Here is a 268,061-nt window from a genome sequence, read left to right on the forward strand (position 1 = left end):
TGTGCTCTGCTCTGCCTCTTCGGTCTGCAGGAATGGATCCTGCGCTGTTAACCACTAAATGGGGAGGGATAGCTCAGTGGTTTGAGCATTAGCTTGCTAAACCCAGGGTTGTGAGTTCAATCCTTGAGGTGGCCATTTAGGGAACTGTGGTAAAAATCTGTCTGGGGATTGGTGCTGCTTTGAGCAGGCAGTTGGACTAGATGACCTCCTGAGGTCCCTTCCAACCCTGATATTCTATGATTCTATGCTACTTGCTTTCACTAATGTAGCAGTGGAGTTATTCCTTAAACTAAAAAGGCAAGAAGTTTGACGTTGATTTCATCACACCTAGTAGCTACAACATGAGATTGTTTGTGGCATTCATGGAGGTCCAGACCACAATGGAACACCGCTATTGAGCTCTGGAAACAAGCACTGTGTGTTGGGATCACATTATCATGCACATCTGGGATGACGAGCAGTGGCTGCAAAACTTTCACATAAAGGAAAACCACATTCATGGGACTGTATGATGAGCTTGCCCAAGGACACAAAAATAAGAGCTGCCCTGCCATTAGAGAAGCACATGGTGATTGCACTGTGGAAGCTGGCTACTCCAGACTCCTACCGATCACTCACTAGCCAGTTCAGAGTGGGAAAGTCAACCATTGGATTCATGTTGACAGAAGTGTGCAAGGTCATTAATCGCATCCTACTCTGAAAGACCGTGACTCTGGGCAACGTGAGTGACATTCTGGATGGCTTCTCACAAATGGGCCTCCCTTACTGTGAAGGGGTGATAGATGGCACGCTGTCATGGTATAATTCCCCACTCTGAACCTTAATGTCCAAAAGATGGGGTACCAGCATGAATTCCTCTAAGCTCAATTACCAGCTTAGTACTTGTAGCGCTGCCACCAACCAGGAATTCCAGTGCCTGGTACACTCTGGTCCCCCCAAAACCTTGCCCGGGGACCCCCCAAGAGCCAGTCCCTCTGGATCTTAACACAAGGAAAGTAAACCCTTTCCCTCACCGTTGCCTCTCCCAGGCTTCCCCTCCCTGGGTTACCCTGGAAGATTACTGTGATTCAAACTCCTTGAATCTTAAAACAGAGAGGAAAATTCACCTTCTCTCTCCCCCTCCCAGACTCTCCCTGAGAGAGAAAGTAATCCTAACACAGAGAGAAATTAACCTTTTCTCCCCACCAATTCCCTGGTGGATCCAGACCCAGTCCCCTGAGGTCTCACCAGAATAAAAAAACATCAGGGTCTTAAACAAGAAAAGCTTTTAATTAAAGAAAGAAAAAACAGTAAAAATTATCTTTGTAAATTTAAGATGGAATATGTTACAGGGTCTTTCAGCTATAGACACTGGGAATACCCTCCCAGCCTAAGTATTCAAGTACAAATTAAAATCCTTTCAGCAAAATACAAATTTGAACTCCTTCCAGCCAAATACACATTTGCAAATAAAGAAAACAAACATAAGCCTAACTCGCCTTATCTACCTAGTACTCACTAGTCTGGACATATAAGAGACTGTATCAAAGAGATTGGGGAGAAACCTGGTTGCACGTCTGGTCACTCTCAGAACCCAGAGAGAACAACAACCAAAAACTAACAGCACACACAAAAACTTCCCTCCCTCAAGATTTGAAAGTAACCTGTCCCCTGATTGGTCCTCTGGTCAGGTGACAGCCAGGCTCACTGATCTTGTTAACCCTTTCCAGGCAAAAGAGATATGAAGTACTTCTGTTCTATTAACTCTTACTTATCTGTTTATGACACACACATATTCCAATTCTTGCACCAGACCACCTAGCCACCAAGTACATTAATCAGAAGAGTTATTTCTCAATGGTTCTCCAGGCGCTAGTGGGTCACCGTGGGCATTTCACAGACATTAATGCAGGCTGGTCTGGAATGGTGCATAATTCACACATCTTTCAGAACACTGGCCTGTTCATGAAGCTGCAAGCAGGGACTTTCTTTCCAGACCAGAAGATCACCTTAGGGGAAGTCGAAATGCCCATTGTGATCCTGGGAGACCCTGCCTACCCTTTAATGCTGTGACTTATGAAGCCATACATGGGACACCTTGACCGCCGCAATGAGTGGTTCAACAACAGGCTGAGCAAGTGCAGAATGACTGTGGAGTGTACTTTTGGCCATTTAAAGGCCCGTTGGCGCTGCCTATATGGGAGGCTGGACCTAGCCGACGACAATATTCTAATGCTTATAGCCGTGTGCTGTATGCTCCATAGTATTTGTGAAGGGAAAGGTGAAAGCTTAACTCAGGCCTGGACCGCTGAGGCTCAGTGCCTGGAAGCTGAATTTGAACAGCCAGAGACCAGGGCTATTAGAGGAGTGCACGGCAGGGCCATCAGGGATGCCTTGAGGCAGCAATTTGAAGCTGAAAGCCACTAATATTTCTTGCTATGCTCAGGAGTGCAGTGCTTGTAATGCTAGGAGGTGATTGTGATTGCTGTAGACAATGCACTATGAAGGTTTAAGACATTTGCCTGTTGCTTTGCAGGGCTCTGTTTGCTTTCAATTAATAAAGAGTGCTTTCAAACCAACAAAATTCTTTTATTAAAAAACAACCACTGGAGGAGAGAATCAAACCAAAAAACAAAACAAAAACCATCAGCACTTAGGCATGGGGTAAGAGAGGGTCCCAGGAGGAGATGGGGTCCTGGGATGTTTAAAGATTTGTTTATGTCCAGAGATCATATCCAACCTTATCCTTTGGAGTACAGTGCAGCGGGTGCTGGGAGTCCGCAGTGCTGGACTGTGATGGGGAGGAGTGGAATGCTGTGGGAATCGGAGCCAGGAGGCTGATAAGAGTGTGTTGGTGGTGGCTGGGGAGTCACATGGGAAAGAGTTTTGCAACAGCGGCTGCAGGGAAGGGCAGGCATGGAGCTGCTTGGTTTGCAGTGCTAGTAGCACCTGGAGCGTGTCCACTTGGCCCTCCATAACGTTTAAGAGCCACTCCATGGCTTTGTTCTAGCACACTGCTTTCTCCTTTCTGTTCCTCTTCTCGCTGTAGTGGGGGCACCTTATAACCATTACTGTCACATTTTCAACAGGCTGCGTTCATTATGGAAGATATCTTGCTGCTGTGGGTGAGCAGAGAATCAAGGTAGGGTCTTCTCCAAGATTGTGGCTTCTGGCCTGGCCCTTATGCAGCTTGCCTGTGTGCATCAATGGTTCCCCTCCTCCCCCGTGATGGCAGAGTGGCATGGAAAGTTACCCTTAATGAGGCAAGAAATAAAGCAGCTCTGCCAAAGAACCTGCAGCAGTGGGTTTCCATGAGAGTTTCCTGGAGATCTCTGAGATAGATTCTTGTGAAGTCAATCAACAGCCTATTCCACTGCTTAGACTAGGCATGTGGTGGTACGTGCATGACACAGACACAAGCCTGCTTTCTGCAACCCTCCTGCCCCCAACAACTCGCTTCAGCGATTCCCAAAATCAAAGCCACTTACCAGGGGCCTCCTCTCCTGTTTGTGCTTTGCCAAGTTCTGACAGCTGCCACTGGCTAAACTCTTCCAGGGTAGAGAAGAGCTCCTGGCTGCATGCATCTTTAACCTCCGAGTCATCCTCTGCCTCTGGGTCCCCCACCCCCTCCACATCCTTGCCAAGATTTCCTCCTCCTGGTTTGGTCCACTCTCAACTGGCATGCAAGCCACTGAAGTATCCACAGTGGAGGTATGGTTGCCACTGAGTATCGCGTCCAGCTCTTTGTAGAACCAGCAGCTCATGGGCACAGCACTGGAGCTGCGGTTTGCCTCCCATGCCTTGTGGTAGGTGTTCCACAGCTCCTTCATTTTGATCCTGCACTGCAATGTGTTCTAGTTATGGCTCCTTTATGTCATGGATCATGAAATCTTCCCATAGGTATCATAATTCCTATGGCTGGAGCGCAGCTGGGACTGGACAGCCGCCTCTCCCCAAATGCTGATGAGGTCCAGCAGCTCAGCATTGCTCCAAGTGGGGGATCGCATGGTGCATGGAGCAGGCATGGCCACCTGGAATTATGCTCTGAGACTACTGCACACCTCACCAAGCAAACAGGAAGGGGACTTTCAAAATTCTGAAGGAATTTATGGGGTGGGGATGACGGTTGGTCACCTGAGGGCTGGACAGTAGAGTTCAAACCAATGATCAGAGAGGTGAGAACAGGCATTGTGGGATACCTCACAGAGGCCAATCACAGCACTGTAATCAACCAGCGTGTCTACACAGGCACTGTGGCTGGCACTGTACCCCCAGCACAGAAAGTTGTATGCCTCTTGTCGGGGTGGTTTTTTTACAGTGCTGCAACTGCGCAGTGTCTGTGCATTAAGTGGCTTGGCAGTGTGTACACCACACCTTAGGAGTTACAACACAGAAAGCTGCTTTATTGTGCAGAAACTTGCCAGTGTAGACAAGGCCTTAGTGCGCCAAAACCAGGCCAACCCTTTTCACCTGACAACCAGGGCATGCAGCTGTGGTCTTTTCTATTCGAAGAGAGCCTGATTCAGGATTGGCCCCATGGGGAAAGCCGCTGGCACAGAAGGCCTTCTCTGTCAGGTATGGAGTAAGGTCCACTGGCTCTGCAGTCCCCCCCTTTTCTCACAGATAGCATTTTGGGGATGGGAGGAGTTTGGTCAGGGCAGTCCTGTGCTCTGGCTATTTCTCCACTTGCTACAAGATGCATCATAGAAGCGTTTGGTATCTGGGTGCAAGTTAGAGCAGGAGGTTGTTAACTGTCCCTCAGGCATCTCATTATCAGGTAAACAATATATCTCCCTTCCTTGTCAGTGACAAGCTTTGCACAAGTGCAAAGATTAATTAGGCTCAGATAACAAAGACCTCCTCCTTGGCTAACCTTTGGTGAGGGCCTATCCGGGTTAACAGCACCCTAAGCTTTGCATTTCTAAGTGTAATCCAGGCTTGCATTTAACTACCAATCCCTTGAACAGTCCCATTTCGTTTCCTTAAAGAAACTTACAAACTGCAAATAGAATTTAGATCACAAGACATAATACTGCCAATGTGCTGATAACACCGTAACCAGTGTACTCCTCAGCAGGAACAGGCATGTTAGGTTGCTAAAAACCAGAGAGCCTCTTAGACTGCAGTTGGCATTTAACTAACCTTTTGAAATCTTTGACATGTACAGTGCAAGAACTAATGGGGAGATCATTCTGATAGTGGGTACTGTACTTTGGAATTATAATCTCCAAGGCTTTAGTAATATGATGGATTGTTTTAAAATAGCTTTGATGGAAGTAATAAATGGTGGTGACACAAATTAAATATTTAAGAAATAATTCTAAAGCTACTTAAAGGTGTAGAAACGGTAATGCAAGGTCAAAAGATCTAATCAGTGAAGAGTCACTGAAGCCCTGATCCAAAGCCCACTGAAGTCCATTAATGGGTGCAATATTTGGGTTCTGTATCAACCTGAATAAATCCATAAATTGTGGCATTTGTTCAGTCCCAAATAAAGCCAGTGAATGCTGCTGCCTCCTGGTTCAGTTCTCCACTATCTTGCCTAGTCAGTTATATCCGGGCAGAGTAGGTGTAACACACTAGACACATTTTATACCCACTTTGCACAGGTGAGACTATGGAAGCTGCAAGGCTCTAAACCTCCAGCATCCCTCATTTGCCAGTAGGTAGCTATCCAACATCTGCTGCCTCCCTGCTATTCCCCACTCCAATGAGAACCCCCCTTACCTTCCTTGGAACAAGTAATATTGGGATACCATGCCTCTCTGGCAACAGATTTAACATTTGGAACCCTTATTCTCAGGCAGCAAACCCTGGATGCAGCTGCTCCAAGGCTCCTGCATTGCTTTCCCATAGGTATGATCAGAATGGCCACAGACAGGAAGTTGTTGGTGTGGTCAAGGTTAGCTTCCTCTACACACATTTTTAAAGAAGCAAAACACAAAACTTAAACAGCAAAGAGTCACTAGCATAATACTAGTGACTAGAAACCAAGCTGGCACGAACACCTCAAGGGGAGATATAATTGCTCTCTATAAATAGATAAGAGGGATAAACACCAGAGAGGGAGAGGAATTATTTTGATTAAGGGCCAGTCTTGGCAGAAGAACAAATGCAGATAAAACTGGCCATAAACAAATTTAGGCTTGAAATGAGACGAAAGTTTCTAACCATCAAAGGACTGACATTCTGGAACAGCCTTCCAAGGGGAGCAGTGGGGGCAAAAAATCCAACGGACTTTAAGACTGAGCTTGACAAGTTTATGGAGGGGATGGTCTGATGAAGTCACCTACAGTGGCATGTGGCCCATCAGCAACTGCCAGTAGCAAATATCTCCAATGGCAGGAGATAGGACACGAGATGGGGAGGGCTCTGAGTTATAGTGAATTCCAGGTGTCAGGCTAGTGCAGAGATGGGCAAACTATGGCCTGTGGGTTACATCCAGCCCACGGGACTCTCCTGCCCAGCCCTTGAGGTCCCAGCTAGGGAAACTAGCCTCCAGCCCCTCCCTGGTTGTTCCCACTCCCCCGCAGTCATGCCGCCACATGGGCATGACTCTGGGCGGCGGAGTGGCGTGCTCCTGCCAAGCACAGCAGCAGCATGTCTAGCTCCGGCTGGGCGGCGCAGCTGCCAAACATACTGCTCTGACCGGCATGGTAAGGGGCCAGGGCCAGGGCCAGGGCCAGGGGGTTGGATAAGAGGTGTGGAGTCCCAGGGGGCAGTCAGGGAACAGGCAGTGGTTGGATGGGGCGGAGGTTCTGAAGGGACGGGGGGGTGGACGATCAGGGGATGGGGAACAGGGGGGTTGGGAGTCCTGGGGGGCCTGTTAGGGGGCAGGGGTGTGGATATGGGTCAGGAGACAGGGAACGGAGGGGTTGGATAGGCATGTGGTCCCTGGGGGGCCTGTTGGGGTCAGGGATGTGGATAGGGGTTGGGGCAGTCAGGGGACTGGGAGTAGGGAAGTTGGGGTAGGGGGTGGTTAGGGGCAGGGGGTCCTGGGATGGGGCAGTCAGGGGACAAGGAGAAGGGGGGGTTGGATGGGTCGGACGTTCTGAGGGGGACAGTCCAGGAGCGGCGCCAGAGTTTCTGGCGCTCTAGGCAGAATTCGGGGGACGGCATTTTGTGCGCTCCCTATGGGGCGCACAGGAGCTTCTGGTTCCACTCCCATCACGCCGCCGAAGAAGGAGCCTCCTCCGAAATGCCACAGACGACAGCGGCAGTCATTGAGCTGCTCAATTGCCTGCCGCTGTTTTCCGCGGCACGTCGGCAGAAGGGTCTTCTTCGGCGGCGTGACGGAAGTGGAACTGGAAGCTCCTGTGCGCCCCATGGGGAGCGCACAAAATGCTGCCCCCCAAATCCTGGCGCCTTAGGCATCCACCTAGGGTCGCCTAATGGTAGCGCCAGCCCTGGGGCAGTCAGGGGGTGGAAAGTGGGATGGGGCAGATAGAGGGCTGGGTCCAGGCTGTTTCGGGAGGCATAGCCTTCCCTACCCGGCCCTCCATACAGTTTGCAACCCCAATGTGGCCCTCGGGCCAAAAAGTTTTCCCACCCCTGGGCTAGCAGGTCTCGCCCATGTGCTCAGGGTCTAACTGATCACCATATTTGGAGTCGGAAAGGAATTTCCCCCAGCTCAGATTGGCAGAGACCCTGAATTTTTTTCCACCTTCCTCTGCAGCATGGGGCACGGGTCACTTGATAGTTTGAACTAGAATAAATGATGAGGTTCTGTGGCCTGTGAGGTGTAGGAGGTTAGACTAGATGCTCACAGTGGTCCCTTCAAGCCTTAAATCTCAGAGTTAAAATGATGCAATGAAACCAGTGACAAGGCACACTGTACCAAATACAACATTCCTCAGGGAAAGCTAAAATCAAGATTAAAAGTTGGTCACTGCAGCAGTTTCTCAACAATATATTACTAGACTATCATACTATTCATTTTGCAAGCACTTTTTACAATGCCTACAGGAAGCATGCTTAATAGGCAATTACATGTATACAGGACACTCAAAGCAGCTATTACAAAGTTACTACAGTAACTCCTCACTTAAAGTTGTCCCGGTTAACGTTGTTACATTGCTGATTAATTAGGGAACATGCTCATTTAAGGTTGTGCAATGTTCCCTTATAATGTTGTTTGGCAGCCAGCTGCTTTGTCCACTGTTGTAGGAAAAGCAGCCCATTGAAGCTAGCCGGTGGGGGCCTGGAACCAGGGTGGACCGGCAGTACCCCCTCCCCATCAGCTCCCCGCTCCCCTAAGAGCCTGCTGGGCAGCTGATGCACAGGAAATCAATTGCTGGCAGTTCAGCTGTCCCCCCCCCCCCCCACTGCCACGTGCTGCTCCTGCCCTCTGCCTTGGAGCTTCTCCCAGGAGCCTCCTGCATGCTGTGTGAGGAGGTGGGGGAAGCAGGGGACTAAGGTCAGGGTGTCCCCCTCCTCCCTGCTCCTGCCCCCCGCTTACCCCATCTCCACAGAGCAGGGGGAGACATGACATGACAGGGCTCAGGACAGAGGGAGCATGCTGGCAGCATGCTGCACTTGCTGATCTACTTAAAAAGGCAATGTACTTAGAGTGCAATCAGCGTACTTAAAGGGGCAACATGCAGCTGGCTCGCTCTCTCACACACAGGGTGTATGTCTCTGTCTGCCATGCTGTCTCCTCTCCCTCCATTTGTGCTGTCTTGTAGAGTGTGAGGCTACATTAACAACAATGTGTTAACCCTTGAGGGCTCAGCTGTTCTAGTTTATCATTTAGCAGTAAGGCATTCCCTGGGAAATATCCCACCCTCTGACTTCACCACCTCAACCAAGCTTCAGAATCCTCATTGCTGTGTACAGTATTAAATTGTTTGTTTAAAATATAAACTCTGTGTGTGTGTGTGTGTGTGTGTATATAATATAGTCATTTGTCTGGTGAAAAAAAATTCCCTGGACCCCATCCCCCTATTTACATTAATTATTATGAGGAAATTGAATTCGCTTAACATCATTTTGCTTAAAGTCGCATTTTTCAGGAACATAACTACAATGTTAAGTGAAGAGTTACTATATAGTACTACTCAATAAATCAAGGTATTTCATTAGCTAATTAACATGATAATGTACTAATCTTATTTTGAAAGGAGCTGTATTCAAACAATACGATTGGTTGATTGCAATTAAATAGCCTTGCTAAATCCCCCTTATAAAGAGCAAAAAGAGTTCCCTGGGATTGCATCTACATGCAGATAAGAGTGTCTTCACACTAGCATAAGAGGATAGGGTGTTTTGAGCACAACTGCCATGAGAAAAATCAGTGTTTTTGCCTCAGCTCATAATCTAGCAATTGTGGAGCAGCAGCTTCAGCCATCAAAAAGAAAAATAGGAAATCAGATTTCAGAGCCATTGAGAGTGACTTTAGTTTAGTGGTGAGCTCCTGACCAAAGGGGCCAGTCAATTCTCTAATCATGAATGAAAAATAGGTTGGAAAAAAAATGGAAGTCGGCATAAACTCAATGGGCTTTCACCATAGAGATGGGACAGAAACAAAACCTCCTTATTTGGAACAAATTGGTAAGTCACTGAACTGCATGTAATACAACTGGTTGTGGAACCAGCATCACAACTCCTAGTATATGCAGTGGGAGAAAAGATACATGAGCCTCTATAATGCAAACATGTCCACAGTTATAAAAAAAACAGATTAGGGATGAATATGTTAGTAGAGTGGTTCTCAACCCATTTTTTTCCACGGACCACTTGAAAATTGCTGAGGATCTCGGTGGACCACTTAATGATCTTTCCAAATGTTGTTTGTACCATTAGCTAACTATTGTAAAGCACTTTGGATAAAAGCGCTATATAAAAAAACCTTAATAATGAACTTTTTTTGTTCTACAAATAAAAGCACACAACTCATATTTTAAGATCAGTAGTTTTACCTTTCTAATGCGATGGATGTGCCCTCTCTCCCCTGCTGCGGCAGCCCCCAAACTGGGGCTGGGAAGGAGTGGGGTCTCTCCCCCACCACAGCAGCCACAGAGCCGAGGCTGGGAAGGAAAACCATCTCTCCTTCGCAGCCACAACCCTGGAGTTGGGGAAAGTTGCCTCTTCCTCTGGCCACCGCAGTCCTGCACATCTCAAATTTGCTCCACCCCCCTCTTCTATCCCCGCTGCCCCCTCCCACCTACCCCCATATTTCCCCCTAAGGCCACCACCTCACGTTACATGTGCATCTTCTCCAGGGTCCAGGCACCTAATTAGTGGAGCCAGACCTGTGTGACCAGTTTGAGAACCTCTGTATTAGTGCAATCGATCTAGTAATTTTCCATGCTTCATGAAAGCTCATACATTTATGCAATTACATTAGTTTACTGTGAATTTATAATTGCAAGTGTGAGCAGCTAAATAGCTATACAAGGCTGTAATTAATTGATTGTATACTCTGCTAATACTCAGCTGGTTTTCATATTCCTGACCAATATGCATTTATATGGTGATATGTGTTTTACAGTTGGCTGTTTTATAAGGATCTTCAAGAGCATATGTTTTAAAATCAGCATTTCTCTTATTATATAGGAAAAGTCAACCTAACAGTTCACTGTTTGGATGGCAACAGCATTCACCAGTCAGACCACTCAAAGTTTCCCATTCATTTCTTCAACATCATGCAGTAAAAGAAGATATCAACATGGAAAATTTGCCTTTGACTGTCCATTTTCTAACAGACAGCCATGTACTGCAGGAAGAACTTTAGTCAAAATGATAAGAATGGAAATATTCTGGACTAACTTTTTTTTTTCCCTAAAACAGCCATATTTCTAAATGAACGGCATTTCCTATAGCTCTATAACAATGAAAAACTCACACCATTTGTGATGTATCTACTTTTTTACAGACATGCACATCCTTGCATATAGCTGCATTTCAGCTAGTCCTGTTGTCAAAGTAATATATAACAGTTAGGAAGCATAGGTAAGCCTCAAATCAACGTGTGTGTTGGATTTAACCTTGCTCTGCATTTTTTCTGCCCTACGTAGTATGCAATAACTCTGTAAGAATTTAAATGAAAGGCCTGGTCTACACTACGCGTTTAAACTGATTTTAGCAGCGTTAAACCAATTTAACGCTGTACCCGTCCATACAACGAGGCCCTTTACATCGATATAAAGGGCTCTTTAAATCGGTTTCTGTACTCCTCCCCAACGAGAGGAGTAGTGCTAAAATCGGTATTACCATATCGGATTAGGGTTAGTGTGGCTGTAAATCGATGGTATTGGCCTTCGGGCGGTACCCCACAGTGCTCCACTGTGACCACTCTGGACAGCGATCTGAACTTGGCTGCAGTGGCCAGGTAGACAGGAAAAGCCCTGCGAACTTTTAAATTGCATTTCCTGTTTGCCCAGCGTGGAGCTCTGATCAGCACGGGTGGTGATGCAGTCCCAAATCCAACAAGAGCTCCAGCATAGACTGTACGGGAGATACTGGATCTGACCGCTGTATGGGGAGACAAATCTGTTCTATCAGAGCTCCGTTACAGAAGACAAAATGCCAAAGCATTTGAAAAAAATCTCCAGGCTATGATACAGAGTCCACAGCACAGTGCTGCGTGACAAGCATAATGGAAAGCCAAAGAATCAAATGGACGCTCATGGAGGGAGGAAGGGGGTACTGAGGACTCCAGCTATCCCACAGTCCCCGCAGTCTCTGAAAATCATTTGCATTCTTGGCTGAGCTCCCAATGCCTGTAGGGTCAAACACATTGTCCGAGGTGGTTCGGGGTCTATCTCGTCAATTTACCACCCCTCCCCCTCTGTGATAGAAAAGGGGGAAAAATTGTTTCTTGACTTTTTTATATATCACCCTATGTATACTGCATGCTGCTGGTAGACACGGTGCTGCAGCAGTAAACAGTAACATCCTCTCTCCTCCCCTCCTCGGTGGCAGACGGTACAGTGCAGTAGGACTGATAGCCGTCCTGGTCATGAGCCCATGAGTGCTCCTGGCTGGCCTCAGGTGAGGCCGGCTGGGGGCGCCTGGGTAAAAATAGGAATGATTCCCGGTCATTCCCAATAGATGGTACAGAACGACTGGTAACCGTCCTCATCATAGCAACTGGGGGCTGAGCTCCATCAGCCCCCTCCCTTTCATGTGTAAAGAAAAGATTCTGTATTGCCTGTACTATCATAGCAGCAGGATGCTGGGCTCCTCTCCCCCACACCACTTAATGTCCTGCCTGGACTATCATAGCAGCTGTAGGCTGCCTCCCCCCCATTTTATCTCACTAACAAGTCAGTGTTTCTTATTCCTGCATTCTTTATTCCTTCATCACACAAATGGTGGGAACACTGCCACGGTAGCCCAGGAAGGTTTGGGGAGGAGGGAAGCAACGGGTGGGGTTGTTGCAGGGACACCGCCTAGAATGGCATGTAGCTCATCATTTCTGCGGGATCTGACACAGAGCGGCTGTGCTCTCTGATACACTGGTTCTCTAGTACACTTGCCCCATATTCTAGGCAGGACTGACTATTTTTAGATACCATAAAGGAGGGATTGACTCGGGGAGTCATTCCCATTTTTGTCTTTGCGCCCCCAGCCGACCTCAGCCAGGGGCACCCATGACAGCAGCAGACGGTACAGAATGACAGATAACCGTCATCTCATTGCCAATTTACAATGGCGCAGCAGATGGTACAGAACGACTGATAACCGTCTCTGCTGTCATGCAAAGGCAAATGAATGCTGCTGTGTAGCACTGCAGTATCGCCTCTGTCAGCGGCATCCAGTACACATACGGTGACAGTAAAAAAAAGCTGAACGGGCTCCATGGTTGCCATGCTATGGCATCTGCCAGGGCAATCCATGGAAAAAGGGCAAGAAATGATTGTCTGCCATTGCTTTCCCGGAGGAAGGAATGACGGATGACACTTACCCAGAACCACCCGCGACAATGATTTTTGCCCCATCAGGCACTGGGATCTCAACCCAGAATTCCAAGGGGCGGGGAGACTGCAGGAACTATGAGATAGCTACGGAATAGCTACCCACAGTGCAATGCTCCAGAAATTGACGCTAGCCTCGGACCATGGATGCACACCGCCGAATTAATGTGCTTAGTGTGGCCACATGCACTCAACTTTGTACAATCTGTTTTACAAAAATGGTTTATGTAAAATCAGAATAATCCCGTAATGTAGACGTACCCAAAGAATACTTACTAGTGTACTGGATGACTAATGTTAATTTTCCCAAGCCTGAATTACTGGAATCAAAATGTTTGTTGAAAGGGCCTTTTGTTTAACTACCATACAACTCTGTTGAAAACCTCTCAAAATCATCTTTATCTCACATTTTGCTTGAGCTAATGTATGAGGCAGGCTAATATAAATATCACTGGGATAATTATTGACTGTCACCTTAGGTCAAAGTGACAGTCAAAGTGCTTTTGTTAAATGCTCCACTGCCTGGGGACAAGTACCAACATCAGGTGAGTGCAAGTCACCTCAACCCCCCAAACAAAGGTCAAGTCTGACACAGGGATGCTGGAACAATTTTTATAGTGGGGGTACTAAGAGCCATTGAATCAAACTGTAAATCATGTATATGATGGAACCCTCCCCCTCCGCAGCACCCCCAACACTCCTAGTTCAAGCACCTATGTTCTGTCAGGCAAGATGTAGTGGATATCTGCAAGGCAGCCTTGAAATAAGTGTCAGTCTGTGTGTCACTATTAAATAAAAACCAAGTGAGAGGCAGTAAGCACTAAGTGGCAGTTGCTACAGAAGTACTCATCCGAGTATTCAAAGTTTGCTAACCAGCGGCACAACCAGTTATATGATAGCACTCTGCAGTGGCTGGCATGGGGCTATTTGGAACTGGGAATGGGCGACAGGGGGATGGATCACTTGATGATAACCTGTTCTGTTCATTCCCTCTGGGGCACCTGGCATTGGCCACTGTCAGAAGACAGGATACTGGGCTAGATGGACCTTTGGTCTGACCCAAAATGATCATTCTTATGTTCATCCAGCCCAAAGGAAATGAATGATGTGATTAATGTTGCACCTGTCCTAACTGCATCAATGCAACAGAGTAAGCCACTTCCAGGACTTGTTACCCAGTGAGGATAAGGAGGACATGGTACAAGGAGGATGAGGAAACATGGTACAATGATAATCAAATGCAATCATAGAGGCTGAAGTGCTTCCCAGTGGGTACACCCAAACATGGAACCTTTTAAGTGTTGAGAAGAAATACAACTGAAACATCTCCCATGAAGAGAATAAGAATTACCTTCTGGAGACACTGGCTTGCACACAGATACATTGTAGAATTAATGTCCAATCCAAATAAAACATTAACTGACCACACTGTACATATAGGACAATAAACAACAGAATGTGAAAAATGGAAGATGAACCAGAGCCACCATCCACTAAGAGCAGCATTTGCAAATCTCAAGCTTGTGATGAGGCACAAGCAGTGAACTTGGCAGCAAGTAAAGTGACAGACATTGGTGAAGAAACAGAAAGCACCAAACGGGCACCAAACACAAAGCACTTTGGCCAGAATGCACAAAAAGAGTTAGATACTCAAGTCCCAGTTTTGGGACCACTGCGACAGACAGGACTCCCTGATGAACCTTGAATGGGCCTAAATTCTTTCACCACCTAAGTTTTGCAGTACAAGCTCTCCAGAGACCTATGTTTCTGCTTCTGAGCACACACATTTCTGCCTCCCTGTAGACATCTGGGCACCAACCTCCTGCCTAAGCCGCTGAATAATTCACAAACCAGAGGAAGACAGGCATTCAGCCACCTAAGTCACATGGGGGGCCTGATCTGGTAGGTGTGCTCAGAAGGCACTCTTGCTCTCTCTGGCTCAAATGACAGAGAGAGCGAGGCATGAGTGACTCTATAGCATCGTGATCAGAGCACTCATCTGAGAGGTGGGAGACCCAGGATCCAGTCCCTCTGCTCTAATGATGCTTTCATTAGTTACCCAGAGTGTAAGAGCTTCAACAGGAGAGACTGAGGGAGCCCCACATCAGAATAGCCCAGTGGTGGGAGCACCCTCCTGAGAGGCAGCAGATCCCTATTCAAATCCGTTCTCCCCCTCAGGAGGAGATGGATTTGAACTGGCAGGGTCTCCCTCATCCCAGGTGAATACTCTAATCACTCAGCTAAAAGTTATGATGGAGGGCCTCCCTTCCCCCCACCTTCTTGCTAAAACAGCAGAGGTACCTAATGCTAAGAGAGGGTTTGCAGCTAAGAATTGCTAGCAGAGATACGTGGCTAAGTCTGGGCTGCAGGGAGGCACCTATCTCCAAGACAGGGCTAGGCTTAGCATGCACCTGTTGCTGGCATTTCCATTGGCTGGTTGAAGTGGATCCCTGCTAGCATGCAGCCGTTTGTGAATCACATTCTAAGCACCTATATCTCCCCATTCATTGTATAGGGAGCCTAGGTGCCTAAATTAGGCTTTGTGAATGGCAGTGATTTTATAGGCACCTAAAAGTTAGATGTTGTGATGCCGATTGTCACAGAGCTTAACAACTTTTGTGCATTCAGGCCTTCATCACTAAGAAGGACCCGACCTGAGCCATGTTGCCCCAGGCAGGCAAGGCCAAAGCCTGAGCCTCTCACCTAGGTCTGAAGCCCTTGGGCTTTGGCTTCAGCCCCAGGCCCCAGCAAGTCAAACATCGCCCCTGACAACCCCATTAAAATGGTGTCCCGATTCACAGTTTGAGAACTACTGGATCAGAGCACACAGGACACACGATCCTGCTTCTCTGAAGCCTCAGTCTCATTACATGAATACTAGCACCAGATTAGGTGAGGGATGTGGCATACGATCAGCTCTGAAAAGGCAGGGTCTGCTGAAAGCCCTTTTAAAAATGACTACGAGCTTTCTATGGCTGAGGCACGTCTAGGCTCAGGAAGAATTGCAGCATGCACTCTGGGAGAGTGCAAAAAGAGTTTTATCCTGGCTGAGTGGGCATTACCATCAGCAGTCTCATTCAGACCAGATACCCAGCCCACATAAAAACATGCACAACACTCCTGGGTAGAAAAATAAACACAACAGTGCCACAACAGGCCTACCTTCTCTCAGGGTGCCTTCTCCTTTTAACTGCCCTTCCAAGTCTGACCACAAGTACAGGTGTACCAGGGTGGAATTAATGAGCCCTCAGCAGCTCCTTAACCTTTGCTAAGACACCGTGGAGTATGCACATCCTATCCCTACTTCCCAGGAAAATAACTGTAAATAGTCAATCATCCCAAGTTTTCAACATCATTTAATGTAGATTTGTCTGGATAGATTTATATGTTTGACTTTTTCCAAAAAAAAGACCCCTTTGTTTCTCAGAACTTTTATCTGGTTTTAGTGGTTCTTTTTTAAAGACCACAGCTTGGTGCTATGAACAATCTGTAGCAGCTGACTGAGAGGCAGGATTTGCAGGAAGCTGCAGCATCAGTCACTGTGAAGAACACATGTATGTGAAAACTTTAGTCTTATGTGCCTTGCAAGGACATTTGGCTGAGGGGGCACAGGTGTGCATAGGTATTATTTTAATCACTGGCCGTTGCAGCTGCCAAAAATCAGGCTTCTGGTCATGCTGATATTTCAAAATTGTTGTTCCTGCTTGGAAAGGGCCAGGAAATGTTTGTTCACTTAACAATGATTCCAGATTTAAGTATTGCATGTAATGTTCAAACTCACTGCATAGAGCAGGGGTGGGCAAACTTTTTGGCCTGAGAGCCACATCTGGGTTTGAAAATTGTATAGCAGGCCATGAATGCTCACGAAATTGGAGGTTGGGATGCAGGGGGGCTCTGCTAGGGATGCAGGCTCTGGGGTGGGGCCAGAAATGAGCAGTTCAGGGTGCATGAGGGGGAGGGCTCTGGCTAGGGGTGCAGGCTCTGGGGTGGGGCTAGGGATGAGGAGCTGGAGGAGCAGGAGGTTGCTCTGGGCTGGGACCAAGGGGTTTGGAGGGTGGGAGGGGGATCAGGGCTGGGCCAGGGGGTTGGGACATGGAAGGGGGTCAGAGGTGCAGGCTGTGGGTGGCACTTACCTCAAGCAGCTCCCAGAAGCAGCGGCATGTCCGCCTTCCAGCTCCTATGCAGGGGCATAGCCAGGCAGCTCCCCATGCTTCTCTGTCCACAGGCACTGCCCCCACAGCTCCCATTGGCCTTGGTTCTTGGCCAATGGGACCTGCAGGGCCAGTGCTTGGGGTGGGGAAAAGAGGCACAGCTCCATGGCTGCCCTTATGTGTAGGAGCTAGAGGGAGGACATGCTGCTGTTGCTGTTTCTGGGAGCCGCAAGGAGCGGGGCAAGATCCCAACTCCACTACCTGGCTGGAGCGGGTCAAGCCCTGGACCCCGGTTCCCAGCAGGAGCTTGGGGGCTGGATTAAAACATCTGGAGGGCTGGATGCAGCCCCCAGGCTGTAGTTTGCCCACCCCTGGCGTAGAGGAATTGGTGCTATTAGTCATGATTATTTTCCTAAAGGAAACATGCAGAGAGGTTTTTTAACACACACTGAGCAGAATGACCAAAATAATCACAGTTTTGTATTTACCAGCCAAAACTCTTGCATGTATTCATTATACCTGCATGTTGGCCTATACTACATTGCAGTGTGCCCATTATTACTTCTGCACAACCAGCTGTGCTACATTAGCATTCAGTAATTAACTGTTATCTTTTAGCACGCACCAGGACTTTATCTACATTGGGAAAGGAAACTGTTTAAGAACATGTGCTAACTAGCACTAAAGATATAACTACATTTGACCTGGGAAGCACGATTCCCTGCTCATGTTGACATATATGTGCTAGTTCTGCTCAGTTTAGCATGCTAAAATGTAGCCAGGGTAGTATGGGTGGTGGCCAGCTGCCCGAATCAGTAGCCATCTGAATTACCATAGCTACACTTCTATTTTTAGCATGCTACCTCATTTAAAGCTAGTGCACATATGTCTACCAGACTGGAAATTATTCCTTCAGCTCAAGTGTAGACATAACCTAGTTAAACAGTTGCTGTAGACAAAGACAGTCAGGTATAACATTATGCATCATGTCTTCTGGTCATGGTTAATTCTAGGGTCCACTTCAGAATTAACCACACACAGCTGACATGTTAGACACTGATTGCAAAGCTGTATTTAACATCATGTTAGTTAACACTTGTTCTAACAAAATAATTCACACAAATCCCAATAGATGCTGCTTTACAAACTACCAAAAACTTCACCTTGTTTCAGCAGCTGCTGAGCTGAGTCACTTGCTCAGTGACATAATTAGTCAGTAGCTAATTTTTCTTACATTAAAATGATTTCTCGGAACACCTTAAGAACATCAGAATAGCCATACTGGGTCAGACCAATGGTTCATCTAGCCCAGTATCCGGTCTTCTGACAGTGGTCAGCACCAGATGCTTCAGAGGGAATGAACAAAACAGGGTGATTATTGGGTGTTGCATCCCCTGTCATCCAGTCCCATTTTCTGGCAGTCAGAGGTTTAGGGACACCCATAGCATGGAGTTGTGTCCTTGACTATCTTGGCTAATAGTCATTGACGGACCTATCCTCCATAAACTTATCTAATTCTGTTTTGAACCTATTTATACTTTTCCCATCATGCCCCCTAGCCGCAGGCGCCAACTTTTTTCTGCACCGGTGGTGCTCATGCCCCCGGCCCCACCCCGACTCCACCCCTGCCCCAAAGTCCCCATGCTAACTCCACCCCTCCATGCCCCATTGGACCCCTCCCCAAAACCCTGCCCCAGCCCCCCTTCATACCCCAAGCACGCCGCATTCCTCCTCCTCCCCCTCCCTCTCAGGCTTGCCATGTGAAACAGCTGTTTTGCGGCGCAAGTGTTGAGAGGGAGGGGGGAGAAGCAGGACGTGGTGGTGTGCTCAGGGGAGGAGACGGAAGCAGAGGCAGAGCTGATGTGGGGGGGGAGCGGGGCGCTGCCGGTGGGTGCAGAGCACTCACCAATTTTCCCCCACCCTCGGAGCACCCATGGAGTCGGCACATATGCCCCTGGCCTTTATATAGGGCATGATGTGGCCTGGTATCTCTAGCACTAAAGCAGTGCAGGGAGCATAGCTTTGGGCAGAATTTAGTATAACTGGAAGCCTGTACCCAAAAACCCAGGATGGGAATATCAGATGTGTTGAATGCTGGGGCTGAGCTGCAGCAACAGAACTGTGTGAACCCAGACCTAGCATGGCAGAGTGTTGGGACTCAAGTTAACTGGCAGCACTGAGGAAGAGGGGAAACTAGCCTGCCAAGGGTGAGATTCTGAGCTGTGCCTTTAAGAGGCATAGCACAGAAATCTTGGGCTGCTCTGGAGACTCTGGAATAATTTAGATAGTCCTAGGAGCCTGTCTGAATTCCAGAAGCCCCCCTGAAATGTCCTCCTATGGGTGACAGCACTGCCCAGTATGATGTGCTGTGGCCCCACCCCACCCCAGGTACCTCCCCCTACACTAGCACTAGCAAAGGAGTCCTTAGGAGCAGACTTACAGCTATCTGCCACCGTGCCTGTGCTGGGGGAACTCCCCCGCAGCCAGATCTGGGCAATAAAGGGGCTGGCGCAGAGGTGAGAATATTATTAAGTCATCTTCTTCAGGAATATCAAATTCATAACACATTAAAAAACAAGAAGAAAAGCAAAGCTGTTATTTCTTCCACACAGATACGCATTCTGATTAGAAATAAAGGCCTCAATGTTAATTGTTCTTTAATCAGAAGGAGCCTTCCTTCCTAGCCAGTTGCATAAATGAATGATCCATGAATTTCTGGGCCAGCTAAACCCATTTTGTATTATGATAATTTGTTCCAGGACCATATTTGTACATAAGAAGATTTTTATAATATCAGTTACCTACATTTTTCTTTCCCAGCCTTTTTTTTTAAAAAACAAAAAAACCCAACCCACTGCAATATGAAATTTGTTGTAGCCTGCAGAGATTTGTTGTTAGGAGTATCCTTAAATGAACTAGAGCTTCTGTCCAACTAATGTGTAGGAGGGAGCTAAGATGCCCAGGTATGTTGTTGATTTAGAGAGCACCCTCCTGGGGATTTTTATGTAGTAAAACTATTTAGGACATTTGCATTAAAATACTCCAATTATCTCATGGCCTCCTAGTTCTCTATTCTTCACTCTTGCTAACGATATCAACTTTCTATTTTTCCCAGTGTTGACTGTGTTCTTGATTCTAAAAAAACTGAATAAATAGAATGCCCTTATCCTCTCCCTAATTGTTCCCATCATTCAGTTGTCACTCCTGACTTCTTTGGATATTTTAACTAGCCTGTATGAGATAATGTTCTGCTTTGATGGTCATTAATTAGGGTAGGGATACGGTCCAGAGTGACCAAGACAACTTTGAGGATTGGGCCAAAAGAAACCTGATGAGGTTCAACAAGGACAAGTACAGAGTCCTGCACTGAGGACGGAAGAATCCCAGCATTGCTACAGGCCGAGGACTGACTGGCTAAGGGCTGGTCCACACTAGGGGGGGGAAATCGATCTTAGATACGCAACTTCAGCTATGTGAATAACGTAGCTGAAGTCAAATATCTAAGATCGGATTACTCACCCGTCCACACCGTGCGGGATCGATGTTTGCGGCTCTCCGTGTCGATTCCGGAACTCCGTTGGGTATAAGCACGCTCGGGGATCGATATATCGCGTCTAGATTAGACGCGATATATCGATCCCCGAGCAATCGATTTTAACCCGCCGATACGGCGGGTAGTCTGGATGTGGCCTAAGTGGCAGTTCTGCAGGAAAGGACCTGGACGAGTAGCTGGATATGAGTCAACAGTGTGCCCTTGTTACCAAGAAGGCTAACAGCATATTGGTAAGGGCATTGCCAACAGATCGAGGGAAGTGATTATTCCCCTTCCTTTGGCACTGGTGAGGCCACATCTGGAGTACTGTGTCCAGTTTTGGGGCCCTCCACTATAGAAAAGATGTGGACAAATGGGAGAGAATCCAATGGAGGGCAATGAAAATGATTTAGGGGGCTGGGGCACATGACTTATGAGGAGAGGCTGAGGGAACTGGGGTTATTTAGTCTGTAGCAATGAAAAGTGAGGGAGGATTTGATAGCAGCCTTCAGCTACCTGAAAGGGGGTTCCAAAGAGGAAGGAGCTAGGCTGTTCTCAGTAGTGGCAGATGACAGAACAAGGAGGTGGTGGTCAGAGGACAGGGAACAGGGAGGGTTGGATAAGCGTGAGAGTCCTGGGGGGCCTGTCAGGGGGCGGGAGTGTAGATAGGGGTCAGGAGATAGGGAATGGGGGGGTTGGATAGGCACGTGGTCCCAGAAGCCTGTCAAGGGGCAGGGGTGTGGATAGGGGTCGAGGCAGTCAGGGGACTGGGAGCAGGGGGTTGGATAGGGGATGGAGTCCTGGGGGGTGGTTAGGGGTGGGGGTCCCAGGATGGGGCAGCCAGGGGACAAAGAACAGGGCGGATTGGATGGGTCGGAGGTTCTGAAGGGGGCAGTCAGGGGGTGGGAAGTGGTAGGGAGCAGATGGGGGTAGGAGCCAGGCTGTTTGGGGAGGAAAAGCCTTCCCTACCCGGCCCTCCATACAGGTTTGCAACTCCAATGTGGCCCAAAGGCCAAAAAGTTTGCCCACCCCTGTTGTAAGTGCTGAATTGAAGTGGACTGTAATTCTCCATATGATGTGTAGTCAGGCTATAGACTACACTGGATGCCACTGAGTCAAATACTTTAAAACTGAATTTTAGAAAAGGATTGATGAATTAATTGTATGACCTTTAACAACAGTCACACTTGGCAGCAAGCTAAAATAAGAGTCATCAAATCTCATGCTGCAGGGCAAACTGCTCACTTGCAGGGCTCAGAAAGGAATTCCCCCCATTCCCCACCACAATGTACAGAATTGCCAACTTAGCTAGATGCATTTTGGGATTTTTTTTTTTTGCCACTGAATCAACATGTGTGGTCTGATTTGTTATGAAAAAGCCAGTGTTCCTTTGCCACAAGTCAAAAGATGCATCAGAACCAATAACATACACAATATTAAAATTCATGACATAAACTGCATTCCTGCCTACAATATATAGTCATTTAAAATACGTCTCTCTTTTCTCTAGTTTATATCTGAGATGGTCACATTTCTCATGACTAATGTAGTTTCTTCATACACCTTCTGTTTTGTTCCTGATACTAGACGGTTTATTTGGACCCATGTTTGCACTAGCGATGGGGACTTTTTCAGATTAGTCTATGGGCCTGGTTCTCCAGTGCCTGGAACCTGTGTAATCATTAACACCTGTGCAAAGTGCATGTAAAATGCTACTATTCTGGCTTGGTAGCATTTTATAGCCACTTGGCACTTGCCATGCACATGGCAACTATACAAGGTGCAAGGCAGAGGAGCCTGAGGTCAGAGATCTAATTAATCAGTGAAATACCCACTTAATTCAGAATTTTTCAAGTAGCCACACACTGTGTAGAAAAACCCTAGAAAACCATAAACCCAACATTAGAGAAAAAGAATGATCTAGGAAGAATAATCCTTGACATTATTGAGCAAGAAGGTGGGTCTAGTACAGAGAAACTCTGAAACCCCAATTTTACAGGCAGAAATAAATTCCATTCCCTTACCCAATCCTATATTACTACTATTCCTATGCCTATCTCCTATTTATCATTCAGTGTGTTCTATGTTGTCAGCTATTTTTAGGTCTCCTTAATCCTTCTCCTGTCTTCTCTTTTTTTTAGTCCAGACTGATAACTGTTTCCTGGAACATGAGCTGACAGGATTCCAAATATTATTTTAGTGCCCCTGAAATTAAGGTAAGATATTTTTAGCTGTTTTTACTTATTTATCTTTTGGGACTATTTTTATGGGCTTTGTTTTATCTTGTTTAATGTTTTCCAATTCCTCTGTCATTACATTTCTTCCAGCCAATAAGCTCTAATTTAATGTCTTCCTTATTGTTTTTTATAATCTTCCTTGAGCATTGCTCTCAAAGCCACATGTTATAATTTCTCTTGGACACACTGTGCCCTCTGCAGTTTAGTGTGTCTCAAAACCCAAATCTTTTTTTCCTCAGCCCCCTTATAAACAGTATGGGGAACATTTTCTAAGGCATAAATGGCAGTTAGATACCTAGCTCCCATGGAAAGTGAGTGGGAGGTAGAAGCCTAACTACCATGTGTGCCTTTGAAAGTCTCCCACTATGGTCTTAAACCTGCTCTTGATTGTGCAGGTGTGAAGGAGGGGAAAGGGTGGAGGGAGGCACAACTAAGGAAGGAGGTGGCATCTTGGTGGTAGTTAATAATAATATCTAGATCTTCTCCTCCATAGACCTCAAAGCGCTTTACAAAGAATGTCAGTATTGTCCCCATTTTGCAGATGGGGAAACTGAGGCATAGAGTGGTGAAATGATTTGCCCACTATCACCAAGCAGGCCAGTAGCAGGAATAGAACCCAGAGTCCTAATTCTGTGATCTAGCCACTAGACTACACTGCCTCCTTATATCTAAGATATGAACCACAACAATCCAGGGATGCAATCTGCTGTTAAAAATAGTGTGGTTAGGTGATATCTGCTGAAGATGTATGCTCCTACTCTAGGGAACAGTATCAAGTACACCAACACCATAGTTGTATAGTGGTAATCATTAGGAAGATATTTTATGCTGAGATTGCAAAATGTCTCGTTGAAATATTGCTGGCTACAAGCTGCTATAGATGCTATATTGAAGTTTTACTGCTCAAGATCTCATGATCAGGAAAAATTCCACTAACTCAATGGAGATAGACTGGCGTAAAACAGAGGAGAATTAGGCCTAATGAGTTTTTCTATGCAGGACTGGACTGCATATAGGCTACAAACCTCTCTCTTCATCCTGATCAGAAAACATATATATGACCTAGGCAATCCCCTTTGAGCATGTTGTACTGTTTCTGGGGTGGGTGGGTCTTCCCAACAGCTTTTCTGATTACAAGCCCTCAGATTACAAGAAATTGACAGCATTCTCTAAATAACCATTTGTTTGTTCCGCTGACTTCAGACCAGACCCAGAGAGCACAGCAATGCCATAGAATTAGCTGCTCACTTCTCAGGGAAGCTGATGCTGGATAGCTAGTACCCAGAGAGAGAGAGAGAGAGAGGACAAAGAGCTTCATTGCCAATTTCTAGATGTCCAAATTCACATTTGAGATGAACTGAAGGTCTTCTATGCAAGAAAGTCAGTTTCCCAACAACTGGGCTCCACTGAGACAGGGACAGCTCTAGACATTTTGCCACCCCAAGCACAGCGTCATGCCGCGGGGGGCGCTCTGCCGGTCGCCGATCCCACGGCTCCGGTGGACCTCCTGCAGGCGTGCCTGCGGAGGGTACGCTGGTCCCGCGGCACGCCTGTGGGAGGTCCACTGGAGCCGCTGGACCGGGGGACCCGCCGCAGGCATGCCGGCAACCGGCAGAGCGCCCCCCGTGGCTTGCCGCCCCAAGCACACGCTTGGCGTGCTGGGGCCTGGAGCCGCCCCTGCACTGAGAAGCAATGTGGTTTACAGCATCAAGCACAGGCCATGGAACAAGGACTGCAACTTTGTAATCTGGGCTTTACCACTAATTCACTGTGTCATTTAGCAAATTACATAAGACCTGATTCACTATGATTCAGCACCTTGTATAGTCATTCACAGCAATGTGTAAAGTGGACATGTAACACTACTAGGCCAGAATGGTAACATTTTACACCTATTTTGCCCTGGTATAAGTCACTACAGTAGGTGTGGGGGAATAGTGAATCAGACTTTACTGTCTTAACCAAGGATGTAATGAATTCAAGGTATGAAAACAATAATACCTAAGTTTTACATAACACATTCCGCAGTAAATCTCAAAGAGCTTTATGAAGAAGTACACATTATTATCCCTCTTTTACAGATGGGAAACTATGACAGGAGAATTGACTCGCCCAAGGTCACCCAGCAGGCAGTGGCAGAGACAGGAATAGAATCCAGGTTCCCTCGTCCACTGATCTATCCACTAGGCCATTTAGGAATTTCTAGTTCTAAGTCCGATGTTGGTCTTCTAGGTCACTTAGGCAATTTTGACTCTGGCCTTTTTCTCTCTTTTTGTCTTAGTTTCCCTAGCTGCATAAAGGAATAGTACTACAGTTGGCCTAGGCTGCAAAGTGTTATGAGAAATAGTGTTTGTATAGTGCTTTGAAAAGCGTTTGTGTGTCTTGATTTGAGCTGCATGTTGCTGTGAAGTGATATGACTGTTAAAAAACAAAGTCCGGATGCACTGAAATTACAATGCCAGTTTTAATTCAGTGAGCAGCCTTTTTGACTTGTATACATTTGTTGTAAAATCCTAATAAAAGTAATGTAAACAGCCCCTGCTCTGAATGGTATTATTATCATAAAACTAAATTTAAGGAGAATCTTTAGAAAACTGGCAGAACATTCAAATACTTTGCCCAGTGCTTGCTTCACATAATAACAAAGTTTTGATTCACTCCCTTTCTTTCAAAACCTGCATTAACTATGATTACTGTGTTACTTTGCCAAAAATCATAAAAAAAGACTTTGGATAAAAGACTCTTTAACCATTTAATCCATGGAATAGCAGCTTGGAATTTGCATGCATACGTGCACAGATCAGGCTGGCTATATATTCCATTTGGTGCAGTCAATCCTGGACAAACCATATTTTGGGCAAAACCTACCTGACATGTTCCTGTGAATCTCTGTTCACCAACAAGTCTCAACATCCCATCTAAACCCTTCCCATGCCTTTGTTTATTGTGTTTGTGTGAGCATGCGTGTGCGCTTGTACTATGGGTGTTGTTCTGGCTGTAGAAAGGATTTAGGACAATGGCATTTCCCTTTCACCTAGTTAATGTTCAGTCAGTCTGTACTCTGATGCCAGGGGGCTTGGGATAAGGTACCTTTTCTAGTTGTGACACACAAAGTATGTTGATTTTACACATAACAGCATCATAACTGGGTCCAGCCATGTGTGAAGTAGAGCTGGGCAGCAAAGAGTTTTCCCATCATGGGAAAGTTTGAGATTTCAAACCCGTTTCTATTCCATATCAGGATGCAACTGAGACATTTTCATATTTTTCACAAAAAACCGAGAGACCCACCCTAGAATGGCCAATAGTCACTCACACGGGATATGGGAGACCTGAGTTCAAGTTGTTGCTCCAAAACAGGAAGAGCAGAAACCTGAAAGCAGCTCTCCCAGAGCATAGGTGAAGGCCTTAACCACTAAGCTATAGGCTATTCTAGAGCAGTAACTCTCAACCTTTTCAAACTACTGCACCCCTTTTAGGAGTCTGATTTGTCTTGCGTACCCCCAAGTTTCACCTCACTTAAAAACTACCTGCTTACAAAATCAGATATTAAAATACAAGAGTGCCACAGCATATTATTACAGAAAAATTGCTTATGTTCTCATTTTTACCATATAATTATAAAATAAATCAACTGGAATATAAATATTGTACTTACATTTCAGTGTGTAGTATATAGAGCAGTATAAGTAAGTCGTATGAGTTTTTTGTTTGTACTGATTTCACTAGTGCTTTTTATGTAGCCTGTTGTAAAGTTAGGTAAATATCTAGATGAGTTGATGTACAGCTTGGGAGACTTCTGCATAACCTCAGGGTTGTACCGCTGGTTGAGAACCACTGTTCTAGGGGACAGGTGGGGTGGTGGTGTTATGGAGAAATTTCTTTCACTTTCATTTTTGACCGGAAATTTCAGTTTAGACCCAAAAAACCTTCCTAACAAAAGTTTCATCCAAACCAACCCTCTCCTGCCAAAACTTTCAGTTTCAACAAATTGGTGTTTTCTGACCAAAAAATCCAAAAAAACATTTTGTCAAAAAATTCCCTACCAGCTGTAATCAGACGCTCGGATATGTGTATGGTTATATGACATGCGCTAGATCAGAGGTGTCAAGCTCATTTTGGAGGAGAGGGACAATGTCCATGTTTAATCATGGTTTGTGGACTAGGTTATAAGCTCATTGGAAGTATGAGTCAGGAGGTTATTACAACTGGGAGTGGACTGAAGGCTGGATGCAGCTTGCCGGTTCCCGGTGGCAGCCTACTGCGGCCAGTCTATAGTAACCATAAGTGCCTTCTCTGAAACGCCAATACACCCTCCAATAGTCATGGAGGGGCCATTTCATTTTTTGTTAGTGGGCTCCTGGAATGGCATAGTAGTGATCCCATTGGCAGGACACAAAAGAGACCGTAGTTTTCTAGAGGATTGGTAAGGTCCTTAGGTGTGCAACGATGGGCAGTCTTCAGCCTCAAGGGATGGGAAGCTGAACATAATAAACTATCTGTGGACCATGATATCAATTCCTTTGGAAAAGAGTACAACCCATGGAAACCAGGCTCTATTATCGAGGTGAAGGCTCTGGAAGTATTCAACACACTATGGGAACATTACAAATTAAGTAAACCTGTTCCCAAGAAAAGTGAGTGACCTAGTGCCCTCCTACATGGCTTTGTCACTGTTAGCAAGGAACTTAAACAGATTCTCCTACTTAATCAGGAGATCACCTTCCTGAAAATTGAAAAGGAGAAGAGTGAACTGCTAGAGAAGCAGCATTTAGTAGACCTCAACGCTGAAAAAGGTAAAATTACCTCCCTTACGCATCAGGTCTCCCAGTTGGACCAACAAATAGCGGAAGCAAGTAGGTAAGTCTCTGCTGCTGAAAAAGCAGCAGAAATAGGAGCAACTGAGCTCCAAGAGGCACAAGCAGCCCTAAGGCAGCTTATGAGGGAAGTGTAGGTTAATCAAAACTCTCATACAAGCCATGTAACCTGCCAACATAAAATCTCTAAATTGCAGCGGGAGTTACAATCATAGAAGGGCATGGTGGCAGGTGCAAAGTGTCAGGATCCCCTTGCGGCATACCATCTAGGAGGGGAGAGTGACAGTGAAGATGACACACAGAGTGAGGAATCTTCCTCCCCACCTTACACAAAAGCAGCTTTACCCACAGCTCCTGAAGAGTTGGTGCAAGAGACAAACCAGCTGTACCGTAAGCTGCCAGATGAACATAATACACCACCTATGGATCCTGTAATAACTTCGGTTACACAACATGAGAAAGTAAATCCACCTCCTCCCCTACTACAACATCAAAGTAAACTATTAACACCAGAGCAAGCCCATGCGTTGAGTAAGCAATTTGGGCCATGTGATAAAAATACTGTAATGGAATGGTTAACGCGAGGTTTGGTGACACCAAACTTAACGCATGACGAGTTTGTAACGCTCTTACGTGAGTGTATGGCACCAAAAGACTTTGTAAACATACCATATGATGCTATTGCTAACACAACTAATAATCAAGCTGATGCATATAGACACATTAAGATATTTTATCTGAACACTAATATAACAGGCATGGCTTATGGTGACAAACAGAGAATGAATGAAAGACCCCAGAAGTACTTTCTAAGGAAAAAATTGCTCTATTTGTTGGCTGGGATTGGACGAAATATTGGTGGAGGTGTTATCAGCTATGATTTACCAGAGCTGAGAGAGCTGTACTTACAGGCTTCACAACCCAGAATCAGACTAGGAATGGGTCCCATCAATGTTCAGCGTACTAGGTTACAGGAGTTGGAGAGCAGAGCAAAGGAGGTATATGAGTTGCAGTTAATACCTGGTTCTCAGCCAATAGTAAAAACCCACATAGCAGCTTTCAACAAAACTAATAATGGTGATAAAAATGGTATGAAGCCTCTCAAGAACAAAACTGCTGGGAAAAGGTCAGAAAACCTACAAAAATACAGGGAATTTATACTGAAGGGCAACAAGTATGAGGTTCAAACCACTAAAAAGGTTCTGGCCACACGGTTAGTAAAATACGAGCCAGAAGAACAGGTGGCAACCTTAGGCCTTGATGAGGTATTTAGAAGACTAGCCCTGTACGAAGCAAAGCAGCAACCTGCAGTGTCTGCCGCTTCTATGGGTACTCCAATAGATGCAGCCCATTGACGGGGCCAAGGTCCCCAAGGCTCTAATGTGGTGGCACCATGAAAAACCACCAATGGTGGGTGCCCCACAGTTACCATCAAAGTAGAAGGCTATTTTGGGAGCCTTATACAGAGAGTATTGGTAGATACACGGGCCTCCTACCAGTCTCCTATCCACAGATGAACTGAATCATAATACCATTCCCATTAAGCAAGTTAGGCAGTTGGTCTCTTTTAATGGAAAAGAGAGTCTGATCCCATTTACTAAAGACCTGTTTTATACTCTGGGCCTTTAACTGTAAAAGAGTCATTCGGCTTACAGAGTCTTGAAAATCAGGGAATTATGGGAGTAGGTCTATTAAAAAGTTTTAAAGTAATAGTGGATCTACCACATAGTGCTTTATGTAAGGCAGAAGAAGGGGAAGAGGGTTGAATAATTTCAGCAGCTCATAGGATATTTGCCACAAAAACACCTAAGAAATTTACCTTACCAGCCTGGAAGGACAAGGTGGCAGAAGTGGCAAATAGACACCTGGTGGTGTTTGCAACTCCCAAACTTAGTTGTGGAAAAATAAAGGCTCTAGTTAATATTCATGGCCCCTGACCCAAAGTCAATAAAGAAATACCGATATTCTGCTGAGGCTCACAAGGGACTCAGACCCATCATTAAAGCCCTCAGCCAGCAGAATGTACTGATCCCATGTGAGAGTCACTGCAACTCACCTATTTGGCCCATGGGAAAGGCCAACGGGATGTGGCAACTGACCGTTGACGATAGGGGACTGTGACAGTGCGCAGCCGGGGCTCGACCCTCCCTGGAGAGGAGGGGAGCCACACCGCCTCGCTACGCGTCATCTGAGGGCCTCTGCCCTCGAGGTTGAGCGGTCCACAGTTCGGGCAGCTCAGACCCTGTAGACAGGACCGAACACGGGCACAGTCAAAAGGGGGCCTAGCCCTTGGTTCGGGCGGGGCACCAAACCCACAGGTACAGTAGCTCAGACCCTTGTGACTCAGGGCCAAGCAGTTATCAGTTCAGGCATTGATGGCCTCCTTAGGCCGGGGAGAGGGGGAGTCTGCCACCCTTGGAAGGGTGGCAGGGGAACGCAGGCCCACCCACTCCACTGCGTTCCAGCCTGGGGCCCAAGCAGCGGTTAACGCCGTTAATGGTCAGTGGGGAATCCTGACCGAAACACACTGACATGGGTTCCGGCATACTTGCAGTCTGACTGGGGTCAGCTGCCCCCGGGCTACTTCCTATTTCCCCCTCTGGTCCTACCTGATCGGGGCCATCTGTCCCTGGGAAGCTTAGTAGCATGGGCTCCTCCCGGCCAGGGCTGGGCGGTAGATCTGGTAGTGCCTCAGGAAAGTCCGGCCAGGCCTGGTCCAGGGGTTCCTCGGAGTAGTAGCAGGGACGAGGCAGCTCTGGCAGCTCCTCTTTGTAGTGGGCATGGGGCAACTCCAGCAGCTCCTTGGCGTAACGGGGAAGTTCTGGCCAGTCAGGGCAACGGCCCTGGGCCTCCGCAGCTTCCCAGTCAGGAACACCCTCTAGCAGGTCCACTCCCGACGGCGGCAGGGCTCCAACTGAGGGCTGAGGGCCCACTTTTATACTTCCGGGGTGCCTCCTGACCCTCTGAGGGGCGGGACTACTGCTCAGTGGCCCCACCCCTTTTGGCATCTGACAGGGCTCGACCCTCCCTGGGGAGGAGGGGAGCCACACCGCCTCGCTACAGGGACTTAATAAGGTTACACCACGGATGGCCCCTGTGTTGGCCAAGTTCCCCAAGATAATGCCAATGTGCCTAATGATACTCAGTGATTGATCTGGCAAATGCATTTTTCTGTATTCCATTAGATCCAAAATGTCAGGACAAGCTGGCATCCATTTATGATGATAGACAACTTATTTATGATGATAGACAACATACAAGGGTACCACAAGGGTTGCATAACACACCTAGTATTTGTCACCAACAGGAAGCAACCATGTAGAAGAAAATGAGAAACTTAAGTGGGGTAATAAACTACGTAGATTATGTGCTTATTGCATCTATAACTAGAGCAGAAACTCTAGATAAGGACCTAGAAATCATTAAAGCCACAGGTTTCTTAATAAATCCTGAGAAAGCACAACTACTTGAAGGGGAAGTAGTATATCTTGGAGTGTGACTGGGTCCTACAGGGAGATGCCTCATCCAAGACAAGCTAAAGAAAATATCTAATTTACCTGCCCCAACTGATGTGAGCACTCTATGCTATTTTTTAGGTTTGGTAGGCTTTTTGTGTGATTTTTATAGAGAACTTTAGCGAGAAAGCAAAACCTCTGTACTGTCTTTTAAACAAGGACCAAGAGTGGCAATGGGGACAGTCAGAACAAGAGGAAGTGATATCATTAAAGAAGGCTCTCATAGAAGCTCCCGTGTTAGCCTTCCCAGATCCCCATAAACCATATTATTTACAGATAGCCAATACGGCAGCTGCTATCAGTGCTGTCCTTCTACAAAAGCAGGGAATTTCCCTAAAACCAATTGCATATGGTTCCCAGATTTTAAAACCCATTGAAATGCAGTTCTCACCATGTGAGAGAGAAGTATTAGCCCTTATATTGGCCATTTCCCACTGGGAAATATTATATTATAGGGATGGCCCCTGTCTTGTTGAAGACAACTCACACTCTGGTGAGATATGTATTGTCAGGTAAAGCCAATGCAGGATGGCAAATTGGACCTCGCCTGGCAAATTGGACCTTATCTCTCATTAACACAGAAATTGCTGTAGAAGAAACTAACTCCCCCAGTAAATTGTCTAATACTCTATGTCTAGTGGTTCTGGAAGAAAATGTAGGGGAAGACCATGAATGCTCCATCCTAACTGAAGCTCCTCCTATAATACTGACTCCTCGGCATAGGTGCCAACTTTTCCTGGCCCCTCCCTGACTCCAGCCCGCCCCCCCTCCATTCCAATCCCTTCCCTGAAGTCCCCGCCCCAACTCTGCCCCCTCCCTGCCCCTATTGAACTCCTTCCCCAAATTCCCACCCTGGCCTCGCCTTTTCCCTGAGAGTGCCATGTTCCCTCTCCCTCCCAGCGCTTGCCGCCATGAAACAACTGTTTCGTGGCAGCAAGCGCCAGGAGCTGGGGGAAAAGCGGAACCATGGCACGCTCAGGGGAGGAGGTGGATGTGGAGCAGAGGCAAGCTGGGTCGGGGCAGAGAGCTGCCAGTGGGTGCAGAGCACCCACCAATTTTTCCCAGTTCGTGCTCCAGCTCCGGAGCACCTACAGAGTCAGTGCCTATGCTCCTCGTTATTTGAGGTGGGAGGGACTCTTTATGGGAAATCAAACCTACCAGTTGACAGATGCTGGACAGGGAGGGTCGAAGCTAAGGAAACAGGAAGCATAGGCCCACATATATTTCTTTGTCTTTCTATCCTTTCCTCTAACACAGAGGGACAGAAACTTTTTTTAAAATGCAAACTGAGACTCTGCACAATCTGGATCTATCAGGAAGGCCACATAAATACACCTTATTTATGGGCCATATATTTGATATCCCTCCTCTAAAAGTTTCAGTCTTCAAACATTAGTTTGTCTTTGGCTCCAGATAGTCATTCTTTCAAATGGTTGATTTCCCTATCGTGTATATCTTCCTTTAAAAAAAACTCATTTTTTTTAAAAAAAGGCTGCATATGTTGTGACAGTCCCTCCAACACAAACCTAAGAAGCAAGAAAATACCTTACTCTGGGACATCTCTTAACTGCAGCCTGTTGCCCACACAGCACATTTCCAGACTCCACATTTTCACAAGGAGCTTCCTTCAACCTCCAACAATTAGGAAACACGCTACACATTAATCTCCCTCACAGTATGACACAAAGCCTTAATTATAACTTCAGTGACATTAACAACTATCCAGGGTTGAGATATGCGTACACATTACATGTGTAATGTGTTTCTGGAAGAAGCATAAGGTCGTAATTAAGATGTAAATCTATTTGGCCAACATTTATTCAGAAGGTATGTACTGAATTTTCTCTTCTGACTCTGAAGGCTGTATTATGTCCAGCACTACATGTGTGCACAAGGGGAAGAAGACACAAGGAACCTTCCTCCTTATATATGCCCCTGTGCCAGTGTAACATGCTGGTGTGCGTATGTTGTAGAACCTCTTCTGCGCTGAATCTATAAAGATAAGTCTGCTCTAGCCATACATAGTGAGGTTTGGATCTCAAGCTCAAGGTATAACGCTTCATACTTTTAATCCTGGAGGTCCCCAGTTCAATCCCATTTGTGCAGATCAAGAGGGCAGCCCTCGTGCAAGGATAGGGCACAATCTGTTCCTTGTGCTTGCCTGACACAAGGCTGGCACTAGAATTAGCCTCCCAAAACTAGAATGGGAAGGGACCAGATTACATCCCCCCAGACAGCATAGTGAGCTTTGCCTTAACAGTAGTGTGTGCTGGATGCTTCCAAAGCAGCTGGAGCTCTGGGAGGCACTGTGGCTATGTTAGGCTCAATGCCTCTGGGAGTTGATACATTTTCATCAGACCTACAAAATGGGACTGTGCATTAAAGAGACACTAACTACTTTAAATCAAATTCAGGGCAATATCTACATTTTCTCATGCAGATTTGTTGATTGCAGTTTAAGGTTATAAGATTGTGATCATCTTTAAATCTTTTGACTGTGAGAGAAAGTTTTTCTATTATATCTTATTTATATTTCAAAATTCTGCAGTGATGGAGACATTTTGCTTTTGTAAGTGCCTTTAAATAAATGCAGTTTTTAAAAGGTTACATTGTGAGGACTTCCCAGTTCACCATCCACAGGTAAAATAGGTTGGAAGGGGGAAAAAAAAACACCATACATAAACTTTGAATTCTATTCACTGGGTCCACTTGTTTCCCTGTCAACATCACGATAGCTCTTGGTAAAATTGTCCTTTCTGCAAAGTAATTTTTAATCAGCTCTTTGGCAATTTCACATAATTATTTTCTCAAATCAAATTTTATCCCATACTTACTTGAGTGAATATTCACTCTCCACTATCACTCCTTTGCTTTTTTCCTGTCTATAGCAGATTGCAGTGCTTTCAGTACTTTGGCACAAAATGCGTCTGAACTGGAGTGGATTGGTTATTGTTGATCCCAGTGAAGCTGATTTTGTTTCAGCTGATCTGAGTTAGCACTCCCAGTGTTTAACTTCAAATCTCGGATTAGAATGAATATTAAAATGTTTGAAAAAGCCTTTGGCAAACTTGGACCATGTGCTGAAAAAAGCCTTAAATCAAAGAGTTTAGGGTTATAGTGTGGACCCCAAAGGATCTGTATTACTAATCCCCACGTGCCCTGTTTCTTGACTTCTTATTAAGACCCATGTCAGTAGCAGCGTGTTAGTAGTATCCCAACATGAACCTAACCAGGAATGAGAAGTAAATGGATTTTTAAGTGAAACTTGCAAGGGCCTAGTTGACAGAATTTAATCTCTGGCAAATAACTTGCTGTAACTCTCCCTGTAAAGAAAAACTTCATACAGAAACTTGATTCCAAAACTACTCCGCCATCTGCAAAGCCAAGGTGACTCAATGACTTTCTCTGATATCAGCTAGAAGTTTTGGAGTGTAGACAAAACCAGAATGTCTGTACACAACATTTCATTATAAAATCAATTACAATGATTAAAAGAAAAGGTGCTAATACATCAAATGTGTCACACACTTTACCAGCTAAGAAACCCTGCTTATGGTGCCATATGGAAAGGTGTGTACGGTTATCTTTCTTGATGGCAAAATGGATTACAATCAGTCTTTAGAAATCTAAATTAACACCCACATGATGGCATTAGACCAATTAATGACTGGACCTTGTCCCACTTGAGAAAGCCTTCTATTGTTCCTGGAATCATGCCTAGATCTTGCCTCACTGGCCCTCCTTTCTATAAAAGGACAAAATGTTTAGACTAGGCAGCTTTGATATTCATATGTAACCAACCTTGGTGGTTTTCTGTTTCATATATAGTCAATTTCAGGTCTTCTCCACACCCTCCTTTCCCACAATAACACTTTGGTTTCTTTCTCTCCTCCCCTGACTTGTGTGAGTGTTTACATACTTTATTTTTGTTATCCTTGTGCCAGCTAAATATAACCTGATTCTTCTTTGTGACTGATGTAATTTGTCTTGGTCAGTCCAAGTGCATGGATAGTTTCTATATTTCTTAGGTTTTTTTAAGGTTTCTTATCTCTTATTAAGGCCTGATTAATCTGCATAAATTAATTTTGATACTAAATTATCCATTCAAATGGCTAAAATTCTGTGGTAGATGAAATATTCCTACCAATATTTGCTAAAAAAAAATCAGGCAGAATGAAGGGGAAAGAACTGGATTTTTATCAGGGTTTAAAATACCAGGCATGGATGTTTTGCTAAAGTAGGCAATTTAATGTCCTGATAAGTTTTTGAAATAAAAGAGATAATTTGGGGGAAATAAATATTTATATGATTTGAAAACAGCAAAGCCATCAGACCCTAGTCATTATAAGTCTAAACATTGTATCATTGAAGTCAAAGACAGCTTTGCCATTGACTTCAGTGGGCACAGGATCAAGCCCTATTCGATACTATGTTCATTATTCTCTATTTTGTCTTATGCAATAGGTGTTTTGAATAGTTCCTAATCAGTTTCTTCCACATTTGGTTTAATTATTTCTTAAACTTAGTTTTCACCCTGTGAATTATCGTTAATTAATTGAAAAGTGTGGTATAAAGCCCTTTGTAGTTGGCAAATATTTTACGTATTTAGTCAGGATCATGAATTAAATGGCCTATGTTCTTAGTGGATGCAACTGATTCTTTTGTTGCCTATACAGCATTTCTACTTATAATTTGTGGACTCAATCTCCATGTTCAAAAAAATATTGTCTAGGACTCAGAAGTGTTTCTAAACAGTAGTCATCAGAGGAATTTTGACTTTCCCTCATTTTTTTTCATGCCTTTAAAAAGAATGTAACCACTTTACTGATTTTTCCCCAAGGACCAGATTCTGCCGTCCTTACTCACACTGAGTAGCACCTTACTCAGGCCTTGTTTACACTACAAAGTTTTGTCAACAAACTCTGCAATGTGACTTTTGGCAGCAAAAATGCTGTTTTGGCGACAAAATAAAACCACCCCGAGAAGAGATATAAGGCTTTTAGTGCAAAACTTTTCTCAATGAAGTGCCAGCGTAAACACCACGCTTGATTTTATCACTTTAATTGGCCTCCAGGAGGTGTCCCACAATGCCCATCCTGAGCGCTCTGGTCAGCAGTTTGAACTCCACTGCCCTGCAGCCAGGTAAACAACCATCCACCCCTCCTACTTAGAAGCCCCAGGAATTTTTGGAATTCCATGTCCTGTTTGCTCAGTGTGGAGAGGTCTCATCACATCTTCCCAGGTGAGCATGGCAGGCTAGCGCAGCAAATTCTCTCCCACTTGGACCACTGCGGAGCTGCTCGATCTGCTCAGTACTGTGTATGGGGAGAGGAGACTGTGCAGTCCCAGCTGTGCTTGAGCTGTAGGAATTGGGCTACCTATGGGCAGATTTCTCAAGGCTTTGCGAAAAGGGCTATGATCGGGGGACACTGCAGTGCAGAGTGAAGATAAAGGAGCTGTGGCAGGTGTACCATAAGGCGAGGGAGGCAAACCATTGCTCCGGTGCTTCACCTCAGAGCTGCCGGTTCTATAAGGAGCTGGATGCTATCCTTGGTAGCGACCCCACCTCCACTGCCAAGAGCAGTGGGCCTAAAGGTGGCAGAAAGAAGACTTAATCTAGAGGATGAAATCATTGATGAAGAGGTGGAGATAGACGATGATGTGGAGCTCCGTGCAGGGTCACCCAGTGGGGCAGGCAGCCAGGAACTGTTCACCACCCCAGAAGTGTCCAGCCAGTCTCAGCAGTTGCTCTCTGGTGAGCAAGAAACAGGAGAGGAGACGCCTGGCAAGTGGCTGTGGTTTACCTAGTGCGGAGATGGGTTCAGGATATAGAAATGTAGAAGGCTGGCTGTGTTTCTGTGTGCAGGACATTTCCCTTTGTAGCTAATCAGTACAGCAGAACAGGGTGTTGATGAATGCCGAGATCTCATGGGAATCCTCCAGAGAGATCTCCAGGAAAGTTTCCTGGAAGTTCTCAGCAATCCTCTGCCTAAGGTTCCTTGGCAGAGCTGCTTTGTTCCTTCTCCCATTTTAGGAAATTTTCCCAAGCCATTTGGCAATCACTTGTGCAGGGACCGAAGTGGCACATAGGCGAGCAGCATAGGGACCAGGGCAGAAGCCACAAGCGTGTAGTAGATGCACCCTTACTTCCCTGCTTACCGTCAGCAGTGAGATATCTGCTACAATGACCCGCCTGTGGAAAAGTGTGGGAGAATTTTAGAATTTTTTCCCCTAGTTGGCTGCACCACAACCTTTGGAGAGTGCTCTTTTCCCCGTGTAGCACGCTCCCACTCCCAGCCACTACTCATCATGCTTTGGGTATTTGCAGAGTTGTGTGCTTACCAAGGGTCAGTGAGAAAGTAATTGTTATGTTACCAGAGGTATATTATATTGAAATGTTTCAATATTGTGTGTGAACTTAACAATCATGCTTCTGTGCACTGTTCCTTCTGCTTTGGCAGATGTGGCCTTCAAGAACACCCCCCCACACACCTGCAAAGTGTCTCTGCCAGATAAAAAAGTGCCCAAAATGGCACAAAGAAGACATGTTCTGGGAGGTACTGCACTTATCCAATGCAGAGAAAAGGGAACGCAAGGAGTGGAAGGAAGCAGGAAAGCAGGACAGAAAAGAAAATCAGGAGTTTGTTAAGGACACTAGTGAGCAGATGATTATAGTAATGGAGGAGCAAATGCAGATGCTGAAGTCCTTAATAATGCTGCCCTCTCCTGCAGCATATCCAGAACTCTTTTCCATGCTCCCTCAAATTCCACCCACACAGTCCTTTCTGCTTTCTGGGACTTCTCAGTTTCCCATTCACTCCACCCCCTCAGAAAACTTTCAAAATGATAGCTGGACCTACGCACAGCTCTGAAAAACTGCCCTTTCCTGGTACCTCCTCTTTTACCAAGCATCTTTTTGTGGGTGTGTGTTATTTCTTGTGCAATAAAAGCAAAGTTTTTGAATGGTAACTCATCTTTTTTCGTTTCCTACAAATTGAGATAGCAGACTCTACCAACACATGCATGGGCAGTTTAATCATTTGCTCACTAAGCAGTCTGCCTCAACACTCCACCCCTGAGCAAATCTTTCACATTTAGCTTCACAAATTATGCAACATACAACACGCAGCTATGACCAGGGGAATATTATCCTCATTGAGGTCTAACCTGCCATAAAGGCATTGGCAGCGCCATAAAGTTCCACTGTTATCTGGCACCTACTCAGCCTGTTGTTGAACCATTCCTTACTGCTGTCCAGATTTCCCATGTAAAGTTTCATGAGCCACTGTAATCTTCTGGTCTGGAAAGAAAGTCCCTGCTTGTAGCTTTCTACATAGGCCAGTGTTCCTGAAGAAGGGTGCGTCATGCACCTTCACAGACCACTCCACGCTGATGTCAGTGAAACTCCCCCTGTGATCCATAGGCACCTGTAACACCATGGTGAAGTACCCCTTCCTATTGATGTACTCCGTCACAAGGTGGTCTGGTTCCAAAATTGGAATATGTGAGCCACCTATCGCCCCTTCAGTTAGAGAAACCCATTTCTGCAAAACTGTCCACTATTTCACGCATATTTTCCAGAGTCACAGCCCTTTGTAGCAGGATGCGATTAATTGCCCTGAACACTTGCATTAACGCAGCCCTAACGGTGAACTTCCCAACTCCAAATTGATTCATGACAGATCCGTAGCAGTCTGTAGTCGCCAGCTTCCACACAGCGATTGCCACAGGCTTCTCTACCAATAGGGCAGCTCTCATTCTGGTGTCCTTGCACTGCTGAACTGGGACGAGCTCCATAAACAGTTCCAGGAAGGTGACTTTCTGCATCTGAAGTATCTGTAGCCACTGCTCATCATCCCACACCTGCATGATGATATGATCCCAACATTCAGTGCTTCTTTTCCAAGCCTAGAAGCGATGGTCCACCGTCTGCAGCTGTTCCATGAATGCCAAAAGCAGGGGCGGCTCTAGGCATTTTGCCGCCCCAAGCACGGTAGGCAAGCTGCCTTCGGCGGCTTGCCTGCAGGAGGTCCCCGGTCCCACGGATTCGGCGGCACGCCTGCAGGAAGTCTGCCGAAGCCGTGGGACCAGCGGACCCTCCGCAGGCATGCCGCCAAAGACAGCCTGCCTGCCGCCCTCGTGGCGACTGGCAGAGCGCCCCCCGTGGCTTGCTGCCCCAAGCACACGCTTGGTGTGCTGGTGCCTGGAGCCTCCCCTGGCCAAAAGCAATCTAAAGTTGCTTCTATCCATATCATGCAGCATGTCAGGCAACTGGGAGTCTTCTTCAGTTAGGAACTTTGTGATTAACTGCACTGCCATCTGCGACATCTCCATGACAGTTATCAGAGCATAGGACAGCAGTGCAAGATCCATCCCATCTCACAAAGATGCCGGGGCACACCGCAAACAAGGGCCATTGAAAAATGCCATGAAAGAAAGCTGGAAGCCCATGAAATGCTGTGACAGAAAGCAATGCATCATGAGACATTGAGCCCAATCCCAAGATGGGCCGTGATCCACTCCGCCTTCCCACAAGACTTAGCGACAGAAGGTGTCAAGCTGGACTGTGGGATAGGTATCCACAGTGCACTGCTCACACTGTCGGCTAGTGCCCCAAGTGTGCATGTGCTCTGGTGACAGAGGGAGTGAGTGTGAACATGCAAAGCGATTTTTATTATAGCGCTTTTTGAGTGTCAACATAACTTTTGTCGACAAAACTCTGTAGTGGAGACAGGGCTTCGGTGAGTAGTCCCACTAAAATCAGTGATTTCATCAGCACACAATACAACATTACTGAACCTACTGTTAACCACTATGAGATATATTGCATTGAAGTCTATGGGATTCCTCATGGAATAAGAGGCAGAATCTGGCCCTAATTTTGAAAAATCTTTTAGAAGTTCCCCCTTATTCATGTGTTTTTTGCTACTTTCCAATTTGACTTTCAGAACCAATTTCACTGTGTCTTATAAAATGACAATAGAAGCATCTGGGATAGAGTTAATTTCAGAATACTCTGCTGTATTTTTAACTGATTGATGACAAGAACATAGTGGAGTAAAATATTTCCATTTCCAGAATCTGATACGTTTTCTGATTGTGCTTATTTGGATCCAGGTTGGTGCATGGCCATACCAAATATTCATAGAGCCTAAGTTGATTAAAAGATTTTTTAATTATCATCAATGAAAGAGAGAGAAATTTTGGAGTATGATTTGCATGGTATTTCACAATGTTTTGTAATTCATTGCATTTGCTAACAATTTTAAACATTCTTCCTCCATAAACATTTGATTTCTAACACCTTATTGCAACATACCTGACAGGGTTAACAGTAGGTTCAGTAATGTTTTGTTCTGCGTGCTGAGGAAAGTTTTGACATCAGCTATCCATCCAAAAAGAGCCATCCTAAGAGTAGCTGCAGTTTGTTCCTGCAAGAACTCTTTGAAATGCAAAATTCCATAGAGGAACAACATGAGGACAGACATGACATCATATGGCATAACTTACAAACTGCTTGTGGGCATTACTAGTAAAAATTGGACATCCCTTCTGTAATTTTCCCTGTTATCTTGGGAATATTATATGCTCTGGGCTGAAGCCTGAAATTAAATGGTTTAATTCTCATTATTTTTAAGGCTTTCATACAATGCTTAATTTGTGTCAGGGCACCTTTAGGCTTAGCAGTTCATAGCCCCAGCACCTCTGGGCTTGCTGCATTGTTGTGAATGTAAAAAAATTGCTTGCACCCTGGCATCTCTTTCATTACAAATTAAGCACTGCTTTCATATTATTCTCCCATAAGAATTCCATTGTTTTTCATTTAAGTCTAGGTCCTTCATTCTTCATTCATCTCCAACTTTTCACTCCATTGGCTGTACAGAAGATTTGAGCCAGAATCAAGCATTTATATGGAACAATTAAGAGTTAAAGGGCCAGTTCCTCAGTTGGCATTCACTGGCATAGCTCTGTTGAAGCTACCCAAAGCCTCTAAGATTCTACTTCTGCATCCTTTGATTGGAAAGCTGTATAAAGTTTGTTCATAACTCTAAATAATTTTTTTAAAAATCAGTGTTTGCTAATTGATACCTATTTTTCATTTGCTCAGAAGATATAAGTATCTCTTTGAAACAAATCCCCCGGAGCCTAGAGTTCAGTTTTTATCTATTCAAATGTCTATATGTTGTTTGATCATCCAACTTTAGACCATAATTCCTCCATCGAGAGGTCTGTCTGTACCAAAGATCTACCAGTCCTGCCTACATTCTAACTATTACAATTGTTAAAGAAAGATTTATTTCTAAATATTTTTTGCAAACTAAGGAAAGAGACACTTTTGATTATTTTAGGTTTCAAATTGGTGTTCTAAGCCTGTTTTAAGGTCTGCCAGGGGTTCATACACACTTTCTAAGGTATGCAGCATTTAAGTGCAGCAGGCATTCCTGCTGATTGTCTAAAAAGAACTTCTACCCACTCAAAGGGCATTAAGAAATCCAGCGATGTCAACTAAAAATGTATTAGTATAGTTCTATCAAGCAGGAGAACATTATATTCTAATTAACACAGCTGACATCTCCAGAAAGGAATGGAATGTACATGTTTCTGAAAGAGTAAACAGCTCTCTATGGCAGGGATTCCTGTATTTTTCCTTGATAGACTGATTGGAAAGAAGTTTTCTCAAATTATGGGATCAGCCCCATGTGGGAGTTGAACAGCATCTAGTTAGGGCCTATACGGAGGGAGTGGCTGGTTAAACTGGCTTTAGGGCCTCTCTGAATGGCCATTGTGGCACAAGGGAGCCAGAAAAGAATAAAGAACCTGACTCAAAGTATAAGTAGACATGGTCCCTGCCTTTTAGGAGGATGACACAACAGACAGAATAACAGACCGTGGTGGATGGATGGGTGAGGGAGGAGATGAAACAACAGAAAAATATAAAGAGCTCGTTAAGGATTGCAGGGAAAATATAAGAGCAGCAAAATGGCAGGATGAGCAAACAATGCCATATGTGTGTTGTTAATAGCATTACAGCACTGTGGCTAATTAACAGCTTGCATTGTGTCTTCCAGTTCCAGTAGACAACTAATCAAGCTGTTACTGCTGGGTTTTTTTTCTGTGTAATGTTCTGTTTTTTTTGTCATTTCTCCTATTATACCTAGGACAGTTAAGTAATGCTGATGACTGGTCAGTTGCTTTCTAGGTATGCAAGACAGAACTGTGTGTGGTGGGAAACATTACCTGAAATAAGAGAAAAACTCACTCTCCAGCATAAGCCTTAGAAAGTCAGCAACCAAACTTCCCCCTGGTATGCAAGGAAGGCATAGCATCATAAATTTAGACAAAATTTCATGAGACAAACGAACCTACTCCAGGACACACACCTGTCAATCAACTTCTGGTTCCTTTGTCACATTTAAAGCACCATCGTGGTAGCCAAAAGACCTGATTCTCCTCAAGTTACGCTGCTTAAAGCAGACGTAACTCCACTGAAGTTAATGGGATTTCCCTGTCCCCCATTGCCCCCGCAACCCCCGGTGGTCACTTAGTTACATCCAGTTTTGTCAATTTAGTCATTTTCGAACCCCGCCCTCTCCCCAGTACATTCAAACACCCCTCTAATTTCAATTCCTGGGGAAAACACAACTGCCTATAGTGGTGTAAAACCAACATAAATGAGAGGGGAATCAGGCCCAGAATGTTTAAGAGTTTATAGATATGCAAAGCAAGCAGTAGATAATAAATAAAAAGGCCTTTTTTTTAAAAAAAGGTCTTTTATAAGAACAATGAAGAGGAAAGGACACCCACTATGTAATTAAGATCTTTAAGACAGCTGTTGGTAAAAAGCAGGTAAAGAAAGTCCTGGAGAAACTAAATATATATACACATCAACATTTGGGTTCAAATAATAGGTGTCCCAGGGTGATAAGCATATTATCTGAATAAGGACTCAATTCTGCAAGTGTGTAGGGAGAGTTGTGAGAACTGCCTGGAGCCAGAGCAGTTGGCTATGAAGAAATACTTGTGCATGGGACTGGCTGAAAGCAATTTTTGTCAGTACCTGTCACTGTGATAGCCTCGTCTCTCACTTTCTCCCAAGGTTAGCTAGTCTACACTAAAAGCATTCTAAAGTGTATGCCTCAAGAGTACCTTGAAATAAGGAAAAGGGCTGTTATACAGACATTTGGGCCTTAACATAATTATACTTTTAAGATACTGTGTCCTGACCATGGCCTCTGTCCACATACTGTACCAAGGCTTATTTCACTCTTACTCAGCAGTGCTTATTTCTGTGGAAACATACATTTTTACTATGTTACTTAGCTCAGTGCGCGTTTCCACACCACGGGCCCAATCTTGCTCCTGTTGAATTTAATGGGAGCAGGATCCAGCCCTATTTGGAAGCTTATTTTTCTGATTGTGCTCAGCACTAGCTTCTCTACCTTTATTTTATCAACCATAATTTAGAAATGGCTCCAAGACCCAGTCAGAAGAAAATCTTCCATTGACAGCAGTGGGAGTTGGATCAAGTCCTTACAGAGTATTGGGCAACTAATTTTTAAACAACATATAGAAAGGGGGGGGACTGAGACAAATGTGGTACCAGTCTTAAAAAGAATAAAAGAGGTGTTCTGGCAGGCCATGTTCAGTAAGTCTAACTTCACTTAGCACCATTGCTTAGAGAGAGATGGAAGAGGGTGCTGATGAAAAGGCTAGCTACTTTAAGATGGTCACACACAGCTTTTCTTTTGCAATGAAACTAAAAATTTGATCAAGTAACAATTAAAAAAATTTCAAAATTTCGTTTACCTAAACTTGAGACTAAATCTGTTGTACCAAATCAGAATTTAGTAAGTCTGAACTTCACCTGAGGTATTAAACAAAGTAAGATTTATAAGCATTCATCTGTACTGAATTCCTAGATCATAAAAAATATGTTGAGTCACATTCATATTGTTCCAGTCCAAAATCAATGCAGACCAAAGTTAAAATATGTCTCTCATAGGAATATTCCATGGCTAATTACTTCTTAGATAGCTTATCTTTCTCTAGTGTCAACAGAGAAAATGTTTTAGGAAAATCATTTACAAAGGTTAGTGAACAAGATTGTTAAAAAATGTAAGAGCATATCAAAAGGCAGAAAGACAGAGGTCAAAATTCTTCACCAATTCACACCTGGTACTCTCCCATTAAAATGAATGGAGATGCAGGGAATGTAAGCTAATGGAGAATGAAATTCATTGTATCTCAGGATATCGGGGGTCAGAGGAATGAAAACAGACAGCATTATTGGTTTCTGCTTTCAGCTTCTATTTTCTTTTCCTTTATTATTTGATTTTTAATAAAGGAAAGGCCCATTACAAAATCTTAAATTTTGTGTGATTTATATTATGCAGAATTACATTAATACCTTCATATGACACTGAATTTTAGTATATTTTTTTCTCATTTTGTTGGTGATGTAAAGTTTTTTTCTCCATCCAAGTTGTATTTTGACAATTGTTTTAGCCATTCCAAATATGCTAGAGATGTGTTAGATTCCTATTTTATGAGAATATCTCATTTTGCTACTGACAGGCATACTAGTACCCATTTCTTGGGATATGTTGAAAGATTTAATTAATCTACTAAGTCTAAGTATATAGACCAGGAGGCAGAGGAAGTTATATCTATTCAGCATTGTTACCTTTGCATATACTGCCCCGGTACTTCTGTAATTTGTGACAAAAATATTATGTGGGACAGTTTTCAGCTGATGGTTTGTAGCATTTGCACAGTTTACTTTGATTAGCAAAACCTGAGGTATTTTGACAGTCTGGTATCCAGTAATATCTATTTAAGATTTTCTTGTGGAAAATTTTAAAGATAATCAACTGGATGTTCTGTTATCTTTCTTCTTGATCTTCTTCAGTCAATGAAATATGTTTCCATTTTACCTTATATCTCATTTAGTGCGTACAAAAATGTGGTTTGTGTATATTGCCCCAAAGGTATCTTTTAATACCAAATTTAAGAAAATCTTTAAATGGAGACATTTGTTTTTCCACATATAGCCTAATTGCTATTATATAATTCATAAGAAAAAAGCCATATAACAGGGACAAGGCACAAATGATATATTTTGTATAAGAAATGGAACAAAAGTGCCAGTAAAAATTAAAGCTGTTACTCTGTATATTTGTCTTTGCATTCACAAGTTTGTAGTATTTGTACTGTTAATTTAAACTTTTCAGTGTTCTATACGAGGCTGAATATTGAATTCGATAAACCTCAGTAATACATTTTATAATAAAAGAGCTAATTTAATCTTTGGAATGACTAGGGTTTTTTTATAGATATATTTGGGATGTTTGTGCTATCTCATATTTAATAAAATTGTATATTTTAGTCACAGATTATTTTGTGAAATGTGTACTGTCCTAACTGTGACATTGCATAATCTAAGAAGACCATGTGAAACCAATGTGAGGGGGAAAAAAAGAAACAGGAATGTCTTTGCACTTAGAATCGATGGTTTCCATCACATCTCAAGAGGAAGACTAAAGCTCAATTTTGAAAATATTGGATATTATTTCAAATTACCTCAGAGACTTAGGAAACACACGTTTGGCTATGTGTATTTTTTCCATCCCTAGAAACTACTATTTTGTAAAAATTATGTGTTGGTAACTCATCAGTATCTATTATTATAAAGAATAGAAATTGATTTTTAATATAAAAATTGTCAGAGGACAAAATTGTTTAATGGACAGGAATGACTTAGTCTGAGAAAAAATTAATCAGATTATCTTCACACAGCAGGGTACTTAGATGCCCAGAAGCAGGGCAGTTATGTTTTCAACCTAATCACTGGACTTCCCCATTGAATTTGGGATTGTTGTTTTTGGATTTTTTTCATTCTCCAAAGTACTCTTTTTGGGAAGTCAGTGTTGCTCCCCCTATAAAATAAATAAGCCAATCAATGCCCAGAGAACCAGCAAGAGAAGCACAGCTGGGTAGGGGAGCTCAGGCTCTGGTCTAGGGGCCTGCTGCACATGGATTTCAATGGGCCTTGGAACGGACTCTCAACCAGGGAAGCCCACACCACGAACCGTGCGCTACGGGCTGCCCCCAGCACAGCGTTGGGCACAGACAAGTCGGGGTAAGAGCTGCAGCCCTAAACCCCGCCCCAGAACTTCAGGGGGCTGCCGCCTGCAGCAAGCCCCGCCCCCGCCGCTCGCGCATCCACGCAGAGCCCCGCCCCTAAATCGTGTCTGATTGGCCCGTCAGGAGGCGATTAGCATCAGGACGTCACGGCGCATGCGCAGTGTTTGAAAGCGATGGCGGCGCTCACGGAGGAGGCGATTCGGGAGCGAGTCACTCTGCGGCATCAGAACCTCGGTAACCAGCTCCCATCCTGGCGGCGCCGCTCCTCGAGGAGGGGGTGGCAGGGATGGTCGCTGGGGGCAGGAGCCTGGAGATGAAGGCAGCAGCTTTCCCCCCCCCCCCGCGACTCTCGTGCCGTCGCTGGCGGTTTAAAACCGTTAATCCGGCGGTATTAGGCGGGTTGGACAACAAGAGGCGGGGCTTGTCTAGTGGTCCCGCCCCCACAGCACCGCTGACCAATGGGAGGAGACGACTGACAGTAGCTGGGACTCCCCTTTCTCATTCTCTCCCACCCGGCGTGGCTCCGGGGGTCTGCGGGGGCGGGGCTAAGACTCGCTGCACGCGCCAGTCAGGATCTGCCCGTCCCGTCCTATGGCGGTGTGTGAATGAGGGCGTGGCCACGCCTGGGGTGGGCGGGGATGGCCTGACTGGGGTCCCCCGTCGCGCTGCTCTTGCAACTGCTGGGCCCTGTGGTTGGTCAGATGCCCCTCTGCACCAGGTTAGCAGGGATGCGGCATGGGGCAAGGCCCTTGGAGACCAGGAGCCCCCAAAGAGGGACTTGGCAGAGGCGGGAGTCTGCAGTTTCGCCACGACGCCCAGCCCTTCCGCAGCAGTCGGCTTTGCCTGTCACAGAGCAGTACCCATGTCTGCTGCTAGTGGCTGCCCAGCCTGTTGCTATGGCACAGTAGGGGAGGGCATCACAGCCATCCCAAGTGGTTGAGGCTTGGGACCATGGCAATGATGGTCAGCTGTGATCCTGGTGGTGGCCATGTGCATGTGTGGATGTGCTTGGTTATACATATATTTGCCGTGAGCCCACCCACGTGTTCAAACTGTTCTGGATTTTAAAATGGCAGCTGTTGTGGTTGAAGCAGCCTGAATCCCACATCATAAAGAAGGAGGTAGAGATGACTTCATACCACTTTTAGAGCTCCCTGGTTCTACACAGGGGGCTGGTCCTTTGAGCATCAGATACAATTGTCATTGTCCAGCTGTCCTCTGACTGTGCCCCTCTTCCCTGGACCATGCTCACATGCTCCTTACAACAGGGACTGTGGAGGCAGTATATCACTAGTTAGGTGTTTAACTAGGGGAATCCCCAGTTAACTGATATATGGTGATTTTACAGTAGACTGTGTAGGAGGATCTGACCCTCTCTCACGTTTCTTGTCCCATAAATCTGTAGTGGCCTCCAAATTATTAGAGCCCCAGAAACCATTGTTTTATGCCATCTGTAAAAGCTGCTGGGAAGCCCCACTTTCAAGCAGAAAAAAAGTGGAGTGTTAGGGTACATCTGCGTTGGAATAAAAGACCCCAGCATAGCCACAGCTGGTCCAGCTCAGCTAAATTGGGCTATAGGGCTAAAAATTGCTGTGTAGACATTCGGGCTTGGGCTGCAGCCCAGGTTTTGGGACCCTCCCACCACATGGGGTCCCAGAGGTTGGGCTCTGCCTGAACCGAAACATCTACACAGCAATTTTACAGTCTGAGCTCTGGAAGCCCAATTCAGCTGACTCGGGCCAGCTTAGTTGCTGAGTAGATGTACCCTCAAAGTCCAATACTGCTGTCACTTAGACTAGTTTTAATCCAAAGTAACTTTGATCAAATTAAATGTATTATTCTAGTCTTACACCAGTGTATCTCATAGCAGTATATAGCCCAACAGCTGTAGTGGCTCATATCACGATGAGCATAATCGTCCACTTTGCAACTCATAGTCATTTGTTCCAGTGCAAAGCGAGTGTAAAACTCTGCAAAATTGGAATTGGTAGATGAGTACATAAGATAGAGGCCCGTTAGCCAGTAGAATTACCTTTCCTTCCTCACTTCACTTCCAGTCAGGATAGTGTAATCAGACTGATCTTTTTTCTTTAATTGGTATACCATCTGTGCTCGTGGTACTATATGAAATTAGAGAAAGATCAATTGCTCGTTTGAGTACCTCACAATCCTAATTAGACTAGCAGGGATAAAACATAGCACATTGACTTACTAAGTGAAGATCCAAACTCAAAGGGATAAAGACATCTTCTTTTGTGTTTTCCAACACACTTCTCCTTAAAGTGGGTTAACATTGAAAGACCCCTAGAAAAAGCATGTCATAAGGAGTGCCTGAGTGTTGAGAATGAAAAGTAAGTTGGCATGCTAGATGTGAAAAGGAGTAGCTTGGAAGAATAGACTGTTTTAATTAGTTGTACATTGGGAAAAGCTCTGGGCAACAGTAACCTGACTTCAGATGTACAAAGACAGTACTGTGTGGGTCTCTTGCAACGATAACAGCTAGAAACTTTGGGACAGATTCTGCTTGCCGCTTAACAAATGTGCAATACGGGAAATGACATAGAGAGCCTTCCCTTGCTAGCTCTTGCATGGTCCACATAAGGATCAGGGAGAATTGCATTTGCTGTACTTGAAGGGCATGTAACATCCCAAGGATGCATTGTGGATGTTAGATGGATTTGTCAGTGCTGTACACTGGCAAGCCATATGCGAGATGGAGGCAGAAGTAAGCTGCACCCTACAAAGAAATGTAATAGTGGGCATGCTCCAGGCAGTGCAGTAAGGGGGCAGGGAGCAGAGGAGGTTGGATAGAGGGCAGGGGAGTTTGGGGTGGTGGTCAGGGGGCAGAAGTGTGGATGGGGTGGGGCAGTCAGAGGGTGGGGAATGGGTGCAGGAGTCCGGAGGGGGGCAGTCAGGAAGGAAAGGGGGTGGATGGAGTGGCGGGGGGTGATCAGAAGTAGAGGTTCTGGGGGCAGACAGGGAGCGGGGGTGTGTGGATGGGGCAGGGATCCTGGGGAGGAGCACAGCCTCCCCTAACCAGCCCTTCGTACAATTTCCGAAACCCAATGCGGCCCTCTGGCCAAAAAGTTTGCCCACCTCTGATCTATATGCTTAGGAACTCCCAGTTATGTAAGAGTGGTTGATTCAGCATTGCTATGCTCAGAAGCTCCCAATGTTTCCTTTAGTGTGGTATGATACCCAGGGCCGGTGCAACCATTTAGGCAGACTAGGCGGTTGCCTAGGGCGCCGAGATTTGGGGGCGCCAAAAAGCGCCCCCCAATTTTTTTTTAAACGGTTGAGCAGCCGCTGCTGCTAGGACAGAGAGGGAGTCTGAGCTGCCGGTGGGAGCCGGCAGCCCAGGGTGTCCCCTGGGTCAGGGCGCTGCCGCGGCAGCCGGCAGCCCAGGGGGTCCCCTGGGTCAGGGCGCCGCCAGAGGGGGCGGCGAGCAGCTTCCGTGGAGCTGCTGCAGTCGTGCCTGCGGGCAGTCCGCTGGTCCACTGCTCGGATGGAGCTGCCGCAGTGGTGCTTGCGGACGGTCGGCTGCTTGCGCGGTTTGGGTGGACCGCTCGCAGGCATGACTGCGGCAGCTCCATCTGAGCCGCGGAGCAGCTGACCGCCCACATGCATGACTGCGGCAGCTCTAACGGAGCCGCTGGACCAGTGTGCGGGGCAGCAAAAATTGCCGTCCGCCTAGAGCACTCAAAACCCTAGCGCCGGTCCTGATGATACCACATTTCCACTAAGGGCTTATCTACACTACTACTTAAGTGGATGTAACATAAGTCGCTCAGGAGTGTGAAAAAATCACCCTTTTGTGATGCAGGATATATCGACTTAAATCCGTGTCTGCACTGGACTGTGTTGCTGGGAGATGCTCTCTCACTGACCTCTCATTGAGGTGTAGTAATTATGCCAATAGGAGAGCATCTTCACCAGATGTGCTACAGCTGTGCCAATGCAGCATGATAGGGCAGGTCTACACTATGGGGGGAAATCGATCTAAGATATGCAACGTCAGCTATGTGAATAACGTAGCTGAAGTCGAAGTATCTTAGATTGAATTACCTACCGTCCTCACGGCGCGGGATTGATGTCCGCGGCTCCCCATGTCGACTCCACTACCGCTGTTCGGGTTGGTGGAGTTCCGGGATCGATAGGAGCTTGTTCAGGGATTGATATATCACATCTAGATAAGACACGAGATATCGATCCCCGAGAAATCGATTGCTACCCGCCGATACGGGTACTTTCTTCAAATCAAGCCTGGATTCTGCAGTATTTAATGGCTGGGTGTGGGTATTAACTCTTTGCTCATCTAGTGCTCCCTGCTGACATCCACTCTGGCACTGCCGTGTCTCTCCTGTGACTCAGATCTCTAGCCAGGCCACATTAAAGTATCTCCTCTTCCACAGTATCAATGTCTCAAAGGGACCTTGTCCCACCCAGCACTGGTCATCAATATGACATCTCCTGCCCTTCCAGGACTCCTCTTCCATTCCCTTTTTCTGTCAGAATACTGGCCCTAGGACTTTTCACTGGAGTATTTCAACCAAACTCAAGAGCGAAATACAAACCAAAACTAAAGCAACTTCTGCTCCTTCCCTCAGGTTTAAATTTTTAATCCATCCTGGAGTCTCCCCCAGCCTTCTGTTCTTCTGGAGAATGCTCACTCTCACAAGTTACTTCCCTGGAGCCTTGCCTCTTCTTTGGATCCTCCTCTTCTGTGTATCCCTAACATTGTCTGCCTATCTGTTGGCTTTTATCAAGTCCCACTCTAGGAGTTCCTTTCACTCTTCCATCAGAGCCTGTCTCAGGCATATAAACTCCCTCCTAAAGCTCTTCAGTTGAGTGCCTTGCTGGATTTCTTATCTGGAGGTCCAGGTTCAGGTCCAGGTCCTGCCCCCCCCACCTTTTTTTTCCAGTGCTCACCAGCAGAGCATGATCCATCCCAGTGACATCTCTGTATCTCCTGCATACGGTCTCTGGTACTCAGAGAGGGACTGCAGAGGTCATTCCATGAAGCCCCCTTCTGCTTTGGTCTTCCTCCTTTTATAGAAACCACCTAGCTCCTCTCTAGCCGAGCTTCATTTTTAAATAGGCCTGGCCCACCCTGTAGGTGAAATCAGGTGTGTTAATTGGCCTCGCCAGCCCACCTTAACTGTTTCACCATCTGTGTGAGATGAATGCCCTCATCACAATGGCATTGTGCTCCCTATCATAGAAATCTTCCTACTCACTGTTGCTTTTGTATGACTAAGCAGACTTTTTACAATAGTGACTGTGCCACCTTTTCTTTTTAACTGCAACTGCACACAGGAGAATAGATGGCCATTTAATCTCTTCTTATTCAATTCTGACATCCCTGAGGCAGTGGTGTAGTCCTGAAAGGGCGTCTACCAGAATGCCCCCACCAGCATCAGCTCACACACATGGTGCTTGTAGGATCATGCTGTGCAGAGGATCCATTTTGCCCTAAAATGGCATCCTCCATGTGGTGTGACCTTGCATGTACAATTTACATGAGTTCCTGCTGTGCGGAGGATGCCATTTTGCTCTACCAAATGCCATTTTTCATATGGCATGATCTTGCGATGCATCATGCTATGGGGAGCATGCCATTTTGAGAACAAAATAGCATCCTCCATGCAGCAAAAGTGCTGATCCACCCTTCTGCCGTGATCCGACCTCACTACAGAACAGCCTTGAGCACATCACTAATAATACTTTTATGTTATTTGATCTAGGAATGTCAGGTAAAGCACAATGTTGCTCTTAACTGTGAGGGTGTGATCCAAAGGTGCTAAATGTCTGCAGCAAGGTGCAGAGCACCCTCATGTCTCATTGATTTCTCTAGGAACAGTGTATGCTCAGCAGGTGCTTACAATCCATCACAGTCAAGCCCCATATGACCTGCAGTTGGGTTTTTTGGCCATTGGTTTTTTATCTGATGAAATATAAGCTGTTTCTGCTAAAAGAACTAGGGAAGAGGTTTTGTTTCATCACATAGACCCAGAAGACAAGTACAAAAAGGCTGCTTGAGTACATGCCAATAAATCCATTAGAACATGGCATAACTGTTTGGTTAGAAACTGGATTTTAGTGTAGTAATTTAGTGGCTTCATAAGAAACTGCCACAGATCTATTTAGTTGAAATAGGTATACTCTGGTCAAAAGTTGATATAGATGTAATCTGACTGCAAGAAACATACCATAATTTACAGGTGCACTCCTCTTTGGCCTCGTGAATGTCATTAGAATTTTGAAAATGGAAGCGGAAGTGTTGCTTTCTGTGGGGTTGTCCTCTGCCTTTGTGGCTCAATTTCCATGCAGACAGGTTGGAGGGAAGCAATACAGATGGAAAGTGTGTTATCTCTGACTAGGTCCTCTTTGCAGTTCTACCAAGCAGCATATCCGCAGGCAGTTTTTAAAATCTGCCCTCATAGGCACAAGGACGCCAATCCCTGTCATTGTTAGCTCCACTTGCCAATGATAAATATTCTCCAAGTTGTTGACACACACACAATCCTAAAATCACAAAAAAAAATTAAACATATATCTTGCATTGTCTGTCACTTCAATATCAGGTGTATTTAGAATAATTTCAATAACTTATTTTTTCTTATGATAAATATATTCAGGTTTCACGTTTTCTCCTTGTAGCTGATGTCCGATCATTGTCTCTTCCTGGAACTTATCATGAAAAGATTACTCATTTAGGAAATTCTCTGAAAAATTTCACTCGCCTAAAATCCTTAGACCTCTCTCGCAATGCATTGGCTAGCTTGGAGGTACGTGTTTTGTTTAATTTTTTTAAATGATTATTTAAGATATATATAACAGGAACTGGGTTAGTTCTTGAAGTCATGGAGAAGGGACAAGAGGATTGGGGCAGTCATATTGAGGGTTTTATGGAGGTTGGAACAATATCGGGGGGTTTTTGTGCTTTGCAAACCTGGTACCTTATGGAACAATAATGGAGGGTACCGGTGGAGGGGGAGCCAGTGTACCTTCTGATAACCTTGAAATTCAGTATCTGTAAAGCAAATAAGTATTTTGTGAGTGGGCTCGCTGCATATTCCATCACCAGCACAGCATGCAGATCCTGATTTAGTCCCTGATCCTGCAAACACTTGTTTTAAAAAAAAAACAAACAACTACTGACAAGTAAATGGAGTTGGATGGCTTTGGAGGATTGGTAACAATACAGAGTGTGTTGTCTCCAAATGACATTTTCGAATCTAGTTTGGATTAATGGTCAAAAAATATTTTCTGGTGGCTGTTCAGAGCACTGTGTGAAATGATTGTGTAGTTTTAGTCTAATTCCAAGTGAGCTGGAGTCCAGATTATAATTGGCACCCTTGGTCGTAGTCTCAGCAAAAGCTGGCATGGAGTCTGAACGTACACATATTAAACTTACAGGTTGTCTTTCTTGAAGACTGTGGGATTTCAGTGGTTTGATATGGGGAAACATGCATTGCCAAGCCTGTGCTACAGCATCTTTGTAGTTGAATGAGGATTTTAGTTTCAAGTGCTATCAATCCGTCACCTTTTTTCAGGTTAAAAAGACTTACACTCATGCTTAATTTAAACACAAGAGTTCAGTCATTGTCATCGGGACTCTTCTTGTGGGTAGAAATAAGCATATGCTTAAACCTTTGTTCCTGCAAAGTGTAAGTATGTAATCGCTTATCTCAACCCTTTTTGTGAAGAACAGCATCAATATGTTATATTACTTCATTTTACATAATATCTGTAACATTCCTTGATAGCTTGAAGAGCTCAAATTGCTGAATGTCAATACACCGCTACCTTGATATAACACCACCTGATAGAACACGAATTTGGATATAACACAGTAAAGCGGTGCTCCGGGTGGGTGGGGCTGCGCACTCCGGCGGATCAAAGCACGTTCAATATAACACGGTTTCACCTGTAACGCGGTAAGATTTTTTGGCTTCCAAGGACAGCGTTATATCAAGGTAGAGGTGTACTTAAGAGGTGCTCAGTTCACATTTAAATTTCACCACTCTTGACTAATTATTCATCTTGCTCAGCAAAATAATGTTAACTTCAAAAATGTTGTAAGAAATTAAAGAAATCACTAGACATTTTTAAATATTTAAAGATGCCACTAGAAGACAGAAGGGCTTTATATGCACATAACAGATATGGCATTGGCAACAGTTATTAAAGTTGTCCCCAAGTGCTCTAGCACTCAGCTACAACTCTTGTCTGGAAGGAATATCTTCTTGGAGGATAGTTTTGATACAGCCAAAAAAAACCAACAAATGATGTCACTTGTGATTTTTTTTTGTTTGTGAGGTTTTTAAAAACGTTCATGTGTGCACTAGAACCTAGACTGAGACCAGCAACTCGTTTCACATAGGCCACCAAACAGCTACAGGCAAATGGTAAAGACTATTAAATCACTGGTTGCCTGGCTTTGATTTATATCAATGACTTAGTGTATTTCACTCTATGAAAATGTAAAGTTTATTCAAGTCTTATGTTAGTACAAACTAATATGGTTTCTATTTTCTATACATTAACAGGGTATTCAGCATCTCATATTTTTAGAAAAGCTCAATCTCTATTACAATCACATTTCATCACTATCAGAAATATTTCGACTTCATAGTTTAACTGCACTCAAGGATGTGGACCTCCGTCTGAACCCTGTAGTTAAAAATGAGTCTGATTATCGTCTTTTTGTTGTGCACATGCTTCCTAACCTTAGACGATTAGGTAAGTACAATTCAGAACTTCAAAACTTAGCTTGAGTTCTTGAAATTTTAGATATGGTATTAGGTATTTTATATGAAAGATAAATATATATGTGTATGTATTGAGAATGTGTCTGTGGTGTGTGATTTATGAAGTTTATTCCATATGAGTGCCAATGAAACCTTTATACCAGGGGTCGGCAACCCCTGGCATGTGGCTCACCAGGGTAAGCACCCTGTTGGGCTGGACCAGTTTGTTTACCTGCCGCGTCGGCAAGTTCAGCCGATCGCGGCTCCCGCTCTCCGTTCGCCATCCCAGGCCAATGGGGCTGGTGGGAAGCGCTGCGGGCCAAGGGATGTGCTGGTCGTGGCTTTCTGCCGCCCCCATTGGCCTGGGACGGCAAACTGTGGCCAGTGGGAGCCGCGATTGGCTGAACCTGCCGACGCGGCAGGTAAATGAACTGGCCTGGCCCGCGTGCCAGAGGTTGCCGACCCCTGCTTTATACCATGTCCACATTTATTCTTTATAGGCTATATATGTACTTTTAAAAATGTGGTTTTGGTCGTATTTCTTAAATGTATGGAACAAAATGGCTTTCCAGGTGGAGGGATACCTTTGTTAACATAATAATGGCTAGCTAAATGGTCAATAGGACTTCTGATACCCTTTTTTTATTTATAACTTTTTAAAAAATATGAAAGAATATGATAGAGAGGAAGGCTAGGCCAGTGACTAAAGAGCTAGCCTGGGACTCAGGAGACCCAGGGTCAGTTTCCTGCTCTGCCACAGGGTTCCTGGGTGACCTTGGGCAAGTTACTTAGGTCCAGATCCACAAAGGCTCCTAACCTGTGAAATCAGTGGATGTAAGGAATCTAAATACATTTGTGAATCTAAGCCTTAGTCTCTATGCCTCAGTTCTGTAGCTGGGCAATAGAGAGAGAATAGTACTTCTCTGCCTCACTGGATGTTGTGAGGAATAACACATTAAAGACACTAAGACGCTCAAATACTGTGATAATGGGGGCCATATGTGTACCTAAGATATCTAGATTGATTGATTGACTGGAGACCATTGACTGGAGACCATCTATCTGTGCACATAGCTAACCTACATTAAAGCATGTTTTCAATTACCAGCATGCTTGTGCTTCTTTGTGAATGCAACTTGTCTTAAATTAAACTGTAAGCTCTTTAGAGCAGGATTTTTATTTATTTATTTATTTTAAATTGTGTGTTGGTTCAGGAGTCAGTAGGAGCCATGTGCTGTACCAATAGCATGAAGTGACAGATTTAGCACATAGCTCCAACAGCATTCTGTGGTTCAGGTGACATTACCAGCTTACAGATTAGCAGCCATGTTAGTCTGTATCTGCAGAAAGAACAGGAGTACTTGTGGCACCTTAGAGACTAACACATTTATCTGAGCATAAGCTTTCATGGGCTACAGCCCACTTCATCAGATGCATGTAGTGGAAAATACAGTAGGAAGAGAGAGATAGAGATAGAGATATAGATATACACACAGAGAACATGAAATAATGGGTGTTACTATACACATTATAAGGAGAGTGATCATTAAGGTGAGCTATTATCAGCAGGAGAGAAAAAAACTGTTCTAGTGGTAATGAAAATGGCCCATTTTCAGCAATTGGCAAAGAGATGTGAGGAACTGTAGGGTGGGAAAAATAAGCATGGGGAAATAGTTTTACTCTGTGTAATGGCTAGTGCATGCTAGTGTCTGAGACAGAGCCAGTGTCATTTATCAGCAGCAGGGCTGGCTGTTGCAAGAACTTAAATAAATAATGAAGTTCAAAGCTGATGTGCAAAAACCTTCATAACGTGGTTATTTGGGGTATTCAGTACTTTGTTAGATCATTCCAATATCTCATTGCAGATGTTCTTTTAGTTCAGAGTTGTTTATAGAGACTTTACGGGTGTGATTATTCTAATGTGCTCACCACTGGTCTAACTTTGCTTCCATTGTCTTCTGTGGTAGAAGAATAAGGCCAACACTGAGAGCTTTTGAAAATCCCACCCTATTTTTAATATGAAAAAAATATTACCAAGGTTGACTGTGTTTTGAAAATGCAAAATACTTTTTTCTGCATAAAGATATTTTGATTAAAGGTTCAGAGTAAACATTTTGTAATATGGATGGGTGCTCTATTCTGTTATGCTTTTGTATCAATATTTTCTATGAACATATGATTTGATTAATTAGACACACAAATATGCACACAGCTACTGCACAAATTGACTGTATACGTAAATGTTTTGATAAGAGAGCTTACTGTTTCCTCCTTGCATTTATTTGTATTTCAAACTTTTTGATAATGCTTATCAAGACTTATGCCCACAACTAACCTATTACTAGTGGATACGTAGGGAAGAAAACCATATCCTGCTTCCTGTAGGATTCTGTTAGCTTCTGTGAACCAATCCAACAGTTATACCAAAACAGAAGACCTAACTATTTAAAATATCACTCTGAGAACTTGTCTTTTCCTCTTCCCATAGAATTGTTCAGAACAGTGACCCATTTTCAGTAGTGTCTGTAGCTTTGTGTATCTTTTGCTGTCAATAGTGTAGTTTGTGGCTTTGTAAGTTAAAAGATTTAAGTATCAGGATCCTTTAAAAGGGAATGTTGGGTACATGCAGCTATATTACCAGAGCAAGATATTAACTTAAAAAAAAATACACATCAAATACAAACCTCCCTTTAACTTTTGTCACTTTGAGTAGTTAACTGTCCTAATTTTCTTCGTATAATGGTCATTGAGGCCATCTCCTCCTCCTGCTAGCCTTGGAACACAATTCACTTATGTCTATGTGAGCGGAGTTGCCAGTCAGCCCCAAATATAAAGCCCTGTTTTCATTGTGGAGTCAAAGGGAGAAATCTTGGACCGCTCGAAATCAATAGAAGTTTTGCTATTGACTTCAGTGGAGTCAGGATTTCAACTAAAAGGTCATGGCTCATGGCCTCTGGTTTCATTAACAAAAAGGTACAGTAGAACTTCAGAATTATGAACTGAGCAGTCAACCACACACTTCATTTGGAACCGGAATTACGCAATCAGGCAGCAGCAGAGACAGAAACAAAACAACAACCTCACAAATACAGTACAGTATAGTACTGTGTTAAATGCAAAGTATTTAAAAAAATAAAAGCAAGCAGCGTTTATCTTCTACATAGTAAAGTTTCAAAGCTGTATTATGTCAATGTTCAGTTGTAAGCTTTTGAAAAAACTATAACGTTTTGTTCAGAGTTATGAACAACCTCTATTTCCAAAGTGTTCTACTGATTCACATTACATGAACCCATGGGTGGTGGGTGGAGCCCCCCGTTGGGGAGGCTAGCCCCTAGCTCCGTCCCTTCTGCCCAAGGCCCCTGCAGCCAGAGCAGCCCTGGGCCAACTGGAGCCCTGATCCCCCGCATGGTCAGAGAAGCCCCAGGCCAGCCGGAGCCCTCCCACATAGCATTGTGCCTTCCCAGACCCCAAGCTGCCCTGTGAAAAGCTCTTGTTTCTTCTCTTCCGTGAGAAGAACCTTAGCTTTTGATATGCTCCATGAAGGTACGGGAGTGGCTGAGGAGGCTGTATATGTTACTCAGCGTCATCAGTAATCTCTCTGGAGTCCAGGGAGATTACTGATGAACCAGGAAGCTGAATAGCAGATACCACCTCCTTGGCTGCCCCAGAACCTGTATGGAGCATAATAATAAGAAAAACTTCCCCCTCCAAACCCACAACTGGTGTCCGGAGGTCGCCGCTGTGCCTGGGCAGGCTCAGCCTTCCCTGCCCTATTATACCTGCTGCCTCATGCTGTTTCCAGGCTTCCTTTCCTATCTGCCATTCTCCCTTATGTCCTGGGTGGAATCTAATAAGCTATACCTTGCCCACTAAGTCAGCAGTGTCTGACCTTCAGTTCCCAAGAGGGCTTCCAACACCTGCCATCAGGGTGAGGAGAATCATTCCTCTCTAGTACAGTCTATTTAAATGTGAAGGGGTTGTTTTCCTATAAATGAATTATGAGATAACTTGAAGATTGATGTAAAAGGTAAAAAACTTACAAAACCCAAACATAAAACTTTAAGCCCCTGGCGAGTGGGTTGGGTTTACAAAACTTGGCCCTGGAATAGCAATTATGTTCTATAACACTAGTCTAGGCATATGCACGAGTTGTTTTCACGATGAATGGAACTTTCAGAAATTGATTTTTTTTAACTTTCGGCATTTTCTTTGCCATTAGGAGCACGCTGTGTGTTTTCCTTAAAACTGACATGATAAAATCTGTGCCCTCACTGATTATCGGAGGTTTATCTTCTGTAAATGTAGTCAGGTTGAAGGTGCTATGATATCGCTCTGATTTCCTGAGTTAAAAGCTATAGTGAAAAATATTAATGACAGTGATTCCTTTTTCGTGTGGATTTTTTTTTCTAGATGATCGACCAGTGAGAGATAGTGAACGAAAAGCATCCCTTTTGCATTTCACCACAGATCATGCATTTGAATTAAAAGATTCTTCACCGACAGCAAAAGTGAATGAAATTGAAAGGTATGAACAAAGTAACAGAAGCGGTAGTTTTGAAGTGTTGGAAAGGAAATTAGGGCTTAATTAAAAAACAAGATTGCACTTAAGCAAGCTTATAAACATTCTTAGTGCAAGAATCAAAAAGTGCAGCTATGGAGACATATGGAAAATCTTCAAGGCTCTCTTGTCCCGTCAGTGTAAATCCTATGAGTTCAGCTGTAACTACTTTACTTTTCAGGAGCTGGTGTGATTGAGCACATATCTCCAAAAATATTATTCAGTTGAAGAAATTGGTTCATGGTACGACTGTTACAAACTTTATCTGTACTAGCAGGTGTTAATCTTGTCATGCTGTAAATTTCATGTGCTGTTGTTGCTTTTTTAAATCTGAAGAATTGAATTCTTTCTAAATATTTCTAAACTTACAGCAAATTTTAAAATTTTGTTTTAAAAGTTTATCATCAACCTTAAATTAGCTGGGCAGTTGCATACAAATCATAGCATTTTAATTTTACTTCTAAAAATGTGTTGGAAGATTCCTTTAAACATATTATCATTCATTCTCCCCCTCCCCGCAATAATTACACTATAGATTGTAGTCAGTTGCAGACAAACACAGACAAAAGGTAGAAGAAGAGAGACTGTATTATTCCCATTTCATAGATGGGAAACTGGGACTCAGAGATTAAGTGAATGGCCTAAAAAAAATCTCACAGGAAGTTTGTGGCAGAGCTAGGAATTAAAACCAGATCTCCTGAGTCAATCTAGTGCTTTATCCAATATCTTGTAAGACAACAATTAATGTTTTACCTCGAATAAAAAAACTGGGCTGGTTCACTACTTATTTTACTGAGTATCAATGTTTAAAGTTGTTTTTTATCAACACAAAAAGGATCTTTAAATACAGGGAACCACAACATTAAAATAAGGTGACAGTTTGACTGCATATTTTCCTTAACAGATCTGGCCAGCCACGGATAGCATATATTAACTCCATGTCAAGGAAGTGTTCAGTGATGGATGAAGAAGATGAAGCAGTGCTAAACTTAATTACAAAGTGTGAATGGGACTTGAGCAAACCTCTTGGAATAACAGGATCTGCTAAAAAGGATCCTGAAGTAGAATTTCACAGCTTACAAAGTATGTTGATATACCTATTAAAAATTAGGTGATTAGTGAATAGTTTAAAAAGGAGACCTTCAGAGTTTAGAGGCCGTATCTTCTCTGTCTTTGCATATTTTTCAAATGCATCACTTTTGCATTTTTAAAGCAGTCTACTTACTTTGCTTGCATAAAATAAACAAAAGACTAAAATTAAAGATTTTTATGTATTGAACTGTATTGTTCATTGATATTCTTTGCTTACTTTTCCATTTAAAATCTTCATTATGTATCATATTTTATATGAAACATGCTATATGGAAGAGAAATTGAGTAAAACCTCCATTATCTTGTGACACATCCCTTAGCAGAAACTTTGAAAAATACCATGAAATAAAATACTCCTATAAAATAAAAATCATAACGTAAGTCCAAAAGAGCTCGGTATAGGTGGAATAGTCATACTTTCCCTCCATGCAAGTACTATATCCAGAAACTTATATTGGAGCCCTAAGAATTCTGGGCCATGTCACCTCCCCGTTGAGCTATTTCCACATATTGGAAAGAAAAGTGTGTTGCGGGACTTCCTTTCCCATTTGGGAATGAGGTGGGGCTGGATTGGACCCCTGTAAAAGTAACAGGAAGATTGACTCCTCAAACTAGTGGATCAATCCTCCAGGATCCAGGGAGGCCCTGTGACTATATAATTACACTCCCTTCACACACATCTATTCTGTTGCAACCCTATTAAACTTAGCCTGTTTTATAAAACTACTAAACTTTAATTAAGTCCCTTATTTCCCAAGGTATTCGCAATATTGAAGATAATGTTGGCATTCCTATGAATAGGAAATCCGAAACCAGACCCATCAGCCTACAAATGCGGAAGCAACAAGCAAATATGCCTATGGTAAAAAAAAAAAAAACCAAAAAAACCCGGACAAACAAACTTGTATTGTGTTGTCTTTAACTATTTAAGCCTGTAAGCTACTATAGAGATTTTAGGAGAAACATTAGATACACAAGTGCAGACTTATAAGAATGCCCTTTCTCTGGCTGTAAATGAAGTGATCTTAACTGTTTGAATCTAGTCTTTGTGTGGTATATTCAGCTTAGTTCAGTTGTTGGTATTGGTTTAAAAATGGGATGGCTACCACTATTGGATCAAAACTCTTGTGGCTACCACTATTTTAATCACAATGAGTCCTGCTCTGAGTAGGGTTAGGTAATACAATGATTAAAATGCTAGCAGTTAGACTATACTAACCCTCATACCTGTGCTACCATCAGTAGACTGCAACAGTGATAGCAACAGTAGGAAATTTTAGGACTCCCTTTGCATACATCTGCACTGTGATAAGACCCCCAGTACACCTGCAACTGGCCCAGTCAGCTGACTCCATTCTGAACTGCAGGGCTATAAAATTGCAATGCAGACATTAGGGCTCCAGCGGGAGTTCAGATTCTGGGACCCTCCCCCTTTGTGGAGTCTTCGAGCCCTGCTAGCCAAAAAAAAAAAAAAAAAATCAGCTGACCCAGGTCAGCCCTTCAGCTTTTATTGCAGTGTAAACATACCCTTAGTGTTCTGTGAGTTGGTTGGCAGAAAACAAGTTCAAAATGGAGCTCTGTTTTTATTGTGTGGTTGATTTGTTTTTATTAATATAGTTCCAAAAGAATGTGAAGTGCCTGACAGGCAAAATCTCTTTGGCAGAAATGGGTGGAGGCTGATTAAAATCAGTCATAGAATCAACACAGTATCCATCAATACATGCAATTACTAATGTGCAGGTTGGTTTCAGTCCCCATTTGGCACTGACCTAGTATGTGCCAGAATCCAAGGAATTTAAATTTTAATGCTCAGAGCCATATATAATGACCACTTTTGCCTGAATAGATTTCAGTTTATGTTCACAGAAGTGTCTCTTGTGTGTAGGTGCCTTTGACAGGTAATGGAAAAATATTAATCAAGATAAATAACCTAACATTACCCATTTAGCCAAAATTAAAAAGGAAAACTAAAGAGCTCCTTCTCCAGAATCTTGAACAAATAGAGGTGTTGTCAGTGTCTTGAAGGTAAACAGCTTTGGACTGATTTGGGTCAGGAGGAGAGTGAGCTCCAAAACCTAGGTTTCCTTCATGGAGCAGGCCCTGTCAGCAGCCCCTTCCCTTTTAAACCAAGGCTATTCTGGTTTTGGCACTTCCACTGCTTAGTAGTATTGCATGCAAAGAGAGGCTAATACAGAATGTGGGCAGACTCAGTGGTATTTTAGAAAAGGACCATTTAAATTTATGCTCCCGAGACTTCATTGGTTGCCAATTTAATCTGGATACAGTTCAAGATACTGATTTTTTATTTTTATTTTTTTTGCTCAGAAATTAATTATTGGTTTGGGCCCCAACTACTTATGCTTTTTGTCTGACTGAGACCATCAAGTTTCCTTAAATTGACTGGCCCCAAGTTTACATGAGGGGTCTCATAGCAGGGTGTTTTTCAGAGGAGACTCAGTTATAGATCTTGCTCCCTTTGGGAAAGAGAGAGCTTAAGATTCTTAATCTTTGGGTCACATTGCAAAGCCCATCTGTTTACTCAGGTTTGTTTGTGAGGGATTTGCTGCTTTAAATGGGGGGGAGGGGTGCTTTCTGAGTCCTGGAGAAAAATAGTATTTGCACATAAAGACTGAGTCTGGCCCAGAATAATTTTTTCCCCCCAAAGGGTAAGATATGAGTTAAAGTGAGAATAGAGTTTCAGAAATTACTTTTAAATTATTCCCTAAAATTTTGCACTAATTCAGAGTAAGAGCTTGTCTAGATGAACATTTAGTTTGCCGTAAATGGGGGTGTGAATCTTCCCTGCCCTAGCCTGCCATGGACCAAATGTCCATGTGGACCTTGATGATATGTATTAACAGTTTGTTAGTGTGCTTTGATGTAGTTCTCTGGACTAGATCAAAGTGCACTAACAAATTGTTAACACCCATCAATAGGGTCTGCATGGATGGTTTAGTGTGTGGCAAATTTGCACTCCAAGATGCCATGAACATCTTGCTAAATATTTCTCTGTTCTGGTCCAGTAATAATAAGCTGAGTATTGTTCTGTATCTATAAAATCTACTATTAGCTTCAACATTTGTTTTCTATCTCCCTTTTGAAAGGGGGAAAAACTAGTGAGAAAAGGAAAACTCTAGACAAGCTCTTTGGAAATGTTTTCTTGTTAATCTATCATTCACTTACATGTCCTTATAGGAAATACAGTTAATTCAGGGAAGACATTACCTGCCAAAATTTCTGCTGAATTGTAAACTCTAGGGCCTCAATATTGCAAAGACTGATGCAGGTGCTTAATTTTGAGCATGTGTGTAATCCATTTGAAATAAATTGAATTGCACAGATGCTTAAAGTTAAGCACCTGCATACAAGACTTTACGGGATTGGGGTCTAAGTGGCAGTACACTTTACGTAAAGATGAAATAAAATTTAGAAATGTTTTTTAAACTGCTCAATGTTCCAAACCAGTTATAATGTGTGCTCGAAAGTGCAACTATCTTTGCACTTTAAAAACAATATTACACCTCTACCCCAATATAACGCTGTCCTCGGGAGCCAAAAAATGTTACCGCGTTATATTGAACTTGCTTTGATCCGCCGAAGCGTGCAGCCACCCCCCCCCCCCCGGAGCTCTGCTTTACCGCATTATATCCGAATTCATGTTATATCGGGTCACGTTATATCAGGGTAGAGGTGTATTTTAAAATACACGCCTCCTTTATTTTCCTGCACAGAATCCTGGATTCTGTGGCTTTTCCTGTAACAGCTGTTTATTATATTTATAAGAGGCGGAATAAAGCTTTCTAGGCATAAATCTTGATCATAAGCACTTTATCAGATTTGCAGTATAGTTTCCTGAGTGCTATGTTGTCATACTGATTATGTATTGATATTTTTAAATCTAGGATGTTAGTTCAGAAAACAGAAATGCGTTGAAAGTTCAGGAAACTGACGAAGGTAACAGTTGTTTGTGTGTTAATCTTGTGCTGTATATTGTGTCTATGTACAAAGAACAATCTTTAGTACAACAAATGAGTTAAGATTATGTAGTTTTTAATCTCATTTGTCAATTATAGGATATTCCAGTTTAATGGGGCTATTTACCATTAATTTTACTGCTATGGGAGTTTTACTGACTAATAAAGGAAAAGCCGATGGCTTCAACATGATTAAATTATTCTCTCAATGCTATTTTAGTTTTTAATCATTGACTTCATGTTTGTGTCAGATACTTTTATCAAAGATAAAATTACTCATTGTTAGCCCTGCAATAGCATTTGAAAATATTTCTGGTTCATACCTTATGCAAATAATTCTGCATCCTGTGTATTGCTATTGTATGGGGATCTACAGGAGACTCATTGCAATATTAAATTAGAAATTTATAAAGCTATACACACCCAGTTTCCTGAATAAAGATTCAAAACTTGGATTAATTTCAGTGCAAAAATAAAAACCCATTACTTTACCATCTTTAAAAAAAGTTTATTCTGATAGAGGATCACCAGTGAGTATTCTGTTACAAATTCCAAGATGTGTGTTTATTATGTTACTTCCTACCATCTAATTTAAGGAGATTAAATAAGTTTTTAAAACATAATATAATTTGTTTCTAGAGTTCAGAAGTTTGCCTGATTGTTCACCAACTCTGCCTGTTGTACATAATACCATTAATCAAGGGAATGAGAAAAGGAAAAATAGCACCAAAGTTACATTTTCAGACAATAAGAGTCAAGATCTTCCTAAGAGAGATCCTAATCTGAAATTTCAAGATGAGGCTGAATCTTATAAAAAAATTACAACCCATGCCAATTTCACACCCCATCCAGGTAACCAATGCAGAAGTTTTGTGCTTTTTCTTGAGTTGTTCAGATAACGTCTATAATGCAAACTTTCATTGTCCCCTGTATGTTTATATGGAAGTGTCTGGTTACAGCAGTTCTGTTATCTCAAGTGTGGTTTTCTGAGTGTATTTCTAATCTTTCTAGTCAGACTTCTGTTAACTCCAAATGAAAAGACAAACAAACCCCAAACTGTCTACAAATCCAATTAATTTCCATGTATTCCGTATTCGTTAGTCAGTAAAGTCAGATTATAAACAACTTTTTGAAATTCTAGTCAAGATGTGACTTGCCTACATTTTTATTTACTCACAGGTTGGTGAAAGACGAGTATATCTCCTGCACCTCACATCCGGTGGCATATAGGAGTCATAATGGAACTGCAAGGGCCCCAGAGAGAATTTTCCCTGGTGTAGGACCAACATGGGACCAACGTACATGGCTCCATGTTTCCCCTCCCAACCTTACAGTGCCCGGCATAGAGGCATGGCAGAAGGGAGATTGGCCGTAGCATTTGGAGCAACATGACTAGGGGTTGCTCTTCAACCCAAAATAGCTGGAGATGTTGCCATAAATTAGCAAACCCCTTGGAAACACTCTGGCTTACACTGGGGGCTGTAATGGCCCTTAGATGAGATACAATTTGGTAGACCCAAAGATGCCTGGAGAGGTGCCATCTGTGCTGAGCTTCCTGAGACATACACCACAGAATCTAGCCCAGTAGCTTATTTCAGTTATTTGAGGGAGCCTCTGACTAACTCTTCCTCTTCCCCTCTTTTCTAGAGAAAACAGTGCTCAGTGAAAAATCATAGTAGAGACAAAGGATCGGTAACTTTTACCTCAGCATAGCTAGTAGAGGTCAAGCCTGTGGGGGCTGCGAAGTAAAAAGTAGAGCAGAGTGAATAACTGATTTTTCAGTTTAGTGACTGAAATGAAAACAATGTTTGTTTGAGGTCAAACAAAGTGAAATATTTTGTTACTTTTAAAATTTATTTAAACTAGTCTAGCTAAATATCAAAATGAAACTTTGTTTTGAAAAGTTAGCAATGTTTCTTAAATGAAACATTTCATGAACAATTTTCTTTTGAATTTTTCTCATTTATTTGGCTGAAGCTATTTGCTGAAATCAATCCAAATTTGTAAATAGATTGAATTGCCCTAAAAATGCATTTTTTGGCAAATAAGGTATTGGACTGAAAAATTTCACCCGGCTCTAGTAGAAAAGTACCAGTGTGTTGTCTCCACTATATGGACAGCCATCTCAAGAGAAAAAGTAAATATCTTCCCCCCCCCACACACACACACTTTTTTTTTTTTTTCCCTTGTGCAATGAAGACATAGTCTTAAATTGGCTCTAAGAGGACTGCAGCAACCACAGTCTCCAGAAGGAATTTTGGTTGAAATCTTGGAAGGTCTCAGGTTTAATATCTGGTCCATGTCAATGGCCCCACCTAGTGGACATTTCTAATATTGCTATATAATGTTTGCCATTTGACAAGGATTGTTTAATTAATGAACTCTCCACTCGTTTCCTGAAGTATGTACCTATGTTTTAGACTATAGTAATGAAATACTTTTGTTCAACTTATGTCTTTCATTTTAAGCACAAAGGGCTGTTGTTGGCCACATCATAATCAGCTCTCACTTAAAGAGCACTGGTGCCAAATATTAGTTGGTTTAACTTACTCAGTCTTCATTGATTCCATAGCATATTAGGTTAGCATGAACATCAGTATTTTAAAAGTTCTAAATGATACTGTCATGAAATGACATTTCTACTAAGCCCAAGTAGTGACTCTGTAGTTAAAAAATTTTTTGGTCAGTTTCCCTTATAAATTTAATTTTGATATTCAGTCTTCCATGTAGCTTATCATGCTCATGCTTAGGACAGAGGTGGGTTTTTTTTGTTTTTTTTAATTCAGTAAATTTAAATTTGGGCTTCAGTCTTAACCTGCCTCTAGTTTTTTAAACAAACATTTTATTGTAATAGTTACAATAAAATCTCTACATAATGCTTGCCTTTTGTTTTCAATAACATATAATTCTAAGACAGAGTGGCACTACACATAATATCGAATGACTAGTAGACTGGAGGTAAATCTGTTATTCATTTTGAAATAATTTATATCGTATATACTGAGATGTCACTCAATGAAAACATGCTTATTTCAAAGCTGAAAAAAGTTAAAATTTCCTGGCCTGTCCTAGTAATAAACCTGTTCTCTGGACCAAGTAGCTTTATAATCTCTATACTGGTGTTCAGGAAAAAAATAGTTTTAACCCTTGTTTAAAAATGGAATATTAATATTTTGTTAATTTTGACTTTTGATGCTAATTTTAAAAGAACAAGGTCATCCTGGTTAAGTGACTCTCTATTTGTTTTCTTTTGGAGACTCTCAAGAAATTTCTTCTCCAGTCCTCTCCTCTCCAAAGATGCATACACAGGCTCAGAAGATTTTTAATACATTATCAGCATCTAGATTACTTTGCAATAGAACACATAATGGAGGAGGCCAACCAATTCAGAACCAGACTTACTCTGCAGCTTTACAGAAAAATAATGGCCAACCTAATGTTAGTTTGAATGTGTCTAAACAAGAAACAATACAAGAGAGTGGCAGAAACCATCCTCCTTCCATTCAGGGACCTGGACCTGAAGAGCAAAGGCCAAATAGCAAAACTTCAGATGTCAGAGAGGTAAATGCTAGAACAGAAGAGTTGGTGATTTCTTTAAAGTGTTTAGTTTCATGATTTATTATTAGATTGAACTATTAAAATGGACAATTACTAAAGACAAAACAATAGCGTTTTGTTTTTCCTCATCCAATACCAATTTGTTTTCGTTACTGCACTGTCTTTATCTTGCCATGAATGAGTGCCCATATATAACATCCACAACCATTATTATAAAATAGTAGTTTAGCTTGCTCATTATCTGATCTGACACTGTAGAATGGTAATACCGAGGAACATGGTTTAGCAGTCAAGTATCAGAGGGGTAGCGGTGTTAGTCTGGATCTGTAAAAGCAGCAAAGAATCCTGTGGCACCTTATAGACTAACAGACGTTTTGGAGCATGAGCTTTCGTGGGTGAATACCCACTTCCTCAGATGCATGTAGTGGAAATTTCCAGGGGCAGGTTATATATATGCTAGCAAGCAAGCTAGAGATAACGAGGTCAGTTCAATCAGGGAGGATGAGGCCCTGTTCTAGCAGTTGAGGTGTGAAAACCAAGAGAGGAGAAACTGGTTTTGTAGTTGGCGAGCCATTCACAGTCTTTGTTCAATCCTGAGCTGATGGTGTCAAATTAAATGACACCACCAGCTCAGGATTGAACAAAGACTGTGAATGGCTCGCCAACTACAGAACCAGTTTCTCCTCTCTTTTTTTTCACACCTCAACTGCTAGAACATGGCCTCATCCTCCCTGATTGAACTGACCTCGTTATCTCTAGCTTGCTTGCTAGCATATATATACCTGCCCCTGGAAATTTCCACTACATGCATCTGAGGAAGTGGGTATTCACCCACGAAAGCTCATGCTGCAAAACGTCTGTTAGTCTATAAGGTGTCACAGGATTCTTTGATGGTTTAGGAGTGACTATTAGTCTACTGATGCAGTAAAAAGACTGAGGATTTTCAAGATGATATACTGACGGTATATGGTAAGGCCCTGTGTGCTTTGTTGTATACTGGACCTAACCTTTGCAGCAAGGCCTCCTGACTTGTGTGGCATAGCAGTGTAGAATTCTGTGTTGCCCTGGAATTTCTGCAGCAGCTTTAAGTTAGTTAATAGATAGAAAAATTGTTAGATCATCCTCTCCAGCTCCCTAAAAATGCAGGATTGTTTTGTTCCTTACAGTAAATAGAAATTGCAGTAAATAGAAATTGTGATAAAGTTGTGGGAGTTGGAAAGAGTCTTTTTTTAAAAAAAAAAAGAAAGCAAATACCCCATGCTTATTCACAATTTGGCTTTGTAGTTCACATCTCAGGGAGATGAATTCCTATCTTGCTCTTGCTATTCTTTGGCTGGAGAAAGGTTTTATTCTGTAGTGGCTGCAACTTCACAAACAGAGACATACTTTTTAAACATGAAAAATTACAATGTACTGAATATTGCAATAGTCGGTAAACATTGCAAAAAGACCCTGTTCTTGCAGAATTAATTTTTATATGTATCAGCACTTCCTGATGATATGGTTGTCGGAGTGAAGATTTTTCTGTGTATGTTTAGTAAAAGCTACTATCTTCCTCCTGAAAATTGTCCTAGAGCAGACTGAGGTAACTGGGCACTGGACCCTTGTCTAAGTTGAGAGGGACTTAGTGTCAGATGGAGATGGAGCTTCACTAAGCTCTGCTGAAATGTAATAGATGCTGATCTGAAAGCTCAAAAAAAACTTTCCATCACTTACAAGTTTTTGCTTTCGCACTTCCCAAACAAAGCAGTACTGTATGTGTATGATGTTTAAAATTCCATTTGTTTTTGCTGTAACCCTATTAAAAAATGTTTAATTACAGTACTTCTCCTGGAGAAAACACATTTTCTCCCTCTGTGTGTATATATTGCACAAGAGAAAACTACATTAAAAATATCAAGCTTGCAAATTCAAATACACAAAAACTTAGAAAATGTTGCCTGGCCCCTTCCATGTATAGGTTATAAATAATACAGTCTTTAATTATGTGATTAAATGCTGTTTTTTCCCCCGCAGATCCCTTGCCTCATTCACTGCAAGGGAACTTGCTCTGGGGATGAATCAGGATCATGTAGTGAAGGAGGCTGTTGTCTGTAGCACTCCTGCCTCATTTGTTGCAGAAGTTGGAGGGTGTGTAGTGAATGAGGCAGGGGATTGCAGGAAGGCAAAGGATGGTCTCGTGGTTAAGGCAGTTGAATTTTGCCCTTAATATTGGATTCTGTCCCTGCCTATGCCTCAGAGTTCCTGTGCAGTGTTAAGCAAGTGACTAATCAAGTGACAGGAATGGTGCATGGCAGTCTGGTCAGCACTAGGAACTGTGAGAGGCTCAAGCATGTTCAGTGAAGATGAAACTTTTGGAGATTATGGTAACAAAAGTCTAGGAAGCCTCTACTGAGCATGTGCAGACTTGTCTCCCACCCTCACCCCCAGAAAGGCTTATAAATTGGTTAGATTTGGGCAAATTTACACAAGGGGGCAAACAATGCATTCCTGACTCAAAGGCCACGTCCCTGTCAAATTTCAAGTCACCGTTGCAAAGCATGAGGATGCTAGAGCTGTTCAGAGAACAGAACATCAGAAGTTATTGACATGGACAAAATGTTGTGTTTTTTTTTCAAGCTGGGTTTTTGGAAATTGCCTAACTATTTTGGCTGCAATTCATCCTCCTTCTCCCCACCCCACCGCCCCAAAAAAAACCAGGCAAAAACACCGAACATATAAAATTTCAATGGAAATGGTTAAAGTTTGGCAAAGTTATAAGCAACTAAAAACAGTGTCTTATAGTGGGAAGTGTCAGGCAACCTTAATAGGCAGTACTACCATCCCTGCATGTAGTGATATTTTACCCTCCCATAAATCAAAAATGTTGACAAAATTGTGATCAGAATTTTTCCTAGACAGTTCACCTTCAGGCAGAAACCAAGCATAGGTATTTTCAGACCAGAAGTTTTCAGAAGTGAGAGAAAACTGGGAGCTATGAAGGAAACTGCATCTTTAAAATTAGCGGATACTATAAGGCCACCACTATAATTTTAGTGTTATTTTCTAAGTGTTTGTTTGTTTGTTTATTTAGTCATAACCAACACAAAATTTGGACCAAAACTACCTAACTCTGTCCCTTTAAATTCCTCTCTTTGTTGCATGTCACATTTCTGCACTTAAAAGGTTATATGGACCAAATTGAAAACATTTGCAGTTCTAGAGCATGAAAGAGATTTTTTTTTTTTTTCAAATTCAGGTGTTTGAAACACATCAAGTAGCAACTCAGTCAGCTAATAAACATCTGTATGAAGCAACACCTATGGAACATCTCCTGGACTTAGTGGACAAATATTGGAATGGTTATAAATCACTCCACTGCAATGAGAAATTTCTTTGTAAGTAAGAAAAAGATATTTTAACAGAGATTAGTGAACAACCTAAGATCTATATAAGTGATGTATAGAAAAATAATTATTTATTGGGGCTTGCTTGGAAACAAGAGCTTTGTATATTAATAGATTAGTGTGTTTTCAGGTTTTGTGAGTTTGCGATATAATTCCATCCTGACTAATGTAATTTAAATGATAGATTTTAGCCTCTGTCTTTGGCATGATAATCAATCAGATTTCCAGCACCTAATCCGATAATAATAATCCATTCAACACATTATGGACAGAAAACCAACATAAACAATTCCACATCAGTGCATAATGTGGCTTTTATTTTACTTATTCATTGGACGTGAAAACCAGAAGTGAATAAAAATACAGCATTAGAACAGTGGTCTCAGGCCAGACAGAAGTAAGATGTTGCACCACTGTTAGACCAACTAGCTTTGATCTTAATTTAGGACTATATTACAAACCAGCAGCACACTAATGTAAGAGGGCACAGGGTGCCTCTTTGTTTTTCTGGATCAGATACTCACATAATGGGGAACAGCACAGCAAGGGAAGCATACTCTTCAGAACCACTGGGGCCCCTGCTTTGTGCAAATGGATGGGAGGGGGAAGAGCAGAGTGAATGCTTGGCTTCCCTTACCTCCTTGTCTTTTTAATTTTACCCCACCTTAGGTACAGTACTGCTGTAATGGATCTACTAGTATTTGTATTGCTAAGATGCCTAAGTTATATAACTTCACCTTTGCAGATAGAGGTCTATAAGATCATGACTAGTGTGGAGAATGTGCCTAAGGAAGTGTTATTTACCCCTTCACATAAACACAATAACTGAGGGAGGGGGCATGTCACCCAATAAAATTAATAGGAGGCATGTTTATAAACAAATGGAAGTACTGCGTCACACAACACAGTCTACCCGTGGAACTTGTTGAGGGGATGTTGTGAAAGTCTGAGTCATTTGGCATTCGCCATTGTCAGAAGGCTGTATACTGGGCTAGATGGACCATTAGTCTGACCCAATATGGCCATTCGTCTATAAGTAGAATGAACAATATTAAATAGGAAAAGAGTGATGCAACTCGGATATTTACAGTTCAAAACTTCTGTGTTCTGTGAAATATCAGAATTTCCATGTAGGTTAGAAGTCACTTAGATCCTGATGAGTGCAGATGAATGTTATGAGAATGCATAATTAAGCCACAGGTAGGGCTACTGAGCATGGTGCTTTTTCTAAAAAAAATCGTTTTGTGTATGTGACAGAATGTATCCATGTCCACATCCTACACATTATTGTAATAATCTTTTATGTACAATGTATGCCTTGTGGGATATCATTTGAAAACTCATAATTTCCTGGATGTTATTGTCCCGATAAAATGTGTGTGGCAATATTGCATGTGAAGTTACAAGATTTCACTGTATGTTATTAACACATGTTCCAAACTGAGATTGACAAACAGCTCTCTCTCAAACAAAGGAATGTATGCTGTACTTTGTTTACTGCTTAAATGCAAATTGAGTCATCAAGCAGGAAGGGTAACAAAGGGTGCTTAAACAGGCTAGGAAAAGCAGCAGGGAACATCCTTCTCTGTAGTCTGTCTCCTGAATCTCAGCTGGAAATGTTTTTCAAGAGGGAGACTATAAAAAGGAGGGACAAACACCCTAAGAGGATCTCTTTCAACCCCCCATCCTCCCACTATTGTATTCATGGCACCAGAAGTGACAAAGGAAGCATTTGTTGGACTGGAGAAGCGATCCTGACCTAAGAATTTAAGTCAGTAAGACTGCTGAAAGCATATGGTGAGAAACTTTGCTTGAACCTGTTATAGATTAAGTTAGGCACCGGCAGTGTGTTAACTTTATTTTCTTGTAACCTTTTCTGACTTTTGTGCCCCATTACTTGTACTCACTTAAAGTCTCTTTGTCATTAAACTTGTTTTATTGTTTGATCTAATCCAGTGTGTTTAAATGGAAGGGTCTGGGAAACTTCATTTGGGGTGGCACGTTATGTGCATATTATTTCTATTAAAGCAATAACAGACTTGTAGTGTCAGGAGAGGGCTGGGTAGTACAGGACATATATTTCTGGGGGAAAATCTAAGACTGGGTGAGCGTTGGGGTCGCCTGCAGTATAACCAAGGCTGGTAGGTTGGCTGCAGCACACAGACAGACATAGCTGGGAGTGACGTGCATGCTGTAGGCTACAGCAGCAAAGCATTGCAAAGGGCACCCTAGGTTAGAAGTCAGGGATGACACAGCTGTCCATTGTCTGGATTGTAGCCTGATATATCACAGTGTAGTAAACCAAAGGGAGTAGGTGCTGCAGGCTATTTTGTTTGTGAACTGTCTTTATCATATATCATGAGGAATGGAGCTGCTGCCTGTGTGGGTACAATTTTCGTGGAACCCTCAATACGTTCCTGCGGCAGTGCCCTGCCCTCAAGCCGTATGTCTGTCTGCAAGACTGTCCTGGTGTGGCTATCTTTCTCCTAAGTGCAACTCTTGCACACACTTGAATGAGCCACTGCTGCTGGTTGGCTATGGGAGTAACTGAAAATCCTACAAATGCGCCATTAAACGTGTAATTTGCATTGGCTGGATTTTGAGTACTTGCATGATTTATTACATAATACAGTTTTGATATTATCTTTTCATTGCAGAAATGTAGCAGTAGGATGTTATCAAGTTTACAGGAAAGCAATTTTCTTCAGTCCAGTTACACTTACTGAGCCAAATTCGGCAATAAATTACTGTAGCATAATTTCAGATCAATTCCATTGAAGTCAATAGAAATCATTGATTAGATTTTACACCATTATCACCAACTACAGACATTGTTTGAGACCCTTGCCTAATCTGCTCTATTCTGTTTTTAATTCACAGCTCAGGCAGGACCTGTTTTGTCTGCAATGCAGAAATCTGCACCTGCAGATCAACAAAAAGATTCTGCAACAATGTGTCAGGAGGTGAATAATCTGGTAGAGAAAAAGATTTTACAAAGTCGTTTGTCTGAACAAGATCAACAATACAACACAAAGATTAATGGTCTGATGTCAGAACTGAGCAACTCTCAAAAAGACATGGTGATTATGGCACTTCTATTTTCTTCTAATGATTCTGTGGTGTGGATGAAATTGAATGCACATGTGGTAACAGTAAAGTGTTTAATCATATCTGAGTTTCAAACCAACACAATTCTTTTATTAAAAATAACACCCGGAGGGGAGAGTCAAACAAAAAAACCCATCAGCACTTAGGGGGTAGGGGAAGGGATGGTCCCAGGAGGACGTGAGGTCCCAGGATGGCTAAAGATTTGTGTATGTTCAGGGATCATATCCAACCTTCTCCTTTGCTGAAGTACAGTACTCACTGCACTGTAATTCAGAGCTAAATTGCAGAGGGACGGGTGTTGAGTGCAGTGGGTACTGGGAGTCAACAGTGCTGGACTGTGATTGGGGAGGAGTGGAATGCTGCACGTACAGACTGGAGCCAGGAGCTTGATAAGAGTGTATTGGCCGTGTGTGTGTGGGGTGCATGGGAAAGAGTTTTGCAACAGCAACTGCAGGGGAAGCGGGCACGGAGCTGCTCAGTTTGCAGTGCTAGTATTGCCTACAGTGTGTCCATTTGGAGCTCCATAATGTTTAAGAGCCGCTCCGCGGCTTCATTCTGGCGCCCTGCATTCTCCTTTCGATCCCTCTTCTCGCTGTCCCGCCACTCCTTCAATTCCTGTTTTTTGGCCGTGGAGTGCATGATAACATGACGCAGAAAATCCTTAGTTCTTTGTGGCCATTTTCTAATTCTGCGCAGCCGTTCAGCTGGTGATAACAAGGGAGAGGCTGGGCTCCCAAGGCCATCTCTGTGAAGTTTAAATGCAACATTTTACAGAAGCAGTATTGTTTGCAACACACAGACCACTAATTCAATGATTTGAAACACAACCAATACTCACATACCTGTCACTAACTGGCTGACCCCAGGCAAGCACACATGAACCACAAGATCCCCAAAATGGTGAGTAGCCGCAGGGGCAGGGGAAATCACTCTTCCCAGACCCTGTTTTACACTGGCACATGGCTCTTGGGGAGAGCCAGCACTGTAGGGGGAGCCTGATAATCATTCCTGGCCTCACATTTTCCACAGAATGTGATCATTATGGAAGATATCTCACTGCTGAGGGTGAGCAGGGAATCAAGGGAGGGTCTTCTCCAAGACTGCAGCTTCCACCCTGGCCCTTATGCGGCTCGCCTGTGTGCAGCAATGGGTCCCCTTCACCCCCCTGTGATGGCACAGTAGCACGGGAAAGCTACTGTTAACGGAGCAAGAAACAAAGCAGCTCTGCCAAAGAACCTGCAGCAGTGGATTGCCCAGCATCTCTGAGTGTTTCCTGGAGATCTGAGGCAGATTCCCATGAAGTGAGAGAGTCAGTCAGCACCCTGTTCCGCCAGCATGTGGTGGCACATGCATCATACAGACACAAGTCTACTTTCTGCAACCCTTCTGCCCCCAACAACTTGCCTCAGCGATTCCCAAAATCAAATCCACTTACTGGGGCCTCTTCTCCTGTTGGCGCTTCGACAAGCTCCGACAGCTGTGACTGGCTAGCCTCCTTCAGGGTAGAAAAGAGTTCCTGGCTGCATGCATCTCTGACCTCCAAATCATCCTCTGCCTCTGGGTCGTCCTTCACATCCTCGTCCAAGATTTCCTCCTCCTGGCCCGTTCCACTCTTGACTGGCACGTGAACCAACAAGTATCCACTGTGACCTTCGCAGTGGAGGTGGGGTCGCCACAGAGTATCCCGTCCGGCTCTTTGTAGAACCGGCAGCTAGTGGACGCAGCACCGGACCAGCAATTTTCCTCCCGCAGCTTGTGGTAGGTGTTCCGCAGCTCCTTCACTTTGACCCTGAACTGGAGTATGTCCCTGTCATAGCCCCTTTCTGTCATGCATTGTGAAATCTGTCCATAGGTATCCTAATTCCTACAGCTGGAGTGCAGCTGGGACTAGACAGCCTCCTCTCCCCAAATGCTGATGAGGTCCAGCAGCTCAGCATTGCTCCAAGAGGGGGATTGCCTGGTGCGTGGAGCAGGCATGGTCACCTGGAAAGATGTGCTGAGACCACTGCATGCATCACCAAGCAAACAGGAAGGGGACTTTCAAAATTCCAAAAGAATTTACGGCGTGGGGACGACGGTTGGTCACCTGAGGTCAGAGCAGTAGAATTCAAACCAATGACCAGAGAGGTGAGAACTGGCATTGTGGGACACATCCCAGAGACCAATTGCAGTGCTGTAATCAACCACAGTGTCTGCACTGTCACCGTGGCACTAAACCCCTGGCGCAGAAAGCTGATGCCTCTTGTTGGGGTGGTGTGTGTGTTTTTTTGTTTGGGTTATTTTACTGCACTGGCTGCAACTGCGCAGTTTCTGCACACTGAGTGGCTTGGCAGTGTGTACACCTCGGGAGTTACAATGCAGAAAGCTGCTTTACTGCGCAGAAACTTGCCAGTGTAGACAGGGCCTAAGGCTGCTAGGAGCTCACAGCTTACTCTGGACTAGCAACTCCTTAATCAATACCCTCCTACAAACATATTTCCTTATCCCTTTCTCTAGTGAGCACTCGAAAAAATTTGCTACATTTTCTTTATGAAAAAAAAGGGCAGTTTCTGGTTCAAGCCCAGGTACCTCCATTCTCTCTCTAAATTAGAGATTTCAGCTTGGCATCCAGTTCACTGATCGCCTCTCCTTCCGGCCCCCTATGCCTTTCTAACCTTGCATGTCACACTTCCAACAAGATACCTCTTCCTGTCTCACTCAAAAATCCTGACTAGCTCCTCCCCACTTGCTAATGACCATCTTGTTTCGAACCTCCTTTCTCAGCAAGGCTCTGAGAAAAGGCTGTCTCTTCTTTCTGCATTCCAGCACCTAGTTAACTCATTTGCAAATCTCACAACAGTGAGACTGCCCTTTTGGTAATTTACTCTCCTTGCCTCATCTCATCCCCCTATCGTCTCATCAAACTTGACCTACTGAGCACATCATTCTTGATATATTGCTATTCTGTTAGAATTATTTGCCTCTGGGGAAAAGTGGGTTTGTCCAGTTTCATCCTCCAGTTTGAACTGAGTTTCTTCTGTTGCTCTTGGTAGAAGTGAAGCTTTCTTCAGAATGTCTTCTATTTCCATTACAGAGAGCCACAAGGCTCTGTCCGTGGCCCTCTCCCTCTGGGGCATCTCACTGATAGCTGTGATATCCTGGGTTGAAGCTACAAAGTGGGTAACCAGCACCATATTAATCTTGATTTATTGTCCAATTCCTCCACCTCCCATCTGTTCAGTTGACACAGATGTTTTTGTTGCCTCCATGTAAAATTTTACAAGGTTTTGTGCACATTTGAGCAGGCAATCAGGTGTTTGCACATGCTATTGGGTGGGTATTTAGATACATCTATTGTGCATATAAAAACCTGATTTGCACGCAGAAGTTGGCATTCAGATGTACGATTGCCTTAGGCTGTGCTTTATGAAAACATAGGCACTACAGAGAGCTTTTGCTATTAGAATAAACAAAGAATAAAACAGCAAGATAAAGAGGGAAGCAGGTTAAACAGAAAAATAAGGCTTGTATAATTGTACTCCATAGGATATGGGTGCAATGGAGAGGCAAGTGAGTCTACAAATATTTTAAGTATTGGTGGACTCCATACCAAAGCCCCTGCTTGAGTGTGTAATCTGAACTCTTTTGGAAATCTAGGTTTAATTACACTTGCTTTCTGATCAAACTTCCAGTAGCGTCCTATCATATCAAATGGTCAGACAATTCAGAGGAAAGATTCAGATGATCTTCTTTTTGCTTATTAACATGCACTGCGTAAGCAGTTTGTATCAACTTTTTTCCTCTTCAAGTGAAATACATTGATGCCAAGACTAAATAGTTACTAAATTTAAAAATGTCTAATTACCTTTATTTTTATGAAATACATTGTGTGTGTTTTAGAGGGATTGAACCACTTTTCTCCCTCCAATTTTTAATACTATGATAGGCTTTCATCCTCTGAAATTGAGGATTTAACAGTGATCATGCCTAATCTTTCCAGTTTTGCCTAGATAATGTTACTCCGATGTTTGTGGCATTTCTTGTATGTCCATATGCTTAGTATAGGGAGTACTGCAAATATTAAAGAAGGTCATTTATGGCATTTGACACATTTTTAAGCTTGACCACTGTGTATATACGCACTGGGCAGCTTTTTCATAGAATCTAGAAGAGACTTATTTTCTTTCAGACAGTTTAACAGTGCCCATACTTAAAATAAACTGAATAAATAATAGTATCAAATACTTTACTAAAATGCAAATATCTGTCTTTTTCATCCCTTTAATTTTGTAATTTCATCAAAAAAGCATTCAAGTTTATCTGAATTTGTTCTTTTTGTGAATCCATGTGGATTATTCCTGGTGTTCCATTTTCCTCGTAAAACAATGGTTCTGAATTTTGGGCTCATGGTCCAAAAGTAGGTTGCCAACCCTTCCCCCATCCCACATGGCAAGAGTTGTTTTCTATATAATCTAAACTTGATGTGAAAATGTTTATTGCTTGGTTGTAAAATTAGCTAGCTGAATGTAAATGGTTGCAGTAATAAGATTTGAGTGTACAGTTTTTGGGACTAGGCAATTTTCAAAGTTCCCAAGGTGTGTAATTTATACCTTGATATATTTTAAAGTGTGCTATTTGTCACATTTGTTTTCTGAAGGTAAAGATCTGCTTTGGCTCAGTATGGCACAATGAATTTAAAATTAAGTTCTTATTTATTATTGCACATCGATTTGCTTTAGTTTGATTTTGGGGTCTCAGAAGGAAAAAGGGGTGTTAAAGGGTTATAGGTGGAGGAAGATTGAGATCTAAGATCCAAATCCTGCTTTCCAGCATGCAGCCTGAATGTTGGTCCTCGCTTTGACAGAAGGAACACTCACCTGTTCAGCAAAGTGGCTTTGCAACTCCTCTGTGGCCAATATTGCATTAGATATCACAGTCATAACTTACTCTTTCCACATTCAAGAGGAATGAGAAATTCATGTAGTAACAAATCTTCTGGTCCCTTCCATGGCTAGTCCATCACGTGCTCCATGCATAGTGACTGAACATTTTCCTTTGACCCTAGAGATTTTTTCTGACTGGGTAAGGCTTTTGGTATCAAGTGAGGTCTCAATTTAATGGAATACGCTTTGCATGTTCTGAACAAGATCCAGTGTAGATATCTAGTCTTATCAGGTGATGTGTACACCTAAGCCATTCTGTCCTAGGCCTCTGTGGGTATATCTAAACTACAGTTGGACACCCTCAGCTGACTTGGACTTGCAGGGCTTGGGTTGTGATGCTGTTTAACTGCAGTGTAGGTTTCCAGGCTAGCTCTAGGACCCTCCCACGTCATGGGGTCCTAGAGCCCAGGCTCCAGTCTGAACCCAGAAGTCTGCTGCAATTAAAACAGCCTCTTAGCCCAAGTCCCATGAGTCCATGTCAGCTGCCAGGGGCCAGCTGCAGGTTTTTAATTGCAGTGTAGACGTACCCTCAGACAGTTCCCACCTTAGGTACCCCCTTGTGACACTACTCATCCTGTCATGGGGGTCTCTGACAGTCAGTTGCCACCTCTCACAGGATCTGATGCAGTGGTGCTTTAGCCCTCTGGCTAAGGCACTCAAGTCCTAAGAGTTAAGAACTCAAAACAGGGTCATCTGAGAGTCTTCAGCAGGACTCTGCCCTTCTATTCCAGGATTGTCTTCAACGAACCACTCCTTTTGATCAGTTTCCCTGGGCCCAGTCATCCCGTCTGGTGGGAGACTTGTCCAGCCATCATGAGGTCCTGTCCTCCAAGGTGCTTGCATCCCCTCCCAGCTTGGAAAATGGAGTGGAGAGTGTGCTTATAAAATCTGCAGATGGCCCCAAGCTGGAAGGGGTTGCATGTGCTTTGGAGAACAGGATTAGAATTCAAAGTGACCTTGATAAATTGGAGAATTTGTCTGAAAACAAAGATGACATTCAATAAAGACAAGTACAAAGTACTACCCTTAAGAAGGCTGGAGGAGGAGGTGACAGAGATCAAATACACAACTACAAAATCAGATTACTGGTTAGGCAGTGGTACTGCAGAAGAGGACCTAGGGGGTCATAGTGGATCTCAAATATGAGCAGTTGCAGTGATGCAGTTGCAGAAAATGCTAATATCATTCAGAGGTGTATCAACAGTAGTGTGATAAGTAAGACACTGGAGATAATAGTCCCATTCTACTTGGCCCTGGTGAGACCCAGCTGTGTCCAGTTTTGAGCACCACACTTGAAGAAAGATGTGGACAAATTGGAGCAAGTCCAGAGGAGAGCAACTAAAACGAAATGTTTAGAAGAGCTGACCTCTGAGGAAAGGTTGAACGTTATCTTTAGTCTTGAGAAAAGAAGACTGAGGGGAAACCTCGTAAGTCTTGAGACAAGTTGAGGTGTTACAAGAGAGGACAGTAATCAATTGCTCTCAGTGCCCACTGAAGGTAGGGCAAGTATTAATGGGCTTAATCTGCAGCAAGAGAGATTTAGTTTAAATATCATAGGGGGGAAAAAAACCTTCCTAAACTATAAGGACAGTTAAGTACTGGAATAGGCTTCCAAGGAAAGTTTTGGAATTCCTGTCATTGGAGATTTTTAAGACCAGATTATTCAAACATATCAGGGATGGTATAGGTATACTTGGTCCTGCCTCAGCATGAGGTTGCGGGGGGCTGGACTAGATGACCTGTCAAGGTCCCTTCCAGCCCTACATTTTTATGGTTCTGTCTCTCAGACTCTTGGTTGTAACGCAGCTTACTTCATAGAGAGAGAAGCAGAGCTCTAGTCCCCTTCCTGTTCAAGCAGGAACAGAGCTAGAATTCGTTTTAACTCCACTCCACACCTGACATCTACTGCAGGTGTAGCTGGATGGGGCTAAATGGCTCCACAGGCCCTCGTTAATCTACTTGCCAGTGTGTCCAGGCACGGCCTCCTATGTGATCTGTATCCAACTAGGATAATTCTGTCATGACTTTACGTGGCACTGTAGGTCAGTCCAAGATACTGCCTTCCTTCCCTACTTGTGAGTCGTTCCTTTCCTGGGATATGGGAACCCTGTGCCAATCTGTACCTTTGGCCTCAGTGCCTGAGAGCAAAATGAAAGAACACAAGCAATTCTCTGCTGTGGAGTTTGTTATGGCCAAGAAGCCAGATTAATTATACCATGTGAGTGAATAGCACTATGGGGTTTTTTTGGACTTAATCCAGTCCTTGATCTTCAGCAGCTTCAGCTGTTGCTGAGCAATCCAAAACAACTCCATCTGACAAGGAATCTAGGAAGATGGATAAGTTTGGCAAAAAGTTGTCTCGTCTGCTTGGCTGCGAGACTGCCATTTCGAGGCAGTAATGGCCAGTTACAATTACTCTGTGAAATAAGTTCACATCACAGCATTGTGAGCCGTGGTCCCATGAAGAAAGTAGTTACCATTGTGACTATATGCACTCACACTCTCTGGAAAATCCCTCTTGCTATGGACAGTCAGCAGCTCACAGTTACCATAAAGGCTATGAATCTGGGTTCCTGTCGATATCATTCCCCTGGGAATCCATCCAGGGGAATATCAGGCTTTCCCAAGTTCTGGACTAGTGTGATTCAATGACTGCTGTAATGTTTGTTTTCCGTGGAACCAAGTCACAGAAAACAAAATAAATCAGGAATACCAGGTCTTGCCTTTTTCATTTTCAGTGATGATTGCTTTATGATTTACTGTGTTACAAAACCATGTTTAGACTTTCAAAGAATAATTTACTGGGAAAATGTTCAGTTGTTATCAATTTCCTTTTTAAGGTTTGTTCTGTTTTTCTTAATTTTTAAAATGTCACTAGGATATCTTGAAGCAACGTTTAGACCAGTTGTTGGAAGAGAACACTAACTTAAAAGCTCATCTGTTAAATGTGGAACAGAATGTCAAAAATGCAGACAGTTCTAGTTCATTACATTTGCAACTTACTGGTGAGTTTTTAAAAACACATGTTTTAATAACTGTTGTGTCAGAGGCAAACCCATATCTGTGTTCTGTCTTTAAGTTTAATTTGTATATTATGGCCACATCATGATGCCTTTACTTACACCAAATAGTACCTCATTCCACAAATACTTCCATGGCAATTATTATTTGTATTACCTTAATGCCTAGGGGCTCTACATATAGGCCAAGACCCCATTCTGATAGGGGTGGTACAAACAGCAAACAAAAAGACAGTCCCTGCCCCAAAGGTCTTACAAACTAAGTCAAAGACAATAGATGAATATAGGCAGGAGTACAAGGAAACAATGAGACAACACAGGTCAGCATAATAGGCATTGGTCTGTGCACACCAGCAGCCTACCTGTTATCAAGTTTTTTGTAGGCATCACAGCAAAGGCGGGATTTGAAGATAGCTAATGAGGTAGCTTTGTGCATGTTTACAGTGAGTGTCTCCCAAGCATGTGGGGCAGCGTGGTGAAAGGCACAAAGGTGCTTGTTTGAAAATTTAACAAGTGGGCAGTGGAGACTGGCATCATGGGCTGACAGGAGGCAAGCATGAACAGATTGACAACGAACAATAGGTAATGTGGTAGTTGATTTGTGAAGGGCCTTGAAAGTGAACACAAGCAGCTTATGTTTGATGGGACAGAGAAGGGGAAGCCAGTGGAGAGATTCAAAGGGAGGGGCCACAGCAAAGCGGAGGATGTAGCTCACTGTTTTGAAGATATAATCAACAATTTCTCAGCCAAACCACATTTAAAGTGGACACATTTTCTCTTAATGCTTACTTGTTTAGTGTGTGTTTGCACATCCAGCATAGATTATAAATTTGCTTAGTACGAGCCAGAATAGAATAAGGACACATGACACATAAGTATGGATTAAAGTCTACTGACTGCAACCTTATTAATAAGTCTATTAGCGTTAAGATGTGAATCATACTATTAACCTGGTGACATGATTCCGTCTGGTGGCCCTATCAATAAAGTTCCAATATGCCAAAACAAAAGATGCACTTGATCCACTCAAACTCCACTCCCCCACTTCCTCATGAGTAAGTATCAGGGCAACAATGAGGCGTGCCATGTAACTAGTCCTGACATGCTAGTGACATCAGTCTAATGTCAACACATTGAAGTGCCCAGAATTTGAGATAAGGGATAAAGAACACCGTTATACAAGAGATTACAATTTATGCTTACTATGACCGTTTCTCCCCACTAGTCCCTGGAAAGCCAAGGAACCCATCCAATCAGGTATGAATGCACTAATAACTGAAGGTCTACACTTGAAATACTGCAGCAGTCCTTCAATGAAGATGCTAATACGCTGATGGGGGAGTTTCTCCTGTTGGTGGAATTAATTCACCTCCACAAGAGGTGGTAGCTATATCCATGAGAGAGGCCCTTCCATCAACATAGTGCTCTCTACGCTGGTGTTAGGTCAGAGGTTAATGATCTGGAGGATGGTGTGGACTGCACCCTCAGCAAGTTTGCAGATGACACTTAACTGGGAGGAGTGGTAGATATGCTGGAGGGTAGGGATAGGATACAGAGGGACCTAGACAAATTAGAGGATTGAGCCAAAAGAAATCTGATTAGGCTCAACAAGGACAAGTGCAGAATCCTGCACTGAGGACAAAAGAATCCCATGCACTGCTACAGACTAGAGTCTGAGTGGCTAGGCAGCAGTTCTGCAGAAAAGGACCTAGGGGTTACAGGGGATGATAATCTGGATGTGAGTCAACAGTGTGCCCTTGTTGCCAAGAAGGCTAATGGCATTTCAGGCTGTATAAGTGGGGGCATTGCCAGCAGATCGAGGGACATGATCATTCCCCTCTATTCGACATTGGTGAGACCTCATCTGGAGTATTGTGTCCAGTTTTGGGCCCCACACTACAAGAAGGATGTGGAAAAATTGGAAAGAGTCCAGCGGAGGGCAACAAAAATGATTAGGGGGTTGGAGCACGTGATTTATGAGGAGAGGCTGAGGGAACTGAGATTATTTAGTCTGCAGAAGAGAAGAATGGGGGGGATTGATTTGATAGCTGTTTTCAACTACCTGAAAGGGGGTTCCAAAGAGGATGGATCTAGACTGTTCTCGGAGATACCAGATGACAGAACAAGGAGTAATGGTCTCAAGTTGCAGTGGGAGAGATCTAGGTTGGATATTAGGAAACATGTTTTCACTCAGAGAGTGGTGAAGCACTGGAATGGGTTACCTAGGGTGGTGGTGGAATCTCCTTCCTTAGAGGTTTTTAAGATCAGGCTTGACAAAGCCCTGGCTGGGTTGATTTTAGTTGGGGATTGGTCCTGCTTTGAGCAGGGGGTTGGACTAGAGGACCTCCTGAGGTCCCTTCCAACCCTGATATTCTATGATTCTATAACTGCGTCACTCAGTGGCATGGATTTTTCACACTCCTGAGTGACTGTTATACTGATGTAAGTTTATTGTGTAGACCTGGCCTGAGTCTGCTCCACTGTCACATTGATGAATTCTGTCCTTCTTGAAAGCACTAGAGCCAGTATAATACCTGTCACTCAATTTCATACTTCCTTCTTGCGCTTTCAGCGCAAATTCACATTTGCAGAAGAATTTGTGACCTTTTTCCTTTCTATGAACATTAAAATCATAATTTCTTTGGACAAATGTTCATAAAAAATAATGGAAGAGGATGCAGATGCTAGGTAAGTGAGCTTACAGTTTTTATTTGAATGAATACTCTCGTTTACTTTTTCAGGAACCAGCCAATTAGCAAATATCAGCATCTGTTCAGGCAAACAAACATTCTCATATATAGGACAATGATCGCTACATACCATCAGGAAGAGGCATATATAAACTCATAGAAATAACTGGTGAAAAAGGCCTGTTAGATCATCCAGTCCATCCTTCCTGGTCAGTGCGGCATTGTTCACTACAATACATTCACCAGTGCTTTTCACCGTACTTTGTACATGATGCAGTTTCCATCATTTAGAACTCAGTGTTAGGAAATTTTCCTTTGCTCGATTTAATACTGAGGGCATTTATTACAGGTGATTGTATTGCACACTCCAATGGTAATTTATTAAATAACAAATGTTATAAATTGTCCCTTTAAATTTTTATGGTATCTGCATTTTGGGTCTAAAAAGGATTGACAGAGTCCCTTTTTAAAATGATTAGGTGCCTTATTGAGCCTTAGTCTTCAATACATTTATCATGCTTTTTTCATCTAGATACTTTTACTTGTTAATTACTTCAATACTGAAGAGTAGGAAACATAATTTACTTGAACACCCACCTACGCACCTCCAAAAAACAGCCCAACTCAGTTTGAGGGGAAAAAAACCCTGAAATCTGAAAGCATGTTTCAGAGAATCGTAGATGTGTGGGGCTGGAAGGGACCTTGAGAGCTAAACAGTGGAGTCCAGCTAAAAAGCAGTCACCAAAATTATACCTTCTTTAGCAAAATTGTACTTTCACTCACACACACATCCACAGAAGTCTGAAAGTCAACATTTGGGAGATCCAAACGGTTCCCCTGTGCCATATAACTCTTCAGAATCACAGAAAGATTAGTTTATTTTGGGAGGCAGGAGTAAGTTAGGCTAGCTTCCAAGTTAACTATGGAGTGGCCACTGCCAGCATTCACCTTATCTGTAAAGAAGGGGGATCTGTAGTAAATTAGGCTTATCATCGCTAGCTCTAAAACTATAACAATAAGGTTTCCTCATTCTCTTCCCGTCCTCCCTCCAATATAATGCATTGTATTGGCATTTTGGAGCCTGAAGATTTTGAGGTGCTAACCAGAAGGCATTACTTTAGGCTTAGGGAAATAAAAATGTGTCTGAAGTTCAAAATACTCTTTTATATTCATTTAGCACCTTTCAGCCTGGAAGATCCCAAAGCACTTTACAAACTTAACAAGCAACTATACTACTATAAACAGTTTTAAACAGCAGGTGAAAATACAACTTACAATGGTGTCATAGGGCAGTCCCACCTGAGCGCTGTCCTGCTGCAGGACACAACATGACAGGTGCAACTGCCTACATTTCCTTTCTTCAGACTCCCCAGAAAGAGTTCAGTGCATCATCCCAAGTGTAATAATTAGCCCTTGTGGGGTCACTGATTCCCAAAGTCCCACAAACATAAATTGTAACAAATGTCCCACAGCCTAGTCCATATTTCCCCACCATAGTCAAAACAGTACATGCAACATACTGGTCCAGCATCCCTCACTATGTACCAGCTCTCCAGTGCCGTCCTCTCCTGACCTTACACCAGGACAGCCCCCTAACACTTTCAACTGCAGTGCCTGCTAGGGAGAGCTGGGGGAATGACCACAGCCTCTCTGCTGGGAGCTTCCTTGCCAGGGAGCATCCCTCACACAATCCCAATGATCTAGTCTGACCTTCTGTACATTGCAGGCCACAGAACCTCACCCACCCACTCCTGTAATAGACCCCTAACCTCTGGTTGAATTACTCATTTTCTTCGGGGTCCATCTCTGCAGGTCTGGAGATGTCAGCAGGTAATCTTCCCTGCCTTCAACCTTCTCTAGCCCTTGGCTCCAGCTCTCTGGCTTGGAGCCAGCAGGCTGATTCTGCTTATTCTTCTCCTTCTCATCCTCTCACCATCACCCAGCAAATCCCTCTTGCTGTTCTGGCCTTCAGCCTTCTCCCACCCCCCAATGTACAGTCTGCAGCAGCTTACCTGCCTTCTTCACTGTCAGGGAACCCTCACCTGCCCTCATCTTGACAGATTCTGATTCACCAGCTCTCTCTCTCTCTGATCCTTTATAGCCCACAGGTGCTGTCTCACCCTCCTAATTGGCAAAATAGGGACACTTGCTTTGGCACAAGGGAGCTGTACCTGCTTCATTCACAGGGGCCAGCCAGATGGAAACTGCAAAGGGAGGTTTATAGCTAAAATGTAAGTTGAAATTTGCCAGGGCACTGGATTTAATGCCCTTAATTTTGGAGATCAACTCAAGTGCACTGAAATTGATGGAAAGCCTGTCATTGACTTCACTTCAGGCTCATGAAGAATATTTTGGGATCTTTAGCTGGCACAAAAGGTCAGGCTCTCAACTGTAGGTCTCATCCAAGGGATGGATATTCAGTCTTATTTTATGCTACTGTACAATATTTACCCCTCTGAGGTTAGGCTGAATTTTCAGCAAGAGATATAGCCTCCTTAAGATATTTTGTCCCTTTGAATTTTAGATCTGCAAAATGAGACTCAACAGTTAAGAAGTGAAAACATCAACTTGAAACAGCGTCTTCAGCACTATGATCAGATTCAGGAGCTCACAGAGATGTTGCAGGAAAGTCACAGGTATATTGAAGATCCTGGTCAGAAGTAAAAGAAACTACATAAGAAACCCTTGGCATATTGAATACTTTGAAATTTTAAAGTCATTCTGTATTAAAGTACCAGAGCTTCTCAGTTAAATGTTTACTATGAGTGGAAGATGCTCAATACATTTAAAATGTAAACATAGTAGCCCTTTTTGTCTCCGTATTTAATGAACAATGGAAAGTTTACTTGATGATTTTTTAGTCCAGATTACTGAGTTGTCTCTAGGTTCTATGGAGGCAGCAGCAGATGCTGCTTAGCAACCAGTCTGCGCAGCCAGCTCTCTACCTCTTAAATTGACAAACTATAAAACTAAACCAGCAGCAGCATTTTAAGTATTTCATTTGTTTTTTCAAATTTTAAACTGTGTAGATTTATACTCGGTTGAAAGTTGAATATCCTGGAGGAAGGTGGGTTGGATGAATTAAAATGTTAATTACAGAAGGAAAATGATCAGATACAAATTTTCCATTCCACTTCATGATGTCTCCAGTAGTGCATAATTTTGAGAAGTAACAAGCAGCAACAAATTGAGCTGGGGGGGGGGGAAGGGAGTCTGAATTAACACTGTTACACTAGTGTAAAACTGGAGAAAGTCAGTTAATGGAGTTAGCCCCAAAAATGTAGAATTCCTGCCCCTTATGGAAAGCAGGACCTGGGCCTATATAAGGACCACTGCCTGAAGTATACTTCTACCAGGGGAGGGCTCTCTGGGGGGGATTGAAGTCTATCTTGTAATGTTTTATAAAAGTACACAGGGATGACTACATTGCTGCTTTTCAGATTTCTTCTGGGAATGCAAGTGCATTCTCTACTTGTTCCTTTAGCTATCTGGTGACATTGAAACTGATATGGCGTGCTGTGATACTCCCTGGAATTAGTTGGTTGGGGGCCTTGTGTGCCTCTCTGACGCAGCACTACATCCATTTTGCCGGTGAGGTGTGAATGTGCTAGATCTCATGCATTTTGCGCAGAAGGAAAAAAAAAGAACGATGGATTTCCTTCTAGGTTCTGTATAAATTGAGATGGAACGTTAGTACTCTGCATACATACCTCTCGGGGAAAATCCTAAATTTTTGTTTAAAGACACTAGCTGAGAGGGAGAAATTGAGGCTGGCCCTCCCACTGGAGGAAAATAGCTGGGCAGCCAGAGGAAGACAGGACAGAGCAGATGGGTTGCTAAGCAACAGCTTGAGCGGCCTCCAGTTCTTCTTCGAGTGATTGCTCATATCCATTCCAGTTAGGTGTGTGCGCCGCGCATGCACATTCGTCGGAAAACTTTTACCCTAGCAACTCAGTGGGCTGGCAGGTCGCCCCCTAGAGTGGCGCCGTCATGGTGCTCGATATATACCCCTGCCGGCCCACCCACTCCTCAGTTCCTTCTTACCGCCCGTGTTGGTCATTGGAACAGTGGAGCGCGGCTTAGCTGACCTCCACTTCCCTAGCTACTCGTAGTTCTCGTATATAGTTATGCAGTTATAATTCTTTTATATATATATTTGTATAGTTATACTTTTTTTTTCTTTGCTAACATAGTTAGTTTAGTAATAGTTAGCGGGGTTCAGGAAGTAGCCCCTTTCCTGCACCCGGTGCCGGAGCCCATACACGGCTCACCGGGTTTTAAAATGGGCTCGGCCTGCCAGAAGCCGATGCCGAAGGGAGATCCACACGACTCCTGTTTGAAGTGCCTCAGGGAATCACACTTGACAGCTAAGTGCCCCATTTGCAAGGCTTTTAAGCCGAGAACAAAAAGGAGCGGGACTTTCACTTACCCCTCCACCTTTGGCACCGAGCGATGATCAAACGGCTGGCAGAAGCGCTTCCTCGGCACCGGGCCCGCCGGTACTGCCAAGGCCTTTCGGCACCGGCCGTCGCCGGCACCGAAGTCGACTCGGCACCGCTCCCTTCCTCCGAGGTCGAGAGAGCCTACAATTCCTGCTGGTGCCTGACGGCTCCCCGGCACGCACCGTGGTTGAGCCCCCTGCTCCTGCTGCTTCCGTGCCACCTGCATTGCAGCCAGAGAGCTCATCTAAGTCGGATTGCCCGGCACCGACACCTGCAGAGGCACCGATGACATCGGCACTGTCGATTCCAGTCCCCCAGGGCCATTGAATCCAGTGCCTGACAGCTCCCCGGCACGCGCCGTGGTAGAGCTTACTGCTCCCGCTGCTTTTGTGCCAGCTGCACCACAGCCAGAGAGCTCGTCTAAGTCGGATCGCCCGGCACCGACACCTGCAGAGGCACCGATGACGTCGGCACCGTCGATCCCGGTCCCACAAGGGCCGTCGAATCCGGTGCCTGACGGCTCCCCGGCACGCGCTGTGGTTGAGCTTACTGCTCCTGCTGCTTCCGTGCCAACTGCACCGCAGCCAGAGAGCTCGTCTAAGTCGGATCGCCCGGCACCGACACCTACCGAAGCTCTGACGACCTCGGTACCGTCGATCCCAGTCCCACGAGAGCCGTCGAATCCAGTGCCTGACAACTCCCCAGTATGCACTGTGGTTGAGCCTGCTGTTCCCTCCACGCCGGAGACATTACCAACGGCAAGGGATCTCATTGCCATGACAGAGTCGATGCTGCCTGACCCCGGCACCGCTGGTGCAGGTAATACAGTCTCTTCATATGACCGTCCTCTGTCAGCACAGCAGAGCGGCACCGTTCATGATCACAGTCCCGCAGACGCTCCAGGTCCCGTCGGCACACCCGACACCACTTGCAGTCCAGGTGCTGTTTTCCTCATCGGTACTGGTCGCACTCGCCGCACCGGTCGGTATCCTGTTCGCCGACCCGCTACTATCGGCACCATTCCGACTCCCGGCACCGCGACAGGTACCGTGACTCCCGTAGCCTCTCCCCGAGCCTCGAGATCTCGGTCGACCTCCCGGCACCGTTCTGGTTGCAGGTCTGGATCTCGTTCCAGGTACCGGTACGCCTCCCGGTGCCGGTCCCCAGTGCCGAGTTGGGCAAGGTCCGATAGAGTCAGAGACTCTGCCCTTGCCTTTATTTTTTTTAGTACCTCCATGGCCATCCAGACACGCATCTGTGTCATCCCACATGCGCAGATCTTATGCTCAGGACCACGATTCTGATACGCCCCCCGACAACCTGAGGTGGAGGAGGTCCCAGAGGTAGAGGACCCGGTATGGTGCCCTCTAAGGGGTACGACTACTCGTCTGTCCGCTCTCCTCTCTGCTCACTAGTCTTTCAGTCTGTTAAGGAGAGGTACTGGTATGGCCAGCGGGCGCCAGCCCCGAAACCGAAGGAGGCTTGGCGAATGAACCTACTTGGCCGCCAAGTGTACTCTGCAGCGGCCCTGCAGCTCTGGGTAGCAAAGCAACAAGCCTTGCTTAGCTGCTATAATTATAGCACCTGGGTGAAGGTAGTTTAGTTTATGGAGTTTCTCCCTCAAAACTCCCACCAAGAGTTCGCTGCCGTCTTGGAGGATGGGGGAAAAAGGTACCCAGAGCATCCCTCCAGGCCTCGTTGGACACAGCAGACTCAGCAGCCAGGACTCTGGCCTTTGGTGTCACCATGAGGTGCATCTCATGGCTTCAGGTTTCAAACCTCCGGCCAGAGCTGCAGTATGCCATTCAGGACTTACCCTTTGTTGGTAAAGGCCTCTTCGCGGCAAAGACAGCCCCAGGCTGTGAAGCCTGATGGACAATAGGGTCCTAATGCGCTCTCTCAGCATGCATATGCCAGCGACCAAACGCAGGCCTTTCTGTCCCCAGCCGCTATACTCTGTGCCTAGCCAGAGACAGGACTTTGGCAAACGGCGAGGCCAAGGTGGTCGCAGACAAATGTCAGGACCCCTAAAGAGCCAAGGTCAAGGTCCCTCGCAATTACCACTGGGACCAAAGACGAACCTTCCAAGGTGCGCCTGAGGGTGGTGTACCAGTCACAGGCCGGGATCCCAATCCCGCTTTCTCCTGGCGTGGCCCCAGTTAATTTCAGATCGCTGGGTCCTGCGCACGGTGGAGCATGGGTACCACCTCTAATTTGTTCCAACCCTGTCCCCCTTCAGGGACCCCTCTCACGAGCAATTCCTCGTACAAGAGGTGCAGACGCCGACGGACGAAAGGGGCAAGGGGGTTTACTCCCGTTATGCCCTAGTCCCCCACTCGAACGGAGGTCTCAGACCTTCCTAGTCCTGCGCTGACTCAACCAGTTTAGGATAAGGTTGAAGTTCCGCATGGTATCCCTGGTAACCATTATTCCATCCTTGCCTCCTGGGGACTGCTATGCCGCCCTCGATATGAAGGACGCGTACTTTCACAACGCCATCTTCCCTCCACACAGGAGATACCTCCGCTTTCTAGCCAACCATCAGTACTTCTGGTTTACGGTCCTAATGTTTGGCCTTTCTGCAGCCCCACAGGTATTGACCAAGTATATGGCCATAGTCGCCGCCTACCTTCGCTGATGTCGGATATGCGTTTTTCCATATCTGGACGATTCGCTTATCCGAGGAGACTCCGAGACACAAACCACTCAGCACGTGGGCATCGTCATGGTCTTATTCACAGGTCTAGGCCTGATGATTACTATAGAGCAATCCACTCTGGTTCCCACGCAGAGGTTGGACATCCTAGGGGCTATCCTGGTCTCCGACCTAGCCGGAGCCTGCTTATCACAGCCGCGGTTTTAGGCGATGGCAACAATCATCCGAGGTCTGCAGACTTTCCCAATGACCTCGGCTCGCACTTGTCTCAGTCTCCAGGGTCCATGGCTGCCCGCAAGTTTGTAACCAAACACGCCAAGCTCCGCCTCCGTCCTCTCCAAGTCCGGCTCACCTCGGCGTACCGCCCGGACAGGGAGCCAATGGTCATGGTAGTCACCGTTCCCTCGAGCACCTTAGGCTCCCTAGAGTGATGGCTAACTCCCTCCCTGGTGTGGGCAGGGATGCGGTTCCATCCGCCCCAGCCCTCACTGCCCCTGACGACGGACGCGTCATCTCTCTGCTCGAGTGCTCATGGTCACCTCCGAGCTTAAGGCCTTTGGTCTTCTCGGGAGCTGGCATTCCACATCAATGCCCCAAAAATGAGAGTAGTCCGCCTGGCGTGCCAGGGGTTCCAGCGGCAGCTGCGAGGCCGTGGTATCTCATTGTTTACAGCCAACACAACGGCCATGTGCTTCATAAATAACCAGGGAGGGACATGGTCCTCCCCCCTTTTGTCAGGAGGCCATCCATTTCTGGGACTTTTGCATGGCCCACTCGATGGAGCTGGTGACGTCCTTTCTCCCAGGCGTTCGGAACGCCTTGGCGCTTTGACTCAGCAGGTCTTTCCTGTCTTACGAGTGGTCACTCTGCCCCATGTGAGGCATTCTGCTTTCCAGAAGTGGAGATTTTTCCTCACATAGACCTGTTCGCTCACCGCGAGAGCAGAAAATGCCAGATGTTCTGCTCCTTCCAAGGTTTCTCCTCGGGATCGATCTTGGACGCATTCCTGATGCCGTGGAAAGGCCAACTCCTTTATGCCTTCCCACTGTTCCCACTGGTTCATTAGGTCCTACTCAAACTCCGCAGGGGCAGAGCGCGCATCATCATGATCACTCCAGCGTGGTCCAGGCAGCACTGATATACCACGTTGCTCGGCCTGTCAATAACCAACCCAATTACCCTGCCACCCCACCCAGACCTCATCACTCAGGGCCACGACAGGCTTCGTCACCTGGACCTGCAGTCTCTTCGCCTCACGGTGTGGCTGCTGCGTAACTGAGCCGGGGTGGCAGGAAGCCTTCCACCTGGTCAACGTACCTGGCCGAGTGGAAGCATTTCTTCTACAGGTGCAATACTCTCGTTCTTGCTCCTACTGAGGTCTCGATCCCCTCTATTTGGCCTGCCTCTGGCCTTCAGCGGCAGGACCTGGCGGTATCATCGCTGAGGGTACACTTGGCAGCCATCTCTACCTTCCAGCCAGGCTAAGGTGGACGTTCCGTGTTCTCACACTCTATGGGTTCGAGGTCCCTCAAGGGCTTGGAGCGCTTGCACCCTCGGGTGCGCCGCCCAGCCCCAACCTGGGACCTCAACCTAGTTTTAACCAGACTTATGTCTCCCCCATTCGAGCCGTTCGCGACCAGCCCTCTGCTATACCTGTCTTGGATGACAACTTTCCTCGTAGCTGTTACATCGGCCAGACGAGTCTCTGAGCTCAGAGCTCTTACGGTGGTTCCACCGTACACTAGGTTACACAAAGACAAGGTGCAGTTATGACCACACCCGGCTTTCCTCCCTAAGGTGGTTTTGGCCTTTCATGTTACCCACAGCTCAACGCAATGGGCGCAACAGTTGCACTCCCTGGACATCTGTAGAGTGCTCACATTTATATTGCGCTGACAGAACCATTTCGTAAGGTGCCCCAGCTCTGTCACGGTAGCAGACCAAAGGGAAGGCTTGCTTGTTTTCCTCTCAGAGGATCTCATCTTGGGTGATGGCGTACATCCGCACTTGTTATGATTTGGCTCATATTTCCCCAAGCCACATCACCGTGCATTCTACCAGGGCTCAGGCTTCATCTGCCGCCTTGCTGGCTCGTGTTCCTACCCACGAGATCTGTCACGCAGCTCCATTGGTCCTCGGTCCATACCTTTGCTTCGCAGTATGCCCTGGTTCAACAGTCAAGAGATGCTGTAGCCTCTGGCTCAGCAGTTTTCATTCTGCCACATTTCACTCCGACCCCACCGCCTACGTAAGGCTTGGGATTCACCTAACTGGAATGGATATGAGCAATCACTCAAAGAAGAAAAGACGGTTACTCACCTTTGTAACTGTTGTTCTTCGAGATGTGTTGCTCATATCCATTCCACACCCGCCCTCCTTCCCCACTGTCAGAGTAGCCGGCAAGAAGGAACTGAGGAGCGGGTGGGCCGGCAGGGGTATATATCGAGCATCATGACGGCGCCACTCTAGGGGGCGACCTGCCGGCCCACTGAGTTGCTAGGGTAAAAGTTTTCCGACGAATGTGCACGCGCGGCGCACTCACCTAACTGGAATGGATGTGAGCAACACATCTCGAAGAACAACAGTTACAAAGATGAGTAACCGTCTTTTTCACTGCCGAAAGGAGACCCTTGACTTTGGCTGACTCACTGGAGAGGTTGTGTACACGAGAGACTACAGACATGTTTTATGAAGGTATAAATATTGCTGTCTATTTTATTAGTGTTTGAATGTAAGGACTGTAAAGTGTAATGAATTATTTTAAATAAGTGACTAGTGATGCTCTGTCAAATTGGGAGAACTAGAATCTGAAGGACACTGTTTATCCTCAGAAGAGGTAGTGGCAGTACGGAGTGCAACACACGCTGGCCTACTAATGTTTTATGTTTGTACAGTGCCCTGGGGATTAGATGGCTGATTTTATGAATTGAATAAATAAGTTTCAGCCATATTCTGCTGGGATCATCTCTTCTTAGGAGCAGAAAATCTCTTAGTCTCCATGCCCATTTAAACATTGCCCTCTCTGCCAAGACAGTCTGCAAGGAGGGGTTGAGTACGATGTAGTTACATGCTATTTGAGGAGATGAACTTGAAACAACCAATTTATTTCGGTGTAATGAAGGCCTTCTGTTCAGTGATGATCACTTTCAGCCATTGATCAACGTGGGCTGATTTAAACCAGTGGCAGATACCGTGGCAAAAATCCCACAGGATCTCATAGAAACAGCTCATTTTAAGCAGGCCTTGCTATTCTGCAGAAGCTACAGATTCTCTCTACGAGGTTGATGCAGCTGTAGCATCCCTCACAAAGGATTTGAATCTTCTTTAGCAGCCCATAGAGCCTCCCTGTTAATGACAACTTGCTGGAGTCAGAATGTCCTGGTGTACTAGGCTAAAAAATGTCCACTCCCAGAATTGTAATTAACTCACGTCAATACTAAAGAAAATATACCTGTCCACTCTGTTTGTGGTGGATGGACTATGGATTCCAGGGGCTGATGGTGAAACTCTGGCTAGGAGCCAATACTGGCATTTTCTGGGACTGATCTTTGTTCCCAGTATAAATCAACTGAAACAAGTTCTCTTGGCCGCTAAATGGTCACCTTTTTAGGATCTGTAACATAGCAAATGGTTTTTTTATTATAAACTTGTAATATATGAGATATGATCTACTAATAAGAAATTAATGTTTCTGGCCAGTTATAGAATTACTCATCTAGTGAGAGGATAGAAGGGGTACGACCCCAGCCCCTTTTTATTGTGTTTTTGTGCTTTAGTAAGTTGCGCTCTCTCTGTTCTGGGGAGATGAGATTTGGGCCTTATTTTGAGATGGCCATGGGGCATACATGCTGGAAAAAGTTCCCCTTATAAACTTTGTTTTCATATGACTTAGAATTTTTGACACTTGTTCTTAGAATCAGTGTCAGTATACATCTGAAAGATTGCTTTGTATAACGTCCTTTCAACATGATCTGGAGATGGGACAAAACTAGGGGGGAAATCTTCAGCTTCAGATAAAATGGAATGTGGATCTGATAAATCCTAATTTTGGATTTGGAAAAACAAAAGCATCCTTGGTCTTGCCCATCTGTGTCCTAAACATGTGGGGTGAGAGTCTGGGCTGTCCTCTGAGTAGGGAAGGTTACCATAATAAGGTAATGTAGTACATTATGTCTATATCTTGGTAGTTATGAGGATTTCAAAATTAACACAACAGCTTATTTTATAGTTGTTTCAGTGACTAAAAAAGAGTTGGCCAGAACTTCAGTAATGTAAAATACTATTTTACGTCAGCTGAGGATTTGGTCCAATGAAGGCAAATTCATTCATATGGAGAGCACTTCTATTTGAAATGTATTATTGAGACAAATCTTTCCACTAAGGAATGTTTACTTGGTCATAAATTATTCCTAAAAATCTCTCTCTCCTTTTATACATTCAAAGTGAAAAAAATAGCTCACAATAGTTTATTCCATAGTAGAATTACAAAGAAATAGTAGTACCCAATAGAAATGTGAAAGGAATTAAAAAGACTTTATAAAATGGTTGAAATAATAAGCACAATTAGATGTTTGGATTGTTTATTGCAGAATTTTGGTTTCTACCAATGAGCATCTCCTGCAAGAATTAGCAGAGACACGTACACGGCACAGGACTGAAGTTGAGCAGCTACACTGGAGTTACAATCAGTTAAAAAAAACAATGGATAAACATCCTCCTAGCAACATGGACAACAGCAGGTGTTAGTGACAATCCAAGGAAGTTTTGTTGTAAATGATTTATAAGAGGGGACACCCTTGAGTTTATCTGACTGTGTGAGCAAACATTTACAACTGCACCATGAGTTGATGTATTTGATACCTTTTATTTATTCAGAATTGTTTTTCTGTCTTTGTTAATATAAATTGTTCAGCAGAGATTTCCCCAGAACAAATCTTCACTTTCTTTTTTACAGAAACATGGATGTGCATGATGGCAATTTAAACCCAGTCAGAAATTTTGGTTGAGCACTTTCAGTCCAGAACTCAGGGCTACCTAAAGCTAAATGTGAGTTCAAATTTTAGAACTGTTATTTTGAAATCAGGACCATAAGTGCCAATGGCTGAGTTAGTTCACAAGGACATAGTTCATATTTTTATATATAAATGTAGTATAACGTAAGTTGACTTATAGCCCTGATCTGTACTTATGCACTGGGTACTGCTGTCCATATTATCAAATGTAACATTAAACATGATTTAGAAGGGAATCTTTTTTTAGGGAAATAAAAAATACTCACTGCTTGCTCTTTCAGTTCCACTGTGGGTGAGACCCTGTAACAAGAGGTGAAACTTTACAGAGAATGTATCTGTGATAGTCTTTTGGCCTATGTGTGATTGATAGGAACTTTAGTTATTCCATTACAAATAACACAATCAAACATCTTCCCTACACAGCCGTCATTGTCTAAGGCTTTTATTTTACTCTCCATAACTTTACTGAGGGTATGGCTACACTTGCAAGTGCACAGCGCTCCCACAGCAGCGCTTTGAAGTGTGTGTGTGGTCGCGGCGCCAGCGCTGGGAGAGAGCTCTCCCAGCGCTGCACGTACTCCACATCCTCTATGGGTGTAGCTTGCAGCGCTGGGAGCCGTGCTCCCCGCGCTGCGGCACTGTTTACACTGAGGCTTTACAGTGCTGTATCTTGCAGCGCTCAGGGGGGTGTTTTTTCACATCCCGAGCGAGAAAGTTGCAGCGCTGTAAAGAGCCAGTGTAGCCAAGGCCTTAGTGTGAGCTGTACTCTGGTACTTTTTCATCTACTGGTACACTAAGAGTCACATTCTCTACTGAGATCCGCCCTCTTTGGTCTCTCAGGCAGCACAAAGAGGGTGGATTCTAGCAGCAGAAAATTCCCGTCAAATGTGCATTGAATTCTGCAGAAAAGGACCTGGGGATTACAGTGGATGAGAAGCTGCATATGAGTCAGCAGTGTTCCCTTGTTGCCAAGAAGGCCAACGGCATATTGGGCTGTATTAGTAGGAGCATTGCCAGCAGATCGAGGGAAGTGATTATCCCCTCTATTCGGCACTGGTAAGGCGACATCTGGAGTATTGTGTCCAGTTTTGGGCCCCACACTACAAGAAGGATGTGGGCAAATTGGAGTGAGTCCGGTGGAGGGCAATGAAAATGATTAGGGGGTGGGGCACATGACTTATGAAGAGAGGCTGAGGGAACTGGGATTGTGTAGTCTGCAGAAGAACAGGGTGAGAGGGGCATTTATAGCAGCCTTCAACTACCTGATTTTGGTGGAGGGGGAATCCAAAGAGGATGGAGTTTGGCTGTTCTCAGTGGTGGCAGATGACAGAACAAGGTGCAATGGTCTCAAGTTGCAGTGGGAGAGGTCTATGCTGGATATTAGGAAACACTGTTTCACTAGAAGGGTGGTGAAGCTCTGGAATGGGTTACCTAGGGAGGTGGTGGAATATCTTTCTTAGAGGTTTTTAAGGTCAGGCTTGACGAAGTCCTGGCTGGGATGATTTAGTTGGTGTTGGTCCTGCTTTGAGCAGAGGGTTGGACTAGATGACCTCCTGAGGTCTCTTCCAACCCTAAGATTCTATGAATAATCTTGTCTGATTTTAAAAAAATAATTAGCAGCTAATATGTGCTGCAGCTTACTCTCTTCTTCAATATAAATGGATCAGGTATAATCTATTTTTACTATATTGTCTGATTCATAACTTTTTATGAATATTTTTCTTGTTCTTTTTTCTGATAAAAGATTCAGATTATTTGATTTCATACCAATTACTCAGTTCTGATATACAGTAAATACAAGTCACTTTTACTAACAGCTGTTCCTGAGTTAAGCAATACTAAAAGTGTATATGTAACTTTAAAAAACAAAGGGTTTTTTGTAGTTGGACTAATCAAAAGGGTTCTCTTACACTTGAAACTTCCCATAAGTATTATGTAAGAGATTGTAAATTATGTAATAACCAGGCCCAGTACTTTTTTATTAATATTTAACATTTGAATGTGCCAGCTCCCAGAATACAGAACTGTGATTTTCTTTTTTTGAATCTTTCCAATGAACTTAATACATAAACAAACCTCAAAAATATCCTACCTGTCTACTCCTAGCAGGCGCCTGCATGTTCATGGTAACTTAAGCCCTCATTAATCGTACTCATCATGTGGGCTGTCACTGTGTCATGATTGGCAGGAATCCTGGCTAGTCTGAATGTGATAAGCAGGGGTTAGGTCTGGTTCCTATTTAGATAGAAGCTGTGGAACAAATTCCCATGATGCTGCCTGGATGTAGACAATGTGGGATTGGGTTAATAAAGGAATGAAATGTTGAGCTTTGAACACAAGCTCATTCATCTCATTTTACTAAAATTGGACAAACTTAGTACAGCCCTATTCATTAGTGATATTAAACAGCAGCTGGTTTTTTTTTTTAAACTAGGTTCTCCCCTACCCCTCAATTAAAAAAAAAAAAAAACAAAAAGTCACGTATCTGCCCATGCTTCAAGAAAGGCTATTGGTCAGTCAGAAAGTTGCTCTTTTCCCCGGCTAGTACTGAAGCTTTGTGTTAGTTTCATTCCCGTTCAAGGAGCTCTTACTGCTATGCTTTCTTTCCAATATCCTGCCAGCTTACTCTCACTATAGATATCATGGGCCTGTATGCAAGGGTTGAAATGTTAGCCCCAGCATCCTAGCTAAATCCCAATTTGAATCATTGTCCATTCTGTCTAGCAGGACAATTTCCCCTGCATCTCCGTTGCATTCTTCACTTCCTTTTTTAAATTGATGTGTAGGGTTGCTACGTGCTGTCTTTCACCCCTAAAGATCCATTTCAATGGTGGCTGAAGTGACTCCTGTAAATGATTTGTGTCTCTCACCAACAGAAGTTAGACCAATAAAAGATGCTGCCTCACTCACCTTGTCTCTCTAATATTACTGAGAGTGACATAGCTACACCAACACAGCATAAATATAAATGATAGTCTTCAGTGATACTCCATAATGCATAGTGCTGTAGAAATACATTGTAAATACTAAGATATTGTGCACATAGTGTAAAACCAGCAGATCACTTTTTCCTGGTGCAAATTTCCACCTTAATATTAGCATCGTATTTACATCTTAAATGTCAGAGGTAAGGCCAAGGAGCACACTTTTACAATGGACAGAGCTCGGTAAGAGCTGATGGAAACACATTTGCAAGAAATTAGCCAAAACCCCTATTTCTAAGCTCCCAGTGATAGTTGCTGTTAGAAGGGAAAAGGGACTTGGGTTTCTAGCCGGGTGAAAAGATGGTGAATATAAGAAATTGAAGTAAATAGAAGTCATTTCAATTACCATAAGTAAGGGGAGGGAGGAGGAAAGGAAAAGCACAAAAACAAAGTGAAGAGGAGCAAAAGAGAAACTAGGGAAGAAAAGAATTCTCAATGCCTAGAAATTCCCCGTCGGCTGAGGGTATGTCCTTACACTACAGGTAGCTCAGGTTTTTAGTCAGCTCCCACGCACACCCACCCTTCTACCTCACCTAAGTTTAGTGGTGCTTGCATTCAGGCCCAGCTGCTTTCATTCCAGGTGGTAACCAGGTACCTTTGCTGTGAGCATGCAAACTGACTCACTTCAGCACTGATAGTCCTCCACCTCCTTCCTACAATTCCCCCACATCTGCCCAGAAGGACAAACAAGTTTGCCCATAATTCACTAGGAAAGAATCATAGAACTTAGAGCAGCACAAAGAACTGTGAGATATGCCCCTAGAAGCTATAGTGACAAACGGAGAAGTGCAGCACCATTGATGACAGAGTAACTGGGGTATGGCTTTGCATTGTGGCTGCTCGCACCCGAGCTACATGAACTCAGGGCCTCAGACCCATGGGCCGATCACTTAAGGTACCTGTGTAGTAAAGACATGTTAATAGTATGAAAACAAATAGAAAAATAAGAATCAGCATCTAAGCCAGTCCAAGCACTATTTTCTGCCATCTTCTTATGGCTTAGGAAATGGAATTGGTCCTGTCCATCTCATCTATGAACTTCCTTAAATCCATGGACTGAGTTGGGGAACTAGACCAGGGCTATGCAAATGGACAAACGAGAAGCTGCAGCGGAGCTGGTGAGCAAGGTACACTTGCCCAAAGTGTTCCAGCTACAGTAACAAACCTTTACCTTTGTGTTTGTGCTTGCAGCATCCTTTGATGTTGAATGACTTTTGTATTTGCAATTAGAAAATATTGTGGAAAAACAGCCAAAAATGTGCTATATGCCTAATGTTTTCTTGGCGGCAGAAACTCAGAAGCGCAAAACACATTTATGGCACATGCCTTCACTGAATGGTCAGCATTGTCTTTCAACAGAGGCAGGTGTTCTAAGCACCAGCCAACTTTTAAATGATTCTATACAACTCCACCAACAGTGTCAACCTCACATGTTCTACGCAGTCTAAGCTGATTATAAATAAACCAGCAGATGAGCTCAGAAGATGAGTGGGCTCTAGCAAAGGAGCTAGTTTGCTAAATCAGCTTTTAGATAGCACACAGCAGTGGCTTATTATAGGACAAGAACATGTTTGACCCCAGATGCCCTTCGACTAGGAATGGTAGCATGGACTTCATTTGGGCTTATTTGCTTTGTGCTATGTAAAAATGCCCCATTTATAAAGATCATTTAGCATTGAAACATTCTCATTTTTCTAAATGTGATCCTCTAGTGCCACATTGCCTTGGATACATAAACAGTACACACCACTTTTGCCTTATCAGTATTTAATTAGCAGAGTCAAATATTTATGTAGTTAGTTGTGAGGGAAATAGTCTGTGCTGGCCAAATTCTCTGTTACGCCTGTGCAATCCCACTGAAGTCATAGCGTTTGTAAAGCTGTACAAGAGAGCAGGAGCTGGCTTAATGCTTTTGCCACAGACCCAAGCAGACTTCCTTTGCTGGCTAACCACCGGTGTGCTGTGAAGGAACCCACCCTCTGGAGTCCCAGGTATTTTAAACGCCTAGAGGCTCATCATTATCTCAGTCTTGAGATCCCAAAGCACAGAGCCTCTGTCTAGCACTCCCTCCGGAGAGTGGGAACCTGCTGTTCAGTTGCCTTTAAGCACATGCTTAAGTGCTTTGCTGAATAGGGATGGCTTTAATAACATGCTCTAAGTTAAGCACACATGTGCTTTGCTGAATTGGGGCTGTGGTTACTATCAGAACCACTTAAAAGATGTTTGTCTAGTTTGAGAGCCTTCAGTCTTGGATACTTACATTCTCATGAACACATCTCAATCTGTACCTCAGCCAGCTGTGTATGCCATAATACAGGGGTCTCAAACTGCCCATCAGGTCCCAAAGTAGTTGTGATCCCATTGCCAAGGCTGGTGTTAGACTTGCTGAGGGCCAGGGCCCAAGCCCAGCTGCCTGGGGCTGAAGCCAATGCCTGAGCCCCATCAGCCAGAGCTAAGGTTACATACTCCCTGCCAGGGTAGAAGTCCTTGGGCTTCAGCTTTGGCCCCACCCCCAACTCAGGGTGGCAGGGCTTGGGCTTTGGTCACCCCCTCTTGGAGTGGGGTAGTAATTTTTGTTGTCAGAAGGAGGTCATGGTGCAGTAAAGTTTGAGAATTGCTGCCATAATGAACTTGAGGTGATTTTGCAGTATCAGGCTAATTAAGGAGTCAGAGTCTCAGTCTTACTCCAATGCAAATCTCTTGGCAGGGGTACACCAAGGGTGAGGGCATCCTCTTCAGTCTTAGCTGCAGCACAGCTAGCACCTCTGTCTTCCTACCCACAGCCCTGGTGCAGGCAGGGGAGAGACTCTGATTTTGGCATATGGCCCCTAGAGCACTGGAGCTAGCAGGTGTGGTTTGGCTTAGCCTCCAGCTTGCTCTAGGATGTACATGTGGCTGGAGTCAGAAGGATAACCTGGAGCCATAACCAGCTCTCTGACAGATCCCCCTCTCCGATGCAGCCCACAGCCGCTTGAGCACAGAGAATCTGGCCTAGATAATTTTACATATTTTAATTAACAGTAGACACCTATATACATACATGGAATTACACAAATACATAAACACGGCCTCTTGAAATGGGCCACTGAAAATCCCAGGCTCACTGTGTCAGTCAAAGGAGCCCAAAGGAAATAGGTGTAAGCCATCCTCTTGAAATTGTGAGATTGGGCACTCAGCTCAATTGGGCTCCTTTGAAAATCCTAGCCTTAATTTCTAGGTTCCCAGTAAACTAGAGTAGTGGACTGTAAAACACCCTTTCTTCAGCGGTTTTTTAGTCAAAAAACTGACCTTTCCATCCCCCAGAAAAAAAAAAACTCTCCAAAAAGTCACATTTTATTTTATTTCTGCTGTTCAGGTGACCTACCATACATGCTTAGGGATCACAACTTCACAAATGAGAGAGTTCTTTGGTGGGTACAGGCTGAGGCCTCTATGGAGAAAGAAGGTCATAGGAGGTTTTCAGTTCTACTTACCAGGTTTTAGCCAAAGAAATTTCTATAGATGTGTTTATTGAGTACGTGATTGCAAAAACAACATTCATTCCATTAGTATGTATGGGACAATTCAGTGGTATGTTGCACTAGAACATGTTCAATCTTGAAATTAGTAGGAAAGTACCATGTACAACTTCCAACATAGTACTTCTACAACATTACTGTGATATCCGCTAATTATTAATACTATTTTAAGCACTGAGGAATATTTATGGATAAAGGGTCTGTGATTAAGTTAAAAACCTTATTGAGCACAGACTACTTTTTTTGTTTAAAATAATGAAACTAAATAATGTTGCAATGTTAAAAGTTCATCAAGGACGAGCAAATGTACCAGTGATAGTTACATCTGCCCAATCAGCCAACAGGCAGGACAGTTCCTCTCTCCAAAGTCCATTTGTTCCCCCAAGAAAAGAATGCGTTTGCTTTTTGAGAAAAGACGGTTACTCACCTTTGTAACTGTTGTTCTTCGAGATGTGTTGCTCATATCCATTCCAGTTAGGTGTGCGTGCCGCGCGTCGGAAACTTTTTACCCTAGCAACTCCAGTGGGCCGGCAGGTTGCCCCCTAGAGTGGCGCCACCATGGCACTCGATATATACCCCTGCCGGCCCACCCGCTCCTCAGTTCCTTCTTGCCGGCTACTCCGACAGTGGGGAAGGAGGGCGGGTGTGGAATGGATATGAGCAACACATCTCGAAGAACAACAGTTACAAAGGTGAGTAACTGTCTTTTCTTCTTCGAGTGATTGCTCATATCCATTCCAGTTAGGTGAATCCCAAGCCTTACATAGGCGGTGGGGTCGGAGAGAGAAGTCGCGGCATGGAGCACTGCAGAGCCGAAGGCCGCGTCATCTCTGGACTGCTGGGCCAGGGCGTAGTGGGAAGCAAAGGTGTGGACTGATCTCTTGGATGGGCATGCGGGCGAGGAAAGCCAGCGATGATGCCTGCGCCCTGGTAGAGTGCGCAGTCACATGGCCCATAGGGACGTGAGCCAAGTCATAGCAGGTCCTGATACAGGACGTTACCCACGAGAATATCCTCTGTGAGGAAATGGGAAGCCCCTTGATTCGGTCCGCTACTGCCACGAAAAGCTGGGGGGATTTGCGGAACGGTTTGGTCCTCTCCACATAAAATGCGAGAGCCCGACGGACATCAAGCGAGTGGAGCTGTTGCTCCCTGCGTGACAAATGAGGCTTCGGGAAAAAGACGGGGAGGAAGATCTCCTGGTTGACGTGAAAGGCTGAGACCACCTTGGGGAGAAAGGCAGGGTGCGGTCTCAGCTGCACCTTGTCTTTATGGAAGACTGTATATGGGGGATCTACCGTGAGGGCCCGGAGTTCCGACACCCGTCTAGCTGAGGTGATGGCCACTAGAAAGGCACTCTTCCAGGAGAGATAGAGCAGGGAGCAAGTCGCTAACGGCTCAAAAGGAGGGCCCATGAGCCGAGCCAGAACCAGGTTGAGATCCCAGGTAGGGGCAGGGGGTCGGACCTGGGGGTAGAAATGTTCTAGTCCCTTCAGGAATCTGTGAGAGAAAACCAAGCAGCCATCCCCACCTGGATGAAAGGTGGAGATAGCCGCCAGGTGAACCCGAAGGGACGATATCGCCAGGCCCTGCTGCTTGAGGGACCAGATGTAGTCTAAAATATTGGCGACAGAAACCACCATAGGGAGGAAACCCCTCTCCGTGCACCAACAGGAGAAACGCTTCCACTTGGCCGAGTGCGTCGCTCTGGTGGAAGGCTTCCTGCTGCCCAGGAGTACTTCACGTACTGGGGTAGAGCAGCGTAATTCGGACCTGGTCAGCCATGCAGGAGCCACGCCGTGAGGTGCAGCGACTGGAGATCCGGGTGACAGAGCCTGCCGTGGTCCTGGGTGATAAGGTCCAGGTGAAGGGGCAGGGGGACTGGGTCGGCTACAGCCAGGTCCAGCAACATGGGGTACCAATGTTGCCTGGGCCACGCTGGAGCTATCATAATCACGCGGGCCCTGTCCCTGCGCACCTTCAGAAGGACCTTGTGGACCAGCGGGAACGGAGGGAACGTGTAGAACAGGTGGGCCGTCCACGGGATAAGGAAGGCATCTGCTACCGACCCGGGTTCCCGGCCCTGAAAGGAGCAGAACGCCTGGCATTTCCTGTTCCCCCTGGACGCGAAGAGGTCCACCTGAGGACAACCCCACCTCTGGAAGAGTGAGAGGGCGACATCCGGGCGAAGGGACCACTCGTGTGAGAGGAAGGATCTGCTCAGGCGGTCTGCCAGCATGTTCCGTACTCCGGGGAGGAAGGAAGCCATGAGGTGAATGGAGTGGGCTATACAAAAGTCCCAGAGCCGCATCGCCTCCTGACATAGGGGAGAGGATCTCGTGCCGCCCTGCTTGTTGACATAGTACATGGTCGTCGTGTTGTCGGTGAATACCGCGACACAGCGACCTCGAAGCTGATGGGAGAACGCTTGACAAGCAAGACGGACCGCTCTCAACTCCCGTATGTTGATGTGGAGGTCCACTTCCTGAGGGGACCACAGGCCCTGTGTCCTCAGGGTTCCGAGGTGGGCCCCCCAACCCAGGTCTGAGGCATCCGTTGTTAGGGATACCGAGGGTTGGGGCGGATGAAACGGGAGCCCCGCACACACGGCGGACTGGTCTAGCCACCACCGGAGGGAATCCAATACTCCCTGGGGGATGGTGATAACTGTGTCCAGCGAATGTCTGGTCGGTCGGTACTGCGTGATGAGCCAAGATTGGAGGGGCCTCATGCGGAGCCGCGCATTACCTGTCACAAATGTGCAGGCCGCCATGTGGCCTAAGAGGGTTAGGCATGTCCTTATAGAGGTCAGGGGGCCACCTGCAAGTGTTGAATGATGGCCGACAGTGACTGGAACCTGGGCAACGGCAGAAGGGCCCGGGCCAAGGTGTAGTCCAGAACGGCCCCAATGAACTCTATCCTCTGCGTGGGGAGCAGAGTGGACTTGTCCACGTTGATAATGAGGCCCAAGGTAGCAAAGAGTCCGCTGATCCTGCGGACGTGGTTGCGGACCTGCAGCTCTGATGTGCCTCGAATCAGCCAGTCGTCAAGGTAAGGGAACACGTGAAAGCAACTGCGCCGAAGATATGCGACGACGACTGCCATGCATTTCGTGAATACCCTCGGGGCCGTAGAGAGGCCAAACGGGAGGACCGCAAATTGGTAATGATGGCGGTCGACCACGAACCGAACGAAACGTCTGTGTTGCGGCAATATGGCGATATGGAAGTAAGCGTCCTGCATGTCGAGGGCGGTGTACCAGTCTCCAGGATCCAGAGATGGGATAATGGTCCCCAGGGATACCATGCGGAACTTCAACTTCACCATATGTTTGTTGAGTTCCCGCAGGTCGAGGATAGGTCTGAGGCCTCCCTTGGCCTTGGGGATCAGAAAGTAGCGGGAATAAAACCCCTTGCCCTTCTCGTTCTCCGGAACCGCCTCTATGGCTCCTTTGTCGAGGAGCGTCTGTACCTCCTGGCGGAGGAATTGCTCGTGAGAGGGGTCCCTGAAGAGGGACGAGGGTGGGGGGGCGGGAGGGAGGGAGGGTAAGACGTAAACTGCAGACGGTATCCCGTCTGCACAGTGCGTAAGACCCAGCAGTCGGATGTTATCTGGATCCACACCTGGATGAATAAAGAAAGGCGGTTGGAAAACGGGGGGGAAGGGTCCATGGGGGAAACTGGTACCACGCCCTCGGGCGCACCTTCAAAACGAAGGTTTGGGCCCAGGTGGGGCTTTGGAGGAGCCCTGGTTCTGCCCCCCTTGGTTGCCCGACTGTCTGCGCCTGCCATTTCTGCCATGGCACCTATTGAGGTCCTGCCGCTGGCGGAACGGGATACGGCCGGCGCTGCTGCTGTTGTTGCGTCCGGAAGGGTCTGCGCTGTGTCCCGGGCGTGTGCATCCCTAGGGAGCGCATGATGACCCGATTCTTCTTCAGGCTTTTTAGCCTGGGGTCTGTTTTCTCCGAGAACAGGCCCTGACCTTCGAACGGGAGGTCCTGGATGGTATATTGGAGCTCTGGTGGAAGGCCAGAAACCTGAAGCCAGGAGATGCGGCGCATTGTAACCCCTGAGGCGAGGGTTCGAGCGGCCGAGTCTGCTGCGTCCAAGGAGACCGGCAACGAGGTTCTTGCGACCTTCTTGCCCTCGTCAAGAATTGCCGCAAATTCTTGACGCGCATCCTGTGGCAACAGCTCCTTAAACTTATCCGCTGCCACCCAGGAGTTATAGGCATAGCGGCTAAGGAGGGCTTGTTGGTTGGAGACCCTGAGCTGGAGGGCACCCGCCTAATAGACCTTGTGGCCTAGGAGGTCCATATGCCTCGCCTCCTTGGACTTGGGTGCTGGGGCCTCTTGTCCGTGACGCTCCCTCTCGTTCACCGACTGCACTACGAGGGAGCACGGTGTCGGGTGAACATGGAGGTACTCATAACCCCTGGAGGGAGCCATGTATTTACGCTCCATGCCTCGTGCAGCAGGAGGGAGGGAGGCCGGCGACTGCCAGATGGTATTGGCGTTGGCCTGGATAGTCCTAATAAAGGGCAGGGCGACCCTGGTGGGAGCATCTGCCGAGAGGATGCTCACCACGGGATCTTCGATCTCAGAGACCTCCTCAGCTTGCAGGTTTAAATTCTGTGCTACGCGCCTGAGGAGGTCCTGGTGCGCCCTGAGGTCAAGTGGGGGAGGGCTGGTGGAAGATGTGCCTGCCACTGCCTCATCGGGAGAGGACGATGAGGAGACCCCTGGCAAAAGAGCGTCCACGGGGGGCTCTGTCTGAATCCGCGCCTCTGACTCCGGAGGTAGCTCAGGGTCCTGCTGGCTGGACCTGTCCTCCCCTTCCAGAGAGGGAGGGGGGCGAGACAGCGATGCCTCCGGCGCCCTGCGCTCAGCCGTCGCAGGCTGAAGAGGAAGTTGTTGAGGGCCCTGGACTTGGTGGTACGCCCAGGGTGTCCAGAACCCCCACTGCTGCGGTGCCTGGTCCTGCGGAGGAGGGTCCTGAAAGAGGGCCCCGCGTGTCTGTCTGTGTCCAGCGCATATACACTGTATGTCTGTGACAAGACAGACGGCTGTCTGGAAGGCCATGGAGGGGCCGAACGCGGCTGGTAGGGATCCCTTAGTCCTGACGCCGAAGATGTTCTCGGTGCCAGGGACCGGTACCAGGAATCATACCGGTGCCGGGAGGCCGATCGGGACCGGGGCCTGCCTCCGACGCGGCGCCGGGAGGCCGATCGGGACCAGGGCCTGCCTCCGACGCGGCGCCGGGAGGCCGATCGGGACCGGGACCTGCCACCAGCTTGGTGCCGGGAGGTCGACCGGGGAGTTGATCGCCGACGGGAACGGCTCCTAGAGTCCCGGTGCCGGTAGCGGTGACTTGATCCAGACCGGGACTGTTTGGAGGATGACCGGCGCTGCGAGTGCGACCGGTACCGCCGAGGGGAGCGGTGCCGGGACTGCGAGCGGCGCCGGGAGCGAGAGCGTCCACAGCGTCGGGATCTCGACAGCGATCGGTGCCAGCTGGGTGATTCCTGAGACGGCGCTCTCATTGTCGTCGGCTTGCCTCTGGATACAACCCGTACCGGGGGTTGAGGCTGGGTTGGCTCTGTAAGAGCGATCAGATCCTGTGCCGAAGCGAAAGTCTCCGGCGTCGATGGGACCAATAGCTCAACCCCAGATCTTATGGGGGAGCTAGGAAGGACCGGACTCGACGGACCCTCAGGGCCCGGAGTCGACGGGATCCCTGCTGGTGGTGCCGCAGCCGAGGTAGGTGCCGGGCGCTCCACTCGAGTCTGCCTGGATGGAGTCGCAAACTTCGAGGGCCTTGCTTCGGGTCCCGGTGCCGAGGAAGGACGGTGTGGGAGGTGTCTTTCCAGTGCCAGCGCGGTCCGGTGCCGGTGTAGAGGATATGAGCAAACTGCGTCGAAGTTACTGGGTTCAGTGCCGCTTCCATAAGGAGAGTCCTTAATCTCTGGTCCCTCTCCTTTTTTGTCCTAGGCTTAAAAGCCTTGCAAATGCGGCTCTTGTCCGAAATGTGCGATTCCCCCAGGCACTTTAGGCAAGCATCGTGGGGATCACTGGTCGGCATCGGCTTTTTACAGGCCGCGCATTGTTTGAAGCCCGGCGAACCAGGCATGGGCCCGGTGCCAGGAAGGGCTACGGCCCAAACCCGCTAATAAGTATTTACAACTATTTACAAACAACAATTAACTAACTATACTTTTATAACTATTTACTACTAACTACAACTATGAAGCGTAAAACGAAGGAGAGCTAGGGACGTGGAGGACAGCAATGCCGCGCTCCACAGTTCCAACGACCGACATGGCGGTAAGAAGGAACTGAGGAGCGGGTGGGCCGGCAAGGGTATATATCGAGCGCCATGGTGGCTGCACTCTAGGGGGCAACCTGCCGGCCCACTGGAGTTGCTAGGGTAAAAAGTTTCCGACAAATGTGCACGCACGGCGCGCACACCTAACTGGAATGGATATGAGCAATCACTCGAAGAAGAAGAGATTGTTTCTATTGACGGCTCTTCCTAGGAGTAAAGCATTTATTGTCACAACACTTTCTGTCAACAGTAGAGTAGCAGCCTAGGAGCTTGAGATCAGAGACCAGTTTAAGTACTGTGAATATCCAAACTTTTATTCATAATGAACTTGCGTTGATTTTTATATTTTCAGAACTCTCATCATATAGTCCTAGTGTCAGAATATTGCTTAGCTCTTACACTAAGCATCGCTTTTCATCTTCACAGCACTTTGCAGTCATGAACTAATGGGCACATCGCCCCAAGTAAGCTAAATAGATATGAATAATGATCCTCATTTTGACAGATGGGGTAACTAAGGCTGAACAGAAATGTGTCCTTCAAAGCTAGAAGTGGGGGGTGTCAGTCAGTGAAGTGTTTTTAACGGGAGTTTATACATTTATTGCCAATTACCTTAACAGCTAAATTACAAAATGACTTGTAACAGACAGTTTAATAGTTAGTATCATTTACTTGATGAAAACAAGAGGCTAACATGTATTAACAGATTTATTGATCACTTTACCGACTTAAGATACAATTTTATACAATCAATAGCAGTAACATACATTATGAAAAGCTATACTCCTAAGAAACAATGGTGTATACAATATGAATTTTACTAAAAGTTTTCAAACGAAGCTTTTACAGTGCTAAACAGACTACTGCCATACTCGAACTTTTCCTCTAATCATCGGGAATAATGTTGTTTATTTGACAAAGTAGCTTGTCCATGGTTAATGTGGTTTTAGAAATCAGCAAGACAACTTTAAAAGGTTTAAACATCCATAACATTGTCATGACTTTAACATTCACACTGATAAAGTGATATATTTAATACTTTATAGCATTATTAAACAGTGTAAAAATATATTGCATATATATATATATTTGTTTCCTTTTTCCTGAAAAACCCCTAGTACAGACTAGTAGTATATGACTCCCATTCAAGTGTCTTTCTTTCTTTTTTTGTTAGATTGAATAGTAGTTGAAATGAAACTAAGATATGGGAACAGAGAATCACTGATATGCTCCCCCATAACCTCTGTCATAGCTGCTAACCCCTTGGCACACTGGTGGGTCCATCTTTCCTGCTATTAAAGCCAGTGGATGAAATCCTGTCCCCACTGAAGTCAATGGGACTTTTGCCATGGACTTCAGTGGGGCCAGCATTCCACCCGGTGTGTTCTGCAATGAAAAATGCCTGGCTCCCTTCATCAAGAGGTTAAATGTATGTTTAGCCACTACAGAAAAAATCAAGAAATGCTACACTCAAATTGTTCGTTTGCAATCATGGAAAAAAAAATCAGTGATAAATTAGTCAGAAAAAAGTAAACTTGTAAGGTTAAATGAGCTTAGGTTTTTACAATGTTGAAAATTTCACAGTGGCCACAGTATGCTAGTACAGATGAATGTTAATGTTTGCAATACTAAACATTGAGTATAAGGTAATCATAAGTACACAGCAGCTTCTTGGTTTTCTGGGCCAAGATGAAAGACATAACAAAACAGGAACAAGAAATGATCAGATTAGTTTTAGCTATTTATCAGGCTGTACACAGCTCCAAGGAAAACAAGAACAAGACCCATCTCCATGTTGCAAACAAATATCTGACACAGATTGAGGCTACTACTCTAGCCAAAGCAATTCACCTTCCACACCAGTGGGTAGGTCCTGACAGTAAGCACATCCAGACATATGTAGATCCAAGACAATATAAGCCAAATCAGATGTGTATATTGGAACAAGATGAGATAGATAAAAGATGTAATTAAAGAGCAAAGGATAATATGCATAAATAAATGGCCATGGCTGAAAATGAATGATAAAAAACACCCAGAAACTGAATTCAAAAAATACTCTTTTCTGTATAAATATATATTTTTCTGGTGCTGTTTAAATTTATGACATGATTCAATCTTGGTAAGGATAAACCTCAACCTATATACCCATTATTGGCCATTTCTTTAATCTGCAGCATTTCGAGACAAACAAACCATCTTATACTATTGGCATTATGGGGGAAAACCTCCCAGTGGAGTTGTCTGCTGAGGCTAATATATTCTGAATCCAGCACAGAGAAAAAACACTCATGTTACACACTATAATTTGTTGTTGTCTTTGACATTGTGACTTCATGTAATTCATTGCTTAGTGAATGTACTTTGTCAACAGGTTTAGGTTCTTGTGTGTGTATCCAGGCTTTTTTTTACACAAGGCTTTCATAAAATATGTATATATAGTTAGTAAGAATAATTTACCACAGAAAAATAAAAAGCTATATTTGATGACTCCGTTAACACCAACTGTCTTTAACAGAACCCATGCGGAACTATACCACATTTTTAAAATCACTTTGTTTAAAATAGCACTTGAGCAAGTACCAGTGCAAAGTCATCTATTGTAAACTGGAACCTGAAATAATGCACCATCATCTGGAAGTAGATCACCTTTCATTTTTTTAACCCATCCATAGAATAACTCCAGATTAAAATGGAGAGTTATGTGAGGCACATGAGTATATTTTTTCAAGGCTGTATTTTTAGTTAAATTGAATATAAAACTTTATTCGCGTGGCACTAAAAATCAAAAGTAATTGAATCCTGAGCATGCATTATTAAGCACGCTGGCTGAAATAACCACTAAGTGACAGGTCTCTTTAAAACATATAATTTAGAAAAAAATTAACAGGGCAATGGAAACGGCTTCTATCAAGTGCCATGTACTTTTCAGTTATTCAGGAAGTTAACAGATGCTTATATATATATATATTTTTTTTTTCAAAAATTAACTCATCACCCAATGAGTGATTGACTTCAGTGGAGAGTGCTGGATGATCAGCACTTTTTGAGATCAGGCCAGTTATTTGGATACTTAAATAGGAATTTAGGAGCTTAACTTTAGACACCAACTTTGGATAATCTTGGCATTTGTTTATATACTGTTTACATTTGCCCAAATAGATCTGTGTACATGAGAAAAGACGGAGAGTATAATAGCCATTTCAGAATGGCATTAGAACTTTTCAGTAATACCATGCATGTGTCAATATCCAGCAAATGTACTCACGGCTATTTTCCTTATTTTTAATCAAATTGCTTTGTGTTATAGCAAAAATCCACTTACCCACATAAGCAGGAAAGAGGAAGGTCATTTGAATGAAATAAGAGCTTATCCAAAACCCAAACTAATTCCAATCCTTTTTTCAAGGTTAACAACAACTAAAATTAGACTTTTTACCTTGTTTTGAAATCCACCTGTCTGGCTTCGGAGATCAATATAGATGAGGAAATACTGGAAAACTATGAAAAATAGCTGTCTTTGCAGTATTCCCACAGCTCCTGATGTCATGATCAGTTCTTGGGCAATAGAGGTTCTGTCTGCAGCACATCCAAACCTTCGGAGGCTGCCCTGTCACTAGTTTGAAAGTCAAAGTTTCAAGAGCTTCTTTCTTAAATTGCCATTGCTTTGGGGATCTAGCAAGTGGTAGATTGTGGGGATTGTGATAGTAGTAGAGTGTCTCTTGCTGGCTTTATGGATAAAAATATGAAAACAGTCTAGGCACTATTTTCACATATTTGGGTGCTCCAATGGGCATGTGGGCACCAAGTGCCAATGTGGGATTTATTTACGTGTCCAGCTGACGCACCAGTTTGATTATGTGGCTTGTAGCATTTATTATGAGTTTAGTGTGAGTTTGATCTCTCTGCACTGATGTTGCATGTTTTGAATATTACTTTTTGGGCTTGTGTAATAATTATGGGCCAACAGCTCAGGCCCAGACATCTGTGCAGGAGCTATAGAGCTGCCCTGACAGGGATTTCTGTCCTCCACTGTATGGAGAGGGCTCTGCAGCGTCAGAGCCAGGCCAAGCCACATAGCTCTGGTCTGGTTTTGTGTGAGGGCCAGGATTTGGCCTCAAGAGCTTTACGTTTTGGATCAGCACCCGTATGGCACAAATACTAGTTACATGTACAGTGTTGGTACACACACATACACACCTGCTTACAAAACATGTACAAATCTTGTGTATAGTATTACTCACTACTGAGTAATTGGCATGGTAAGTAAAGTACTTATAGCTTGCACTACAAATAGAATGTACAAAAAGATGCGGTTACTTTGGCACACACTGAAGACTAATAGCTTCGAGGGCATGTGCTAATACATGCAACATTATTACATCTTCTCCTTATTATGAGGTCAAAATGGTTCTTGGCCAATGGAGGGCAGAGAACACTTATTCAAGATTACAAACAGGACACAGATAGATGCTCCCAGAAAGTACATACATCACCATAAGGCAGGGTTATGCTAGCAATACGGCATTGCACACCAAGGCACAAAGAATCAAATTTTATTTTGTAACAGTTAATAGCCTAAAAGAAATAAAAATTGATTTTCAAATTAGTTTTAAGATGTTTTGGGAAGGATAATATGTCTCTACAAAAAACATATGGAGGTACAACCGGCACTGCAAACCAAGTCAGTAAAAATTACTTCTAGATCTGAAGCATGAAATGAAATGTCAGATGCTGTAAATTACAAAAAATTAATAGAGCTACTGGAGGAAAAAAAAAACAAGCATTGTTCAAAATATTTATTCAGGGCTCAGGCCTTCTATAACCCCAGTATGTTTTCTTGTCCACATAGAGTCAATGAAATGCACTGGTGCCATGCTTTAGCCAAAAGGATCTTCGGACGGGAATCCCTAAACTGCTGAAAATTATGAACTTTGAAGAGACTTTTGAGTTTAAAGATACCAAACAGAAAACCAACAATAAATCTCTTACTGAAACCACACAGTTACTAGGAAATTTTGGTGAACTGCAAATATAAATCTGGTGGCTTTATCCTGGCCAGTCTCCCCTGTGTAAAATATTTACTTAATCTGGACTCACAAAAATATTTGATTACAATTCATGTAATTGCTCATGCAGAAGAGTTGTTAAAGCAAAATCGCCCTTTTAAATGCAGGTGATATCGTAAGGCTGTTACAGCTTCCATGGCCATAAATAAAAGGACAAAAACTTTAATTACTGACTGCTGTATAGAAATGTGATTATAAGGAAGAAATCCTGAAGCGTGGGGGAACTACACTGACTAAATATTAAAGCACATCATGTACTCAATCATTTTTTAAACTAGCACTATAGCAAGAATCAAATCTGATTTTTGTGTAACTTCATTTTTTAAAAGTCCATTTGTTTCCCCCAGTCAGCACTTTAATTTCTTGAGTCCTGATCTTGCAAAGACTAATAATGCACGTGCTTAACTTTGCACACAGGGCGGAAGGTTAAGCACATGTGTAAGGCTTTGCAGGACTGGGCCCTGCCTTAGTGTTAATGGAATCATAGGCATAGTTATGACTTCTGTATTTTGGGGGGAAGAGGGCAGCTCCAGTCAGGCCCACAGTGCCTGCCCCAGGCTTGCAGTTTGCACGAGGGGGAAGAGAGAGAATGCCCTTGGTTCCCTCAAACTATGCCCATGAATGCAATTGATTTTTAAATTAATTGTGTTTTATTTGTTTAAAATATAGATTTTGATCTCTGCCATATCACATTTGAAGTATCTTATGTTTCAATACTATGAGCTTCAAAAGGATGTAAAATCAAATTACAAATGAAAACAAAAGATGAGGACTGCAAGGTTTGTACAGTGACTTTTGTGTGTGTGTGAATTGAGAAGCACTGGGTGCTTCAAATCAGACTGACATGAATGCCCAGTGAGATGGAATGGACTTAGATGCATGGAAAAAGATCACAAGCAGAAAACCTGCAGCGTACACAAATCCTGACTAGGGACTGTGCCATTTACCCAGCCTAGAGTAATGATGTACAATAGAAGCACACCTTCGACTACACTGCTTAATGGAGTGCAGCTTGCTGCCTCCTACACATATTACTGTTATCCTCTGCACACCCTGCTCTCCAAGTGCAGGGGCTGCAACTGTGCCTGGCCCTTGTGCAGGCTACAAAAGGGGCAGGCTCTTTGCATCCTTCCCACACTGAGCACCTTTGTAAGGGCTAGGCAGACACTGAATCTCAGAAAGTAAGTGTCACTGTTTTGTGTTCTCACCTCCAGTTAGCAGCAGAGAAAAGACCCATCACAAAAGATTTTCTTTCCTACTATCTCCCCTCTTCACCCTCATTTTAAAGTAACTTCTTCACCTGTTCTTTTTGGTTTTTAAAAATTGACAATTGAAAAAATATTAAAATAAATATGCATTTAACATTTTAAAAGGAAATATATAAATGCTTCTGTCAACCTAATAATGTTGCTGTCGGTGTTATTTTCTTAAGGCCTGATCCAAAGCCCATTGAAGTCAGTAGGAGACTTTCCATTGACTTCAGTGGTCTTTGGATAAGGCCCTTATAGAACATGTTTCTTTTGGTAGGAACTTTGGTGGGCTAGGAAGGATTCAATTTTTATTTTTATATGTTGGTAAACGTCCATGTCATCGCACACACGGACCAACAGAAAATATTTCCGTAGATAATCATTAAAGTTACAATAGGCAGCGTAAGAAAAATGCTGCTTGAGAATTTACTAGAATTTGATTTAAGGATATTTACTTTGTGTATTACAACATCACATTACTACATATGATGTTTACAATTTGTGTTTTAACAGTTGCAAAGCTACCTTTTTTGACTTGCAACATCAACTGTCATTAAATAATTGTCTGACCACCCCCAACTGGGAAAATTTAAAAATTAATAAAAATTGGGGAAAAAAATGCTTTAAAATACTGATATCTGATGAAATTAAGAAAAAAAATAAAAATCGAATTCTGCCAAGCCTATTTCTACACCAGAAGTAGTGTGCAGTAACTATAGTGATAGTGTTGTTGGTGCTATCAAGCTTGTCGATGCAACAAAGAGTAATTCAATATTTCTGTTCCTTGTCAGCAGGTAACTACGAGTTGCACCCACTAGCCTTAGGGTCTGGACCGGCACTCACTCCAAACATGGAACTCCTGTACACAATACAGAGTGTACAGTGCTCACAGTTTTTATTATAAATATTTGCACTGTAAAAAAGAAATAGTATTTTTCAATTCACCTTATATAAGTACTGTAGTGCAATCTCTTTATCATGAAAGTTGAACTTACAGATGTAGAATTATGTACAAAAAATAACTGCATTCAAAAACAAAACAATGTAAAACTTTAGATCCTACAAGTCCACTCAGTTCTACTTCAGCCAATCGCTCAGACAAACAAATTTGTTTACATTTGCTGGAGGATAATGCTGCCTGCTTCTTGTTTTCACTGTCGCCTGAAAATGAGAACAGGCGTTTGCCTGGCACTGTTGTACCCAGCATTACAAGATATTTATATGCCAGATGCACTAAAGATTCATATGTCCCTTCATTCTTCAACCACCATTTCAGAGGACGTGCATCGATGCCGATGATGGGTTCTGCTTGATAATAATCCAGACCAGAGCGGACCGACGCATGTTCATTTTCATCACCTGAGTCAGATGCCATCAGCAGAAGGTTGATTTTCTTTTTTGGTGGTTCAGGTTCTGTAGTTTCCGCATCTGAGTGTTGCTCTTTTAAGACTTCTAAAAGCATGCTGCACACCTCATCCCTCTCAGATTTTGGATGGCATTTCAGATTCTTAAACCTTGAGTCTAGTGCTGTAGCTATTTATAGACATCTCACATTAGTACCTTCTTTGAATTTTGTCAAATCTGCTGTGAAAGTTCTTAAAATGAACATGTGCTGGGTCATCGTCCAAGACAACTATAACATGAAATATATGGCAGAATGCGGGTAAAACAAAACAGGAGGCATACAATTCTCCCCTAACGAGTTCAGTCACAAATTTAATTTAAAAAAAAGCATTAACCACCATCATCAGCATGAAAACATATCTTCTGGAATGGTGGGCAAAGCATGAAGGGGCATCTGAATGTTTAGCATATCTGGCACGTGAATACCTTGCAATGCCAGCTACAAAAGTGCCATGCAAATGCCTGCTCTCACTTTCAGGTGACAGTGTAAAGAAGAAGAGGGCAGCATTATGTCCTGTAAATGTAAACAAACTTGTCTGTCTTAGTGATTGGCTGGACAAGAAGTAGGACTGAGTGGACTTGTAGGCTCTAAAGTTTTACATTGTTTTGGTTTTGAGTGCAATTATGTAACAAAACAAAAAATATATACATTTGTAAGTTAGACTTTCACGATTAAAGAGATTGCGCTACAGTGCTTTTATGAAGTAAATTAAAAATACTATTTCTTTTATCATTTTTACAGTGCAAATATTTGTAATAAAAAATATAAAGTGAGCAGTGTACACTTCGTATTCTGTGTTGTAATAGACAAATGTATTTGAAAATGTAGAAAAACATCCAAAAATATTAATGGATAGAATACCATCTGAAATTTATTAAACAGTGTGATTAATCACGATGAATTTTTTTGAGTTAATCATTCGAGTTAACTGCAATTAATCGACAGCTCTAATGTGAACTTTGCAATATTCAGCTTTGATAGTGTTTTACAAATAATTCAAGGTTTGTTACACATCTGTTTGTTGTAGTAAAATGACTGTCCTTGAGCACTATCCAGATTTGTAGCTTTATGGGACATTTCAGGAAGGAATGTATTCTCTGCACTTTACCAGCTACTCTGTGTTCCACTGCTTTTCTGGAATAATATGGCCATAAATATCTGAAGGTGGGTTTGTGCTGTTACCTCTCCTTGAAGGGGAAGGCAGGTAGCCAGTATGATGTGTAAATGGATAACTAACCTTTCCTTTTCCAGGAACTGGAGTGTTCAGGAAAAGTGGATAACTTTGAAAAACTTGGAAAGGCTTCACAAACAAATATTTCCACACTCTGACAGTCCTGGTGTATCTCTAAAATTGTGTCAGGTAACCAGAGCCACCAAGGAGGGCTTAAAGGGGGAAAAACACAAACAAGACCTTTTAAAAGCATGCACTGGGTTGGGCAGACTTCCCTCTCTCCTGAAAACCAAAAATCAAAACAAACAAAAAATTCCAAGCCCATGAAAGAGTTCTTCCTTTTGTTTATTATTGTTATTTTGGTTTCACGTTCATGTTTTGGTTTGAAAGGTCAGTGGTGGCAAAGTTACAGAAAAGACTTCTATAGAAAGTCAGCAGAAAACAAAAAACAATCTGTTCGAAGGCTGAGAACCTGTGTTCAGTGTCTGGACATGTGCCAAATACAGGGTGTTGGTCTGCATGAAAAACTAGCATATGTTACTGCTTACTGTATGTAAGTAGCTCACTAAAGCCAGCTGTTCTGTATACATGAGAACCCTGACACAGATGGTGGCAGAGAGGCAACAGAGGTGATTAACCTGTACTATCTGGAGTTATAAAGTTAATGCTTGAACTCCATTTAATAGAAAGCAAAGCAGAATTTTAAATGGTTATCAAATACCCAACTAAAAGTCCTCTTTTGTCATCTTATATTATACATTGTGGTGCTTATTCTGCTTTGTGGAATATAAATAACCACATATAGAATATAGAGATCAGCTAATGAGCCCCTGCACTTTCTCTGTATGGATATTTCTCCTTACTTTTTAAGCAATATCAAATGAGTGAGGTTTTTCAATGATTTATCAATTAATACCACTTGTTATGTGGGCCATATGGGATATTTAGTGGCCAGTTTGTTAAACCATTAAGACTGGTCCTGATTCTCCTCTTACAGCAGCTCTAAACCTGTGGAAATTTATTGCCTTCAAATAATTATTCCTGACTTTCACTGGACAGTCCAAACAAGAGGAGAATAGAGCCCCTACCTTCACACATAGAACGCTTAACAAATCAGTTAGGTAACTTTAGTAATGTATCTTTAGAGGGCGTGAGACGCATCTAGTTGTGAATAAAGGAGTAACAAATTTCTACTTTGTGGTGACAATTTAGTTCTTACATGAACTTATGTATTTCAGAGTTGTCACAGACCTTCCTTAACTCAGTCAGAACTTAAAAGGAGCAGGTGCCTGTGTGTCTGTGTGTGTACATGTGCATGAGAATATGTGCCTAGCTCGATGAAAATCTGATCAGTGATGTTTAGTTCACACTTAAAAGTTTAAAAAGTATAATCCATCATAATGCCCCCTTCACTTCCACTGTGCAAACCAAAAACCAGATTGCAACCAAGATTGATATTTCCATCAAGACTTCCTTAGCAATAGATCTAGTTCCTCTATATATCATGTTAGTACATTAGCGCCTTTTATGTCCTGTAGTTTCAGTTAGAATTGTGCTACCAATACACGTGGTAACTTGCAGGAAGTACAGTATTGGTTTTGAGAAGTCCTGGGCTTTGGGGGGGTAAGGAAACGAGGGCTAGTGTCTTCCACATCTTTCTGCTGACAAATAAATTGGAACCTAAATAGGCTCAGCAAGGAGCAATAAGTTTACAAATGGTGTAGGAAAATCTATTTCTTTTCAGGATAGCAACTTGTTATATTACAGCCATTTACTGCCCACTAGTACAATACTGAATTTTTGTCTTTGAGGGCAGAGCTGGATCCTCTTTAAGACATTTTCAAATAAATAAGTATTCAAATCACACTACATAAATATTGGGGTGTTCTTCGGAAAGGCTGCTATCATAGGAAGATTTACAATGACCCTCTTTTCAACTATCTGGAGAGCGTTTTTCTTCTATACCCAAGAAAGAACTGGATGTTTAGGAATGTTTGAGATCTTTTACCAGTATGACAAAGTGTGGTAGAACAGCCCTTGCATTTGGTTTCTTGTCTAAAGCTCAACAACTTTGTATTTTATATTTGTTGCCAATGTAAGCATGAGGAATGTAATGAAGTGTTGCTGTGCTGCAAGTATCTCAGCAGATGTTGAAATCAGTTCCAGTTCCTGAAAACACTTCTCGACAACATAGTCCTCGCATTCACGATAACTGAAACATGTGGGATTCATCTACATCATTCTTACAGGTATATTCTCTCTCTTTTTAAACTCCCCAGGCTTACTTGCTTCCTTGTACTTTATGATCATATGTGCCTGCGTGCTTGTACCCAGGCACATAGCCCGACGCATCAACCAGGTCTTCTCGTCCTGCTTTGCCTCTTCCTTTCCCACTTGGATCAAACCTCTCTTTGTGGGAACCAGTGAATTTTGACGTGTCTGTAAGTCGTGATACAGTTGGAGATGAAATGGTTTTCTATTGGGAGAAAGACGACACAAGAAAATACTTTTCATTGAAAAGAAAACTACTTTTAACATTATAAATCATTAACTGCTGTTGATATCGGAATTGCAGAGTAGTGATACATTTTAAGAGACCGAAAATAAATGAGAAATGTTAGTTTTGTGGCACTGGATGTAATTACTTCGTTAGTTACAAATTGGAGTACAGAATGGCTTTGGGCATGAAGGCCAACATTTTCAAAAGTGGCTCCAGATTTCGAGTGAGGAGGGTGAAACATCTGAATTCATGTCCTTACTCCAGTGAATATCCAGGTAAGTGCCCTAACCATCAGGCTATGGAGTCACACACTTTCTGGCCTAGTACATAATTATTTTTTAAAAAGTAGAAAAGCTTCAGTGGAACAGATTGAGAGAGCCCTGCCCCAAAATATCCCATAGCCCAATGGTTAGGGTAGTTTCCTGGGAGATAGGTGACCTGGGTTCAAATCCCGGCTCCATATGAGACTAGGAGAACCTCAGTCTCCCACATCCTAGGTGAGTGCTCTGGCTACTGGGCAAAAGGGGTCGGGAGTACCACTAAAACCACATTTTTTGGCAAAAAATAGGTGACCTGGCTTTTACTCAACAGCTGGGATGAAAGGAGAGAAAAAGGTATTTCACAAAGCCATATGGGATCATGAGAACTTCATTTTTGACCAGAAACAGAGGTGAGATAGTGGCCATCTTTGACAATTTAGTTTTGTAGATTTAAAGTCAAGTCAGAGGAGAAGAGGAAAAAATACAAACACGCAGTTTACACCTCTGTTTTTTGCATTGTGACAGAAGACAGAGAAGGTGTGACATCTTCGGTGCTGTCAGTTGATGCCCCTGGCACTAAGATGAGATAGATTAGCAAGCATTGTTGTACATTGATCACGTGGGTGCTGCAGTATTAGTAATTGTTTATACTGTATTTTAAAGACAAAGTGCCAATATTATTTTTATGTGGTCCAGTGCATTTTAGGGGAAAGAAAGTACTTTCTTTGAGATAAAGCAACCTTCAGGACAAAAGATAATGGTTAACATGCAATTGTTTGCTGTCTTTTATGTTTCTTTCTTGATTTACAAAATACTCAAAGATTCTTGACATGAAACACATCCTGGTAAAAAAAATTATAAAAAAAAATTCATGAAAGATTTCATAATTTCAAAGTTGTTTCTGTAAGACTTAAACAATTTTTTTTTAATTTTTTTAACCTAAACCCAGTTTTCAGCAAACCAATGTTGATAATAATTTTGGTAACATTGGGAATAAAACTGGTAAAAAAAAATCACCAAAAAAACCCCACCTCTTGTCTAGACTTCAGCAATGCAATATATTTTCAGCCCTTAGGAAACTTCAACTAGCACAAAACGCTGCAGTGCACGTCCTCAGTTACACAGATGACTGAGAGCACACCAGACTTGTCGTCTGCTCTATACACTGGCTTCCCAGAGAATTTCTGATCAAGTTCAAAGTCTCAGTCCTTATCTTCAAAGTGCCCTGGTATGGGCTCGGGATATCTAAAAGGCTGCCGGCCGTAACTGACAGTTACTCTCCTCTGGTACAATGAAACTCACAACAAGAGTAAAGTTTTTCTGTGCAGGAAACAGAACCTTCTCTAGGGGTGATCTCAGATCATGGGATGAACTCTCCCAGGAGCTAAACATCATCACAACCTCACCATTCACCTTCTCTAATATAAACACACAGCAACAGGTACATTTAACACCACCACTACCACCACGCCAAAACAAGACACTCCATCACACATGCTTCTCCCTCTGGGGAGCAGATGAGAGAACAAACAACACAACAGATGTGTAATCACACTGATTAATGCACTACTGGAAGGCACTCAGATACAACAGCAATAAGTGCAGTATAAAAACCTATAAGAACAGAAGAAAATCACGACCCCAAAATACCCCCAAAGTTGTTTTCCATTTTTTAAATTTTTTGATTTTTTTTGTTTGTTTAATAAAGAAAAAAGACAATTTATCCACAAAATAGTTTTGTTAGAAAAAATTTGGCCCGTCTACCTGGTCACATTAGCAGGTTTTTATAACAACACATTGTGAAAACAGACAAGCAACTTCCATTAAATACAACACAACTCAAATACGTACCCCCTTTGTCAAGAGGGCCGAGAGAAGAAAAGCACTACTTTCACTTTGTCCTAAATCTCAACACACTCAGGTTTTAGTACACCAGTCAAACATACAGCTAAGGGTAGCATAAAATCCCTCTTTACCCTATAAAGGGTTAATTCCTCTTTTACCTGTAAAGGGATAAGAAGCTCAGATAACCTGGGTGACACGTAGCCAAAAGGACCAATAAGGGGAGAAGATACTTTCAGATCTTTGGGGGAAGGTTTTGGTCTGTCTCTCTCAGAGCCAGCCAAGAAACCAGGTGGGGAAATTATATCTTCTTAAGTATATCTGAACTAAGCATCTAGTCTTGCTGAAATAGTAATATCAGAAAAGAAATGCGTTAGATTACCTTTTGTTTTAGCTTGTGAATTTTCCCTGTGCTAAAAGGAAGGTTTATCCCCGTTTTTGTAACTTTAAGTTTTGCCTAGAGGGGAAATCCTCTGCGTTCTTGAGTCTTTTGTTATTCTGTAAAGTACCTACCATCCTGATTTTACAGAGGTGATTCTTTTACCTCTTCTTTAATTAAAATTCTTTTAAGAACCTGATTGATTTTTCATTGTTCTTAAGATCCAAGAGTTTGGGTCCAATTGGTGAGGATATATTCTCAAGCCTCCCCAGGAAAAGGGGGTGTAGGGACTTGGGGGGATATTTGGGGAAGGTAGGGCTCCAAATGGCCCTCTCTGAATGTTTGTTTAAATCACTTAGGCCATGTCTACATCTAAAATTTTGCAGCGCTGGTTGTTACAGCTGTATTAGTACAGCTGTATAGGGCCAGCGCTGCAGAGTGGCCACACTTACAGCAACCAGGGCTGCAAGTGGTGTTAGATGTGGCCACACTGCAGCGCTGTTGGGCGGCTTCAAGGGGGGTCGGGGAACGCGAGAGCAAACTGGGAAAGGAGACCAGCTTCGCTGCGGTTTGCTCTCGCGTTCCCCGAACCACCCTGCAAACCGCAGGGAAGGAGACCTGCTTGCTCGGCGGTTCGGGGAACGAGAGAGCAAACCGGGAAAGGAGACCAGCTTGATTACCAGAGGCTCTCTCAGGTATGCTGGGATACCTGCTTATTCCACGGAGGTCAAGAAAAGCGCTGGTAAGTGTCTATACTTGATTACCAGTGCTGGATCACCAGCGCTGGATCCTCTACACCCAAGACAAAACGGGAGTACGGCCAGCGCTGCAATGGAGTTGCAGCGCTGGTGGTGCCCTGCAGATGTGTACACCTCCTAAGTTTCAGCGCTGTAACTCCCTCACCAGCGCTGCAACTTTCTGATGTAGACAAGCCCTTAGTGGTGGCAGCGATACTAAGCCTAGAAAGGAATTTGTGCCTTGGGAAGTTTTTAACCTAAGCTGGTAAAAATAAGCTTAGGGGGGTCTTTTATGCAGGTCCTCACATCTGTACCCCAGAGTTCAGAGTGGGGAAGGAACCCTGACAACACTGAAGACAGATATGGACTCCAATGTCAAGGACCCTCCACCACTGAGAGCAACGTGCCCCCATCACCAGTTAAATAACGAAGCTGAATGTTTCCAAATTATATTTTGCTTTACACTAATGACATTTGATGGGGACATGCAACATAACAACATAATGGAGGTGGCCTTAAAAATACGTTAACTTTTTGTTAGATATTGAATAAACCAATTTATATTTCTCCCCTCCCCTCCCTGCAAACAAACCCAACACACCTGAAATGTCTGTTGAGCCACTTTGAAACGATGGAAACCGCAGCAAGTGTGGTTCAGAGCTCTCTGTTCAGAATACCACTGGGATCCCTTGTCTGCTATTGTCCACTTTTTAAGTTTTCAGCCATTTTGACTTTATGAATTATACCTGTGCAGTGTACAGCTACAGGAAGGCATGGAGCTATGCCATGTCAAGAATCAGACCATTGTGAGATCAGAGGTAGCTCAACCATCACCACCCTTACTCTACACTTAGTTTGCATGGAACAATTTCATTGATCATATGAGGAAGACTGCACAGGTGGTGGTTTACTTGGTCCAACTGCCATCCACACAAATCAACACAATTCTCCCAAAACAATACAACTCCCACACAAACTAACACACTCACCTACACAATGGGATTATTGTGTGTGCTGATTGTGGCAATCATCATTCATGTTTGCAGCTTTTTTTATACTTATGACTTTACTAATTATACTGGGGAGATAGGACGGGCTTTCAGCACCAGTACACAGAATAAGATGTTCTACAGTGCAACTTTGGGGCTTGGTTTTGGGGCAGAAGGGTTAGGTCATATGGAATAGGCCAACATTACAGAAAACGTTGGTAAGAGCTGCAGGAATGAGGCTTCTGGAGTATTTATTTCTCAAATAATGTTGAAAGATATCTGGGCCCTTTTTGGAGCTTTTTTTGAGCTTTACCCCTATGTGAATCCAGGGGTAAAGCTCCATTTCACCCTTGGATTCATACAGAAATGAAAATGAATGGCTGGGAAGAAGTGCCACTCTTGCAAATAGGTATATTTTATTGGTTTGTTTTGACATGGCAGTACTTTATATGGGGCTTTATTTTGTTTGTCCTGATTTATCACTGATCACCAGTACACTGCAGTCACAGTGATAGTAGGAAATACACCCCCATCAGCACTCGCCTTAGCTGCACAAACAGACAAAACCAAAGTATAATAAAATGAATAAGCTCAGACAACATGGCAGAGTTGGACTCTTGGCCTGATGCCCAACAAGGATCTTACTGTGGTTAATATGTACTCAAAGCATTACTGTATCTGGCATATACTCTGTATATAGACTGTCACATGCTGGAGTGTGGGCAGCTTAGATAGTCCACAGCTACTTGTATTAATGCTGACCAAAACCGTCCACTGCTGCAGCTGTCCTAATTCACAGCTGACTGGTGTGGGAGACATGCTAGACCTCAGCCACATAGTTAGCTTGTTAATTTTCTTGTAACGAATAACCCAGTTTTGCTTTCTTGCAGGCAGAATACCCATAGTGTTTTTGAAATGGGATTGTAAGAACAAGATTGTTATGTGGGCTGGCGTCCATATCCACCTTGCACTGCATGTAGAATGCTTGCATACATGTGTACTATTTGTAGAGCTGTTTCAGCACATCCACAATACATTAGCACCTACTGCAAATGCAGCACTCTCAGGACATGACATGCCCGTCAGCAGCAGCCGGAAGCCGGGGGTTCTTGCTGCAGACTTCAGGACCAGTTTACTGGGGAGTACCCAGGCTCCTGTGTATAGTCAAGTCTCCCCTCCAGCCCCCACATCACTTGCTGTGAAGGTTTCAGTGGGCCAAAAACACTGATAATTGCCAAAAAATAATTTAAAATACCAATGTAATTACACAGAGCATGGAGTTTGCAACAGGTGTGAGCAAAGGGTTAGTCAGGGCTTTGGTGCAAAACACATGGCCCTTTCCTCTCCATCCTCCACCACCCACAGACGCATGATTTTCAGTATAAGGAACAGCTAAATTAGGCAATTGGTGAGCAACAGCATGAGTCCCCATCTGTTATATAGGCTGGAAGTGGAGGGGAAAATCCCTCATCTCAGCCCCTTGGCTGCTCAGAACAATAGTTGCAGCAGCATATCAGCAAAGGGCAGGTTGTAAGACAAAATGCATTTGGGGCATTTATTGGTTAGGTTTATTTATAGGTGCCTAATTCCCTCTCTAAGTGAGAACCAGGAGCTTCCTGCTACAAGCATTTCCCCCATTTGGACAGTGCTGACCCAAGCCCATTAAAAAAAAATAAAGAAGCCAGACCAGATTGTATGGTCTGTGGGATGAGCGAATGATCCCCAAGTAAGTAGAAAAAAAGTTAATCAAGCTGTGATGCTTGCCGAAGTATCCTTCAGTCTCCCCAGACACTGGAAGCAGCTGTAGGGGCTGGAAACTTACTAATAAGCTTTGCTTTTTGCAAGTAGTCAAAGGGGTAAACTTAGGTTTTTCTTATATGTGTTTATAGAACATTGTTGCTAAAATAGTTCTTTACCCACACACCACAGGATGCTACCAACAATTAAGGCTGTTTGTTTTGTAAACAAATAATTCACATGCAAGAGACAATCTTTTCAGTGTGAAGTTAAGACCACGGTCCCTATTTTAAAACACACACATTGTATAGCACTGGCCTCATCTTCATCTCTGCTTACTTTGCTGAACTTCAGTTTTACACGTTACACATTCTCACGTCACGAGACACCCTCTACATTTTAGGTGACTTCCTTAAACTTCAGCAGATTAGTCTTCAGGACAGAATTCAGTTCTGATGGGTTGTAAGGGCACATCTGAAAGAGCTGGATAAAAAATGACATGCTCCGACTTTCTCTCCCCCCTCCCCCCCCCAACATGAACAGCAGTGACAAGTAAAGGTTTAATAGACTTATCCATATAATCGAATTCAAGCCCTGGGATTGCTGAAGTTAGGACAGAACACACACACACAGTCGATTTCTGAGCAGATGTACAATTAATTTAACCCCATTGGTTTCACTGGGACTTCAGAAGGCGTACATCAGTGCAGAATGTCTCCAATGCTACATTTGTTTTCAGAAGTTGCCAGTCATTTATTTGGGAACTTTCTTCATTTTGTGACTTATTTTCCCAGGCATCTACACATTTTTCTATTGTTACCTCATAGAACCACCCCAGTGCCAGGTCTAATGCACATCAACAAAAAGGTCCATACTTCACCGACAAGGATCAAACCCGTTTTCACTGCCAGAGCAATACTCTCTCTAAAGTGTGGTAGACAGCAATAGATGTAATAAAACAGCTACATCCTACAATTTAGCAACTCTCCCTCATTTCTCTAATTGTCTAGTTCAACATTTTTCGAAGTTCGGGTCACGACCCAGTACTGAATTGCGACATGTCAGGCGCTGGGTTGCTCTGGTCAGCACCACCGACCGGGATGTTAAAAGTCCCCTCAGTGGTGCTGCCTGGCTAAGGCAGGCTAGAGTGCCTACCTGTTCCGACACTGTGCTGCGCCCAGGAAGCAGCCAGCAGAGGGTCTGGCTTCTAGGCAGGGGGGCCATGGGGCTCCATATGCTGCGCCTGTCCTGAGTACTGGCTCCACACTTCCATTGGCTGGGAACCAGGGGCTCGGGGGGGAGGAATTGCAGTGCCTGCGAGTGAGAGTCGCATACTTCTGCCTAGGAGCTGGATCTGCTGCTGGCTGCTTCCGGGGTGTAGCACGGTCCCAGGCCAGGTGGGAAGCCTGCCTCTGCACCCTGGCTGCACTGCTGACTGGGAGCCGCCAGAGGTAAGTCAGCACCCCAACCCTACGCCCCAATCCCCTGACCCTGCCCTGAGCCCCCCTGAAACCTGGAACCCCTGCACCCCAAACTCCTCAGCCTCAAGCCCCACCCCAGAGCCTGCACCCCCAGGCCAGAGCCCTGACCCCCTTCCACATCCCAATCCCCTGCCCCAGCCCAGAACCCCCTCCCATACCATGAACCCCTCATTCCCAGCCCCACACCTCAACCTTCTGCCCCAGCCCTGAGCCCCTCTCACACCGCAAACTCCTCATCCCTAGCTCTATTGGCTTGTGGGCATCAACAATTTTCTTCAACTGGGTGCCCAGAAAAAATTTTGAAAACCACTGATCTAGTTTTCCAATAAATTCAGGTCTGTGGACTTTGCTAGAGGATTTCACATCAACTTGCTAATGATTTTAAACTCTTCTGTTGCAAAGTCACCAAGCAACCACAATTCCCAATGAAGCCATTGGAAAATGAGGATGCTCATTACCTCTGAAAAATCGGGCCACAAGCCTTCAAAACAGTGTCTCAATTTCACAATCTTAGAACAAAGAAAACAGTGATCCCACCCATTATGTGCATTTCCATCACAAGCTAGAGCCATCTATTGAGAACAGTTCCAGCACCAGGGGAGTCAAGAAGAAAGAAACATAAAAGTAGCATCCATGGAAACTGACAGTCTCTCTCTCCAAATTAATTGAGTAACGTGTAGATCTTTTCTCCGACTGTATCTGAAGGTATTGAGAAGAATCCTACCCTTGTTTGTATTACAAGCAGGTGATGACAAGCCTGTCTGACCTTCTATTAGCACAAGAGACAAACTGATTGTCCACCATGCTTCCAGAAGTGTGAACATCCAACAGACAGAGAATTCTATCTTGGCAATTTCATATTTCTTTTGGATTTGTATAAAAGACATTAGAGATGATAATACAATAGCATCAGTTTCCATTTCTTTGTCTTCCAGATTTTCTTGGTCCAGGTATGTTCACAGATTGTGAAATTTGTACGTGCTCAGCTAGACGAATACTCAGACGATACTATTTCTACTACACTTACTAGTTTTCTAAATGCTTTGTTTATGTTAATAGAACACTAAAGAAATAGTGAAGTTGAGTGTAGACCATGTCTTTGAAAACATAGGCAGATAGCATAGGCAAATTTAGTTCCACAATCTAATTTGCTCTCACTCTGTAGTGATTAATGAATGAGTTTCTCATTCTTATCAAAAGATCAATCCAGAGAATTTTAGACTTGCTGCTATACAGAATTAAGAAATGCAAGATGCTTCTTTGGCCAAACTCATTTACTTCTAATAAATTCTTGGTTAATATAAGAATAAAATATTTTTCTACATCCATGAAACAAATGGCACTGGAATGTGGGATTGGGAAGATGTGGACAAAACGATCATGGTAAGATGTCCATTTTCAAGCAGGTCTGTTTTCCTACAAAGACAAGGACTCTCATCTTTCCAGGTCTCTTCTGTCAGAGGTTAGTGGAGATACCACAGGGCATGATTTAGTTAAGGTCAACTGTTCTTTATATCCAGGTATTTAAAAGAATTAAGCAGGCCAATAGAAATACTGGTCTTCAATAACTTTTTAGCCTTCTGACTTAACTCTTCTACTAAGCCCGGGCTAAAAAAATTATCCAAAGTACTTATAAGGCAGGGGGCCTGAACGAGAAGATTTTTTTCAAAGCAAGCATGTGGTTGTTTACACAGACTTATTTTAGCCTCCAGAAAACCAAACTGAGTTCCCATATTGCTTCTTCATCCCTGCCATTCTGATGCAAGCAAAGAAAAGAGGAACTCTTGCCTTCAACTGAAAGGGATCCAATGGACACTAGTTTGTTATAAGTAAACCTGTAGGATATTTATGCAGGCTCTTCAGCTGGCTTATGAGACATTCCAAATTTCAACAGAACTCCCCGTATGTGCTGTTGTGTATGCAACTTGCTCTGTCAAAATGTTGTCTCTTCAGCCATGGACCAAACTAAGTATGGGGGCTGGACTGGCAATTGGTCCACGGATAAGCTATAGGTTGGGGCAAGTTAACTCTTCTCAGTAGTACATCTGCACTATACAGTATGGAGCAAAGAAACAGCTGCCTCTGCATGGACTCTTCTGTACGAGTTCTTTTAAATTCACATTAGTAAATGGCCTGCATGTTCGAGATGATGGCCAATTAATTTATTTCTGATTTTGTTTTGCCATGTGAGCTGTAACTTTATCCACTCTACTCCTTTATTTGTTCAGAGTACGCTCTTTCGGAATACAGAAGGTATGATCTCTGGCCCAAAGAGTTCACAATCTAGGAAATATCTTATAGTCTAAAACATTACTATGTAATCTGAACCATGTATCTCTTTGTCTGGAGTAAATTGGTTTTATATCCCACATGGGCCAGGGGTATGAGTGCAAACAGGACTTCAGCCCAACAACTTGAATTTTAGACAGCTCTTTACAATTACTGGTGAGGGGATTACAGGTCTGTAGATTACACCTTCCCAATACATTCATCATTATATGGAGATATACCTATCTCATAGAACTGGAAAGGAAAGGCCATTGAGTCCAGTCCCCTGCTTTCACAGCAGGACCAAGTACTGTCCCTGACAGATTTTTGCCCCAGATCCCTAAATGCTGCCCCCCCCCCAGAAGTGGACAGGAAACCCCTCTTCTGAAAAAGGGTTAAGTTGTCAAGCAGCCTGAAAAGGATGATATTTGGGTGTTACAGCAGTGACAGAACTTGGAAAAGAAGCCAACTCTTAGACCAAAGCATCTAAATTTCCTTTTTCCTTCAAAGCTTCAAGGATTGCTATTTAACTGGAGCACCCAAATGATCTCCCCATCCTACCAAGTTAAAGGAGTTTTACTTCTTGCTCTATGGCCTCTGGGTCAGTGTTTGTTTCTGATGTAAATAATATCTTACAACATTTGAAGACAGGGACGAAGTTATGTGCTTGCCCCCGCCTGTGCGTGCCTAAAAACCCCAAAATGTAGCACTGTATTTAAATTAACTCTGTGGTTCTTTAAATACAGTGCTACTTAACCCACTTAGCCAGCCACCTATCTTCTCCTTCATAATGATGGGTTTTAGCTGAAGAGCAGGCAAACAGTTCTGCTCTTTAATTTAGCAACCCTTCCAGGTGCTTGAATTGTGAGATAATTAGCCACATTTCATTTTTTTATTTATACGGCGCTTCTAAGTAAATTATTCTCAAGACAATAGTTCACATACATCTAAGCTTTTGTTGTCAAGACACCATTTTATGATCCATCCCCTAATGAATATTTTCGATCACAAAAAAAGCGTGTGCATGCATGTACCTATGTATCCGGGCTATATCTGGTAAATATCCATTTGCACATGTGATTACCCCAACTTGGGACGGCACAAAGCTGAACAGAGCTCCACCCTTAAAAAAAAGATTAATTAAGTTATTGAATCCAGCATTTTCCAGCAGAGCCGAGTTAAACTTCTAGCCCTTCTACAAAGAATCCATTCTGGATTGCCAAATTAAGCTGCCCAGGGCATTTTCTGAACTATCAGGAGCTGTTTGGTGTAGAATGGGCAGATAAAGTGCTGAGAGACACAAAAGACCCATGACAAAGCCTGGGTCATCTTGATTTGTCACAGGCACTTTCCCAAAATATCTCTTACCTCTGTCACCACCAAAATTGGAATGGAATTGATTTATGGGATTCTCTGGACTCCTAAGAATCACCTCTCTTCCCTTCATTCAGTTATTTTCACTCTCCCAAACAACTGAGCCATCAGTTGCAATTTCGGTTTCCACGCTTCTGCCAACATGAGGGAAAACCCCTGTACAAAAATCAGTATTCCAACACATCTGTTTGCAGTGCATAACCATTTGATAATGTTTTGCAGGAATGCTGATGCAGCTCACATTCCAGAATACAGATCAACATTTCCACTCATGGGCTGCTAACTGTTGTCTTTCTAGTCATATCAACCAACAGATAATTTTGTTATTCTAAAAACATTCTGAAGAAAAAAATATATGAATCCCTTATAGCAAGAGCGCCTGTGCCCAGCACCTTCCAATCTCGAAAATAAGGACTAGTAGATCTCACTGCTGAAGCAGAGATCTCCCTAAGCAAGAATGGGCAGTCCTTTAAAAGAGATGTGCCCCACTATAAAAAAAAAAAAAAACTCAGCCAAAACTCAACCCAAGGTAAGCCATCAAAAGCCCTTGATCTTCTACTGAAGTCTACCAACATCTGAGTACCACTTCATATTATTTACATCATCCAGCAACTGAAATACTGGGATATGCCTAAAATATTATTTGGGCCCCCAAAATGGTCCCCTAAAAAGCCAAAAAAATCTTCATATACACACACCAAGAAATACAGATTAATTCTGTCTTCAGCAGAACTGAATGCACAGCCCTGATATGCACACACAAAATCAGTTAAAACATGAACAGTCAAAAGCATCAGAAAACAAACAAAAGAGTAACCCTTGGAAAACATTTCACTGGCCTCTCCACTAATGTCTTAAAACGTATTGCTCCTCTCTGCACAGTGGTAAATCTCAAAATTAAACTAGACTGGGATGGAGATAGTGGGATCAAATCCTTTCAGGGTGCCATTGCAAACAACTTTGTATCTCAATTAAATGTCATTCTGGCTACAAACTCTCAGAATAAGCTTTTATTCTAGAATGATGAGGAAAGTATCTGGAGTTACCAGATTAGTAGACAGACTACTGTGGAAAGCTTCCAACTCAGGTTTGTGTGATAGGTTGTTGCATCTGTTAACACCTCATGGTCACCAAGAAGAACAGGAATGCTATAACCCCTCCTTCAACATTCAGGGGAACAGAATAAAACTGTGTTCCACCTCAATCAGAACCCTCCCCAAAGCAATGATGGAGAGCTCCTCATAGCATATTTTAAGAACTCCCATCTGAGTTTCACTTATGAGATCATCGCTGTTAAATGTATCAACTTAGAAGTCCTGCATAAGGAATAAAACTAATTCAAATCCGCCCTTATTTCCCCAGGTTTGATTTTCTTCCACCTCACTCCCCAAATTCCATTCTCTCCCCCGACCTTATGTTATCTATGCTATAGCTTGCTGATACAAGAGGGAAAGGTGCAGGGGAGAGTCATTCTGCCTGCCTACCACAGAAAAAATCAAAGATGTCAAAAAAACCAGTGGTGGCATCTGTTCATCTCATCCAAACAGCTTGGTTTCTTGAAGCTTCATTGGTTTAGAGTGAATAAATAAATAAAATGGTTTAAAAACAAAAAAAACCACTACTGTGCTGGCATATCTCAGTGAGAATACTAAGCACTTACATAGTGCTACATTGTGCATCTGCAAACCACTCACTGCCCCTCAACACATGCAGAAAGCAGGTATGTGTGCATTGTTAGCCATTGCTCATTTAAGTACCTAATTACTGACAACACCAAAGATTAGAAGGGGCCTGGAGTAAGCTTTATAGAATGTGCATAGATCAAAGTAAGTAGTGAGTTAGTTAATGTAGTTCACAAGGTTAAGCACTCCAGCGAGGCTAAAACGTAACATAATTTTGGCAGATGTCAAATACGATAAAGGGCGAAACACTTATCCCATGTAAATCAATTGCAAAGTTACTACTGATTTCAAACAGAAACAAGATTTGGCCCTTAATTAATTGAACCTTAGAACTGCATCATCATTATAGTTATCACAAATTTCAAAGATCCTGTAAAAACCTGGTAAGTACTACAAGGATTATGAAAATTGCTCTCTCTGAATCTGTCTCTCTTCTCCAGAAAGACTGTTTAAAATTAAAGTTTAAATTAAAAGACCCATGCTAAGTTTCAGTAAGATAGTTGAACACATGCCTAACGTTAAGTAAATTGTCCCATTGACTTAACTTCAGCAGGCATACTCAGATACTTAAATGTAGGCATGTTTTTAAAACTGCTCCAGAAACTGGTCCTATGTTACTTTTTATCATGTATGCTATTTCATTTTGCATTTCACTCAGTTTTGATAGTGAAAATAAATGAGCCCATGTAACTGGGCCAGATGTTACATTGTTTGGGTGACAACAGTAGGGAAATGGGGTGGAGAGGAGGAATGCAATGAAACTTGACATTAAAAACGAACAAATCTATCAACACTAGGCTTTTTAAAACTTGGTTTTGTTACACAGAACCTATCTAACTGTATCTCTACCAATATTAAAAACACTGAACAACATTATGGGTCTCTCAGTCTTAAGGGGGAGAAAATAGATTTAAGAACAGACCATACAAAACTGAGAATTCTGCCCTTAACATTCCCATGTCCCATATTGTGCGCTAGATTTATTTTAAGACTCAAGTCCTTGCTTTCTTTTGGTTTTGTGAATTTAATCAAAACCTTTTAAAGTTGTTAAACAAGTCTTGTCTTTAACTCCCGTTTTTCTTGCAGCACAATTTATAATGAGTATTACTCTGCTCAGATCACATGCTAGAGCTCCTGACTACTGTGACTTTATTTTCTTATTGGGTGGCACTGAGCAGCATAGCAGGACTATGTAGTATCCTTTGCAATAGTGTGATACTGAGATATGTCATGAGTTTTGTTGCCATTTATTTCAGCAGAAACATTTCAACCAGGCTCATTGCCAGTGCCCAGTTCACCTCAGCAACAAATATCTGCAATGACCAGTGATGAGACACTAGATGAGGAGGGCTCTGAGTTACTTCAGAGAATTCTTTCCCAGGTGTCTGGCTGGTGAATCTTGCCCACATGCTCAGGATCTAACTGATTCCCATATTTGGGGTTGGGAAGGAATTTCTCCCAGGTCAGAGTGCCAGAGACCCTGGGTTTTTTTCACCTTCATCTGAAGCATGGGGCATGGGTCACTAGTTGGTTTAAACTAAAGTAAATGAAGGATTCTCTGTAACTTCAAGTCTTTAAACTACGATTTGAGAACTCTGGTAAATCAGTCAGAGGTTGGGGGTCTATTTGAGAAATGGGGGTGGAGAGGTAAGATTCTGTGGCCTGCAATATGCAGGAGGTCAGGCTAGATCAGTAGTGGGCAGGTAATCTGCTGGCAGGCCACCAGATAGATTGTTTACATTTGAACGGCTGCCCACAGCTCCCATTGGCCAGGAATGGTGAACTGCAGCCACTGGGAGCTGCAGGCGGCAATGCCAATGTAAACAAACTAACTATCTGGCAGCCCATCAGTGCATTACCCTGATGGGCCGCATGTGGCCGGTGGGCCACAGGTTGCCCACCACTGGGATAGATGATCACAATGGTCCTTTTTTTACCTTAAATAAAGTCTCTGAATCAGTGTTTAGGCTCCTAAAAGGAAACAGCTTTGGAAAAGAGAGTGAGATTTATTGTATGTCACTACTCAAGTACTACTGTACCGTTACTCCAGATATGATCGGGGCTTTTCCTTCGATTAGTTTATGTATTTCTTGAATTGCTTCCTCATTGCTCTTGTCTTTAAATCGTTTCTTGGAGAGTTCTTGAAGAGCTTCTTTAAATTGATCAAAAGTAATCGTCCTAGAAGATTTCCCCCTGGCAAAACACACACACAAAAATCAGAAGAAATTACAAAAAGGATACACAGTACTCCAAGAGGAGGATAACAGATGCAGTCTGCAATAGTGAAGAGCAGCCAACATACAAATACTACATAAAAGGAATTGCCCTTCGTCCCATTATGACTTTCAGTGCAGCGCCTCCCCAGGACAGCTTCATCTTGCTTTCTTGAATGTCACTGTAACAGTAATGAACCTCGCTTGGCTAGGCTTCAGAATTAAAGAGAAACTAAAGGAATTGGACTACTGCTCATACTTCTCTCGGAATGCTAGGACCAGTCTAAACCAAGGCCTAAAACTACACCTAAAACTTGAGCTAACCGTTTCTCGGGGTGTGAAAAAAATATCACATACCCCTGAGAGACATATTTAAGCTGACCTAAGACTGGGTATAGACAACCCTAGGTTGACGGAAGGATTCTTCTGTCAACCGAGCTACTGCCTCTCAAGGGGTGGATTTACTACAGTGAAAAGAAAAACCACTTCCATTCCTGTACTGTGGTACTGGTTGTAGTGTAGATGTAGCGGAAGATGTAATCTAATTTTGGTAATTATTTGTAAACTTGGTTTGCATAAATGAAATGAGTGACAGCAGTTTAGGTCAGGTCTACACTAAAAAGTTAGGTGGACCCAAGCTACATCGCTCAAGGGTGCGAAAAATCCATGCCCCTGAGCAATGTAGTTAAGCGGACCTAACCCCTGCTGTAGACAGCACCAGGTCAACAGAGAATTCTTCCATCAACCTAGCTACTGCCTCTCAGGGAGGTAGATTAAATACCGTGATGGGACAACCCCTCCCATCACTGTAGTGAGTGTGTCCACTCAAGTGCTACACCAGCGCAGCTGCAGTGGTTTGAATATAGACATAGTCTTAGTGTTGAACGCAAAAGGTGACTTTAGATGATATTGCATGGGTCTCCTCTTTGAAATGATGACAACCTATCCTATCACACATTTATTTTGTGATATGAGCATTGTGCAAATCAAGCTTAAACAAATCATACGGAAAAACATGTCACTTTAAACTCCTCCTCAAAAAGAAGCATACAACCCATTAGCATTGCATGTCTGATATCATATCCTATTAAACAAGTTAAATAATAAACTTATTTTAAAATAGGACTCCGTTTCTCTCTGTGGCTGTCACATTTATGAAACAACATTCACAAATAAGAACTTATGGAAAAGGTTATTTGAGGGCTTGATATTCATGAAAAGTGCAGAAATTCATAGCTGAAGCTGAAACTCTATCATTAATTCTTCGTGTTGTCTTGATAAATGATTAAAAGTGAAAATAAAGGTGCACCACATTTCCAGGCTGCTGACTTGCTTGGTTGTTTTTATTTTCTGCTCTAGCAAAGTGTGCTGTAGAGGTGTCTATGTGTACACTTTGATAAATTACTGCTTCTGAAAATACCTTTTCAAGAAGAAGTCAGTATATATTTAGACACTTTCATCCATTATACAGTTGACAGACCACAGTGACCCATTTAGAAGAGCTCTGAAAGCTCCTAAGAAGAATGTCTGAATAATCACTGTGAAGATGTGTTTAGTCAAAAGGTCATTTAGGTAAATCTGCCTTTTGGCAGTTTAAATAAAAGTGCATTTCAGACAGACAGCATAACTTCAGTTCACAGATCACTTTCTAATAGCAAGGCACGTTCTGCTTTTTAAAATCAGACTAATTTAATTTTAAAATGAAATTATTAGACCATAGCAAGAGGAAATTACTTGCCATAGCTTAATTTGTATGGAGGTTGTTTTGAATTTTGCTAACAACAAAAACTACACCTCTTAAAGTGGATATAAATATTTACCTTTCCACTTGCCTAATTTAATATCCCCAAATATTTAGACCAATATTTACACTTCTTGCCTTTGAGATTTAGCCATATAGACATAGCCCAGGCTAAAATTTAACATACTAAGGGTATGTCTACGCTACAGCAGCCCAGCTACAGCACTGCCTCTGTGCTGCAGTAGCACTGTAGTACAGATCCTTCCTACAACAAGAGAAAAGACAGTTACTTTTTCCATAACTGGTGTTCTTCGAGATGTGTTGCTGTCATGGTATAATTCCCCACTCTGAACCTTAGCATCCAAAAGGTGGGGTACCAGCATGAATTCCTCTAAGCTCAATTACCAGCTTAGTACATGTAGCGCTGCCACCAACCAGGAATTCCAGTGCCTGGTACACTCTGGTCCCCCCAAAACCTTGCCCGGGGACCCCCAAGACCCAGTCCCTCTGGATCTTAGCACAAGGAAAGTAAACCCTTTCCCTCACCTTTGCCTCTCCCAGGCTTCCCCTCCCTGGGTTACCCTAGAAGATCACTGTGATTCAAACTCCTTGAATCTTAAAACAGAGAGGAAAATTCACCTTCCCCCCTCCTCCTCTCTCCCTCTCCCAGACTCTCCCTGAGAGAGAAAGTAATCCTAACACAGAGAGAAAATAACCTCTCTCCCCCTTCCCTCTTTTCTCCCCACCAATTCCCTGGTGAATCCAGACCCCGTCCCCTGGGATCTCACACCCAGGGGACGGAGTCTGGATTTAAAAAAAAAAAAACAAAAACCAATCAGGTTCTTAAACAAGAAAAGCTTTTGATTAAAGAAAGAAAAACAGTAAAAATTATCTTTGTAAATTTAAGGGTCTTTCAGCTATAGACACTGGGAATACCCTCCCAGCCTAAGTATACAAGTACAAATTAACCTTTCAGCAAAATACAAATTTGAACTCCTTCCACCCAAATACACATTTGCAAATAAAGAAAACAAACATAAGCCTAACTCGCTTTATCTACCTAGTACTTACTATTCTGGACATATAAAAGACTGTATCAGAGAGATTGGAGAGAAACCTGGTTGCACGTCTGGTCACTCTCAGAACCCAGAGAGAACAACCACCAAAATCTAACAGCACACGCAAAAACTTCCCTCCCTCAAGATTTGAAAGTATCCTGTCCTCTGATTGGTCCTCTGGTCAGATGACAGCCAGGCTCACTGAACTTGTTAACCCTTTACAGTCAAAAGAGACATGAAGTACTTCTGTTCTATTAACTCTTTCTTATCTGTTTATGACAGTTGCTCATGTCCATTCCACAGTAGGTGTGTGTGCTTGCCATGTGCACCGGTGCCGGAAGTTTTTCCCCTAGCAGTATCCATGGGGGGAAGCGCCCCCATGACCTCTGGAGTGGCGCCTGCCCGGTGCGGTATAAGGGGAGCTGTGCTCTCCCCCCACCCTCAGTTCCTTCTTGCTAGACAACTCCGACAGAGGGGAAGGAGGGTGGGATGTGGAATAGACATGAACAACCTATCTCGAAGAACACCAGTTACGGAAAAGGTAACTCTTTTCTTCTTCGAGTGATTGCTCATGTGTATTCCACAATAGGTGATTCCAAGCTATATCTGTTGCAGGTGGGTAGGAGTTCACAAGTTCCCCCAGGATGGAGGACAGCCCTGCCAAACCCGGTGTCATCCCTGATCTGGAGGACGATCGCATAGTGCGAAGTGAATGTGTGAATCGAAGACCACATGGCTGTCACAGGCCCAAGGATTCCCTCCTTCAGAGGGTCCCATGGGAAGGCCCTACAAATGTCCTGGATGGGGACGTGGGCCACGAAGGCAGCCGATGAGGCCTGCGCCAGAATCGAATGTGCCCTCATGATGGGTGGCGGGGGGGGCACCCGCCCGATCGCGGGTGGATGCATGAAGTGATCCAATTGGACAGCCTCTGAGTGGAAATTGGCTGGCCCCTCGCGCACTCAGCTGAGGCGACAAACAGTTGTGAGGACTTTCTGAACGGCTTAGTCCACTCGAGGTAGAAAGCCAGAGCCCGCCACACGCTGAGCGTGTGGAGACGGTGCTCCTCACTGGACGTGTGAGGCTTGGGGAGAGGACCGGTAGAAAAATGTCCTGACCCATGTGGTACGCGGAGACCACCTTCGGGAGGAACGCAGGGTGTGGGCAGAGCTGGACCTTGTCCTTATGAAAGACCGTGTACACTGGCTCAGAGGTCAGGGCCCTGAGCTCCAAGACTCGCCTGGCCGATGTAACTGCAACCAGGAAGGACACCTTCCACAAGAGGTTAGACCAGGAGCACGTGGTCAGTGGTTCAAACCGGGGCCCTGTGAGACAAGCCAACACCAGGTTTAGGTCCCACTGTGGGACTAAGAGTCTAGAGTACGGAAAAAGACGGTCCAAACCCTTAAGGAACTGGCCAGTCATAGCATAGGAAAATACCGTCTGTCCTTGCACCAGTGGGTAGAAGGCCAATATGGCTGCCAGGTGCACCCTGACCTACAAGGGCACCAGGCCCTGGGTCCTCAGGCGGAGAGGGTAATCAAGGATAAGCTGGATTGGGGTGGTCACCGGAGAGACGGCCTAGTCCACTATCCACCTAGAAAAACCGGGACCACTTCATCAAATAAGCACTTCGAGTGGAGGGCCGTCTACTTTTGAGCAGGATGCACTGAACTTGATCCGAGCACATCTGTTCTTCTCCACCTAACCATTGAGCAACCACACCGTGAGGTGAAGAGCCACTAGGTTGGGGGTGGAGGAGGCAGCCCTGGTCCTGAGAGAGCAGGTCTGGCAGGAGCAGCAACGGCCACGATGGAGCTACCCCCAGGCCCATGAGGGTCCTGCACCAATAATGTCTAGGCCACGTTGGGGCAATCAGGAGGACCTGGGCCTTGTCCGACTTATCTTGTCAAAATTTTCTTTCCAAAAGGGTCCAGTCTCTAAAAGTCTTTGTTTTTCGGGGTCGAGGCTGGCTGATCCTGCCGTTCCCTATGGTTGACCAACTCAAACACCAGGGAGTTGGGCACCAGGTGGGTATACAAGTACTCATGCCCTTTAGTGGGTACAAAGTACTTGCGTTCTGCCTTTTCAGAGATAGAGGCCAATGAGGCCAGTGTTTGCCACAGGGCATTTGAAATCTTAGCTACTCCTTCATGGAGAGGCAAGGCCACCCTACCTGGTGCCGACAGGGACAACACGTTAAACAGGAAGCCCGAGGGCTCCTCGATCTCCCCTGCCTGAAGGTGTAGGCTCGCTGCCACCCTCTTAAAGATTTCTTGGTGGGCCCCCGAGTCCTCCTGCGAGACAGAGGGGGCAGGGCTGCAATCGCCTCCTCCAGGGAGGGCAAAGAGGCTGGTGCGGTGCTCTGGGTGTCAGCTGGCACCAGAGAGTCCACCACCTGGTCAGACTCTTGGCACAGTGCCGAGGACGTACATCCCACCGACTCCTTCCTTGGGGGTCTGGTGGGAGGGGGGCCGATGGTACTTCCGAAGCTCCAGCCACCGAGTGAGCCCCCACTGGGGGCTACGCTGGAGGCCACAGTGCCCATTGGTACCATTCGGCCAGCCACGATGTTCGGTGCCACTACACCTGCTGTGGCACCGGTGGAAGTGAATGTCCAAGTTGGCCGGCCTGGCCCATCAAGGGATGGCTACAGATAGAGACCAGGCTGGTGTAAGATCCGCTGCTGTCCCTGGACTGGGAGGAGCAGCGGTGTCAGGATCTATTACTGCCACGGGACCGCGATCTTGACCTGGAGGACTGGTACCGACGGCAAATGGCTTTTACGGGCAGACCCACGATGGCGAGATGCCAGCAATTGATGGCCAGAGATGCGACATCTTGATGGAGGCTTGGAGCAGGAGGCCGAGCAGGAACTGCGTCAACGATCATGTTGTGACTGACTGCAGTACCCTCTCCGGGACTATGACCAACGACAATGCCTGCCACAGTCCCGTCGATGTTCGCTCCTTGAGGATGAGCAGTGCCGCGAGTCCCAGATGGACAGAACCCAGCAAGACAATCTGGCCAGCGTCAAGGGCAATCCATCTCAACCCTGCCCCAAGCGGTCGCTGGGCAGTGATCAGCGTCAGGAACACTCCCTTGACTGAGACCAGTAGTGGGCTGGAGGTGGTTGCAGGGATCCCTGTGGTCGCTTGCCTCTGGAGCAGGCTACTCCACTCAGCTTTAGTCGGAGGCCCAGGGCCCAGTGGGGATCAAGGACTGCCTGAGATAGGCCTAGCCTCTGTCCCAGACTTCCCTCTGTGCCGCTGCAAAAAGGGAGTCTTCCTGGCCTTCTTGGCATGCCCAGTGGATGGGGAGCGGTTCCAGCTGGTTGATGGCACTGGAGGGTCACCGTGTACCGACACTGCAGTGCTGGGTACTGGTTTGGAGCAGCATGCTGGGGTCGGGGTCAGCACCAACTCCATCAGGATGGCCCGGAGCCTAATGTCCCTTTCTCTTTTGGTCCGGGGCTTAAACAACTTGCAAATCTTGCACCTTTCACTGATATGGGTTTCTCCCAAGCATCGCTAACAGTCTGTGTGCGGGTCGCTCCTTGGCATAGAACGCCTGCAAGAGTCCCAAAACTTAAACCCTGGGGCGTGGGGCTTGCCCTGGCCCACGCTCGCTGCCTAACTAAACAGCTAACTAACTACAGGTACTAATGCTGAACAAACGAACACTTTTGTGGACAAGCTACAGCAAAGCTGGAGCAGAGCAACTGCGATGCACCTACACTGGCGGCAAGAAGGAACTGAGGGTGGGGAGAGCGCGCAGCTCCCCTTATACCGTGCCAAGGGTCGTGGGAGGCGCTCCCCCCTACAGGTACTGCTAGGGGAAGCACTTCCGGCATCAGTGCATGAGGCGAGCATGCACACCTATTGTGGAATAGACATGAGCAATCAAAGAAGAAGAGGTTGTTCTGTCGATGTAGGTAATCCACCTCTCCAAGAGGCAGTAACTAAGTCATCAGAAGAACTCTTTCATCAATTTAACCACATCTACACTGAGGATCACGTTGACCTAACAACAGAGCTCAGGGTGCAAAATTTTTTTACAGCCCTGAGCAATGCAGCTAAGTTGATCTAAGTTTAGGTGTATACCAGGCCTAAGTATAAAACCTTTCCAGAAAAGATGATAGTATTGTTAATGCTGCTTTCTGGGACTGCATCTCTAATAGAGGGATCCATTCCAGTACTTAAAATTAGGAACTCTCAAAGTCAAAAACTGTTTAATGCAGAGATGTGTGTTGCTGGGCAACATCAGTCCAGTTTGCAGCCTAAGTGTTTCTTTTTGTGCCAATTTAAAGAAGTGTTTTGACAAAATTAGCAAAAAAACCAGACAACTCCTTTCAGTGATGCCAACTGTTTATACAGGTGTAGGTGATGGATCATGAGGACAGGGAAAGTGTGTGCTGGCAACAGAAAAATCAGGCTAGACAAACTGCACTCAGAAATCTAATTTGACTTTAATGACTAGATGTTATTATCATAAACAATGTTAGATCCCTGCAGGACCTCAAAAAGATGTTGGCAAACACATCAGATTCAACTGCTAATGTCATTTTCTGTACAACTATCCTGTTACAGAACATGCCTGACACAGGCAGGCAGAGTAGAATGAGGACAATTCTTAAGCAGATTTGTAAACATGCAATCCAATTATCTCTCATCAGAAGGGATGATAAAGAAATTGAAGCTAGATTTTGGTCTGAATTAAGGAAGGCAGTTTGTTAATGTATTCCCCCGCCACACACACACACACACACACACACACCCCCCTACTCCGGAACAAAACAAATGGCGAGAATCTAAGATTCAGGGCACTGGAAGTGACCTAAAACAGCAAAGTCCAACAATTCTCATTTCACTTTTGTGCGCTTTAGTGCTATTTGATACAAAATAAAACTGAAATCTTCAGGCATGAAGAAAAGCTTTCTATGAACTGAGGCCCAAAGCCCACAAAGTTTACAACACCAAACTTTTAGGTGCATAGCCACCTAGTAGAATCCACAAACCCCAAGTTAGGCTCCCAGGCTCCCTATACAGTGCATGGGGAGAATGAGAATGAGATCCATAAAAGCCAGCACGCTAGGTGGAGAGCCACCTGAGCTAGCCAATAGTAGATGCTAAGGAGTGGAGGTGTTCTAAGCCCCCTCCCCTCCGACACACCCCGGTAGTTAGGCACCTATATCCACTCACAATCCACAGCTGGCATCCCTCTCCTGGGGTCAGGCACCAAAGCAGTTTCTTGTAAGAAGGCAGCAGTAGACACCTAAAATCTACACAGATCAGCCAAGGGAGGACAATGACTTCCCTCTTAACCTTTAGCCCAGTGATTAGGGAACTCACCTGGGATATGACCCGATTCCCCCTCTGCCTGATGAGAGGGGATATGAACAAGGAACAGCCACTTCTCAGATGAGTGACTTACCCACCATGCTAGGGAATGTTCCCATGTGGGGCTCTCTCAAGTGCAGCTGTTGAAGCTGTTCATCTGTGCATATATCATTAAATAGTCATCGGGCCAGACAAAGAGAGAATGACTTTATAATCCAGTGGTTAGGGGCCGCATCTGAGAGGTGGAAAAATTGGGGCAATGCCTATGTTAACGTGGCATGAGGATCATGCTGGAGATGAGGCATGAAATAGGCCTCCAGGCACCTAGACTTCATGTTGTGCACATGCCGACCTGCAGAAACTTAGGTGCCTAGGGGACTTTAATGGTATTTAGGCACTGATGGATTTTAGGCATCTCCATGGAAAAGCGGCAGCTGAGCAGGAGATTGATCTTGATGGCACCTAAATATTGGACTTCAGCACCTAATGCCCTTCTGTGGACCTGGGCCAGACTCTCTCTGCACACACAGTTGGCTTTTCACTTGACATGTCTGTAGGCTCATTAATATGTTTTTGCGTTTGAAGGAACAAGGGTTGGTAGTTGGCAGAAGCATGTAAGAACCTGTCAATCACGATTTACTTATCCTGTCATAGTCAAGGGTCACTTCCTCTGGTAGTCATTGAAGATGAGCATCTAGGACAGGATTTGTGGTTCCAAAAGAGAGGTGGGGAGGGAAAGAAGAGAAAAGAGAAGCCGAAAGAATAAATACTGTAAAGATGGTGTTATCTAGTGACTACATATAAAACTCTTAAGGTTTTTACAGCAAAAAGAGGAATAAATTGTAAAATATTATTGCATAAACATATTCCCTTTTTGTGAACATGTTTATGCAATAATATTTTACAAATGCTTTATATAGGGAGCTTTTCATCTCAAGAGAACCCCAAAGCACTTAATATTGGCCAAGTTCTGCTGTATGTATGTACACGTACACACACACACACACACAATGACTTCAGTCAGTACTGAAGTGCCTCCATCTTCGCGACAGAACACAGTAGCTGTTTGTGACCACTCACGTGCTAACAGAACACAGTAACACTAGATAGCATGTTTTTTTTTTAAAGACAGGAAGTGAAGAAGAATATGATCTCTAAGTAAGACTGCAGGGGAATAAGGCAGGCAGAATGTACTGTAATTATCCACCTGGAATTTGGCCAGGAAGCTCGTTAATGAGATTAACAGCCCTCTTCTTATCAGAAATGCCAAGGAATCTTTAATGAGCACAACAGGTCAGCACCTTGTCTTGTGTCTCATCCAAAAATGCAGCACCTACAGCAATGCAGTGACCCATCCTAATGCCACATCAAGGCACTGGTTCAGCACTGACTCACAGCAAAATGGGCTGCTGAGAGAATTTCCAACACTACTTTTTAGATGCGAGTTATACATGGAGGTCTCCCATTCAATACTGCTTAGCTCATGAGGTCTGACAGAATCACAATCCTAGTTTAAAGGACTGCATATAGTCAGTATAATCCATGGAAATTAATAATGTTGACTCTCAGCCAAACAAATTTTATTCTGGCATGAAAAGAACTTTTATCAATTACAGTTTTTTCACAGCTGCACTCAGTTGATGAGAGTGAAACTGATTTACCTTTTTTGTTTGGTTAAATGGGGAATAGTGGGGAAAGGGAGAGGCAGATCTGACTCCTTCCAATCAACAAAATGGACAACCTTATCTCAAAAAGTCTGCAGTGTTCACTCTCACATTATAAGACAAGAAACACCTAAGACATAACCACAACATATATTCTAATTCCCCACCACAAAAGTGCATGCTGGAGCCACCACAAACAGGTGTCTGAAAAAATGAAAGTGTTTAATTTAGAGAGATCTATTCCATATAAACAGTGATGAAATTAACGCATGATTGGCAATATGAGCTATGCTATATGGTATATAGTGTTGTAGCTGTTCAGCTGTAGCGTCTAGCGTAGTGATAGGCAACCTATGGCATGGGTGCCGAAGGCGGCACACGAGCTGATTTTCAGTGGCACTCATACTGCCCGAGTCCTGGCCACCGGTCCGGGGGGCTCTGCATCTTAATTTAATTTTAAGTGAAGCTTCTTAAATATTTTAAAAACCTTAGTTACTTTACAGACAATAGTTTAGTTATATATTATAGACTTATAGAAAGAGACCTTCTAAAAAGGTTAAAATGTATTACTGGCACATGAAACCTTAAATTAGAGTGAATAAATTAAGACTCGGCACACCACTTCTGAAAGGTTGCCGACACCTGGCTAGCGGGAAACCCTTCACCACGCCACAACCACTCCCAATATTATTCAGTTATATCTAATAGCTTCACTAGCATAAAAAACTCTGGAAGGTATTTTCAAAGGGAAATAATGGAATTAGATGCCCAGTGAGATATGGGCACCTTAGACTATGAAAATCCGAGATTCTGTGAACTTGACCAAGTGACTATGAAGAGGAAAGAGTGAAGCTCACAATTATTACTATTTGCAAGGTGGTAGCACCTAAGAGCCCCAGTCAGAGACTCGGACCTCCCTGTGCTATGTGCTGTACAGACACAGAACGAAAGGACAGTCCCTGCCCCAAAGAGCAACAATCTAAGACAGTATACGACAATACAGGTGGTTGTCAAATGCACAAAGCAGAGGAAAAAAAACTCCAAAGAAGCCAAATATTTTCTCTCATTTTTCAAGTGTAGTAATCTTAGGTGTTATGTGCAATGCCTGTAAGTAAAATACACGTGGGATCTAAAATGAAATTCACTCATTTTTAGCTCAGAAAATATAAGATTAAGAACAAATTTAACGAGTTATTTTCTTCACTGATTTAGGGCTTAATTCTACCCCCATTGACTTCAGTAGGAGTTGTATCTGAGCCCTTAAACTGCAGCATTGTTTATCATCCAAAAGCATCAAGCAATGCAGCCACCTCCACCGCTGCAAGGACAACTCCTGGATTATGGGTTAGGGGCTCCACCCTATGGGCAAGATTAAATGTCAGTGCTAGGTTTACTGCTCATGGACCAGTGCTGGAGGTGTTATGCACAAGCCACTTCATGTTTATTGTGAGGTCTCTGATGGTATAAATCTAAATTCAACCTAGGTGTAACATCATTATAGTAAATGGGACTATACCAGGGATGAATGTGGTCTAGTAACTTGAGCTTCTTGGAGAATCAGAATATCACTTCCTTTATTTTAACTTCGGCTGGACACATCCCAGGTGTCCTCTTTCCACCATCTATTTAATAGGAAACTTCCATCTACTGTTCCTCTCACTTCCACCCACAACACACAATAAATCATTTTTTATTTTGGTGCATCCAATGGAACTAAGCCTCTTTCAGCTGCCATGGCATACTAGTTTGTGAAAGATGGGTGCAGAAGAAAGTTGCACACTTGATTCTGAACCTTACAGATAAAGGTCCCAATCAATTGAAATTGTAGGAGCCCAGGTTTGCCTGATCCAACCCTCACACACACACACACACACACACACACACACACACACACACACACACACACACACACGCGCGGAAATACAAAGAGAACCAATCAAGCAGAACCAGTCAGACTCAAGTGATCAACAAATCTGCCAACAACCTTGGATAGGACTTGATGCATATCACTGGTGAGTCACCCTAATCCTGCAGATTCTCTCTATTTACATTTCAGAGGATGACCCAGCAGAACCAGCTGTCTTTCTACTGAGACTTAGCTCTAAAGTTTCAAGGTTTGTTTTCTGAGGCTGTAAGTACTGCACAATGTACAAGACAATCAGGGCCTCTGGGTGGTTCCTGCTTTTTCAAAAGGCCCCATTCACACAGTACAGTTGAAACCATTTCCATCTATACGGTGCACAAGGGCCAAGCAGTTAATGTACAAAAATAGAAAGTTTCCATTAAGCAATTGTTATAAAGAATCAGACTCACTGTGTATGTTTGTAACTTGTTTTTAGGAGCTCCCTACAAAATAACTAGTTTGTTTCCATGGGAATAACAAAACAAATGTATTGACTTCCATGTGTTAAAAGTTCATAGGATTACCTCTTCCCACTCCAAATGAGCTGACTCCAATTAAATATCCCAAAGAAGATATCTGAACTATTCAGTCTCTTCCCTTTGGTTTTTTACTTCAAAGGGGTTAATGGAAGTCTGGGGAAGGAGATAAAATACTCACTGAAAAGAAAGGATAAACTGGAATGCACTGGAAGGAAAGAAAGTCTAAACAACCCATTACAATAAATACAATGACAAAATCAGATAGAGGAAATGCAAATTAAAACTAATTGACTAGAAAATGAAATCAACAGGAAAATCTTTACAATGGGGTGTGAAAAAACACCAAGGCTTTTATGAAAATATTGAAACAGTAGAGGTGGTGTGTTCAATTAAGAAAACGAGAGTCATGAAAGGGAACATGAATATCATCAACTTAAAACCGCTCTGCTCTGCTTGTTTGTGACATGAGGAAACCTTTATCTTTAGGAAGGATACATTCTTACATACCATTCTATTTTAAGCTCGACTTCTTACACAAGCTGAATCACTCAAATATATGACCCTGGTACACAGTAAGTATAGCTGAGCACATAATTTGATAAATATGGGTTTTATCTTCATTTGTGAAGAGATTATACATTCTTAAAATTTATTATTCAAAATTATTAATTTTTTCTTCCTCTAGTGGGTGAACTACATAGCATACTCAGGAGGACAGATTCTGAATTTAGGCCTTGACCCTTCACCTGGTTTTCTAGGAGCTAAATTTATACCAGTGAAAATCTTAATTCAGATCCCTGACATCAGTGCAGTGTCTCTAACCATACTCAAATGTAAAAAGATCAAGAACTGGCAGAGGGCAGATTGCAACTGCAAATTTTATTTCAGTGATTATTCAAGCTTAACTTTCAATTTTTGAAAGAATCTGCACTAGTGTAATGCCTGAGCAGTCTCACATCACAGAATGTGAACTCTGTTGAAATTTACACACAAACTTTTGTAAATATTCACATACTATTTCCACTCTTTGCTCAATTCCTAAAGAATTGAGAATAAAGAATCTAATTTCAGCTGTTTAAGGGTTCCACTTAATAGATGAGAGAAATTACGCAGATAGATACATTTCACCTTGGCATGAACATTTTCTGGTGCAACCTTAGCTTTAAAATTTCCTGACTTTTAGTGCCTCATCTAGCACACTTAATGTTTCATAAATGGTAGGTTTTGCATTTAATTTCCTAGTTTTAAGAGGGAAAAGAAAACCTGGGAGCAATCAGAGAAACTTCCCATTACCCTATAGGTTTCTACATTGCACAGTTCACAAGTTCCTCTCTCAAAACCAGCAAAGCTTGTACATTTTGTGGCCTGAGTGCACACTTAAACAGAGATCCACTGTACATGCAAAGACAGGATCCATGATGAATCTGGCCTTTATGTGAAGGTACTCAGAACCATGCTTTGTGGGCTGATGAGGGAAGCATCCAAAGTCTGATATGGGGATTGGGGACCAGGAGGTAGCATGAGTAGAGCTGGGAGGCCATAAACACTTTTGCAAGTGGGAAGGGAATTTTGTTTGGATTGGATGCAGGCCTATTTAATCCACCAGTGTGGTCCTGTGTGCAAGTTTGTTCTGCAGTCACTGTTAAAACTGGTCAGTGTTGCCTTGAATAAATAAATAGATAAATAAATACAGGTATATTCAGTGGGCATCTGCAGGAATTTAAATTTGACCGCTTTTGGAGGGCCATTTAAACACATGATGTTATGTGGAAATCCAGTACACCCTCGCTATAACGAACCCCTGGGGATCGAAGCCATTTGGCCATTATAGCCAGGGGTTCACTGTAGCAGAAAAGAGGGATGGACAGCTCCTTTAGTCCCAGGATTGTGGTGTGGGCACAGAACTCCTCTGACCCTGGGGCTGTGGCAGGGGGAGAGAGCGCTTCTCTGGTCCCACGGCCAGAGGAGCTCTGTGACCCTCCTCTGGCCCTGGGTCTGGAGAAGTTCTGTGATAACTCCCTCCCGCCCCTCCCCCCCCCATTGTGCACATCCCTAGGTACATCAGTATTTGGAGTATTCCCTAGATTAACTGTAATGAGAGCCCAAGGAATGTAACAAATACTGACATAATTTTATTTAGTTATTCAAGGCATCTGGCAAGTTTAACAGCAACTGATGAAATTCTGGACATAAGGAATTTTATGTATTTGTTTTTCAGTGTGTGCGCTCAAGATGTAATTTGTAGGCAATAATATCTATTTTTTTTTCTCCTACAACTAAACGCAGGCACAAGTCCTCAGTGAGGACAGTATTCAAGCTTGATCCCAAACTTCAGCTCTCTTTGCTTTAGCCTTGTCTACAAAATGTGGCGAGATACGTATGTGGGCTTTGAGTTTTGGGGGGTTGGGTTGTTGTTTTTTGGTTGGTTGAGGGTTTGTTTGATTTTTAAAGTGAATAGTAACTTTCCTTTCCCAACCTCAACAAACTAAAGAGTTGAAGGAATTTTGCTCAAACTTTCCAGAAAATTTTCATTTTTGAGCAGGGCTCAAACATTTGTCAGCCTGAGTTTGACTTTTTATCCCTGTATGAAATCCAGGAGTTAAAAGTGCAACTTTTTTCAACCCTATCTACAGCCGCATTACCAATCCTCTCTGGTAGTATTTCAGAGTATGCTAAAGGCACTAACTTCTGTTCACTCATCAGTATCGTACCGCTTTCAGGTATTTTCTAGCCTGCTACTGCCAAGAGCAGTGAGTCTCTTTGATGTCATCTATAAAACACAAAATACATTAGCACCAGTACTTTGTGGCAGGTGCTCTGGACTGACTGGCATCAAAAATGGGATTTGAAAGAAAAGAGTTGTATAGATCTGTGGATAATGCAAGCATTTGTTTGTCAAGTTTATTTTTTTTGTCAGAGGTATTTGTTTTAGTGGCACTGGCATGGAGTCCAAGGCTAATTTGTCTGTGTAGAAGGATGTAGATTATACATCTTCCTGCCTCGTTTTGTTTTTCTTTTCATTGTGCAGCTTACACATCCCACTTTCAGCTCTTCTGAGGTTAGTAGCTCAGTACTTTTACAGCCTGTGGACTCAACAACTATGACTGCTACAATCAATGATACTCTTCCTGAGAGCTAGTTAAATCCTTAGTGCAGATAAGTTAATGGTACTTTGCCAATGCAGTTTCTCTTGACTGGCTGTATTTAGACGTTCCGTGAAGCTGCATTTTGTATTTCCACCAAAAAGTAAATCACAAAAGAGTACAAAAGGCCACAGTCATAAAAGATGAACATTTCCAAATGAGAAGAGGGTAACATTGTACATGTCCTGTGTTCAAACCTATCAGAGCAGAATCTACCCTAAGCAAGAACTTACAAACAAAAACAGACAGAAGTGAAGAAGAAACTATTCCAGTGATATAACTGTTTCAGACCTTATTAGGCAATACCCTTTATTGCACCTCGGAAGATCGGACTAGGCTGTCAGATAGATCAGCAGGCAGGAACAAGTCAATGAAGGCAATATAAAGTAAATCAAAAGGATAACAAAAACCAAAACCAATGGCTCGCCTCCAATCAAAAGCCTCTGCCCACAGTCTATCCATGGTGGAGACCTGGATTTCTGAAGCTGGGCACCTGGACACTGGGGCTTATGGAGTCTGGATGTGTCAGTAGTCAGTACTAGGGGGACAAATGGGTGTCATCCTGAAGGCACCTGCGGCAATTGATGCCAGGAGCAGACTTGGGTTCATAAAGCCAGAACCAGTAATTTTCTGCTAAAATAAGTCACTCAAGATGAACAGGCAGCCTCGAGTGTACAGCTCTTCACAGCAGCCAAACAGAAGAACTGGCCTAAAGTACAGAAAGCCATTATTGCTTCTTTATACATGTGATCTCTCTGGTTCCAGCATCTCAGCCAAGACAGAGGTAAGGTGTGGTGACATGGAAGGGAAATAAAAAGGCTGCATTCCTTATCACTGTGCAGTTCCACCAGTTTTCTCACTGCACTAGAGAAGAGAGGCATCAGGATGAACTGTAGAATGATAAAGGGATTAGAGATCCTCATTTGTATTTTTAACAAGGATGTTGGCGCATACAATAAGGAGCTTCTCCTTTACCTATTGAATTCCTGACCTAGATGCAAAGGGCTCTTTAGAGACATCACAATGATAGAATCAGCAATGCAGAAATCCCTTTGGGGTCAATGACTGAGCAGCACAGGCAGGAGAACATATGCCATATAGCAAGGCACCAAACATCATGGCATTGTTCTGTCCCTGTCATCTGAAGCCAGGAAAAGTATTGCACCCTCTGACATGTTAAGTTTCCCACAGTGGAGTCATTCTAATGGTAAAGCTGAAAGACTCATTCCAATCCAATCCATACGTTTTAACCCCTTTTAGTAATGTTAAAAACTTCTTTTGGCTTGTGAATTGTCACACGCAGGCTCAGAGCAGATGTGAAAAAGTGTGGAAAAATTTGAAGCAGGTCACCCAAATGGATTTTGGGGACCCACCAATACCAGTAGGGATCTTTATGCTCTTCTCATGCTAACTGGGAAAACAGGAGGCAGATGTTTCTTTGGAGGATTCTCCTATAGCCCCTTCTCTGCTTCACATTTCTGATGTTTCCTTCTCCTGTGCTTTGTTCACATTAAACGCTCATTTTCATTAAAATGAAAGGCTAAAAATACATGTTCACCAGAGATGGGTGAGGGGGAAGAAGGCAACTAAACAACAGCCTGTGAAGGCATGCAGGGAAAAACAAAGGGAGTGAAAAATGCCAACTGAATTCAGTGAAAAGGATTAATGAGAATCAGGAGGGCTTATCGGGTGAAAAGGAAACCTAGGCAGAACATAGGTCAGTTAATAAATGATTGGGGTAGGGGTTGCAAAATGAAATCAATGACTCCAAACGGGCTGAAACAATTAATTTTTTTTAAAGAAAAGAAATCTAGGAATTTAAGAAGCAGGGACCATGTAATAGCTATGGATAAAGAGCATGAAAAGGAATATTTGGAAAACTTGAATATCTAAACATAAGGCACAATAGGGAATATATATGCAGCTTTGCCGCTGAAGGGATTTGCTAATTAACCTACTGCACCAGTGTTGTACTTGACCCTAACCTATATTTGGAGAGAGATATTGACTGGGGAAGTACCAAAAGGCTGGGGAGGGAGGTGGGGGAAGAAAAAACAAAATGTGGCACCAATCTTCAGAAAAGTGAAGGAGACATTTTGGCTGCCACCACTCTGGCCTCTCTCCCCTAAATTTCCACCAAAATGAGAGGCATGCGAGAACTGCACAAAGAAAACAAACACACACTTGTGAATAACAAGAGGGACACATACAATAAGGAAGTTTTAAGACTCAACATTACAAACGCTGTCTGGGGTATGTCACTTTAATCCTCAAAATGGTGCCTAGTGTCTGGTGCATGAGTCCTGGAAATGGCATGTTCTTTTGGGCACATCAGGAGGGGGAAATTTGGAAGATGGGAGCAAGGAGGGCTGGCATCACTGGCTGGTGCAACTTGGAGGGCTGGTACTCAGACCAGTGTGCGTGCCAGGGGTTCAATAGTCATAAGAGAGTTTGGTAGGGTAGTTTCACTTGTCATGGAGACTGTGAGAGTTAGATAAGTGAAAGAGGACTGGAAGCAGGACCTTGCCATGAGATGGGAGCTACTAGGTGGATTCTTAAGTAGGAGACTGGGTGCTTCAGGGTTTGAGAAGGGTGATGGGAAATCAGGCATTTGTTGGGTCCCACTGCAGAGACAAGCACAGCCATCCTCCATTATTAGCAAGAAACAAAAAGTACTGTGCTCTTATTGGCCACCACCATGTCTGGAGCACACATGTTAACTGCATGAAAAGAGGGCAGTGTTCGTAAACTGTAAAGACCCAACAACTTACCATGGTGACAGCTGCCAGAGACATCTTTAAACACACCAAAAATATGAAAATCCAAAAGGGTGAAGTCATAGTGCCCCATGCAGATAAAGACAGTGGTGGAGACTGCTTTCAACAGCTAATCATTTTTCTATTCAATGTGCCTCACAATGGCCAAGTTCTGACTAGCTCCTACATGCATGAGTGATAAACTCTTCTCTTGTAATACTATTACTTAGCACTTATACAGTATGACAGATATTGCAGCCTTGGCATCTTTGGGAGCCAATGTATTAAATGTATTAATTGTTTATGTCTGATTGTGCTCTGCTCCATGGGGAGAGGGTTGTCACAGCTCCTCCGGGAACTAAGAACACAGGGGTGTGATTAAGGCAAGTCACTGAGACTAAACAACTCTAGAAAGGTACCAGCCCTGGAGAGATTCATACTAGGTTTTCCAGAGACTAGCCCTTTCTTTGTGTCCTTTTGGTATAAAATGATGAGCTTGAGCTCACAGAGGGTCTTCTTTCTGAACCAGCAAATGGACAGGATCTTCTGTCCAAGGGAGTCCCCACCCGGGGGGAAGGGTTGGAAAGATTTGGGCCTACTAGGGCCCAAAAGACTAGTGGGTGGGTATGGGTATGGATAGTGTTGGTTTAAATCTGCATTGTTTTTGTGATTTTCTGTCTGTAATGTTTTTACCTTAAGAATACATGTGCTTGCTTAGTAAGATCTGTATGATAACTCATAACTGCTGGCAGTACACTGTTCATAGCCCTTGAGAGAGAAAGAAAAGTGCAGGCGCTGGCCTTTAGACAGACTGGCTTGCTGGAGATATCACAATATAAGGCATGGAGCTGTGCAGCCTTAAACCTCATCAGAAGAGAGAGAGAGATGCAGGTGTCTACCCAAGAGAGATGATGGTTAGAAACTGGACATCTTAAGTGGGTGCCCTTGAGGGACTATGGAGGGGAACCAGAGGTGCAGCTACCCTAAAACTCTTGACATACAGCACTTTACATTTCAAAGTGTCATGCTAACTAGTTAGGAGACTAATACAGTTACCATGCGCTTGGACTGCTCTTTCTGTGATTGGAAAGCTACAAAGCAGATCATGGCAAAAGACATTACTCCTAATAGAACAGCTGAAATCCCAGGGCAGATGATAGATTAAAGACCCAACATCTGTGCTTTGTCTGCCAATCAAACAGTCCATGCATTCCAACACTGAATGCGTAGGGAAAGAAGGTAGGCAGCCACAAATAAGGAATCTTTCTAGCATTAATGAGCAGTTCAATGGGAGTGGATAAATCACAGCCCTACGATGGAAAAATAAAGACAGGTTAATAAGTGCATTTTGATTCACTCTCCACAACAGTGTGAAAATATTTGTTTAAAAAGGAGCCCAGTCGACATACTACTGAAAGTATGCTCAACACAAACACTGCTGAAAGGAAGCTGGAATACCATCACAGGCTGAGTAAGGATAACTTTGAATAACCAAACCAAGTGCTCCAGTAACAAGGAATGTGTTTTGCCCCAAGCAACAGTCAACTATCAAATAAACAGATTATAGAAAATAGCTTAAAAGTAAACAAAACGGGAAATAAAATTTTCAGAACAAAAAAGTCTGATCATCAGCTGTTTTTCATAACTTCTGTTTTTTATCAACCTCTATATTTTATGGATACATGTAAATTAGAAATGGAAAAGACCTAGCTCAGTTGTCCCCAATCACTAATATCAGTGTTTGCACTTCAAGCTTTTAATGATCAGTACCATTGCTTACCTTAATGCAGCGCTTCTGCGCTGAGCACCTACATGCTACAACTGCCCATGTTCCAATCAGTGATGTTTGTTTTACCCAGGTTACCTAATATTTGGGGTGTTGTGTGTTGTTTTCATTGGAGGAGAAATGGAGTCAGGTATCTCTTTGATTCAATCCTGTGTATTTAAAAGAATGTACATAAGTCCTGTTTTTCTCAACACAGTAGAAATCAAAACAACAGGAGATGGTGCCTTTGTTCACAGTTCAAAACCTCTTTCTAGCCAGCACTCTACCCAAAGGCACTCTCTCTCAGCTTTTTCTCAGACTCATGCTACAAACGCTGTCTGTTTCTAGGGCTGGCTTGCATGTTACCTTCTGTGCGTGCTTCTGTGGTATTTCTACTTTTTTCTCTCTCATTCACACACAGCTCTCTCAAACAATATCCAGCCCCCTGTGTTTGCATTCAGTGCTCCCTAGTGAAACCCCTCCCTCCACATAGCTCAGATTCTTAATTGGCCTTCCATGGCTCCTATTGTGTGGCGGCTCCTATTGCCTCAGATATCTACCAAAAACACGGTTAACGACTTTTTACATTTATGCTGAATGAAGGACAGCTATTACAACCACCAGCTTCAGCAAGGTTTCAGCTCCAGGGCTGGAGCACCAATGGAAAAAATAGTGGGTGCTCAGCACCCACTGGCAGCCCCATGGATCAGTTCCTCTCCCTCCCCCACAACGCCTCCCATCCACCAAGATCAGCAGTTCAGCAGCATGCAGAAGGTGCTGGGGGGAAGGGCCAGAGCAAGGGTGGGGCACACTGGAGGGAAGGGGCGGAACAGGGCTGGAAGAGGCAAGGCAGGAATGGAGATGGGGCAGGAAGAAGCGGGGTAGGGCCTTGGGGAAGGGGTGGAGTGGGTGTGGGGATCAAGCACCCCAGGGGAAATGAGGAAGCCAGCACCTATGGCTTCGACTGCTACAATCCTAGGGTTCTCGCAGTGTTTCTCAAAGGGCAGGATGCATTCATCCCAGGACTCGCTGGAGCCCACTGAAGAGGTATACAGCTCGGTGAAGTAATGGGAAGGAAGAGCTTCATTTTCCCAAAGAGTGCCTCAAGCTTTCATATGGTTGGAAAAAAGCATTGGGTTAGAGCACGCACAAATGAATGGGAAACAACAGACACTAGCTAATCAGCCTACTCTGGACTCACAAGACTATTGGTGTAATGCCAATAAGTCTTTAACCGCCCTCTCTCCCCCCATTCAAGAGACCTGTAATGACATTCTGCAGCCAAAACTACAGTGCCTTGGTCTAATCCAATAGTGAATTTCCTTTTAAAATTTAGTGACCTGTATCCTGAATAAAATACTTTTAGTGGTACAAAACTAAGGATTATTTTGAAGTTTTATATAAGTGTCTCTGTTCCAGCTGATTTTACACCCACAACATTTCACAGGATGTCAGAGGGATGAACATTTTTCATATAAAATCACATGCAAGCATGCAAAACTTTTGAGCAAAATGCTCCCAAAATATTAAGTGGGATCATGTCCATCTTTGATTATTTTTGCTTGTGTGTGGTTTGGGAAAAAAAAGACAGCAAAGGAAAGTTTTATAAATATGAGCATAAGTACATTCTGTTTGTGATACAGGAGGGGAAAGCAGACAGGAGGACGGGGTAAAGAGAAGATAATCTGGGTAGCCAGGGCCACCCAGAGGATTCAGGGGGCCTGGAGTCTTGGGCTGCGGGGGGCCCCTGCGCTGAATTGCTGCCAAAGACCCAGCACTTCGGTGGTGGGTCCCAGGACGGAAGGACCCCCCGCCGTGGGTCTTCGGGGCACTTCGGCGGCGGTCCCAAAACGGAAGGACCCCCTGCTGCCGAATTGCCGCCGAAGACCTGGAGTGGAAGAAGCTCTGGGGGCCCGGGCCCCGCGAGAGTTTTTCGGGGGCCCCGGAGTGAGTGAAGGACCCCGCTCCAGGGGCCCCGAAAAACTCTTGTGGAAGCCCCTGCGGGGCCCAGGGCAAATTGCCCCACTTGACCCCCTTCGCGCCCGGACGGCCCTGTGAGTAGCTGACAGCAGAGAATGAAGAGGTCAGAGTGTTAAAGCCAGGAGTATCCTTCATGCAGGATAAGGAAAGAGGGCTGTGAAATTATGCTTGCTGTACAAGCTGAGGGAAGGAGGTTAACCTTGGTCCTGGTCCATGCCCAGAGGCCCTGTCGCTCTGGGGACATTTCGAGAGCTTCCTACAAAGAGCTGTACTTGGAGCATCAGGATGGGCGTATGGTCAAAAGAGAGCTCACAAGCACAGCTGCTGACAGGTGGACTCAGTGATTTACTTCCCAGATGGCTCCTGAAGCAAGATCCATAGGTACTCTTAAAGAGTCAAAGACCATGATACAGCTAAGGAACATTACAAACAGTGATGTCAGGCTGCTTGCCAGCCTCCCCCAGCCCAGGAAGGACTAATGCCATGCCCAACTCTCTATCAGGTCCTTCTAGGGTTGCCAACTTTGGTTGGACAAATTCCTGGAGGCTTCATCACATGACAATATCTTTAAAGATTAATCTTGAATTTCTGGAGGGTGGGCAACTATAGGCCCTTCCCTCAGCGCAATTTATTAAATCAAACAAAAATCCCAAAGTCACACAAAACAAAGCCATCCTCAACGAACAGATGCTACAGGGGCCCAGAGGCCTTTCACACTGTCCCCTTCTCTCTGCTCCAGGGCCAGTCACAGGAGCCAACCTCTGTCCTGCAGCTCTCCTCCACTGGAGCCCTCTCAGCCCTTTATAGGGATCACCTGACCTCTTCCCAGCAGGGTCAGATCAGAACAGGGCTGTCTGGTCCTAGGGTGACCAGACAGCAAATGTTAAAAATCAGGACAGGGTGTGGGTAATCGGAGCCTATACAAGAAAAAGACCCCAAAATAGGGACTGTCCCTATAAAATCAGGACATCTGGTCACCCTAGCTGGCCCCAAAAGTGGAAGGCCACCTCACCGACATGACCAGTGCACTGCAAACAGGCACAGCAAAGTGTAGCGCAAAAATACTGAAGAAAGCCCTCTTCACTTTGGATTGCAAAGGTGACGCTTAGGCCTGGTCTACACTACAAGTTTAGGTCAAATTTAGCTGCATTAAAATTGAATTAACGCTGCAATCGTCCACACAAGGAAGCCATTTACTTCAACATAAAGGGCTCTTAAAATCGATTTCTGTACTCCTCCCTGACGAGGGGAGTAGCGCTGAAATCGACACTGCCGGTTCGAATTAGGGTTAGTGTGGACGTAATTTGATGGTATTGGCCTCCTGGCGCTATCCTACAGTGCACCATTATGACCTCTGGACAGCCATCTGAACTCAGATGCACTGGCCAGATAGACAGGAAAAGCCCCGCAAACTTTTGAATTTAATTTCCTGTTTGCTCAGCGTGGAGAGCTGATCACCATAGGTTACCATGCAGAGCTCATCAGCACAGGTAACCATGCAGTCTGAGAATTGAAAAAGAGCTCCAGCATGGACCATACGGGAGGTACTGGATCTGATCGCTGTATGGGGAGATGATTACATGCTAGCAGAACTACGTTCCAAAGGACGAAATGCCAAAACATTTGGAAAAAATCTCCAAGGGTATGATGGAGAGAGGCCACAATAGGGACTCAATACAGTGCCACATGAAAGTTAAGGAGCTCAGACAAGCTTACCAGAAAACCAAAGAAGCAAATGGATGCTCTGTGGCAGAGCCGCAGACATGTCGCTTCTATGCTGAGCTGCATGCAATTCGAGGGGGGGCTGCCACCATTACCTCACACCGACCGTGGATTCCGAGGAGGGGGTACTCTCAGCCATGCCTGAGGATTTTGCAGACTGGGAAGATGATGATGATGAGGAGGAGGAGCTTGAGGAGAGCACACAGCACACCGTTCTCCCCAACAGCCAGGATCTTTTTTGCAGCCTGACTGAAATAGGCTCCCAACCCTCCCAAGGCAGTATCCCGGACCATGAAGCTGGAGAAGGGACCTCTGGTGAGTGCACCTTTGTAAATATAAAACATGGTTTAAAAGCAAGCTTTTTTTAAAATGATTAATTTGCCCTGAGGACTTGAGATGCATTTGCGGCCAGTACAGCTACTGGAAAAGTCTGTTAACGTGTCTGGGGATGGAGCAGAAATCCTCCAGGGACATCTCCATGAAGCTCTCCTGGAGGTACTCCAAAAGCTTTTGCAGAAGGTTTCTGGGCAGTGCAGCCTTATTCCATCCTCCATGGTAGGACACTTTACCACGCCACACTAGTAGCAAGTAATCTGGTATCATTGCATGACAAAGCTTGGCAGTGTATGGTCCCGGTGTTTGCTAGCATTCAAGCAACATCTTTATCTCTCCGTGTTATCCTCAAGAGAGTGATATCGTTCATGGTAACCTGGTTGAAATATGGGAATTTAATTAAGGGGACATTCAGAGATGGCCATTCCTACTGGGCTGTTTGCCTGTGGCTGAAAAGAAATCCTCCACGCAGTTAGCCAAGCAGTGGTGGGAAGGGGCATTGGCACTGAGCTGTTCGCGTTTGGCTAACAGGGATCTTCCCTGATACCAGCCACATGGTGTGGGGAGGGCTAAAGTGATCATACCAGAGACTTGCAGGGGCGGGGGGTAATTTGGTTTCTGCTGCTGCACGTTAACACGAAAACCACAGCGCTCAATGGGTTTTGCTTGGTATGGGAAAGGAGCGTGTTGCTTTTATCAAGGTTGCAGAAGCCGAAAGACTATGGCTTACCAAGGCCGCAGGCAAGCCGAATTCTGTTGCCCGGCCCTGCATCTGTGATCTCTAATACCAAAGCCACAGGCACTCAATATTAAGATGCAAAATGTGACCTTGTACCGAAATCACATGTGCTATGTAGTGTGAATAGTGCTGTTCACCGTGAAAGAGTATACCCATTGTTCTGTAAAATGTATCTTTTTCAATACTTTTCTCTTTTCCCCTCCTGCAGCTGCAAATTTTTCAAGCCTCCCTCTTCCATCCCGAAGGCTCTCTCAGATAAGGCAGCAAAAAAAAAAAAACCAAAAAATGCACGCATGATGAAATGTTCTCTCAGATCATGCAGCTGACCTGCAATGAAAGAGCTCATCTGAATGAGTGGAAGGACACAGTATCACAGTACAGGAAAGCAGCCAACGAACGTGACGACAGGAGGGATGAACGTGAGGACAACAGGCGGCAGGAAGATCAGAGGAGGCAGGATGCAATGCTAGGGCTACTGCGGGATCAAACGGACATGCTCCAGCGTCTAGTGGAGCTTCAGGAATGGCAGCAGGATCACAGAGCGCCACTGCAGCCCCTGTTTATCCGCCCTCCCCATTCCCCAAGTTCCATAGCCTCCTCACTCAGATGCCCAAGAACACGGGAGGAGGCTCTGTGCACCCTGCCACTCCACTCCGGTGGACAGCCCAAGCAACAGAAGGCTGTCATTCAACAAGTTTTGAAGTGGCCTTTTCCTTTCCTCCTCCCACACCCCACCTGAGCTACCTTGTCATTTCTTGCCCTATTTTTACAATCAATTAATAAAGAATACATGGCTTATAAATGATAGTGACTTTATTTCCTTTGCAAGCAAGCTGTGATCAAAGGGGGGAGGATGGGTGGCTTACAGGGAATGAGTCAACCAAGGAAGCAGGTTTTCATCAAGGAGAAACAGAATTTTCACACCGTAGCCTGGCCAGTCATGAAACTGGTTTTCAAAGCTTATCTGATGCGCAGCATTTCCTGGTGTGCTCTTCTAATCACCCTGTTGTCTGGCTGCGTGTAATCAGCAGCCAGGCGATTTGCCTCAGCCTCCCACCCTGTCATAAACATCTCCCCCTTACTCTCACAGATATTGTGGAGCACACAGCAAGCAGCAATAACAATGGGGACACTGGTTTCGCTGATATCTAACCAAGTCAGTAAAGTGCGCCAGGGACCCTTTAAACGTCCAAAGGCACATTCTACCACCATTCTGCACTTGCTCAGCTTATAGTTGAACAGCTCCTGATTACTGTCCAGGCTGCCTGTGTATGGCTTCATGAGCCATGGCATTAAGGGGTAGGATGGGTCCCCAAGGATAACTATAGGCATGTCAACATCCCCAATGGTTATTTTCTGGTCTGGGAAGTAAATCCCTTGCTGCAGCTGTTTAAACAGAGTAGCGTTCCTGAAGACACGAGCGTCATGAACCCTTCCCAGTCATCCCACGTTGATGTTGGTGAAACATCCCTTGTGATCCACCAGTGCTTGCAGCACCATTGAAAAAGTACCCCTTGCGGTTTATGTACTGGGTGCCCTGGTGCTCCGGTGCCAAGATAGAGATATAAGTTCCATCTATCGCCCCACCACAGTTAGGGAATCCCATTGCAGCAAAGCCATCCACTATGACCTGCACATGTCCCAGAGTCACTACCTTTGGTAGCAGCAGCTCAGCAATTGCTTTGGCTACTTGCATCACAGCAGCCCCCACAACAGATTTGCCCACTCCAAATTGATTCCCGACTGACCGGTAGCTGTCTGGCATTGCAAGCTTCCAGAGGGCTATTGCCACTCGCTTCTCAACTGTGAGGGCTGCTCTCATCTTGGTATTCTGGTGCTTCAGGGCAGGGGAAAGCAAGTCACAAAGTTCCATGAAAGTGCCCTTACGCATGCGAAAGTTTCGCAGCCACTGAAAATCGTCTCACACCTGCAACACTATGTGGTCCCACCAGTCTGTGCTTGTTTCCCGGGCCCAGAAATCGGTGTTCCATGGCATGAACCTGCCCCATTAACACCATGAACTCCAAAGCGCAGGGGCCCGCGGTTCGAAAGAATTCTGTGTCCATGTCCTCATTACTCTCATTGCCGGGCTGCCATCGCCTTCTCCTTGCCTGGTTTTCCAGGTTCTGGTTCACATAAACTGCACAACAATGTGCGAGGTGTTTATAATGTTCATAACTGCTGCATTGAGCTGAGTGGGATCCATGCTTGCCATGGTATGGCATCTGCACTGAAAAAAGGCGGGAAACAATTGTCTGCCGTTGCTCTGACGGAGGAAGGGGTGATTGACAACATGGCTTACAGGGAATTAAAATCCACAAAGGCGGAGGCTTTGCATCAAGGACAAACACAAACAACTGTCACACAGAATGGCCCCCGCAAGGATTGAACTCAAAAGCCTGGGTTTAGCAGAATGTTGATTCCACAGAGGGAGGGGAGAGCAAATGAATACAAAATAAATCTGGTCTATTTCTTGTTTTGATTTACTCCATCTATCTTTTACATCTTGGGCTGGCAGCAGACAGTGCAGTATGGCTGCTAGCCATCGTCATCTCCTGGCTGCTCGGCAGATGATGGGAAATGATGTAGCTGAGTCACTCCCATTTCTGCATGATGACGATGGCTTTCAGTCCGAATGCAACATCGGCTGCCAAAAGGCAATGCGCTGCTGCTGTGTAGCAATGCAGTCCCATGTCTGCCAACACTCAGGAGACTTACGGTGATGGTCAGCTGTGCGGGCTCCATGCTTGCTGCACTATGGCATCTGCACAGGTAACCCAAGAAAAAAGGTGCGAAACGATTGTTTGCGGTTGCTTTCATGGAGGGAGGGAGGTCTGACAACATGTACCTAGAACCACCCGCAACATTTTTTTTGCCCCATCAGTCATTGGGAGCTCAACCCAGAATTCCAATGGGCAGGGGGAGACTGCGGGAACTATGGGAAAGCTACTCACAGTGCAACACTCCGGAAGACGATGCTAGCCTTGGTACATGGATACACACCGCCGAATTAGTGCACTTAGTGTGGCTGCATGTATTCGACTTCATACAATCTGTTGCCAAAAATCGAAATCTGTAAAATTGGAATAATCCCGTAGTGTAGACATACCCTTAGGCATAAGAGGAACAGTTTGTCTCAGGCTTATTATTAGTCACATTTTACTCACTTTTTTTTTTTTAAGTTCTCCTCAGTCAACAATGTGATCACATTGAAAAACAGAGCTATGATTATGTAAGAATAGAATACAAGCCAGAGGTGCATTTGACCTCCAGTCCCCCAACTCTTAAAGCTAAGATCCTTTAACAGATTAATTACCCTGCAAGCAACCTCCAGAGTCCTTACAACAGGTAGTTCTGAAAGTACCAACAGAACTGAAAGAGAAGTTGTCATGCTTGGCGCACTGCCAGCAAGTGAGCTCTGTTGGGAAGAGCCAGGTACAGCACAGATGGCAAACAAAATTACAGTAGAAATGCTGTTAATTTCACTCTGTTTAAATTGCCTGTGTGGAACAAAAAATATATGTATTTTATACACAAATGCTGGAAGTAGAATATTTGTACCTACAGGAATATATAAACTCATGTAGGTACTAATATCAAAGTGACCCATTTCATATACTCTAGTCCATAAAGACTTCACATATATATGGCAGGCCAGCTATTACACTTGGTTGGAATATGGTAGAGATTCTTCATGACAAAATTTTGAAAATGCCAAAACTATTATTCATCAGTCCAAAGGACATGCGTCCATGCTGATGACGGGTTCTGCTCAATAATGATCAAAAACAGTGCAGACCGACGTATGTTCATTTTCATCATCTGAGTTAAGTGCCACCAGCAGAAGGTTGATTTTCTTTTTTGCTGGTTTGGGTTTTGTAGTTTCCACATTAGTGTGTTGCCCTTTTAAGGCTTTTGAAACCATGTTCCACACCTCGTCCCGCTCATATTTTAGAAGGCACTTCAAATTCTTAAACCTTGAGTCGAGTGCTGTAGCTATCTTTAGAAATCTCCCATCGGTACCTTCTTTGCATTTTGTCATATCTGCAGTGAAAGCATTCTTAAAACTAACATGTGGTGGGTCATCATCTGAGACAGCTATAACATGAAATATACACCAGAATGTGGGTAAAACAGAGCAGGAGACATACAATTCTCTCCCAAGGAGTTCAGTCACAAATTTAATTAACATGTTATTTTTTGAATGAGTGTCATCAGCATGGAAGCATGTCCTCTGGAATGGTGGCCAAAGCATGAAGTGGCATATGAATGTTTAGCATAAGGTTCTCAAACTCAAACCACCACGAGGGCCACATGAGTACTAGTACATTGGCCCAAGGGTCACATCACTGACCTTTTCATACAATGATACAAAAGCCCCCGCACCCACCCCCACTCCACCCCTTTCATTAGGCCCTGCCCCTCCCCCACTTCTTCCCACACCTTCCCTGCCCCTATTCCAACCCGTTCCCCAAATGCCTCTTTTCCGCCTCCTCCCCTGAGCACACTGCATCCCTGCTCCTCCCCCCTCCCTCCTGGAAAGTCCTAAGCACCACCAAACAGCTGTTTGGCAGCAGGAAGCGCTGGGAGATAGGTGGAGGAGCAGGGACACGGCACACTCAAGGAGGCGGAGGGTATAGGGAGCTATGGTGGGCCGCAGGAAATAACTTCACGGGCTGCATGTTTGAGACCCCTGCTTTAGCGCATCTGGTATGTAAATACCTTGCAATGCCAGCTACAAAAGTGCCATGCCAACATCTGTACTCACTTTCAGGTGACACTGTAAATAAGAAGCAGGCAACATTATCTCCCATAAACGTAAACAAACTTGTTCTCTTAGTGATTGGCTGAACAAGAAGTAGGACTAAGTGGACTTGTAAGTGCTAAAGTTTTACATTGTTTTGGTTTTGAGTGCAGTTATGTAACAAAAAAATTCTACATTTCTAAGTTGCACTTTCACGACAAAGACTGCACTACAGTACTTTCATGAGGTGAATTGAAAAATACTATTTCTTTTATCATTTTTACAGTGCAAATATTTATAATAAAAATATAAAGTGAGCACTGTACTCTTTATTGTAATTGAAATCTATATACTTGAAAATGTAGAAAAACATCCAAAAATATTTAATAAATTTCAATTGGTATTCTATTAACAGTGCAATTAAAACTGCAATTAATCATGGTTATTTTTTTTAATTGTGTGAGTAAACTGCAATTAATCAACAGCCCTAGTTTTACCTTTTATTTTCTTGTAACCAATTCTGACCTATATTCCTCAATACTTAGTCACTTAGAATCTATCTTTCTGCAAATCTATAAATTTACTTTGTTGTTTTATCTAAACCAGTGTGTTTGGATTGAAGTGTTTTGGGCTAACAAGATTTGGGCAGATCATTTTCTATTAACAAATGACAGATTTTGAGCTTGTATTGTCCAGGCGGGCGCTGGGCAGTACAAGAGGCACATTTTTGGGGAAAAGTCTGGGACTCAAGAGTTTGCTGGTGTTGCTTTGCAGTGTAATTCACGGTATGGCCAGCTAGAGCACTCATACAGTGTAGCTGGGAGTGATTTACATGCTGGAGGATGTGTCTGAGCAGACCAGGAGTGGCTGTTCTCACAGCAAAGCAACATAAAAGGTACCCTGGATTGGGGAATTGAGGGAACACAGCCATCCATCAGTCCAGATGGGTATCCTGACCAAGTTTGTTCTGCTGTTTGGTTTATTATTAAATGACTTATTTCATAGGTGGTCTTTGCAGCCTTAATAATAAGCCTCATGAAGCAGTCAAAATTTTCAGGTTTTGGTGGCAGTCTATTGATGGGGGGAGTTTTGACAGTGGTGGAGAGACCCATCTCAGGTTCCAGTGTAGAACTGGTAATGTTGGTAATGACAGGGAGTTTGAGACTGATGCGTACCACCACTGGCCTATGCGGGAAGGGGTCCAGGATAGTTCAAGATGCAATGAGTGGTGATCCGCTGGAGTCTGTGGACACAAAACATAGGTTGTGTGTGTGTTCGTTCTTCCATCAGGCTGAGAGGAAGGTACCTTTTTGCTTTGCCTTAAACAGCAGGTACTGATCCTGTGCCAATGCCCACTCAGCGAACTGTTCGTGGGAAACATCATTCATTAACTAGCCCCATGTTGTATGGTGACTGTTGAAATCACCAAGGTATACAGATGGATGATGTGATTTTTTTAGGTCTGGTAAGGACCACTGCCAGATGGGCAACTTATACATGTTATATATTGTCAGCTCACCAGCTGGGATACCAATTGTGAAACCACTGTCTGTTACTGGAAGTGTTTTGGCTATGTCTTTTAGGTGGCCATGACATTTTGGATAGTTTTGTTTGGAGGGAAGAATGCCTTTTGGTACCTTGAAGTGTGCTGAGTATTCTTCCGCAATGTGTGTTTCTTGTAGTGCTATGCTGTTGATGTTATTGTCCATCAGCAGCCTCGCAATGACATCAGCCTTTGAAGAAGACAGGCCCTCTACATTGTTGGCACAGACAAATTGACAGGCCTATTAGTTGATCAATGTGGCTCTGAAAAGAGCCTTTCTTGGAATAGTTGCTATTTTGACCAGGAGGACGAAGAATGATCTTCCATCTCCAAAGGCGTGGCATTACATTGGACACATAGGTTAAAGCGGTTAACAGGAAGGACCATGTGAAGGTTGCACCATCACTCCCTAAGCTCCTCCATGGTTACGGGAGCTTCTTTATTCCCCACTGGAAGCCAAAGAGCAAAAACAGTCCTTAGGAAGCATGAAGCTACTGATGACCTGGATTTAGCCACTGCTCTCCTTCAATCACTGCACTCTACAAGACACCAATGATGGATGAAAATGGTGGAGGCCACAGACTTCAGACATTAAAGCCACTGTGCATGGTCCCTTCTGTGGCACCTAGGTGGAGCAGCGCCATCACATGCAAAAGCACCACAAGTCACTGCTGACAGCATCACCAGCCTCTGGATAAGAAATTCTAAGATGACAATCAATCAATCAATAAATCAATAAAATGGTGAAAACAGCTCTTAAGGAATCATGCCCAAAAAGGTTTCTCTTCATCGTCTCCGTCAATCTTTCACAAGCCCAGAGATTGATGCTGCCCTCTTTGCTACCAAACAGGAGAAGCAGCTGGCAGTGGTTGCATCCTTCTGGACTTCCTTAAATATCTCAGGCTGAAAGGAAACAAATGGATGGCAGCACTCATCACAGAAGTCACCACCACCAGCAAACTCCTAACAACTTGGAATCAAAGGTAATGGCCATTTTAAAACCTGGAAAGCTGCCTGATGACCCCAAAAGCTACCACACTATATATCTCCTCTGTACAACATGCAAATTATTGGAGTAGATAATCCTGGCAAGGCTTACCTCCATTCTGGAGACTGCAATCCCCCCAGAACAGGCAGGTTTCAGGGCAGGGTTAAGTTGTTGAGACCAAGTGCTTGCACTGACTACACATTCTGAAGCTAGTTTCCAGCAGAAGCTTAAAACGACCATAGCTTCCATTGACTTGTCATCAGCTTATGACACTGTCTGCCACAAGGGCCTACTGCTGAAGCTATCCACCCTACTTCAGTGCGACCAGACATTTTGACTCACAGGTCAATGCTTTTGGACAGAACATTTTGTGTTCATCTCAGACACAACAAACTGAGTCTGCACAATGGCCTCCCATAGACATCACCACGAGCACCATCCCTTTATAGATGATGTTCCCACAAACAACATGCTGCAAATTCATTTATGCTGACAGCCTGGCGCTAATGATGTAGACTGCAACACTCGAAGTAGCTGAAGACATCCTTAACATTTGAAGAGGACAGAAAACTGGCAGCTCAAACCCAATCCATCAAAGACCATGTCATTGGCTTTCCATTTCAGCAATTCTGAAGCAAAGAGGATGGGTAACGTAAACGTTTGCAGCAAGGCTATCACCCATGATTCTAACCACTGCTATCAAGGAGTCACTCTCGATCACAGCCTTACCTATCAACAACATCTGAAGCAGGTGAGCCCTGTAATGAATAGTTGTATCAATATCACCCAAAAGCTAGCAGGTTCTACACTGGGGTTGTGACGCTCAAATGCTACAAATGGCAATGCTGGCTTTAGTTTATTCCACAGCCGAGTACTACACACTTGTTTGGGAAAAGAGCTTGCATATGGACCGCTTCGATATCCAGTTAAATGTGGCAATGAGACTTGTAACTGGTGCCCTGAAGTCCAGTTCACACAAACATCCTTCCTCCAACCATCTTGCGAGAGATGGCTATGTTGTGTGAGTAAAAGAAGCCTTTCATTAACCAAAAGCTCCTGCTCCATGATCATCTTGTTCTTGCTCCACCGAAAACAGTGGACAACCATCCATGGTATTCAGATGTTACATAGAAGATGTGTATACCTGATACACAAAAGTATAATCAAGGATTCACCAGAATACAAATGTGAAGACCTCAAAACCAAACCACTGTGAACAAGTGCCCCTTTTCTTTTCTTTTCCAGGAGGTATAGCAAAGGTGCACTCTGCATCTTCTGAAGCCCTCAACTGGATTTCAAACTTTTCTATTAACTTGTAAATGTTGCTGTTTCCATATAAAATTGAAATATTTCATAGTTAAGGATGCAGCTGACTGTTCCGTTTGTACCTGAATTTTGCATGCTCCTTAAAGCCAATCAAAACAAAAAGTCAGATTAACCTGAAAATTGGTAGGTCAAGTCAAAGACCAGAGTCCATGGACAAAGTCTAAAATCATTTGAACATGGGTTTTTTCAAGACAACACTTTAAAAAAACTGAATGGCATGCAAAGAAGCATTAGAAGATTGTTTGCTTTTTAGTTCACACCTAGAGAACAAACACAAAGGAGACACATGAAACTTATATATCACTGGTATCCTCATACTGAGATCCAGTGCACAGAACCAAAACCAAAAGTGCATAATCTAAAACAAGAAAAAAAGTTTATTTGAGCTTTACTTTGGAACACTCCAATATCAGTGGAGACCATGGAAGGGAGGGAAAAATGCATGGTCAGAAGAAGAGATCTGCAGGCATACCAACCCCCTCGGAGTGCGCCAACCCTCCCACCATAATCTGAATCCCTCTTAAACACATTTCTAGGCTCACTACACTCCTCCAAACCCAGGAAAGTCCAGGGCTCCCCAGGCCAAGTTTTCATGGTTTTTCGACTTCCTCTGCAGCGTGGGGCATGGGTCACTTGCTGGTGGATTCTCTGCAGCTTGAGGTCTTCAAACCACAATTTGAAGACTTCAATAACTTGGACATAGGTTAGGGGTTTGTTATAGAAGTGGATGGGTAGGGTTCTGTGGCCTGCTTTGTGCAGGAGGTCAGACTAGATGATCATATTGGTCCCTTCTGACCCTAAAGTCTATGTGCTGCAAAGTTTGCTCCTGCTGCTTTAGTTGTGCAATTTTTGGCCACAGACTTTTTTGCAAGTTCAGATTTCAGCATTAAAACATCTAGCTAGCAGACTATGCATATAAATCCAGATTTTGGAACAATTGAAGCTTTGCAATTACTCACTGAACACTCCAAAAACCTGTGCAAGTAATACTGTGATCCAAATGGACACGTCATTTTGAAAACTGTTCCCTGGGAGTTTATTTAAAAAAAAATTATTCCAGAAAACATTTTAAATATCAAAGTATGTACAGTTTGCTTATTTTCTGATATTTTATCAGTTCTATGAAGAGTCCTAACCACAGTGAATACTGCATTGGTACCAGTACCGATGAGCAAGTATGTCTTCAGAACAGCCATGCTAAATTCTTCTTATGCAAGGTTATATAATACCTGCACATTAATCTCAAACCAAAGGACAATCAAAAAGAGTTAAATCACATCTCTATGAAAGATACTGTCAAAAGACAAGTCTACACAGCAGTTGGAAGTAGTCTACAAAAAATTGCAAAGCTGCTTCCATTCAAATCAAATGATAATGTAAAAAAAGATCTAGATGTCAAATGAAGACTTATTTAGACATTAAACAGCAGTGGTATTTAGCGGTTCCTTTTTGGATCAGAGAAACAAGTTTGGCTTTGTTTGTTTTGAGGTCAGGCATGTGCTGTACTCCTTGGAAAACCTTAACTGAACCATTTTACAAAATATCTGTACACACATTTAGTGTGGGCTTTTCCAATGCATTCAGCATTGGCCTAATTGCTCCTATAGAAATCAATGTGAGTTCTATCATCACCGTCAATGAGAGCAGAATTAGGCCAGTGCTCAGCGTTTTTTAAAAAACATCCTTCGTCTGCAGGGGCTGTAGTAAAATAACCATGTGAGTGTGACCTTAGGATAGTTGGAAGGTATGTGGTTTTGGATGTGGAAGATTGGGTCCTCAAATGTAGCAACAAGCCCTTGCTAGCATTACATACTGAGGCATTTCCATTTCTCTCTGAATCATGTATGTAACACAAATTACCAAACTCATCTGTCCTTATCTCTCACTACATCAGGCCTTCTGTTCTGCTAATGATGCTGGCCTTGTTTTTCCATTTGCCCACTTCTCCCACTACTGTCTGCATACCTTCATCCATCCTCTCACCACGAACAGAAGATCCTCTCCTGAGCTACTCCACAAAGCAATAAGTGTCACTCATTTAAATCTCTCCTGAAGACACCCACTTCTGAAACACTGAGCTAATTTCTTTTAGCAAAGTTGCCCACTTAGTTACTACATTTATTTCAGCAGTCAACTGCTCATTTATATGGACTTCTCACCCCCAAATAATGTAATAACAAGTTGACAAAGAACATTTCAATTGAAATAAAGACATCCTATTATAATAAGGATGCATTTCTTTACAGTGCATAACCTAGCCCACAAGCTCCAAGAATAGGTCCTTAATCTAGGAGACTGACATTATTCAATGGAGACAAAACAGATTGTTTCCTGAAACACTCCCCTGTCCCTGGCACACCAGCACCATTACCTGGGCAATGCTGCTTTGAAAGACTCTTCCCAAGTCCCTTTTATTCATTAGAAGCAAACTGTTGTGCTGGGCATGGTTAGAATCTTGAGAGACAATCTGAAAGAGTTTCTTTATCGAATAAACTTAGACCAAGCAAACTACAGCAAAGTCAGTCCTAGAGCCTGTTTTAAGAACAAGTTTTAGACCATTCAAGGTCCAAAGCCTTTTCAAAAGTCATCTGGACTCTTGTACAGTCCTTGGATTTTTTTTAAGGAGAGGTTGGTCCTGTCTTCTTTGTGAACAAAGAGGGAAACCGAAATTCACAGATTGGTAACGGAAAACATCCTTGTATAAAGAGAATTTGCAGGTGATGGCTGTGACACTTTGTGAGGACTGCAAACAGGCAGTGAACAAGTTTCATTATGGGTGTGTCCACATGAACATTTAGTTTGTGGCAAGCTGGGGTGGGAACCAACCCACACTAGTTTACCGGCTAATAATTGTGTGGACCTTGCTGATGTGCATTAATAGTTCATTAATGCACTCTGGTCTAGTCCCATTTCTAAATTAGCACAATGTCCCTTCCCCTGGATTAAGCGCTTGTTTACGATTCCAGCTGGAGCTGAACTATGAACATTTGTAAGTCAAGTTGGACAAAGAATTGTGGAAATTTACGACAATTAAGCACGGACATAAAGGCCTATTTATTCCAGACGGCCTCTCGGAATCACATAAATGCATTTGAAAGGATAACAAGGGTTAATCCATACAGCCATCTACTTTGATGACATCATTATCATGAGCTAAAATGACAAGGAACACCTGGAAGCCTCCAAGATGTTGGAATGTATTCTGAAAGTAGGGGTGAGACTGCAGAAGAACAAGTGCACATTCTTGTGGGATTCTGTGACTTATTTAGGGCACTAGCAACCGAAGGAAGGTATCAAGTCAATGCCAGAAAAGATTCCAGCAATTTTGGAAGTGTCTGACATGATGTCAGTGACTGCACCAAGGAAGCAGCTAGGATTACTGAACTATTATGGGAAATTTCTCGCAACTTTAGCCTCCTTGTTACGTCTGCTGTCAAATCTATTGGAAGACGGGGTAGGGTTGAGGCAGAGCTTGATTCTTCAAGGGTCTAATTGAGCACTTCTCCCCACAGACATTTTGTTGCATTGTCATTGCCATTAAGTATCCTTAGGGCCTTATACCACTGAATTCCTTGGCGGCTAACCAGGAATTACCCTCTACAAAAGAACAGAAATGGAGGAGGAGCACAAACTGCCCTTCAGGTTTCCACCCCCACAAGAGAACATTTTTTTTAGTCCAAACTGCCAGGATATGTGGGTGCCCTCTCCACTTGTGGTTTTCACAAGGGGCACTTCCTGTTTGGTTGCCATGGAGCTGTAAGCAATATTTAACAGCTGTTGGTTGCTTCCTCACCATGCAAAATCAGAAAGAAAAGCTTTACAAAATTTTCAACATCATATGCGAAGTGAGATGATTTCCCACAAATCAACTGCAGGAAGAAGCTTTGGGGCATGGATGGCACTAGTGAAATACTGTTTCTGCAAACTGAGATTTGTAATTTGCAAGCATTGTGGCAGCTTATGGTGAGGGGGGTGAAGGAGGTTACCATTTGACATTGCCCCTTCCCACAAAGCACTTACCTCAAGTATGGTTCCCTTTCAGCTGTTTTTAACTAATTTTCTAGTGAAAAAGCTAATCCAGGAGATGTTCAATATTCAGAAGTTAAATTTTATAAAAGTCAGTTAAAATTGACTGCTCAAAGATAAACTGCAGCTTAAATGCCAGCTGGACATCTGGGAATAAGGGCAGGGAGAGAGATCCAAATAGTCCATAGAACATCAAAATGAAAGAGTTAGAAAAAACTGATGAATATGTTCAAAACAGTAAGTAAGTGGCATTCATAACCTGTTCCCTCCTATTTGGCAAGGAACTAACTTTTCAGACTGGAAGCATATATTGCATAAAGCCCACTAAAATGGTGGTTTATTTAAAAAACGAAATGTAAAAAAAAAAAAAAAAAATCAATAAACCTTACTGTAATAGCAACAAGTCATGACAGACTACATTAGTAGATTAGTGAATTTAAGTGTTTGAAGCACACTTACATATGCACTAATCACCTACTAATAGAATGTGAGTTTTTTTCTGTTAGAAAGAAGGAAGGATTTTTATGGTACATTATACTTTTCATAGTATACTTTTCACTTTAACGTAGGTTGTGGAAAGGCTGGTTTCCTACAGTCCGAGATGTGAAATTTTGACCTCAGTTGTGTGTATGCACATATGTAACTGCCATTGAATTCATGGGAACATACAAGTGCAAAATTTGCCTCCTACTTGCCTAGCCTATATTTCATATGAGGGATTCTTGACCAAAGAGAAAGGTTCTCTTTTCCTTTCATCCTCTAACTCCATGCATGCATGTTATTTTTATGCAAATTAACTGTAATTCAGAATCCCAGGTTGAATAGAAGTTTTTAGTTTTGCAAATCTGGCCAATTTGTCCAGGCCATAAATGCTGCAGCTGTTTTATGTTCCACTGAATTTTAGAATGAGATCATCATCAACCATAATTGTGTTTTGAAAATAAAAACATAAGTTTGTACTCAGTTCATACTGGAAATGGTAATGTCAGTCGTGAATCTCTGTGTGTTCTTTGAGACATGACATTAGGTAAAGGTTTATGAGCACTGGTACATACTGTACAACAAGACTCAAAAGTGACTCCTGCAGGGAGTTATGGGAGCTGAATTTAGTACAAAACAAAGCCTACACACTTTCTTTCACTACAATAAAACAAAACTCCAAATCCACCCAACTTCACTTTAGACTACAAACACTGCACCTTTGTTACCAAGGTAATGGCTCCATAGTCCTCTTGTTCACTTCAGTTGGTGGGTCAGTAGTCTCCCACTAGGACTCTTACTTCCAGTCATTATAATATATGTCTATTCAGAGCTGAACACTTTCCAGTTGGCTCATCCTCACTCTGAGTGTCAGATATAAAATGAGAGCCAGTGGAATGACTGGATACGTTGGGTCAAACTGTCAATTACACTGGAGTAAATCTGAAGTGACTCCTCTGTTATCAATGGAGTTGTTCTATATTTATTCCCAGTGTACTTGACAGCAGAATATGGCCCATTATTCTTTATGCTTACACATTTACATGTCTGATTCATTTAAATTATGTGATTGTGGAATCTCCCGATTGTTTCCTTCTGAATTCTAATTCTTTATCATCTGGGGTGGTCATCACTCAATCTAGTAGCATTTACTGTCAGGTGGGTCACTTCATTTTAAAAGGTTGCAAATCTGATCTAGTATCCCAACTCTGCTATAGTCACCTGAGCGATATCAACTCCGGAACAGCCTGAGTAACCTGGCTACCTGTGGGTGGAACTAGGGATGTAAAAGTTTAACCTGTCAACTGATAAGCTTGATGCTTATCGGTTTCAGTTCCGCTGCTGGCCCCAGGCACCCAAGGTCCCCGCTACCGCCCAGTGCCCAGGACTTTGTTGCCTCCATGCCTGGGACTCTGCTGTCATTCGGTATCCTGGCTGTTGGCCCCAGGGCTCCGCTGCCTGCCCTACTGGATTCTTTATATGTTATAATATCTATATTGTCAATTCAGATATATTACTTACTGGTGAAGTGTATGGGATCTTATCTTGCATGGTTTTTAAAGAAACTAAAAAGCACATGTGACCAGAGTCTTCATCTTGTAACGGCAGGAAATCGATCTTGTGATCTCCTTTTGGAAGGTGAAAATGGTCTTGCCAATATGTCTTGTTTTATCGCCCCAAATACAGCAAGCAGTTAATACTGTGGATGTGAGTCAAAATCATTGCAATAAAACATCTAACCCTGTGCTCCCGGCCCCTGCCCGCCCCTAGCTTTGAACCCAGGCTCCACTCCCTTCCATGTCCTCCCTTCTGGAGACATGACTCTGCTCCGAGCCCCAGCTGGGTGGGAAGGACAATAGTAGGGGGGTGGCTTTCAGCAACCCCACTACTAAAAATGTTCCAGCACCACTGGTTCATACTGAATCTACCGCACATATATATTATCTTTGTCAAGTGCCTTTATGAACAACAAAAACAAACCATCTCATGTGTAAAACTAAAACCCACTTTTTTGTTTAACTTTTTACATAAATATCCCTGAGCTGTCTAAAAACACAAGAAGTCTGATTAGAATTTCAACTCCGATTTATTTATTTTTTAAGAAAAATTAACATGTTTACATGTTCTAGTGTCAGTCTTGTGCGCAGCTCATTAATAGTAAGGCCAACATTGGAAAGCACACGTTCTGCAGGCACAGAAGATCCTGGAATGCACAGGTAACTCTTTGCCAGTTTTCCAAGCCTTGGAAAACACTGTGCATTGACCTTTCACCACTCCAATGGACTGCATTCCAATGTAGGACAGGGCACTCTGAAGTAATTTTCCAGTTTGTTTTCTACTGCATTCTTCTCATTCTCCTTTTGGTGTAATCTTCACTGAAAAGCATCACTATAGCACTTCTCTAAGTTTCACACATTTTTTTCGGCCTTGGCTTTATTGGCTCATCCAGTTCAGCACTTCTTGGTTCAGCCTTGGTATGCGGAGGTTCTTCTATTTCTAACATCAATTCAAGTTGCAGAAGCATTGATTTAGCAGCGATCTGGACAACAGGTGAAAGAAACCACATGTTTATGGCATGGATCTAACAAGGAGGCAATAAGTACAGGTTTAGCAGTTATGGCAGGATCGTTGGGTTTCATGCAATGCTCCAGAGAGTGACAAACAGCAGCCTTGGAATCAGCGACTTTTCCATTTTCGACAGGAGCTTCGCTTCTGAGGGGAGTTTAGAGAAGACGGTTGCACATTTTAAAGTGGAAAGTAGTGGTAAGATATCCTCTCCTAATTGTCATTGTTTATCTTGCAGCTGAAGCGTATGGGCATCAGATGGTTTTGTTATAGAGCTATCTTAAAGCGCAATGGTTATAGCCCATGCCAGGATGCTGGGTGGCAGCAGAACCTAAGGTGTGGGGCCGGTAGTGGGGATACCCAAGTGCGGAGCCGGTGGCAGGGCCCCATGTAAAATGTGGGAATGCTGCAGTACCCCCCCCCACACACACACACACCCCAAGTTCCCTGATTAAAAATGTTTAACCAATATAAATTTTAATCAGTTAGTGTTAGGTTTTTTACACGCTATTAACATCCCTATGTGGAACACAGGCAGCCCAGGCAGGTTAACTCCCCCCACCTGCAACACGAGGACCAGACCATATAGATTTCCAGGAAGCTTCCCCTGCAGGTACTAATCCAACCTAGAGGACCAAAGTGGCAACCACAGACCTTCCCAATCATGCAGGATGTTGGGTTCAGTGGGTCTGCATAAACTGAATCTATATCAGGCTGTGCAGGGCTAGTGCAGAAACCCCTTCCACAGGGGGTGGAGAAGGTAGACAGGTGCTCTCGTCTGGCTCCTGCAGTGGTATCGCCATCACACGGCCCCAATGCAGGCATGAAATGTTGCAGAGGACCTCATTCTGGCTTTCTGTACCACAGATGAATTTCACTCCTTGTGACCCTGGCTAGATCACTAAAACTCTGTGCCTCTTTACCTACTTGTAAAGTGGGCAAATGACCTACCCTCTGAGGGTATGTCTACATGGCAATGTGTGTAGCACAGGGAGACTCACCAATGTTAGCTTTAATGTAGCTAGAACGGGTAGCAACAGTAGCGAACATATGGTGGTATGGGCTTGTACTTAGGCTAACGACCCAAACACAAGCCAGTCAGGGATTCTGGATACATACTTTGGTTGCTAGCCCACATTGAAGTCCATGAAGCCCCTTCTTCACTACAATTGTTACCTGTGCTGGCTACATTAAAGCTAGCATGGGTGTGGCTGCCCATGCTATAATCACACCTCCACTTTGCAGTGAAGCCAAACCATCTAAAGCGTTGGGAGAAGTAAATCATTTACATAAACATCCCAGGAGGGAAGGCACATATACAATAATATTATTCAAGTCAAGTCCTGTTACTTTTATTCACCCAAGTAGCCCCATTGATTTCCAAAGGGACCAACCTGCGGAAGCTGAACAGAATTAGAGCCAGAATTTTTTTTTCCCAAAAGTTATTTTGTTGGAAAGACAAATCAAGCACACATTTAAAGGAAATTAAGAAAGTAAAATTTTAAGTTAAGTTATAAAGAGAAACCCAACACCACCAAGTTGGCAAAGGGATAGTTAGCCACCAAAAATATCAATTTGAATTTCCTGCGCTGTCCCGGGGAAGCTGTGCTCTTCAGTAAATGTAACCATGTTTTTCTAGGACTAAAAGCAGTTCTGCAGCAACCATATGCAGGAAGTGACACAATATTTGATATTATTACACAAGAAAGCATTTGGGTAAATGTATCCTAACGCTTCAGACCATCATCTTATTACCTCAGCACTGACAAATGCAGATGAACACACTTTTAAAAAACAAATGCCACGACACATACAAAGCACAAAGTGAAACTGATAAAATGAAAAGTGACTTGTACATAAGATGGCTCAGACATGTTTTTAAAATAAAATCATTCCACTTCTAAGTTTATAGCTGCTTCACTGCTGTTGAACTCCTCGCCTCTAAAGAAACTCCATTCTTCACAGGCAATCCTCATACCCTGAGCAGTTGTTGAAGCTGTGAATTTACTTTTTTTTTCTCCCCAGCAGAAACACAAGGCAACCCCAAAACAGAAGAAATTCAGATTGCCCTCTCACTCCAGATGGTCCTCCTTCCACTACACCTTTCAATGTTAATATTTATTATCCCTAGAACTAGACAAAAGCCAACCAATGACTGACCTGTGTGTTGTGGCTGGACATCTGTGCTGTTGGCTTTAGAATAAAGTATCGAATTCTAAGCAGAATGATTCAACCCAGGCAAAATGGCTTTGTTTAAAGTGATCAAGTTGTGATTTGGGGATGGAGCCAAAGGGGTTAGGAGGTCAAACTCTAAAAACAGACTTAGAAATCAAAGCATAGAGCACTGACTTCTTGTAAGTAGTGTGACAGGGTGAGAGCAAATTAACTTCTTTAATTGGCTGCTCTGGAGCCTTTCTACAGACCTTCTTGACTGGGCTGGAGGACAGCCAATAAGTCAGACACAGTTGTTTTGGCAGAAACTGGGACCAAGCTAATTTTGCATTGTGTGCATTTTGCTTTAACCACCACCAATTCCTTCATCATACTCATCATGATATGAAGTGTAATTCTCCTAACAAATTACATTTCTCCCATGTCATTCTTCTGTGGAGATGGGTGGATTAGTATGTAGGTATCTGCAGTAGCAATTACTACGAAAATGCAGTTTCTCCCCAAAACTGGCAATCACGTCTTGTAAATATGACTAGATGATTTCTTTTGTTGATTACTAAGAATTGTTTTAAGATCTGATGAAAGGGAGATGCGAGTTTGGAAGAAGATCTGACACTTCCCCCTCGTCTGCTTATGTAAATTTGTATCATCAACAATTCGGTTTCTCTTTATGATAAAACTACTCACTAAAATGCAACTGACATCTTATAGACCCAAGCCATTTATGGTCATTCTAGTAAAAACTGACCTACTGGAACAGAATGTTTTGGTTGTTTTTGTCAAAATCCCATCAGTTATCAGACTGAACACACACCACAATGCATTCTCAACTAGTACTAGTGCTTCCATTTCCTAAATGTGAGCAACAAGCAGATTGCCATCTTCTTAATCACTTAATAGGAATCCCGCTCAGATTTGCACATGCGTTTATCAAGGTCTTTACCACCTTTAAATAATGGTACAAAAAGCCACAAATCCAACCTTAGACAAAACCACCACCTAACTTCACATAATCCCAAATAAAAAAAGGGGGGATGTTCATCACAGAGCCTGAAAACGTTACCTGTTCACCTTTGGATACATTCAGGAATATCATCCAACATGGTTATCAACGATGAAGGATTTATTTCCCTCCATCTGATCTGCTATATAGTACCCATTATTCCCAATCCAACTTTCAAATCTGATAAAATTCACAGAAGGTTTTTTCTTTGGAGGTCTGGGCAGTGTCACCAATTTACATACCATCCTTGATAAAATAACACATCGTGAAATGTCTAATCATCCCCTCTTCGGTAATCTCTTGAGCTAAATACATACAGCTCTGCTTTTTCTTCTTCTTTCCTCATAACTCAGTCCCACTCAATTCATCAAGAATCTTCGTTGTTCTTCTCTAAAGACCTTCTAATTTGACAATTTCTTTCTAATGTTGGAGTTTAATAAATAAGAGATTCTCACAAAACCAGAAGAGAAAGCTTTGTATGCAATCCTTAATTAACTTTTTTTTTAAGTGCTATTTCATTTGCAAATTAGTTTATAAATTTACTTTTCGCTAACACCCCTCCTGGAAATATTTCAGCAAGCTTCTCAGGCTCCTCCAACTCACTGAATCAATATGTTTCTCTGTACTATGGCTCGTCAAACAGTTCTGTTGAAAAAAATTTTTCTCCACCTCAGGAAAAAGAAAAGAAGTGATTTTACTAATTTACAGTTTCATATAAAATGTTGCAATGAAAATTTTTTAAAACTGTGCAAAATTTCCCACACTATTTTTTAAAATTAATTTCCAAATGGGAAGGGGAAGGTAGAAGAGCGTTACTTTCTCTTGTCCTTTGTATTTTGAGAGACTTCACACATAAGCATACACACACACAACTTTTCCAATAAAGAAAAAAAAAAGAGGATGAATAAAAATAATCTTTAGAAGTGTGATTTTTCCCACCACTTTTGAAATTAAAAAAAGTAAGAAAGGGAATTAAAACTTGAAATGAAATTTCTTATTTCTAAAAAATTCATTTTGAATTTTTTTTGGCAAAAAATGAAAAAAGTTAATTTTTAATGTTAATTTATGGGGAATTTTATTAGCTCTACTTTTCACTTTTAAAAATAATTTTATTAGTTTGAAGAGAAATCTCATTCTGTAACCTTCTTCAGCAGCATTTTGCATCCATTTTACATAACAGTTAATCACTTGAAAGTGCAAAGAAATGGAGAATCAGGTGCATCGGGTACAACCAAAATCCTACATGCAGACCTCCATCCTTAACCCCAGTCAACAGTGAACCTCCGCTTGGTTCTTTAACATTCCTAGTTCCTCAAAGCTACCATATCTGCTGGACTGATAGTAAAATCTCCCCAAGCAGAACAGATTTTGTTCCCTAAAATTTATTCTTTTCTATGTTACCCATTAGATTCAGATTTCAAATGCACAAAAACAAAAAAACCACACACACACACACACACACACACACACACACACCATCCTACAAACTAGAAAATTATTAGCTCAAAGCTCTCGGTTCACCAGCATTAGATTCACAACAGCAAGCCCCAGAAAATCCTTTTTCTGCTGAACTGATCCATTTCCCTTCCCAGTCTGCTTTATTGTAATCAATAGCACCTTTTAATCAACATTGGTGCAATATCAAAGCTTGTATCCTTCTCTTTTCTGCTTACCTTTACCGGATACCATTTACTAACTAGATGGAAAAGTTTTACAAAAAATTAATTATGGGCTTGGATACACAAGAATATCATCCAAATGTGATTCACTTATACAGGGTATCTATTTTTCTTTTTCATGTCATCTGGAAATACATGTGATCTCTGCACTGCCTTCTGAACTCCTTTATTTGTGTCTTAATTTCCCCTGTTAAGAAACGCCAGCACATTTCTGTAAAGCAGTGTTTCCCAAACTTGGGATGCCATTTGTGCAGGGAAAGCCCCTGGCGGGCTGGGCGGTTTGTTTACCTGCCGTGTCCATGGGTTCAGCCAATCACGGCTCCCAGCAGCCGTGGTTCGTTGCTCCAGGCCAATGGGAGCTGCTGGAAGCGGTGCAGACCGAGGGACGTACTGGCAACTGCTTCCCTCAGCCCCCATTGGCCTGGAGCAGCGAACTGCAACCAGTGGGAGCAGGGGCAGCTCCAGACCCCAGCACGCCAAGAGCGTGCTTAGGGCGGCAAGCCGCGGGGGCCGCTCCGCCGGTGCCACGAGGGCGGCAGGCAGGCTGCCCTCGGTGGTTTGCCTGTGGGGCGGCAAAATTCCTAGAGCCGCCCCTGAATGGGAGCTGTGATTGGCCGGACCTGCAGACACGGCAGGTAAACAAACCGCCCGACCCACCAGGGGCTTTCCCTACACAAGCGGTGTTTTCCTTTTGGCAACAGAAGATTAGACAAAGATGGTTTGGGGAGTTTATTTTATTACTATTGTAGACATAAGCATACCCAGACACTAGCACTGTGGCATTGCTGAGGATGTCAGCAGGAATGTGCACAGCTCTAGTAACTAACAAATGTCTATGGATTCAATGTTTTGGAGCCTCCTTTCTCTAGGCATTGTTTGTTAGGTAACTGCTGCTATGGGACACTAAGGCTGGGTGGTCTATACTACCACCCATGAATAAGCCACCCCTCTGAGCGACATAAGTCACACCAACCTAAGCGCCAATGTGGATAGCGTTATGTCAGCAGGAGAGCTTTCCCTGCTTTCCCTGCCAACATAGCTACTGCTACTCATTAGGGGTGGATTAAGTAAATCAACAGGAGAGCTCTCTCTCGTCAGCTTAGAGTGGCTACACAGGAGAGCTCTGCCAGAATGACAGCGTGCATAGTATATTCTGGGGCTATCACAGGCAAAAGTGGATAGTAACTGGATGGTCCAGTGGTTGGAGAACTACCTAGGATTTGGGAAACCTGGGTTCAATTCCCTGTTCTGTCAGACTTCCTGTGTGATCATGGGCAAGTCGCTCATTCTCTTTGTGCCTCAGTTACCCATTTGTAAAACAGGGTTGATATATCAAGTACCTAAGACAGATACTAAAAACATACCTTGCGGCTCTAGAGCTGGAAAAGGACAACTCATACTTCCTCTCTGATTCCACACAGAGTGTCATGGGGAAAAGCTTAAGGGCAGCCACTACAGAGGCATTACCAGCTGTAATGGATAAAGGTGATTTGTAATTCAGAAGGGTGAATTTATGATTATACTAAGTGAAATCTGTGTCTTCAATTAAATTCCTAACTGGTCCAAGATTATTTACTTGATAAAATTTAAGGAAATAGCCTCTTCAAAGGAGGTATACTTTAAATGGATCTAAAAATCGTGATTCATGACTGGTGAAAGCAGTAATCGTTTTTAAAGAGAGACTCTTCAGAGTAATCAACATGAATCAATATATCACATCCTCCCAGCTGCCAAGCCTTCCCTCAACCGTATCCCAACCCGATATCCTGCATGCCTGTCCCGCTTACCTATCCACACCACTCCCCTCCTAGCTGCCATGTGCCTCAGGCATCAGGCATGCTCCCAGCATCCCGGCACCATCCAATTTGAAATTATAGTGAATTTGAGAATGCACAACTGGAAGAAAGGCTATGTGTTTGCTGTCACAATTGGGTACATGAGGCAATAAGAGCACAAAGGCCTCTTTCCCAGGGCACCCACATGGAAGGAGCCAGAATGGGGCTGATATGTTCTCCAAGCATGAGAAGCAAGTATGGCAAGGTAACACTCAGCTCTCTAAAAGACAGTGATCAGCCAGGCTGGTGACAAGTTCAGGCACTGTCTGTCCTGATCCAAAAGCTAAGAGGCTGCACTGGGGGAGGAGAACATACTCAGCCCTTTTTTTAAAGGTTTAGTACATATTGGACACAATCCTATGGCTGTCCCCAGCACTCATGGAGCGATCTGCCCATCTCTGTCCTTTACAGGCCAAATACCTCTGGCCACTATTGCTCACGTGCTAGGACGCCTCACACTGCACATCACTCTGGGTCTCAGTGTCATAATTTCATGCTCAGTTATTAGTGAAAAGTGCAGTTAACAAGGGTAAAGGGTTGAATGGACAGTGTGGGGTAATGCCATATAATCAACTACTCTTACGCACAGCAGGCAGCCAAACTGTGGATTAACTGGCATTACGCTGTGGCCTGTTGTGCTTTAATGGTAAGTATATCTAAAGACATTGTACTTGTATACATAATCTGCTTCTGATTATTAAGCACACAGCCAGTCTGTTTTCTAAACCAATCAGAACTCAGATTTTCAATAATGACACAATGAGCAGCTGTCACATCATGGTACCATTCCATGGATTCATTGCTTTGGCTAGCTGCAAGAAACCATTATTCTGTGACACACTTTGCTGATGATGTTAGCATTTACTATCTTTATTGATGATAGGATCCATAGAGCCTAAGAAAAATACATCCACTGACTCCACAACTACTTCTCTTATTAGTCTACATTATTTTGAACTACAATATTTGCAGATGGAGGGCATGAGAACAAAGAGGTTTTGTTAGAACATTGGATGGTGCAGTGAATAGCTCTACTGAGATGCATGGCCTTGCATCCATCAGTCACTGATGTCTACCTATCCCAATTTGCTAACCATCACAAATGGCACTAACTGTCATCCTTGTTGGCAGGCTCAGCAAAGACAAAGAAATAAGTGACTATGGAGGATTAATTTTTCTCTCACTCAGTTATGAATCTGTGTCCTCCTAGGGGTCTTCCTACACACTTGTTCAGGGAAGCTCTTTTGTATGTTAGTTGAATAGTGGCCAGCATCTGTCATGGAGTCTTAACTGGATGCAGATGAGCCTCATTAATAGGTAGTGCAATTCTGGAGGGTGTTGGTGACTCCAAAATATCAAACAGTCTGTGGGAGTTTCCTGGATGATTTCCTCATCTACACTAGCCTCTAACTCCTCAAACATCTCCTCCTGCTGTGAAAGGGTAGAGGGAGGATGTGAAACCCTGGTCCCTCGCAGGGATGGTACCGGTGCTCTACTGAATTGTTGCCAATAGGCAACCCACAGGTCACAATATGGCCATTGCAGAGATAGCATAGAGAGTTGGCTCCATCATCCTGTGGAAGGGGCATTCCCAAAGGGGTATGTAGGAGAACCGCTAACAGAAATCAAGGACGACGACTGGGGGGAGTCTTCTTCCTCCACATCCTCACATTGTGGGCGCAGCCAATGAGAACAGAGTCCTGTGCTACAGAGTACCAACTCAGAGACCAAGGTCTTGGTACCATGACAACAACAGAGACTCTGGTTCATCTGACAAAGAGATCCCTGGAGTATCAGAACTCCTGCATTACCAGAGAAAACCCCAGTACCAACACCATAGCTGAGGTTGCCATGGCAGGAGCTGACAGTAGCAGTAACAATTAAAGGAATCATGAGCTTTGTCAGACACTTACTAGGTACCGAGGGTACCACTTGTACAGGCATCCCCAGCTGAGCTACTTGCATTGGTATTAATGGCTGGGTTAAAGCACACAACAGAACCAATGCGGGATGCTTCAGTACTGATGACGGGGCCAAGCTTGACGATACCCTGTGCTTACTCTCCTTACTAGTGGAGTGTACGGGCACCTTATTAGGGTCATGCTTCCTCTACTTGGATCTCTGGGGCCTTGTGGGCCCACAGATACCAGAGAGAAAGTGTCCTTGGTCTCAACAGTACCCTTGAAGACTAGGGACCTTGTCTTTTTTGGGGCTGACTCCGCAGATACAGAGTCCATGTTCCTCTTTTTGTGAGTCTTGGTAGGGTATTCCAAAGGCTTCCCTTTCTTAGGAGAAGCATTCCTCAAGATTGACTGGCCACCGGATCTATTCAGGGACAGATGTATGGGGCAGAGGGCAAATGGGGGTCTCCTGACGTGGTTCAGAGGCCAGGGAATGTTCCATCATCAACATCCTGAGCTTTACCTCCCTGTTCTTCCTAGCTCTGGACTTAAGGGCTATACGAAAGGAGCACTTCTGGGAGATGTGGAAGTCCCCCAGGTAACAGACACACTTGGACTGTCCATCGTTCACTGGTATAGCTGATAGGCAGCATTTGAAGCCCGGCAAACTAGGCATATCCTGCCAGGAAAGGACAAGTCTCTTGGGGGAAAAAGAGAAGGAAAAAAGAGTCCTCTCACCATAACTAACACACACTAACAACAACTCTAAACTAAAAGGATGGTGTTTGCCAGAAGCTGGAAGTGGATGACAGGGACAAGTAGAAAAGTAGTTTTTAACCAGATGCTTGTGACACGGTTGTAAATGTATTTCCTCCACTCTCCTTTTCCTATATATGAGATTCAGCTTCAAGAATCCTTCCTTATTATCCTCTCCACCTCTAGACAAGATATAAACAAACAGAGAAGGAGCAGGCTGGAAAGGAAGAGCAGAGTGAGACAGATTCAATTTTCATCAGCCTTGAGAAACATAATCAAAGATTTACTGCAAAGACACTAAAAGTAAAAAGAAAATGGGTGCGGTGGGGAGGGGGAAGCTGTGAGGAAAATATGTTCTGATTTCAGTACAGCTTAATCTGATAATTTCCCAAAGTAAATTGTACCTGTCTATATTAGAAGTTAGTACTGGTTTAACTAATTCAGAAGTCTAGAGTTGGGAGGTGTTGGACTACAATAATATTACACATGAACGCTAGAAATAGGGCATATTTGTTAAACAGTGAGAGTATTTAACAATGAAAACAACTGCCATAGGGATGTGGTACATTCCCCATCACTTGCAATCTAAGTCAAGACTGAACACTCTTTTTCAGAGCTATCCAAAGCTCAAACAGAAGCTATGGGCTTGATGCAGAGATTACTGGGAGAAGTTCTTTGGCCTAAATTAAACAGGACGTCAGATTATATGATCATCATGGTTCCTTCTGGCTTTAAATTTTTTTTTTTTTAATTTATGAATGTCATTTCAATCTCAAAGAAGGAGACTAACAATGAAGTAGTGGAGGCCAGAGCCACCTAGATGGGGGGGGGCAAGTGGGGCAATTTGCCCCAGGCCCCGGGCCCCACAGGGGCCCCCACGAGAATATAGTATTCTATAATATTGCAACTTTTTCTTTATGGAAGGGGCCCCCAAAATTGCTTTACCACAGGCCCCCTGAATCCTCTGGGCAGCCCTGGTGAAGGCAAGAATTACAGTCAGACAGAAATAGTGGCCTGCATACATACACCACCTTTTAAAAACTTTAGCTTGTGGAAGATAACAAAAAAATAAAAAAATTTTTTTTTTAAATTCACAGCATAAAAATTGTTGGCTAAATTAGAATTTGGATAGGAGAGCTACAGGAAGCAGTACTGGTTACTCAATAGGTGGTTTTATTCCTCTGAGGGTATGTCTACACAGCCTGTAGTAGAGAGCCTCCCAGCCCAGACTGACAGACATGTTCGTGGTGGGGCTCACACTACTGCACTAAAAATAACTGTGTAGATCAGGGGTCAGCAACCTTTTAAGTGCTGTGCCGAGTCTTCATTTATTCACTCTAATTTAAGGTTTCTCGTGCCAGTAATACATTTTAACGTTTTTAGAAGGTCTCTTTCTATAAGTCTATAATATATAACTAAAGTATTGTTGTGTGTAAAGTAAATAAGGTTTTTTAAGTGTTTACGAAACTTCATTTAAAATTAAATTAAAATGTAGAGCCCCCCGGATCTGTGGCCAGGAGCTGGACAGCGTGAGTACCACTGAAAATCAGCTCGCGTGCTGCCTTTGGCACATGTGCCATAGGTTGCCTACCTCTGGCATAGATGTTTCAGATTAGGCTGGAACTCGGGCTCAGAAGCCTAAAAAACAGGGGTGAGCTTGGAGCTGCAACTTCAAAGCTCTATCTACACAGCCATTGTTAGCACGATTATCCAAGCCCTGCAAATCCAAGTCCGTCAAGTCAGGCTGGGAGGCTCATTGCCAGGGGCTGTGTAGACATACCCAAAATAACAACTCCTAACCCAGGAGCAATGCTGTATCGAACAGTAACAGCATGGTGCTTGTTGGGAGTGTGTAGCTGAAAATGCTGATTTTGGATAGCTTGGTCATTAAAAAGCCCAGAGCATTTTTTCCCCATGAGAGGAGGGATGCTAACCCAGATGTCCTGGCTACATCCCAACTCTAGTAATTATGTTCAATCTACCTAAATTCCTTGTTAGGTTTAAATTCAATAGCTTCCTCCATTTGCTGCCCTAACCTATTGTTTAGCAGTGGTAACACAGCTGTTGTATTTTACCCTAAGAGGGGGTTGCCACGGAGACTTATATACATAACATAAGTATTCTGGGATCTATCGGGATTACCACCACTAGATAAGAGCGAGCAATATCCGCATTATTACTACTAAATTATTTATATTACAATAGCATCTAGGAACCCTAGTGAATAACCAGGGCCTAGAGTTGATCCAAAATTGGGAAAGTTTTGTCCCCATGGAATATTTTTGAAGTTTTCCATTTTTTTGACCAGCTCTATCAAGGCTCCATACAAAAGATGTACATGCTTTTTTAAAAATAAACCACAGCTGCATAAGGTTTAAGTCTTGAAAATTACTTGAAAAGGGTAAGAATTATCTATTTTACTAAAGTCAGTGCAAACACCCTCAGAGGAATGGCTTCAAGTAACATTAGCTTCAGTGTCAGCACTGCAAGTAATTCTATATACAGCCTCCAAAAACTTCTCACCAATAAGTAGCCACGCTAGCACATGACCAAATTATGGAAAGAAGGTGTCTTCTTGATGGCATCACTTCCAGTAACATGCTGAAATTAATAAAATTACACTGTACTCATTTGGCTTACATCCAACACTGCTGATGTAAGATCATGTCATGTACAACTCTACAGACCAGATCACGTGCTGCACAGTTAGCATTTACAAATGAACTTTTCCATTCCTCCTCTGTAACACTAGCTCTAGATTCCTGCTCTCAAGTATCCCAAGATCCCAACCAGTTACAAACCAAGGGTTCCAATAGCATGATTAATGTGAGCTTATGTACAGCTGAAAATGTTCTTCTGCCAACCTATTTCCACAAGAGAACCTCACAGTAATTCGTGACACAAACGGAAGTGGGAGACCATGTAACATAGAAGCTTCAGCAATCACTCAAGCTGGGTTTTTGGCTAATCCTTCCTCAGTTTACTAGTGCTATCAATATCTAAAGATGGGTTCAGAAATACATTTGAAAACAGAGGTACAACACAGCCTCCCTCACTAAGTATGGCCATACAGATTGTTCTGGTTCTATTACAAACACCCTAAGCAGCTCTGGATAACAGGAACAGCACAACAGCTGTGCCACTGACTCAGGTTAGCACATGCATTTTTCCTTTAGTACAGTAATGTGCTTTTTCCCCCAGAGAGGGACCATATCTTTTCTTTCTTTTAGCAGTTATATGGCCAAAGGCAAATTAAATAAATTCCAGGTTACTGCTCTAATGGTATGTTAAAATATCTATTTCAGGTGGTTATAGTAACCTTTCCCAGTTGATCTAGTTACTTTATGATGCATAGAAATGAGATGTATCTTTCATCCACTAATGTTTTTCCTCTAAAAATAACATGTATTTAGCTCTTACAACTTCAAGATAGTACTTACCCTTTTTTACAAACCTTCAGGAATAGCGTGAAGCACATAATCAGGAATATTTGCAGCTTTGGCTGCACATGCAATACATATTGTCCAGTAACTTTGTTTCATATCTAGTATAGTTTGTTGTATGAAGCAGTTCTGGGTTACTAGGTTTTGGTATAAATGCAAGACATTAATCTGGCTAATAATAAATCCCATCGCCTACAGTCATATCTTATGAGGATCTCAGCAAGTCATCTGAGGGGACTTTAGAGTGAACATTTTAAGACTCCAATCAGAATTCAGGAGCAATGTCAGTTTTGAGGATTCTTCCTTTTCTAGGTATACGAATTCTACCTACATTTATCCATAAAACAACCAACATATTTGTGAATAGGGTGCTTAAGGAAGAAGCAAAACGTTAGAGGCAGGCTATCCAAGCAGAGTTTGTTTTGCTAAATTCCTTACAGGTAGACTAATCCTGCTAGGTTCCTTACAGATTGGCTAATACTTTATTTTGTTTTGGTTTTGTTTCCATGGAGAAGGGGAGGGACACTAACCTTGTTATTGATCTAGAAAATACTTATTTGTTATCAGTAAACAGGGTTCCAGCTTTTAGCTTGTATAGTTAAAAACACATTTGATTTGGTTAATTAAATAGGTAAGAAAAAAGTTACAGTCTAAATGGAGTAATATGAAAATGCATTCCTACTTGAAGTGATGAGAGCTATATGAGAGACTGTCTGATATCAGAGCCCTATTCTTATTCAAAACCAAAAAAAAAGCCCTCAAGAACTGCTTCATGCAAACTGTACTGGACAGCAAAAGTTGGACAATACATACTATATGTGATGTCGTGTAAGCACACAAAGGAGCTGAGAAGTTCCAAGAAAACTCAAATACTGTCAGAGATAAGTATTCATGTGAAATACGTTCACACAAAATACTATTTTTAAAATCATAACTATCATACATTACTGACCTATACATTTTACATTTGTACAAATTAGATGCTAGATAAATATTCACACACACTTTCCCAGGACTGTCCACTTCTATGCTTGTAAATACTTTGGTTGTTTGGGTTTTTATTTTAAACAATAATCATCACCACCACTAACATTTGTTGATATACATACATAATAGCAACCTTAATTTAGGTCTTTGGCTTCTTGGATACTACAGTGGATTAGGCAGCCCCATCTGAATTGTAGTTTCAGTTAACATATCTGAGATGTGCTGAAGGAAGAAATAACTATTTTAAATCACTTTCTGCTGTAATCTACCTTCTTTTTGAGCCTTCAGTTGTGCCCTCAGTCAGCCTGAAAGTCAGAGATTGATTAAACACAGATAATTCCCTAGGTATCATTCCAAATCCAATTAGTACTCATTCCCCCATATAATCAGATACAGTGTGCAAAAATCACATAAAACAGGTAGAACAGTTATCAGGTGGGATTCTAAAATCAAAATACTAATGCCATTTTGAGAATAATTCCAATAGGAAAGAGGACAATTTTCAACTGTGTATTACTATAAATAGTCTTCATTTACCTAGGAGAGTTGATTTGGAAGTCTCACTGCACAATATATCTATAAAAAGCCACAAGAGGCATCAGAACGTGTTTATTAAACAGGACATACTTCAGCCCAACTTCTTGGGAGGACTTTTGAATGAGCACAGTTTTCAAAGTGCTGCTCTTTTACAAGTGTTTGAAGTAATATTTTTCAATGCAAATAAATGACAGCTGTGGTTGTATTTTGACTGTCAACTGGGAAAAGAATATTTTCATCCTTGCCAGGAGTTTGAACTAAGTAGCTGTGTAGGCTGATCACATCTGGTTTAATCCTTCCATGATTTTACCACAGCAGTCAGCTACTGTTGAATTAAAACCCAATTGGCCTCAGGTAGAAGCATTACTTGTGAGACTTAGTTGACCCAGATTGTGGGAACCAGGCTAAACAGCTGACTTGCAAGTATGTAAGAACATGAGTGGATCTGTTTAGATCAGGACATAACACAGTATATTGTGAGAGCTCTCCACAGGAACAAAAAACTTCCTCTCTCAAAAACATGGAGGCGAGTTTTCTGGTCTTTAGAATACATAGCTTTCCCAGCAACAATGAAAAATGTCAAAGCAATGTCAGAAGCTATTACTGGAATTTAAGGATATAATTAGGCTTTTGATTGATTTTTTTGCTGCTCAATATTTTTGGAGGGTAGGAGATGTATAGTATATTTACAGGATTTCTCTAGTTTAAACAGGAGTCTTCAGTAACAAACTAGTATAGAACCACAAAAAAATTGTTTAAAATTTAACACATAGTAACATCAAAACAAATAGAATGTTTCCATGGAGACAACTACCTAAATAAATGCTCACAGGAGAGCCAAGGCATGACGTCACCCAGGCCTGCCTGCATCCATAGTAACATGCCAGTATAAACAGAAATATTTTGATTTTTCTATGAAGTAATGTCATAGAATTAGCAATTTTATGGCAGTGAATAAACCATTTTCTTACAGTGTTAAGTGCTTGCTCTTCTAAAATAAGGGCAATGATATTTATATCAGGGCTATTAGTACTATCACCACATTAACTGCATCCAACAAGTGGAGCATGTGTATGGCATATCTAGTGTATCAAATTCCCCTGAGCAGTTGCTGACCCCAATAAACAAAGAAATTTATGTTCCCAAAGCAACAAGTCGGAATGCTGGTCAGAGGGCAATCATATCTATTCTTCTTAGATATTTTGCTTTCCATAGCTTGAAAAAACAACAATACTCCCAGACCTGCTGTCACAGCCTCAATGTTTTTGTGGACCAACATGAAAATCCAGACAGGTTTTATATTTTTCCACTTCTAGCTAGTCATCAATTAGCCAGCTGTCTCTAGGGCCACAAGACTCATCAAACTCATCACACTGTCCCTGCAGGTACATGGCTTAGCCATTACAAGAAATGCAGATGAACAGATTTTACAAATCAGCTGTCAGCCCTGAGGAAAAAGTGATAAGACTAGAAAAAAAAATGAAAAAATTAACCTTTCTCCAATGTTGCTCTGAGATGAGTTGCAACGTGTCCATTCCAATGTAGGTGTGTGCACGCTCTGAGCACAGATGCCAATTTTTTCCCCGTTACTGGTATCTGTTGGGTCAGCTCTACTGCCCCTGGGTGTAGCATACTCATATCGTTGATATAAAAGGGCCCTGCCAACCCTGTTCCCCTTCAGTTTCTTCCTGCCGACTGCCTCCAAGAGAGGGGACAGAGGGTGGGTTTTGGAATGGAGACATGCAACACATCTTGAAGAATAACCATTACAGAAAGATTAGTGACCATTTTTCTTCTTTGCATGCTTGCATGTCCATTCCAATGTAAGTGACACACGAGCAGTTGTACTGGAGGTATGTTCGGAGATTAAGGACAGGCCGGCCGTAACACAGCCTAACTGAAGTCGGCATTGTCTCTGGCCAGTTGTGTAATGGTGTAACGTGTCATGAACGTGTGAACCGACAATCAAGTTGCCACCCTGCAGATGTCATGAACTGGAACTTATGCCAAAAAGGCAATGAAGGAGGCTTGAGACCTTGTAGAATGGGCCATTAGAATGAAACATCTCCCCACTTCTACACAGAGAATCTCGTTGTGGGTTACTTTGTGTATCAGAGCATGTTTAGGAGCTCATGGATATTCTGCCCCCGGCTAATCTTTCTCCTATCACTATGGACAGGTGAGTGGATCCACAGAACAGTTTGATTGTTTGTATGTAAAAGGACAGGGCATGCTGAATGTCCAACAAATGGAGGAGCTGTTCCTCTCTATTCACATGTGGCTTAGGGTAGAACACTGGCAGAAAAACTGCTTGATTGCAGTGGCGAACATGTTGCCAGCACTTTAAATGGGTCATGCACTTTGACAGGGCAAGATTTAGGTCCCACATGGGGGTGAGTATACCCTCTCCAGACACTTGAGAAACCAGATGACCACACATTGTGTGAAAAGACAGAATTGCTGTCAATCTTGAAATGGAAGGCTGAGATAGCCACTACATGGACCTTGACCGAGCAAAAGGACTAGACCTTGTTGTCTGAACAGAAGCAGATAATCTATAAAAAGTTCCAGAGATGACTGCAAGGACAGGACTTAACGTTGGGAACACCAGATGGAGAATTGCTTCCATTTTGCTGGGTAGGTGGCTCTGGTGGATTGCTTTCTATTGCCCATTAGGACCTCATGGACTTGCTCCGAGCAAACTAGTTCCTCCAGATTCAGCCAGGGAGCTTCCAGACCATCAGATGAAGGGATGTGAGGTTAGGGTGCTGCAGCCAGCTGCAATTCCTGGATATCCAGTCTGGGTGCAGCGGAAGCTGCCCCAGTGTCTCCACAGATACTCCTAGGAGGATGAAGAACCAATGTTGCCTGCGGCACGCCAGGGCTATGAGGATGATCTGTGCTCGGTACCGCTTGATCTTCATCAAAGCCTTGTGAATCAGCGAGATAAGAGAAAATGCATAGTATAGACACTTTGTCCACTGTAACTGGAATGCATCTGCAAGAGATCCTGAGCTGTGACCTCTCAGGCAGCAGAACTGGTAGCATTTCCTGTTGGTTTGGGTGGCAAACAGATCTCTAATGAGAGTCCCACACCGTTGGAAGATGTCCTTCATGATGTCTGGACGGAGAGACCACTCGTGGTGAGAGAAGAAAGATCAGCTGAGGCGATCTGCCGGCTGGTTCTGAGTCCCGGGAAGGTAAGATACCTCTAGGTCGATGGAGTAATTGATACAGAGCTCCCACAGGCGGATTGCTTCCTGGCGTGGGGGGGAAAGAATGTGCCCCGCCCTGCCTGCTTATGTAGAACACAGTCATATTGTTTGTGAGGATCAAAATGCACTTGCCCACCAGGTGGGGCCAGAAATGCCTGGCAGGCTAGACATATTGCCCTGAGTTCCCTGACACTGATGTGCAGGGAGAGCTCTTCTTGGGTCCAAAGACCTTGAGTTCTGAGGGACCTCAGGTGGCTTCCCAGCCAAGGGCCAATGCAGTGCATATCAGAGACAAGGATGACTGTGGATTTGAGAAGGGTACCTCCACACATTCTGTCTGGCTGTCCAGTCGCCATGTCAGTGAGTTGAGGACCTGTACCAGAACCGTGAGCACTGAGTCCAGGTGATGGCTAGAGGGGGAGCAGACTGTGACTAGCCAGGCTTGTAGAGGTCTGAGTCTTAGTCTCGCGTGTTGCACTACATGTGTGCATGATGCCATGTGACTCAGGAGGCTCAGGCACTTTCACATGGTCATGTTCCGACAATCTTGAAGAGATTTTATCAGTAAGGCCCCATCTAATTCATGGCTATGAAAAACACATCATGGACCATGAAATCTGGTCTTATGTGTGCTTTTACCTTATATTATACAGATTTCACGGGGGCAACCAGCGTTTCTCAAAATTGGGTTCCTGACCCAAAAGAGATTTTCAGCGGGGCTGAAGGTTATTTTAGGTGGGAGGGGGTCACAGTATTGCCAACTTTATTTCTGTGCTGCCTTCAGAGCTGGGCAGATGGCCAACAGGCACCACTCTCCGCCAGGTGCCCAGTTCTGAACGCAGTGCCCCACCAGCAGCAGCACAGAAGGAAGTGTGGCAATATCATACCATGCCACCTTTACTTCTGCGCTGCTGCCTTCAGAGATGGGCAGCCAAAGAGTGGCAGCTGCTGACCGAGGGCCCAGCTCTGAAGGCAGCAGCACAGAAGTAAGGGTGGCAATACCATACCATCCTTACTTCTGCCCTGCTGCTGGCGGCGGCTCTGCCTTCAGAGCTGGACTCCCAGCCAGCAGCCGCCACTCTCCGGTCACCCAGCTCTGAAGGCAGAGCCTCCGCCAGCAATAGGGCAGAAGGGTAGCAGTACTGCAACCCTCCCTACAATAACTTGTTGGGGGGGTGGGGGTCACAACTCCTTTTTGGGTCAGGATTCCTGCAATTACAACACCGTGACATTTCAGATTTAAATTTCTGAAATCATGACATTTATGATTTTTAAAATCCTATAACTGAAATCGACCAAAATAGACCATGAATTTGGTAGGGCCCAACTTATCAGGAACACAATTGAGAGTAACCAGTTGTCCGGACACAAAGCCCATGCTTGCACCAAGTCGAGTAGTGCTCCGATGAACTCTGTCTTCTGGACCAGGATCAAGGTGGACTTCTGGACATTTAACAGAAGGCCCAATGCTTTGAATGTCAATTGAATGAGCCTCCACTTGAGCTCTAGACCAGCCAGTCGTTGAGGTATGGGAACACGTGGACTATCCTTCTTTCTGAGGAAGGCCGCTACTCCCAGCAGGCACTTTGTGAAAACCCGCAAGGTGGCCAACAGGCCAAACAGGAGCACTGCAAACTGGTAGTGGTTTTAGTTCATTACGAACTGTAGGATGTCTATTTCTATATTTCAGGTTTTCCTGGTCACAGATCGAGGGCAGTATATCAACCCCCGGGATCCAGCGACAGAATGATGGAAGCCAAGGAAACTATGCAGAACTTCAGTTTCTTGAGATATTGGTTAAGATGTTGCAAGTCTAGAATGAGTCAGAGACCACCTTTAGCTTTTGGAATTAGGAAAGAGCAGGAATAGAACCCCTTTCCTCTCAAGTGAATGGGAACCTCCTCCACAGCTCCGACCCGAAGGAGGGACTGGATTTATTGCTCCAATAAAGGCTAGTGAGAAGGGTCCCTGAAGAGGGACCGGGGGAAGTGGGGAGAGGAAAGGTGGGGTAGAAAGGAATTGGATGTTGTAAACCCAGTTCTATCATGCTAAGAAACCAGTGATCTGAGGTGATATGGGTCCAGGCATCCAGGAAGTAAAAAAGGTGGTTGGAGAATGGGGGCCAGCTGGATCCAATACATATGGGATTGCAATATCAACCCTGAGCGTCTTGTCAAAACAAGTGTTTGGACGACCAAGTGTGCCTGGGAGTCAACTGTGCAGGGCCTGTGGAGGAAGACTGGGGAGGGGCCCTGCACCTAAATCCCCATTCCTCCTCCTCTGTTGGTCCTGCCTGGCAGTCTGCAGGATCTAACGGCTCATCTGCTGTGGCCTATACTGCTTCCTTGAACCTGCCAGTACATAAAGTCCCAGGGATTTCAAAGTTGCCTTGGAGCCCTTAAGGCCGTGCAGTCTATCTTCTGTCTTCTCCGAGAAAACCAAGGAGCCCTCGAACTGGAGGTCCTGGACGGTCTGCTGCACTTCCTGGGGAAGCCCTGAAGACTGTAACTGCCTGCACGGATGCTCAAGCAATGGTCTTTCCTTATCCAATTAGAGAGGAAAACTCCAGGCTGGGGAAGTAGCTCCCTAAATTCTGTCAGCAACTCCCACATATTAAAGTCATAGCGCCCAGCAGGGTATGCCTTCTGCCCAAAGAGGTCCAACTTCTTAGTATCCTTTGCTTTGGGCGCAGAACCCGGCTGTCCATGGTGATCTTGCTCACAATCACCAACGCCCCCCCGGGGGGGGGAAGAGGAGTGCAAAAAAGGAAATTTGTACCCCTTGGCAGGAACAAGGTATTTACGCTCCATGCACTTTGCCATTGGTGGGAGGGAGGCCAGGGTTTGCCACAGGGCCTTAATCGGTTCCATGATGGCATCATGCAGTGGTAGAGCCACTCCAGACAGGCCCACTGGTGAAAGAATGTCCAGGAGGCCATGGATCACCTCCTTGACCACCTCCACTTGGACCCCTAGGCTTGAGGCTACCTGTTTCAATAGGCCCAGGTAAGTCTTATGGTCGTCCGGAGGTGGGAAAGCCCTGGTGCCACCACGGCCTCATCTGGGGAGGAGGAAGAGGAGACTAATGTTGGACCAGGCACCTCAGCTGGTTCTACAGCATCCACAGGAGCCTACAGGGCTTCCTCCTGGGCTCAGTGCTGTGTTTGGTACCAGAGTCCATTTCTGGGGTATCCCTGTGCGGTACGAGGAGCACCCTGGCTTCCAAAACAATTGAGTAAGAGCATCTCAGGAGATGCCCTGAGGTGGGGGAAAACTCCCACGGGTTCCAGAAGGGCCACCGCCTTGTAGGCGAACCCCATGGAGATGATGGCCAGGCTCCCGGTGAAGAACTCGGTGCCAAGGTGGGGTAAGAATGGCTTAGGGAGCAGCAATGTCAGCTGCGTTGATGGGGGAAATACAATTCCACTTCCGAGTCCAATGATGATGAGCTATGCTGTGGAGACCAGGGCCATGCCGTGCCACTCGGTGCCTGAGAGGGTCACCAAGGAGATCTTGCATCTGTCAGTGACAGTTTTCCCTTGCATAGCTATTGCAGCATTGAGCAAGAAGCTGGTGGAGATTCCCTTCCACTTGGAGACACCAGAGGTGCCAGATCCTGACCCTCCAGTGAGCCTAGTACCAGCAGGATTAGCAGGCCCCACAGAGAAGGCTTCAGGAGTCGACGGCACTGCAAACTGGCTGGTGCATTGACCCTGAGAAGGCGTCATAGGGCGCTGTGGTGCCATGGGTGCGGGCACCTGATGGTGAGGTGCTGGGGACAGAGCGGCTCAGCATGGGTCTTGCTCTCGATCTCCCTTGTCCTTTGGCACCAGAGATCTGCTCTTCTCTTGGTGCTTACGGTGTTTCTTCCTGGTCTGGGGAAGATGATCAGTGCCCAGAGACCCGTGTCGATGGAGGAGCAATCAGCATTGAGGCCGAGTTGCTTCGGGCCATGTCCACGCAGAGCTCCAAGGCCAGTCTTAGGGCTGCCTCCATGAGGAAGACCTTCAATCGAGCAGCTTGGTCCTTCTGAATTCAGGCTTAAACTCCCTGCAGATTTGGCAGTGGTCTTTTCTATAAGCTTCCCCAAAGCACTTGAGGCAGCTTGAGTGCGGCTCGCTAATAGACATAGACTTACTGCACGAAGTGCAAGTCTTGAACCCCAGTGACCGAGGCCTGCCTAGCACCGGATGGTGGACAGCTCCGCTGTCTCAGAGCGGTGGAGACCAAACTATCTAGAAACTACTAAAACTACACTAACTATGTACACTAAAAATGAGAGAAAATCCAGTAAGAGAAGGATTGCCTAAGCAATGAGGGTTCCAGCAACTGTCATGGGCAGTAAGAAGAAACTGAAGGGGATCAAGGTCGTCAGAGCCCTTTATACAAACGCTATGACTGCATGATGCCAGAGGTGCTAGAGTTGACCCAATGGATACCACTAAGGGAAAAAATTCCAGACACTGTGCTTGGGGTGTGCGAACACTACAATGGATGGACACGTGCAGGCACACAAAGAAGAAGAAATCTTCTAAAAAGGAAGGCAGCTGCCCCTACTGTTGAAAAATGCCCAAAGGACCCTCCATTCAAAACCTTACCTAGTGTTTGCTTGATGTATTTCTCTACCAACTTTACAGTACTGTCCAGCCTGCATTACCACTCTTTTTAGTATGCCAATCATAAAAGAAACATACCTCCTAAATAAAGTACAGAAGGTGCAAGAAAAAATAGCAGTGATCGAGTGAGCTAATATTATTAAATATTTTCTATTAAAGCAGAGTATTTTAACATTAGCCAAGCATACAGGCAGAAGTACGGTTATCACAGTTACAGAAACATCCATGCTAAATAAATGACTTTTTGAGGTTCTGCTATGAAAATTCACTATCCAATACTTTGAAAAAGTGTCTCCCTTCTGGTGGGGCACTATTGTGACTGCGCCTTGCTTTGAATTACAGCATTAAATACGCAAAGCGTGATTGAGGACCTTTTGAAAAATTACACTTCCCACAAGGAAAACCTTGGCTTCTTTACTTATCAGTGGTATGTATATGTTTCTGTTTTTGTTGGTTTAATACACGACAGTAAAACAATTATAATAAAAATCACACTGAGGAAATTGAAATACAAAGCTATCTTTAAAACCAGGATTCTCCTTCAATATAAATAAGTGCACAGAAAACATACCATAGCATAAAACCCTGGGGTATGTGGGGAAAAAGACTCTATAGGCTTTGATGACATTCTGAGCCTACTGTCTTCCATGACAAGTTGAACTTGTTCATCTGATAAATAATTATGTACATAGTTTTGCTGGTAGTTTCAGGGAGGCAATGAGCATTTCCACCTAACAGTTCTCTCTATGAAAGTGTATGTGGCAAGGAATGCTTTCACAGTCTAAGTTTACTGGATTTAACACATTATTTTATCCCATAATGCACTGTAAAACTTTATCATTCATTTACAATAATTCCACTTGCCTTTACAAGGCAAGAAAAAGTGAAATAGTACTGTTCGATATCCATATGATGTTATTGATATTGAGAAATGTGTCTGAACTTTTTGGTGCATGTAAAACATGTAAATCAGAAATCCATTTCCCTATTCGTTCTCTCAGACTGGTTAATTTAACCCTTTTGAATCGAGCTGATTTGATTATTTGTTGTTAATTTAGTTCTTTTTCCTGTTCTGAATCCCAGTTTCTACCAATGAATGCTTTATACACATATATTCATCTGTGTAAATAGCCTTTGAGTTGTTCTCAAGCTGTTCACTTCAACTATTTACACTCTGTAACTAGTCACCTCGGCTTACATTCTCTGACTGGGTGACAAAGTTTTTAAAATGGAGAGTAATGAATGGTCAAATAGCAAATAATTAAGGCCCTACTTGAATCACTGGATGATTGTTAAATAATTGTGGCTGAGTTGCAGACAAGACATGGAAAAATCACAGAAAAGTAATAATGGACCTTTATTAACTGTGGTAATGTGGAAAAGCCAGAGAAGATCTATTTGTTTAAGAAAAAATTGCTGGAATAATATAAACACTCAAGTACTAAGTTATGCCTAATTTTTTTTTGTGATAACTAGACATTTTGCTGCAACTATATTCAGTCATTAATGCATGGGGGTGACAGCCCAAGCCCCAGCCACCCGGGGCTGGAAGTCTGAGCCCCAGCCTTTATCAGTTTGGATAAATGGGGATCTATTACACTAACGGGGAAAAAAAACATTTTGCAAACCTGAAAATGTCTGCAAAATTGTGGACTGCACAGCAAGCTAATAAAAATCAAAATTGCACTGGAAGCCTAATATTGAGGAATCTGCAATTTCACAAATTAAGTAGGGCCTTATAAATAATACATTTCTGGAATGAAATTTTAGATGATAGAAATTTGTGCTAAAATCCATCAAACATCTGGGATTTATGAGTGTTTTCTCAAGTGTCTGTAAATATCCAGATTATCAAACAAAAAATACATTCCCATCAATAACAATGAACTCAACTCACATATTCTTGTAACTCCACACACATTGTTGTATTTTTCCAATCATCTCGACTTTTGTATGTTCTTCATACCTACGCTTCCCCTTCCTCTTAAGTTAATGTACATTCAGAAGCCATTCACTCCCAGATCTGTTCAATTTATCTTCAACCCTATATATCATCCTCTCACACAAGGCCATCAGCATAACTACAATCCAATCTGAATTTATGTCCCCATCTAGAGACTGAAAGTGACTCCAAATTTTTCATTTTAATTGAAATTGTGTAACCAAGCTACCACATGGCTTCATCATCAATGCTAAGTAATATAATGAACCTTAGCTGAGCTTCCTTTAAAAGCTATAAGGAAAGAAAGGCAGACATTTCCAGCCTTTCAAACAGTGTAGATTCACTATAACTTTCATAGATTAAGTTTCTTAGTCCAATAAATGCTGTTCATGTTGAGAAAAGATTACCAGGTCCTACAAGGTGTTCAGCACCTCCCAGGGAAAGTTCCAATGTGTTCTATCAGTACCAGCACTCTGCAGGGGGGAGAATGCTTTCCTGTAGCAGAAAAAGGTATCTCTGAACAACTGAACAAACTCCATCACTCAGATGACTTTGAGCAAAGGAGTCGGCAGTGATCACATTCCTGATTTTCAGAAGCTATCCTTCATTCCAGACTAGCAGCCATACATATGTAGATATAGTGATTCTGACTGAAGACTGATTTCACTAAGTTTAAATTGTCTCCAGATTCCACAAAAAGTTTTCCAGTTATACCCTAAGAATATGACTGATCAGAAAATTGTCTCCACTGAAAATTCCAGCTGAAAATCCAATCTGGAAATGCCTCCATGGTGCCTCATGCCTCCATTGTACTGTATGGGCCTGGCTCCCTCACTAGACTACATCTCCCATAGTGCATCACGGCTTCCCCTATTGCTGAGCCACCATAATACACCTGGGAGTCCTTGTCCATGGTGTATCATGGGAGATGTAGTCGAGCTGGGGAACCCAACCCATAGAGGAGAATGGGAGCTACAACTCCCATGAGGCACCACAGCGGTATACCCATATCAATATTTTTCCATTTTCGGGTGTTTGATGTTGGACTTTTGGTTGAATTTTTTTTAATTCAAACTGTTTTTCAACAAAACTCTGCCTAGAACCCAAATACCTTACACTAATTATTATTACCTTTCTCTAGAAAATCCCACTGGGGGAAAATGGGACTACTCAAAACAAAGTAGGCTCTACTCAATCTGTGAGTAAGGGTCAAAGAATCTGCCCATTGATTTTTTTGGTCGGATATGGAGGGGAGGTGAAGGAAAGGAGACATTGCATTTGTTTGAGCACAACCAGTATACACCAAGTTTACTCATGTCTCCCAGGTGTCCAGAAAGTGACTACATTGCCAGTCTTCCAGCAGTTGAGCCTGTTAGCCTTCTACACACACAAGATTTCATTCTAGTTTTTATTTAACTTTTTAAATGTGTGCACTGTTCAGCACTTCGAGGGATTTCACTGATCCTGTTAACACAACTGTTATAATTAAAATGCTATATTAAATATATATGTGATCTCTAGTGAAAATTAAAGCTTCCGTCACAATGAACCAAAACAAAAAAATATAAATCACAAAAACAAGTTGGAAAAATGATTACTGAAAAAGGGTATACAGAAATGATCTGGTAGAATCTTTTAAGGAAGGCTTGAAATATTGAAATTTTCACAGTTAAATGACAGTTATTGCCTATTTCTCCCCCCACCGATAAAATACAAAAAGAAATGTCAGAGCTAAAAATAATAAATTTACACATAGGGAATGTTCAAAACTTATGCTGCACTTGCCGACAATGGGTGGGCACTTAGTTAAAGTAATTTATTTTAGAATATTAATTCCTTATCTTCCAATTATTAAAAATGCAGTGACTTCAGGTATCAATAGACAACAGTACCTGAAGGGTAATCCTGGGTCCTGGCACCTTTGTGCAGAAGCCTCTGAAAGCCACCCAACCAGCAGTGGCTGCTCAACACTTACATCCTACTCATGACTCCACCCCGCCTGGGCACTGAGGAATGACATTAAAGAGGCAATGAGCATGCATACGGTCTCCCAAGATAGTGGAAGACTGGTTTCTCCAGTTGATTTACAGGGGGGTAAGAGACCAAGTTCCCTTCTTCCAGCACTGAACTTGGCTGACAGCTCCAAAAGGAAACAAGGTGAGTGAGGTAATATCTTTTATTGAGCCAAATTCTGTTGGCGAGAGAGACAAGCTTTCGAACCACACAGAGCTCTCCTTAAGGGCTGGGAAAGGTACTCAAGAATGTGACAGCTAAATGAAAGGTGGAACAGATTGTTTAGCATAAGTAGCTAGCAAATATACTAAGGGACCATTCAAGGTAAAGTGGCTCATTTACACCTCTGCAGTCACAGGACAAAACAAGGCAATTAGTGGATTATAGGTTGTTGTAATAAACCATAAATCCAGCATCTCTGTTCAATCCGTGATTTTTAGTGTCTAGCAGAGTTATGAGTTTAAGCTCCCAGGCTTGTCTTTGGAACGCGTTGTGGATGAGAACTGAGAGGTCAGATACGAAGTGATTCCTGAAATGTGTTCACCCACAGGTGGGAGGGTGGTTTTGTCTTTTATCATTTTTCTGTGTGAGTTCATTCAAGAGCACAGTGATTGTTTGGTTTCACCCACACTGAATAGATCTGGGACCGGCACAGCTACAACTACACTGCATAACTCCAGAAGGAAGCAGACAGCCAGGAGAAAAGACAGAAGACCAGGCTCTCTCAGGCAGAAGAGCCAGCACCCCAGGGCAGTCATGGGAATAAGAACCCAGTTATCTCCATTCCTAAAGAAGGAAGCAATTAACCCTGTAATAGTTGCATGGGAGTTACTGCAGCTCTGTCGTTCCAGCAAAGGTTGAGACATCAGCAATTCCTGGGCTATTTTTATACAACAAAACATGTATTGGTTACCTCCTTGGGAATAGGGAGCATTGGGGAGTGGAAGTGGCCTGTGTTTATATCAGTGCGGTCTCCTTCTAGCCCCATGTCCCCAGTGCTCCACACAGTGGTGCAAACAGAATTCTTTTCTTACCGGTATGCAGCACCAGCTGAAGGGGAGGGGAGAGGCACTTGACCTCCCTATGTGACCCCACCCTGCCTCCAGCCCGGGGCCTTGCACTCTCCCTCTCCCCATGATCCATCCCACGTTACCTGGGGAGGGGAGCACTCCCATGGGTGGATACAGCACAGCTCCTGTGTGGGCTACTAAGAGAAGAGGAGGGCTTGCTCTCTGGAAAAATAGCCACTTCACAGTCACACCTGCTTTGGGAATTGCCAGCAGAAGAGCTTCAAACCAGCTCCCTCTGACAGCAGAAAATATTTTTTTCAGACATGCTGACAAACCGAGCCCTACGCTAGCAGCTCCTCCAGCATGGCTGTACTGCCCCCAGCCCCTCCCCCAGCCCTTCCACACAGCTGCATCTGCTGAGTCCTGCCCAGGGTCTGTACAGCAGCTCTGATGATAGCACTGGGTGGACAAGGCAGGGGGCAGTACAGCCATGCTGAAGAAGCTGCCAGTGTGGGGTTCTGCTCCTTTCGTACTGCGTTTCCCAGGAGAGCCCTGAACCGCAGGGCTCTCCTGGAAACTGCAGCAGTGAAAGAGCAGACAGTGGGACCGCTAGGCGGCCCCACACCAGCAGCTCCTCCAGCGCAGCAGCTCCGCCCCAGCTCTGTCCTCCGGCAGGACTGCTGTACAGATCCCGGACAGGAGACGTACACATGCAGCTGTGTGGAAGAGCTGGTGGCGGTACAGCCACACTGGAGGAGCTGCCAGCCTGGGGCCACCCGATGGCCACACATTCTGCTCCTCCTCTGTCTTTCCAGTACGTCGTACCAGATATAAATAGCTTACTGGCACGGCATACCATACTGTCCTACTTGCACCACTGGATCCACACCTCACTCCCACAGAGCATAAGTGAATCCACTCCACCCAGTAGGCATCAGGTCTGAGTCCTCGGGATCCATCAATCTAGTGCACAGCCAGTTTCTGCAATACTAAGGGCCTGTTGTCACGGAGTCCCCGGACAATGCTCTGGAACTGCTCCCCACAAAGCCAGTCAGGACTCTGGGGAGCCTCCTCTCCCTTGGAGCAGACTGTTTTCAGGGCAAGAAGCTCACACAGTTTCACCTTCCTAGGTCTGACCTTGCAACATTCAGCATATGCCCCTCCGTGCGCTTCCCACAGCGAGTCTGCCAAGGTGGGGTCCTGGGGAAGCCAGAGGGTCCTGCAAGCACTCCCACATCACAGTCAGATGTGACTCTTAGCCAGTCAATAAAACAGAGGTTTATTAGATGACAGGAACACGGTCTAAAACAGAGCTTGTAGGTACAGAGAACGGGACCCCTCAGCCGGGTCCATTGTGGGGCCCAGCAAGCCAGACAACTCCATCTGCCCTCACTTCCTGTCCCCAGCCAGCTCCAAACTGAAACATCCTCCAGCCCCTCCTTTCTGGTCGTTGTCCCTTTCCTGGGCCAGGAGGTCACCTGACCTCTTCGTTCTCCCACACCTTAGCATCCCCTTGCGGGGGGAAGGGCCCGGGCCATTAGTTGCCAGAAGACAGAGTGTCGGCCAGAAACTGAGGCATCCACACAGTATTCAGAGGAAACATTAAGAACAGTCCCACTTCATCACACCTATCACATCATTTACTGCATGGAAACTGGCCTGAGAAAGTAGTCCTAGGATGTGTCATTTCCTGTTAGGCTAGCAACAAACAAATATTTAAGTTTATCAAAACCAAAGAATACTTGAAAATAAACATTGACATCATCCATCAAAATTCATTAAAACACGAAACTGAAAGCCCAAACATCTCCAAGCTTAGCCATCTACTACAATGGGCTAGTTCACTGACAAGATTCCACTTGAAATACAGAAACTGGTTACGGCAACAGAATCTCCGGACTAATACTGTCACGAGAGCAGAGATGGCGAGAGGCTAACTCAAGAACAAAAAGGTTAGAGTGCCTACGCCAAAACAGCTGTCAGAGGAGAAACACTCACCACAAACAGCATTTTCCCCCCACTCAGAAAAAGCCAGTGGATGAGGTTGTTGAAGCATAAACAATGTATTCATTCAAGAATTAATGACATGATATCCTATGATTCGTGTACATCACATTGGACAACCCACGAAGAGTAAAGGGTCCTTTCTTTTCTGTATTTCTTATCTTTGGTGAGCTCTAAGGGTCAAATTTTCAATAAGTCTCCCTAATTGAACCTGCAGCTGCCGCAATTTGCATGGCCTCAAACCAGCATTTACACATGAAACTGTGGGTTTGGGCATGTGCAAACATATCCTCCTGCAAACTATTAGCACAATTAAGGAATCTAGCTGAAAAGTTGTCCTTAAATAAACTAAGTGTTGTGCAACTTAAACAACTTCTAAGGTAATGAACGACAGAGGGACTAATGAGCTCAGCACCCACCAGCAGCTCCCTGTGGCCCTGCCCCAACCCCCTGCTCCAGGTCGCCTTCACCTCCTCCGCGAGCACGCCACTGCGCCCTGCTTCTCCCCCCCTCCCTCCCAGCACTTGCGCCGCGAAACAGCTGACTCATGGGACAGGGAGGGAGGGGAAATGTGGCACACTAGGGGAAGAGGCAGGGCCGGGGCAGGGATTTGGAGAAGGGATCCAACATGGGCAGGGAGGGGGCGGAGTTAGGGCAGGGACTTTGGGGATGGGGTTGGAGTAGGGGTGGGACCAGGGGCCGGGATGGGGTGGAGTTGGAGCGGGGCTACGGGAGGGCGGTGCGGGCACTCACCAGCGCCGGTGAAAGTTGGCACCTATGCTTGGCAGTGCCAATCTCTGGGCAACATGTGTATGCGTCTTCATTACCAGTACACCATCCAGTTTTTGGTGGCTGATAAGAAGGCGGCTTCAGCCACCAAAAACTGGATGGCGTATTTGTTATGTAGCTGCGTGCCCATGCCACACAAGATTGGGACCATCAAGAAAAATCTTATTTATTACCTCAGTCAAACTGGATGCTTAGCCTCTAAGGGGAAAAAACTAGTGAGCGTCTGTGGCTGCTCTTTGGACTGCCCCAGCTGGTGAATCTGCCCTCTGGCTTACAAGAGTGTTTAAAAACTGTAAAACTACGCATGAGTGACCCCTCACTTACCGACATTGTGGCCTGACTTGAGCCAGAGCTCCTTTAGTACAAGTACATAACACTTACCCAGCACTTTTTTTTAATTAAAGTTAGCAGCTTGTGGTGATAAACATGGATCCTTCCTGAACATACTGTAGCTTAAGTCATGAAACACTCAACTCAGCTAAGGACAGCTGCTCAGAAGTTTAAAGGACATTTTCAAACAAAGTATATAAAGCAAATATGAAAGGGTGTAATTGTGGCAGAAGTACAGTGATGTAGCTGCTACTGCTCATAAAATGTTAATTCTGTGAGTCACACCAGCTTTGGGGCAGGAAATAAAAATATAAACCGGAGGGGAGGGTGCAAAGTATAACAAGACAAGGGAGCAAGAAAAAGGAAGGAACTTACTTGATTTTACTGAAGACGATGTCAACATCCGTGATTGTCACATTCTTCCCATCTATCACATGACAGTCCTTACATAATTTTGACCAGTTTTTCCCATGCATTTCTTTTCCTGTGGCTCTGGTATCTCCGTGGATGGCAAACTTTCTAAAAGCCTCTTCTAGAGCAGTAAGCTCTGCTGCCATGGCCCCTTCGTGGGAACTGTTTGATTCATAAGATAGCCTTTTGGTTGCTCTCTCTCTTGTCGGATCTGCAGGAGACTTTGGAGGAGTCTTGTCTGCAGGCTTAGTGGACTTTGTTTTATTGTCAGACATCATGCTGCAAAGAGGAGGGAAAAAAAGATCAGTGCATTCCCTGCAGATTAATTTGCATAGTTTACCCTCTTTATTAGTTTGTCCCTTGAGAACTAGACTTTCCACATGCTACAGTCCATGTTACAATCTGTGAAGGGAGCTTACCCTACACACTTAGTAGTAACTTGATACTTTCTAGTAGTGTTTATGTACATGGAGAGCTAGTGTGTGGCAATCCAAGGTGCAAATCTACAGCATGCCAGCTGAACACAAAATGGCATCACAGACCCTGCTACTGCACACTAAATGCTTGAAACAGCGGTACGTCAAAATACACAATGGAACTTTTAGTGCCTGGAAGCAAGTCCACACGGCCAGGGATGCTTGTTAAATTCTTGGATAGTGCCCTTGTGTTAACAAAACTAACTACGAGGTAAAAGATCTGAGAACTGACCTGCTACAGTATGTTGGATTCAACACCTGCAGGAAGTAGTAGGACTAGAAAACCATGTTCCTATTCCAGATGATGCCATTCAAATTTGATTTCATCTGGTCCCTCTGCTTTACTTTCTTTCACTCGCAGTCTGATATCAGGGGTGCTAGAACAATTTTTATAGTGGGGGCGCTGAAGGTCGAAACCATGTATCTGGGTTGTTATTGCTACATCAAGCCAGGAGGTGCGACAGCACCCACAGTACCCCTGGTTCCAGCACCTATGTCTGATATGCCCGATATGCCCTTCTGGAGAAACTTGGGCAAACTGCTAGTTAGCATAACACCTGTTTGCAGGCAGCATCAAGAAGCAGCAACAATACAAAAGAGCAGTACAATTTCTTACAATTAGAATCCTCCAACAGTGATTTATACAGAGCACTCATCAGTGGTAAGGGGAAAATACACAACACCAATCCAGTTCAACCCTCTCTGGATATGGGCTGGAAAACTCTCTGTACTTACTCTGTGTTTGCTTCTGAAATGGGTAAGAGACCACAACCTTTTAACATAGTTTAGTTAGTTTGTGTAGAGAATACCACATGTGACCAAGTGTGGGTTTTATTCCTGAATTACGTGCAAAGTACTTTTTGTTTGATCCCACTGCTCACAAGGGTGACAGTGTGAAAAATCAGGATGGGGTGGGGGGGGGGTAATAGGAGCCCATAATAAAAAAGCCCCAAATATCAGGACATCTGGTCACCCTAGTGCTCACATATGACAGCAATTAATAGTATATAATGCCTAGATTAGATTTTGGCTCAGCTTCTGCCTCCCTTCAGGCCAGTCACCAAATTATCTGATGTAACCTCAGAGGACTCAGACATAGCCTGAGTCCCACACTCTGCAACAGCAGCTAATTATCAGCTATTTGTTGTGCAACACCTGCTGATCTATTTGGAGCCTTTTCCAGGATAGAGCCTGGGTCCCAAGGACATGCCTTAAACCTGCCCCAATACCCACCAGATACATAGCATACACCAGGCTGTATTCAATCTCGACGTATGGGTTACAGGTTGTAACAACATGCAACTAAAGACCATACCACGAGAATTCACACTCTCAGCAAATGTCACGTGGCCAATGATTAGCATCTCCCACCCTTAGGCAGAAGGGGGGAGAAAACAGATGGACAAAGTTTAATATTGGAACAGTAAATTTCCTTTTTTCTAGTATTTCAGATTTGTTGTTTAAACTATAATAATGTAATTAATTGTCATTTGAATTTTCTACCTTAACTCGTTCTTAAATTTACTTCCCAGACAAAAATATTTAAGAAATCACTATTATTTCACATTTACCAGCATTTTCAGAATTCATACTCTTAAAGCATCTAGGTTAGTTCTACACAACTCTCAAGACCCTCACAGGTTTTCCCAGACATCACTGATTCTGTTAACAAAATCATACAAAATTATTGCATACATCTTTACCTATTTTCAACAAAGCGCACCCTCTCTGTAGGAGTCTTTGTTAAGAGCTGAGAGAGAAATCTATTGTGAAGTAGGCGATTAGAATGAACTTCTTGAAGCTAGATTTTTTTTGCCCTACACTATAGGCAACCTTGTAACAAAGACTACTACAACAAAGGGAGCTTTGTACTGGCATTACATGATAAACTTGCACCACGTAATGTGTCCATTAGTTATGTAGCTCAGACTGTGAAGCAGCACTGTATATTTTTAAAGGTTTAAATAAAAACCCAGATTTCCAAATAAATTACATTAAAAAAGGAGAGGTCTTCATACTAATAAGAACATAAGAATGGCCACAATGAGTCAGACCAAAGGTCCACTTAGCCCAGAATTCTGGCTTCTGACAGTGGCCAATGCCAGGTGCCCCAGAGGGAATGAACAGAACAGGCAAACAAGTGATCCATCCCGTTGTCCACTCCCAGCTTCTGGCAAACAGAGGCTAGAGACACCATCCCTGTCCATCCTCACTAATACCCATTGATGGACCTATCCTCCATGAACTTATCTAGTGCTTTTTCGAAACCTGTTAACAGTCTTGGCGTTCACAACATCCTCTGGCAAAGTGTTTCACAGATTAAGTGTGTGTTGTGTGGTAAAAAATAAAAATACTTCTTTTTGTTTGTTTTAAATCTGCTGCCTATTAATTTTATTTGGTGACCCCTAGTTCTTGTGTTAAAAGAAAGATTAAATAACACTTATTTACTTTCTCACACCAGTCATGATTTTATAGATCTCTATCATATCCCCCAGTAGTCATCTCTTTTCCAAGCTGAAAACTCCTAGTTTTATTACTCTCTCATCATATGGCAGCTGTTCCATACCCCTAATCGTTTTTGCTGCCCTTTTCTGAACCTTTTCCAATTCCAATATATCTTTTTTGAGATGGGCGACCACATCTGCACGCAGTATTCAAGATGAGGGTGTACTATGAATTTATATAGAGGCAATATGATTTTTTCTGTCTTATTATCTATACCTTTCTTAATGACTCCCAACATTCTGTTTGCTTTTTTGACTGCTGCTACACACTGAGTGGATGTTTTCAGACAACTATCTACAAAGACTCGAAGATCTCTTTCTTGAGTGGTAACAGCTAATTTAGACCCCATCATTTTATATGTATAGTTGAGATTATGTTTTCCAGTGTGCATTACTTTACATTTATCAACATTGAATTTCTATCTGTCATTTTGTTGCCCAATCACCCAGTTTTAGAGGTCCTTTTGTAGCTCTTTGCAGTTGGCCTGGGACTTCACTATCTTGAGTAGTTCTGTATCATTTGCAAATTTTGCCACCTCACTGTTTAATCCCTTTTTTCAGACCATTTATGAATATGTTGACTAGGACTGTGCTCAGTGCAGACCACTTGGGGACACCACTATTTACCTCTCTCCATTCTGAAAACTGACCATTTATTCCTACCCTTTGTTTCCTATCTTTTAACCAGTTATCAATCCATGAAAGGATCTTCCCTTTTATCCCATGACTGCTTACTTTGCTTAACAGCCTTTGGTGAGGGACCTTGTCAAAGACTTCCTGAAAATCTAAGTACACTACATCCACTGGATCCCCCTTGTCCACATGTTTGTTGACCCCCTCAAAGAATTCTAGTAGATTGGAGAGGCATGATTTCCCTTTACAAAAACCATGTGGACTCTTCCCCAACAAATTAATATTCATCTACGTGTCTGACAATTTTGTTCTTTACTATAGTTTCAACCAGTTTGCCCGGTACTGAAGTCAGGCTTACTGGCCTGTAATTACTGGGGTCGTCTCTGAAGCCCTTTTTAAAAATTGGCATTACATTAGCTATCCTCCAGTCATTTGGTACAGAAGCTGATTTAAATGATAAGTTACAGACTACAGTTAGTAGTTCTGCAATTTCACATAAGAGTTACTTCAGAACTCTTGGGTGAATACCATCTAGTCCTGGTGACTTACTGCTGTTTAATTTATCAATTTTTTTCCAAAATCTCCTTTAATGACACCTCAATCCGAGACAGTTCCTCAGATTTGTCACTTAAAATGAATGGCTCAGGTTTAGGAATCTCCCTCACATCCTCAGCCATGAAGACCAATGCAAAGAATTCATTTAGTTTCTCCACAATGGCCTTATTGTCCTTGAGTGCTTCTTTAGCATCTCAATCATCCAGCAGCCCCACTGGTTGTTTGGCAGGCTTCCTGCTTCTGATGTACTTAAAACATTTTTTGCTATTACTTTTGAGTCTTTGGCTAGCTGTTCTCCAAATAATTCTTTGGTCGCTGATGCTAGAACAAGAGTGACAGATTTTAAGAAAACCCCCAATGCTGTTACAGCCTAAGAAAAGAGGCACTAAAACCATGCCACAAAGATCTAAAAACTTCAGCTCTGTCAAACCAGTGGGAAAAGTGAATTCTGGAGTGGAAGACCCTTCAGTGAGAATGCCCTGCTCCATGTCCACAGAAGTTTTTGAATCTAGGAGCCATTAACTCAGGTGCCCCAGCTGACCTTAACTGTCACAAAGGTTTCCTAGGGAAAGGAAGGGTCTCTGACAGCCAGCACTATGCCGACCGGATTTCATAGGTCAGTATTAACATCTTGAATTGTACCCAGCAAGAGGAGTGAAGTTGTCAAAGACCTGCTGTGGTAGGACACCAGCAGCTGACATCATTCAGCAGCCCCATGTTGCACCAGCTCATTTTTCCAGGAAGTTTTCAGTGGTCATCCCATGTAGAGTAAATGGCCGCAATTCAATCGAGAAGCCATACACTTGAAAGTCAAATTTCAGATGAAAAGCAAGTTAACTTCAAAGCACTTCTCTGACTATCTAAAACACAAGATCCAAGATCTTATAATTAGGGCTGTGCCTTTTCTCATGGCTGTCACAGATTTCCCTGGAAAAGCCCTTTTGCTTAGACCACCATATATCTATAATTAGGGCTGTCAATTAATCACAGTTAACTAACATGATTAACTCAAAATTAATTGTGATTAAAAAAAATTATCAGTTTTAATCTCACTGTTAGACAATAGAATACCAATTTTAATGTATTAATTTTTTGAATGTTTTTCTACATTTTCAAATATATTGATTTCAATTACAACGCAGAATACAAAGTGCACTTTATATTATTATTATAAATATTTGCACAATAAAAGAAATAAGATTTTTCAATTCACCTCATACAAGTACTATAGTGCAATCTCTTTTTCATGAGAGTACAACTTAAAGTAGATTTTTTTTGTTACATAACTGCACTCAAAAACAATGTAAAACTTTAGCGCCTACAAGTCCACTCAGTCCTAGTTCTTGTTCAGCCAATTACAAGGACAAACATGTTTGTTTACATTTACAGGAGATAATGCTGTCTGCTTCTTATTTACAATGTCACCTGAAAATGAGAACAGGCGTTCACACTGTACTTTTGTAGACAGCATTACAAGGTATTTACATGTCAAATATGCTAAACATTCATATGTCCCTCATGCTTCAACCACCATTCAAGAGGACATGCGTCCATGCTGATGATATAGCTTGCATGATAATGATCCAAAGCAGTGCAGTCTGATGCACGTTCATTATCATCATCTGAGTCAGATGCCACCAGCAGAAGGTTGATTTTCTTTTTTTTGTGGTTCAGGTTCTGTAGTTTCCGCATCGGAATGTGACTCTTAAGACTTCTGAAAGCATGTTCCATACCTGGTCCCTCTCAGACTTTGGAAGGCATTTCAGATTCTTAAACCTTGGATCAACTGCTGTAGCTATCTTTAGAAATCTAACACTGGTACCTTCTTTGTGTTTTGTCAAACCTGCAGGGAAAGTATTCTTAAAATGAAGATGTACTGGGTCAAATATATGGCAGACTGTGGTTAAAAAAAACAGCAGGGGACATACAATTCTCCCCCAATGAGTTCAGTTACAAATTTAATTAGCCCATTTTTTTAAACAAGTGTCCTTATCTCCCGTAAATGTTAACAAACTTATTTGTCTTAGCGATTGGCTGAACAAGAAGTTAGACTGAGTGGACTTTCTAGGCTCTGAAGTTTTACATTGTTTTGTTTTTGAGGGCAGTTTTTTTTGTACCTAATTCTACATTTGTAAGTTCAACTTTCATGATAAAGAGATTGCACTACAGTACTTGTATGAGGTGAATTGAAACACTGTATCTTTTGTTTCTTTTTTACAGAGCAAATATTTGTAATCAAAAACAAATCTGAAGTGAGCACTGTACTTTGTATTCTGTGTTGTAATTTAAGTCATATATTTGAAAATGTGGGAAACATCCAAAAATATTTAAATAAATGGTGTTCTATTATTAACAGCGCAATTAATCACAATTAATTTTTTAATCACTTGAGAGCCCTATCTATAAACTTATCTGTACAAATCCTTGGTTACACTAGGAAGTTCAGCAAAAAAGCTACCTTGTATCTTGTTTAGGATTCATCATCAACTGAAGCTACATCCTTCCATGCCAAGTATCAGAGGGGTAGCCGTGTTAGTCTGGATCTCTAAAAGCAGCAAAGAATCCTGTGGCACCTCATAGACTAACAGATGTTTTGGAGCATGAGTTTTCATGGGTGAATACATGCATCTGACGAAGTGGGTATTCACCCACGAAAGCTCATGCTCCAAAACGTCTGTTAGGGCATGGCTACACTGGAGAGTTGCAGCGCTGGTGATGGGGTTACAGAGCTGCAACTCACTCTGTGTCCACACTTGCAAAGCACGGCCAGCGCTGCAACTACCTGGTTGCAGCGCTGGCTGTACCCCTGGTCTGCTTGGGGTGTAGCGATTCCAGCACTGGTGAGGCAGCGCTGGTCATCAAGTGTGGACACCAAAAGCGCTTTTATTGGCCTCCAGGGTATTAGGAGGTATCCCAGCATACCTTTTCAGCCACTCTGCTCATCGTTTCGCACTCCACTGCCCTGGGCTCAGGTGACCCGCTCTTTAAATGCCCCGGGAATTTTAAAAATCCCCTTCCTGTTTGCTCAGCCAGATGTGGAGTGCAATCAATCAATCAATCACTGACCATGCCTCCATGCCCCAAACGAGCCCCAGCATGGAACACTTCCGAGCTACAGGACCTCATCAGTGTTTGGGGTGAGGAAGCTGCGCAATCACAGCTGCGCTCCAGCCGTAGAAATTATGATACCTATGGGCAGATATCAAAGTCCTTGCTGCTAAGGGGCCATGAATGGGACGCGTTGCAGTGCAGGGTAAAAGTAAAGGAGCTGCGCAGTGTCTATTGCAAAGCCTTTGAGGGAAACCGCCGTTCAGGAGCTGCCCCCACAACCTGCCGTTTTTACAAGGAGCTGGATGCCATACTTGGGTGTGACCCCACTGCCAATCTGAGGAGCACGATAGACAGTTCAGAGCAGGGAGAAGTGGGGGAGGGTGTAGAGGAAGCCGGGAGTGAGGCTACTGGGGTGGAGGGAGACACCCCGGAGTCCCAGGAGGCATGCAGCCAGGAGCTCTTCTCAAGCCAGGAGGAGGCTAGCCAGTCGCAGCAGCTGGAACTTGTTGGTGAAGAAGAAGCAGAGGAGCGTGTTCCCGGTAAGCAGATTTTATTTTTAGGATGGAAATGTTTTGGGAGAGGAGGGTGGGGGTTATGGCTGCCTGCATGCATGCCTAAATGTGGAATAGCCCATTGATTTGGTCTATCACATCTCGGTAATCTCTTGAAAAGTTGCAGCCAGAGCGTGGGCAATGTGCTTGCACAAGTTTATAGGGAGAGCCACCGTGGTCCTTGTCCCAGTCAGGCTAACGCGTCCCCGCCACTGTGCCGCGAGGAGTGGGGGGACCTGCTGCACACAGGCAAGCTGCATAGGGACCAGGGTGGAATCCACATTGCTGTAGAAGACCCTCCCTCTCTTCCCAGGTAACGCGCAGCAGTGATATATCTGGCAGTAGAAAATCCTGTTGAAAATGTAGGGATAGTGTTCAGTGCAGGTCCCAAGTAGCTGCTCTCTGCTTTCCCCAGTGCAGGTCCCCAAGTAGCTGCTCTCTGCTTTCCCCAATGCACAGAAACCCCAGTGAGCCCTCAGGCAGTTCCCCTTCCCAGAGGAGTAACTGCTGTGGCAATTGGGGGGGAGGGTGTTCAGTGCAGGTCCCCAAGTAGCTGCTCTCTGCTTTCCCCAATGCACAGAAACCCCAGTGAGCCCTCAGGCAGTTCCCCTTCCCAGAGGAGTAACTGCTGTGGCAATTGGGGGGGAGGGTGTTCAGTGCAGGTCCCCAAGTAATTGCTCTCTGCTTTCCCCAATGCACAGAAACCCCAGTGAGCTCTCAGGCAGTTCACCTTCCCAGGTGAAGTCGCGGCAGAAACACTCACCTCATTACTCGCCATGCCTTCGCTGCCGTGGCCTCTCTGTGCTATGTTTGGTATGTGTAAATGATGCTACAAATAGTCTACAAACTCCTTCACTGTGATAATAAACAATGTAGCCTCTGTATTAAATGTTTCTATTTCTGTTATTTTAAGTGTCCTTGAATACTCCAGCCCTATCACCGCCTGCGCGAAGACTACAGAACTTGAGGAAAAATCCTAGGAAATCAAAAGAAGATTTGATCAAAGCAGTTATGAATCAGTACGCCAGAGACAGTAAGAGGCTGCAGGACTGGAGAGAGAAAATGCATGAGTGGAGGCAAACACAAAGCAAGAGAAAGGAATTGGCTACCAAGAAAAGCACAAAGCAGCTGATAAGCCTCCTGGCTCGCCAAACGGACTGTATGCAGTCTCTCATAGCCATGCAGGCAGATCAGTACCATGGTAACCCCCACCCCTCCCAAAGCTCTCTCCCTTGTTCCCCAGTGTTTGCACAAAACACCTTTCTCCAGCAGCCTGGTTTTTACCACCACCAGCTGCCCCCAACACCCGTACGTTCACCTACCAGCCCTGAGAACTACAACCCTTACCCTATGCACTCAACCCCCATCACAATGCAGCATATTAATCCTGAAGTGCAGCAGGCATTGAACAGCAATCCAAGCAGGACATATTCAAACCTCTGAATGTACAGTCCACCACTCTACCCTTTTATGTACTGTATTTTGAATAAATAATTTCCTGGCTTTTAAAACATTTTTTATTATTGCAGAAAGTGGTAAATACTGTACCCTAAGGGAAAAACGGGCACAGCAAAGGCACCAAACATTACTGTTGGCTTTCAGCCTCAAATTGCTCCCTTAGGCATCCCTAATCCTTGAAGCCCTTTGCTGGGCCTCTCTTGTAGCCCTGTTCTCTGGCTGTGCAAATTCAGCCTCTAGACGTCGAACCTCAGAGGTCCATTCCTCACTGAATGTTTCACCCTTCCCTTCACAAATATTATGGAGGGTACAGCACGCGGATATAACAGCGGAGATGCTGCTTTCCCCCACATCTAGCTTCCCGTAGAGACACCTCCAGCGACCCTTTAAATGGCCAAAAGCACACTTCACAGTCATTCTGCACCGGCTCAGCCTGTAGTTGAACCGGTCCTTGCTCCTGTCAAGCTTCCCTGCATACGGTTTCATGAGCCATGGCATTAAGGGGTAAGTGGGGTCTCCAAGGGTCACAATGGGCATTTCGACATCCCCTACTGTGATCTTGCGGTCTGGGAAAAAAGTCCCGGCCAGCAGCTTCCTGAACAGGGCACTGTTCCGAAAGATGCGTGCATCACGCACCTTTCCAGGCCATCCTGAGTAAATGTCAGTGAAATGCCCACGGTGATCCACAAGCGCTTGGAGAACCACACAGAAAATACCCCTTGCAATTAATGTACTCGGATGCCAGGTGGAGTGGTGCCAGAATAGGAATATGCGTCCCATCTATTGCCCCTCCACAGTTAGGGAAACCCATTTGTGCAAAGCCATCCATAATGTCCTGCACGTTCCCCAGAGTCATGGTTCTTCTTAGCAGGGTGCGATAAATGGCCACGCAAACTTGCATCAACACTATTCCAATGATCGACTTTCCCACTCCAAACTGGTTCGCCACCGATCAGTAGCTGTCTGGAGTTGCCAGCTTCCAGATTGCAATAGCCACCAGCTTCTCCACTGGCAGGGAAGCTCTCAATCTCGTGTCCCTGCGCCGCAGGGTAGGGGCGAGCTCAGCACACAGTCCCATGAAAGTGGCTTTTCTCATCCGAAGGTTCTGCAGCCACTGCTCGTCATCCCAGGCTTGCAGGACGATGGGATCCCAATACTCAGTGCTCGTTTCCCGAGCCCAAAGGCGGCGTTCCACGGTGCTGAGCATGTCCGTTACTGCCACAAGCAATTTAGTGTCTTGCGCGTCAGGCGAATCAATACCATCATCATCTGACTCCTCACTGTCACTTTGGAGCTGAAGGAATAGCTCCACTGCCAAACGTGATGTGCTGGCAATATTCATCAGCAAGGTCCTCAGCAGCTCAGGCTCCATTTGTAACAGAAATCGCGCTGCAGACTCACAATGGCGCCAAACTGCTTGGAATGTGTAGCAAAGCACCACGGGGCATTGGAACAGGAAGCGGAAAGACCCGCACCCTTCCGTCCCCTTCCCACAACCCACAGTGCCAAAATGGGACGAGGTGCTCTGTGGGATAGCTGCCCACAATGCACCACTCCCAACAGCGCTGCAAATGCTGCAAATGTGGCCACACTGCAGCACTGGTAGCTGTCAGTGTGGCCACACTACAGCGCTGGCCCTACACAGCTGTAACTCCCAGCGCTGCACAAATGTAAGTGTAGCCATACCCTTAGTCTATAAGGTGCCACAGGATTCTTTGCTGCTTATCCTTCCATGCAATACAAATAAAATACTTATGTAAGCTTTCAAGGACAAATATTCACAAACCCCTTAAAAACAAAAATTAAGAAATTTAATCGCGCACAGAATAGCACAAAAAAACATGAAAGCTAAGAAACCAGCTCCATTAATTATTTTCCATTAATCAAAAACAGAATTTCAATTTAACTTATCAAAAACTGTGTAACCCAGCACAATCATGGGAAGGAGATTTACATTCTTAAGTGAATATGGACCAGTTGTGTATTTTCAAAAAGTCAAGCATGGTTATGAATTTAGGATAACTAAAAAGGATTTTGATTCTCCTTTATATTCTAAAAAGTGAAATATGAAAACAAAAACAGTAACTTCTGTGCAATGTTAAGGGAAGAAGAATTTGAACACTGTATACTTAAAAACCTGAGCATTGGAAAGTCCAGAAATTCTAAGTAAAGGTTGAATTACACACACACAAAATATGAAAATATACAATTAAAGTTACCCAAACAACTATAATTTTGTTTTTCTTCCCTCAACACCACCCAAAAAGCCCACTGAATTGGGGGGGTGAGGGGGGAGAGAGTGACTGTGTGTGTGTGTCATCTAAAACTTATGACCTCCACACAGACAGCCTGAGGACTTTTTAGCAGGCCTGAGAATCAATGTTTTGCCACCACTCTCTTCCCCTCACCCCACCCAAACATCAGTCCACCATGTTCACACTACTATGCCACAAAGATGGCCTTCGGATATTTTTGTCCCTTCTTGAGTTTTTGTTTGTTTGTTTGTTTGTTTGTTTTGGGGGGGAAGGAGGAGGAGGACAGGGAAGAGAGGGAACAAGGTTAGTTTTTGGAATGTGCCCCAGATGTAACAGACTCATGTTAAAAAAACATTATGTGCATTTAGGTCTCTGCTCCTTTAAGCCTCCCACTACTGGATCCCATCTCTATGCTGAGGCCTTTGCATAGCTGCCAACATTTTAAAAAAGCTCTGTAAACGGACAAGTTTTCAAATGAACAGGGGTTTCAGGAAGCCCTCAGCCCAAACAACTGGAGGATTGTGTGTGCAGCCCAGTGAACAGTACATATACATGATCTATCGTCTACAGCCAAGCACTGAAGTACAACCGCATTTGCTCCAACCCCTCAGACAGAGACCAACACCTACAAGATCTTCACCAAGCATTCTCAAAACTACAATACCCACATGAGGAAATAAGGAAACAAATCAACAGAGACAGAAGTATACCCAGAAGCCTCTTGCTGCAAGACAAGCCCAAGAAAGAAACCAACAGAACTCCACTGGCCGTCACCTACAGTCCTCTGCTAAAACCTCTCCAGCACAACATCAGGGATCTACAACCCATCCTGGACAACGATCTCTTGCTTTCACAGGCCTTGGGTGGCAGGCCAGTCCTCACCCACAGACAACCCGCCAACCTTAAACATATTCTCACCGGAAACCACACACTGCACCATAGTAACTCACTCAAACCAATCCATGCAACAAACCTCAATGCCAACTCTGCCCACATATCTGCAGCAGCGATGCCATCACAGGACCTAACCAGATCAGCCACATCATCATCAGTTCATTCACCTGCACGCCCACCGACATAATATACGCCATCATGTGCCAGCAATGCCCCTCTGCTATGTACATTCGCCAAACTGGACCGTCCCTATGTAAAAGGATAAATGGACACAAGTCAGATATTAGGAATGGCAATATACAAAAACCTGTAGGAGAATACTTCAATCTCCCTGGACACACAATAGCAGATTTAAAGATAGCCATCCTGCAGCAAAAAACCCTTCAGGACCAGACTTCAAAGAGAAACTGCTGAGCTTCAGTTCATTTGCAAATTTGACACCATCAGCTCAGGATTAAACAAAGACTGGGAATGGCTAGCCAACTACAAAAGCAGTTTATCCTCCCTTGGTGTTTACACCTCAACTGCTAGAAGAGGGCCTCATCCTCCCTGATTAAACTAACCTTGTTATCTCTAGACTGATTCTTGACTGCATATTTATACCATGCACTACATGCATCTGATGAAGTGAGTATTCACCCGTGAAAGCTTATGCTCCAATACATCTGTTAGTCTATAAGGTGCCACAGGACTCTGCCGCTTTTTACAGATCCAGACTAACACAGCTACCCCTTTGACACCAGTACATATATTGTGCTTTATCAATACTATTTCATTCTCAAACTACAAACTATTGTTCCCCCTTCCAGTCTGAGGTAGGTAAACATTATTGCCCATTATAGAGATGGAAAAATTAAGCTGGAAAAGTTAAATGACTTGAAAAGGCCACAAAAAGGTTCATGTTAGAACTGGGATTACAACGTGGAAGTCCTTTATTTACAGTTCCATGCCTAGTCCACTAGATCATGTTCCCTCCCACGTTACTGTACTGCCTTTCCTTGTGGTCACAGATTGGGCCTAGTGTGACAAATCTGGGCAAAGGTGCCAACTCAGCTACAGGCAACCAGCCCAGAGTATAGTTGTCCTAATACCATCAATGGAAGTCATATAATGATCTGGAATCCTCCCAAAAATGCAGGAACCTATACCTAACATTTCCATGCATCCCAACTGCCAGTGCTGGGTAGCCATAGAGGATGCATGAATACCCTGTGATCATTAGGACATTGATCACTAGGGCTGAAAGTTTGTCAGTTTACAATGATTTACATCTGTTTATTTTGCAAGAAAGAGGGCTGTACACTTACTGCTACAGCCTTGAGATTTTTTAAATGAAAACAGAGATTGTCTTTTATATTTACCAATCCTCAAATATGGAAGACCTGTGGGCTTCACTGGCTTTAAATGTCCTGTGGGGTTTATAACTTCAGTAGCTTACAAACCCTGCAGAAACATCTGTGGGTCTTGCATATTTTAAAGCAGTTACTGCAGACCATGTCCAACCCAGCCCTTTGCGACCTGCTGCACTAAGACCCTGATGTATTGTGTAGGAAGCAGCACAGCAAGTCAGCATTTTTTGTGTAAAGCAGGCATGAGCCAGCACGAAGCGTTCGAAACATTGATGCTCCTAGTGCAAGTATTGTTTTTTCTCCCACACCACACAGAACTAGACAAAGGTATCATTCCTCACTAAGGGCAGCCTATTAACTCAAATGTAAGATATCTACACCAAACCATTTCTGAGTTACAACATTACAAAACAGCATTAGAAAAATCTCTAGAGTGAGAGATTGCCTACATTTTTTAACCTCCCTATTTCCTTTCTCAAAAGCCTTGTCCAATTTGTCTCCAGCTTTCCAGAAATATTCTGGGCTAGCATAGGACCACACCTAAGATTTCAAGTAGCTTGCTTTCAGATGGGTGTAGTGGGTGTCACCACAGGTTTATAATGGAAGCCTTGTTTCAACATTAACTATGGAGAGACACTAGCTTTTGTATCAATTGAAGTGTACTTTCTAGGGCAGAGGAGTCAAGAGGTGAGAGCAATCCAACCAGTTTATTCTACTATTATTATTTACAGCCTCAGTTTCTTAGACACAATCCAGCTAGCTGAGAGAATGCCGTTTTAAATTATTACTCTCCTCGCTGATTAGTAATTTTTTCATCTTTAAAACTATTCACCAGCTGGCTGCGACAAGGTCAAAAGTCTTGTGAACTAAATAAGTAAAGCTTTCAGTCCACATTATTTACAGAAACAGAAGACATATTTAAAGAAAGGCACACAGGAACAAATCCTGGTTGGACTCTCCATGGATACTGGGAGAAAAGAATCAGCAGTTTTACCAGATAAAAAGTCTCCCTTGCAAAGGATTTACCATGACCTTATCCACCCCACCTCCACCCCCTGCTTACTCCAAACCCTAAATTGCAATGACACAGATGTGAACCACTGCTCCATGGGAACCACTGTGAATCACTGCTCCACGGGACACCAAAGAATGCAGCTTCCCTTGACTAGCCTCTACATAGCCTGCTTCTCCCCCCTAAGGAGAGAACTGTGGCAATTCTGCTGTATTTAGAGACTTCCGTGCCTGCAGAGTGGGACAGGAAGAGTTGAACCTACGGTGACCAGATGTCCCGATTTTAGGGTCTTTTTCTTATAAAAGCTCCTATTACCCCCACCCCCGTCACAATTATTCACATTTGTTGTCTGGTCACCCTAGTTGAGCCCACAGTGAAAAGATTACATTTATAAGAATATTGATTGTCCTACAAGTTGGTAAACTTCATCTCCAGATTGCAACAAGTCCTTCAAGCATTATATCCTGGGGTAGTAATTTTTTTTCTAGCAATAGGTTCCTACTATCAACTTCATCTCCAGTCAATAGTGTATGCCTCTCAAACAACTGTAAGCATTCTCTTACTTCCACTGAAGAAAAAATTGCCAGGCATATATGCCAACCCTCTCAGTTTTCAGACCCTGCTACGAGTTTATGGAGAGGAAAAACACTAGTCTATGGGGAAATCCCACCTGATTGGCTACTCTTCCCCATTTCCCTGCCTGCTAAATAGGATAAATGGGAACAGTCTTTACGCAGATCAATGAAAGTACATGCATATTGTGGCAGAGCTCGGACCTTGTCCCCATGAGTCCTGCGCTTCTAGGCAGTTTATGCTAGCCTCAGTGGCTCACTGTGACCCTCCACACAGCCCTTCTCTCTCTAGGGCCAGGGTTACAGTTAACTGAGCCCTTTTCATCGTAGGCCTGCAAGGAGGTTGGTGAGAGAACTCCCACAATCTCTGTTGTCCCTGGGGGCTTATTTCAGAACAGTTTAGCCTCCTGTCCTGACAGGGGCCTGACTTCCCCTCCCAGGAGATGTTCCTGTAGTGGTGGCTTGGGGGGAACCAGGGCCCACCCTCTACTCTGGGTTCCGATCCAGGGACCCTAATAGTAGCAGCTGTTGGCAGCCAACCTTTCACTGTCAGAGTTGCTACATTTCCCTGGGCCACTTCCCCTCAGCTCTCCTGCTTCTCCCTTCTTCACCCTTACCTTAGAGCTCCCTTAATGATGGTTTGTGGGTGTCTTCATTAATCAGCCGTTCAGCCGCACTTCCTCTCCTCTGGCTCCCTGGCTCTCCTCTGCCTGACTGGAGTGAGCCCTTTTTATAGTATCAGTGGGGCCTTAATTAGAGTCAGGTGGTCACATTAGCTTAATGGCCTCACCTGACTCTTTGCAGGTTAATTAGAGTCAGGTGTTCTCATTAGCCTAGAGCAGCCCCTGCTCTGGTCAGTCAGGGAACAGAAAACTGTTAATCCAGTGGCCAGTATATCTGCCTTCTGCTATTCTGCTGTACCCAACTGGCCTGGGTCTATCACAATATATATGTTTAGTTGGCTGAGTGGCAACTTGGTGGCATTTCTCTGTCTGTAGCATAACAACTTTTGAACACTGCAGGAGATCAATTCCAAAATGGTAGGAAATATCCTAGACATCAGTGATCTGAACTCTGTTGATTTCAGTGAAAAATCAGGAAAACCAAAAGGTAGGAAATGGGCGAAGGAGGGGTACACAGAGGGTATGTCTACACTGTAAGTAGACACCTGTGATGCCAGCTGACTGGGGCTCACGTTAAGGGGCTATTTAATTGCAGCGTAGACCCTCTCCCATCCCCAGGTCTTTAGAGACTAGACTCTTGCCCAAGCTCAAATATTTACACTGCAATTAAACAGCCCCTTAGACTGAGCCCCATAAGCCCGAGGCAGCTGAGAGCAGGGCTGGCTCCAGGCACCAGCATTCCAAGCTGGTGCTTGGGGCGGCAATCTTCAAGGGGCGGCAGTCCCTGTTTTGCCCCAGCAGCGCACCGAATTGCAGCCCCGGACAGCAGGAGGAGTCAGTGTGCCCTTAGGGCGGCTCACGCATTTCCGCGGTGGCAGCAGTTCAGCAGCAGCTTCTATGGTTAGCTGTCCGGGGCGGCTTCAGCTAAACATAAAAGCTGCCGCAGAATTGCCGCCACCACGGAAATGCGTGTGCCGCCCTAAGGGCGCACTGACTGCCCTTGCCGTCCGCGGTGGCAATTCGGTGCGCTGCTTGAGGCGGCGAAAACTATAGAGCCAACCCTGGCTGAGAGGGGCCAGCCACAGGTTTTCAATTGAAATGTAAACACACCCGCAGAGCCAGCAGTTTCAGTCACCTCAATAATTCTCTACAGATTAAATAAATGGTTGATGGCAACCATGAATACCTTCCAGCATAATATCTGCCCATCCTTCCAATAGTTTAACATGTTTACACCATGAAACATTTCTCTCACAGAAAAGGAGTTAAAAAAAGCAGGAAGAAGAAAGGTGTGGGGCGGGCTTTGTGGAGGGAAAAGTGGCCCAGCTCCTGGCATGGGGCAGTGGACAAATAGGTAGCCCTGGCATAAAGGAAAGTAGGGATGAATGGGGGACAATGGTATGGGGGTGGGGGACATGGGGGTACACAGAACGCCTGGTACGTGGTAAGGAGGAGAATAGTGGGACAGGAGAAATGAGGGGGGCAGGTGGAGTGCTGGACACACAGAGCCCCTGGCACATGGTAGGGGTTGAAGGGAGTCCCTGAAATAGAGAAGGATGGGGAGGTGGCAGCACACAGGGAAGTTTTTTGGGGGGGGGTGAGGGGTGTGGAACAGATGGATGCAAGGAGCCTGGGTGCATGCAGTAAGGTGAAGCCTACAGAAGCAACAAGGAGTGCATAATTTTCTGTCAGGACATTTTTCACCTTGCCTTCACAAATCAATCCTACTTCCATACAAGTCTGCTTGGAGTTTTCCTCTCCTTGTCTGATTTCACTGTCACAACAATTCCAGCCTCACCTTCCACAGCTACACTGTCATGTTTGGAGGCTAGCCAAGCAAAGATTTCTGCCCCCCAAATACCTTTTCAGATGGTCCTTAAGCCTGAAAAGCCATTTGTACTTAAGTTGGATAATACACAGTGCTCAGCCTTCATCAGTAGCAAAAAGCGTGTGAACCTCTAGTTTTATGTTCTTTACAATCCAGTTTATTTTCAAATATTAGCAGGTATGCTATTGACTTCAATGCAAGTATTATCAGAACTTCAAATTCTGATGCAAAATAGTGATCAAAATATCACGTTTGTCAGTAATCATTAAAAAAATTAGTAGGCACAATTAGCAGGTGTATCCAGCACTACTTACATCCATCCGAGCAATCTAAGCAAAGTCGGGAAACACAATTTTTAGCAGAGCATTCTAGATGCTGTTTTACAAGAAAGATTTTAACTGTATGTAACCATAATGTCCTTGTGACCAAGATGGAGACTACTCTGCGGGCAGCTCCTTCCCAAGAAACTCCCTTTTGCCCCAGCAGCACCTGTTCCTAAGCCCCCCAAGTAAAAACACACACATACACCAAGAATAGTACAACAAATATAGAGAAGGGAAATATAGATTTGCAGAGCCATAAATGGGGAAAAACAAGAGGGGTAGAAGATAGGGGGAGAGGCAGAACAGGGTAACATCCAATACGAGGGCCCACAGGGACCAAGCCCTGCATCTAAACTCAGAGTTCCAGAATACTGGGCAGAGTTCCAGTCCCACAAGAAGTCTTGGTTGTCTTTGCTGGCAGTAAACTTTCTCCAGCAAACCCCTTCAGTGCTCTCTGCAAACCCACACAGAGCAACAACCTCCCAAGAGGTGCTGCATAGGGGGAGAAGGGTCATGCAGGGTCATGTCCCCCCCTCCAGCTTTCTGCCAGGGGTTACATGCATTGCCCTAAACTGTGCTGCATACCACCAGAACCTTTAAATCAGACATTTTCATACTGCGAGGTACGCCAGCTGAAGGGCACAGAGGAAAGTTCAGAGGGGACAGCAGTGATGTCAGGTGGCTTGGGCTTCAGCCTGGAACAACTCAGCTCAAAAAGTTTGAAATACGTTGTTTTAAATTGTGCCCTCCCATTATCAACAGTTACACATTGTCTCTGCCCAATGCAAAGTCAAACCCTCCCGCCCCATTCTCACAGCCCCATATGGCTGTGCATGACAGCGATACTGGGTCCAGCTCCAGTGTCTCCTTCTCAGATGATTCCTCCCTGGCATGGGGCTCATTTGGCTCCCATCCTGGGGCATCCGCGGTCAGCCGCTCTGTCCCTCCTGTGCTTTGAACCAGTTCTTGACTGCATGGGCAGCGAGTGAACCACTCCCTCAGTGAGCCTAGCCTCCAGCCCCATCCCTTCTGCCTGAGGCCCCCTCGCAAGGCCAGCGGAGCCCTGAGCCCCACCTCCTCCTGCAGCCAGAGGAGCCCTGGCCTGCCTGCCCGAGCCCCCCTGGGGGGGAATGAGAGCAGGGACTCAGGGTGGAGCGTGGATGGTGCTGAGCCTCCCCTGGCCTACAATACCCGTTGCCCATGCTTGGCTGCTTTGCTAAATGAGGGTCTGCTCACTATAGGCCTTCTTGTGTGTGCCAGTAGCTTCAGACATGCCCCTGTGGGTCCTTCTCCCTTCCTTCTGCTCCCCCTCGAATAAAAAGCCCTCCCTTTCCCTCAGAACCAGGTTTTAAAGAGGCTATGCTCTCTAAACCCCAAGGGGGTGGGGTCATGCTCTCCCTCAACAAAAATAATTCTTGTTGTCCCCAGCAAGGTGGGCAACTCTAGGCAGCATATCCCCAGCAGCAGACCCAGGTCCCCTACTGGTCAGGAGCATGCCCAGCATCCAACCCACTGTAAAGGACCCAGGCATAAGCGGTCTGGTGTAGAAGTCTCAGCTGGGATGAGGTCTGACCACCAGGGATGGGAGTCGCAAAGCAGGAGTTGGAGGAATGGCAAGGCCAGGTCCCATAAGCAAGAATCAGGGTCAGTGTCAGACCAGGGTCAATGACTGGAGATCAGAGGCAGGACCAGATTAGAATCAAGAGGCAGGAATAGGGGTTGAAACCAGACTGAAATGAGAGACCAGAGACCAGGAGACAAAGCAAATTCTGGTGTTGCAGCAGACTGAAGTCTGTGTGGTGGCCCAGACAACTTCCTGGGGTTAAGTAGGGGCACTTGGCCAATCAGCAGGCCACAGGTACTGTTACTCCACATCTCTTGGGTGATACTTCCTGTGGTGCCTGCTCTCCACAGTGCTTCTTGGCTGTAGCTCTACCTGGCCTCCTGGTGGCACTGTAGGAATACCAGCCACCCCAGGCTGTGCAGACCTGGGTTCTATTTCCTGGGTCCTTACATTCACAGGCCCTTAGGGGTAGAACAGGTTCCCAGAAGGCAACTTGCTCCTTCTCTCCCCCTGCCCCCTGAGGTATAAATGATCAATATCAGCACCTGCCTGGTCTGCCCTTCCTTGGAGGAACAGCTAGGCTGGCTGTCAGGCATCAGCTGAGGTGCTACCACTCACCATGGAGGCAAAATGACAGGTCCCTAAGGCATGAAATCAAGAACATGCAGGTTTAGAGTGTCCATTCAAAGTACAGGGTTCTCTTCCCACGTTGTCCCTTCCTCATTGGGCCCTCTGGGCCTCCGCCCACAGCTTTGGCAGTGGAGCCTCTGGGACAGCCAGCATGGATTTTCCACCTTCACCATCCCTTTGTGCAATAACAAAAGGGGAATTGATACTGTGAGAGCCTCCCAAACAGGATGTCTGCCATACCTTGCTTCATCCTCACTCCCCCACAAGCTGGGCATCCAGACAGACCAGGTAGATCATCATCAGGAGCACGTCCAACTCATGGGGCTGGCAGGCTCAGAATCCATGGAAACATCCTCATGAGAGAACAGTACTCATCCCACAAGTAACATGATTTCAGCAGAGAGATCTGGCGAAGCTGTGACTGCTCTCTGAACGTATATAATATATTGGTAGGTCCCCAAGTTTCTCCTCTATAACATATGAGTGTGCCTCCCATCAGCCAGCAATTTTGGGTTTTCCCTGATTCTAGGCCAAAACTCTATCACCAGTCTGGAGCTCCTGTTACCATAGGCACCGATTTCATGGGTGCTCCGGGGCTGGAACATCCATATGGAAAAATTGGTGGGTTAGGGTTAACCCTAACCCCCCCAAACCCCCACCCACCTCTGCCTCCTCTCCGAGTGCGCCACGTCCCCACTTCTCCTCCAAGGGCTTGCCACCGTGAAACAAGTTCTGGGAGAGAGGGGAGGGGAGGAGCAGGAACGTGGGCATACTCAGGGGAGGTGGCAGGGAAGAAGTGGGACTGGGACAGAGATTTGTGGAAGGGGTTGGAATGGGGGGCAGGACAGGGCAGTGGTGGAGTCGAGGGTGGATGAGGGAGGGCGTCGAGCACCCACCAGCGCCAAAAGTTGACACCTATGCCTGTTACCTCACTCACCAATCCTAATGGGCTTTGTTCTGTTGATTCTGATGACCCGAGGCTTGTGTCACTATCTGATATGCTTCCTTCAGTTGATCACTCAGACAAGTCTCATACCACAAATATATGTTTCCAGTAGCGCCTCATGTGAAGACACTCAGATCAGCTGGCAATCGGGCTTCTCAGCCAAACATCAGCACATATGGTACATGCTCAGTTGCATCATGCCAAGTGCAGTTATAGGCATATACCAAGTGCTCCACATGCCAGCGCCAGTATTTCTTCTGCTGAGGCTCCAGGGTTCCCAGCATGTTGGACAATGCGCGGTTCACTCGTTCTGGCAGCAGATCCTCTTCCAGATGGTAAGGGGTAGCATGCTACTTTTTGATCCCCATGATCTTGCACGGTTCTTTTATTAACCAGCTGCCAAAATCCTGTCCCTGGCCTGAGTCTAGTCTCGCATGCAGCCCAACGTGAATGAAGACCTTCTCAAACCGGGGTTCTCCTTGGAAACCATGGAAGCTCTCTGATCTTTGGTGGGGTAAGCCTGGGCAGAACAAATTTAATGGTCAGTCACCATCAAAAGATATTAGCAGGACCCCAGGGGTCAGGCACTAGACAGAAAATCCATAATGACAAGCTTCTTGGGTGCCAAACTTGTGATGTTGACAAGAGGAGCTGCCTGCTTAGTCAGTCTTTTGTCATATACAACTGGTGCAGGTGTGAACATGACGGGAAATGTCACCCTCCCATCCCGGGCCAACAGAATCTCACCTTAACCAGGGCCTTCAATGCCTCTACTCCCAGGTACCCTATTTGACTGTGGCAGGGCTCCAACACCTCTCACCAGTACTTCTGTGATAGCACCAACTGGTTTGGGTGATGTCAGTGGGTATGCTTCTGCCCTTATTAAAAAGTCTCCTGTCCCAAACCAATAGGTGGATCCATCCCTTTAGCAAAAAGACCTCCCTTTGGGTGACTTACCCACTTAGCTTTGAGGTCCTTTCACCTTTCCAACACATAAAGGGGATCCTTCATCTGTGAATCGGCTCACTAGGCATGCTCTATCTGTTCATCCCTCAGTCTGGGCAGCAGAGGGTCCTGTTGTCTAGTAAAACTTGAAGAGACAGAGTGTGGCTTCTGGTGGTACCACAGACAGTCAATCGCTCGTTCTCCATTAGCTGTGGATTTATCCTCCACATTAGATACCCACTGGCATAATGCTCTCAAATCAGGAATCCCCACATCCATCCAAGCATCGAGTAATAAGTCCTCAGTTTAAAGCCAATAAGGCAAGGCATCTGCATCCATGTTTGTTGCCTGGACCAATAATGCATGGTGAAATCATAGGCAGAGTGCACTACTAACCACCAGCCCCCTGCTGCAGATAATTTGGCCGTTCTCTTGACATACATCAGAGGGTTATCATCTGTCTTTATAATAAACTCAGCCCCACAGAGGTAGTCATGGAACCTCTCTCACAGTCCACTTTAATGCCAGGAACTCCACTTGATGAGCAGTGTCATTCCTCTCAGGGGCTGTGAGGCCTCGACTTACAACAGCTACTGGCTGAGATTTGCCCTCATGTTTTTGATAAAGGACAGCTTCTTACCCAGTGTAGCATGCATCAATATGAAACTCACGTGGCTGTGTGGGATCAGCATACACCAAGACAAAGGCTTGAGTGAGTTGTCAAATGGATTTTCCAGAAAACTTCGCACTCAGCAGTCCACCACTTTCTGAAAGGTGCACTCACATTAAAGTATTGATCCTGGTGTGGGTTCCCCTTTTTATTTGTGGTAATATCCCTTGGTGAGCTCAGTGATCGCATGCATGATGTGGGGAAAATTCTTTACCAACCTGTGATAATTGCCACAGATCTCCAGAAATGACTTATTCCTTGATAGTCATGGGCCTTGGCCAGGTGGTTAATGCCTTCACCCTTTCCAGGTCCACAACCATATCATCTGTAGATGCTGTGTCCTCGACATGCCTTACAAACATCTGGCAGATGATGCACTTGTCCAGGGATAAGTTGATGTCAGTCTCTTCCAAAAGCTCCAGGACTTTGCATGGCCAAACCTCATGTTCTCCTAAAGTGTGCCTAAATACCACGATGTCATCCAGGTACACCAGACACTCTAACAGGTCCATGTCCCCTACCACCCACACCATGAATTGTTAAAATGAGGTCGGAGCCCTGGACACCCCTCAAAGCACATAATTAATTGGTAAATCCCAAGGAGCAGATGAAAGCTATCTTCTCCCGGTCTTTCTGTGTCATGGATACTGATCGTATCCACTGCAGAGATCAAGGATAGAGAACCAGCAACTGCCTTTCAGGCTATCCAGGTATCACTGATTCAGGTATTATATACTGGTTGCGGAGTGTCCACCAGTTCAGAGTGCGATAATAAATGCACATGCACACCTTGCCACTTCTCTTTTGCACAACAGCAATCTGCAGGTGTCACCTCACATCATCGATGGCAGCGGGGGATAATCATCATCATGATCCATCATGACCCCTTTTGCAAAGGCCAGTTGTCTTACATTTGGACATTGTGCTCCACATCTTGAGCACAACTTGCATTCCACTCATGCATAGCAAAAACAGCCTCTCTTTACAGTAACTTCTCACATAGGCAGTCCTTCCACTCAGCAGGAAGAGAGGAATCCCACTGGAAACTATCCCTCCCCAGGGTTTAGCCTCAGTCTCCTCTTGGGATGGGGGCCCCCTCACTCTCCAATACACAGCATTTCATAAAGTATGCATTGGCAGCTCCTGCAGGTAGTTATTTCCCACCATCTCATGTAAATTCCACACCAATCTCTGGAACAGGTTTATATTTGTCCTTAAGATTCAGGGTGCATACACTCTTCATTCCAGATCTGAGCAGACCAGCACCATCTGGGTTACTCTGTGTTGTCCTTCAGAAACTGGACCTTCAAAAGGATATATCCCTGATAAAGGCAGAAGTCACAACCATTTCCCAGACTGTTAGGCTAGACAGGAAGTGCAACAATAAATACCACAAGTATTCTCAGTAGCAAGATTCATAAAGTATGGTGATCTGCCATCCGCTGTCCAACAATGCCTCACACAATCATCCTTCTATATGGATGAACACTACAGCCTGGAGTCCTATCAGCCCATTCAGGTACCCCTTGTCTGTGGTTTTTCCTGGGAAGCTTTGGACTTTCAGGGTTTCCGTGAAGCTCCCCAATAGTTCACTACAGTTGTTGGGATACAGCTGCATCGTCTGTCTCATTCTGGTAGTCCAAGGCATAGTGCCCAACTCTCTCTCAGTTGTAACGGAAATCATCTTGTGTACTATCACTGCTTCGATGGTCCTCCCTATGCAGCCCCCTACTGCTACTTTCTCCTCTTGCAATTGGCAGGGTAAGTCCCTGAGTCTTCACCATGGCCACTTCTCAGGTCAATTCTCTCAGAGCCACTACCACTGATGGGGCCTCTTCCCTTTCTTCAAGCCCTATAGCAGTGTAACTCCTTGCCTTCTTCAGCTGCACCACTGGGTCCACCCACAATGATCACTCCTCCTCTTCAGGTATTCTCAAATAAGATCATGGAACAGAGGAGGATTTGGGGCCTGCTTCAACAGCCACAACTGCCACATCATCATCCCATCTTGTTGGGTGCCTAGAAGGATCTGGTCCAACCCAGTGGAATCACTACCTGCTGCAGCAAGTCCTCTAGTCTTTTGATGAAACCTGACAGACATTCACAGGCCTCCTGATAGGTGTGGTGGAAATGATAATACAGATCTTCACCACTGCCAATGTTGCTGTAGATCAGTGCTTCTCAAACTGGGGTCGCCACTTGTGTAGGGAAAGCCCCTGGCGGTCCAGGCCAGTTTGCTTACCTGCCCCGTCCACAGGGCCGGGCGATCGTGGCTCCCACTGGCTGCAATTTGCTGCTCCAGGCCAATGGGAGCTGCTAGAAGCAGCACGGGCCGAGGGACTTACTGGCTGCTGCTTCCAGCAGCCCCTATTGGCCTACAGCAGTGAACCGCGGCCGGTGGGAGCCGTGATCAGCCGGACCTGCGGACAGGGCACGTAAACAAACGAGCCTGGCCTGCCAGGGGCTTTCCCTACACAAGCAGCAACCCCGATTTGAGAAACACTGCTGTAGATGCTCTCAAGGATGGCTAAATAGTCTTGCATCATTGCAGCCAGTTGGGAGTCTTTCAGGGTTTGGACAATTCGGATGGTAGGTCCATGCAGACTCTTGAGCACCCATTTCTGCTTCTGGGCATCCGAGCATTCCCACGCTTGGACAAGGGGTACTGCAAAATCCCTCCAGATCTTACAATCATCCTTCCTTAGAGGCATGGGTGACACCCCTGAGAAAAAACGTAACCGCTTGTATGGTGCATTTTCATATGCTGGCTTCAAAGCATCTTTGAGGGCATTCCCCAGCTCGTTAGCCCACTCTAACACTCTGGGTGCTGCAAGGGCCAGAGCACCTCCCAATGCTGAGATAGATTCATTACAGAGAAATTAATCTCAAGTGAAAGGGCGGTTCTGGTCCCAGGATTTTCTAGGGGTAACTCCCACTTGCACCTCTTTGGGAGCCTTGTCCAGATACTTCCTTGGAGAGAGTATATAGAGATACCAGGCCCTTCACTACATAGATGTAAATACAGCTGTGGATCTTCACTCTCTCCAGTATTCCCACTGCGTCTAGACTCTCTTCAATTTCACTGAGTTCCAACTCTTCCAGAAACCCCACCAACAGCACTTCTTTGGTTTCTAAGATTCGCATCCCTTGCCACAGGCATCTAGTAATCATCTCTCTTTGCTTTTCTGACTAAGAGAAATCACTCAGGTATCTCTTTGCTCCGAAAAGTAGTGCTCAAGGTGCATGATGTCCCTGCGAGCGTGTGTGTACTATTCATACCCATATAGGGTTATCAGCAGCTGGGGTCAAACCTGGGACCTCCTGATCTTAACGCATGAACTAAAAGACATTCCTCTATTAGCCAAGTCTGCAGCAGGCTCATTCAGCTCTAGCAGGCCTAGTCGCCACTAATGGAGGACAGAGTGCTACACCAAGGGTAGGGAAGCACATCCTGAGCTCCAGAGACTTTCCAGATGAAGTCCCCATACGGGCCACCAGATGTAACAATAGAGACCTCGTGGCCAAGATGGAGTCTGTTTTGTGGGCAGCTCTGAGCAAGAAAAGGCATACCCTGGAATGCAGCAAAACTCCCTTCCACCCCATCTGCTCCAAACCCCCAGCAACACACACACACACACCCCAAATATAAAGAAAGAAAATATTTATTTACGGAGTGATGAGTGGGGGAAAACAAGAGGGGTAGAAGATAAGGAGAAAGGAAGAACAGAGTAACATCCAACATAAAGACCCACAGGGGCCAAGTCCTTCATCTAGACTCAGAATTCAGGAATCCTGGGCAGAGTTCTAGTCAGGCAATGAGTCTTGGGTGCTCCTGGTTGTCTTCAATGCCAGTAAACTTTCCCCAACACACACTTCCAGTGCCCCTTCTGCTGCACTCTGCAAACGCAGAGCGACAACCTCCCAACTTAGCTAGCTACAGCCTCCCTCCTTATTTCCAATGTAAAGTCACAAGCCCACGGCCTCATACAGCTCTGCGTAACCGTAATACTGGATCTGGCTCTGGTTTGTGCTTCTCAGGGTATTCCTCCCTGATATGGTATTCTCACAGCTCCTGTCCTGGGGTGTCCCCAGTCAGCCACTCTGTCCCTCCTGGGCTTCAGACCAGTTCTCGGGTGCTTCATTACATGAAAGCCTGTTCACTGTAGGCCCTCACCCTCCTCCCCTCAGAACAACCAGCGCTTCCTCTCCATCAGGATGAGGTTTTAAAGGGGTCATGCTCTCCAACCCCCAATATTAGCATACAGCACTAAAACCCTTTTATTTTTTCTTGATTGCATCTCTCTCTTTCTATTTTGTTTAAATATAGACAAAATTTGATCTTGCCGTTTTAAAAATATTCCATAAGTGCATTTATAGGGAATTCTATTTTCGGTCTAATTATTTACGTCACATTAAAGCAACAGGGACAAAATTCAACAGATGGAATTTTTTCCTCATTTTTGGGTCAACATTTATACCGAGTAAAGGGATTAAGCTGCTGGAGAAATGAAATCTTCTCCTTATTCACATGTAATTGCTTGCGGCAATTCAGTGCAAACTTCCCTTGCAGTGCCTCTACAGTTATCAATAAGAATCAGAGTTAATTCAGTCCTTTTGAGCTCTGCTCTGGACTGAATGTCTTCAATTTGGGCCCAAATCTGCAGGACGCCGAGCACTCAAGTTGGTCAGCAAGTGGCATGATTGCTGTGAGATGTGGGCCATGTATTGTTCACTGCAGAGCAAAGCCTAAAGATGTTTCCACAATTTTTCAAAGCATTGTAAAGGACTTAGTCATGCAACATTCATTCATTTCACTGGCTTTATGAGGAACTGTGTGGCTAAAAGTGTAATTGTGCCTAGCACTATGGACAGGGCAAGGCAGGGTAGACTATACAGAACTGCATAAAGACCACTGTTGAAATGCTCATTGCCACAAATTCACATACACTAATAATATTAATAAAACTGATTGCACACCTTTATTAATGCTTCTTTTAGTTTGCAAAACAGTATTTCAGACTCTCATGAAGTTACACATGCCATTCAAGAGAACTGCTTTAGATGAAACAAAAAAAAAAAAAGGAGACTTGATTCTGATCTGCGAACCAAATGGTTGTTATTGTTTTATTACAAAAACCAAAGCTATCTACCTTTATAATTTATAAACATTGCAAGATTGCTGATGTACAGAAAGTAAAGTAAGTTCAATTTTCATTATATTTCCACAAAGAAAACAGAAACCTTCTCAGGTTGCTTAAAGGGGAACACACCCCTACATAAACTCTTAAAAGCAACAATATATCAAGTTAAGATATCCTTCTTTAACATACCTTAACACAACACATACACATTCACTGCTAAACTCCACCCCACTGTAAACAAGCCACATATACTTCTGGCATGTACAGTAATACAATACACACACAACATTCCTCACAAACACACTAACAGAAATTTTTACTCCAACCTGACAACATCAACATGTCAGTATACAGGTGAATTGTATGATGAGTTATTCTTCACCATACTAGCTCTGCATCACCTGAGGATTCTTCCTACGTTAGAGTCAATTCCCAAATCTGCTGGGTTGCCATTCACTGGCAGAGTAGCTCCAAAGGACTATAGTGGAGCAAAGAATCAAGGCCACAATATTCTGCAATTGTCCAAGCATAGGAAAGAAGCAAGCCAACAGGTCCACCATGGGTTTCACAGAAACATATGAACAATATTCCACTATTTGCAATGAAAAGACTGGGTCCAAATTCACTTGATTAAAATACAGTATGAAAGGTGCCACAACTGTTCAGTCCAGTCATTTCCTTGCTATGCTGTGAGGAAACGGCTGGACAAAATAGTCATACATGATAATTTCAAGTATTTCTTTTCTATTTTAACCTAGTAGCTCTTCTCAACAGTCTCCTGTATTTCATTAAACAAACAGCTCCAGAGTTCCTTCGTTTCCAGGTAAGATCCTGGACCAAATTAAGTCAAGCCACTATCCTTGGGAGAGCTTCCATATCAGCCTAAACTACTCACGTTATGATCTCTTTTCTGTGGTATACTACTATTTTGAATGTCTATAGCACCTTTTCATCCATGGATCTTAAAGCACTTTTCCAAAACATTGCCTAACGAGGACTCAGCTCTCCAGGGAGGTAGATAAGAGATCATTTCACCCACTACTAAAATGAGGAGAAGCACAGCAGCTGTTCAAAAGCGTACAGCAATTCTATACAACTATTTAGCACACGGAGCACTGTGAACAACTAAAAATCTAGCAGGAAATCAGTCAGAATGTAATTAACAGAAATGGAATTTGGTCAGGAAAATGGCGTTAACAGCCCTATTATTACAATAAGCACTGTGGGATTTTTTAATGGCCACAGAATTGACCTGTTGAAAAATTGGTCAGGATGCAGAAAAGAGACACAAAAATGATTTGAAGGCTAAAGAAAATGTCTTACAGTTAGAGACTAAGAGCTCAATCTGTATAGTTTATCAAAAAGAAGATCAAGAGGTGACTGACTTAATCACAGTGTATAAGTACCTCCAAGGGAAGAAGTTACTTAGTATAAAAGACTCTTTAATCTAGTGGAGAAAGGCATAACAAGAACCAATGGCTGGAAGCTGGAGCCAGACAAATTCAAATTAGAAATCAGGCATACATTTTTAATAGTGAGGGTGATTCATCATTGGAACAAACTACCAAGGGAAGCAGTGGATTCTTCAGAGCAAGACTGGATGCCTTTGTACATCAGTCAAACACAAGTTATTGGGCTCAAAACTGGGTGAAATGTATTGGCCTGTGATACACAGGAAGTCAGACGATATAATCTAATGGTCCTGTCTGGATTTAAACTCTATGAATGAATGGCCTCATCAGTTTTACCTCTAATCCATAAGAGCAAGTACATCTAGCAGCATACTGTGCAGGCTGTGGTTCAGTACCAAATAAGATGAAAAGAAAAAAAAAATCACTGAATCATCAGTAGTGCTTTCTGAAACCACCTGTGATTTTCTTTAAGGTCAGCCATTCAAGTACTGGTGCACCCCAACATTGCTTAACTTTGAGAGAGCAGGGGGATACGTCTGCACTGCAACTGAAGGCATGATCATAGCAGGGGTAAGTATAGCCCGTGTTAGTTTTAGTCAGGCTAGTGTGGATGACAACAGTGTGCAGATGTGTCAGCACAGGTTTCAATACAGGCTAGTAAGGCAAGTACAGCCCTCGAGCAACCATGGGTATGTACTCTGGTTGCTAGCCCATGCCACTGCCTGCATGCTGCTATCCTTACCTGTGCTAGCTAAATTAAAGCTAGCATGGTTATGCCTACCTGGGTTACCTGTATAGACAGACGCGAATACGGGCTGCCTGAGGGATTCTGTTCCAGTTATTTTCTTTTGAGAGGGAAGTCAGACAGCTACCTGTTGCAGACATTGTCTTTAGCAGGTGCTCCTTTAAGGCCTTTCAAGATAATTTTAATAATAATTTGAGATATACCTATCTCATAGAGCTGGAAGGGACCTTGAAAGGTCATCGAGTCCAGCCCCCTGCCTTCACTAGCAGGACCAAGATAAACAAAGTCCTTAACATTTAACTTTGAAACCAAAAGCTCTCAGGTCCTTCCAATATAGACATTCCTTTGTCAGGAGAGTTTGTTAGGACCTGCACTTTCAAAGCACTAATTGGGCTAAATACTCCATTCAATGCTGTACTTTAAATTTGCCTTCAATATCTTATCAGGAATAGGCATGCTGTTTCAATGTGCTTCCTCCAGTGAAACAGGCTGTTACCTTCAGGGGCTTCACTCTATGGTCAGTTTTCTTCAAACATCCTCTAATGTGTTTGTTTTGTTTGATATCCCCTATATTTAAATTTTGAGAGACAGAAGTACACTGAAACAAGTAATATTTGCCAGCAATTCGTTATGTGAGAGCTGTATTAGAGCAAGGTTCTCAAGGTTTTTCTTTCTGAGCCCCCCTCCCCCCGCTATAAAAACTCTAAGGCCCAGCTGTGCCACAGCTACTGTTTTTCTGCATTTAAAAGCCAGGGCGGGCATTAGGGGGTAGCAAGCAGGGCAATTGCCCAGGGCCCTACACCACACGTGGCCTAGCGAAGCTGAGTTGCTCAGGCTTTGGCTTCAACCCCGGTGATGGGGCTCAGGGCCCCGGGCTGCAGTCCTGCATGGTGGGGCTTTGGCTTTCTGTCCTAGTGAGTCTATCACCAGTCATGCTTGGAGGACGCCCTGAAACCAGTTCACAGCCCCCCAGGGGGCCCTGGACTGTGATTGAGAACCACTGGGGAGGACAGTAGCACTGTAGATGCAGGGAAAGCTTCAGCAACTGCATTAACTACATGGGCCTTGAAGTCTCGCCCAGTTGGCATTATTCCAGCAGCACCAGATAAAGTCCATGTTTAAATGCTTCCAGACCGCACAAATGACATGTGCATGCACACACATGCACATACGTGCAAGAAGAACAACAGAAAAAGAAGGAACAGCAAAGAAACCTAGAAGAGCGGCACAGTTTAGGCTCCCCTTTATTTATCTTTTAAAAATCCAATCGTATACCTGCTGCCTAGTCTAAAGTCCTGAAACAGCTCCTCTTCTTGGTAAAAGCAGATTTAACTGCCCCACTCTCCTCTCTCTATGTCATGCACATGTACCACAAGCACAAAGAGGATGATTTTCCACTTGTTCAGATGAACTCAAACTTAGGTCTGCTCTACATTTAGGTGAATATAGCTACATTGATGATGGTGTGTGAAAAATCCACACCCCTGAGTGACATAGGTCTGCTGGCCTAATCCCCAGTGTAGACAAAACAAGGACAATAGAAGAATGCTTTCATCGACCTAGCTACTGTTGCTCAGAAAAGTGGTGTTCCTACACTGACAGAAAACCTGTCCACCACTGTATGCTGTGTCTACCCTATAGGGTTATGACAGTATATCCCTAGGGTATAGTCCCTGGAGAGTAGACATATCCTGAATTACTGCATGCCAAGGAAACCAGGCCAGCACAAAATCAGCCTGAGAGATACTGTATCACTAGTACTGTAGATAAATCCCCTTGGGCAGAAAAAGGCCCTTGCAGCCTGGCACGACTTGCTAGTACCTGTCCATTCCGACATTCGGCCACACCCCCAACCCAGAAAACCAGCAGATCTCATTTCTAGGGACTAAGCAGCTGAGAATTCAAAGGCAAAAAAAAAACAAAAAACAAAAAACAAAAAAAAAAAAAAAAAACCACCCAAAGACAGAGCAGAAATAGCATACAAGAAAGCAGAGTCATTTGGCTTCTCGCACATGCACATCCCCATCAAGAAAATTGTTAAACTCAAGCACTTTAACTAGCTAGTAGAAGCATGCAAGAACCTCTCCTGCCTATATGTACAGCAGTGATCTCCATTCTGAATCTGATAAAGTTCCTCCTCAACCCACTGAACTCAAATCTACTCCAGCCTTGTGCCCATTTGAGGCCAAAGATAACTTTCATTGTAGAGAAGATGTCTGAGCGCATGAGATTTCTAAAAGAAACAATAGTAATAAACACTTAACTATAGCAGATCTTCAGCTCAACAAACATTAATCTTTTCTCTACTTTGAAGGTTTTTAAAGCAAGCATTTAAAACAAAAGTGTGTGAGAACTGTCTATTCATGACAAAATATTGTTTCTCTGACCTGCCAAAATATGACACACAACATAATTTATGAGACTTACAAAGAGAAGTATTTCAAATGAAAAAAAGAGAGAAACACTTTTTTAATTTCATTGAAATCCACTGCATGAGGTCTTTTCAGAGAAAGGAAAAATTAAAAATATTTTGCTAAACACTATTGTCTGTCTTCCTTAAATACGGTCAGCAGGTATGCATGCACGAGTAAGATGGTGAAGTAAATCAGCCAATCATTATGCTGAAGAAAGTGATGTTTTTTGTTATGGGAACCATTGCAACAAAAATCAGAATTGGTTTGCAAATATCGGCACATCCTTATACTGCAAAAAAATCAGACTTGTATGACAAGTGAACAGGGTAATGCAAGAGAATGCTTGAATTTCTATGGCGCATTGCTAATTTACCTGGTAATTGCACTTAGCTTTTCCTCTCAAAGCCCACATTTCAGTCCAGCTAGTTACCCAAATTGAAACATGAGATGGATTATCCTTTAGTCAGTCTATACCTAGACATACAATTAAGTCTGTTAGTCTGTGAACAGATGATACACAACAGATAGGCTTAACAGCACTAGTTTGTCTTTGTTGTTTTAGTACAAAGTTGAGGGCTCTAACAAAATAATGTTTAGGAAAAGCCACACTGCATTTGGCTATATGTAGTGTAGCTAGAATGTCATAAATAAGAACAGCAGTTTTCAACACAGTCAATCCGTATTAAAGATATAATGATAAATAACTGCCATACATAAACTTCTATGTATACAGATCTTTTTCAGTTACAATAATCATAAATATAATAATAGTGGGGGGGGATCTACATTATCTGTGGATTGTTTTATACATGGCTCCATAAAACCTAATGCTATTTTAATAATTAACAGTGGACTTAGGCCATCACAAGTGATACACCGGTTGCAGTCATATGGCTGTGGTTCACAAACAGACACAAAAGAGCTCAGTACAACCATTAGAGAAAAAAAGCTGTAACTAATTTTGAAAGGCATGTAGCTACTGGCAAGGAGAAACAATGACTGTTGAAATTTTAAGAAACAAAATTGAATCTTTTCTCATCTGGGCTCTTGTTAACAATCATTGTTTAAGCCTGAGAACACAGCCTACAATGAAAATTCTTTCCACTTCCCCATTTGTTCTTAATTTTTCATTTTAAACAGAAAAAAAAAACTTTAAATCCCACTAAGATGTGCAAATGCTATAAAGGACAAGTTATCTAAAGACATAAACAGAGCTGTGTGAAAAGATTCTCCTCTGGCAGCAAGATCAGTGAAAATAAAATCATTTTTTGTAATCACATCCTGGTTTATGTCTAAATGAAAGCCAAGCCTTTGCACAAACTACCACAGTGACATTTTGAAGTGTTCATGGTGAAAAAGCTGTGGTTCCCATGGAATAATTACAAAATTATGCACTGTAGCAAATTTCTGAACTTAAAAAAAATCTATTTTCATACCTGAATATTCAAACACTAATATTCTGCAATACAAGTGGGAGAAAAAAATCCTACTTGCCCAAAGTAGAGCTGCACCCATTCACAAACCACTCATTTTACCAGTTTGAAGCAATACTACTTACTTTTATAATAAACTAGCTCTGAAAAAGGTAATTGGCCTATTAAAATGTGTGTTTTCTCACATTTTTTCCTTCTTACATACTGTATTTTGCTTTTCTACCTGCTGTCAGTCTGCTGTCTGTGAGCGTTCTTGTATGCCAGAAGCTAAGATTTTTGGAGGGCTGTTTAGATCTGTTCTATGTAGCTTTATGTGACAAAGCTCTAACTAATACTGGAATGTTTTTAATAATTGGATCCTTTCTACCCATCAAATGCTTTAAAAAGTGACTGCCTGTTCTGTATCAAAACACAAAGGGTTTCATAATGAGAGGCTTAAGAAGCGCTGGGTAAACAGGAATAGGTAGTTTTACGTTAATAATGTGGAATAAAAAAAAACATTTACGCAATTAATGCAGAGCCAGATATCATCTGAAACGTTTGGGTAAACAAGTCCGATGAAGGCAGCACTCTCTTCTGCGTGGAATACAGGGAGCATTGCTCGACTCAGGCTAAACAGTCACCCGTGGAGTGCTACTAACATCAACCATGCAAGAATCCAGCTCTCTCCAGGGCAGGTGCTGTTGCATGTCCTCCAAGCAGGGGAGCGGGAGGAGGAGGAGTCCTACTCAAGGATGCAGCTGCCAACGCTCACGGGCTCCATCCTGCAGTGTTAGACAAGATGCAGCTGGAGCAAGATCCCAGCTGCCTGGCACTGGTCTGATGGCCGATCCAGTGAAGGGAAACAGCTTTACACTGCACCTCTCTCCTGCTCCTACCCCGGTGGGAGAGGGAACGTCGCCCCCAAAAAAGAGGGCAAAAGGCCAGGCCGGGAGGTTGCTAAAGACGATGTCCCTACCCGTTTCTCTATCCCCCCGGGGGGGAGGGTTATATAAGGCCGGGAACGTGCAACAAGCGCACCTAGTTGCTCTGGCACAGGCGCCTCGGGCAAGTTGCGCGCAGCGATCGCATCCTACTGGGTAGCCGGAGCAAAGGCTGCCGCTGCCTCTGGCGCAAAGTCCACCACAAACGCCGCGCTCCGGCGCGGTGCCACCCCGGGCCGCTCTTCTAACACGAGGGAGGCGCAGCGCAGCGCAGCCAGCCGGTCCCGGAGCCGAGCGGCGGCGCGCAAGGGGCTGCAGCCTGCGCTGCGCAGTCCCACGGGCACCCCCTGCGCTGCGCCTCAGTGGCACCAGCTGTCCCTGGGCCAGCCCCCGGCAGCGCCCTGCGCTCCCGCCTGCCCGCCGCGGGGATGCCTCACGCTGCCCTTGCCAAGGCGCCCACTTACCCCTCGGCTCTGAGCGGGCGCGGGTCCCCCAGCCCAGCCTGGCAGCCACCCGGGAGCCGACACACGCAGTGAAACCCAGCCACCGCGAGCCGGGCGCCGCCGCTCCGCCCCCGCTGGGCTGGCATTGGTGAACGGCCCGGCGCCCGCCCCCGTAGGCTGAGCGGGCTGCGCCGGGAGGGCCCCGCCCTGGCTCCCGTCGGGTGTGAGGTAATGAATTAGCGCGCCCGGAGCCGCTGCCTTAAATGGCTGGTTGCAGGCCGGAGTGCCCGGCCGCCGCGCCTGTTATTTATACCCTCGCGCGCCGCTGCGGCGCCCGGCGGCAGGTGCCCGGGCAGGTAGGGGGCAGGCAGCGAGCAAGGGGGCCAATCACAGCGCCCGGGGACGGCGGTGCTATTGCGGGAAGGCTGGAGCTCGGAGCCTGGCTGCGCTTTGCGTCCTAGACCTCATTGCACGGGCGGCCCTGGGAACAAGCCTAGCTGCTCCTGCCACCCCCCGTCCCATCTGTCCGTGCAGAGGGGGCCACGTCCCCCTGGGGCCGGGCGAGTCTTGGTCCCGCTCTCCCAAATTCCACGGCCTCGCTGGACCCTGGTTAGTTGCTGCTGCTCAGACCAGCGCCTTGGAAATCTGACCCTGGACGCTCCCAGAACCTCAGCACCACAAAAACCGGGATCTGGCCGAGTTTGGCCACAAATGCAGAAATGGTACCGTCAATATCGAGAACAAGCGTTGCTTCCACTATTTCCTCTGAAAATCACCCGACACACACACACACACAAACACAGAGAGCACATTTTGGTACCTGGAAGGTGAGGAACGTGTATCATTAAGGGCTAATCTGGAGTTTGTGCCATGGGGTCACGATTTTTAAGATGCAGCAGAAGCAGCTAAACACATTTAAGCAGTGGAAGTTATGAGACTAGGGCCAAAAATTGGCAGGATCCAGGTTCCACATCCTGGATTTTGTGGAGGGTGATACTGCTGTACTAGGACGCAGCAGGGGGTGCCTTCACTTGTTTTTTCTTTTTGATGATACAGTTTAAGGACTTTGGTCCAAAATTTGGCAGGATCCAGGTAGATCTAGCCTCTACCTCTCTTCCTCATATTATGGGCACAGGGAACCTAGTATCAGAGGTACTAGCCAGGGGTAAAGAGAGGTCATATCAGAGGTGTGGTTAAACAAAGTTACTCATGGAGGAGAATCCTGGAGCTGAAGCCCTTAAATGCAAAGGCAAGAAAAGGGGCAAGTATAGAGCAAGTCTACATAAGGATACTCCGCCATATGGTCTCTATAGTCTATAGAAATGCCATTGAATAGCAGAGAGATGTGATATGGGCAACATACAGCATCCTAGAAATCACCACTTGAAGGAGGTGTTCTCTTAACACTTAATAAAATCCCAGAAGACTATGCACTGCTGATCAAAGTTCTCTTCCCTACCAGGCAGGTTGCCTGATAATTTCTCCAAGAGGGCATGGTAGTTCCTTTGATAGACAGGTGATCAGACTCTTGGACAGGCAGGAGTTGAAGTAAGGTGTCGGGGCAGGGGAGGGTTAGAACAGCTCTCTCTTCTCCACCAAAATCTGGTTTGGGTAAGCAGTGCTGCCTCACAGCTCCAGCTCCCCTCAGCTAGTACTGTGAGAGCTCCCCCTCCTGTTTCAATCTGCTTTAACCACTGGGTGTAGATTGCTAGAACTGGGAGATAAAATGAGCCAGTAAATCCTCATTCTGCTCTAAAAGTTTTCCCCCACTTTTTAGAAGACTGAAAGTGGAACCTCATGTCTAATAAAAGGGAGGTCATGATTCTTAGTAATGCTGAGAACCTGCTTTGAGAAAGGTTACAGGAAGGGAAAGTAATGCTATAGCAGTCAAGCCAGTAATTCTCTAGATCTGTGCCAGATCAAGACCCTATTAGCTTCAAGCCAGTCTCCCTCCTTTCAGTTTATTTACTGGATTGACTTTGGGGTTGATCCTATCCCTATTCCCAGTCTGGTGTTCTGGTAAATTATATTTCTCGAATAGGACTTTCCACAGCATGCAGAGATCCATGGCCTCAGCTTCTAGGATCAACCATATACGTGTAGTGCTTGGGACAGATTAAGCCCTGGCATAAATTAATGCCGGGTATGAATTTGATCCAGCCTATATACTTGAACCCACATTAAGAATCCACTTTATTTCATCTTATCACAGTTGAGTAGTTCCTTGTCCTTGAAACCTTTTAAAACAAAAATAAGCTTACTCTCTGACCATACTTTGAAAACTCCCACCCACAAATATGAAGGATCCTAGGAGTTGCCATGCAAGGTAACCTCCTTTCTTTCACAAAGCAAATTTTAAGATTATGTGCTATTGAAGGGTGTGCCACCAGCCAGTTTTTAACTGAGGAAGATAGGTGACTCATCAATAGGAGTGTGATCAAGGGTACCTCAAGGCAAACATGTTCTGCCAGTCTAATCCTAGCTAGCCCCCACTCTTCTCTCAGCCGTCTAGCCAGATAGGTAACCCTCAAGGGACAGAAACCTTACAATAATATTAATAATAAAATAGATAGGAGAGGGTTAAAGCTCCATTCTCCTTCTTTAACCCAAATTTACTAATCTGGACACTGATCTTCTTCCCCCTCCAAAAAAACAGAAAATTCCAGAAAATCCGTTTCAAGGGATATCTCAAAGTTTGCTGCAATAAGTGATGTAATCGTGACAGTGTTTCCACACTAAATGGATTAAATCCTCCCATCCTTGAAGCCAGAAAATTAGACCATCTTTCTAAATCTAGAACTGTCAAAGGAAGCAGTTATATTTATTATTTAGTCCTTTAGGTTTAGAATATAAGAAGGCTGCTATCCTAGGCTTTATGTGCCTCTGACATTTCTTAAAAGACTCCAATCAAAGCATAAAGAGAAATCCAGCAGCAAAGTCATGTATCATTATTATGGTTTCCTGCAGCACCCATAAAGTTAGCATCCAAATATGTTCCAGCTAAATTAAATCTACATGGTGTTCCCCCCTCCCTGCATAAGGTAGGAAGAACTCTTCCCTATTCAGGGAAGAATGTATTTAGTTAGTTTCATGCTAATTCTGGTGGAAATGCTTTGTCAAACGGGGATCTTGCAGTAAGCCCTGAAAGCGGTCAGACTCTGGATTAGTCTGATCCCCTCTAGAAGTTGATTCTGTAGTCAAAATTCCATGACCAAAAATTTTTATCCCCATCTCTCACCAGCTTCAGCCTGGGCTTTGTAAAATGCATTTTCCCGAAAGAGCACAGCTGAGTTTATAGGCCACAGATGTAGCTGGATGATGAATGTTTTCTCTGATACATCATTCATTGGCTCTTGCACAAATCAAGATACCTGAATGTGATGGTTCATTGGTTTGACCTAGTATTTTAAAATCTATTTTCCTCTTCTAAATAATCTTTGGAAATATAAATGGAATAGGTAGGCAAATTTATAGCGAAGATCACCTAAGTATTTCTATTCCAAAAGGAAATTTTCCGCTGCTTATAACTTTCTCCAAGTTTTACCTTTACAGCTAAAATTTGTGATCCGTGAGTCAGGGAGCAAATGTTTTTGTGCAAGTTCCATCAAAATGGTTGGGACATTTTAAATCACAGAGGAAGTGAAAAACAAATACGTAGTTCCGCTAAGAAAATATATTGCAATCAGTTTCTGAAAACTTCTAGCACCTGCGGCAATGGTGATATAAACTTGGAAATTATCAGAAACAGTCCCCAGGGTTCATGCCTTTTTCACTGATCTGATGAAAACTGGATATGTTGTGGCCAAGTTGTAAGGGTTTTTAAACATGAACTCTGGACTATGTTAAATGGTAACGCTAACAGTTTGCAATACACATGCACAGACACGTAAATTGAATGGGAATTCCTATTGAATAGGGTCTGAGGATTCCAGTAGATGTCCATGCATAACAAAATGGAATCCAATTGCAGTTTTCGTAAGCAGGGGGATTTGGAGTATCAAAAGTACTTCATATTGGGACTGGAACTTCCATTGTCTTTGTACAGCAGCTAGCACAAGGAGGCCCTGCTCATAATTGGAACCTCAGTAGCACTACCATACAAATAAGTCATTAATTAATAATAATTAAGGTGCATATGGGGGAGGTGAAGCTGTGAAGAAGTCCTGCCTTTTTCTATATGGTATAGAAAAAGTACTTTTGTGGATCTGGACCTAAATCTCTCTATGCCTCAGTTTTGCATCTGTAATATGAGGATGATAATCCTCCCTTATCTCCCATAGTGGTCTGGTTGGATGAGGATATATTCATTAATGTTGGTGAGGCACTCAGATACTACCCTGATGGATACTACAGAAAAGCCTATAGAGAAAAATTTCTCATTCAGAGGAGAACTTGGATGTTGTGCAGAATACAAGACCAGCCACTGAATAATGAGAATAAAAATAAATATTGAACAGCTGCCTCATTCACTGAGCATTGTTCATCTTGTGCTCTGAATATGGCAGGCATCCTTTGGGAAAAAAATAACATGGTTATGTAATTAAACATTGTAGGTGCAATTTCAAAAGCACCTACTGAATTAGGAGCACATGTCTTTCCATGGGATTTGTACAAGTCACTTGGGCATTTTGAAAATCAGACCAAAGGTTAATAGTTAAGTTTGCACCAGCTACTTTAACTTAGTAATTTTCTGATTTCTGAGTGCTTCACTTTGCAACCTTAAGGATCTTTTCATGCAGCTTTTTGGTAGTGAATTGGATCTGATTCATTACACACACTCATAAGTATACCCTCATGTCATGGTCTAATTCCCCACTCTGAACCTTAGCGTCCAAAAGATGGGGTACCAGCATGAATTCCTCTAAGCTTAATTACCAGCTTAGAACCTGTAGCACTGCCACCAATCAGGAATTCCAGTGCCTGGTACACTCTGGTCCCCCCAAGACCTTGCCTGGGGAACCCCAAGACCCAGACTCTCTGGATCTTACCACAAGGAAAGTAAACCCTTTCCCCCACTGTTGCCTCTCCCAAGCTTCCCCTCCGTGGGTTACCCTGGGAGATTACTGTGATTCAAACTCCTTGAATCTTAAAACAGAGAGGAAAATGCACCTTCCCCCCTCCTTCTCTCTTCCCCTCCCAGATTCTCCTTGAGAGAGACAGTAATCCTAACACAGAGAGAAATTAGCCTCTCTCTCCCCCTTCCCTCCTTTCTCCCCACCAATTCCATGGTGGATCCAGACCCAGTCCCCTGGGGTCTTACCAGAATAAAAAAACAATCAGGTTCTTAAGAAAAGCTTTTAATTAAAGAAAGAAAAAACAATAAAAATTATCTTTGTAAATTTAAGATGGAATATGTTACAGAGTCTTTCAGATATAGACACTGGGAATACCCTCCCAGCCTAAGTATACAAGTACAAATTAAAATCCTTTCAGCAAAATATAACTTTGAATTCCTTCCAGCCAAATACACATTTGCAAATAAAGAAAACAAACAAGCCTAACTCGCTTTATCACCTAGTACTTACTATTTTGAATTTATAAGAACCTGTATCAGGGAGATTGGAGAGAAACCTGGTTGCACATCTGGTCACTCTCAGAACCCAGAGAGAACAACCACCAAAAACTAACAGCACACACACACACAAACTTCCCTTCCTCAAGATTTGAAAGTATCCTGTCCCCTGATTGGTCCTCTGGTCAGGTGACAGCCAGGCTCACTGGACTTGTTAACCCTTTACAGGCAAAAGAGACATGAAGTACTTCTGTTCTGTTAACTCTTAACTATCTGTTTATGACACCTCACCTTTTAGTTTACTCTGAGTTTATGTTTTGCAGGTATCAAACGACCATCAGCTAGAGAGAAACGAGCCATAAATGTCTTTTCCCCTGCAGTCCTATTCCTGGAAAGAGAAATAGCAGCCCTTGAATTTGCCATGCCAATAGAAAACTGCAAGGGGAGAGTGAACATCAGTGTAAGTCCCCCCTGGCCAGAACTTAGGCATCAACTGTATTAGGACAATAGACTGAATCTGGACAAATATGTGGGGTATTCATATGCAAATGAGCACACCAAGCTTCCCACAGCAGTTGCCATAATGGAGAGATTCATTCAGTAACCTTGTTCCAGCAGTGACCTATATGTGATGCTTCAAAGGAAAAAAGAAAATAATTGGTGGAAAAAAGAAAATAATTGCACGTCCCCAAATATACCAGGATTTCTCATAGAGGAAAAAAGTGTCTTTCTGGTGCACTGTGAGCAATTAGCTACTATACCCTGAAGCATGAGAAGAGTGGGTGACTGTGATTACTGCCTTTTTATTCAACATCTTAGCCTACAATAATCTGTTTTTATGATACATACAAAAAGTGTTCTTTACAATCCCACTAATTTCTTTGTCTCAAATTTCACTGATTTTCCTTGGCACTGGATTCCACAGATGTTCCTATATGCTGCGTAAATTAGTATCCTTTCAATATTACGTTTGGTAGCAGACAATTGTTATTAAGTGCTCCTTGTTCTCATGAGATGGGATAAAGTGGATGGAAGTACTTTTATGGAGTACTTTTAAAATAAATCATTCATTGTTTTGTGAGCAGCTATCTTGTCACATCTTACTTTTTTCCTTTTTAAGATATCCCACGACCACCTCCAGAACTCATAGCTAAGCTGTTCTGTACCTTTGGCTACTTTTCAGTGTTATTTTTGAGATATAACAAATAGAGCTTTGTTAGGTCTCATCCCTTCAGCATGAATGTACACTGATACAGCAAGTGGTCTTATTGTAGTTGAAACTAGATACACAGGAGGAGAAATCCTAGCCCCACTGAAGTCTGTGGGAGTAGTGCCATTGACTTCAGTGAAGTCAGGATTTCATCCTTGATATATAGTCACCCCTTACCTCCACATTTGTGAAAGGCTTTACCATGTTTTAGCATTTGTAACTTTTTGGAGTGTAAGTAGGTTAATGACATTATGAACCTATATGGGCTAGATTCATTTACTACAGTGACATTTTATTTCAGTGGTGTATGTTGCTATTAAATGTAAGCCAGAAGAAATCCAAAGTATTAAAAACTGATTTCATCTTTTACCACAAAGTATCCTTCTCAGAGAGGCAATGGTTCCATATAAAAGAATCAGAAAGCTGTACACAATAACATTTATCCACATGTTGAAGACCTTCTAATACATTACAGCATGATTTGATTTAGGCCAAATGTTCAAATGTTGATTTTTGAAGTGGGATTTTCAAAAGGTATGCAGCTAAGCACCTATCTGCCTCTTTAGGTGCCTAAATACCTTAAATAGCTGGCCTCACGATCCTAGATTTAGGCTCCTAAATAAATGGCCAGATTTTCAGGGATGCTGTGCGGTGACCTGACTAGGCTACGTTAGGCTATGCTAGCTGTGAGGAGTGGCAGAGGCAAACCAAGGCAAGAGCAATCATTTTACATTTTTAGAACTTTTGTAAGAGAAAACCCCAAACGTGTACCAGAAGCATAAATAATATAGAATATTACCAAAGACTGGCTGACTTTTAATAATAAACTATGGTCTAGGTTTAATGGGTCCTGCCTCAACACAGAGAGCTGGACTTGATGGCCTTTCAAGATTCCTTCTAGTCCTAACTTTCTATGATTCTGTGCTGTGCAGTTAGTACCATGTGCATTGTTATTAACATAAACAAAAGATATTACTCTACTCTACAACATACTGTGTCACTTCAGAGAAGAATAAACTTTTCTTCTCCTTGGCCGGAAGTCCAACTCCACTCTTGGGCTTTGTCTACACTACATAGCTGGCTGTGTCACTAAAAGTTGAGCAGTGTAAACACTGTTGTGCCGACAAAGTACTTCCACCCCCTACAAGCGGGGTTTGCATTGTTGACAGGTGAGCGCACCTGCAAACAACGAGCTGTTTACACTGCCACTTGCTGCGGCAAAAACTTTCATCTTTCGAGGAGGAGGGGGGGGGTTAAGCACCTGTAAAACGACAAAAGATTTGTCATTCAATTGACAATATAGTCAAAGCCTTGCTGTCCTGTTCTTAGCTTCTCTTCCACTTTAAGTACTCCTTAGATTCAGTGCTCCTGTGGCTGTCCCTCTTTTCACTGAGTGTGTCCACAAGTGGGGCTTCTTTAGTGGCACTCACTTGCTCATTAGGCACCTTTGAACTGTATTCTTTCCTTCTTCTCGCTTCCAAGTCCCTGCTTTTTTTCTCCTGTTCTTTTATTTTATTCCCTAACTTACTACCCCAGCTGTGGTTCATCCGCTAGCCCAGCATCTCCACCCTTCTCTAACAGCTTTTTCGCACTGCCCATTTGGGTGGATTCCAGCGCTCTTCCCAGTTCGAGCTGTGCTCTCCTTGGACGTCTCTCTCCCCAGGACACAGCATTCGGTGCTGCCACATTACAATTGCAGCAGGTGCTAGTGCCAGGATGCGAGTTACTACACTCACCACCCCCCTTAACATATATGTTCCCATGTATATCTAGGTTGCACTCCATTGAACTAACTTCTACTCCTATCAGCATTTATATTAATTCTCAGAACCATTCTATTCCTTGTTCACTTTCCCCGTTGGTACCGTACACTCATAAGGTTGATGGAGTTCCACCACTCCCATTCTTTTGGTTACTATGCATTTCTTGCCTCCTGTAGCAACCTTTTTGGAGGTACCCCTTTTGTAGTGCATTCAGAGCATCTAGGTGCCTCGTCTCTCCTACCTGTAAAGGGTTACAAGCAGGGAACTGGACACCTGACCAGAAGACCAGTCAGAAGACAAGATACTTTTAAATTTGGGTGGAGGGAAGCTTTTGTGTGTGTTCTTTGTCCATTGTGTGTTCTTCTCTTGGAGGGTCTGAGAGAGACCAGACATTACTACAGGCTCTCTTAAGTTTCTTTTCAAATAGTAAGTAAAAACAGGCGGTTTAGGCTTTTTGATTGTTTTACTCTATTTGCAATCGTGGATCTGGCTGGTTAACTTTTATATGTGTAGTTGCTGGGAATATTTTGATTTGTATTGGTACTGGGGGGAAAGTCTCTTCTGGTGTCTGTAAGCTATAGGACCCTGTAATATTTACATCTTGAAGTTACAGAGATAATTCTTTACTTTTTCCTTTCTTTTATTAAAAAGATTTCTTTTTAGAGAACCTGATTGATTTTTTCCCCCTTGTTTCCCTTGTTTTATTCCAGGGGATTGGGATATCTCACCAGGATGGGTGGGGGAGACGGGAGGGGGGAGAGATAGAATCTCTCTCTGTTTTCCTTGAATCTGTTTGCCTCTTTGTGGAAGAGAAGGGAGATGCTTCTCTGTATGGTGATTTAAGAGGTTGGATCAGTATCTCTCAGGATAGCCCAGGGAGGGAAATTCTGGGAGGGGGAAAGGTGGGGGAATGGTTTATTTCTCCTTGTTTTAAGAACCTAAGGGATCTGGGTTCTTGGGGTCCCCAGGGAAGGTTGGGGAGGTCAGAGTGCCCCAAAACACTATATTTTTGGATGGTGGCAGTGCTATCAGATCTAAGCTGGTAATTAAGCTTAGAGGATTCAGGTGCTAGTATCTCATTTTCTGAACTCTAAGGTTCAGATCTGAGAGGGAATGCTATGACAACTTTCCCCGTTGGTACCGTACACTCATAAGGTTGATGGAGTTCCACCACTCCCATTCTTTTGGTTACTGTGCATTTCTTGCCTCCTGCAGCAAAATTTTTGGAGGTACTCCTTTTGTAGTGCATTCAGAGCATCTAGGTGCCTCATCTGTGTTAGTTGTTAGACTTATAGGTTCCTTGGGAGCTGAAAGAAACCTGACATAATGTCCCATTGCACAATTGGGAAGCCTAGCATTACTGCTTCTCCTCCCGATTGCCTGTGCCTCTCCTTTATAGCTCTGTGGTCAGGCTTATCTTCATTTGCACCAGAATCCACATCAAAGCAGCAGAGCTTCAGCAGGTTGCAATGTACACTTTGGTCACAACCATATCAGACTCCATCTGTAGACTGGTAACTCAGGATAGGGAACTACAGAGTTCCATCTGCTGTCTATCTTATTGCACCTCCGTCATCTCAGCAACACCCACTCTCCAACCATCATTTTTTTAAATCATTGTTCCTTTTGTTGTTGTTTTGCTTTCTTTAGGTATTGAGCTACTTTTGTTCCAAATTCCTTCATCCTCTTATGATGTTCTTCAGCCCATTTGGCTACCTCTCTCCTTTCTTTATATCAAGGCTCATTTGTCACTACAAATAGCATGTCCCGAGGCAACCTGCCATGTCTGCCAAACATGAGATAATATGGAGTATACTGGGTGGAACCTGTTTTGTATTGTTGTACACATAAATCAGCTCAGGGAGCAATTCAGGCCAGTCCTCCTGTAGACTTATGATCATAAGGATGATAGATTGGTTCATGTGTTCACAGAGGCCATTAGTTTGGGGATGATATGCAGTGGTTCTGAGCTTGTGACTCCCATACATTCTGCACAATTCATGAAACAACTGTGACTCAAAAGCAGATCCTTGATCAGTCTACACCTGCACTGGATACCTATTGAGCTGCACAAAATGTCTCCAGAAGACTTTTGACATGGTTTTGGTGGTCATGTCGCCTTACCGGAACAGCTACTGCAAACTTGATGTCGTGATCTAATACATAGAATGGTCCACTTCTGCTGGGTTCCAATTCCAAGTGATCCAGTGCTACCAGTTCTAATGGTGCATTACTTTCCAGAGAGGTTAATAGTGCATTGGCTGCGCTGCTGTCCTTCACACTGCAGATCTGATGGTTTTCACACCACTGAACAATGTTATTTTTCACTCCTACTCCTAATGTTCAGCTCAGTTTTTCAGTATCCATAATGCCCAGAAGAATTATGGTATGCTTCCAATACCATTTTTGAATTTGCTTGTGATGCTGTATGGAATTTGGGTGACCATTTATAATATTATTGATACCAATATTACAACATTGCAATGAATCTTACAAGATATGCTATGTAAGGTATCAGTGGAAAAGCTATGATTTGCTAAGCATGATAATCTTTTTATATGTATCATATATGTATTGTAAGTTATGAATATGTATAGTATATTGATATCTAAAACTTGTGCTGTGTTTCTGGGTGATACCTCAGAAAGATTGGCATCAGCATTATCTAGCCTGTTGGATGGCCCATCAAGGGTAATCAGCTGACAATGAACCCATTAAAAGAAGCCATGGGCTACACCTATGAGTCAGCAGGACATGTACGGACATGCTAGTGGATAAGGGACTCCAAGTGCTTTTCCATGCCCATGTTCTGTGAGCTTGAGTTTGGGCAAAGAATGTACAAGCCACATGGCAAGGAAATAAAAAGGCAGCTGCATCTTCTCCATTTTGTGTTCAGTCTTGTTTCTTACGTCTGGAGTAACTTCTCTACAAACTGAAACTCTGAATAAAAGGACTGATAGACCCATCCAAGCTGTGGTTGTGTTCCAGAGAGACTTTACAAGCTAGCAAATTCACCAATGCTGCTAAGACCCTGATATGTGGACTCTGAAGTAATATGGATTAATCTGATTGCTGTGACCATTTAACAACTCTATTCTCTTTTTTTTGCTTTTATAATAAAACCTTTAGTTTTAGATACTAAAGGATTGGCTGGCAGCATGTAGTTTAGGTAAGATCCAAACTAGTATTGATCTGGTAACATGGCTGGCCCTTTGGGGGTCAGAAGAACATAACTCCTCAACTTACTGGACCAATTTGCTGATTGGGAGCCAGAGAACTGAAATGAAGTAAAGGGGGCTGTGTGATTTCTTTTTTCAGCTTCTTGATAACCAGTGTGGGAGATCAGGAGCACAGTTTGTGACTGGTTGGTAAATCTAGTGTTAACCATTAGTTTTGGGAGAATCTGCTCTCCTTTTTGCAGCCTGCCCTGTCCTTGACATTTTCAGTGTCGGCTACCCTAGGCACCTCATTAGCCTTAGGATCTCAAGTTTTCCTGTCCTTTCTTACTAGTTCTTCACAGAGATATACTCTCTGTTTCAACAGCTTTAAAATCACATCAGATGCCTGTTGTCTGTATTCATGGGTAACCCTGCATCCTTCAATCAACATCCTTTTAACCTCTTGTAACACAGGACTTTCAGATTGTAGTCATGCCCATACATCTTGAAACCCTTCAATTTCAATTGCCTCTTCTCTCATCTCGTGGTTTGTAACAACACAATGCTGACAGCAAGCTAGTACAACCTCTTAAAGGTGCATTAAGGAAAGGTGTCACTTCCAAATCCTCCTGCATCTCATCATAATGTTCTGTTTCTGGCATGGGAGGCAGTCTAGATAATCAGCATTGGCATTATTTTTCCTAGGGCGATATTTCACAGCAAAATTAAAGTTGGCTAATCTGGAGGCCCATCTTTGTTTCACTGCCTGTAGGTTTGCTGTATTAAATGTGCTAATGGGCGGTTGTCAGTATGTACTTCAAAGGTGGTTGCCATCAGATAATTCCAGGGCCACTCAGAAGATTCCTGGGGCCTGGGATCTTCGGCGGTGGGGGGCCCCCCCTTCAGCGGTAATTCGGCGGCGGGGGGTCCTTCCGCTCCGGCATCCGCTGCCAAAGTGCCCCGAAGACCTGCTGTGGGGCCCCCCTGCCGCCGAATTACTGCCAAAGCAGGACCCGCCACCGAAGTGCAGCCAGGTCTTCGGCGGTAATTCGGCGGTGGGGGCCCCCCTCCGCGAGTCTTCGGGGCACTTCAGTGGCGGGACCCGGAACGGAAGGGCCCCCCGCTGCCGAATTACCGCCAAAGACCCAGCTGCACTTCGGCGGCGGGTCCAGCTTCGGCGGCGGGGGGTCCTTCTGCCCCGGAGCTGGAGGACCCCCCGCCGGTGAAGACCGAGAGCGGAAGAAGCTCCGAAGCCCCTGGAGGGAGTGAAGGACCCCGCTCCCGGGCCCCCGAAAAACTCTCATGGGGTCCCTGCAGGGCCTGGGGCAAATTGCCCCACTTCCCCCCCTGCCCCCGGATGGCCCTGAATAATTCTTAAACTTTTCAGTGACAGCCCGGACTAGCACCAAGAACTCTGCCTTGAAAGTGCTTTATCTCTCATCATTCTGTTCTGACCCACGTAAACCTCTGCTAGCATACACCGTCACCTCTCTAGCCTGTCTTGCTCTAGGGCTAATACAGTCCCCCTCCTTTATTGCTAGCATCTACGCAGACTCTGAAGGGCAAACTGTAGTCAGAGTAGGCCAGTATAGGCACTTCCATCAGCAGAGTTTTCAGCTTTTCAAAAGCAAGCTGAGAATTTGTCATCTAAGTTAGGTGACTACTTCTGTTACTTTCCTCTCTTCACTTCTCCTCAGTCATCCATGCAAATGTACAGTGTCAAGAGTCCATGAAAGGATCCAAAAGAGATCAGTACTAGAAAAGCCAAGGACACACAGTGGCAATGGTGCTCCTTTTGTCTGCTTTCATTCACAAAATTAGGCCATAACAGAAATTTTAGAATATGTACGTATAAAACTTGAGAAATAATCAGAGGCAGAGAAGTCTTTATAAAATAAAATAAAGAATATCATGGGTGGTGGGTGAAGCTTCCTCTTGGGGAGGGTAGCCCTCTACCCTGCCTCTTAACCCAGGGTTGAGAGTTCAATCCTTGAAGGGGCCATTTAGGGATCTGGGGCAAAAATATGTCTGGGGATTGGTCCTGCTTTGAGCAGGGAGTTGGACTAGAAGGTCTCCTGAGGTCCCTTCCAACCCTGATATTCTATGATTACAGCCATGATTCTGGCCAACGCCCCATCCCTACTTGCTGCTCTCAGCCTCACATGGCTCAGGGAGGGAGGGGCTTGAGAGCTCTGCCTGAGCACGCTGGAGCTCTCTTGGCCCTGGCCCTGGCCCTGGCTGGAGCCCAGAACCCATTCCACCTCTTTCCTTGCAGCCCCGCCCTGTTCTGCCCCCACTCCACCTTTTCCCCCTCTGATTTTTCTAGGGGCCCCAAATCTGCCACTTCCCCTCCTTCGCTCCCCCCGGTGGCATGAAATTTGTCCTCCATTACATGCTGCCTATGCCAGCTACCCTCTGTAAAAGCGTAATCTTAGCAGTGTTACTCTCATCCTTTCCCCAGCATTTCCTGCCTATTGCTTGTCAAACCTACCTATAACAGCTTGTCTCAACTCTAGCTTATAACATCTCCAGTGCAGGGACTGTCTTTTAGTCTGTGTTTGTACTGCACCTAGCCACAACTGGACTCCTATCCCAACTGGGGCATTCAGGTAATACAGACAATAATAAGGGGAGATATGTTAGATCTAGGAAATCAAGTGGAGCAAGTAAGGGATTGAAAAATAAGGATAGCAATTTTGAAATGGATCCTGAAATAAACCGGGAGTCTGTAGAGTTACTGGAGAATTGGAGTGATTGAGGTTGCTAGGGGACTTGGAAGTTTTGGAATAAATCCCTGGGGCACATATTTAGGCCATACATATAGAATGAGTACCAACTTCTGGAATGCATTAACTCTGAAAAGGATTTATGGGTCATAGTGGACAAGCAACTGATCATGATTTCCCAGTGTGACAAAAAGCACTAATGCAATCCTTGGATGTATAAAGTGGGGCGTAGGGAGGTGATTTTATCTCTGTGTGTAGCAGTGATGAGACCGATATTGGAATGCTGTGTCCAGGTCTAGTGTCTACATTTTTAAAAAGATGTTGAACAATTGAAAAAAGAGTGCAAAAGAGGGCCACAAAAATTATTTGAGGGCTGGAAAAAAATGCCTTTCAGTGAGAGATGTAATGAGCTCAATGTGGGTAGCTCATCAAAAAGAAAATTGAGAGGCGACTTGATTGTAATATAGAAGTGCCTTCAGGAGTGAAAATACCAGATATAAAAAGGCTCTTTAATATAATGCAGAAAAGCATAAGAACCACTGGCTGGAAACTGAAACCAGATAAATTAAAATTAGAAATAAGGGACAAATTTCTAACCACAATAGCAATTAACCATTTCAAATTGAGTACAGTCAAAGGCAGCCTAGGTTAGTTTCTACATATCAGATAATGCATAAATATTTTTCAATGAACAAATATACCTGGTCACTGGTATCATGTATAAGGGTAAACTATAAAGCTCTGATTAAAAAAAAACCTTAAGAATTATTTAGGAATTTATCCACTATCATGGACCCCCCAGCGGCTGGGAGGAGCAATTGCAAGAAAAGTTCTGCTCAGACCCTGCAACCCTAAACTGGAGCATGCTCAGTGCAGACATAATCTTTGGAGAATTTAGCTCCTGAACTCTAACAAGTCTTTACTGAGCATATGCAAACTGAGACTTTTGGCCAAATATGAGAATTTTTTTCAAAGGAACAGCAAGAGACACATTCCTGACACCAGGCTGACACGCACATACCCTGTTAAAGTTCAAGTGCCTTCTTCAAGACATGGAGGTGCTAGAGCTTCTCAAAGAAAAGCTTGTGAGAATTTTTTTTTCCTGACTAGGAAATTGTATTTTTTCTTAATCTCAATCTCAGAAAAAGCTGACTCGTTTTGGTTGAAATTTTTCCAAAGAATTCAGCCTGAGGCAGACACCTGGCATGGAAAATGTCAGTCCAAATAATTTAAGTTTAGCAAAGTTTTATAAGCAATTGAATAGAGTGTCTTAAGTAGGAAGTATGAGGCCATCTTAACTGTAGGTGCAACTCCCTGCGCTGCCAACAACAACTTAGATGCATAGAATTACATGAATTGCTGAAGGTCATACAGTGACTCATTAGCAGAGTTGGAAATAAAACCCAAGTCTCCTGGCTGAAAGTCCCCAAGTCCTACTCACGGGCCTTCCTTCCTCTGAGCAACCTATTGTATATCCCAGTCTCTGTGGTGAGAAAGGTAGATTAGATAGACTACTATAAAATAGATACACTAATGGCAATAAAAAACAAATGTATAGAATTAAACTATCCCTATACATGTAAGGCACCAAACTCTGGAAGACAAAATGATGCAAATTTTTTCTCTATACAACACAATCATGTTGTACAGAAAAAAATTACTTTACATGGGAGTCTGCAACCAAGCAAACTTTACACATAAGCCACCTGCATATTTGTAATGGACTGGAAAGCAGGAGAGAGGTACCTCCTCTGATCTTTTCTGCTTCACCTCACTTGCACAAACAAAGGAGAAAGAATGGAAAGTTAACAAAACATTACCTGGCAAAACCACTCCCAAAGTTTGAAACACTCCCAAAAGTTTACGTATGGCAGGCAAACATAACAAGAGATAAAAAAGAAAGGTGGAGGATTAAACTGCACTGTCTGGGAAATATTGGTACAGTACTTGGTGTCACAAGTAGCAAAACAGACCTTCTACCCATAGGTTGCTCCAGGTTCCTGCATGTTAAACTTTTCCAATTAGCACACTTGACAGGAGCAGAATTTAAAGCATGGAAAGCCAGATGCATGGGGTGATATGTGACATTTTGCTGAAGGACTCTAGGATCAGGATCTAATATTTTATAACATGGCACCAAATAGGGGAGAAATAGTTACTAGTAAACAACATTTGAGATCAAAACAATTCTGCTCTGTATAACTGACTAATAGGATGAGAGAAAGTTTTAAAAACCCAGATAGGTGCTTGAGATGGCAGAATTAGAACACAGTTCCAAATCATGGTTTTGAACCCAATTCTGTGCTCCTTTTTCAGATAAAAAGCCCACTGCCATCAATGGGAGTTTTGCCTGAATCAGAAGTGTGGAATCAGACCCATCGCCCCATGCTTCTGCATATTAGGGCTGAGTGCCCCTTTTTTTTCTCCCTTTGGGCCTAAAAGTTCCATTGTCATAGGACACAAAGGTGAAAAATGCAAAACCATGTGAGTAATCACCATTTTTTTACTGGAACAGTCAGGTGAAATTTGGTGCCAAATACATTTGATAAAAAACAACATTTTACATAGGCTGCAACTAACAGAATTGTTTTAACTCCACTGGAAACATTTAAAAAACAAACCAAAAACCACTCTTCTTCTGTATTTGCAACTCAAATATGACAGCATTGTGCTAGTGCATGAGAACCTTTAATGGCCTATATTACAACAGAAAACTAGGTGTGTGTAGTGACATAAATGGACTCAAAGTTTTTGAAGACTGGGTGAAGTTGCAATGGTTATTAAATTCACCACTCAGCGATGAGACATGGTGCTTTTCCCCCCTTCTCTGCCAGACTGAGCCATACCACCTAACGGCTGGTCTATTATGTCAGTCTGAAGCCAGTATAGCTAAAGGGGTACAAACCTCTAGTATGGATGCAACTATGCCAGTTTAAAGATGCTTATATAGTCCATATACCAGAACGGGAATAAGCTATACCAATATAAGCAGCAAAGAATCCTGTGGCACCTTATAGACTAACAGACGTTTTGGAGCATGAGCTTTCATGGGTGAATACCCACTTCCTCAGATGCATGTAGTGGAAATTTCCAGGGGCAGGTATATATATGCTAGCAAGCAAGCTAGAGATAACGAGGTCAGTTCAATCAGGGAGGATGAGGCCCTGTTCTAGCAGTTGAGGTGTGAAAACCAAGAGAGGAGAAACTGGTTCTGTAGTTGGCAAGCCATTCACAGTCTTTGTTCAATCCTGAGCTGATGGTGTCAAATTTGCAGATGAACTGAAGCTCAGCAGTTTCTCTTTGAAGTCTGGTCCTGAAGTTTTTTTGCTGCAGGATGGCCACCTTAAGGTCTGCTATAGTGTGGCCAGGGAGGTTAAAGTGCTTTCCTACAGGATTTTGTATATTGCCATTCCTAATGTCTGATTTGTCTCCATTTATCCTTTTCCGTAGAGACTGTCCAGTTTGGCCGATGTACATAGCAGAGGGGCATTGCTGGCATATGATGGCGTATATTACATTGGTGGATGTGCAGGTGGATGAACCAGTGATGCTGTGGCTGATCTGGTTAGGTCCTGTGATGGTGTCGCTGGCGTAGATATGTGGGCAGAGTTGGCATCGAGGTTTGTTGCATGGATTGGTTCCTGAGCTAGAGTTATTATGGTGCGGTGTGCAGTTACTGGTGAGAATATGCTTCAGGTTGGCAGGTTGTCTGTGGGCAAGGACTGGCCTGCCACCCAAGGCCTGTGAAAGTGTGGGATCATTGTCCAGGATGGGTTGTAGATCCTTGATGATGCGTTGGAGGGGTTTTAGTTGGGGGCTGTATGTGATGGCCAGTGGAGTCCTGTTGGTTTCTTTCTTGGGTTTGTCTTGCAGTAGGAGGCTTCTGGGTACACGTCTGGCTCTGTTGATCTGTTTCCTTATTTCCTCGTGTGGGTATTGTAGTTTTGAGAATGCTTGGTGGAGATTTTGTAGGTGTTGGTCTCTGTCTGAGGGGTTAGAGCAGATGCGGTTGTACCTCAGTGCTTGGCTGTAGACAATGGATCGTGTGATGTGTCCGGGATGGAAGCTGGAGGCATGAAGGTAGGCATAGCAGTCGGTAGGTTTTCGATATAGGGTGGTGTTAATGTGACCATCACTTATATGGGCACCCGCATGGCCCCACAATATGCCAATATCTTTATGGCCAACCTGGAACAACGCTTCCTCAGCTCTCGTCCACTCACGCCCCTTCTCTGCCTACGCTACATTGATGACATCTTCATCATCTGGACCCATAGGAAGGAGACTCTGGAAAAATTCCACCACGATTTCAACAGCTTCCACCCCACCATCAACCTCAGCCTGGACCAATCTACACGGGAGGTCCACTTTCTTAACACCATGGTGCAAATAAGCTCATGCTCCAAAACGTCTGTTAGTCTATAAGGTGCCACAGGATTCTTTGCTGCTTTTACAGATCCAGACTAACACGGCTACCCCTCTGATACTTTATAACAATATAAGCGCCTTTATACATGTACAACTGTGTCCAAGTTAGGTGGACTGTACCACTATGTATTGAATTCTAAACCACTATAGCAATACAAACTCTGATTACAGTACCTAAGACTTGAATGGTAAGTATGTAACAAGGGAGGCGGATGACTCCTAAAAAATTTTCTGAATTCCAAAGTCATTTTGCTCTAATTCAAGCCACCCACCTCATTAGTACAAACTTCCACTGGAGCACTTACACTTGTCTGGCATCATGGTCTTTATCACACTGGCATATTAATAACACTGTGAATCAGGTGGTTGGAGGAGCCAGATTTCCCCCGTCATGTATAACCAGCATGCTCAGCCTGCACTCATAGATCATCATGATCATCTAGTCTGACCTCCTGCACATTGGAAGCCACAGAACCTGACCCACTCCTGTAATAGACCCCTAACCTCTGGCTAAGTTACTGACATCCTCAAGTCATGGTTTAAAGACTTCAAGTTACAGAGAATTCACCATTTACACTAGTTTAAATCTGCAAGTGACCCATCCTGCAGAGGAAGGGCAAACCCCCCCCAGGGTCTCTGCCAATCTGACCTGGGGTAAATTCCTTCCCGACCCCCAGCTATGGCTATCAGTTAGACCCTTAGCATGGGGCAAGACCCTCTAGCCAGACAGCTGGGAAAGAATTCTTTGTAGTAACTCAGAGCCCTCCCCATCTAGTGTCCCATCACCGCCCGTTGGGTATATTTGCTGCTAGCAGTCACACTGGTTGACAGGAAGAGGAATGGTGAAGCTACTACTGAACCCATGGGGTGCAATCATCACAGACTGGAAATCTAGGTGAAGGAAATCTCATGAGATTCTCCTTACAGTATTTTACCCATATTGATATGTCACTGGTATAGGATTTGCCTCCTCTATCCAGAGCATGCATAGATTTGGGCCCTAAATCCCAGTTGGCAAACTGATTTGGCTTCTGAACAGTGCAGACCCATTAGAACTGTGTGACTGTACTATGTCCCTGGTGGATTTTATGACTGTTTTTATTTTTGAGACGTTTGTAGGCCCTTTCCTAGCTCCCCAGTTAACCATTACTGTATACAGTCAACAGGGGGAGGGGCTCATTTTCCATTGTGGCCTGAGGAGATGGAAATTTTTTCTACCTAACAAAATTAGATTAGCTAGGTCTGAATTTATAGTGTGGCAAAGCAGACTGAAAATCTTTGTTCCCAAGCAATTCAGTTGCTTGAAGTAAGATCTGAAAATTATTATTCTCTCTCAATCTCCTCCTCACCCTGTCTTCTTTTGGATGTCCATCATTACGCTGTTTTAAAAGGTCCATGGTGCAGTGGGTTGCTTTATTGCAGTGCACATTAATCTCCCAGCATTAAGGCCCAGCACACAATACAAGTCTTAATGCTGTCAATCTATTTCTCCTTATTAGCAACTGCAGTCCCTGATAAAACAATCCAGTTTTCTACCACACTAATCCAGTTTTCCACAGCAGCAGCATTATGGACATCTTTAATCAGAGGAGTTAGATTTAATTACAACTGGATTTTTTTTAAACTGAATTTAAGTTCGATCTAGTTATTTTCTATAATCCTGGTCAGGCATTTAGTAAACTGTCATACAAAATTATAGATGTGTAAGTATAATAAATGATTTCCAATTTAATAAATGATTTCCAAGACCACTGGAGGATTTCTGAATCAGTGCCTCTTTCAAATGATTAGTTTAGAGCCCTTTTTTAGAAAAAAATAACGAGGAGGCATAAGGTAGTTAGAGACGCATGTCTAAGAATCTGGACGGATTATATCCAGACTAAAATTTTAATTCTATTAAATTTCATTTAGGAATAGCTACTGGCAGCAAAGCACATAGTATCTTAGTAATTGCCAGGTCTGTCAGATGAGTTGGTAATCTTCAGAATACATTCATTCTCAGTCTGTGTGCCTTTCCCTCATCCCCCCGCATATGATTGTAAGATATTCCTCTCTGTTGAGATCAAATTTAATAGTGTACACACACACACACACAAACATCTTTATAGCTATTAGGAAAAATGCCAAAAAATATCAAAATATGGCTCTCCGTCAAAATGGTGGAATAAATTTACTAGACCATGACACATGTACAGAGACAAATTCTTTGGTTTTTCAAAGAAGGAAAGAAGAATTGTTAAAAACATGCTTTTTTCAATATTATCAGGAAAAAAAGTTCTTTAGTATATTAAGCATGAGAAACTTGTGGCTGTATCTTAACTAAGTGAAAATACAGGCCTCTAACTCCTCTAATTTTATTAGTAAGTTTGTTTATGGGATAAACATGTACTTAGAATAAACAGCAAGAATACAATGAATAGACCACAGTGGAAGCCGGCAACTCCCCCAAAAGCCAACGATAGCTGATCCTTGCAAGATCAGGCCTTTAAAATTCTGTGCCTCAGTCTCCACATCCATAGAACAGGGATGATATTTATCCACCTTTGTAAAACCTTTTGGCTGAAGAGTGCTATCTCAAATAACACGACCATACTTTGGCTTTCTATAATGCTCTGCATAATACTTTATAAACATCAATACAAAAGGCCAACAAAAATTATCAATATTTCTTTTCTCAGCTATGCTGTGCAGAGAGGATGCCAAATAAACATAAATTGTATTGTGTTCATTAGTCATTAAAAAAAAAATCACATGCTCTTAATACTACAGCAGGCTACTAACCACATTAAAACACTGACTCCTAATGTGTATTGTTTAGGATGGCACCAGAAGACTCCTGAGAGTGCTACCACCTTATTCAAGAACCATAAGCTTGGAAAAAGATCACCAAAAGTGCTGACATTTTAATTGCATACTAGAAATGTCCTGCATGGGGAGTTGTTGGGGGGTGGAGGGAAGGGAGAGAAGGGAAAATTAGGAAAAAGAATATTTTATCATCTTTGATAATCACACTGAAATTTAGACAAGAGTGAGGTTACAGAGAATTGAGAAGCATCTGAGGCTCCAGTGTTCATTAATTTTTTCAGTATGTACAGTACATAGAACTGAAAGAAAGCTGCAAGCACATATCTCCTGGGGCTGCAGTGCTTAATGACTTCCTGAGCATTTAATTTTGCATGTCAGTTTGTTTTTTTACATCCCTCCCATCTTCTCTAAACTAGCCTGAGTTAAACTCCCTTTGCAAATGTACTGGTATGCCATCCTAAAGGAGATGGCCTCTCTGTGTTTTAAAATAGTAAATGAATTGATATATGGACACAGAGTTCGCAATCAACATTGAACAGAGATGGAAGCTGTGCAAGCGACATTTCAGGATAACAGAATCCATTGCTATGCTATAAACTCAGCAGCAATTCCAGTGAACAGGACCAGATTGACAGTCCCAGGCAGTCTGCATGATATTGTCTATGCAGACCTCAGAATTCTGCCATAAGAAGACATCTGACAGAAACTAGGTTAAATTTTGCTCTTATTTAACCCCCTGCCCTATTAGTCTTGATCAGTGGGGATTGCCTGGCCTGCTTTATGGGTATATATCTAACAACCATCTTTCTGTCATCCTCCCCCACCAATTAATTCCATTCACTCCAAAACCAATCACTTCTCCTTTCACCCCTCCCCCAGAACTGCACTTCCCCCAACTCTCTCTCTTCCTTAGAACATTACGGTTGAGATGTTCAAGCTATCTAGGGATTTAGACATTTTCCAATAAAATTAATTGTGGAAGTGTCCAAATCTTCTAGATTGTTTTGCAAATTTCAGTCTTGATCTCTTACATACCAGGGTGTGGGAAATTAAGAGTAAGCCTGCCATCTACCCAATAGATGAAGCCTGCTACCAAGCTGGCTTGGTCATAGGCATTGGGTTTGTTGGAGAGACACTGGTGAGGAACAGTGAAGCAGGATGGAGCCCTTGCCTAGTGAGTCTTGGCATCACACAATGGCAGGGCAAAAGGCTCCATTCCCTCCATAACTCTCTTCATGCAAGTCAAGTCTGTGAAGATTAGCCAGCTGCAAACAGTCACTTAGGCTAACCACTGTGGAACCTTAATGGAGCATTAGGAAGCTGGAGCTACTGGAGTCTGGGCCTGAAGAGAGGTGCCGCTCTACTGACCGCAAGAGTTTAGATGCTGCTAAGCACATATAGGAGCACAGAAATGTAGGGCTGGAAGGGACCTTGAGAAGTCATCAAGTCCAGCCCCCTGTGCTGAGGCAGGACGAAGTAAACTTAGACCATTCCTAACAGATGTCAAAAATGGGGATTCTGCAAGCTGCCTTAGAAGCCTATTCTAGCCACCCTTATAGCTAGAAAGATTTTCCTAATATCTAACCTAAATCTCCCTTGCTGCTGCTTAAACCTATTACTTCTGGTTCTGTCTTCAATGGAGATGGAGAACAGCTGATCACCATCCTCTTCATAACAGCTCTTAACCTATTGGAAGACTGCTATCAAGTCCCTCTCAGCCTTTTTTTCTCAAGACTAAACAAGCTCAGTTTTTTAACCTTTTCTTATAAGTTTAATCCTTCCTAAACCTTTCGTCATTGTTGTTGCTCTCCTCTGGACTCTCTCCAGTTTGTCCACATCTTTCCTAAAGTGCAGTGCCCAGAATTGGACACAGTACTCCAGTTGGAGCCTCGCTGATATAGAGTAGAGTGGGACAATTACCTCCTATGGCTTACATACTACACTCTGATTAATACCCCTCAGAATGATATTAGCTTTTTTCACAACTGCATCACATTGTTGATTCACATTCAATTTATGATCCACTGTAACCCCCAGATACTTTTGAGCAGTACTACCACCAACCAGTTATTGCCCATTTTCAAGTTGCACATTTGATTTTTCCTTCCTAAATGAAGTACTTTGCACTTATCTTGATTGAATTTCATCTTGTTGCTTTCAGACCAACACTTCCATTTGTCAAGGTTGTTTTAAATTCTAATCCTGTCCACCAAAGTGCTTGCCACCCCTGACATCTTAATGTCATCTGCAAGTTTTATAAGCCTACTCTCCACTCCATTATCCAAGTTATGAATGAAAATATTAAATTGTACCAGACCCAGGACTGACCCCTGTGGGACCCCACTAAATGTGCCCTCTCAGTTTGACAACCAATTCTCTTTGAGTATAGTCTTTCAACCGGTTGTGCATCCATCTTAGGGTAATTTCATCTAGACCACATTTCCCTCATTTGCTTATGAGAATGTCATGTGGAATTCTGTTAAAAGACTTACAAAATCAAGATACATTATGGGTACAGCTTCTCTGCTATCCACTAGGCCAGTAATCCTGTCAAAAAGGGAAATTAGGTTTTGTTTGGCATGATTTGTGCTTGACATATCAATGCTGGCTATTCCTTACAATCTGGTTATCCACTAGGTGCTTAAACTGATTATTTAATAACTTGTTCCATTATCTTTCCAGGTATCAAAGTTATTCTGACTGGTCTATAATGCCCCTCCTTGTTCCCCTTTTCAAAGATAGATACTATGTTTGCCCTTCTCCAGTCCTCTGGGACCTCACCCATCTTCCATGAGTTCTCAAAGATAATTGCTAATGGTTCCGAGATTGCTTCAGCTAGTTCCTCAAGTACCCTAAGATGCATATCAGCTGGCCCTGTCGACTTGAATACATCTAACATCTAAATATTCTTTAACTTGTTCTTTCCCTATTTGGCTTGCATTTCTTCCCCCTTTTTGTTAATAATAATCACCATTAACCTTTTTAGTGAAGACTGAAGCAAAATAGGCATTATACATCTCAGCCTTTTTGATGTCATCAGTTATTAGCTCTCCTTCCCCTCTAAGTAGATAATCTACACTTTTCTTCATCTTTCTCTTATCCCTAATGTATTAAAAAACCCTCTTCTTATTGCCTTTTATGTCCCTTCCCCTAGGTGTAACTGATTTTGTGCTTTAGCCTTTCTGAGTTTGTCCTTAAATGTTTGTGCTGCTCTTTTGTACTCCTCCTTAGCAATTTGTCCATGTTTCCATTTTTGTAGGATTCCTTCTTGATTTTCAGGTAATTAAAGAGCTCCTGATCAAGCCATATTGGCCTCTTTCTATTCTTCCCGTCTTTCCTTTCCGTTGGGATAGTTAGCAGTTGTGCCTTTAATACTGGTTCCTTAAGAAACTGCCAATGCCCTTGAATTTCTTTATTCCTTAGATTTTCTTCCAATGGGATCTTACCTACCACTTCTCTGAGTTTGTTAAAGTCTGCTTTGTTGAGTCATTGTCCTTATTCTGTTGCTATCATTCCTTCCTTACCTTA

At 44.0% G+C, this 268,061-nt stretch overlaps 2 protein-coding genes across 6 annotated transcripts; one reads left to right on the forward strand and one right to left on the reverse strand.

The window, feature by feature from the left end:
• The first annotated feature begins 46,436 nt into the window (after positions 1–46,436).
• CEP72 (centrosomal protein 72) lies at positions 46,437–119,327 on the forward strand. Of its 4 annotated transcripts, none has more exons than XR_003998926.1 (15): positions 46,437–46,526; positions 52,953–53,080; positions 54,845–55,037; positions 59,456–59,570; positions 60,508–60,686; positions 61,454–61,557; positions 64,598–64,649; positions 65,309–65,521; positions 67,926–68,230; positions 71,466–71,604; positions 74,494–74,693; positions 82,522–82,648; positions 87,878–87,989; positions 97,041–97,497; positions 119,264–119,327. XR_003998926.1 is itself a non-coding variant. In XM_030551547.1 (15 exons), coding segments are annotated over exons 1-15 (2,082 nt in total). In that variant the 5' UTR covers positions 46,437–46,465; the 3' UTR covers positions 97,408–97,995. The 4 variants fall into 4 exon arrangements, 2 of the variants coding, with proteins under 2 accessions (XP_030407407.1, XP_030407406.1); XR_003998927.1 differs by lacking the exon at positions 119,264–119,327 and adding an exon at positions 115,141–117,547; XM_030551547.1 differs by lacking the exon at positions 119,264–119,327 and having other exon boundaries at positions 97,041–97,192; positions 97,406–97,995.
• TPPP (tubulin polymerization promoting protein) lies at positions 118,883–243,045 on the reverse strand. Of its 2 annotated transcripts, XM_030551548.1 has the most exons (5): positions 242,953–243,045; positions 242,071–242,329; positions 207,546–207,860; positions 136,472–136,625; positions 118,883–121,659 (listed from the first exon to the last, which is right to left on the reverse strand). In XM_030551548.1, exons 2-5 carry the CDS (start codon positions 242,094–242,096, stop codon positions 121,465–121,467), a joined length of 690 nt encoding a protein of 229 aa, XP_030407408.1. In that variant the 5' UTR covers positions 242,097–242,329; positions 242,953–243,045; the 3' UTR covers positions 118,883–121,464. The 2 variants fall into 2 exon arrangements, with proteins under 2 accessions (XP_030407408.1, XP_030407409.1); XM_030551549.1 differs by lacking the exon at positions 242,071–242,329.
• Between the last annotated feature and the right edge of the window lie 25,016 nt (positions 243,046–268,061).

This window comes from Gopherus evgoodei, chromosome 2 (genome assembly GCF_007399415.2).
Source record: "Gopherus evgoodei ecotype Sinaloan lineage chromosome 2, rGopEvg1_v1.p, whole genome shotgun sequence".
NCBI lineage: Eukaryota > Metazoa > Chordata > Testudines > Testudinidae > Gopherus > Gopherus evgoodei.

Coding starts and splice junctions, on each gene's coding strand:
- CEP72 (XM_030551546.1), top strand. CDS start 46,466: ATGGCGGCGCTCACGGAGGAGGCGATTCGGGAGCGAGTCACTCTGCGG. Junction 46,527..52,952: donor TCTGCGGCATCAGAACCTCG/GTAACCAGCTCC, acceptor TTCTCCTTGTAG/CTGATGTCCGATCATTGTCT. Junction 87,990..97,040: donor ATGTTGCAGGAAAGTCACAG/GTATATTGAAGA, acceptor TGTTTATTGCAG/AATTTTGGTTTCTACCAATG.
- TPPP (XM_030551548.1), bottom strand. CDS start 242,096: ATGATATCTGGCTCTGCATTAATTGC. Junction 207,861..242,070: donor TCTGGCTCTGCATTAATTGC/GTAAATGTTTTT, acceptor TCCTCTTTGCAG/CATGATGTCTGACAATAAAA. Junction 121,660..136,471: donor CGATCATATCTGGAGTAACG/GTACAGTAGTAC, acceptor TTCTCCCAATAG/AAAACCATTTCATCTCCAAC.